This window comes from Strix uralensis, chromosome 9, assembly GCF_047716275.1.
Source record: "Strix uralensis isolate ZFMK-TIS-50842 chromosome 9, bStrUra1, whole genome shotgun sequence".
NCBI classification, from domain to species: domain Eukaryota; kingdom Metazoa; phylum Chordata; class Aves; order Strigiformes; family Strigidae; genus Strix; species Strix uralensis.
Genome location: NC_133980.1, coordinates 13,350,696 through 13,614,519, shown reverse-complemented (window position 1 = coordinate 13,614,519; position 263,824 = coordinate 13,350,696). Strand labels below are relative to the sequence as shown.

At 46.8% G+C, this 263,824-nt stretch overlaps 2 protein-coding genes across 8 annotated transcripts; one reads left to right on the top strand and one right to left on the bottom strand.

Annotated features, from left to right (window-relative positions):
* Nucleotides 1-39,728: 39,728 nt before the first annotated feature.
* On the top strand, nucleotides 39,729-114,852 carry P3H2 (prolyl 3-hydroxylase 2). 5 transcript variants are annotated; one of them, XM_074877394.1, is made up of 16 exons: nucleotides 40,407-40,429; nucleotides 51,188-51,341; nucleotides 97,751-97,897; nucleotides 98,847-99,036; nucleotides 101,833-101,964; nucleotides 103,116-103,258; nucleotides 104,703-104,792; nucleotides 105,290-105,330; nucleotides 105,829-105,923; nucleotides 108,823-108,950; nucleotides 109,552-109,647; nucleotides 109,739-109,889; nucleotides 110,415-110,532; nucleotides 111,056-111,131; nucleotides 111,941-112,081; nucleotides 113,078-114,852. In XM_074877394.1, exons 2-16 carry the CDS (start codon nucleotides 51,324-51,326, stop codon nucleotides 113,168-113,170), a joined length of 1,659 nt encoding a protein of 552 aa, XP_074733495.1. In that variant the 5' UTR covers nucleotides 40,407-40,429; nucleotides 51,188-51,323; the 3' UTR covers nucleotides 113,171-114,852. The 5 variants fall into 5 exon arrangements, with proteins under 5 accessions (XP_074733492.1, XP_074733493.1, XP_074733495.1 ...); XM_074877391.1 differs by lacking the exon at nucleotides 51,188-51,341 and having other exon boundaries at nucleotides 39,729-40,429; XM_074877393.1 differs by lacking the exon at nucleotides 40,407-40,429 and having other exon boundaries at nucleotides 50,608-51,341.
* A 17,840-nt stretch (nucleotides 114,853-132,692) lies between these two features.
* On the bottom strand, nucleotides 132,693-236,906 carry TP63 (tumor protein p63). Of its 3 annotated transcripts, XM_074878212.1 has the most exons (14): nucleotides 236,845-236,906; nucleotides 215,890-216,018; nucleotides 215,021-215,153; nucleotides 181,376-181,630; nucleotides 152,557-152,743; nucleotides 150,750-150,865; nucleotides 150,322-150,431; nucleotides 149,908-150,044; nucleotides 148,819-148,901; nucleotides 147,793-147,929; nucleotides 136,284-136,441; nucleotides 135,209-135,353; nucleotides 134,254-134,347; nucleotides 132,693-132,989 (listed from the first exon to the last, which is right to left on the bottom strand). In XM_074878212.1, exons 1-14 carry the CDS (start codon nucleotides 236,904-236,906, stop codon nucleotides 132,693-132,695), a joined length of 2,043 nt encoding a protein of 680 aa, XP_074734313.1. The 3 variants fall into 3 exon arrangements, with proteins under 3 accessions (XP_074734313.1, XP_074734315.1, XP_074734316.1); XM_074878214.1 differs by lacking the exon at nucleotides 236,845-236,906 and having other exon boundaries at nucleotides 149,920-150,044; nucleotides 215,890-216,093; XM_074878215.1 differs by lacking the exons at nucleotides 132,693-132,989; nucleotides 134,254-134,347; nucleotides 135,209-135,353; nucleotides 136,284-136,441; nucleotides 236,845-236,906 and adding an exon at nucleotides 143,116-143,230 and having other exon boundaries at nucleotides 215,890-216,093.
* Between the last annotated feature and the right edge of the window lie 26,918 nt (nucleotides 236,907-263,824).

Sequence of the window (263,824 nt, the reverse complement as noted above, 5' to 3'; positions counted from 1 at the left end):
AAAGCAATCCTACCTATGAAATAGTAGGACTTGTTACCTGCTGTCTACTGCAGGAGACACAGATCTGTGTGTGACTGGCACAGAGAAAACAGCCAGAGGCTAGCTTGTTTGTTTTCTATACTTTTATTCTGGCAAAATTCACAGCCAGAATTTCATTTGGATAGGCCTTGCCAGCAGGCTGACTGGAAAAATCTGGGGTAAAATATCATATGGTTTATGATTCCAATTCCAGTCCAGTGGTGACAAGGGGCATCTCCTTCTCTCCTACTATTCAGGGATGGGAATTTGGAGGGCTGATGTCCCAAGAGATAACCCTGGCCCAGTTAGGACAACTCTCCCTTCACTGTGTTTGGGAGGGAGCTTTCTAAGCCTTTTCTCCTGCCTTTCATGCACAATCATGCAATTCCTCTTGGCTATGTTTTCTACAGCCCTTTGGCCATCTCTGCTGTAGGTTTCATAGAAAAGGAGTAACATGGGTTGAAAGTTGGGGGAGAGTTTCCCACTGGATTTCAATCCTTGCATGTGACTGACATTCCTGCTGTTAAAGCCATCTTGCAATGAAATGATGGCATTTGTCTGTACAGACAATGGGAACTTTGACTGCTTCTTGGCATCTTCTTCCATATCACATTTATTATTCACATGGTGCCAGAGCTGTGTATACTATGCAGGGAACTTCACTGTCAGTGGGAATTACATGCTCGTTTATATTGCTTAGATATTTCAAAGAAGTAAGAGAGCTCAAGATGTTTTTGGAATAGCATCAGCCTGTTGGATTTCTTGGCTTCTCCAACTCGATAATTTTAAGAAACTGTCTGTGCTAATGCCTTTATCAGATTCAGCTTCTGATTTATACATGAGCTTCTTATAATAAAACTGCCTTTGTTTTCTGTACTGCTCTGAGCACATATATATAGCGAAAACTCTCTGACAATGGAGATCCTAGAAATAACCAATAAGGCTGGTGACAGCTGGTGATAAATGTTTGTGAAATATTCATACAAGCTCAGAATCTTTTTAATAAAAGAATCAGAAATAATTGCATTACTGAGGGAAAGATGTTAATGCAGTATTTCTGCTTAAAAGCAAACCCCAGAAATGTCAGTAGCTTCCTGAAGGTGCTCAAATGTAGCAGATTTATAAATCTAGATGAGTAACCAGACTGAAAGAGCTTGAGCCTTTGTCCTGAGCATGGAGACATATGGAGTAACTCTGAGGCAGTCAGTGAATTGACAATGATGTAAAATTGTCTCAGTGTTTTCACAAAGGACATCTAAAAGATGCCAACAGTAGCAGCATTTTCTTCCAGTCTTACATCTGTGTCTACCTGAAGAGGCATCCTGCAGAGTCAGCTCCTGGCACAGTGGCAGGGCTGTAGTCAAATCTTGCAATGTAAGACCTTTCATGTGGCCAAGCAGTCCTGCCAGCAAGTAGCACCATTTGCATGTGTATGTGTATGCTACTAGGATTTCTCCCGTGACATTGTTTGCCCACCAACTGGCAGAGGAGATGGTTGATATCAGAGGAGATGGTTGATCCACAGAGCAGAGATGAGAGTGCTCATTACAGACCTGGTCCAGGTGAACTCATTTTTCAGAGAGTGCTGTGGTTTAGCCCAACAACCACAGACTTGCAACAACCACGTGTTTCAGCTGAGGCTTTGCATTCAACTGGGCAACTGGCCTGGACTTTCCAAACTGGCCCTTTGATTGCAACACAAACAGCATTGCAAGGATTTCCTCATTATCCCCATTTATTAGACTTCATTCCTCCAATCCCACTGACTCCTTAATTTGCCTTCTTCTAGAAGCCCAGCCTGTGACAAGGAGCTTGCTCTCCTATGGCACATCGCTTCTGATCCTGTCTGCAGTTGGCCTGCAGGAGTCCTGCATGCTATGGCATCTGCATCTCTGAGCAGAAAGGGAAAAACACTCCTTTGTTGAACTTCATGTGCTCAGCTGGAAAACATCCCAACTCCTACAGCTTTTCCAGAAAAGCCCTGCCTGGATTCCTAGCATACTGCATCAGGGACTTGGTGTTCCTAGGGTCTACATGTCCTACAGAGACCTGCCAGAGGCACCAGGAGCCCCCAGCCATGGGAACCTGTGGGTGCTTCTGCTTTGCTGCCACAGGGCTGCAAACAGCCGCCGCCAGCCAGTGGGTCCTGCCTGGGCTGGGGGCTGAGCACCAAGCAACCCATCTGGGCAACGCATCCACCGGGTTTGCCTCCAAGGCATATAATCTGCCCTCCACTCCTGTCTGGTTCATCAGCTAGGCCCAGGAGCAGGTTTCATGTGAGGAACCTGAATTTTGATATTAAGTTTCACATATTCAGGTATTTTTTTGTGTTCAGTTTTTGCATTACTCTGAAACTGGGTTCTGCTCCCCTCCTGCCCTTCTTCTCTACAGTTGTCTAGGCTCTCCTCCTTGAGGAAGGACTTTTCCAAAGTTCTTGCATCACCAGGTCCATCTGACCATACCAGACTGTTCCAGTCTGGCATAGCCTGGCTGGGTTAGATGAGCTGGTGGCATTCTGTCTGGGACATTGCACAAGTCTCACAAAATACCATACCTGTGAAAGGTACATCACTGACTCGTCCAGGAAGGTGAAGGATGTGACTGACATAAGAAAAGAACGTTTTCACATCAGGGCTGAGAACAAACCATCTCATCACTGTTAAGGGCCTCCTTCTGCATTCCTAGCAAGGATCCCCAGGACTGAGGAGTACAGCCTTTGGCAATGCCCTATAGTTTGCATGTGGCTTTTAATTAAAAAAAAAGGGGGCGAGAAGACTCATGCAGGAGGCAGGGAGGGAAGAACAACATGGACTAGTTAGTGCCAAACTTTCCTACTTCTCTGTCTCCTAGGAAAGACCCAGCTATGTGAGAGCTGCCCAGTGCTAGTACTAGTGCTCTCTCCTGCCACAGATTCACCTCCTGCTGCAGGCAAGGGCTTTGATTTTTAATTTGGAACTACACAGCAACATTCAGCAGGTGGGAGGGGTGGGATGCTGGTAACTCCCAGCCCACCACTCCTGGCTGCCTTCAGAGCCAGCTCCCACAGCAGGACAGGAGCAGGGGAGCCGTGAAAACAACCTCAGCCAAGGGGAAAAAACCAAGAAATAGCATTCTTATTACAAGGTAAACAGCATTAACTTCATCTTGGGGGAGTAGAAACACCATGGCAGTGATAGGCTTTTCTGCCCACAAGCCGTGGAAGGGCGGTGGAACGCACTCCACCCTCCCCTTGTGTAACGCTCCCCACACAGCAGCTGTAAATAATCATTTACCTCCGTGTGCTCCTGTTTTGCTGCTTTTTTTAAGGGCCTTTCTTCTTAAATGCAGCTCCTGGAGGGGTGGCTACACTGAGGTGTGCATGGCACAGCCTGGGTGCCAGAGCTGGCAGAGCTCTGCCACATGCAACTGGAGCTGGAGCTGGTGGCCCTGGGTTACTCCTGCAAGCAAAGCTGCCAGCTGCAGTAAGGGGGATGGGAGAGTGTGGGCTGCATTTGTTGTTTTTCCAGTGAAAAGAGCTCAATGGTTCATTTTAATTATTGTTTTTCCCAGACCTGCAATAGCATTTCTCCACACTTTACAGTTCTCTAGAAAAGGTCTGGTAAAAATACACTGGCCAAAACACATCTGTCAGCGAGCCTGGTCTGCTTGTTTACCTGACTCCAGGATTTCAAAGCAGGTGCTCTGGGGAGTCATTTGAACCTTTCCTGACTTCAGGTGCTCAGAAACTGAGGACAGAAAAGGGAAGCCAGTCCCATCTTATGTGCTTTTTTTTTTTTTCAAATGGGTAAAAGTACCCTACCGCTGACCCAGACCTATGGGTTGTCTCTTTTGTGGAGGTTTACTGGTGACTGGCATAGTGTATGCATGAGATGGATGCTCTGAGAGCATGAGCAGAAATGTGACCATGCCCAAGCACACAGCCCTGTGCAAGGAGCAGAGGAGTCCAAGAGGTAACAAAATCCTCTGCCACTGCCTTCCTTAAGGGAAGGCTGTGGACTTGGCCCAGCAAGAAGAGTCTGCACAAGAGGGAGTCTAATTTACAGTGCCCTGTAATTTGCTGATGCTGTAATATGTTTAGCTTGGGGAAAAGGCTCTGTTGATGTTAACGTGTTCTCTCACATTGGAGCTGTGGTATGTTCCGTCGACATGAAAAACAACACCACGCTGGGATGTGGCTGGACCATCCTTGTGAAAATAACAGGGCAGTAGCTCAGCTGGGGCTGAGATGTCAGGGCTTCTGTGAAGTGGGAGCAGCCCCCTGAACCCTCCAGAGCCAGGTAGGATGTGACAACCTGGTATCTGCTGCAGTAATGCTTGTTCTTTGTTAAGAACTACTGCTCAGGTTAATTAGACTCAAAGTGTCAGTGCTGGATCAAGCAGTATTTCCCTAAAGCTTTTGAACTGGCCCAAATCACAGATGACAGTGTCAAAAAACAAAGCTCCATCCCCCATCTACAACCTTTCCCCTAATTGCTGCCTTTTGAGTCCAGACAATGACGGTGAGAATATCGTTGTTAGTACCAACAATGATAGCAGAAATAACGTGAATGATCTCAAGACACAGACTGGGGTGCTAGGGTGATAACCTGGCACTCCATGGACACTGGACAGACAGACTTTCACTGAGAGCAAGTAATTACTGCTCTGTGATCTGGTTCTGCTTTGAGATACAACGTTGTCACGGCTCCAACATGCCTCCCCGTTTGCCTGTAGATTTGTTATCAATAATTGCTTACACCTATGCAGCACTTCAGCTCACGGGACTGCTCCAGGCTGCCTGGTTTGGTAAGTCTGCAGGACTAATCCACTACGCACTGGGGGAGCTTGCTGTGTGTTGGTTTGGGACTGACCAGCTGTGATGAGTTATTTGGCTCTGGGTGCAAGCACAGGATAAACATGGACCCCTTCGTCTTCAAGTTGCCCTGGAAAAGGGGAGGTCTCCCTCGCTCCGTCCTCACTGGCCATATGCTCTTGCCTCCTCCTTTTTGCCATCTCTGGAGCACACCGAGCTGAGCAAATAGGTCTCTGCCAGGTTTGTCATGTGGGTGGTCAGATCAGCAGAAGGTAGGGAGTGGGGCTGAGACCCTTAGCTCAGAGGCAGGGCAGAAAAGCAGAGCAGTGGGGTAGGACCATGCTTTTGGCACCAGCTAGCCCCGGGGCATGGCAGGCCAGCAAAGCTCTCAGGCTTTTTGCAGAATTTCTCAGAAACAGGAACATAAAATAAGTAAGACTCTGGTGTTCTGTGCTGCAGAGAAATGACGAAGCTTTCCTTGCACACACCTAATTCTGCTGAAGGCATGAACTAGTCCTGACACAGAGCAGGTCTTATCACCACAAGACCATACTTTAATAGGAATTTCCTTACAATTTTTCCCCAGAACCAGGCTCAGGCCAGCTTTGAAAAATGATGACATCATGACCCAAGCTAGGAGCAGATGAAAACTGCTCTTGTAGAATCGCACTTTGCACAAACGTTTTTCCAAAGAAGATAGATCAGGTGTTTCAGATTGAGTTAAAAATATGAATTACAGCAATAGCAGTAGTTCAGAATGTGACCTGGCCTTTTATAACTTGTTTGTTACGGTAGATCACAATATCAATATCAAAAAAGTGTATTTTGTTTCCATCATAATCAAGCTGTCTAGCACTGAATAATGGACTAGTGGAGACTGCCTCTTCTTATCTTGGCATACACGGAGCTCAGCAGTGTGCGTCAACACTGAGAACACTTGAAGGATTGCATTGCTTTGTCTGCTTGGACCCAAAACCACAAGGGCTTTGGAGGGGATTCAAGCTGATTTGTAAAGTACCTGCTCTAAGCCTACCCCCTCCTAACATTGGCAAACTTGCTTATCTATGTCCTGGCTTTCAGAAGCCCTCCCTTTCCTCCTATTATTCACCTGGATAATGAAATCTGTGCTGTGTGAAAGGGGTGGTGATGCACTGCACATGAACTGGAAGAGGTTTTCATCAGTGCTCTGCTAACCCCAATTCTTTCAGTATTATATAAATGTTATCCTTCCCCAGCTCCTCTGAGCAGTGGCTTCAGTTTAGCTGTGCCAGGTGCTGTACAAACAGTTTAGAGCTTGAAAAAACAAACAATGTATTAAGAATGGGACAGAACCAAATATATACACTTAAATAAATGTTCATGCATGACCAAAGTGCAGTAAAAGCTCTGGTGAAGCAGGCAGTATTGCAGTCAGTGTCTCTGAGCCTGCACTGGGAATTGCAGCACCTGGACTCCTCTTTGGGATGCAACTTGGCTGTTCCTACTTATTTTAAAGAAGGGATACCTATGGAAATGATAGGACAAATAAAGCACATAGGCTCCCAAGGCTGACCATAGTCCCACCCCTGTTTTGGTCAGTTAAGCATTTCTTACAGAATAGCTGCAGATGACAGGTGAAGTGCGGGGCACACCCTGCTCCCTTCCTGCGGGAGAGGAGATGTGCAAGTAAACCAGTACCAGTATTTCCACTAAGAGATTGAGAGAAGGGCTTGTTTGGGGCTCCCCTGTGACATGGGCAATTTTGATTCACTTCTCCTGGTCAAATGGGAGCTAAAAGCAGTGATTACAACATCCCTGACATCCCACGGGAGATTCTTGCAGGACATCTGTGCTTTCACTTTCTGCATAACTGAAAGAAATTCAGAAGAAATGGCGGTAAAAGCTAAACACTCTTCCTTCTCCTCCTGGAATTCATCTGCAAAACAACTCACAATGCAGCTAATTGAGACCAGAAAGGTTCCTCTCAGAGTTATGCCTTTTCCTCTTAAGAGCAATTCAGGTGATTTCCTATGAAAGGCTGTTTCTGTCAGTGTCTGTAGTGGTGTTTTTCTTCTCAGGATAGGTAGCCATACATATTTGTGGAGACCACCACTTGCTGATGGATGTTCCATAATGCCCAGCCTGGGCTGGGACAAGGTGTCCCTCGCCACAGGCATGGCACACGGGTCTGCTCCTAACACCACTAACTCAGCACCGGCTCCCTTCCTTCCCGTGCTCCTTGGAGACCCCTCGGCAGTGCAGTCTATTCCATGTCACAGATCTCTCTTCTCCTGGTGGATGTTTCTCATGTGGATTTAATTATAGCAAAAAGCAGCAAACTCAAGCTTGTGGAGGCTGCTGTATGCTCAGACCAGAGGAACAGGGTGGGGGTAGTGTCAGCTTCCCACATATTATCTCTGGTTGACCAGGGCAGGTGGGGAAGGGAGGCTCTGGACTCCATCCAGCCTAAAACCTATGGGATGGCTAAGGATGGTTACTATAATGATGATATCTACTTCCAGAGAAGACCAGAGGAATGTGGTGGGTGCAATCTGGGACACATTCCCACACCCGCCTCTGTATACTTACACTCATTCAGCTTGAACATCCAATTAAGCTTGATGGTAGCAATTAAAAAAAGCAGCAGTATCTGTTCTTACTCATCTGTGAAAACCAGTTAGTGAGATTCTGTTACAGATGATCAGTCAAATTTTAAGCTGACTGGTGAAGTTAGACTCTCAGGATAATTCTGCCTTTTGGAAACGCTGCGCGTGTGTGTCAGTGTAACATAGCACAGCCCAACACAGGCAGCCTTCCAGCAGGGTGAAGTTTAACTATTCAGTACAGCGGAGAATGGGTATCCATTCTAGGACCTGCAGGAGTAAAAGTATGTTTGTGCAGGTGTGCACACATGTAGGTGATGTACACACACGTATAGGTGACATATGTATGCTGGACTATGCAAGGGCGAATGCCAGAATGTTAAAGATCCCAGCATCTGCTTGAAAAAAGCTTCTAGTGGCATCATAAGAGTAATGAAAGCTTGGGACTGCTGCCATTCAGGGGGCAATTTCTGTTATTTTTATATGGGATTCCTACTGGGAAAAAGGCTAAGTCCATTTGTTTGCTGTAACAACACAGGAAGGGAAGAGGTTTTCCTTTTATCCTGCTATTACAGCTACCTTTGTCATCATATCCCTTTTCTCATCTGGTTGAGGTCTGTATTCAAACTAGTAAAGATCTTGTCCATAGCTACCATTCAGCAAACAGTAACAAGTTACAGACAGCTTTTATCTAGATTGAATTAAACAAGCAGCAGATCAAAGATGTAACACATTTACTTTTCCTTACACCAGTGCAGGAAGGGGTATATTGGACCCCATTAGGAAAAGGTTCTGATGATAGAAACTCATGGCTGCAGCTGATTGAATAGAAAGCTCTCGAGTTCTGAGCTAAAATGTCCTAACTGTGATTGATGAGCTTCTGACAACACTAGTGGTGAGCCCCTGCTGCATTTGGGTGCTCACATCAGTTCAAATCTAGAAATGATCCCAATCTCTCCAGACTGTTACCATTTGAAAATGCCATCAGATTTTCAGATCTGGAAGTGCCTCGAGGCAATCCTCTGCTACTGACTCTGTACTCTCATTAGCCACCAAAACTTCGGCTAAGCCCTTTCTCCTTTCGGATAAACAAACCACCCTTTGCCTCCCTGATCCCCATCCAGCAGAACAGTCACTCCCGAAAATGAAAGCAAGCTAATTTACTGATCTAAACTGCTCATTTCCCAACATAATATTCAATGCTGTGAGTCATCCAGAAAGACTCTCCCCTTTTCCGTTAAGGTCAGAAGCAGTTTCAGCAGGGAGCAGGCAGGGCACGCTGCCTGGTCACAGCGCTACTGAGCTGGCAGCACCGGTGGTGGAGCCCAGGTGGAGGAAGACTTCGCACACCTGCCTCTGCCACAGCTCCTTGCTGGCACTGCTGGGGGAAGTATATTCTTTGCATTGCTAAATGATTATCAGCTCAGTTACACTGTGGCAAGGCAAGAATAACTCCACTGGAATCACATACCAGAGGAGCATAAATAAAATCCAGAATTGACCGTAATCTTAAAGGAGGTCAGGTGAACAAGATCAGTAGCATTGCCTGAACCTTCTTTTTCAACTACTCTTTTCGGATGCAAATAACTCAGTTTAATAAAGGTAGGTGCTGCCCCAGGACTCAACATAATTTGGGTGACAAATGAGGGATGGCTGGGAGGCAGGGAGCTTTGCCTAACTTTAGAAACAGTTTCATCTCTCTCTTAGAGCTGCAACAATGAGAACTTTTCTTTGTGTTTCTGTCCTCAGACAAACTTCCTTTGTTCTGGTGCAGTTTCTCCTCCCCTGGAATTTGCTGTCCCAACTGCCTCTCCCAGTCATGCTCAGGCTTGCTTCAACACCAGCGTCTCAGACGTCTGATGAAACCTTAATGATCCCCGCTCCCCTCGTAAGCCTGTACCCAGCCACCCAAAAAGGAGCTGTGGAGCCTTTTCCTGCAACATTGGCCCAGCAGCACTGCACGGAGCGGGGATGGAGGGATAACACCTGCTGGAGCTGGGCCTTTGGGTACAAGTATTGAGTGACTCAGATGTCCGGAGTAGTGGTTGGCTCACCAGGAGCACGGGAGTCTTGTCTGAGTCCTGTCTTTCCGGACAAGTGTTTTCACACCCAGGTACACCTTGACTGGGGAGCCACCCAGAAAAGCCACCAGCTCAAGGTTAGGGCACTCCCTTGGGAGGATGTTTGCAGCCTCAAAACTGACCAGAGCAAGAACATGAATGAAATCTTCCACCTCTCACGTGGACACCCCAACCGCCAGGACCTGCACAGGCTGCCTCTGTTCAAGCTCACCCTGTTTTCAGCTTTGAGCACTGCTGGGACAGAAGCTGGGGAAATGCCTGTGAGTTCTCCTTTAGGGTGTCCAGCTTGAGCTGCTCCTTTGCAGGAACTCAGCTCTTGGGCACCTTGGCATAGCTTGGTGAAAGCTTGGGATCCTGCTGGGTACACAGACACCCTTAGGCAAGGAACTATGGCCTAGGAGCCCAGCCCATTCCCACCAGCTGAGACCAGTCGATCCGCAGTCTCGGTGGCTGACTCAGCCCAAGTCTCCCATTCGACTTTATTGAGGAACACCTCTTAAATCAGTGTGTGACTTCAGACTCAGGTGAATCAGACACTCTATGAAGGAGTCACTCTAGGATTTATGGAATTGAGTGCAAGCTTAACTGCTGCCTTGGGCTGGGGTCATTGTCTAAAGGGCAACAGCAAAATGCAAAGTCTAAGACAGCAAGATGCCTGCTGCAAGAACCCTCCTTCATTTCATTGCTACTTGAGCCGTGCAGCCATTTTTTCATGTAGAATCAGAGCAGTCTGAAATTTCCTGCATCATTCTTAACCTTTAGCATGTTACTCTACACATAGAAAGTCCTTTTGCAACAGGTAGGATCAAGCCTAGAGTCAAAAAGCAGCCCTGTGGTCAGCAAGGGAATTCTCACTGCTAGTGTCAGAGCTCTGTTGCTCAAAGGGCCAGTGTGAGGCCAAGTTTCACATGATACAGGAGCTGGCATTATTAGTGAGAGCAAAGTTTCACCCGGAGAGCTGGTTTCCATCAATGCTGCCTGCACCTGCCTGTGCGATACCCACTTTGAAGTGACAAGGAGGGGGAGCAGGAAAGGACTGGGCTCTGTCTCTGATCGATTCTGTATCTACACCCTTACCTTAGCTTCTTGCTTTATTCTGGTTTGCATTTGCTTCATTCTGGTTTGCATTTGCTTCTGTGCTTTGTGGGAGCAAAACTCAGGTTTCAGGAAGCATCTCATTAAATTTTCCGTATTTTGAAACAGAGTGACTCACTCCTACCGAGCCAGCCACTGTTTTGTCCTTGCTGTGTGTACTGAACCGAGCACACGACTCACCCCTGCCCCACGACTGGCCCCAGGAGTCCACGGAGCTGGGGGTCCGGTCAGCAGTCAATGCTCATCACCATCCCCCTCAAAAAATGTCCCTTTGTGGCTTTTAGACACAAACATGAATGTACATGAAAGGGCAGTGGGTGGGGGCTTGTGCTGAATAATAAGCAGCAGCCAAACAAGTCGAGCAGGTCTGTGGAAGCAATTCAAGGCAGGCAAGCCAAAAAGATCGGTAAGGTGAGATGTAATTATAATCCCTCTAAGCTGGGGATCCACGACACAAACATCAGCCATGCAGCCCTGTTACACCAAGGGGAATTAGGCCTCAAGTAACAACATGTTTACAACTTCACGTTTGTCCCAGCAGAGCCAACCCCATGATGACGTAACTGTGAGCGCATCGTACCTTGGCCAGGCCAAAATCTTTTAGGGTGTAAGAAAAGATGGGGAAGAGGGACACAAGGCAATTTTTATTTTACTTTCCTTTCTTGTGCCCTATCCTAAAAATGTTTAACTGGAGAGCAATTTATTCAGGATTTTTCCCTTGTTTTCCATCGTGTGTCATGTGCTTTGCTGGTGTATCGATGATGAAGGGACTGCAGAGCAACAGCGCACATCCAGCAAAAGTTAAATGAAGGTTCAGAGCCCAAATGAATGGTCCCCAAACCTCTACTGCCATGTTAGATAGCAGAGGCCAAAACGTACCTTGGTTTTCACCAAAAAATAGCCTATGGAAGCATCCTGCTCATTAAGCTATCCCTCACTCATTTTCTTTAGCTGTATAAAGTTTGCAGTCTTGGCTGCCAGTGGCACAACGTGAAAAGGATGAAAGAGGACCATTGTGAGCCAAGTACCCAACCAAAAACTAAAGAAAAAACTACACTATAGCCAAAGACAAAGCTTAACCTAAATGAGCATCATCATCAGGGTAAAATAGAAAAAACAGGACAGTTTCAAATTGTCCAGTCACTTCAGATAAGATCTGTTTCTACAGCTAATAAAGGAAATCAAATCAAAGGGGAAAAAAAAAAAAAGAAGCTGGGGAAAGGCTGAAAGCTTTCAGACTTTGTTCTTTCATCACAAGAAAGAAAAAAAGAGGGGCATGTTTGTCCCTTTATAAGTTGTATTTAAATAAAACTCTTAAGAGCTAGATCCTTCTTCATATCGAGCCAAGGGAATTTTTGCTTTTGAGTTTGAAAAAAGCAGAATCAGGGTCATGATTTTAAAAAAGCTTAAATCCCAGGCGTGTTTTAGAAACAGATTCAAAAGCACATGCTCACTGCAATTATCTACGCCTGCGGTGTTTTCGGACATGTGGACTTCAGGAAAACAATAGCCAGCCCTGTTATCAGCACAAAGGAGGATCAGTTTGGAATTACCGTACCTGTAACATCGGCAGCCCTCAGCTCTGAGGGTTTCCATTCCCACTGTTATTCAGCTGTGCATTTACTTACAACATTCCTGAAATAAAAAAAAAAAAAAAGAGAGAAAAAAAGCAGGGCATTCCTGACTGAACTGTGGAGCAACTGAGAGAGCTGGCACCCTCTAATCAATAATTCTTAGCACAGGTCTTGCCTAGAACCAGGGGGATATTCTGCCAGTGGAAACTGAGGGCTTTTGAAGCAGAAAAAAAATCAGATGGGGTGGTATCTGAGCACTGGGGTGCTCCAGCTCGAATGCAGGCACTGCACAGGTGTAAAGAGGTGATGGATATGTGCTGGCTGCAATATTCCCCTCTCCAGAAGCCAAGACTGTTTCCATCCCTTTAAAACGCAGGACCATGGTGAACCACTGCAGCCCCGGAAGATGGTTTAATAGAAAGGTTTGGAGATGATGGCAAATATCCTGATGTTACCTGGTGTGATCACTCAGAGGCACACACATCTTGGGTAGCTGGGTTGGGCTCTTGGAAGCCCTCAGCTTGTTATTTAGGTTAACTACATGTAGACTCTTACGTGTTTAACACTCCCAAGGATAATATTGTTGAATCTCAGAAAGTTGGGTGGGACGTAGCTAGGCATGGGCAGTCAAGCCTTAAGGACTGAGCTGGAAAAAAAGAGGTGATGGTGGAAGTTTGGTGAGTTTTAGAGGGTTCTGGGTCCGTGGAGCAGGAGCTCCAGAGGAAGCGGTACCTCTGCGCTGTTTGCACTGCAAAGTATGCTGTGCAGGTAGCAACATTGCTTAACCGAAGTGCCAGAAACCTCTTAAAACCATCTTTGAGATCTTGGGTCTCTACCCCAAGGGCTGCAAATGCTCAGTGGCCCAGGCCTCTATGGTGCATCACTGTAGGGTGATGGGTCACCCTTTGGGTGGCTGCTGCAGCAGAGCGGAGCCCACAGCAGCCAGCAGAGGGGACACACACACACACCAGTATCTGCAGCAGCCATCTCGGCTCCTTTCATAATCGATGGGGAGAAACTGGGAGGAAGGCATGATTCACCAGACCTGCCTGACACTCCGCCCGAGTGATGCATGGGTCACAAGCCCTTCTGCCCGGAAACTGCCCTGCCAGATTCTGCTGCCACTCCCCTGCCTGCATGGCATGTCACCTGCACCCCACACCGCCACATGTGTCCTCTGCTGATGGTCCCTGAAACCCCGACCCTGCTAGCCTTCCTGCTAGCAGCTTGTGCTGTGAGTGCCAGGATGGGGCAGAAGCCACGATGCAGCACAGCACCCCCAAACCATCACCCTGCCTCTTGCATGGGTGATCCCTTGGCACCTTGAAGCGGGAACAAGTTTGTGTCACCCTTATCTGCATGATCTTGGCTGTGCATTTCATTTCTCCATCTGCCAGAGGAGGAGCTGAGATCTACCAGGTGTGATTCATGTGCCATTACTATGGGTAAACCCTGTAGTGACAATTAGCAATCACTTATATAAAACACCAGGTTTCCAGGGTTTTGGGCACCTGTGAACTATCATAAATTGCAGGCAGAGTGCTTAGGAGCTTCTGGATACCCCTGGTCTCTGGCAGAGGTACCCATGGGCTTCCCCCTGCTCTGGGCTAACCAAAACTGTGATGTTGTGTGGCAGGAAGCCGAGGCAACAGCCCTGCCAGAGGGCTTTCCCTGTGTGGGGCGTGGATGGATACTTGTACCTCCCTGGCAGGCTTATCTTGAGAGCGAACCAAGCCAGTAAGAAAGGACTTGGGATAGGGAGGAGATGGGGGGGGGGGTGATCCTGGAAGGGAAGAGGCAGGGCAGGCTGCACTGAAGCAGGGATTTGGAGAGGGAGGAGTGCTTGGAGGCTTGGCTGGAGAGGAGAGGCTGGTGAAGGTGTAGGGTGAGAAGGTGACCACATAATGTGGGGACACTGTGAGAAGCCTTGCTGGGTGATGGGACAGAGCTGGGGAAGAGCCAGTGGAGGAAGGGAAATGTGGTAGATTGTTTCCCAGCTTTCTGCCACAAATGAACAGAGGTGGGAGAGGCTTTGAGGACAGATAAGGAAATTCAGCTAATCTCTATCAAGTTAACCCTTCTCTAAAGACTTACTGAGCAGGTATCCCATCCGGGGGTACGCAGGAGCCAGCCCTGACACCCCATCCTTCTGGACCTGGTGGAAATTCACTGCAAACTCAGCACATGTGAAGAGACCGAGTGAATCCAGGCTGATGGCAGTGGGCTAAGTGCCTGGTGTCAGGCTCACCCCCCCGGGGCTCCTGGCAGGGACCACGCTGAGCCTTGATGAAGCTCGATAACCGGCTCTGGGTGAACCGGTCCTGCAGGGAATCCAGCAAAGCCAAACAGCCATCTTGTGCCCAGCTCTGCTATGCACTGGTTAAACTCAGCTCTGTTCTCAGCCAGAAAAACCCTCTGATAAATAAGTGAGCCAGCTGCGTATTTACCTTCCAATGCTGGCCAGCACTGACATGCTTTGCAGAACCAGGCCCAGCTCCAGTGAGAGGGGGAGAGCCAGGGAATGCTGCAGTGGGGAAGTGGGAGGATTTATAGCTGTTTGCAATGGGGGTCGGGTGGGTCACCTGAGCTGAGGGGGCCTCCCAGGTCCTTTTTCTCCCTTGCCAAGAAAGGCTTTCCTTGTTTGGCCTCCCGGATAGTTGGATCCTGCAACCCCCTCCCAGGGAGTGGGGTCACTTCAGAGCAGCTGAGCCTGGGAAATGAACCCACGGGTAAGGATCGCATTTCATGGGGAGCAGGATCATGCTGCTGCTGGCGAGGAGATGGGCTTGGGGGGCTGCAGGGAGCTCGGCAGAGAAATGAGCCAGGCTGTGAATATGTTCTGTATTGCTGAGCAGTTCTCTCTCGCCAGCTATCTGTACACCCCCACCCTTCCTGGCTGCTCTCACACTAAACAACAGCAAGAAAAAGACATTTTTCAGGTGAAATGGGGCTGATGCCTGACCCGAGAAGGGTGCATAGGGATGGGCTATTTTCTGAGTGCACTGGCTTAGAGAGACTAAATGTTTTATCAGCCAGCAGAGCATTCTGCAGGGACTGTAGCACCCTGATATTACCCCCTCTGGACTGACACACACGTAGCTAAAGCTGAACATTCCCACCTCTGCTCATACCACCGTCGCCTCTGCTCACTTGCTGATTTTTTTTTTTTTTTTCCTTCCCTTTGCCAAGAATGCAGGAACCTGCTGCTCCTGGACGGCTCTCAGATGAGTTTCCGCTTCAAGCGCTCCTGCTTCCAAAGTGGAGCTGAGAGTGCAGCCAGCTGAGCCGCCGGAGAACTGCACTCTGCCAGGGAAGCGCTTGGCAGGGGCTGCTGGAGCACCCCAAAGTGCCTGGAGCAGCCGGCCTTGCATAGGGAAGGGGCGTGGGGCTGGAAGGGGAGATGTGTGGGGAACCCCGCATCCTCGTGCCCCAGCCACTGCTGCAGGGGAGGATGTGTGGGAGGAGGGCTCATGGTAGCAGTTTTCCACAAAACTTCACAGAGTGTTTCATGGCAATAGGTGGCATTTAGGTTTTTCCCCCGAGAGAATTTCTATGCTTTGGGAAGGAGTTTTTGCGGGAAAAGACAGAAATCTGAGGAGGGTCTAGCAGGGTCTTCTGTAGCCAGACCCTGTGGACAGGGTCAGTCTTTCTGGGTCAGTGAATAATGAATATTTATGCTAATTGAAAAGCCTGGCAAGGCAAAGGCAGCCTCTACAGCTCTGTGTGGTGGAAGTCCCACTCCCAGTCTTAAACTGCACAGAACATGAATTTTAACCTGTTTCCTAAGCAAATGCCCTTTGGGTTAGTGGCTGTTGGTTTGGGTACTTCTGCTGTTGGCAGAAGTCTCTGGGATTTCTCGCCCTAGATAGGAAACCGGTTGCAGAGCATCACCAGACTTCTCCAAACACAAAAACTGTTCCCCAGCCTGGTGAGCCCCGACCTTCCTGTGCCAAAGTCTGTGGCCAGGTGAGGGTCAGTGGGCTCCCCTCCACCCCTGCCTTGCCGCCTGCCTCACGCACCCCCCAGCCGGGCTTTGCAGGCAGGGGGGTGCTGCCCGCAGCCTGCTGGCTGCTGCTGCGCGGGAGCCGCTCCCGCAGCTCCACCTGCAGGTGCTCAGCCAGGCTGTGTCTGCACACCGCTCAGCTCTCCGCAACATGGATTTCCAACCAGGCTACGTTGGTCATGCTGGGCTTGCACAGCCCGTTGCTGTCTGACCCTTTTTGTTGTGTTCTTGCCCTCGGTTGTGGCACCGGGGTGCCGCTCCACCCGGCTGTCCCGCTGTCTGCCCCACCACGCGTTCTCACACTTCACCCTCCGAACTCTTTGAACCAGTCTGTAAGATCCTCTTTATCCTCCCTCAGATCTTCCCTTGAGACAGCATTTCACTAGGACACTGAGAAGTTCATCATCTAGCTATGAGGAGAGGAAGAGTGTGTGGTGGTATCTTTAGTTCCTGTCCCTGCTGGGACATGGGGTCCTGTTGTGATATGAACCATTTGCTGACATCCATGTTTTTAAACTCTCCAGCAGTTGTTCTGCTCACTGCTGGATTTTTCTGGAGAACAGGACCACAAAGCCACAGGCAGCAAGTCCTGGGAAGGAGGTGTAAGGAGCATGCAGAGTGGTCTGTCCCCATCTGCCCACATTACCCTCTGCTGCATGTGACTGTCCCTGGAGAAGGCAGGAAGGTGTATTTGGCCTCAGTGCAAAGTCCAGCAACAGTTAAGCCAGAGCCTATAACAACATTTCATCACCCTGGTGTCCCTCTTCACTCAGTGGTCCCGAGGACATGCAGGGGACTGTGGCAGCCTGCTCCTAGCTTCATGCAGGGCTGTGGCTGGTCCTTCTGCATACTGGCAGTTTCTCCTGGAGAGCTCACAGCATCCACAGACCGGAGCAGCTCTCACAGCTCCTTTGGTGGCTGCAACAGTTGTGATGGTGGCTCTTATATACCTTTGAAACCACAGCCATAGGGTTACTGCATTGACCCAGATGGTGGACATTCAGATTAACACTCTATAAGGAAGACCTTAAACACCCTCATCTGCAGCTAAAACTGATATCCCAGGAGCAGCCATGACTGAGGAGGGGCCTTCTGGTCTTGCATTACTAATAACAGCAATGCAAAGCTCATTAACAGCAATCCTACCAAACCTAGTGTGGGGCTTACATATGCACTTTGTGTCCTGTTTGCTGTACTTTGTGAAAGGCACCTGCTCTGAGATGTCTGTGAGCAGAGCTCAGCAAACTCTCCACAGGTGAGAATGTCAAGATACTGGAGCAGACTCTGGAAAAACTGCCCAGGAAGAAAGAGGCTTCTCAGCCTGGGGCTGACTCGCTGTCAAATAACATTTCACAGTGGCTGCTGGCCTACAAGGCCTTTAACTTGACAATTTTCCTTGGTACATGAAAACAAAGCTGACAAAATGACCCAGAGATGGTCACCAGGCTTCTGAAGCAAAGCATTCAGGCTGGGCTGCTCATGGGATGTGTGTTGATGCCATTAACCTGAGAAAACAGGAGCATGGTCCCTCCTGTGAGCCAGATGAGCACTTTGCACCCTGTCTCTTGTGCCTCTGTTCACAGCCCTTGCTCATCCATCCATCTGGAGAAGACAGCAGGACGGACAGTTAGACTGACCACCAGCCCGGAGCCTGGGAACCGCTGGCTGGAAGTTTAGACTTGGAGAAATTCCACCACCTGTGATATATAAAATGGGGGAGAACAATGCCTCAGCAAAAGTTCCTTAGAGATGTTATGGGGATTAACTAGTTAATCCCTGCAAAGTGCTGTAGATATCTGAAATGCAATGTTAGTATTACTGCCTTCCATGCAGGCAAACAACGTTCACTTAATTTGAGAACTTAAAGCAGACTACTCTTACTAAGACTCCCAGAAGAGTTTTTGCAACATTTTGTGTATGTGACCTTGTCAGGGCTGATGTGACCAGTCTGTGCGAAATAAACGGCCATGATTCTGTTCATTTTTTTTAGCAGTCAAGCATGGTTCTTTTGTCAGCTCATTTTTCTGATGCAGAGACCAATGCGTGGGATCTCAGGCCCCTGGAGCAAGCCCAGTGCCTTTCCTGGCACAGCGGGGCTCCTGTTGGCCTGGCTTCACCTGCAGGTTCGCAAGCTCTCCATACTGCTGGCAAGAAGCACATAAATAGCATCAATCCACTTACACTTTCACACGTGGTAAATCCAAGCAGTACGGTCTGCAGCAGAGCGTGTCTTGACCACTTCAAAACTAGAAGAGGGCAATTAGGAAGATACCGTGTGATGGGGAAATGGCTGTTGCACACCTCTGGGAAGGCCAGGAGAGTAAAGAGGATCCCTGTCTCGGAGAAACCCCAGGGATGGGGAGCTGCTTGCCAACCCTGGGACAGCTTCGTGCAGTTGGTAGGGCGGTTTCCTTGGCGTTTCCGGGGAGCCGGGAGGGTGCCTGGGCGGGGGAGGCGGCTCGCCGGGCGGCAGCGGCTGCGCGGCGGGGAGATGCCGGTAGATGGGGGTATCGCCTCGGTGCCTCGTCCTGACGGCGCTGATGAGCGAGGGTCGGTCGTTGCGAGGGGAGCAGAAGCTGTTGCCCGGCTCACCGGGCTCTCAGCCCCAAATCCTGCCATGCAGAGCCCTGTGCCCCGCGGCTACCAGAAGCCCAGAGTCCCAAAAGCCCACCGTGTCCTAGAGAATCCTGGGCGTGCCGCTTACAGCCGGGCTTTGTTCCGCTGGGTCCCCGGCCGTTGTTTCCCAGCCTCTAGCCGAGTGACCCTACGGCGAAAGGAGGGAGGGATTCGCCTACGAGCCAGCTGGTTCTGACCTTCCTCCCCTTGCCCCTTTCTGCCCCCCTTGAATGCAGGGGCGGCTGCTTACCCGCCTCGCAGGGAATGAAAGGCCGGCGAGTGAATCAGAAGGGAGGCATTGTACCCTGCAAATCCCCTTGAGCCGACACTTGTCAATAAAAGGCGTGACTTTGTTCTCAAAGCCTGTTTTCTGCCTCCTCAGTACAGCCAGGCAGCTTTGTCCCCAGAATGCTGACTGGCCTTTCGAGAGGCTGCCAGCTATAACTTCAGACATCAAAATAGGACGGCTCAACCCCTCTCTGCCTCGCCTGTGCTATTGCTCCTCTTCTCCTTGGATTTTGTTTGCCTTCTACAGCATCTAGCTCTGTTACGCAAGAATTATGCAAACTTAATCCTTATCCTTCCACCAAAGTAATTTTCCTTTTTATATTTCCCTATTAAAGTGAGACACTTCCCAGGCAGCAAGGAGTCATCTTACTCCTCCAAGAGGGGATGGATTCAGTGCTGAGGCACCACTGCGTTTCTGTGGGAGTGGATGAGATACCAGAGAACAGGGGGATGCGAGGGGCAGCAGCATGTCTCCTGGACATGTTACCACTCTGGCAGGACCAGGCAGTGCTGGGTGGGACAAGTGCATGGGAAGAGAGAAGGAGGGACTTCCTACCATGGGCTAGTATTTTTTGATCTTGTATTTTAGAGCCTTAAATGCTCCCAGGATGGGAGCCTGGGCAAGCACCCCCAGACCTAGGAGTGGGGAGGTCTCCCTCCTGGTCATCTCCTGCCTGTGACACCCAAGGTTTTCTGTGTCGCCTTGGGTTTTCCTGCACCCAGCACAACCCTCACACCTTCCTCTTGGCAATCCTTGTCCCTGCTCTGCTCTGCCATCAGTTTTGAACATTCCTCTCTTGCACTCCAGCCCCAGAGGAAGAGCTGGGAGGAGGGCAGCAGGGTGAGGAGACAAGGAGCTGGGGCAGGAGTTAGGGAACAGAAAGACCAGGGAGACCATAACTTCTCTCCAGTGGCTCATTCTCCTGCCATGCCTACCACAATCACTGTGTCTCATCTCACTGCATCCCAAATTTCTTCTGCAATACATACCCCTTGCTTGCTTGCTACCCTCCACATCCTCCAGCAACTCCCTAAACACTCCGTATATTCTCCTGTACTCTTCCTATAACACTCCTATACTCTCCTTCTTGCCCTACCTCTCATTACACGGAGAGAAGGGAAGCTACCCTCACTGCTCCGGTTTGCAGGGTACTGTATCCTCCTCCCCCCTGCACCCATTGTAGCCAAGCGGCTGAGGACAGGGCGGGTGGGAAGCATTCAAACTCTCTGGGCAGCTATAGAAATTGTAACATTGAATAATACCCTCCCGTGCACCCCAAGCCAAGGGCTGCTCCTTGCGCATGCAGCATGCTGAAGAACCTGGCCTTAGTTTTCAACACACTTGAGGCCAAATCCTGATTTATTTATGGCAGTTTTCCAATCAACTGGAGTAGACCAGGACTTAGACCAAGACACATAATCTTGCTAATGTTTCACATAGCTGTACTTATTCTTGCAACATGATGGTCTTGTTAATACTTGGAAGGCTTCAGAAATGTGCAGAACAGATGCAGGTAATTTGGGGTTTCCAGTCTTGGGAATATTTTGTGCCCACTGAAGTCAGTGGGAAAGCTACCACCACTTCCAGTGGGTGCTGGAATGCCTCTGAGCTATTTGGCAGAATAAATTTGACTGTCTTAATGAGTAAAGAGGGGCTTAGGTTTTCCACCAGATAAAATAATCAGCAGCAGTGAGCTCTGGAAATGGTTGTGTTATCACTTAGGTGTCTTTGTTAAAAAAAAAAAAAAAAGTCATCCTTAATGCAGGAAAAAGAGAAAAAAGGAAATTTTTTTCTTAAAAGCCCTGGGCATTCAGAGCACTGTGAATCACCTTAGAGCACTGACTGGTTTGGAAATCAAGGTGTTTCTTAACCCCAGTTTGTTACGGGAACATGCAGCCTGGGTCAGACAAGGTGGTATTTCTGGTCTGAGCAAAGAGCTCATCTGGCAAATGAGCCCAACTACCCAAAAGGCCCGTGTTTATCCCAATCCTATGGCACAACAAGGTTCAAGCCCCACTCCACAGACACGCAGCTGTGTATGCAGCAGAGCTTGTTTCGGGAGGACCTTTGAGAGGCAGATTTCCAGGAGCTCCACACTGCCCATGGGGTGCTTTTTCCCCACATCATGGATGTTTCCATGGCCTCAGTTCACATGTTAGACTCACAGAGGCTCTGTCTCCTCTCCAACTGCCTAGGGAAGGCTAGAACCTCAGAGTCAAAGGCTGAGATTCAAAACTTTGCTGCACCTTTTCTTCTTCTGGTCTGTTACACTATGCTTTCCCTTCCTCCAATAAGGAGTTACTTTTTTTCCCTCTGAATATGGGTTGAGAAGAGGGAAGAAGAGCCCTTCATGCAAAAGCTAAACCTCTTGCATGGTGTGAGGCCAATTTGCCACCTCCTATTACACTGATAGGTAACAAGGGTGTCACTTGTGTGATGGGGGGATGTTCCCAGGAGAGCTTAAGAATCTTGGACTAGATACAGAAGTATCTCAGTATGGAAATTTTGTTCATTCATGAGCCATCAGGGGCTCTTTAAAGAAGTCATGAAAGAAACAGCCCTTTGAGCTAGCTGCTCAGAGAACTGCACATTTTCCTAATGTGGGAATAGGTGATGGAAAAGCCCCCTACCCTATAACTGCCCCCAGCCAGGGAGGTGTTTTCCCTGTAGCATATTTTCCCTTTATATTGTGTTATTTCATCACTTTAATATCCCTTGCCTTTATTTCTTCAGTTCATAGCTACAGAAAGTAGCTTCAGCTGTAGCTATCCTGCAGCCAAACTGATGTGCTCCACGTAGGAGGCAGTATCCTGTGGGTGACCTTACGGTGACTTCACTTGGTGCCTCACAGTAACCTATAGATATTGATGCTGTAAAAATGGTTTTGAGAGAGGTATAAATACAAACACCATGAGATCACATATTCCGAACTATAACTGAATGCAGACTCTTGGAAGAAAATCGACTCAAAGCCCTCCTGGAAAAAGCTGTCAAGCACAGCACACTTCATAAATTTTTCCACAACCCCAAATGTACCATGCATCAAACAGACTTCTTTTAGAAAGTGGTGCCGTGAACCCCACGATGCCTGGACATTGGCTAGATTACTTGTAATCCATCCAGGATGGGGAAGGGGAAGGGCTAAATCCTCTGTGCTTATGGGGTCCTGAGATGTCCTTGGGGACCTCTGTGGGGACTATTGTGCAAGACCATCAGGAACGAGTCAAGTGCTTGCTCTGTAAAATGAGCCTGATGGCTTCAATCTTGTGTCACACAGCAGCTCCCCTTACCCAGGGAATAATAACCAACCTGGCTACTTGAGGACAGTCCCCACAGTAAAACCAGTGGCCCAATCAACCCATTGTTGACCCTGGGAAATGAAGATGCATACTGTGCAGGAAACTGTGCTGAACCTCTGTCTTTCTGGACTCAAGTGCCATCAATGGATCTGAGATTTATACACGTACCTACCCACTAGTTTACTTTTTGCTGCCTTTTCTCTATACTTCTAGGCAAGCCAGAGCAAGGACAGTCCAAGCAGGACTCCTAACAGCTTATTACCCTTGCTCTGGAGCCATCATCCTTCAGATTTCATTGGAGAAGATTAAACGTCTTTGGCAGATGCACCTGCTTGCGTTCAGAATAGCCAACACCTGCTGTGCAAATGATTTAGTGACAGTTAACCTGGCTGTAAAAGGTACCATAGCAATGACAATTACAGCATGGCCATGGGGATCTCAGAGCTCTTGACATCCCATCTCACACTTGTCTATTAGTGTCTGGTGATGTTGCACAAAAGCCTGGAGCGGGCAATCAAAAAGATTTATGTGTTTAATTAAAAACCACCATGACCATTTAACTAGGCATAATGATGCTATCTGACCTGGAATTTGCCCAGAACTCAAACACTTGCTATTTCAAATGAGTTAAAAATGGCCAGAAGTTGTTTTACATTTTTGGGGAAAATGTCATATCCAGTCCTACAGCCCCTCTAAATCCGTGCCAAGGCCTTGGTCCAACACAATCTTTTGTGCATCTCCCATCATACAGTAGCTGGGCACGAGGCCACCCTGTCACAGCCCCTGCCAGGAGCGGTGGTCCTGGCTCAGCGTGCTGCACACCAGCCTCTGCTACACTGCATTTTTTCTCCCTCTTTCTGGCTGTTGCTATTTCATTATTCACTGGAGCAGGAACTGGATGCTGTGACAACAAAGTTTGTGCCACAACCCTGCAGAGTCCTTCCCAGACCAGTAAATAGTTGTTGATATTGAAGATAATCCATTCGGGCTCCTGTTCAGCATCAGAGGAGGAGATTACAGACGCTGTACAGGACCTCCACTGCCACCTCCTACTCATGCTGCTTTTAATGAGGTTTAGTCGCCCTTGTCAAGGCTCGGTCTCAGCAAGGGGCAGCAGTGTGGGAACACCTGGCTTGGGAGGGATACCAGAGCTTAGCCATGATGCAGGACCCTGTCCCTTAGCGGGGTGAGCCCCAGTGACTGCTGTGGTGTTGCCCCTATAGGCACCAGAGGCACTGAGCACAGGTTGGGTGCCCACCTGCATTTATGGGCAGCACCTCTCAGCAGAAGACCTTCCTCTGTGACTCTGTCAAACACTCTGACCTAAAGGTTTCCATGTGATCTGTCCGCTTCAGGCGTTTCCGTGTTTTTGGAAAGCTTCAGCTATAATTGTCCTATTCTCTGTGGCTAAGATTTGGGACACATATGTAGTTTTGAGCCTTCTTGCCTCTGTTTTGTTGAAAAAACAAAGTACTGCCCAAGCCTGGAAGTTTGGCAGGAGGTGCCCATCTTGAGTTGGAGGTTTGCTGCTTTCCCCAAATTGGCCAAGTTACAGGTGCTTGGAAACCTTCTGGTATCACTTATTCAGGATGATGGTGCTTGTGGATGCTCACTGATGTGGCTGATGTTAATAGAAATTGTATCCTAGATATACAGATATGCTGTACCCTGAAAAATCAGCATGTTGATGCCTCAGAAGACACACCAAAATTTGTTGCTCTATTTCACCTTCATTTTGCATGGATTAATTTTATACAGCTAGCATGGAGTTAATAATATTTCTTTCTTGTGCAAAGAAATTAATGAATGTCAGAGCAGCATTTAGGGACAGCAGAAAACAATCAGCGAAAAACTTGAAGTGAAGTTGTGTCCTCAGAGGAATATTTAAACACTTGCACTGAATAAGACCTGAAGCCGCCTGCTCAAGAATGAAGAGAATACAAAACGCAAAAATTATTTCGTAAGACATGAACGTCTAATCTGTGGTCTGTGCAAACCACAATGCTGAGGGGGAAGAAGGCAGGGAACATAAATAATAAACAATACGCCCTGAAGGCCTCCTGTAGTGCATTCATCTCATGGGTACCACAGGAAGAAAAATAAAGCAGCCTTAGCTCTGATACCCCCTAATTTCAGAGTGTTTGGCAGTTCAACTGTCACATTCTCATAATACTTCCCTTTTTTTATTCAGTGAATATACAGAGTCAAAACTTTTTCTTATGCCTCCCAAAAATATTTGTTTGCTTGTCTAGAGATGTATATAACCTGTTACTATTCCATTACTATATTCACCCTAAAAATCCACTGTAGGTGTGTGTCTGCAAAGTCTACATTCTGTTTCTCCTCTCCTCGTAGGATCCCTGACTAGGTCTCTCCCACAAAGAAGCCACCTTTGCACAACATTAAGCTTCTTTTCATAATAAATTACTCCCAGGCTTTTGGATTACTGTGGGATGGAGAAAAATTATCCTTCGTTTTGCTGAGCCAATTTAGGAGCAGAGAGCTTCCTTGCATGACGTGATAAAGCCATTTATTTGTGGTTTGCCACAGTATCCCCAGCAATTCAACCTCCCTCGGGCTTACATTAATCCTATGGATCTCTGAGGTTCTATGCCTCTTTCAGAAACCTGGCCAGGTTCAACCTTGATGTCTCTTCAGCTTTCTGGTATACTAGATGGATGTCAAAAACACCTAATCTGAAACTCGCTGTTGGGTTTGTTTCTCTCTCCTCCACCCTGAAGTGGCAGGGGAGGGAAGACAGCCACAGGCTTCTCCATAACTCAGGACTGGGTGGGGTGATGGGAAGGGGGAGGTTTTCCTTGGTTTGTTTTTCATCATGAACCCACGACTCTGGATTGTGAACCTTTCACCCCCCTTCTCCAAAGGCAGGCCAACTTTTGAGTAAATTCATATTAAGCTCCTGAAGAGCCTGGGCTGATTTATAGGTTAGTGTGGAAGTCATGCAAACCCCTATGCTTTTTGGCACAAATGCAAGCAATATTATACCTATTGGCTTCCAATTAGAAACAGCATTTAGCACATATGTAGCACCTGTAGCCTTCAAAGTGCTGCCTAAACATTACCAGAGTCCTGGGAATGTGACTCCAGAGAGGTAAGAGGCTCATGCAGAGACCTGGCCCTGTGTCTGTGCTCTCCATCTGCCAGCTCAGATACACACAGCAGACTTTTCCATATAACCATGTTCTTCCTCTTCCCAGCTCTTGCTAGATTGCCTAATCACAGCAGGTGTGGCACAGAGAGCAGCAGCCTTCAGGTAGCAGCCACTAATCTAGTCAGCCCCATTGCAGCAGCTTTATTTGTCCTTAGAGAGTCTGGAAGATCTTTGTTTCCTTTTGCGGCAGAATCCTATAGAAAATTGCTTGTTTCAGACTTGACATCTGAGGACTATACTAATAAGTTACGTCTCATCCTAAAAGTATTTCTAAAAACATTTTGCTCTCTACCTTTCAGTGTCCCTAGTCTGTGCATTTAAATAATGCCCAGAGGCCAGTCCCTACACAGTGTTCTCAACCATAATACCTGCTTTCATCAGCTAGCAGTCATCCTGTGAAACTAGACCTGACTGGGGACACAAGGAAATGGGTGCCAGTCAACGCGGTGACTAAATAGGATGAATGCTGGTGGGTTTTTTTAAGCATCATAAGTTTCTTTTTAATCTACTTTTCTCTGTCTAGCTGCTTTCTGTTCTTATGTTGGGAGATCCTGAGAAAGGGGACTGTTGTGTTTTTTTTTTTTATTCTGCATTTGTACAGCACTTTGCACAAGTCCTGAGTACTGCCATAACACATATATTCTAAAAATTCCTGTGTATATAATATGTTATGTTGCTTCTTGGTCTCATGATGAGGTGCATGATTAACCTATACATCTAATGCTTGGACCAGCTCCATAGCTGGTGTAAACCAACATATTTGCCTGGTTCTTGTCCTGTGGTAGAGGGATTACTATATTTAACCTGACAGTCACTGAAATATTACATGTGGCTAGAGATTTCTCTCTCAATTTTCTCACATGCACCTGTCACTGTGAGAGATCATTTGGTACTGGGCAGTGCTGGTTATCTCTTACCAACTCTCAGCCCTTCAGGAAGAAGTGGCTGCCCTGGGGACCCGATCTCAGCTCTGTGTTTCACTGACCTTACAGACTGTGCTGGAAATCAGTAGAAACCTCTTCTGAAATAAATAGGTAGCACTGAAATATGATAAAAACCTGGCTCAAAATATGTTTAGGGGAGGGATACCTTGATCTTTTCTCTCCTAGCTGTTTGGGTAAAGGAGGAGAAAAAAAATAGTGAGGATACATATAAGATGGACAGGATGGTTGGAGGCATGGGGGTAGAAGAGTGTATTCATGGGTACCTGCCCAGGCACTTCCCTTTTGATATGAGGAGAGGCGGCAACTTAGTTCCCAAATGCATGGATTTATTGTCTCAGTGTCAGATTGCTGAATGCCACTGAAATGTCTCAGTCTCTAGCTTTCCTGTGTTAAATGCAGCAGAAATCTCCATGGCCAAACCAGTGCAGAGAGATGAAGATTTCCTGGCACCAGTAGCTGATTTCCCTTGTATTTGGGGCTAACTCTGCCCACTTCTGCATTGACCCTGCTCTGTGTTCAGGGCAGAAGGAACTCAGCCTTGACACAGCTTTTAGGCTGGACACACGCAAACCTCAAATAGTGCTTTCTTGAGCACAGAAGCTCATTCTATTCACATAGAAATGTTTGTGTGTGTGCAAAGCTGGGGGTGCAGCATAGGGAAGAATGAGTTGCTGTGATGTTTTGTGGTGAAAAAGCAGACATGCAGTTAAAGAGAAAAGGTGCCATTTTCTCCTGGCCAAGCCTCACTGGGGAAACTCCAACAAAATCAGTGATGTTTGGCCCAGAATGTAAGCTTGTTGACATAAGCATAAAGTGAAGCATCCAAATGCTCACAGATGATTTATGAGAATTCCTAATGCCTTTACTGCCATTTCCTCCAGCTGCCCAAACTCCTTTCACACCATCCTCCCATCTGAGAACAGGAATTAGCCTCCTTTTTCCTAAATGCTAAATTTGGGGAAGACATGTGACTGAGAAGGCACTCTCTGTAGATGCCCATGGGGATGGGTTCAAATATCGAAGGTTTTCTCTTAAAATAAACATGCTAGCTCAAGCCCCCTGGAAAACCAAACACCTCCCTTGGGCTCCTTTAGCAGGCAGTGTTTCCCCTCATGGAAGCACAAAGTCTGTGTGTAATGGATACAGCACCAATTAGGGAAAATCTAGCACCAGCAGATGGGCTGTGTGATTTGATATCTCCCTCACTGTAATGTGGGCAGTGTTTTGCCTTGGGTTCTCTACTTGTTTGTTCATCTCTTCCTGGCAATCTGATGCTCAGTTTGTTGTGGAGCTGAAGTATGCTTTTACATAAGTCCTTCTTCAGTCTCCATCGACATCTTCTGTTCTTAGGGCAGGGGGCCTTGGGGGCCTCTGCAAAGCCATGGTTAATGCCCTGCAGAGACCTGCCACAATTTATGAGAGAGAAAGAGGGTCACAGACCTTTGGTGTTCTTGTCAACCTGACCATCATGAGCTTGAAAAATCAGTGCAGCCTTTTATTTCAGGTGGGGCACTGGACTCCTGCTAGATCTTACTGACTTCTCATTCCTGGGGAGTGACGCTCGAAACAGACTTCTTCACTCCCATGTAACCCCTGTCTAGAGATGTGCCATGCTGAGGACAGGAGCCAAAGGTGATGGCAGTTTTTAAGCAGGTGGGGAGTTGACGGTGGCTCACTGAGGCCACAGGCCTGGGGAGATGCCCTTGCTCACTGCTAGCTGGCACTGACCCTGATGTCAATGGCAACCCTCAGCACTGTCATTGCAACTGGGTTTTGCTGTCTTCTCTCCTCAGGTTCTGTCTCTACTTGTTGTGCTGTCCACGAGCCATCCCACCTGGCCTAGGGGTTGACCCTTGCATCTCTACCAGGATGCCACTCTTTGGGGAGAGAAGGGCTGAAGAAAAAGCTGTGGGCACAGCCTTTCTGTGTGCCACTGATATGCAGGACTCTGATCAGCAAGCCGCTTTCATGGCGAGTCAGAGAAAATCCCCTGAAGCCCTACCTGGCAGTCACGCTCTGGCCAATGCAGCATGAGCTGTTCTGCTCAGACAGTTAGTGTAGGGGGAGAAAAGTTTTCCAGGGATGACTCATAAATTCCTGGTGATGAATGTGCTGAGGTTTGTCTGAGATGAGGTCAGCTTTCACAAAGCATGAATGCTGCAAGAAGGGGGTTAGCTGTTGACTTGGTCTCCATCCCATGCGTGTACAAAGAGGCACCAGCAACAGCCTAGAGTCCAGCACTAGCACTCATCACTCTCCAAGGGCTGAGCAAACACAAGAAACTCTGCCAGCCTCTCCTTTGCCATTTCTCCCTACTGAATTAATATCTGCAGACTTCTCTGGAAGCAGAATATCAGCAATTCCTTGGGATTTGGTCAGCACTAATAACCAGCAACGTAGCATGCCTATAGGCAGAGACAGAAGCAGAAAGAAAAACAAGGAAACACTGCAGGCAGTGCTAACATCAGACTTGCTTTTATTTTAGCTTTCAAGATGGTTTTCCAGATTTAATTGTGTTCAATAGCTAAAAAGCACATTCATTTCTTCGTTACCTGCAGCATATTGGACGTCCCTGTTCTTAAGTTGTTTTGATTTCTAGGTATTTGAGAGTTTAATAAGGTTTTGTGTTTGTTTAAGGAATTATTGCCCACCCAATTGAAAGATAATGGGACGCTGTAGCCTTGCCAAGTGTTTTTATGCTTCAGTAAAACAACAAGCAATTTACACAAGGCAATAAAACGGTACCCTGCGTCCCCAATGAAGAAACACAAAGCAAGGTTTGAAATGATGTCTAGCTCAGAAAATAAATCCACCCTTACTCATTGCACTCCATAAAATTAGCTAGGTACAAAATCCCCCATACGCTCTCCTTTTCCCAGAAGCTGGGAAAATTAGCACGAGATGCTCTTGAAAATCCTGTAACGTATCAGTATAATTTGTCCCAAGGTATGTTGCTGTCTGCAAAACAGCAGACTGACTACTTAAGATTTCCAAAGAGGCATAGGTTTGATCACATACTCCATTATCCCTGATTTATTTTCTCTTTGGGCTCTGTCACTTTTAGAGCCTTGCCCGGTTGCATGAAACGCTGAAGGACCCCATTCAATGTAATGATTTGCCTCTTCACCCGCTCTGCTGTGGGGCTCAGGCTTTTGATGGCATTTTCTACACTGGCATTCAGAAAATTCTGAAGGATGTGCTGTCCTTCTGCCCTCTGAATGGCTCTTCTGCCACCTCTATCCAAGGGTGGAGATCATCCCTGAGCCCTCAGAGTGGCCTCTTGTTGCTTTTCCTGATTCTTCCATAGTGGCAGAGGAGGATTTTGAAGTCTACCCGTGTCACAGTGAGCACTTGTATCCCATGGAGACTGATGTTAGCAGGGAAGTAAGAACCCTGTTCCCTCAGAAGCATGTTGTCATATGTCTTGCCTCAAGTTGAGTCGTGAGCTCCATCTGAAAGACCTCCTGGCCATAAGGATGATCTGCCCTGCCCCTTCAGGGACTTCCATAGAGAAGAGATTCCAAGTTCTGTCTTGCCTGAAGTGGCAAGAAGAGGTCTGAGTCCCACATGGGGTACAAACCCCCTCTTGTTCTCACATCCCGCTTACTCTTCACATAAAAGGGTTTCTGCTGGCTTCCTGTGGGAAATGCCACAATGAAGCCTGAGCTTTATATTTTGCACCAGATTTACACCAGAAGTGTTGCTGTTGGTAGTGTAGCAGGGGCACCACCGATGAATAAAGGCTCAGTTTTGCCATTGCAGATGTCAACTGAACTGAGGTCCTGAAGCACAAGATGGCAAACAGCATGGTAGAAAATCATAGCAACGCTGCCCTTGATTACAGCTGTGAGCCAGGGGGACACACACACTCTCCAGGGCTGTTCGTGCAGCCCCTTTGAAAAATCATCAAACCCAGCATTTCCAAGCATGCATTGTTTCAAAAGCTTGTAGTCATTCATAACAGCATTAGTCCTATTGGCACGAGGCACCCCCAGATCAGCATCCAGCTGTGGCCAAGGACCTTCTGAGATGCTTTTTAGGACTGTATCTCCACCCAACCAGCTGTTAATCCCTTGGAAATGCTCTGCTGACCTTTGCTTGGGGCGCCCGCCAGCCTCTTCAGCAGCTGCTGCTCAGAGTGACCCTCCTGGTTTATAACAACGGAGGCTGTTTAAAGAAATAAATACACAGTCCGGCCAGTTCCAAAGCCAGGTTCACAGCAATCTTTCATGGCAAATAAGGTCAGAATCTCTTAAACAGAAACACACCCTGGCACAAAGATTAAAGCTTTCACATATCTCTTTTGCCATTAAAATCCCACTTCTCATGAGAAACCTCCCTCCTCCTCCCGTAAAGGATACAGCCTGTTTGAGCCACCCGCTTGTCAGAGTATGATGGATTAATGCAGCAAAAGGTTGCTGAAGCTTTTAGCTCTCCTTCTCTGCGCTTATACTTCAAAAAGCACCCTTGGCCTGGCATACTGAGCAAATTTCACTCCTAGTCCTGAAGACTTGGCCAGGGGCATTCTTGTGAGACCAGATCACTGTTCTCTGCAGAAATTACAGGGGTCAAAGAAGTAACCACACTCTAATTTCTAACAGCTGAGATCTTCAATGCAAGGAGCAGATACAAAAGCAGCACTGTCTGTGGCTTACTTATTTTTCACTAGAAGCTATATTACAGAAACTAGAAAATTAAGGAAAACAGAGTCCTTGCTACCGTATTCAGAGATCTCCTCTTGGCTACCCTCCTAAATCTTTTTTTGGACAAGTCCCAAAGGTAATGCAATCTAGGAGAGAGGGAGCGAATGCACACTAGGGTCTATTTTTAGTGATTACAGTAAGGCTGAGATCTGCTCCCCCCCCTCCCAATCCATCCTCAGCCAAAAAAGGCCCTGGAGAAACCGCTGAAGCTGTAGTGAAGAGCCTATGCCAGTGCCACCCTCTCTGCTGGGGTACTCGCCCTCGGTGCCTGACCTAGCGAAGGGTGTCCCCATGTGAGGTCTCAGGGAGGAGAGTCAGGAGAGCTGGTCCCATCCTGAGTGATTTCAGGCCATTAATTTCCCTGCCTGGGTGTGCAGCAGCTTGTGTGCTGGGGATCTGCTCCCTCCAAGGCCACCTTCTGCTCCCCTTGGAGAAACAGCCACTAATCACAGCAACATCAGCTTTCACAGAGCACTACACCACAGGGAACATAGAGGCAATTTCCCTTCCCATTCGTCAGCAGTGCTTCTGCAATTTCTCTAATTATAGAGAATACTTCAATGAGACAGGATATTTGCTCCTCTCCACTTCATTATCACCATCTGGATTTGCTGCTCTTGCCATATGTTCCCCAGCCGATGTTACAGTCACCCTCTGCAGTGCCGCTGCCGGCTGGCGTGCAGCTGGCATCCCTGGCGCTTGGCAGCCCTTGGAAGGGAGGGTGACACAGGGGAGCTCAAGCCAGATACTGATCTCACAGGTTTCAGTGTTGAACTTGAGCAAACTGGAGTCACTCTGTATCCTTACACCACTGCTCCACCATATCCCATGGGTTTGATCCCCAATTTTTCTGTAATTTATACCACTGTGAAAACAGAGTAAATATGCTGCTGCAGAGGAGTTCATCTAGCTTTACTTCAGCTTTAACAAAGCCTAAAGATTAGCCATGGGGGAAGAGAAGGAAAGAGAAAAGGGAATGAGGGAACATGTCATTGCTTGGAGTGGCAGAATTGTTCCCAAACTGAATGTTTCCCACTGGCCTGCAGCAGGTCTGCAAATAATGGTGTTATTCAGCCACCTATTACCGTCTTCTTCCTCCACTTACCCCTTCCAGCCCTCCCGGACCTTCCTCCAGCAGGAAGGGCCATGCATAGTACCTGTGCAGCATCCAGCTTTTCCCAGTTATTGATACAGGTACAAAAGATGGGGTGAGAGGAGGAATGATGGTGCAATCTCCTGCCTGCCTCTTCTGGCCACAGACTCTCAGTCTCCTGATTCCTTTTGGTCGGGCTTCTTGGTTGGGGATGATCAAGTGTTAGGAAGTTTCTCATGGGTTGGGGGCCAGGAGGTGCCCCTGTTGCAGTGTGTTACCAAGCTGGTACCAACCAAAGCAGAGTAGCTGCTATGGACCAAGTGAATCTGGGCTTGGTCTGTTGCATGCTCACAGCCCAACTCTGAAATCTTGGTGTTTCCTCTCATTTTCACCAGGGCTACACAATTGGCTTCAGCACTCTGCCTCCAGAATTACACCTGTGAGGAGAGACCAAGACCCTCAGAGTCTGCATATTACACAAAACGTTAAGAATTCAAGTTCTGCTTCCTTTCCCAGGGGTAATTTCCCTTAAGACAGGATTTTGCTGAGATGTCCTGGGTTGGTTATTCCTTTCCCACATCTGGGTGGGAAGCAGTGTGCCAGCAACCTGTCTGCCTAGCAGCTGTAGTGAAGTGAGTTTTATGTGTATAGCATTAGCAGAGCATTTTAGGATTCTCTAGGATGAAAACTATTGCCATATAAACCTAGCACCTTGCAATAAAAATGATTCAGCCAAATGCACTTTGGAGTATAGTTTTAAGCACCTCTGGGCCTCTGTCTTTGCATGCAGAGTATATCCGTGATCTGCCCCAACATCTCTTCACCCTCATGAAGATTTTTCACTTTTAACCAGGGCTGGTCTTTGAGGAGATCAGGGAGCTACACCAATTTATACTTTACTGCACACCATTTCTTCCAGTTTCCCTCGTGTTGCAGCTGATTGGGCTGTAGATGTTGATTTACACTTCTTGGTCAGATTAGTGAGAACTGCATTAATGTACAAGAAAGATGGACTGTGAAAGGGGAGCCACAGGGAACCCGATACTTGTGAAAGAAATGAGCTCAATGTCTTTTACAGTCTCTCAGCCCCTGCTTTTTCACTGAATCATAAAAAAATTGGGAAAGACTGGCAATATGAGAACATCTCCCTCTGCCGTGCCGCTGGTGGTGAGAGCCGCTGGTGTTTGCCGTGGTCGAGCTGGGGGATGGCAGCGCTCCCGGTTGTCAGCGCTGGCGCTCAGCTGTGCCTCTGCCATGGAGCTCGTCTCTGTGGCGTGTGTCCTACCATTGCCAAATTTGTTTTTCATTTCCTTGGTGGACTTTCTCTGCCTGTTGGGCTTCCCCTCCTCTGATTTCACGGGCAGAATGTTGGGTTTCCCCCTGCGATAACTCTCTGTTCTCTTCCATCTGGTTGCCCTCCTAGTGGGCCTCTTCCCTCTGCCTCACGTTTCCTTCTTTCTTCCCACAATGAGTCGGGGTCTGGCTCACATGGAGAGCTCTGTGGGGAAAAGGAATATTTACTGTGGGAGATCCAGTCTCTCACTGCTGGGCAACTCGAGGAGAAAGGTCTGTGGATAAAACCTTGCTGTTTGCAGGTTACATTTCAGAGTGGATGCAGCATCTACCTGAGCTGGCTCAGCAGCCATGTGGCTTTCACATAATCTTATTTTTAAATGTTTTCCAAGTGCTGAATGATATTTTGAGGCTAGAGAAGAACTGATGAAGAGAATAACAAAAACAATAAATTTATCAAGGTGCCCAGATTATGAGTTAATGCATAGGAAAAATAAGCACGAGGTCATACAGAGGAAATTATGGCCACACTGGATTTGAGGGTAGTTATATTGACTTTAATGGGGGTTCAGCTGACATTTCCTAAAAGGTACAAACTGCTTCAGACAGCTCTTGAGTATTTTCCCTATTGTCCCACTTTGATGCCCACACCTCGCTTTCACAAACTGTGATTCTCCCATGTCGCTCATCAGCAGCTCAGTCCTCACACATTCAGCATGCATAGAGCTGCCAGCACAAGGTAAACCTGGGGCTCAAATTCACCAGATCTTTACCCCAAAGGTTTTCATGGTCATGGTTTTTATGGGGAGCTCTTCCCTGGAGAGGTGGTGAGTCCATAAACAACCACGCCAGCTGCATAGGAGCCTGGGCCACTCCATCCACACACTCTCATCTCCACCAACAACCTCACTTTGGGCTGAAGAGGAGGTTTTCTACGTGTTGCATGCCTCTGCCATCCCCTGTCTTTCTTCTGCCTTCACATACCACCACAGGGTACTGTAGTCATGTCAGAGAGAAGCGTCACCTGTGGCTCTACCCCTCCTAGATGAATTTCATGTTCTTCAAATGTTACTCAAACAGGCCACTTCAACTAGTCTGTCCCACCCCCATCCATTCACCATGGGGACCTCCTAGAGCTATAGCCAGACTCCGGCTGTGTATGCATACGCTCTACACTTGACCCATCATTTTGGCAACGTCACTGACTTCGGCCCCATTACAGCAGTCATGAATTGGACCCTGTTCACCCTCTGAAACTGAAACTGCCACAGTTTACAGCTAAAGTTCAGACTGTTACACAATGAAACCATTCACACGTCTCATTAACTCTGGACTATGCATTGAAAATAACTGTGTCATATGAGTCTATGATTAAATTTTCTCAGTTTATATCATTTATAGGTACCTTCCTGTTCATAACAGCAACTCTCTCTAAATACATAAAACTTTTTGTGCTGTCAGTGTAGGAAAAGTGCTATGTAGAGCGCAATATAATAATTCCTTAGAGTTATTAATTGTTGTCATCCTAAATAATATAGGCCATGGAGGTATTTTAAATCCAAGCTCAAAGATACAGGCATGTGGCCAATCCCTCCAAGACATCAGTGCGCCTGTGGTTGTGTATTTTGTACTTTTTGAACTTTATTTTTATTGGTTTTAAATTTATAACGGCAGTAGAGTCCAAGTTTCTGAGTAAGCAAAGTGTACAGGCACTTGAAATTTAATAAGGTTATACTGTTGCCTACACATGGGAAGACACAAGGATCTTCTGCTTATGTGATTTATATGACTGTATTTCTCTGCTGAGTGCCAACAGCAAGCCTTGTGTTGTACTTGTCTGTGCTCTTGTACTAAGCTTTTTATAACAGATCCAGCACAGGGGTTTCTGTGTATCACTATGCACTTGCAAACTAAAGCACATGTCCAAAGCCTTGAGAGGCACAATGGAGGGATCATTGCAGAGATGGCTTTGGGAACTTAGGTTTGGTTTGTGCTGCAGTGGAGAAGTGATGGCAAATTCTAGAGCACAAAACCTTGTCCAAAACAGGCAGAGATACAGTAAGTCCCATGAAACAAAGCAGAGAGACAGGCCAGACCAGGACAAAGAAAAGAATGAGCTGTAGAGGCTGGTATTAATAATGAGATGTAGCAGAGAGACATGTGGACAAGCCTGGGCCAAGGCAACTTTACTGGATGCTGCAAAGGAGAATATGAGATGACCCTGACAGTGTGTGTGAGGAACGATACGCAAGTGGGTTATGTACTTAGAGCAAGATTGTAAGCAAAGCTTTGCTGGCAATCATTTTGTCCATCTGCAGAGGTAATGTCTGTGCAGATGTCAAGAGGAAGTCATAAAAATAGAGGCTGTCATCAGCAAGATATGAGATGGACATGCTTTGGAGAAATGTCAGGATAGAGGCCTGCTAGGATGGAGGACATCCCAGGTTCCTATGATTGTAGTTTATGGAAGAAGAACATACGGCGTTTGATCACAGGTCAGATGTCTGTTTGGGAGAAAATGATAGTCAGCTGCTGCCAGGTCCTGAGCCTACAGAAATACTGTTAAGAAGGAAGTAAAAGTGAAAACGTTTAGGAAGAAAAATTAAAGACTTCCTGCTCACCTGTGCTGACCTCAAGTCGTCAGCAACCCACCTGGAGCAATGCATCAGAGACAGGCTCAAATGTACAGTGGAACAGCTGTGGGGAAGTAGATTTGTAAGTCAGCAGCAAAGAAACAACAGGTACAACCTGGAACGGATGCCGTGGCATCCTCAGTATGCACCTTGTATTCTCCCCATCCATATCCTGCTCTGTTGCAATGTGCTACGTTTTGCTGTAACAAGAATAATAATTTACAGAGAAAATTCCTCCATGGTCACACATCCTTTCATTCCTCCCAAACCTCAGCTAGTTTATGTGACTCTGATGATGGATTTTTCTAGAAGCAGGGTCCCAAAATGTGGCGCATGATTATTATTGCAGCACATCTATTTATTTGGTATTCATTTCCTGACATCTACTGACATTCACAATCACTCCCAGACCTTCTCGAATAAAAAAGATATTGGGTAGATAGAGGCATTCTACAGAATTCAGGTCTGGATTCAGGTCTCAGTCATGAAGTACTTCAGTAATGGTTTTCATATATTCAATAAACCTGTACTTTCGTACATGAGGCAAGGACCAAAGCCCTTCAGTGAAGGTGTGTTGTACTTTTCCATCAGATTCAAAGCTCCCTCTCTCTCACTAAGGTACATGACTGAAGAGGTCATCTGTGTTTGATTTGGGAATTATAAAGTTTGTCCATGAATTAAATACGAAGGCAAGTCTACAAATGAAACAGAGAGAGCTTGAAACTTAGGTCTGCTTGTAAAGTGCATGTTGAAAAGCCATTTTGAAAGGCATTCTAAAATTTGCTCTTATCTTGTTGCCAAATCATCAGTGGTTTGACCCACATATCAGAGTTTTCCTCAAGAAAAAAAAAAGCTTCAGATGAATCTATTTACGTAGGAAAAGGTCTTTCAAAACAACTGCACAGGGGCCAGGATCAACATCTGAACACGGGCTGAGTTGTTACATTTTTAGAATTATTCCTTTCATTAGAGGCATGAGGGATATGTCAGGCATCTTGGGGCCTGATTCAGAGTTGTATCATCCTAAACTAGTAATTGCTCTGCTGGGTGAAATCCTGCCTTTATGTGTGCAAGGCTTCTAAACCCAGCTCCTTCCCAATTCTAAGAAGGCAAGCCCACCTTGCCTACCATGCTGCTGGTAGTAGCATTGCTGAATTGTTATGGTTCAGATCTTCTGCAAGAACAAGATGCCCAATCAGGGGGCCAGCAAACTTCTTTCCATCTGGTTGTTGCCTTTTCATTTAGGCAGTGAGTGGGGGTACAAAAAAAAAAGGGTGGTTGCTCAAGCAACTGCACTGAATGCCCTAGAGATACCCTGCATTGAGTGCCTTGTATGTGCCAACTATTTCTGAGCTCTTTGCTGCAATTAGGTAGCAATGAAGCATCAAGGTGAGGGAAAGCACAAACTTTTGTGAATAAAGAAAGCATGACCCTAGGCAGGAGGACTGCAAAGCAGGGGTAGTGGCAATCTGGTCCTACAGTGAGTGGGTGCCTACAGAGAAAATCCTGGAGGAAGCGCAGCAGAATTGGGCTGCAGGGTGTCGGAACTAAGAACCTTTTCTTTACTGTTTCAAAAAGGACTTTTAATGAAAGAAACATCTGGATCAGAAAACACATCAGTCTGAAATAAAACACTTTGACTTCATTTTCTCTCCAGTCATTCATGTACTTTCTGCATTCCTTCCTACGCAGGGCCTCAATGTTATCACTGCACGCACAGAGATGTTGCTGAGTCAGAAACAATACGGAATTACATACAGCATTTCTGCAAGTAGATCATCTGAGGTGCATCCTTCAGAACCTGCACCCAAGGAGCTGGGTGCTTTATCTCTCTGATTTGGGGTAGAGCTGACTCCCGCTCTAAACTTGTGCAGTCACCAGTGGCACCTCTGTGACACTTGAGAAGGTTGAAGTAGCCCTCTCATAACGTCACCTCTGCTCCCCAGGAGTGCTGATAGCTCTTCCCTTGCAAAAGGCTTTATCTGGACCTGAGAACTCATATCACATGGGCAAGTGGTTACAGCACTTCAATCTCCCACTGGAGATCTCCCTTCAGGGTTCCCCTGCTGTGAGTACCCTCCCCAGCACACCAGTCTGACAGGGCAGAAGGATGGAGGGACACCCACACCTTTAAAACATTTTGTGCCAATTTGCAAGAAAGCAACAAGGAAGATTGTTATGAAATCTGTGCCAGATGGGAAAGCTCTTCACCAAGAACTCTAGTAAATCTCTAGCCATGTGGAAAAAAAACTTCCCTTATGTGAAACTGCTGTAAACCAGACTTCATAATCTGATCACTTGCCCGAAGAGAGGGTGTTGAGCCCTGTTTCTGATCCTGGACACAGCAGTATAAACAAGGCACAATTTGATCAAAGCCACCAAAGCAGCAGAGGGGAAAGGCCAGCATGACTGTGAGGAACATCTGGCTTGATGCAGTAACAAAATCTGGACCAAATGGGTTTCAAGCATCTCCCATTTGCAGCTATTTTAGTCTATGAAAAGATAGCTGACATCTATAGAGATATTCCTGAGACGTCTGAGATAACTAAGGCCACGATCCCTTGTGAGAGACCCAACTGAGCACAGCGGTGTACGCGCAGGCTTTGGAGTACTTGAGCCCAGAACAACTTACAGTAAAGCATCTAATGGGAGCCAGGATTTGCCCATTCCCTCTCACTCAGGAACAGCTGATTTCAGCCAAATTAACTATTAATATGAAAACCTTCTTGCTGACAGGTGTTCAGCTCTGAGATTATTTAAAATGCCAGCTAAGTTTTTTTTTTTTTCATGTGTCACTCGGCTGCATTGCCAAACGTCTCGTCACAAGAATGCCTTAAAATTCATGCAAAAAAAATGAGTAACATTTTTGGCAGGGCAGGGCTTTGCAGCATTGGAAGAGAGAAACCTTGGAGGAAGCGAGACAAACACACAGCTGGGAGCTGAAAAGGCTTCACCAGCCACTCACTGTGCCCATCCCAGATGATTGATTTGCAGAATTCCCAGCGGCGGGAGGCTGTCGGGGTAAGAGGGGCTAGGGGTGGAGAAATCCGCGACAAATGGCTCCAAGCAACAGCCTCGCGGGGGGACAAAAAAAAAGCATCCTGCGAATAACGACGCCGGCCGCGGGGATGTGGGGAAGCAGGAGGAGGTGTGGGGCACGGAAGGGGACGGAGGGAGGAAAGGCGGCTGCGGCTGCTGCCATTGAAATCACCCCGGGGCGACTGAAATTTCACGACGTCATTTATAAATCCCTGCAACCCTGGGGCGAGCCGCGGAGCGGGGATGCTCCCAACTGGGCCCGGCCGGTGGATGCGCCCCCTCCGCGCCGCCACCACCTCGCTGCGGGGGGGCCGGGGCCGGCCCGGCGGGGCGGGCGGGGCGGGCCGGCGGCGCCGGGCCCTTTAAGAGGTGCCGGCGGGGCGGGAGGGCGGCACAAGGCCGGGCGTGCAGGGAGCCGCGGAGCCCCTCGCACGGCCCGCGGACCCCGCTGCACCGAGACCCGTTGCACGGAGCCCCTCCCCGCCCCCAGGCTCTGCCGCACCGCGCCCCACCACTGCTCGGACCCCTCCACACCGCCATCCCGTGCACGCTGCCCGGCTCCCGCCGCACGGACCCCCGGACCCCACCGCGGCGGACTCCACTGCGCGGACCCCCGCACCCTACCGCGCCTCCCCCGGTCGCAGCCCGCCTCCGGAGCCTATCGCACCCAGCTCTGTGACACGGTGCCCGGACCCCCATCGCGCCGACCGGCCCCCTCCCCATCGCCCCGGGCCGCCGGTGCCGGCGGGGATGGCACCGGGACGCCGGCCCTGGGGGGCCCTGCTGCTGCTGCCGCTGCTGCTGCCGGCGGCGTGCCGGGCGGGCGGCGGGTGCGCGGGGGAGGGCGGCCCGCTGGAGCCCTTCGACGCGCTGTACGCCAGCGGCGTGGAGGCGTATTACGGCGGGGACTTCGCGGGCGCGGCGCGGTGCCTGGAGCGGGCGCTGCGCAGCCGGCGGGAGCTGCGCGCCGCGCGGTTGCGGTGCCGGCGGCGCTGCCGCGGGCAGGTGCGGTTGGCGGCGGCGGGACCGGGCGCCGGCGGTGACCTGCCCTTCTTCGGGTCGGTGCTGCGGCGCGCCGGCTGCGTGCGGCGCTGCGAGGAGCCGCTCCTGGGAGCCGCCTCCCGCCACCGCGCCGCCGAGGAGGTGCGCGCCGACTTCCAGCGCAGGGTGCCCTACAGCTACCTGCAGCGCGCCTACATCCAGGTAGGCACCGCCCGGCCCCCGCCCGGCCCTCCGAGCCTCCCCGCTCCTAAGGGTTATCCTTCTCCGTCCTCCCAGAGCATCCCGGGTGCGGGCCCCCTCCGATCTCACTGACGCGTGCGGGCAGTGGTGGCGGCCTGCTCCCGACACGGAGCATCCCGGACCACAGCTCGGACTCTGTCCAGCCTTGGCTTGCCCGTGCTTTTCCTGGTTCGTTTTTTGGTTTGTTTTGGGGGTGGTGGTGATGTGTTTTTATTTGTCTTTTAGCATAAACACAGTGTAACTCTGAAAATGATCTGCCTTCAGTTTGCAGAGAAAAGCCCCTAGACAACCCCCCAGTAACACCCCGGTGCCCTCTGCCAGAGGCATTTCCCTTTCAGACAAACTGAACTGATTCTGTGTTCCAGGAGCTGGGAGCGAGCGCAGAGCTGGAGGTGTATAGCCTCTGCTACTGGGATCTGATGGTCTTTATCCTGTTGTGTGATATGAGTTACTTTGCATAACACCGTGCAGTCAGTATTGAGCAGCCATGGATATCTTGAGTATCACCCTCTTACCCCAGTCACTTCTGCCTTGTAGATATTACAGTATCTGAGGAAAATGGTGTTATTCTTTGAACTTCCTTGCCAAAAAGAGGAAAAAACCACAACAGCAACAAAAACCCAATCCATTTCAGGATAGTTAATGGTATTTTTCTTTTAATTCAAGACTTCTAAATGATCTTCAAGGTCTTTTCCAACCTTGATGATTCTGTGACTTGTGCTCTGTCAAGCCAGGTACCTGTAGTAAGTCTTCCTGTTCATGACTAGTAAGGACAGAAACTCTGGGAATTTTATTTCATGCCAAGCTGAATGTTTAAAACATTTCTGGAACATTTCCCTGTGGACTTCTGCTTTATTTGAGCACATTCATAACCTTTTAGTTGCTATAGGCAACTTAATAGGTGAAGACCTGCAGAGCAGAGCACGGGGAGGGTGATTCTGCTGAAACCCATTTCTAGTCAGAGAAGCAAACATCTGTCTTAGGCAGGGCCAGTGCCTGTGGTGCAGTGCCGACGCGGCAGCAGATCAAGGAGGCAAGTCATCAGCTGCTGCATTTTAAAACCTTCTGGGAAATTGTAGCTATGTTGCTTTTTCTGTACTTCCTTTTCTGCCATTGCCTTAATGTCTTTTTTGCAAGTCAGGGACAAGAACTGCATTGGCTTAAACTCTAGTGTCCATGTGCTGCGTAGAGTTCCTGACAGAAATCCTGGGAGTGAACTGGGACCATAATTTGGCTTGTGTGTGATCCCAGTGAAGCTGGCAGAATTTTCCTGCAGTCCTTACCTTGAAAGATGTTCTATGTAATGCCACCATCTGTCATTTGTCATGATAAAAAATTAAGTGGTTTCTTCTCCCGAATCCAAAGCCATTCCCAGAGTCACAAAGGTTTGCTCATGTCAAGCTCATCAAAAAACTTTCCTCGAATTAGAGAATGGGATTTTTGTCTCCCATTTCAGTAAAATCAATGTACAAAAATCCAGATGACTTTGGAGTATGCTCTGTTCTTCCATTTCTGCCTCTACTGGGTCTGAGGTTTTTATTTTCCTCATTTAAAAATGCGTTGTAAACTTACCAAAGCAATGTGTTGAAAACAGTCTTTTTTCTTGTGTGTGACTCATCACAATTTGCTTTTGCAACGTCTGGAGATTTTATATTCATGCTAACACTTCGATTTTGCTGCTCTCTGATGGAGTAGGAGATGTTCTTGCTATCTGCATGGATGCCTGGATTATGGGCACTTGTAGCCAAGGGAAGGCACTCTTTGAATAGAGCTGTTTATGTTTTCAATACCTCTTTCTTTAACCCTTTCTGATGCTCTTGGGATTTAGAAGCAGCACTTTGATCAGCTTTGTCCCACAGAGCAACCGGTAGTGGTTTGTCCACATCCCCACCTTTCTGCTGCCTGCACATGAGCTCTGTTCCCAGGATTGTTCTTTTGATCTGGCTCAACAAGTCTGTGCGCAGAAGAAAATGCCCCACATCGGATTTGCCTGCACTTGCACAGAACATGAGGTCTAATGTCTAACACTTACATACAGTCAGATGTGAACCATTCCCTCATGCCAAGGCTGAGTGCCAGGGCTTTGGCACGTTCCCTGAGGGTTGGGATGCATTGGCACACGCACCCTCCAGGGACACCTCGGCTGCAGCATCTGCTCGGCCTTTTGTCTTGAGAAGGAGAGCTCCAAAGTGGGGCTTGTGCAGAGCCCCACTACCTTGCCGTGGGTGCATGGGCAGGCTGCATGGCTCCAGGGGTGGCTGTTCGACCCCCCTGGTTTGCTCCTTGAAACTGCAAAGGAAATGAGATGAGGTTAAACATCCTGCTGCGTATCCTGTCTGGTCCCTCCCCAGGCTGCGTGGGGAGGCCTGGATGCTGGGCGCTTGTGTGAGATGCTGGCTGGGCTGGCTGGACAGCAGGGGTTGGTGGCATTTGTGGTTTGAGAGAGGAGGAACAGCCTGGAATGTGCTTCCCACCTCCCACTCCCGCTGATCTCGTGCTTGTTTGTTTCTCAGGAGGGGAGAAACACATCCCTTCGGGAGGGAGTGACGGAGCAAGGAACAGATAAAAAAAATCGAAGGCTTTGGCTCTTGTGCAGTGCTTTGAAAAATGGTGCTGAATAAACATGAGCTAATCCTTGCAACACTTCTGTGGGGTATGAAAAGCAAAGGCTTTTAGTCCTGCTGGACAGATGCACAGGCCAAATGTTGGCCAGCACTGTTGTGCCTCTGATGCTTTTGGGGGAGCAGAGCCATCCCCGTGCACTCAGGGAGTGGGCTGGGGTCTCCTGCTGCCTCCAGTCTCTCACTGCAGAGCAAGCACCAGCGCAGCCTGGCCCAGTCATCGTGATGTGAATTGGTCTCTGCAGTGAATCGGTGTAAAACTGATATTAGAATTGGAGGTTTGGGACTTTCTTTCCCGCCTGCTGGACTGTAGGAGCGGCTGCCCTGGGCTGTGTTGCTCCTGCTTCTGAGCAGATGCTCAAAGTGCTCCTGCATGGAGCACTGTAAAAGAGCAGGGAAGTGATGATGTGGTTAGGTGAAATACCGATGTATCCCTCTATAAGAAGGTCCCATCAGCTTCTAAATCCATGTCATCAGTTCCCTAAATTATTTCCTCATTTTATTTTTTTTCTCTGTGCTTTTCTGAAATAAGATGCAATAAGATGAAATAAGAGGCAATGGCCTCAAGTTGCGCCAGGGAAAGTTTAGACTGGATATTAGGAAGCATTTCTTTACAGAACGGGTTGTTAGGTGTTGGAATGGGCTGCCCAGGGAGGTGGTGGAGTCCCCATCCCTGGAGGTGTTTGAGTCGGATTGACATAGCGCTGAGAGATATGGTGTAGTTGGGAACTGTCAGTGCTAGGTTAATGGTTGGACTGGATGATCTTAAAGGTCTTTTCCAACCTAGACGATTCTGTGATTCTGTGAAATAGAAACTGGTCTTCTGAAAACCACTCTTCCATTTCACAGATGTGACCTGAGTGTTTTTGGTGCCTCTGGCATGATGTGAGGGGAGACTGTGGTACACTGCAGGACTGGGACAGCTTGTGGATTCAGCTGAAGGTTTCTATGGACTTTGAGCTCTGGATGAGACCTCTGAGGTTGACTGCAGTCACTACAGAGACTGTAAACAAACTGCATTCAACAGGCAGCCCAAGTCCAAATGTGCTCCCAAGTCGTCTTTGCAGCTTTGAAATATGTATTGTGAGTAGGAAGACGACTCCTTTTCTTAGGACAGCTGATGTTTTCAGGTAATTTAGAAATATACTGGGTACAGCTAGCTGAGGCAGTTAGAGTGGGGTAGGTTTTGAGAAGATGTGGAGGCAGAGAAGGTGATGAGAGCATGGGATTTAACTCTTATAGTGCACGTAGTGGGCTCTCCAACCCACAGAGAAAAGGTCCTTTGGTGGGTTTCTGGTGTCATGTGCCATGGGCAGAAGGTCAGTTTGACTCATGCTGGTGGTTCTCTGCTGTGTGGTGGTTGCTTGGTCTTTGTCAGTGAAATACCCTCTAGGCTTGGCAGGTGGCTGTGGGGTGGAATCTCTGCCCTCTTAAGTATTTTATTAATCACATCCTCCACGCTTTGCTGCCTTAGTCATCATGTGTCTGTTAAAACCTAGCCTGCAGGCCATGATGTTTCTAACCCTACCTTTTAGGGGGTTTTCTAGCTCTGAGAGTGAGGGGAGAAGGAGGAAACAATGTACACCGTGAGAGCATTTGTTGGCTGCGAGCTGCTGACTCAGTAGCCATGTTGGAGCTTGCTGCAGATGGTCTGCCATGAACCCTGTCACAGAGCATCGCTTCCAGTCCCCGTGCTGACTCCTGCAAGTCAGCTTGGTCCAAAAATAACAAGTAACCTGGAAAAGTTGATTGCTGTATCAATTACAAAACCAGGTCTTGCTTCTCTTCTACCCTGCTAACCCTTCCCTTGAGGTCTCTTTCCCTCATCTCATCTTGTTCCCAGCCACGGCATCCCCTGGCCTGTTTGCTGGGTTGATCTCTGTAGCCCATTTTCATTTTCTCTGTATATTGATGTGCTGTTACAGAGCGCTTGCTCCTGTTTTGTACATGCTGACTTATATGGTCTCATCTTCCCCCTTGCCTGCATGCCCTGTTGCATATCAGTGAAGCATGGCAGGAATCATACAGATATAGTCTGTAACCACCAGCTTTGGATCTAGATGAGGAAAAGCCTTTTAGTCTGTGCTTGGGTTTAAAACAATAAATAAAACAAGTCTCCATCACGTAGGGCGTTGCTTTTCTTTTAGTAATGTCAGGTTGTAGGTGGAGCAAAATGTGCAAGAGTCTAACTATACCTTATTCTCTCTTTGTATTGAGTTCTCCCTTGCCATGTCAGTTCTGTTATCATCATGATTTCATGTGTTACAAACATAAGCCAATAATGTTTAGGTTTTCTGTGTTGTAGGACAGGCTGTTTATTTGTTCTTTAAAGCTGTTTCTTTGTTAAAAAATTTTTTTTCTGGTCATACAAACTTTACACAAGCAGCTTAATCTTTCTAGTGGTCTTGTTTGGGGGGAACTTTGACTTTGCACTGTTATCTTCTCTGCTGGGTCTTTCATGCTGCAGCTGATGGAGCAGTGCTGGAGGCACCACTGGGAGTGTGTCCTTGGATCGCGCTGTGCTCTCCTGCCCACCTACGCCACCAAGATTTCTGAAATGCAACACAGACACAATAATGGCTTGATAAAAGACCATAGGAGATAAAAACGAAAGAAACAGAATGGGATCCCAAACTTCAGAAACCTTGGTGACACAGACTATTGCCCTACTCCAGTTCTGCATTTGAAAACTCCCTATTTATGAGAATCCAAACTCAAGGGAGGAGACTTCTCTGTGCAAAACCAGGCCTCTAACCACTCCAGACTGATCATTCTGTCTTCTGCCACTGCTTATGTGAGCCTTACCACCTGCCACGCTTGGGTGTCTGTCTCTGAGTCCTGCACCAAGCCTCTGGATGGTTGTTAAGACACCTCTACCAAATTCTTTTCACCTTGAGTAACTACTCACTGCTGCCTGTCTCTGCGCTGTTGCACTGGGCCAGAGTCTTTTGTCTCCTTGACAGACAGGATTACCTACCTAGGGATCACGGAGTAGCTCTGGATTCACACCAGTATAGTTGCTTTGGGAATTTGGTTTGTTTCCCACAAGGGCTGATATTTTCCATGAACATTTTGTTCCGTTTTCTTCAGGCTGCAATGCTGCATGGACTTAAGCAGATAATAGGGTCCTGTCCTGGGGTGAACCACAGCCTTTGGGGGAAAGGTGGCAGTTTCACTTACGGCATCTCATGGGTAGTGACACAGAATAATGTGCAAAACCCTGTTACTTAAAAGTCTTTGCAGGAGCCGCCTACTGAGGCTATTTCTCACTACAGCCACCACCTGCGCTGCGAGGTCTACCCGGTCAGTTGGTCATGTTTTCATAGGATTTATATGACACATCCCAGAGAAAGACCTATAGTAGAACTGTCAGATAATCATTATTATTTGGGTTATTACGATTAGCAGTGTTTATTTATCTTTAATCTTGAGAATTGGTATTACTCAGATACTGGATAAATAAATAGATCCCAGAAAGTATCTCTTGGAATGTCTTTTTATTTAGGTTTTCTGAGAGAGCATTCCTAGTCCTCACCAGAGGGTAAATGTTAGTGCTCAGAAAGTTAAAATTATGTAGACAAAAATAAACTCAGTTTATGGGATGGAAAACTCTGTATCTTGATGGTTGGGTCAGTGTCCCAACTAGGGGCAGGACTAAGGGTATTAGAGCAGGATGTTTAGTCCTGCCCTAAACCCGGGACACTGACCCAACTGCCCCTGTTCTTGTTGACCTCTTCAAATGAAATGTTTCTGTGAAATGTTTCATTTTGGGTTGAAAATGTTATCAGAGAGGGAAAAAGGTGATCCAGTGGTTCAATACTGCCACTAGCAAATGCAAACTAGGCACACGTTTTTGTGGTGAAAGTGAACTAGCAGTTGAAACCAATGTACCAAGACATACACTGGACTCTGTCCCTGTCTTCACAGGAGAGTCAGTCTTGACTTTTTGGACTTGACTCTGAGCTGGTGCTGTACTAAAAATTAGACTAGATGATTGTAGTGACTTTCTGCTGGTTTGTTGGTTTTTTTTTGTTTGTTTGGTTGTTTTTTTGTTTGTTTGTTTGGGTTTTTGTGGTTTTTGTTTGTTTGTTTGTTTTTAAATAAAGCAAATCCAAAAGCAACACTATGGTGTTTGCAGATTTCCACATCATTTCGACTGATAGTAAATTAGCACATACCTGCTCAGCACTGCTGCAAGTCACGACACAATCAGTTAGCACAAACTGGTCTTAGACCCACTAAGCTCCTTTTACACAGGCTAGTAATCAGCCATTTGATGGCCAGGGCTACTTTTTTGTCTTGCCAGGTTCCTCTTTCTCACCTCATATCTATGCAGTCATGCCAGGGCTCCGAAATATACTGGCAGCAGGTCCCAGCCTGCAGAATTTCTCAATCTTTTGCAGAAAAAAAGGTAAGCCTGGATTCCTCCTTATTTCTTTGCAATCCCTAGTGCCATGGCTTGGGTGATGGAGAAAGCAGTGGTGTTACTCACATGGTTTCGCTGGATCTTTTGAGGTCTTGATCTAAAGGCATCCCAGCACATGATCAAGATTAACATCCCAACTCGGACAAAACTGGGTACCAATAGTGCAGGAGAGCCCATTGGCTTTGGAGAACAGACTCCTGCTGCTGTGCTGTAACCCGGGAACCTGCCCCTTCCCTGTTCTTTTATCTCCTTAGTTTCACATGGATTTTTGCACCTTGCTTTTCACTTGTCTCGCAATGGCTTCCTCTGCTGGCTGCTCCTTGGCAGAGCCTTGCTGCTGAACTGCCCTGTCCGTGTGCTGTGTTGCGCTGGGATTTGTTAAATGTTTTTTTGTGCCGCCTATTAAATCTCATCCATACGTCCTAGCGAGCCCTGCTCTGGCTTCTGCTGAGTCCTTTTGTTGTCCTTGGCCACAGGAATAACTAATGGCAGCTGATAATGAACTGCATGTGAATGAGCAATGCAGTTTAGCACTGCTAAACAAACTTATGCCCAGTACTTGCTAGCTGTGCCTGAGGTTTCAACAAGGATTATTCCCATTTCCTCGTACAACTGGCGATTTCATCGTGAATGGCGTAGAGAAACCATCGTGTCAGTAACAGAGCTGTTTGCTGCCAACCTTCTGAGCGTTGCAGGAGCTTTGCTAGCAGGGCTCTGGGCTCGAGGCACTGCTTGACATCTGGAGCAAGGGACTCGGGGGTTATTTATCTTAGTTTTTTCCTTTGGAGGTGGTATGAATTAGTCATTGTGATTGGGTTTGTTCCTGAGGAGTAGGGACCCCTGTACTCTGCACATGGCATATTTCCATGTGTGTAGTCTGGACCAAGGCCAGGCTGAGTTTGGAGAAATCGATGTGAACCTGGAGTGACCCAGCTGAGGGCCATGGAGTTTCTCTGCCTTTACACTGGGGAAACTGAGATCAGGATTTGGCCTGTGCTTTTTAGCAGTAACCCATGGCAGGAAGGAGGGTGCGAAGTTCCCTGGATGCTTTTGTTTCCAGCCAATGTATCGACAGTAACGTATTGACATTTTTATTTCTTGGCCATGAGCTGGTGATGACTAATGAAGGCAGGGGGTCTGCCTGTGGGTGGGTTCAGGCAGCAAAGAGCTGTTCCTCGTCAGCCTGTACCTCCCAACCAGTCCTCCTCCTTTCCATGACAACTGGTCAGTTAAACAGACCCTCTAGAGCTGACGTCAAGGGTCAGGGATTTGGCCACCAAATAATTATAGCAGCAAAAATAGCATCCCCTCCCCACCCCTTCCTTCCCACATGCTCCTGATGAATCCCGGCTCATAAATGTCCTTTTTTTCCTTTCTTGGATGGGAAGCAAAGCCCGCATGTATTAGCTGGAACATATGGCAGAGTTTGGCTGCAACCCATCAGTTGTGAAGGCCAAATACTCGCTTGTAGCTTCTTGTTCGCTTAAAAAAAAAAAAAAGGAGAAAAACACGTTCTTTCAGGATTGGATGAAAGGCTGAGTCTGTGCTCATGCTGAGATGGGAAGCAGATAGGGTGCGGGACAGCACGCTGACCATGCTGTCGTGCCGAGGAACGTGTCCCCTCGCAGCATGGAGGTGACGTGCTCGCCATTTGGAGGTGTTCCAGTGGCAGCTGCCACCACCCTCTGCTCCTTGCCCTCATGCTGGTTCTCAGGTCAGGCAGAGTTTGCAGATGGGCTGCTCTGGAGAATGTCATTAGCACCAGGGGCACAGGGTAGCCGGGAGATTTTAAACGTGGGGTAGCCACAGGCAGGAGAAATTTCTGTCTTCATAGAACTAAAGGTTTTATTAAGGGTGGGAGGACCATCTGGGAGGTGGCAGAAAACCCTCAAAGGAGAAGAAAAGGAAGGGAGGTTGTCAGAAATGGACTGTCTGCACCACCAAAATGTACCTTTGTCCCAGGCATTTCACACCAAGGCACTAGGATCAGATTTGTGCAGTGAATTGTTTCCTTGAATGTGCTGAATGACAGGGCAGGGGCTCCTACAGGAGATGCGTTCAGTGCTTGAAAACTGGGATTTAGGTCCAAAGCCAAACTCACATTTGCACCTTTAAAAAAATCTCGTTTCCACTATAGCAAATTGCATCCTTAGGGTATGGAGTTATAATTTGGTAACAGATCAGAAGCATGTCTGGGGATGCTGTTGGCTCCAGAGAGCAGTGCGAGGTGCTCTGCTGCCTCTTTCCTATCACCAGGTTTGTTCAGGGCAATACCACACTGTATGCAGTCGCCCACTGGCACATGCATGTCCGAGCCATCTGTGGTGTTGTGAGTGTGGGTACCGCAGCGTATAGCCGGTGTAAGTGGTGTTGGATACAACACGGCCATCGGGAATAGCTGTGGCTGCAATAAATGGCAATTGATGCTAACGTGGCTGCTTGCTGACCTGCATGAGGCCGGTGGGTTTCCGCCCTGGCAGAGCCAAACCTTTACTTGCCACCTTGCCAAGTGGCATCACTTCTTCCTTTGCATGGAGACACTCTGCTCCTGTTTGGTGCAAAGCCACCCTGGGTCTTGCACGTGCTCCTCTCCCTCCCGGCACACAAGGATTTTGCAATGGAATTTAAACAAAAAAACCTAGAAAAAAATCACAAAAATGGTTGTTAGACACCAACATGCTGCTTTTCACCATGTTTTTTCCAAGCCAGCTGCAGTGGTGGCCTTGACCTCACATCGTGTCCCTGCAGAAAGATGAGCCTGAGACCGTCTGTGTCCTGTCCAAGTTAGAGGCGCACTTGAATTCGGAGAGCCTTCTGCCTGCAGCTTTGCTGCAAAAACAAAGGGTGGGCAAATCCTGCGTGAAAGTGTTGCAGGTAGGGCGCTGCCTAAACCCGCAGCTCTTTGAGGTCGGGGCTGGACTCCCAAGGGTGTGTGATGGGGAGATGTGCTGAAGTTCATAGCCCAGGGCTGTGGGTGCAACTTCTTTTGAAGATGGAGCCAGCCATATCCCTTCCCAGAAAAGATCAGTGTGGTACAGAGAGAAAGAGCTTGGAAAATATCCTTCAAAATATTTGCTGAAGGTGTTGCTGTGACTGCCCAGGGACTGAAGCAGAGTCTCTTGGTTCCCTTGCTTAGAAAGCTCTGTTTTTAAAGTGGTTTTTGCCAAGGCACTGCCTGTTCTAAGGCTTATTCTGGGGCATCCGTGTCCTGAGTTACTCTGTCTCTTTGGAAGCAGATGAGAAACTGCAGAGTTTCACTGAAATAGTCTGAAAGGAAGAGCACTGACTTGTGGTACGTTGCATTGCACTGCTGCTGGAAAACACTTCCCCATCCGGGGCTGCTAGCCTCATCCAAAGGATCTGTGATTGACCAAGGTATTTTAGTGATGGGGAGGAAAATGTGTTGTGTCTTATCTCCTTTTTTCTTACTTACAGAGCTGTGTAATAAGTGGATTTTTTTAATGCACTGGTATTCCTGAGGTGCTTCATTGAACAAAACATTTAATTTTGTTCTTGTGAGTCTTTCTAGGAACAATCTTGGAGATGCATAGGTAGGTGATAAGGTGATTTTTTTTTTAAGGACTCTATTACACCTCATTCTATTTCAAGGAAGCTAGAATTAGTTAAAAGCCATTATTTTCAAAGAGTTCACCTCACCCATGTCCCTTTCAGGTGTGTTGCGAAGCATCATACTTGCCAGGACTGCTGGTCTCTGTTACAGGGACTAAGAATGGACAGGAGTTGTCTCACATGTGGGCAGCACTGATCCCAGGGAAGTGTCTGCAGGCTGTTAAACAAGAGATGTGAGATGCACGGATCTCCAGAGGTGAGTGAGGGAAGGCCGTTTGTTTAGAGGGGACTCACGTGACTTTTGGGAAAGGTTTTATTGCTTGGTGGTGTTCCCAAGTCCTGCTGATCTCTCCTGGTGAGAGTGGGAGGTTAGGGCAGGGTTTGCTGATGCCTGAGCAAGTGGTGCTGGTGCATTTTGTGCTATGAATTACTGTGGTGCGGAGTCAGCTCACTGTGCATAGGCACTTCAGGGTGGTGCAGTGACTGCAAATCCCTGTTGTGGGCTGCTGGGGAAGCTGGTCCGCACCTCACAGAGACTGCTCCAGAGCTCCCACCCCCAGGGCAGGCAGAGGGTACCCATTTCACATATCTTCATGCAGCCGTGAGGCTGGTCAACATGGTGCGGAAGGTGTTAAGCTCCCTGAGGTTGTCTCCAAATGGGCTCAGCTGGAGGATGAGTGGGCTGAAATGCTGTCCCAAAATCGCTGTCGTTGGTGCAGACTGGGGCACCTAACAGCCAACTCCTCAAGCAGACAGCATGGCAAGAGTTGAATTGCTCTTGTGTTTGGTCACTTCTGTTCCCTTTGCTTTAAATACTAATGTCTTTTGGCAGCTGGTAGTTCCCCTCTTGCCTTGGTTGGCAGTCTCACTCCATTTTCTTTAATCTAAGTGTGGCATCCTGGTGTCCAGATGCTGGTGGCTCTGCTGCTTCTCCGGAGTTGGTGCTCCGGGGTCACTCACAGACTCTCTGGCTGTGACCACCCATTGGAGTTTGTCTCTTCCTCCAGCCAGCCACCTTGGCTCACTAGGGTACTGCTAATAAAACTCGATTTCAGACTGGATCCTTTTATAAGGCAGGCAAATAGCAAATAAAACAGCAGTGTGCCGCTTTAGGAATCAGGTTGTCCACTCAGCAGCTGTCAACTGCCTGTCCCTTCTGTACAGCCCAGGCTGTGCTGCAAGCTTCTGGTAGCTCTCTGCGAGCATGTTCTGCGTGTTGTAAGGATGCAAAGGACATTTTCCTCAGGCTCCCACCCCTCTTTACATAAGGAGGTCAGCTCCAGCAGTGGCCATACAGCTTTGCCTGTGCCTGAGCTGCCCGGGCATCCTGCAGTCCCCTCTGCCCAGCTGCTGTGGCAGACCAACAGTGCCCTTTTTTATCCACGTGTGCATCCACTGGGCAGTTATTCAGCTCTAGGCAGCTAACCCTGTTTGCCACAGAGCTCCTTCCCCAGGTAATCTCCATGCCTGGTTTGTAACCTTCAGTTGGGTTAAGCTGAAGCCTGACTCAGGCAGGCTCCATGCAGCACTTCTGCCTGCGCGGGGGAGCTGAAGGCATTGCACCCCTGGCTCCCATCAGCGCAATCCTCGTGCCCTCCTGCCGCTTCTCTTTCTGTGCGTTGTGCTTTCCTGGCCATCCTTCCTGCTGCTCGGGTTTGCTCTCTGCCACCCAAACTGGCTGAATCTTTCTTGCTGTGACCTGAGCGTCTCTAGACCTGACTCACCACCGTATAAAGGGGCAGATCCTATACATACTCAGTGCTTTAATGCTGGATTAGGGTCTCCTTCCAGTAGCCTCAATGATTTGGGTGTAACTAAGGCACAACATGTGAAACCAAGTGCCTCGTTGTTCCTCAGTGCCTGGCTGTTCCCCAGTGCCTGGTTCAGGCCTGGATGATGGGAAGGCAGCATGAGAGGAATTGCCTAGGAGAGGCACCTCTGCAAGGCAGTGGTTTGAAGAGGACAAAGCTTGTACCTCCCCAGCTGCCTGGGATGTGCAGAGGAGGGTTTCAGTTTTGGCAGCTGGACTCTCCAGTGTGATAGCTGAAGCTCTGGGAGTTGAACTATTCTATGATTCTTTGAATGTTCCCAAGCTCAGGTCTGACCTTAACAAAAGATATTTCCCCATCTTGGGGGACTCATTCCAGCCTGATTACTGTTTGGGTTTTAGATGTTCAACAAAACAGTCCCTGGAAAATGACTTTTGCACTGTAACACAAGGCTTCCTGCAGTGGTGTTTTTAACTCCAAATCATTGTTATTTTAATCAGTGTAGTTCTGTTTTCCAAATCTGGTTTTGGATCCTTGCTGTGAAATCTAGCTAGATTATAGACTCCTTAGTAAACCATTTTTAGCCTCTAATGTTTTTTGAATCAAACCAAACCAGGTTGAGAGACCTGAATAATCATTTGCCTGGACTTTTTTTTGAAAGTTACAGCACTTAAAGCTGTCACTGACCTGCCAGTAATCAGTGCCTTCAGTTATCTTGGAAAACACAGTGTAGAAACCATACTGTCCTTCATGATGCTTTTGAGAAGTATTAGATAGGAAAGGTTTGCATGTTTCAGGCTTATTGTTTACATTCCTTCTCCTTTGCTGTTATTTTACGTGGTGGATGTTACAGTTCAGCTCCTGAGTGGAATTGTCAGTGAAATCAGGCAATGGAGCTGTGCTCAGAAATGGCTCCAGGTCCTTAGGGATCTTCTGTTCTGCTCTTTGGGGTTGCTTTGATATTGCAGCCAGCCTCTGCTGAAGAGCGAAGTCCTGCTAAGTAGGATTGACAGTTGTGCTCTTGCATGCTCTGGGTGTGCATCATAGGCTCTTCTCACATGCGCAGATATGCATGGAGCTGGGGTGCTGAACAGGAAAACCGTACTGGTGATTGCCTGTTCTGCATGCTGGAGGCAGGAGGGACTGCTCAGATGTGAGAGCCAGCAATGCTTGGCCCTGTGAGTAAGGGATTACTTCACTGGGGTAAGAATGTACTCAAGCCTAGAAAGAAGCATCTTTGGGAAGTGATCAGGATTACTGTGCCAAGTGAAGCAGTACACTAGTGTAGCTATCAGTGCTTCTAGGTGCCATGGTATAGCTGGGTCAATAGTGCATTATCTGAACCACTTCACTGTCCATCTTATTTAAGCTACTTGATGCCAAGTTTGCAGTTAGCCTCTACTACTGAGGGAGGAGAGCTAAGCCCAGAGAGCTGAGCTCTCAACCATACTTAATTTTGCTCTGTTTGCTCTTGGGGCCTGGGGTAGGAAAGGTAGAGCTTGGAGAAAGACAAGGAAGGGAGAAGCTGCTTCTCTTTTCACATTGTTTCCTATGTGCCAGGAGGACCATCAGGCCTTTTGGAGGTTATGTTTGTAGATTCTCCTGTTGCAAACCTGCAGCAGATTTAGGCTGTGCTATACTCTCCCTTTAATGTGTCAGCAAGTTTTGCCTCTGCTCTTACATACACTTAATGCTTTAGCAGTCCTGAGCATGGAGAACTAGATCTGCTTTTACTTGCATTAAGAGTCATAAAGCAGTGCTCAGCTGTCTCTTGCTTCAGAGCCAGGATGCTGCTCAGTGCAAGCAGAGACTTTGTCCTGCCAGTGACCAGTAACAACAGAAGGATGTCAGTGCTAGGGAATTTCAGGCAGAGGTATGTACCAAATGCTGCTGAAATAGCAGGGTTTGGAGCCTCCTGAGTTGCACACTTTGTTCTTGGTCCATCCTGAGGATGACTGCTCTGACTGCCAGACTGCACTGTAAGTTGGTGATGGATTTACCAGAGTGTCCTCACAGGTGTCTGGATTTGAAATCTGGTGATATTAGCAATAAAACTTGCAGTTTTATACTGTGTAATGGCATGGATGTATCTGGCCATTAATCTGAAAGCACTGAGCTGGAGGTTGTTAGCATAAATGGAAGGGAGTGTGACTTCGCTTATGCAGAAAGGAAAAGAGTTAGCTGAGTTGGTACCTATACTTGCTGTGGACTTACTTATATCAGTTCTAATGGCTCAGGGTGATGCCTGATGACTTACTACAGCACAGCAACTGCACTGTGCATTGAACCTTGTGTTTTGAATCCCGTGTGTTGGGTTTTCATTCTGCACAGCACTCAGGTGTGATCTGGCAGACCTCATGCTTATACATGGTCCCAACTGTGTTTTATTTGGGAGTGTGTGACCCAGACAAGTGCTGCTGTGGCCACCAGCAACAGTTTGTGAGGTAGGACAGAAATGGCTGGGTTCAGTCCAGCCCAGCCCTCTGTGTCCTGATTTGCCCATCTGTGGAATGAGTTTGATGTGCAGTAATTACACACCAGCCACTTGGCATTGTTTGGAGAGTGTCAGGTGCACTGCGTGATGTCTGTGCACTGTGAGTGAGCTCCGATGGGAATAGCATGCATAAACAGTAGCAGATTAATTAAAGATGTCCTGTACTGTAAGAGAAAAGCCCAATTATGGAAGCGGTTTTCTCAGTCAATAGTGCTGCCTGGCTTATTAGCAGAGCGTGAGCCAACTGTCCTCTCAGTGGAAACCAGTTGCACAGCAGTATGAATAGTCACAACTGTCCTACATATGAAAGAGGAGACTTACATGACAGCTGTGCAGGTCCAGGACAGGTCACCTTCAGACATGACCCTTCACTAAAGCTCCTTTGCAGGGAGCAGTACAGTGTCTGTGTTTCAGCAGCACAGGACTCCATAGAGCAAACGTTTGTGGTTAGATATTCCTTATTAACTTTGCAGAGATCTTTTTGACTTTGGGACATTCAGTATATTTTTTTCCAGATGTTTTTCCCTGAGCTGCTGCGGCTGCTGTTTAAAGGGCCCTCAAAACCCGATGACATCCCTGGGATCTGGGGGAAATTGAGCATCTCAGATGAGTGGGAGCTCTAAATTATTACCAGGCTGCAGAATAATGGTTCTCCTTGTTTTGGGCCTTTAAAGCCTGATAGGATCACTGTAGGAAATGTGACCCAATAGTTTTTTTTGGAGTGGTTCCTGAGTTACAAACACTTTCTGGTTGGGACCCAGACTGAATCTGGAAAGCCAGCTTCCTTGTCCAGGGGCAACAGCTTTCATTTCACAGAGCAGGATGCATCTGGCTGAGGATGAAAGGTGAAGTGGGGGTCCTCAATGTCCTGAACCCAATCCCATCACCACACCATCCCATCATCACCCCACAAATTCCCCTGGGAATCTGCTCTGCACACCTCTGTATTTTTTTCTGCTGAACCTCATCAGGAAAACCCCTACAAACAGCATGAGCTAGTGAAAGTAGAGTCAGACTCACCTGCATAGCCCAACCAGCTGTCTTGTCCTGTCTGTGGCTGTGCTGCTTGAGGAGAGTTGCTGAGAGTGACTCTCACTTTGCAGCAAGACTTTATCTATTTTTCATATTGCTTTGCTTTAAAAGAAAAAAAAAATCACTGCTGGAAAAATAATTATTTCAACATCCATTGAGAGTTTTTTTGAAAGCTGCTATTCTGCTTAATTTCAAATCCATGGAGTGAACTGTAATTTCAGCTCTGGAGCATGTTTCAGTTTGTCTTCCTCCCGTGGGAGAGTCAAAAGAGAAATGTGAGAAAAGTGGGGCAGGGAACAGAAATGGCAGAGTTATCAGGGGAAACAAGTCAGTGTCAAATGTGCTTGGAGGAGGAGGTCATGGAAATGCTGTTGTGTTGCCAGGCACTCACCTGTTGCAAGTTTTGAGGAGGATGAGTAGTGATGGGTTCGTTTTGTTTTGAAAGGAAGAACTTTCAAAAAGGTTGGATTCGAACTTTTTTGTGCAGAAAACTGTAGCAAGAGTTTGTGCTGTCACCAAAGCAGCCAGGCAGGATCTACTGCATCTGGGAAAGAGGAGCTCATGGTCATATCTCACAGGGTCTCGACCCTGTGCAAAGCAAACAGCTGTCATTCACATCTTTTAAGTCATCAAGTATCTTGTCTGTGTCACGGTTTTGAAGGCTGTCTTGCTTTGCTTCCACTCCGGTAAAGCCTGTGTGCCAGGTGTCTGGCAAAGCCAACACTGTGGCATGAGGGATTAGTCTTTCTCCCCAGGTCCTCCAGGCCAGGTATCCAGGGAGGTTTAACCAGGGTTGCTGTCAGGTAGTGAATGTCAGGATTTCTCATCACTGAAGCATGTCCATGCTATTTTTTTGTTGTTTTTGGTCTAGATCCCACTAGAAGTTTTCATATTTATAATATAACCTTTCTTTTGTAGCGCATTAGGCTTCAGCAGCAAGCATAGACACATTTCTTTTCTGAACTACCGTTACATGTATTGTTACAGAAGAAAATTTGCAATGGAGCTGATTGGCCTTTTGATGGCTCCCAGGTTAGCAATTGCGAGCATCTTAACCTGTTCATAAACACCCTTTCTACTGCAAAGTGAGGATTTCCAGGAGCTTTCAGCCTTTGCTTAAGTGTGGATACACTTATGTGGCATGTGATTGCAGTACCCCAGACTCTGCTTTACCTGAGACATACGTCTTTGTATCCAGTTACACAAGTGTTAGTATATTAAACTGCTCTGTGATGTCTTGTGCAGGGAGTCTTGTTGATTTGGGAGATCTCAGAGCTTGCTTGTGCATACACGCTCATGTGCACTCATGGGTGCAGAGCTTCAGGAAAGAAGATAGCAGTTATATTCTTTGAATCCTTCAGAGTTCCCCACTGGAAGAAAACTTGGCAAAAATACGGCATCCTGAATTTGTAAATGTTTTCTTCTTTATTCGCATTTGCTCATATCCCCAGAGAAATGAAGTCATTTATTTGATTTGCCCTGCTGCTTCACACTCCTACTTATGAATGGTAGGGAAAAAGACTGGGAGTATGAATAGCCTGGCCGCATGTGGTTTTGAAAGACGTGTTCGCTTGCACATTAGTGTCCGAATAGAGTAGCTGGCTCTGAAATCCTATCAGTAAGGCTTTTGAGTAACTTAAAACCTTTCTAGTAGATGCTTAGAATTTCTTCCACTCTGACATTGTGTAAGCCCTTGTTGAAGTTTCATTACCTCAGTAACCACAGAAAAGCAGCCAGCCTTTTCACTGAAACCTCTCCACAAAGGTCTGGATTCATTTTTTTTTTTTCCTTTTTCCTTGAATGCAGAGCACAGCTTATTGTAGTTTAAATACAGGGTAGAAGGCCAAGATCACATATGGATCTGGGTGGCAGTTGTGCTAAAGATGGAGGATGAATGTGTCTTGTCCCCTGGCTACCTCTGTGCAACTCTGCACTAAATATGGAAAATGACCCGTATAATTTTCAACATAAGTAGGATATTCAGTGCTTTCTTTAGAGTAGCTTATAAAAGACCAACCCCAAACAGCTGCTGTTTCATGGGCCGTTCTTGGTATTTTCCTTGCTTTAAATAACTCAAGAGCTTTGTCTTGTGCTTTGGTGGGAGCTTTCCTCACTTTCTCTCTAGAAGGTGTTCCAGAGGCTCATGTGTTGCCTCAGTGGTTTGCCACTGAGTTAGCAGGACATCGTGCTGTGGGCAGTCACAAGATTTCTCTGTCGCTCTCTCTTCTGGGTGCAGGTTTCCTGGTAGAGGGACTTCAGCCACCCCACGAATGACACATGTTCTCCTCAGTGTGAGCATCCCCTTCCTGTGTTCACCACCAAGCCCCATCAAGGTTCCTTCCAACCTGACTCCTGCTACTGGTAACGTAGACCAGAAGAGTTACCGAGGAACAAAGAAATGTATTTTTTTTTCCCAGCTTTTTTTCTCAGCTGGTTTCATACCAGGAGACAGTGACAGTGTATGCCACTGCTATGTAGAGAGCCTAAAATCTTCTCTTAAAAATTTTAGGCAAACCTCTGCCAGCAGCCAATATATGGAGCTGCTGAGGACTTTTTCTTGCTATGGGATACTGCTAGGACTTGGGAAAGATTATAATTTTTGCCTTTTTTCCCCCCTTTTTTTTGGAGTGGCCTGACCCCAAACAATTGAAGTCAATGATAAACTGTCGAGTGAAAAGGTTTTTTATTTGAACCCCCTGAACTCTCAAGTTCAATCTGGTCAACTTCCACTTGCCGACATTTGGAGAGAGGCAAAGGAAAAGATCTTTTTAGATACCAGGCAATGCATTATATGTGTCTCCACAGACGCTCTCATTTTCAGGTTTTTTTATTCAGACACCTATAAAATTAAGGGATTATTTTCATTGGCACAAGATCATGCCTATTTTCAGAAGCATCCAGAGCAGTTACTGCTGCTGGGGGGAATCGGTGCCAGGCAGCTGCTCTTCATTTTTAGGGAATTTAAGAAAAGTTCATAGTGCTTAGCTGGTGTTTTATGTTTAGTAAAACCTCTGTTTTCTCCCTCGGAGGTTCATTAATCACATTATTTGTTGCTTAAGCATCAAGGTAGCAATCAGACAGAAATTACTGATGTTATTTGCTCATATCTGATACAAAGTTGTTGGAGAACGAAAAAAAGATGAGAAGACTTCTCAGTCCTGAGAAAGAAAAGCTGTTACTTCTGTCTGTGCTGTGGGGTGTCCAAGGCAAGAAGCTTACCTTAGCTGAGCAAATAAGTACACAAAGCTCATCTAACAGCTTTGCTCTTTCACAGTGGTGATGGCTTTTTTTTTCTCCAGCTAATTTTTTTGTGTGTAATCTGCAACTGAGCCAATGTGCAGTTCTGCTCTGTGCTAGCAGATGGGATGCTCAGAGCCAGCAACAGGCATACAAACTTCTGGAGATGATGGACTTCCATCTCAAAGAGTCTGCAGTGCTTGCACTGTTGTGGGAGATAAATTATTGAGAGTGTACAAGTTCAGCAAGGTGAAAGGAGGAACAAGAGTTCCCTGCTCTGGGTTTGTGCCTGTGGACAGAATCTGCTGGGCATCAGACACCCACCACCCCAATAAAATGAAGAGATATGAAGAGACTAGAAGTTTGATCAGGTGCTTTGCCACAGAGCACACCATGACTTGTTAGAATTTTTCAATTTGGAAGACTAAAAGGCCTCAGTAAATTGCCTTCAACAGAAAATGAAAAATCAAGAAACAAAAAGCAGTGTATGACAGAAGGGTAGCAATGGCAAATGGACTGACAGGGCTGCTCTGTGCCCTGCTCTGGACAGCGTGGGTCTCTCCAATGACTGAAGTCCATCCCTCTTGCTTAATTTTAAAATTAATTTCAGTCATGGAGGTACAACTGTTCAAACTCATGTACAGGTGGGAGGTTTTTCTCTACACATTTTCATTGCAGATAACTGCAGAAGGAAGAAGGCTTCACTGCGCTGTGGGGATCAGGCTGAACTCTGTGTGCTGGCAGGCAGACAAGAATTATCTGTTTGTTAGGAAGCTGTGAATGTTTGATCTAAACTTGTTGTGGGGCAACAGGTGTGAATTGCTGCCTGCAATTCATGTTGGGTTTCTTCTGTATCTCCTTCCCACACCAGATGCTATCTGGTTCATCAGCACAGCCACTTGTTTCCACCCTGTGCTTCTGCTTAGACCTAGCCAAATGCACAAGTAGGGTGTAAGGGGGAAACAACTCTTGGGCTTTCCTTAATATTCCCAAGACAGAGGTTTGCCACGTCTTTCAGTGGATGCTGATGTTGCCACTGGGTCCCTCTCTGGCTGTCTCAAGCGTGACATGCAGTAGACAGGGCAATGAAAACCATTTTACCATAAAATCTATGGTGCTGAAGCTGCTTCCCTGAGACAGCTGACGTTTCACACTCCCTACTGAGAAAGTCTTGCTGTAATCTGCTAGATAAGGGAAGTATTTTTATTTCACCTCCCTTTCACCTCTGAATACGCTGCTTGCTAAGAATCTGGCTCTACCACAACTGCACATTTTTGCAAGGGGAGGAGGAGGCTCTCGGTTACCACAGATGCTGGTCTTACCCCCTTACAGCTTGCTGAGTCAAGCAGATGCAGCCCAGAGATGATATAGGTTGCATCTCAGACTTCCCAGGTTTTTCCACCCTTGCAGACCTCCCAGTTAGTCATTATGGTTTCAGCTAAAAATAGAATTAAGGGATTTGATTCATCCTTCAGGGAAAGAGCAGAGGAAGGACCTGGATTTTCATGTCTTTTCCATTCAGGAGCATGGTTGATCCTATGACTTCAGGAGCTCATCACCTGAAGCCCTGCAGCGTATGGAATCTGGGAACTGCTCTCAGCAATTAGCCCCTCACTGAGATATGGGGATTGCTGTACTGGTTCTGTGACAACAGAAGCGACACTGAATAGGTCAGAGTAGAAATAACTAACATGGCTTTGCCTGGAAAGTCACAGAATGGACCAAACTCTCACTGAGAGCCATTTGGTTACAACATTTTGACACTAGGAGCCTGCAGTTTGGTGTCTTGTCCTGTAGGAGAGCAACTAAGTAAGTTTTCAGAAGCTCTGAGTACTGACAGCTGCCACGAACCTCACACTGAAGTTTCAGAGGCAGATGTTGGCATTGCCCTCTTGCAGAGCTGATCGCCTTCCTGCTTCAGCCTTGGGGATTCAGGACACTTTCTGGCTGTGATGCTGACTGCTGTGGCACCTGGAGCTGGGAAACATTGCTGGGCTGGGAAGTTACTGTGATGCTGATTCAGAAAGGTAGATGGAGAAGATGCTAGAAGATGCCTATATCATGACATTTGCCCGAAAGAGATTGTTTCCGGGAAGAGAGTTGCTATGCTTCTTTCACAACTTGTTATAAGCAACCAGCCTGGAGTGGAGCCTGGAAAATGTAGCAAGTCATGGGCTTTTTAGTTCTTGGTTGTGCACAGCTTCTTCATCTTGGCCCTTGAGAAAGAGCAGAGCTCTAGTTTATTTTCCAGCTCACAGCCAAGGCAGACTAGTCTCATGGAAACTGGATGCTTGCAGAAGAAAAACGTAGAGGGTGCTAGTTTGTTTTTGCCATTTATCTTGCTGGAGAAGAGGAGGTGAAGGATTGGAAATGAGACAGGTCTATCATCCCCTGATTAATGTGAATTGTCTAGTGTGTTTTGGGATGAATCCCAGTTTCCTTTGGTTATTTTTATCCTAAAAGGTGTGAAGTGCTAATCTGAATTCCATCAAGTGACTTGTTGATGCTTCTCACGCAATGGATGCTTCCACTGAAATGTCTCAACATGAGGAAACAATCAGAGCCTCTATGGGTGCTCCTGGGGAGAGCCGTAAATTAGGCTGAAGCTTGAGGTACCAGCCGAGGAGAAGGCTGATGAAGGCAGTAGTGCACGAGTGGCTGCCAGCCTGTGTCTGATGCACTGATCTTGCAATACAGATTGATTTTCTGCTCCTGTGTTTTCAAAGATAGCCATGACATCAGTCAAGCAACTTTTTTTCATCTTCCTCTTTCCCAGGTCTATACCGTAGGGTGCCAAGAAGCGGCACAGAATCAGAGGTGACACCCTTCCGGGCCAACACAGGGCTTCTTTGACTTCTGGTTTCAGGAGAAGGCAGAGTTGGAAGAGAAGCAGTTTCCCATCTGGAATTTCCTGTTTGGGTGTTGGGAAGGTTGTTAGGGATTCCGATCTTAATTAGGAATTTTCTGTTTCAATTAAGATCCCTTCCTGATAAACTCAAGCCCTATACCAGATGTGTCATAAACTCTTCCCTGCAATTCTGCTCCTTTGAAGCTCCATGCAGTAACAGGCTATGGACATGTGGTGCAAAAACTACATTTGGATTTTCTAGTGAGAAAACCTATTTATCCCAGCATTTTTGTTATTGCTGTTGTTACTCTTAGTAACATTGTGTGCACTAGAAAACAGATGATTAATGGTATGATGGGAGGGGGAGATTTGTTTTTGTTTTTTGTTTTTAGGCAACTGACACAAGAGCTGCTGTATCCAGTTAGAATAAAGGTCCCTAAGAGTGGCCGGCACTGGGCTCTCACAGAATGACAGAAGAACAGCGAAAATGTTGTGATACTTGCCTCAAGTGCTCACCCAGCCTCCAGAACTGGTGGCTGTGGGACAGCCTAGATCTGAGGTTGGTGTCTGTGCCTGTGATAGCCTCCACTGGACTTTATGAATTTTTCTGGTTGCTTTTGACCTTTCATACAGGTTTTGCATCCACTGCCCCTTCAAAGTGTAATGATGCTCTGCAGGAAGACTTGCCACCTTGCCTTTGGTCTGACATTGTCACCTCCTTTCTCTGGCTGTCCCTCATTGTAATGTATTTATTTATTGGTGATTCAGTCAACTCCTTCAGAAGTCTAAAAGTTCTTGAAAAAACAATTTAAAAAAAGGAGCCAGTGACACTGTGTAGGTGATGCTATTTAAATTACCCTTTCATGCAGATGATTGTCATATAGATTTCTGTGCCATATTAATATTGTGTACTTGTGTGTGAGAAGGAGGCAGGATGGGGATGTTGGTGGGGTGGAGGGGTCACAGGACAGTATAAGAAAATCAAAATGCCAGGAGAAGGCTCTGCAGTCCACCTGACACACCCGCAACAGGGTCTGCTGGGGGCTGGAACTGGGCAAGTTCAGAGCACAAATAGGGTGTTTATTTTCATATTAAGGGCAGTTGATCTTTCAGAAATTGAAATTAATTCTCAAAAATCATAGATCTGTATGAATGTCGGGTTGGGAGGCACTTAAAAAACCTACCTAGTCCAGCCATCTGCTATGAAATAGGTACATGCCAGATAATTTATCAGATGTGTTTTTAAAATCTTCCTGAGAAGGAGAATCCCAAATTCCCAAAGGAAAATGACCTTGAAGTTGGGATTTTTTTTCCCTGATACCTAGATAAACATTTTTGCACACTACAAACTAAGCCAATGGATAGACCCTGTCTCCTTATCACCTTTCTTTTTATATATCAGCCTTTTATATATTTGAAGGCTGTTTTCAGCTCCCCTCTCAGATTTTTTTAATTCTAGCTTGAGAAAACCCACTACTTGCAGCCCTCCCTCCTGGACCAGACCTTCCAGAGCCATTTTATCTCTCTCTTCCGTCCTGCTCCCACCCCAACTCTGCTGGACTCTGTTTAGCTTGTGTTTACTTTTCCCAAAGCGTAGACTTTGCATTTCTTGCTGCTCATGTCCTGCAGTGGGACTGCAAAGACTGGTGTTATTGTGAGATATGCTGTTTGCAAGAGCAGCCCACATTCTTCAAGTTATTCTAGAACTTACATTTCTGCAGAAATCAGATTATTTGCTGTGCAGGTGTACCCTTTGTGTTTGTAAGTCCAAGGCTGGGTTAAAATGAAAGAGGTATTTTTTCCTGGAGGAGAGTGCTTGTGGAAAGGGCTCTTCCTACTGAGGGACCTGTCACAGATGCAGACCAAGGGGGAGATGACGCCTACTTGAGAATGCTGACAGCATGTGCAGATGAGCAGATGTTTCAGAGGTGATAGGACGGACAAAGGCAGCATTTCCTGTTAGAGATGGTTAATTTGCTGAGGAAGTTGGATTCAGGGCCAAAAGAGCAAGAGCAGAAGACTCCTGTGGGTGGTTTCTTGTGGTATTTTTCCAGAGAAGATGCTGATTTAATACTTCCTGTTGTTCAGTGTTGTAGTGGGATTCTTCAGTTCCCAGGGCAAGAGAGTTCATGGTGCTGAGCCCTTGCTTAGTGGCGTGCAGTGCAATGGCCGCACGTGCTCTGCCGTGCCAGCAGTCGTGGGAGATGCTCGATGCCTCTGCCTCTGTCAATCAGGTTGGAAAACACTCTAGACTGAGAGCAGGGGCAGGGCTGCAGGGTATTGTTCTGGAAGCAGATGGCTTTCAGGGAGCCTCCTGCCTTGCTGGGAGCTGGTTGACAGGATAAGGTCATAGCACACGGTCTGAGCCAGCTACACAGCACCATGAAGCTACAGCTAGTGTTGAAGACAGTTAGTTCCTTAGTGTTCTACTGAGTCGCCTGTGGTCACCCTTATAAGCAAATTCCCCTCCACTGGATAATGAATTATTAGATCCAGACAGAGGAAGTCTCTCATCATTCTCTTCTGAGGTAACTCAGATTCTTTGTAAATTAACTTTTACGCAAACTGGAAGCACAGGATACATCAACAGTGGTTAAGAATCTCCTCCAAGTAGTACTGAAGTGGATGGAAACTGGATATAGGTCCGATTGCTATGCCAAATTCCAACTACTCAAATTGGGTAGCTGACTTTCTGCTTTCCTGTATCCCATGTCAGATGTAAACATCAATAAGCAGCTCAATCCATTCGTCTCTATTACAGTCATGTCTGTGGATAAGGCCATACAGAATATGTGCTCCTTCAGGCCAAAGCTCTTAGATGAGCTCTCTTTAGAAAACTGGAGATGTGTTTTCCACCTTCCCCCCCTCACTCTGTTACCTCTGACTCCAAAGAGAGCTGATAACCTGTCTTCCCCTCATACTGGCTTCATACTTACCATAAACTGCTGATAGGCAGTAGCAGACCAGTCCCTAAGTGTGCTGTCACTCTGCAGGTCATCATCCTTCACCATTGCAAAAGAGCAAAAGTGATAGGTGTCTGATACCATTTGCTCTTAATACATATACCACCCTGTAGTATTGATTTTGAACAGCTTTACTTATACCCTTTTTATTCTGTTTGCATTTGGTTTTACCAGAGTTAGAGTTCTAGTTAAAAACTGTAGAATTTTAATTGCCCTTTCCTCTTGCCTTGCCTTTCCTCTTGCCTTGCCTTTCCTCTTGCCTTGCCTTTCCTCTTGCCTTGCCTTTCCTCTTGCCTTGCCTTTCCTCTTGCCTTGCCTTTCCTCTTGCCTTGCCTTTCCTCTTGCCTTGCCTTTCCTCTTGCCTTGCCTTTCCTCTTGCCTTGCCTTTCCTCTTGCCTTGCCTTTCCTCTTGCCTTGCCTTTCCTCTTGCCTTGCCTTTCCTCTTGCCTTGCCTTTCCTCTTGCCTTGCCTTTCCTCTTGCCTTGCCTTTCCTCTTGCCTTGCCTTTCCTCTTGCCTTGCCTTTCCTCTTGCCTTGCCTTTCCTCTTGCCTTGCCTTTCCTCTTGCCTTGCCTTTCCTCTTGCCTTGCCTTTCCTCTTGCCTTGCCTTTCCTCTTGCCTTGCCTTTCCTCTTGCCTTGCCTTTCCTCTTGCCTTGCCTTTCCTCTTGCCTTGCCTTTCCTCTTGCCTTGCCTTTCCTTCCCTGTCCTGTCCTTAAAGTTCATTTGTTTATGGCTGATGACATTTTGTCAGCCTTCCAAGCAGCAAGTAGTGCTTGGCGGGGTGATACTGAGACTGCGTGGGCCAAAAATTATAAGTACCTTGGAATTAAGGTTGTATGCTCCCAATTTCAGCATTTATAGGGGAAAAAGTATTGCTTCATGTTACAGAAGGAAAGTGGAAGAAGTGAAGAAAATCCAGTGCTTCAAGCAAGGGTTCATCCAAGAAAGGAATCCAAACAAGTGCTGTCAGCTTGTGGCCTCTACAGAAAGGCAATTTCGTAAGAGGACGTGAGCTCTGCAATGTACTCCTGTGTCTGAGACTTGGCTCTGCTGCTGCTGGGATATGGGGAGAAGGGGCCAGTGATAACTTGAAGATGCTCTTTCCAAAATGAGGAAGCCTCCTCATGAAGAGGGATTAGATGACAAGGGCCCTTCACACTGATTAGGTAAAGATGTGGGGAGGAGATGGACAGAAATGGGTGTCTTCCATAGATGACCTCTGAGAGTGGTGACAAATCATGGAGAGGAGGGTGCATGCAGAAGGTCCAATCTGGAAAGTGTTTTCCTGTAAATTCTGGATTGCAATGAAACCTAGGTGGGAGGAGGGCACGTGTATGTGTGACATTTAGCCTGTGGAGTTTTGGGGCACTCCAAGGTCATTCTGGAGTGTTGACTACCTGGATTTATCCCTTCTCACCAAGTGCAAGCCTGTGCTCCACAGTGTCTCAGTGCCTCACTTACAAAATGAAGCTTGTAGCCATAGATAAATTAATTATATTTGGAAAGTCTCATAATGCATACATATTAAAAAAGGGCAGATACAAACCCGCATAAAATTCTGTGTGAGAACTGTTGGAAAGAAATTTTAGTAGGAGATGAGCAGTGAGTTGGGGGAGAGATGATGGGTGGGGATTATGGAAGAGTTGAACTGATATGTTCCTACTTTGTTAATTGAAAAAAGATTCTGGGGAAAAAAAGCACAGTAAATTTATATCAGGAGCTGGACACCAGTATTTAAATACCCGCTTTGGTTTTGCCCTATGGTGTGAGATAGCAACCCCATTCAGCAATATGTTCTAATTAATGTGTCAGTTCTCTCCTCTGGAACACAGAGATCAAAGGTTTTTAGAAAATGCTTCCTTCTCACATGGAGGGCTATTCTTAGTATTATTTTTGGAACTGGGGTTACCAGAAGTTTTCCAGGAAGAAAATTGCAAATCTCTGCTCCATAGGCCATCTGCTTAATTTCTTTTTTTTATACATGAGACATTTTGGAGCCTGTATGTAATCAGACAGTCGTGTTGACTGATTCTGGCGTGTCGCAGAACAAACACCTTGTAGCCTGGACCAGATGTGGGGAGGCTAATGAGGTGTCTGTAACCAGAGTGTGAAAACCTGAAGCTGCAGCAAAGGTTTGGAATTTGATACCTCTTGAGGTAATGGAAATTAGTGCTTTAGGCAGAAGAGAGAGTGCAGATTTTGGGAAAAGTGCTGTTAAAGGCAATGAAGCAGTACAGGAATTAGAAATGAGGGATATTACCTTGAGAGCTGAAGACTGGCTAGAAAGTGAGGTCCCTGGAGAAGCTTTCATGATGCTTCTTTATATTTGATTTTTTTTGATTGTCGAGAAAACACAGCTTGCAAACATGTAATTTAATTCCATAGTCTGCTTTCACCTGGAGCATGATTTTGTATCTTGCACTGAGAGCCTGAGCAATGCTTGTGGGGATTGTGATCTGAGTCTCTGCACAGGGTGTGTAGCATGGCAGTGGGTTCTGGTTATGGGCTGTGAGTTGTGACACATAGCCACTTCTCCCCACTGGTCACATGTAGATGGAAGTGGGGATGGCTAGAAAAAGAGACTCTTTTGGAAGCTACCAAGGGATGCTGGATTTTCTTCTGCCTTGGCAGGAGCAAGAAAGCTCAACTTTCCAGCTGTGTGCAGTCCCCTCAGATCACTATCACTCATTTGATGTGTTTGTCCTTCAGCCCTTTAACTCAGAACTGTTCGTGACCATATTTTTTGCTTCACTTGATCTTTTCGCATCTTCCTTGGAGTGTGACAGCCTGTTGGGCAGCACAAGTGGCAAGAGCAGAACTAGCCGGTCTCATAGCTGGAGATGTGGCTTTGCCTTGACCCCACTGATCCTTGGATCCTGAAATGCACATGATGGGGCATGTCCCACCCATCCCTGGATAGCTGGGAGTCTGCATGCCATCACCTCAGAGCTCAGGCAGGTCCTCCATGCTCCCAGTGCCCATCACCTCCTTGGGAACTGAACCCAGAGAGTGGTACCAGATGGGTACCAGGTGGGACAGATGGGACAGCCTGTGGAGAGCAGGACATGCAGTGCATGTGGTTGCCCATGTTGGTGGAACCAGGGCTATCCAGTGAGGTGACTTTTAATCTGGAACTTGCTATTTGGTGTTTCCAGTGATTTCAGGCTGTAAAGCCCTCCCCATTCCCAAGGGTGGGATTCCTGCCCTGGCAGCTGTGCTCTCAGCGTAACGTGAGTGTTGAGGGCTGGACTGTGGAGAAGCTGCTTGGGGCTGTCCTGCAGCTGCCAAGCTCCCCTCAGGTCTGCAAAACTGCATTTAATTTTGAATGCAGAATTTTTATGGTGACATTCTCCTAAAATAGCAAGGAATGTTTTATCACTCCTTGGAAATACAGGGAAAACCCACATAGCTTGGGGTATCTTGCTAGCACCCAGGCATTGCATGTGTTACCACTATCTAGGCAGATAGAATTAACTATTTTAAATCATCCTTCTTAGTTTAGGGCTTTTGCTTTCCTTTTGGACAGGACTCTTCATTTATCTTCCTTTGGGAAACTCCATATGTTTGTTTTTCTCTGGCCTGTTTGGCATGTTGAAGCAAAATGATGTGATTGACCTTTATGGTTACAGATGAAGCCGAGTTTGCAATCCTCATTAATTTAGGATAGCTGCAGAAAAATCTCAGAAGCACTATAGATATTACAGATGAAAGCGGAAGCTGAATGGCTTGAAGACGTTCAGCACTTTGGAAATTTGTAAACACTCAGCTGAGAGAGAAGTGGAGCATGTGTGTGTGATATACTGGGTGTCCTTGGCAACCTTCGCTCTCATAGAAGCAGAGGAGGAACAACCATTACTTTTTTTAAAAAAAAACCCAGGAAATCTTTTAAAATTTTGCTTGTGGCTTCCCTGAACACATAGATTAGATGGCCTTGCTCTTATATACCAGTGAAGGCTGAAGGCATGGAGAGGCGACAAAGGAGGCGCAAGCATGGCGGTGCTGCCCGTGCCGGTGTGGCTGTTGCATGTGGCTGCTTCCCTGTGGATCAGAGCCGGAACCGTGGTGCCTTGGACGCCGTCCTCCAGGCATTGCTTACTTTGCAGCTGCTGAATGCTGTCTGTGGGAGAGTCGCTCAGCATTTTTCTCAGGGATTTTGGAACGTGTTTTCAGCACCACGTGGATCACATGAAGTCCCCGGTTCCCACTGGAGTGAGGAGGAAAGCTGGGTGCAATTCCCTGCCGGTGTGAGGGAGTTGTCCCCTTCCCCCTCATCTGCCAGGTCCCTCTCAAGGAGTTTCTGAGGAGGGGGCAGCAATCTCTGAATTCAGCTCCAAAGGACTAGGGAAAAAGCCTCTCTGCTATGCAATCTGCTGTAGTAAACGTTAGCCCAGAGCCTGTGGGACAGGCTGGTAAATCCTCCAAGCTCATGCTGAGAGGGACCACTCCATGTAACTGGCTGCATTTGTACAACACTAAATATTCATTGAGGCTGTTCCTGTACGTCTCCCAGGCTCTGGTTTAACCATCAGACAAACCCCTGCTTCTTGCAGCATCCCTGCCTGCTCACCCTGACCCTGAGGAAGTCGAACCTCTAATGGAGTGAAGCCACGGCAGTTCATTCAAAGGTATGGGGTAATTAGTGACATATCAAGCTCCCTCTTTCTGACCCAGTGGTTTGGCACTTTGAACACAGCTGCTGGTTTAATGCTGAAGCCAGCCTTTTCCCAAGGAACAGCAAGCTTGGCTGCGAGAGAACCGCTTAAAAATGTGTTGCCTAATTGCTGCTGCTTAATTAAAGGAAAGAGCATGCCATTTCTGCATTCTGGCTGTGCTAGGGAACAGAGGCAAGCAAAGCTGGAAGGGAGAAAGCTCAGAGGAAGCCTGGAGCAAAGTAGTTTTGTGCAGGTCTTAATGGTCTGCCAAATGCTGCTGAACTTTTTCACTGGGTTGCAAAAGCTGTTACAAATTTTTCTTTTTCCTATCCCTCCTTTTCTTCCCCACAGAGAGCCAACTCTGAGGGCCAGCAGCTTGGTATGGTATAAATTGGAAGGGAAAGTGTTGGGTTTAACAAGTCCTGGAGGTTTGTTTCTAGCTATCCCCTGGGTTGCTTTGAGCATGTGGAAACTGGGTGTCCTGTGGTAGCCAGCATCGGGGCCAGCAAGTCACCGTGGAGCAGTACAGCACCATGCCCTTGGCTGAGAGATGCTCCAGGCCAAACTTAACTTGTTTCAGCACAGCATCCTGGAAATGTGCTTATTTTGTCCCATCTGTGTTGCCCTGATGTCTGGGCTGAGCCGACCCACTGCTTCCAGGTCTGTGGTTAGTGTGTGTTATGTACAGTCAGGTGTCTCTGCACCCGTGGGGTAGACACGCCTGGTACTTCACTGCTCTGACTCTTTGGCTCTGATTTTGTAGGATTGTGGGGTTTTTTTGGTAGCATTTTACTAGCTTGTGCAGTTGGACTTTGAGGTGGAGGTAGGAAAGGATTGCATAGTCTTGGCTTCTTCACCACCTGCAGAGGGGTCCTCTCCTGGGAAGCTGATGGCTGAGCAGTGCTGGCCTGACTACGGTCTCCAGTGGGAAGTGCGAACAGGAAGGTGTTGATGTTCAAACTCAGTAGCCAGCACGCAGCCAGCTCGTTTATAGCATTAACCGTCTGCTGCAGTGGAAAGCCCGTGTTCAGGCAGAATATCCATATGTGGGTCTTGGATGACAGTGAAGGGAGTGGGGGTATGAATGAGTGGGTGTACTCTTTTGCTGCCTGGAGATGAATATGTGCAGCCCCCACACTTGTGAGTTCAGAGAGCAGTTTAGATCCATCTGCAGAAATGCACTGAGCCTCTACAGTGGTTAAATGGCTGTTGAGACTTGGAAGGAAGGACTGGAACATAAGATCAAAGGTAGATGGATGAGGCTGTGGGTCTCTGCCATCTGCTAAATGCATCACAGGTAGCAGAGTTGGCTGTGCTGCAACATTAAATTCCCAATGCCTCTTGCACCGGAGAATTCTCATTGCCTGCATTACATTGCAGCCCAAGTACGCAGGCTGTGCTACACCACAATAGCATTTAATTCTTCTTCCAGACCAGCTTTTAATCCACTTATTTTTCAGTAGTTCTGTTTGAACATAAATGAATGTAATTAAATGTGTGTTTCCCAGTTGGACAAAGGCAAGGTAGATGAAGGCAGCTGGCCTGGAAGGAGGCACAAAGGCTTTGAAACAAGCTGCTGTGAGGTGCTCTGATGCTCTTTTTGGAGTTAGTGTGGATCCAGTGAGGAAGATGCCAGGGAAAATGTGGCTTATACCCATGTGAATTGCCTTGATCAGAATCCTCCTGTTCATTGCGGAAGTGTGTGGGACTCAGCAGGGGAAGCGGTGAGAAAATGAATGCCTTTGGGATCTCAGTTATTGCTATTGCATGTATGTGGGGGTGTGTACATGTCATGCTATTTTTGTAGCTCTGTTGCAATTGTATCATCCGATGAGGTCCTGAGCAAAGAGCTCTTAAGGTCAAGGGGTATTGATGTCATTCAGTGTTTTGCAGGATTTGACCCATGTGAGTGAGCTAATGAGATAACTCAGTGTGTATGTGTGTTATCACTCCAGGACACCGATTGGTTATGAAACATGGTCACCAAACTCCTAAAGGGACACTGCCAGGTCACAGAGACACAATGAGGTGAAAAAGATGTAGTCAGAAGTCTAGGTTTCTTTTCAATTACTTCCTCACCCCATTTTTTTGCAATTCCAGTTAAACAACACCTGAGCTTTCAAATTAGAGGGTTATAGTAGAGTCGTGTTACTTGGTGCATGCAAGAATGGGTCTGCACCTGTGTCTGAGCACAAGGAAGAGATGTAATCCCACCCTCTTTCTTTTCCAACAACCCAGCAGTTAGCAGATTTGCAGGACAGAGGAAAACCTGCCATAGCCAAAAATAATTCCTCCTTTGTGACCAACCAGCAGTGGGTGTCTGGTTGGCCATCGCATCCTTGCTTACACCGCTGTTTGACTTGAAACCTGGAAGGTGGATACGCTGTCAGATGTTTTAAGGATACTTTTTGAAATATGAGGGTACTTTCTGTATCCTACCAGTGGGTTCAGCCTAAGCTGAACATCCCTTTACCTGCCATCTCCTCTAGGATGTGCTGGGGAATATGTCTTTTGGTAATGCAGAAGTTGCACACCATGCAAGGTCCTCCTCTACGTTTCCACAGGAGTTTTCAAGGGGTGTGAGAGGGAAGGAGCTGTGCTTATTCTTTCCAAGGCAACATGGTTGGATCTATTCTTAGCTGCTAGTTATAACAAAATAGTCAAATCTGCTTGTTTCCTCCAAGAAAGGGAAACGTGTTGGAAGTGCTGCTTCCCAGCTGCTGCTCGCCTTCATGGCATGGGGGGGATTGAAAAAATTGTGTGTAGGTTGTGAGTTTGTTATTGATGTGGGATGCAGGAGGATCCATTCAAGATGTGAAAGGGATCATCTAGGTATGAACACAGGTCAATTTTAATTCTCACACGGTTATGAAGGCAGTTCTTCATTTCTTGTTGGAGTGTGGGGTAGATTGAACTGGACCAGTGGCAATTCCCTCAAGTCTTTTGACTGATGTGGCAGTGGAGCCTAGTGCCTGCCTGTGATCAGATACAAACCTGAAGCCTGCTACATGGACCTAAGAAAAGGAGTCCCACATCTGTCCATGCAGCTGGAGTTGCTTGAAAATACCTCCTGGAACTGAATCTTTGGTTTACTTGCCTATCATTTTGGGAGGTGAAGTGGGATGCAGTTTCAGTGCCTGAGTTTAGTACTTTCAGAATAAGACTGTGAAGATTTTTTGATGAAAATCCTCTGGAAGCTTTAAAGGAAAAAAGCCAAAATTTGCCATCTTCTCCCCAAAACTAGGTGCTCCCACTCAGGTTGGCACCAGATCAATTTGACACTGGGGAAGGCTCAGTGTGCTGCTGGAGCAGGTCAGTGGTCAGCCTGCTCATGGGGAGCGTGGTGTGAGCTCAGGTTCAGCTACTAGAAGGGAAGGTGGCCTGAAGGTTAAGGGACAAATAAGCTGTTGATACCCCTAGAGTTGTTGACCATTGCTGGCTGGTGGAAGATGATCCGTGTGTCTTAAGCTCTGGATTTCTTTCTCTTTTCATGCAGCCAATGCTAAAATATCCATGCACACTGAAGAAGCAGTGTAAGGGTCATTTATCTGGCTGGAGAGGACCAGTTTTGTTTCAGCTGGCAGCCGGCAGCTCCTAGGGGTCTCTAGCATCTCCTGTCAGTAGAGCTGGGAGAAGGAGCAGAAGCAATGTTTTTGGTGGTGTGGGGCGTAGCTGGCTTGGTCCTTCCCTCCCCACGGCAGCTCAGTGGGGACAGAAGCTGCGCTTGAAGCAGTTTGCTCACCCCCATGGTGACAGCAGCAACATCAGTGCTGCGTGCGGAGACGGAGCACAGCTGCTCTGAGCGGGTGAAAGATGAGAAAGCTCCTGCCACGGCCTCCCCTGGCCTCTCGGCACGAATCCCAGAGCCGCTGCCTCAAAGCAGCAAGGGGGAACAAGGGCAGAGGACAGGGGTGTGGGGAAGCCATGGGCCCACGAGCTGGGGCGGGGTGAGCTCAGAGCTGTCCTGTTCCCTTGGTGGGAGCAGCAGGGCAGAGAGGGGAGTCAATATTTCCAGTCTTGGCTTTTACACTTTATTACTGGTGCTTTCAGCAGACTTGTTTGGCAGGAGGAGCTGTAGGGGGGCTGCAAACAATGGCTGCTCACATTTTCCAGCTGTCAGATACTTAATGACATTAACTCCCCAGCCCCCTATTTTATTTATTTATTTATTTTTTTCTCTCTGGCACAGCCAGCTGAAGTGCTGCCAGCAGCCAGCTCAACCCAAATCCTGGCCCCGATTGCTGTCCTTCACGTCCCAGGGGACCCTGCTCTGCTGGGCTGCCCTCCAGCAGCAAAGGGGCTGCTTGCTCATAGGGAGCAAAGCGCCAAGCGGCTGAGGTGCAATGGGGGGGTCCCTGGTCTTTCGCTCCTCTTGAGGAGCTGTAAATGTACATTAACTAGATGGATGTGTGGGAGGGAAGTGTCTCCTCCTTGAGAGCAAGGAAATAATTAGTTTTGTGTATGGAAAAGGCATCTGGTCTCAGCATGGACTACTGAAAGCAGCAAAAGCCATCCGATCTTAGCATCCCAGAGAAGGGGAGGACTCAGGGGTTTATCAACTCCATCATCCTGCTCACCCACAGCCACCAGTGTCCTTACCTTTAACCCTTTGTACCCCCTTCCTGCAAAGGCTGGCAGATTTGCATGGCTCATGCACCGAGCCTTCTCCCACCATCCCAGGCCCTGTGTCAATCGCTGGGCTGCAGGTTCAGTAGAGCTCTGAGCAGGCTGAGGTTTGAGCCTCATAACCTGGGTGTTTCCAGTCACTTTCTTGACCTCTGTTGGTGCTAGTTTTGGGTTGAGCTTGGGAGTACGCTAAGTCCTGGAGCAGCCCAGTTTGTTCAGTTATTCTTGTGAATTAGCAGACAATTTACATTCAGCCTTTCCCGAGGATAAGAGTGATGGGGGAGGAGACACTCAACACAGAGAGGAAAGTGAAAAAATACCTTTGGGCTCTAACCCAGCTCTTTGAATTCTGGAGCTGAGGTGCATCGCACCACCTCTAAACTGATCCTTTCCGCCTAGCTTTGACTCCAGGCATACAGTTTGCCCTTGTTATGGTATATACATTATATATAAGTGCATGTAGGTCTGTACAATGTACACAGTTTGCATGCTGTTGCAACATGCCTGCTGCTGTGTAAGAGCACACTTGTGTGCTTAGATAAGAGCTCTAATGCTTTCAGGAAGCTGTGGCCTGGGAACAGCCTGAAGATTCACAGTGCCTTTATCCCCCACTGCAGGGTACCTGCTAGGTTTGTGCTCTCATATGCATGCTGCTTCCCTCCTATTGTGTACTCTGGGTTTTGCACAGTATATGCAGGAAAAAGAGGGGAAAAAAGCTGTACAGAGTTCCAGTAGGTTCCTTCAATTAATTCTTTGGTATTCCTGCTTTTATTTATTTTTGCTGCCATAGCAGTAGGGACTCACAAAAGGTCAGTGCTTTAGTTTGTTAATCACTGTACAGGCATGTTCCCAAACCCTCCCTGCCCCAGAGAGCCCAGGCTCTGTCCAGGCTGTGGGGCAAGTGGGGTGTGATGGACCCGGTGTGGGAGACCCAAGGCATCAAAGTCTGTCAAAGTGTGAGCTGTCATTCTGTGTAGCAGAATGTAGGAGATGTCCTCTGCAGGTTTTGATTTTGGAGCTGATTGCCTATGGGCCAGAGTCTTGAGCCATAATTCATTATTGGGTTTAAATGCCAGCCAAAAGCATTTTTGCTCCCCTTTGCACTGAAGAACGTGCACTTTAATGGCTCTCGGAGGTAGAAAGTGAGGATGTCCTTCCTTCAGTGCATCAGAGTGGGCGAGAGGACCATCCGGCTTGTGTTTCCCAGGGGCTTGCTGTAGCTTGGAGGAGACACTTGCCGATTTACCAGCAATGCAAAGGCAGAAGCGTGGGAGGATTCCCATGGGGTGGTGAGTAGGAGTTGATAGCTTGTACCTCACAGACCTCCCAATGCACAAGAGAAAAATTGAGTATTAAGAGCACTTTGAAGGCTGTCGTTCCTGCAGACACCACATTATTCCAGCCCACTTCACCTGCGGCTTCTCCTTTTTGCGCAGTTTCATTTTCTGCTTGACTGCAAATGAAAGCAATATGCTATTTTGATATTATAAGTGGTAGAAAGGCCTAATCAGACCTTTTCTTTCATTGACAATATCTGCCCTGCCTGCCTGGGAACTGATCCAGCCTGCCAAGCCAGTCATGCAGCGGGATTTCCCAAGAGCCATGGCACGGCATCCTCCTCCCTTTCCTGATGCTTGTCCCACTTATCAGGCACGGAGGGCTGTGGGAAAAAGTGAGCCTGACTGTCATCCTCCTTGCTCTGAACTGACACCTCCTCGAGTTATTAACTTGGCTATCAAATCTCAGCTGTGGGCTGAAACTTGACGAGGAAGGTTTTTGGGCAAAGTGTGTGTGTGGGACAGGATGTAATGGGTTTTCCTGTAGGAAGCATCCTGGATCAGGGACGTAAGCACAGGAAGAGGGGTCAGGTTTGACCTGGTTGTAACTGCTCTGGGATGTGTATCCTGCAATGACTGTGAACCCCAAAAGCAAGGGTCTGCTTACTCCATCTGCTCAGAGCTGATACAGGCCCATTCCCATGGCCAAGCCCACTTTCTCCTCAGCTTGTGGACTCAACCCAAGTGACTCGTCTCCATTTCCCAGCAGATGCAATAATGGCTTTTTACCTTAAAAGTTGGCTGGGAGAATTAATAGGAGAGGTTCTGTGCTGGAAACTCTGGCTGCTGATGCTTAGAGGTGCAATTAATTGTTGTAGTTTGTTTTGCACATTAAACCAGAAGTTATAGTGGCAAATGCTGGAGTTGTAACATCTGGGTTTATGTTGGGAGTTAGGACAGGTGAGAAGATGTGGCACTTCTCCGACCAGGGATGAGCTTGCTCTGCAGGCTGTCCTCGCTGGTGTTGAGCTGATGTGACCAAGTCCTGCTGGAAAAGCTGCTAGACCTTACCAGCACATAATCCTGGCATCATGCGTACCACAGCTATGCTGCTGTGGGCTGGCATCATGCTTGGTGCTGACTGCAGCCATGGGCACCGCTCTCAGCTCTGGCCTCACTGAGCCTGTGGACATGGCTGGATGGGTCCTAGCACAGGGGTCTCTTGGGTCAGTGTGATGGTTCTAAGTCCAAGTCGCTGGCACTCATATTTTTTTCGAATCTTTTTTAGTAGCACGTTATATACTTAATCTGCCTAAGCAGACATTGACTTGAGGGACCAGAAAAATGGGGTCTGCCTTAAACCAACACAAAGCAGGAAATTATTTTACAAGTCTAATGCCAGCCTGAACCTATGTCTCCAGCTTTCTTCACAGCAATGTGATCTGTGGTCCGGGCACTCATCCTAGTTTCAGATTTCTTCTGTTGGTATTTATGGGCTGTGCTTCATGCTGATCTGCTGTACCTCCAACCCCTTCTTGTCAGCTAGATATATGGTTGAGTCTTGTTAAGGTCATTCATTGCTGTGGTCAAAGTACAGTAAGAGAACTAAGGATTTCTTCCTGGGAAACCTAAAAAGTTCCCATCTCCCTACCTGCATATTTGATATAACCTGCTAAGTAAGCCCACAGAGGGCAGAAGGTGCATAGTGACCCCTGCGACCCAGCCTGTCTATGGTGATGCTCAGAGGCGGCTGTGTCTTTCTTGGGAGGGTCCTTGTGGTGAAGAAGGGAGAAGTGTGAGCTGGAGGGGAGCAGAGCCGTCGGCTGAGCAGCTCCCGGTCTGCTTCTGTGTGCCTGTCTTGTGCTGCAGGAGAAGTGCCAACCTATAGCTAGCACAGCAGCTAGCTATGTAGCCAGTATGTAAGAAACAGCTGCATTTAACCTGCCAAATTGAGAGAGGGCTTGGAGAGTGGCTTTGAAGGGATAAGCAAACCTGGAGCATCTGTTTTTTGGGCTACTTTACCTGTGGTTGAGCTATTTTGAGCTATGCTTAACATTAGGAGATTTGCCATTAACCATAGTGGTTCTAATCTTGATGCTTTCCTGAACCTGTATGTGGACTCAAAATCATTCAGCCTTATATGTAGTGGTAGGGGAAATATTCAGGGCATGTTTTACTTCTTCTAATGTTCTACAGCAGATGGTAGTGAGGGAAACCCACCCAGCACCAGTGTGGTTGGCAGCACCCTACAGAGCATGTGACATGCCCATACAGTGCATCAGCTCGCGTGCTGTGTGGCAAACGGCACTGTAGACACGGTCATCGCTCCACTAGAGCAGGTGGTGAAATACTGAAAAGGGCGATTCCCTCGGGTAGAAGAAAAGGTTCCTTGACCAGAGCCTGTCTCTGTGTCGGTGCAGCACCACGCTGTGCTCTGACACCTCTCGCACTTTCCACACCTTTTCCCCTTTATCCTTGCTGGATCCAAGCAAGGAGAGCTGAGGAGGATTTTCTTTCATTTTGTTTCACCAGCTTTCTAATTTAAGTCTCCCTTTCGCCTCCTCACTCCAAAACTACTTCTTTGGCAGGGCTGGGAGAGTGAGTCACGGCCGTGGCCCAGGATCCTGCCTCCTGCTTTGGCCGGCAGCGCTGCAGCTGGTTAGAGCAGATCTGCTGGTGGTGCTAGTGTCTGCCTGCTTGCTGCAGGGGACGGAGGCACTAACCTGGAGCAGAGAGGAGGCTTTGCTGGTCTAAGTAAATGATTAAGTTAATGAGCAAAACCACTTACTCTGATGTATGAGCCCAAGCTGTTTTCTAACATGTTGCCTTCCAGGGAAAGGGTTGTGTGCACTCACTTGGTAACTCTAGCAAACTTCTCCCAAAAGCAGCATCACTCTGAAAAGCAAAACCATGTGGGAGATGCATCTACACAGAGGCTAACATCATGGGCTGGAAAATGGAATCAGATTGTAAAATGTTCCTTAGGGATTGAATGGGTTTTGCAGAATTTGTGCTGAATAGGGGTAGCCTTTCCATGAGGCTCATAGGGAACATGGGTTTTGTTCCTTCTGCTGGTATCCGAGTATGTGCCTTATGCCAAACCCGCTGCTGGAAGCAGAAATGCAGTTCTAGTTGGCAGCGCTATGAAATCCAAGGTTTCCTGGGGATATCCCTCCTGGTTTCCAGCATGGCAGGACCCTGTGGGCCGGTCCTCAAGGATTTGGCTCCTGCATCCCACTGCTGAAAAAAAAGCAGAAAAAGTAATTATGCAGACCCTTAGAAAAACAGCCTGGCAATTTTGTTGGTGAAAATGCCAGTGTCTGCTTCTGATAAGAAAGAGAGGGAGAGCAGCAGGATGGAGGAATGTTTTGTTTCTCGTACATAATGTTGAAAGCAAACAAAAAGCCCCTCTTAAGGATAAAGGAGACTCTCAGAAGTGCTGTAGCCTGCTTGAGACATGCAGAACTTTGCCCACAACCTTGAGGACTTCCAGGCTAGCTTCAAGCATTGCGTGTGCGGGCCAGACAACAGTGAACCCTTTGAACACATTTTGTGTCAGAGTACTGTTTTCTTGGAGGGGGAAAGGGAAGGGAGTCTGGTGCTTTGGGTTTGTATCAGCAGCAATCTGTGGTGAGCCCCAGATGCCTTCTGTGGATGTCAGGGCTGACTGTGGCTCCTCTACGCAGGCTGAGGTCTTCTTCAGAGCCATTGCTCTGCAAAGCTTGAAGCTCCTCTGCCCTAACTCTGCAGTTTCAAAGAAAGCTTTTAAAATAACATGGGAGTCCGTGAAATTGTCCTGCTGCGATGTGTCAGCTGTTGACACAGCAACATGACAGTATGTCATCACTTATTTCCTGCTTGAGGGATCGTAAAGCCTTTTTGCATGATTTGGGCCCCTCTGCTTTACAAAAGCTAAGCTCTATTGTGTATCCCTCTTGTTCTTGCTGTCATCCTCTTCCAGACTTTGTCTCTGGTGCCTTCCCTTAACCTCATTCATGAGCTCTCCAGGGTGAGGGCATCTTAAAGCCCTCATTTGACTTGGGCACGGGAGAAGGAGTTACCCACCTTCTTGCACGTGTTTGGGGCTGCACTGGCCAACTGGCACAGCGGGTCCTGCTCTGATCTGGCTCTTCGGACCACTGTCACCAAATACGTAGGTAATAACTTTTCCATGGTAGGGCTGATAAAGAGGACTATTCTGTGCAGTTAATGGGCATGTAAGTCTGACCCCTTTCCCTGCACTTCTCCTTTCCTTGGGACCAGAAGTGCTTGCAAGCCAGCTGACCTGCTGGGCACAAGAGAAAAGCGTGTGATATGGCACAGGAGCAAGGTATGGCAGTTGCCTTGCAGCCCTGGTTTGAGGGATCCAGGCATAGTGGGCAGCCATCAGCCCATGCCTGAAAAAGAATTTGAGTCTTGAGCTGCAGTGAGAAGCCCACCCTGTCCTGCCTGCACACCCAGGCAAACCAAGGTGGGCAGCCATTGAAAAGTTCGTCTGGAGCTCTGGTCCTTCCTGGTGCTTCTCTCAAAGCAACTCTGTTTTTTCCAGAGGAGTTGAAAGCTGCTACTGCTGTTGCTTGTCTGGTGTAAAATCCAGTGCAGCGTTAGTGGAAAATTGAAGGTTGGTGGTGTCCCTCCTGACCCATCACAAGACAGTGCTTTTGCTGCCACCAGTACCCCATAAATCAGAGCCTTTTCACCTTGCCAGTGCAAGGACAGGTCTGTGTGCAGCTGGGAATCAGACATATGGATGGTCTCATCGTAAACCCTTTGGAGACCTGCTGAAGAAGGAGCTTGACTCAGGTCTCATGTCAAGTAGGATGAGGGAGGGAAACATCTCCAGCTTGTTTGTGGTCTGGCAGCCAAGAGAGCGTTCTGCTGCTGTCACTGGAAACCAGGGTTTTTTTATATTTGCATCATTCCTGGGATGTTTCTGCTGCATGTGCCTGTGCCGCAGCCTGGCAGCGTGAGCTGAGTGTGCTCTGCCAGACCTCGAGGGCTTGTGGGTACAGCCCAGGGCCCTGAAACAGTCTCCGGATGAGCCCTGCCGTGCCAACCTTCACTGGGTTTTGCAGTGCAACTGAGATACCTGTGCCCTGTTCACTGCTTCGTGGTCTTGCAGAGTGGCTTCATGTGCTGGTTTTGGCACCACGACACTTCAGCTTGGTGAGCCGTGCTTCCCTGCGCGGGGAGAGGCTCAGGAGCTTCCTGTGCTGGGGAGGCACTCCCGAAGAGTAGGAGGAGAGGGATGCTGTCATCATAGGAAGCATCTGTAAATAATAACCCAGAGGGCTGAATGCAATAGTGGTGCTAGCTATGCAAGTCTGCCCATGCCTCTGGTTGCCAACCAAGTCACCATTTAGGTCATGCAGATTTTATTCTGTGGCCCAGATTTATTTTGGATGGAAAGCCTCATGTTTCCAGTGAAGTTACACCTGCGGGGATTTATGTTTTGAATTAGCCTCAGCAACAACTAAAACACATTTGTCAAAAGTTCTTCATACTTGTACTTTTTAAAGCATCTTTTTTTTTTTTTTTTTAATTTTAGAAGTATGCTCTGCTTTTTTAACAGTAGTCTGGTCTGGGAGCAGATGAATGTTTTTCCAACAGCTTTTTGACATGAACAGCTGTTGTGCACTAAATCAAACAGAAGGACTTTGTGGAAAGTAAGTCCAAAGTGATTCTTTTTAAAAATGTAAACAAAATTAAATGCAATATTATGGTTAGGTGCCCATGGCAGGAGGCTAAGTGAGTAAATGAGACAATACACTTGTGACTTGGTCTCCCCCCTCATATTTAATCCATCGATAGCTGGCTGTAAATTCATGTTTAGAACAGAAATGTTGGAAAGTGGTGCAGCTCCTGCACTCTGCAGCACAGAATGCTCTGAGATGTTGTTAGTGGTGCACGATGGTGTGCGGGGCCTGGGAAACCCAGTGTTGGCCACATGGTCTGTGGAGTACCGTTACCTGCTGCAACCAGAACATAGGTTTAGATTTTCTGGGAAGCCATACCTACTGGTTAGGCTCTAGGTTTTATGGATTACTCAGGCTGAGTTAGTGTGCTTTGGATCTTCTGAGAGATGAGATATGAAGTTATAGATGATTTCTTAAGTGATGTCTTTTTAAATATTGAAATAACCCCTGAGCTGTTTCTACAGGGCTGCTGTACTAGAGATGCTGCCTTTGGACTGACATGCAAAATGCAGATCCTTCTCACTGGTTGTGATGGGATTTCTCAGGGCTTGTGGTTTCCATTCAGGTGTTTGGGGTGATTCCCATAGGATGTCATTACATCCTGGCTACCTTGCTTCCTTCTGTGGCTTCTATTTCAGTCTCTGACTCTCTCAGTTGTGGCCCTGGATCATCTTTAACCAAGTTAAAGGACCTTTGTGAATGAGGTGATGATTAGAATGCTTTCCACTAAGGTTTATTAATATAGTTAGTTTTAAAAATCCCTGCATTGACATATCTTTTTCTTTAAGCTTTCTCTTCTCCATGCCAGGGAAAACCAAGACTTGGTACGAGGCTGTGAGAGAATGACTGGTTTGGTTCTGCTGCTCCAGGCCAGGGAAATGTTAGCAGCATGAAGTCTGCTAGATGACAGAGTTCCTCTGCCTTCATCCATGTCATGTGCTGTCATTGGAGCTGCTTGAAGGTTTTATTTTCTAAAAAAAAAAAAAAAAAAAAAAATCTTTTGGTAGTTCCTGAGTTTGCAAATTGAGTTTTCAACAAAATGGAAACATTTGCAGAAAGCAAGGGTGAATCAACATCTGGCAATTTTTTCAGCCACCAGATTATTTTTGTCTTTCTTGTGGATAAATGCAAAAAAAAAAAAATTAAGTGAAGTCTTTGTGTGCATAAAACCCTCACTGTCCAAGTGTGATTGATTAGGGACGCTTGCTATTTTCCTAATTCTCTTAATCTTGGCATCACCCGCCTTTTCCGTCTTAGCTGTTTCCACTGGAGATGAAACGTTTCTTTGCGAAGGGGCAGGAGACACCCACCCACGTCGGAGGCTCCTTGGACAGACAGACTGCTGTTCCCCTCGGATCGTGGGGGGGAGTGGGAAACCACCCCTCCCTGGCCGCAGTACAGGGCAGCAAAGTCATAGTGAGCCTGACCCTATTTGACTTCTCCTTTCTAGATCTCAGTCTCTATAAACAGCCTTTTATGGTATTTGCCTTTCAAAGAGGAACCAGGGTGTGGATGGGAACAGTGACAAAGAGCCACTTATAAGCATTGAGTGAGCTCTTACAGGAGACCGGTGCATAAGGTTTAAGATCAACAGAAAAATCTTGCAATGTCTTAAGCCCTGAAATGTCATCCGAGGTATTTAAATGCTGTCATTCAACCTCCCAGCAGCCAGAGCCAAAAGGTTCATGCTCCTGTTTAACAAGGAAACTGAGTCACGGAGGTGCTTAGTGACTGGCAGAAGAATTCCCAGTAAGTCAGAACCAGAGCCACGAATTAAAAGCAGAAACCCTGACTCCCCTCGGAAGTGTTTGGAAAGCACTTGCTTCTGGCAGGAGCATGACTTCAGCCGCGTCCTCAGTGAGGGCAGACAGCTTCTCGTTTTTTGCATACTAGAAAACAGTTTTGCCCCAGACAGCGGGTAATGTCTCTCAGCCTGCCAGGGTGACATCAGTGGTGGGGCTGCAGCCGGCAGCCAGATTGCAGAACGTGTCAGTGCTGTGAGTAATAACAGCCTGTGCTCAGGGGGGGGATCCCTGCCAGCATCCCTGTGAGAGACACCACCGCCCATATACGCTGCTGCGCGGTATTCGTGTCCGGCTCACCACAGGCTCTGGGCTGCTGTTCATCCTGCAGTTGCTGGTGGGGCTCCCTCTCCGGAGGGCTGCCATCCTTTGCTGGAGCCACACCAAACAGCTGCTTTCCCCGTCTCAGGCAGGCAGAGCAAAGCAAGCAGTAATAGAATAAGCACCTGCATTGTGCCTGCAAGTGACATATGCACCCTTCAGGATGTTGCTTCCTGGTGCCGGTGAGAGCTGAGAAACTGAGGAGCCAGCATGTGGATAGGAGACCAGTGAAGATCATCCACCACTGGTAGATGCTTTTAAGCCCCTGACATGAAGAAGGTTGTGGAGGAGTGTGTCTCTACAGGGTTTCCATCAAGTAGGGCCACAAGGGTGTCAGAAGTTGGAGCTGAACATTGTGTTTAAGCTTGTCCAGGTTGCGACTGGCATCCAGCCTGGCTCTATCCATATCTGACCCCAGTACAGGAATCTGTGCAGACCAAGCGTTACCTGCTCAGAGGTTGATATTAGTGTATTTGTGTTTGTTCCAGCAGTGAACACGTCTGCTCTCTAAAGTCCTGTTCTCCAAGCAGCTGTTGCAGATGTCCCTGTGCCTGAGCAGCAGCCCATGTGGAACATGGTGTCAGGGCTCAGCAGCCTCCCTGTCCAAGGACTGAGCTCTTCCCCCACCACAAAACACTGTGCTCCCAAAAGTGCCGTCTGCTGGGCTGAAATGGGAAGACCTGCACTGCTGAAGGGCCACAGAAGATGCTACAAGCGTGGCAGAGCTGCAGGGTCAGGACTTAATACGTGTCAGGGGAAAGAGGTGCTTTGCCAAAGCACCCTGAGCCTGCAGCACTTCCCTGGTGTGCTGGATCTGCAGGGAAAGTCCAGGCAGGCATGCCAAGGGAATACAGGCACAAGTTTGCAATCTCCAGGCCGTGTGCATTACTGTAGGTTATAAATAAACTGCATCACTGGCAACATGTTCTTGAGAGAGGCCAGGGAGGATGGTGGTACAAAAAAATTCAGCTCTGTTTCATTCAGGCTGTTTGGTGCTTCCAGTTTGGTGCTTGGTCACCAGTGCTGGAGAGATCAATGGGAAGTGCTGGCTCTGATGCTCTGGCCTCCCTTCTGGATTATACCAGTCCCCAGGAGTCCAGTCCATGGACTGCTGTTGCCTAGGGTGATAGATCCGTGTCTTATTTCCAGCTTTGGGCTGGGAGGAAGAAGAAAGATGAAGGTACATACCCGTAGGAGAGAAACCCCGAGTCAGAAATGTGGGATGTGCTGCTGATCAGCCCTTTGCAGAGGGCACATCTCTTGGTTGCTCTCAAGGAGAGACATGTGCCCACTTCCTCCTGAGTCACCCCTTTGGACACACATGCACGGGCCAAACTGGGAGCTGACACATTCCACCCATGCCGTTCCACCAACTCTTGCAAAAGTAAAACTGCAGCACTGGGAGGACCCACAGCTCTGCTCTGCCTCACTGTAGGCTCTTTCCCAAGCCAGGATAATAGGATTAGTGAGACTGCCTAGAAACCTCAGTCAGAGGAAGCACAGCCCCTTAGCACAAATCTTCCTTGCCTTTCTTCCCCAAGCAGGTTTGCTGTAGGTCTGTCCCATTGGATGTGGCACCCACAGCTGCTGCTTGGCTGCCCGCCGGGACAGGCGGCAGCTCCTGGGCAGCTCACAGGGTGAAACCAATGCTGCTGCAGCGGCAGCAGATCTTGTGATTTGGTGCTACCAGCATTATAACTCCATTACTGTGCATTTGTAGGGTTTTTTTTTATACACTAATTAACCAACAGTTTGATTTGATGGTGATATTCTAGGCTCTATTACAAGCGGGCGATTGTAACTCAACATCCCAGCCAGCCCCGTGGCACAAAGGCGGGATTTGAAAGTGCTGCTTTGTGTGCAGAACATTTGGCAAAGGCTCCTTCATCCCACCATTGTACTGAATGTCCTGATAAAGAAACGGAGCTGAGAGGGTTTGTTTCACTCCTTCGAGGAATGCCCTTAGGAGCCAGTGACCCTGAGATCTGGTTCTGATTTGCCGCGAGACATCAGACTCCTTACCTGCAAGCCGGGGAAAATGATACCTCTTTGCAGGGGCCTCACAGGGCTCAGCTAAGATTAATAAGGGAGGGAGGGGAGGTGAAATAGCTGTGACATTTTATTGTTATTATTAATGATGTAGAGTGAAGCCAGGGCATCTCTGTGAATAATCACTGCAGTTTGCCTTTTGAGATTTGGCTGCATTTTTTTCCTCCCCTACCCTCTACTAATCAGGGCAAAGTTTGACTTTATAGGAGGAGGGCTGAGAAACCAACATTTCTCAGTGTCTCAAGAAAAAGTGGAGCATTTCCTGGTGTAATTAGGTCCAGGCTCTCAGGAAATGAAGGCCGCCTAGTTGATAAGTGTCTAGTAATGATTACCAAGCTATGGCTGGGGAAAGCGAGCAAAGTGTTTTCATTTCAGAAGCAGCAAATCCAGCTGAGACTTGTGGTGTGTGTCATGCATGGAGGCAATTGTCCAAGTGGTATGTGGCCTCGCTTGCTGAAGCACGAGCCAAATTCACCCTGGTGTAACTTCACAGGAGATGCTGGAGCTACACCAAGAGCCTGAGCAGCAGCGTACACTTCTCCATAACATGCCCCTGGGCTGTTGGAGGTGTCATTATGGAGACTGGTGTTACTCTTCTCTGAAAGCCAGCAATTCCTCTCTCAAATTAGTAACAGTGCTCATGAAAGCTTGGGGAGCTGGAGTAGGGTAAGAGTCCATTTGCAAGGGTAGAATAACGTCCTCTCCAAATGAAATACTTGTTTCTTCAGTAGTGCTGGATAACCTGAAGGTGGAAGTGGATGAAGGTGGGTTCTTCAGTGTGCTTTCACTCCATGTGTCAACCTCAGCTGCAGCAGTCAGAAGCTCTTAAGAAAGAGGACCTCTCCTCCAGAACTTGGAGGTTCAGATTTTGCTGAGAACCTGTCTGTCAGTTGCTACACTGTGAAATCAACACACTCCATCTTATGTCAGCATGCTCAGGATGTCCACCAAGAGAGTACCCTTGAGACCAGATGTGCTCTTAGTGTCCTGAATGAGAGGGTGGGTTGCAGGCCCCCTCCCCTGCCCTGTTTCATCTACCTTCATTTCAGAAGATGCCTTTTTGTAGGAGAACCCATCCCTGGTTTGCTCAGATGGGTCTGAGTTTTAGTGTAACGAATGTTGGAGGAACCTGAGGAAGTGCTGCTGCAATGTCTCTTGCCATCCAGGTGTGTAAACGTGTGTGCAGGTATATTTTGCAGCAACCTCCATGTCTTCTGAAAACTCTAACATAGCCTAGCGGTAGGTCTTTCTCAGCCACACATCTACTCTGGTGAAAATAATATACTGATGTCTTAAAATCTCCCAAATCCCTTATTTATTGCAGCTTGTATAAATGTGTTCCAGAAAGGATTACACAGCTCCCCAGAGGAGAGGTCCATCAGTGGCTTTTAAGCACAGCGGTTCAGAGGCAAATCCTGATTCAGGAAGCCCATAAGCTGCTGCTTTTGCTGACAATACCCTGTGTGTGAGGGTCACTGTGTACCTGCCATGTGAGTACACTCTGCCCACAACTGTCCATCCCTGACCACTACTGGGGGAAGGTTCCTGGGATACATGACCCTTTGGCCTGAAGTATCTTGGGAGTCTGTACAGGCAGTGCCCCTTGCAAGACCTTTCCTTTGCTTTCCAGACCAACTGAAATTATATTGCAGAACTATGGATATATTTTCACTTCTCTCCTTGTTGTTTCTCCCTTTCTCTGCAAGCTTTGCTTCCAATGCAGTGCCTCGATGCTGGCCCAGGAGTGGTGAATCTCTCAGATCAGCACAGAAGTTTCTTTTCAAAGATGGCAGTTTTCTCCAAAGTCACCTAAGGCATAAGCTCAGTTTGCTTCCCCTTGGTATCAGTCAGGTCCTCTCATGGTGAGCAGAGCCCACCCCTGATTTACAGAACTTCTTTAGTCTTTGCAAAATGCTTGTTGAATTGGAATGGTGAGCTGATGATTTATTTAAGCAGGTCTGCAGTGCCCTAATGTCCATCACCATCACAATGGTTTCCAAGCATTCAGCAGGTGCTAGTTGTGATCCACTGGTTTATGACTTGAGCTCTGGAAAAGGTATTCCAGAAACATTGTGTCTGGAAAAAACATGGTAATTAAAACCATTTCCTTGAAGACTGTAAAGGGTTTTGGGTGAGGGGATGATGCATATGTTATGAGTCTGTTTTCCCCTTGGGATTTATGGTTTGTTTGCTTTTTCCTCTGCTGTCCCATTGTGACTCAGGGCAGAGGGAGATAACAACCTCTTTCTCAGAGAGCATGGTTCTGTTTGCAGCCCACCCTCAGGGCAGTGCACTCTGCTTTTCAAACAAAAGCTCTGGTGTTAATAAAATAAACTGACCATAATCACTGTCAGTCAGTCAGTACCTTCTTCAAGGGAAAGGTAAGGAGATGCAGTCTTCAGGCTTGGGACAGGGCTTAGATATGCCATTTGACAAAACTCTTTTTATGTCAGAAAAGGGCAGCAAAAAAGGAGTATCATTTTATCACCAGATCAGTGTGGCTTTCTGGCTCCAGAATGGTCATGAGTAATCCATGCATCCTCTCAGAAAGGTGTTTTCTAGGGGCACGCGTAGCTGTTTGGATCATGTTGAGTAACAGCAGACAAGCATATGTATTTTCACAGGAAACTGGCTCCTGAAGGGCATTCAACAGCTCATCATGTCTGACTCTTTTAAAAGGTGCTGAGCCACTGCTAAACCCTGGAAAGGGAGGAAAGTTTCTGCTCTAAGAATTTTTCTGTTTGTCTCAGATTTTTCTGTTGTGTTTTTCCTAAGTGTTTTAGTAATTATTTCTATAGAGATACCAACGTGGAGACAGCTTGGTTAGGAGTCTGCCCCAGAGCCTGATGTTACCAACCAGTGTGGCTTGACTAGTTGCAATGACCATGGAGGCGGGATGCTAGAGAAAATTCACATCTAAACAGTAATGCTGCTGCTTTATGGGTCTCAGAGAGGGAAGATACATAAAAGCAGGAAAAATGCAGAATCTGGAAAACAGAGAATATGTGACAGTTCTGCTAATTTTGGATCCAGTCTCCAGCTTGCATTGTTGCATTCTTGCAAGCATACTGGAGAAATGCCATCAATCCTTTCCAGCCAGAAGTACTGATATCCAAAAGTTTGCCAGAATAAGCTGCTTTGCCTTATTCTTGTAGGCTCATGGATGGCATCTGCCTGTCACACACAGCCCCCAGGTTATTCACTATAGCTTCTGTAGTATTTGTTAATCAATTCAGTCACAAGAGTATAACTGTCATCCCCTCATTGGGAGAGGAGGTCACGTGTTGCCATTGTTTTAATTAAATCCTTTACTGATGGGAAGTCTTCTGATAGAGATGTGCTGCAGCGTGCTTTGGCCTTCATCCTCCTTTGAATAGACACTGTTGTTTCTGTGCCGATGACTGCGTTGTGGATTATATTTGTGTTGGGATCTTAGACACCGTAAGACTGTCTGCAAAAGCACTGTGCAGTGATCCTCTCCCACGCATTCCCCGTTCTGTCTCTGTGTCATCACTTTGCTTCAGTTCTTTTCATCATGGATGAGTTTGCTTTGTTTCTGGCCCAAATCAAATGCCTTCAGATTCCTAAGGCTGGAATACTTTGTGGAAATGTAGAATATTGTTACGTTCCCGTGGCATCTCTGCTGCTGGAGAGAGTGCCCTGTCTGCTTCCTTCTGTGACTCAACACTTATATGATGCACCCCCCAGCTCTTTTAACTGCCTGCCAAGTTTGTTTTGTTCTGTTTTTCCCCTAAAAGCGTGAGATCAGTTTTAGCATTAATCAGATTGAAGCATTCCAGCCTTGACCTTCCTCCCTTCAGGGGCAAAGGGCTCCCTCACTCCTTGCGGATGGGTTTAACAAGATTCCTCTCTCTCCTCCCAGGTATTTCCAAGACACTCTGCAGGGGACCACCTGCCTCTCAGTCTATTATCAGTCAGTATATCAGATGAAAGCTCATTATTTGTCTAACAGGCTGTGGCCCACAGGACTCTTGCTGGTGGTCTGTGAGGAGGGGATAGTCAGTACTGCCTGTTCCCAACTGCTCGATTTCATTAGCTTAAAATGCACGGGCTAATCTTTGACTGATACTTTCCCAGGTGTGCAATGACTGGGACTGCCACGGGGATGCTGTAACAACAGGAGGAAAGACATGCTTGAGAAAACCTCCACTCTAGAAAGCCTGGCTGGCTTTATGCCCCCCACATTTTACTATCTAACACTGCTTGTTGCCATTAGTCTGTAGGTGTATTACTTCTCTTATACTACTCATCTCTGAGGGCCACTGGCTCGTCTCTAATTACCTGACCGAGGAAAACTCTGGGGTGTAGGAGCCTCAAGCACAGATTCCTGAGGGCTGAATACATCCCACCTTTTCCAGTGAAAATTAAAAGGGAAGCTCTTACTTAGCTTTCAGATTATGCTGGCATCCTTAAAAATAGAGAAAGAGCCCATTTCTAGCCAGACACAGCTTCTGGAGGAGCAGCTCAGAGCCCATGGTCCAGGGTGCAGAGTGTTTCGCACCACTGACTGTGGCACGGCCATCCTGTGTTGGCAGCAAGGTTTTATGCCTGTGGCTGGAGGGAAAGGGACAACTGGCATTATCAGCTGATAGAAGTGACTTCTTTTGTAGAGTAGTGTGCTGAAATCCATGGACCGCCAGCTCCTGTCTATGATCTCGGCTGTCACCTACAAGGGGTTTCTTGCCCAAGCTTTAAAAACCCAGTTCTAGGGGTTTTGCTTTTGCCAGGAGAGCCCACACTGCATATTCTAGGAATTTTTCCTTGTTGGAAATACTGTTTCACACATAACTTAGCTGTCATCAGTGCATGTTAGACAGAACTGAGTGTTTACACAGGACAAAATCTGGCTCAGTGTTTTTCACAATCAGTCAGATTGAAGGTTCAATAAACACAAACACATTTCCCACTGCTTGCTCTGCAGATAAATCCTGTGATGCCTCAGTATGTTTGAGATTTATGTGGGAAGGGTCCTCCCTGCTGGGAAGTGGTTTTGCAAGTCCCTTGCTGTGAGTAGTGCCCTGCTCCTTGTGCAGTATTTGTTACACCACGTGTGCACTGAAGCATATAATGCACAGCCAGAAATGTGTGAAAATCTTCACTGTTACCTGCCTGGGAACAGTTTAAGAGGAGCATGTCAGAGAGGGATGGAAGGAAGTGTCTCAGTCTAATTTGCTTTCTCAATGCAAAATGGCCTTTTCAGGCAGGGGAATGCAGTCAGTGCACTTGGCACATACACGTGTACACTTAGGTAAAATACTGCCAGCATGGCTCAAGTGAGAGATTCATTAGGAAATCTGATTTCTGTCTCGGTTAATTGAAAGAATTTGTTCCATGAAGAATATTGAAGTGGTTTGTTCAGTTTGGTTTTAAATTTCCAAGTATCTGCCACTTTCTGGAGACTAATTCAATGTCTAGTCAGCTTTTTTGACCATGTACCTACCAATCTGCATATGTCTCTGTACTAAAAAATTACTGTTGGAATAACAAAAACCCCCAAACCCTTCCTAAGTGTCCTTTCTCATGAGAAGTTTTGCCCATGCCAATTCTCCACATTTGTTCTGTTTTGGATTTGGGTCTACCAGAATGACTGGTGAGCAGCAGTACACAGCGAGCCACGGTCGGGTGGTTTGAAAGGAACCGTCCAAAGCACATTGGAGATTGTCTGCATTTTGAAAATGGAGAAGACCTCTGAAAAGATGCATGTGAAGCCTCCAGGAAGGCATCACTACTGGCCCCCATCACAGTAGCAGCAAGGATGGGGACCAGCCCTATTTATCTTGAGTTGGAAGAGATGAAACTGGTGAACTCTATGGAGAGCAGGAGATGGTGTGTTGATGAACACAAAGGCTGCTTCACATCTTTGTCACTTGGTACCTATTCCCTACACTTGACTAAGGCCCTTTTCTGCCCATATGCTTGCCTTGCTCTCTAATTTTAGTGTTTCTGCAGGGACAATGGGTGCCATTGTGGGTTGCAGACAGCTCAGGCATCTTTCTGCAAATGTGCTATCCCATCAGCAGAGGGAAAATTTCCTGATTAACCTCTCTGGATAATAAAACAGTGGAGACAAGGTCACGTGCTATTTATAGCCATCTCACTGCTACTTGCTTCTACTCGCCCAGGCAGTAAGCTCTGCGTAGACACAACGAGATTAATCCTTCATGACACTGAACCTTTTATTTCACTTTTTATCTGTGCTTACCGACTCCAGAGCCTCCCTCCTCTGCAGAGCCCAGTGCACTAAGCCTTTGATACAACACAGCAGCAGTGGAGCTATGGAAAAGTTTAAAAAACCAGTATCTATTCAGCAAACCAGGAGTTGTTTGGGAGATTTGAGACTTTATTTTCTAGGTCATCCAAATGGTTTGAAAATTTTTCTGTCAAGCTTCATGCCAAACTCATGCACTCAGCAATTAATTGAGGTTATGTGCAGGTAGGTCCAGTCTTGGCATGGCAAGAAATGCTGAGGTTTTGAGGGATCTGACACATTTTCCACTGTATAAGCCTGACTTCTCTTTCCCTCCCAAAAAAGAAGTTTTGATTCAAACTATGTCTTATGTGCTGAAAATACCTTAATATAGAAACAGGTTGGATTATGACAGTCACTCAGAATGCATGACAGTTGCCAATATCTGGTAATATGTTCAATGAAATGGGAACTCATTGTGAAAAATTGTCTGAGGTCTTGGTTATATCATAATGAAGTGGAAGAGGCATTGTGGGTTGAGATCAAGACAGTTTAATAGGTAAAACAAAAGCCACGCACACAGGCAAAGCAAAACAAGGAATTAATTCACCAGTTCCCATTGCAGGCAGGTGTTCAGCCATCTCCTGGAAAGCAGAATTCCATCACATGTAACAGTTACTTGGGAAGACAAATGCCATCACTCTGAATGTCCCCTCCCCCCCCCCCCCCCTTATTTCTTCTTCCCCCAGCTTTCTATGCTGAGTATGATGCCATATGGTCTGGGATATCCCTGGGGTCAGTTGGGGTCAGTTGTCCCAGCTGTGTCTCCTCCCAACTGGTTGTGCACCCCCAGCCTCCTCGCTGGTGGGGTGGCGTGAGGAGCAGAATAGGCCTCGACTCTGTGTAAGCACTGCTCAGCAATAACTAAAACATCCCTGTGTTATCAACACTGTTTTCAGCACAAACCCAAAACATAGCCCCATACTAGCTACTACGAAGAAAATTAACTCTATCCCAGCCAAAACCAGCACAAAATAATTTTCCCATTTTTCTGTGCAGTGCAACACTCCTAATGTTTGAATAAGGAAAAATACCTTTTTCAGCATCAAAACCCAGAAGCACTAAAATGTGCTTTCCCCTTCTTGGCTCTGGCTGTTGGCATGGTAAGATCAAAATGGTTGTCCCCAGGGTGTTCCTGGGCCTCCCTCAATGCTGGTGTTTTGATTTCGTGGCTGAAATACATAGGGTTCGGTGCAAAGCTGCAGTGATAGTCCAGCAGTTTCATTCCAGTGGAGTGACAGACCTTAAAGCCCATACTAAGGTTGTGGTTCTACAGTTGTCATTTTTTCCTTGCAGATTTTCATTCAGTGATGGTTGTACAAAGATCAAAATCCCCTTGTGTTGCATGCTTGCATATGCTTATGGTCCCAGAGTTGCTTGTCATCTAAATAAACAAAATGATTACCCTGTAGGAGAAATGCTATTATTTTTATTGTTACTCATTTAGAACAATGGAAAATCAGGCAGAAAACAAAATGGTTTTTTCCAATGGTTGCACAGTGAGATTGCGACAGGGCCAGGAACTGAGTCCAGGTGTCCTGAGTCCCAGCCCAGACCTTTAAACACCAAAATATCCTGCTCCTTGTGAATTCAGAGTGTTTTGGCAAAAGTTTCCCCAGAGTGTTTCATAATTAATGTCAGTGCTAGACTCTGAACGTGTCTTACCAGTTAGGAATTTGCTTTTATATACACACATCCACTTAAAAACTCCCCAAAACTTAGCAGCTGTTGGCTTCCTTGTATTACTTGAATATTTCTAAGACAAATATGAGACATGATAAATTGGAAAGTGTTGAGTTGAAATGTTCTGCTTTGAGTCCACTTAACAAACTCCAAAGGTCATCTCTGCTGTGAAGAGCCTAGACACAGTATGAGGCTTATTGCAAGGGTGGGAAAGGGATTTTTTTGATGTGTGTAGAAATCAGACTCTTCCTATCTCACAGGGGTGGATTTTATCCAGGAAGAACTAAGCCCATCCTAGGATCTGTGACAGTTTTTGACAGCTTTCTGATAAGGAGCTAGAACCAAAGGAAGAAAGAACATTTTACAATATACTATTGCATCTTGCGTCTCGAGTCACCAGTTCCCTTGCTGAGATGCATTTGGTCCTTTTTAAGTCTGCATAGACAGAATACTGTCTGTGAATAGAAATCTGTGCTGTGGTGTGGAAGAATGCAGTTCTTCTGAACAGCTCAAATAGTGGCTTAATACAGCAGCTCATGAGTCTCCAACAAATCTCTTGTCCCATTTCGACCTCTAATTACCGGATGCAGCAGCAGTCCTACCTACACTCAGCATAACCTGAAAACTCCCATCGTGAGATGCTCTGGTCAGTCCTTTATCCTGTATCAGATGCTGTCCAGCTGCGATGAGCTTTTGCAGGGTGGGATTATGTCGAGACAAGCTTTTTCAGGATGGGATGCATGTTTCTGAATAGAAATGTCGCTCTTTTAAAACAAAAATTTATACAGTGAAGGGGTTGGGTTTTTTTTTTTGTGCTGTCCTGGATAAAAATTTCTTACAGTCATTTTGCTCGCCTTTGGGAAGCCAAGGGATTATTCTGGAGAGTGGTGTCCTTAGGAAAACTCCAAGCAAAGGACTGGAATAGATGTTGTTTTTGCAGTAAAAGCTGGCTTCCCTGCATATGTTGTCAGCACAGAGCTAATCCTGAAAAACTTCTGAAGTTTACACAAGGGAAATTTTTTACATTTCTGTGGGCATAGCAGCACAGCGGTGCTTTGGTGTTCAAAAGGCAGATCTGGGGAGCGGGCTGAGATGCCATCTGACTGGAGCTTTCATCTTCCTTTTGGAGGTATTCACGCGTGCTGCTTCAGGCAGCTCTGCCCTGGCCTTTCTGGGAACCACACAAGCAATTTTGGCTGTGCTGGAGCTGTAGAGCAGTGGAGGAGGTTTAGGAGAGCGCCTGCCTGGCGTGGGTCTGGCCCTGTGGCGATGGCTGGGCTTTTCCTTCAAAAGGTCTTCAAGTATCCAGGCACCTGCTTTCAAAACGTCTCCATGCTCCAGCAAGCAATGTGAGAGTGTGTCTGGAACAGCTCGTCTTATATAAAAGTGCCAATTTCACAAATCCCCCGGTAGATTTGGAGGTCTGCTCCCATTCAGTGTCTCCCTATCAGAATCACCCAGGCATCCCTGACAAGCTCAGCCAGTGATTGTCAACAGCCGTGATGGCTCCAGTTGCCACCAGTTTGACTCATGGTATAGCCCCCTTGTTTGCTCTGTAGACTGCATTTGCACTCATCCTAATCTAAACAGCCCAGATGAATGCACTGGGTGCTTCTCTGGGGGATTCACCTCATGCCAGGAGCCTCGGTGTGTGTCCTGCTGTGCTTCGTATCTTCCCCACCTCTCTGACCTTTAATCTGGACTCCCAATCACTGTCCTTTTTTTAATGCAAAAATTGTTTTCAGCAGCTTGCTGCACTTCCTAATTCCACCTTGTTTTGAGAAAAAGCCACAGGAAACCTGTTACAGTAATTTTTTAATATTTGCCACTTGGAAATTGTGTTTGAGAGTGGAGATTCAAAGGTCAGTGGCTGCTTCCTTCACAGCCAAAACACACTCCCGCCACGCTGCCCTTAGAGAAGGTTAGTTTGCAAAAATAATGCATGTCTTCATTCTGTATTTTCCCAAGTCTTGCCAAACTTTACGTGCAGTAGGAAAGGAGGCATCATTCTGCTAGTTAAACAACTGGGGTATTTTATTAATGCTGGCAGACAGCTCCACTTTCCAAATAGGAGCAGATTTGCCGAGTGATTTGGTGTGGGCTTGGTGCTTCCAGGGGGACTCTCCTTGTGTAGCTGAATCGAACCTGTTGCTCTGCCCCACTCCAGCTATTCCTGCTTAGAGCAGTGTTCAGTGTGAAAAAGGACTTTTTGCCATGCTACCGCTGCAGCCACATGCCCTGAGCAAATCCTTTGCATTTTTTCCCTTAGTATTTCACCACAAAGCTTTCACAAGCTGTGCATGCAAAATTGCCGTAGGATATACATGCACAGGGGCATCCCTCAAGGAGAAGGCCCCATGATTTCACTCAGAGGTCAATCCCAGTTGGCTCAACAGGAGTTCATGTGTTATCAGATGTGTGTTTGAATTTTAAAGATGGTTGCAAACACTTCTGCGGAGGTAACAAGCAACCTGCTGATGAGATGACTGCTCAGGCCATTGACAATTCAGCCACATTTCTGAAGATAGTTGTATGTCAGAGATGAACCTAGGTATTATATGCCTGGCTGGTGATGTCTGTATTCCCTCTCTGAGCCCCCAAGAAATGCAGGGTTCTGGGCAGCTCATGGGAGCTCACTGGAAGAGGTTTTGGGCATTTCTCATGGCTTGGCTGAAAGGCAAGCTATAGTTGATATTCATGAAGTGCATGCAGTGTTAAGGAGCCCCAAGGAAGCTGCTGTTGTCTCCCAGGAATGAGCAGGGTCTTGAGGGCAGCCATGGCCTCACCTCACCTCACGTGGCCTCTCTGCCCTGCTCCAGGTGTAGGATAACAGGGTGTGAAGCTCATGCTTCTCTGCAGGTCTCTTTTTCAGTTCTTGTCATCTGCCGGTCAGGTTGTCTGGTGGGTACATCTGCAGGTTTCTGAAGGTGAGCTGCCGTACCGTGACGGCAGCACAGCATAGACATGCCTGAGCTCACTGGCTCCAGTGCCTCAGGAGGAGCCTAGCAGTAGTGGTGCAGGGTTCAATGTGGGCTTCGCTATCAAGAACACTTGGACACAGCCTTGCAAGGGCTAGCATTAGCCTGGTCCTGGCTAACAAGCTGCGGTGAACCTGCTGACTGCAAATGTATCCCAGGGACCTGACTCTGCACCTTGCTGGTACTCAGTGGTGTTGGCTTGCTTTCAGAAGCGAGTGCATTAGCCATGGAAGTGGCCTCTCTCCTGCTAGGCCATGCATATGTTTCACCTGAACATCTGTCCAGCTCACTGAGCTCCCAGCAGCTGCTGTGGGTGTGTTTAGCACTAGCATTTATGTTTGTTTATGAGGCTTTCTCCAGTGTGAAACTAATGTCTGGTGTTAGTTCTGAATCTTTAAATCCAAACTAACTTGATATACCAAGATAAACTCCTCTTTATATCTCTGCCACTATCAGCAGAGTCTGGCCTTTTGCAGCTATATGCAACTGAGCTTGATACATGATCCCAAGTATCCATTTACAGGCAGAAGCCCTTAGCCTGCAGATAGCTCAGGCTCCAAGGCTTGTAGAGAGAGGTCTCAGCAGCTGCTTTCCTTTCCTCTCTCTGTCTCATATCTCACGAGAGCATCTCTCCACCTGGGGCTGAGCAGAGGGTTGGAGTAGCTGAGATGAGAGGATGTGCAGCTGGAAAATAGGCTGGACCCCATCACCAACAGACCATGTTGCAGAAAGTGACCTGTCTGGCTCTCAGGAACTCCAGCTCTTCCGATTTCCCTTGCATTGGGCTTTCCTCTCATCTCAGCTGTTTTCTTCATCCTCTGCATTCAGGTTTTCCTTGGTTATCCCATCATTGCCCAGTGCAGTGGTGTCAAAAGGGTGTCAGAGGTATAGGCATCAGAGGGTGCAACATATACTGTTGTGTTCATTGTCCTACATCATCAACTCACTTGGTCTTTTTTATCTTGTTACAGCTGAACAAGCTGGAGGAGGCAGCAAATGCAGCTCACACCTTCTTCATGGCAAACCCTGAGCACATGGAGATACAGCAGGACATCGAGAACTACAAGACCACGGCAGGGAAGGTCAGCTTGATTGACTGGGAGGCCAAGCAGCACATGGTGAGTCTGAGCTAAAGAGGTGCCCGGGTTAAGTGTCAGGCAGTCTGGAGAGAAGAGATTTAGGAGGCCAAGAGAGCATCATCTATGAATGGGGAGGTTCCTGCTGATCCATATTACAGTACAGCAAAACAAACTCCCTTTCAGCACTCTTCTTTAAGGCAAGCCAGTTCCTGATTTTTCAAGGTACTCTTTGCTCTTTGTTTGATGGCTACGGCCCCAAACTAGTCCCTCTCTTCAGGGAACTCTGGGGTCATCCCTAGCCGTGAACACGCACCAGCAGTCAGCTTTGATGGATGCCTCCATGGGCACTGACAGACCGATCTTGGCTTATGTGTGTTTCTTTTGAGCTGGGTTCTCCCACCTGGGCAGGGTACACGCACATGAGTGGCTGTGCTGGTGAGGGTGCAGGGTGGCAGGCAGGAGAGTGACAGCTTTTTCCACCTCCCCAAAGCAAATACCCAACTAAAATGCCAGGGCCAACCCCATCTTTCTGATTTTACAAGACAAAAGGAAGCAGGAGTGGTTGTTTGGTGTAATTAATGGAGGTGCTCATTAGGTGCCATTCTAAGACAGATCTGCTTGGGTCAAGAGCAGTCTTTTCCCTTGACATTCAGTGTAGTTGTTGGGTAGGAAAGTGAAAACCAAGAAAAGGAATGTTTTTTCACATAATGCATAATCCAGCAGTGACCCTGAGGATTCCCTAAGTGTTGAGAAGTTCAGAAGAGCATTTAGGCCGGTTTATGAGGTTCCACTGGTCCAAAAGTCCATTGATGGTTTAAACATGGTTTGGTACAACTGCTTATGTCTGGTAGTTACCCAGGGAGATTGTTCTGTCCCTGACCACTTGTACCTTCTTTTGAGAAGCACCTGCAGTTGGCAAGGGCAGGATGCTGTGGTCTGAGCAATGTAGCCTGCTCATGGTCTTGTCTTCTGCCTACCTGCTTTGCAGGAGGACTACAGTGCCGGAGTAAGGCACTATGACAAGGAGGAGTACAAGCTGGCCATTGACTTCTTGGAGCGTGCATTGAAAGGATACTACTCTGAGGATGAAGATTGCCAGATCATGTGTGAGGGACCGCAGAGATTTGAGGAGCACGAGTACCTGGAATATAAGGCTGGTCTCTACGAAGCTATTGCAGGTGAGATCTTTTTGTGTCTTTAGAGTTCTCACCCTTGGCCCTGTAATGTTTTTAATTATTGAGTTTGGACCTTTGTCTGGGTTTGGTGAAGTGTCTTCCCTTCCATCGCTGCTGCTGGTGAGTAACACTGCAGGAGGCACTTGGAAGGCCAGAAAATGCAAATCCAGAGGACAGGGAACTAGAACATCTCATTTTGGTCCTGAATAGAAGCTGGGCTAGAAGAATTGCATTTCCAGATGTGTGGAGCATTTGCAGCTTTCTGTAACAGCTGGAAGTGTAGGTGCTTTAACATAAACTGTCTCGGTTTCCCCCTGTACACAGTCTCACATACCTCCCTGGAATCTAGATTTTGCTGGCCTCTGTTTATATTTTTCTGTTTTTTAGTGCATATGAAGAGAGCAGCAGAGTCGTCTTGGCCATGATCCAGATAGCCAAGAAAGTTGCCAAAAAGGCTCAGAACATAGCTTTCCTCCCTGTCCAAAAGGATGGATTTGTCATTAGTGGAGACCCACCTAATTATGATCTTGACTGAAATCTCTGGAGAGAATTGGACATTGCTATGTAATCTTCAGATTTGCATGTATGGCTCTGAGCCAGAGGGGATTAAAATGGTTCGTTCTCAGTAGAAATGAGATTACATTTAATTAGTTGTAAGGGAAAGAAGAGCAATAAATTAAGGTTTGTTTGGTAACAGAAATCTTATTTATCTGCTCATGGTTTTGGAGTTGCAGCAAGCTCTGGAGTTTTGCTTCTTGTGTAGAAAACCATTCAGATGCAGATTGTTTTTTGGTTTTGCATAATGCTGTTTGTGTCGAGACAGGAAATCTAATTGAAATGACCAAGATGAGAAACCACCAACATACCGGATGGGAAGCCGCCTTTGTTGGGTTTATTTACCCATGCAAAAAGTATGAGAAGTGTTGTAAGGGCTGACTTAATACCAGTGTAACTGTCAGCTGATCATGCCTGCTTTTAAAACCATAACCAGGACACCAAGGGCCGTATCAAGCCCTCCAAGAGAGCAGCCTTCAGTGACAAAGAAAACCCACCTTCCTTCTCATTGAAAGCTGCTGCTCATCAAACAGGTTTTGGTCTTTGTTAAGTTGTTTCTGTGCTGTGAAAGACGAGTGCAGCCCCAGTGAGTAGAGAAGATGTTTCTGTGCTGGACCATGCAGAGTGCAGACGTGGTCATGGTTTGGTGCTCCTCAACCCAGCACGTCACCTGGGAGTGAGAACAAGTCAGATGGTCTGTGCAAGTGCTGAGACTTGGCTTGGCCAGATATGCCTGAAAATAACAACTCCAAACCCCATGGCCATTCAGGCACCCAAAGAAACAGGGAAGTGAGGGCACATGGAGGGAAATAAGCTATGTAATGCTACTTCATTGCTATAGGGAACTAAGTGGTTCCTTACAGGACAGCATAATCCAGAGTTTACCCCTGGGTCCAGGGTGCTCGACCCCAGATGTTTCAGCAGAGTGGGAACACTAATACACCAAGAAAAGAGAGTTTAAGTTACTTCAAAACTCATTTCTCTTTTCAATCCCAAGCTGTTTTGCTGTGCTGCTGCATGGGGTTGAAACACTCTCACCTCTCCACTCCAGGGACAGATGCATTTCAGTGAATTGGTTCCAGTCTATATAGTCTGTTTCTAGGGCACCTTGACAGTACCAAGAAAAAGCAGTGCTTCTCAGTGATGGATTATTCCAGGTCTAGGATGCTTAAATAGTTTTAAATTACAACAAAATTATTTATGTCCTTTTCCTTCTTGTTCTCCTTAATGTAATACCCTGGATGTGTATGGTAAATCAGATAACTACTCAGACTACCTGCCCAGAGCAAATAGGGGCTGTTTTGAGTTTCCACTTGATTTCATTGCAAATTCCTCAGGCTGTTTTTTTGGCAGCTCTGAGAAATGCTATGGTAGCTGAACACATGTTTTTTTCAAGCCTGTGTTTGTTTCTTAAGGTTTTTAAAAGTGTACAGAGACAGAGCAAGCAAAGTAGATTTGTAAGTGCATTGCAGCAAAGGCTCCAAACTGGAATCAGATGTCAGCGTTGGCTTCGAAATTGTACAGCTGATACAACGCCTATATTGTGGACTCCCACCAATTAAGAAACATTGCTAACAGCAGATGTTTACCACGTGCTTGCATTTCCCTGGGAGATATCTCATCTTTGAGAAGCAGCAAACATGGGGATTTTGCTGCCAATATTTGCACCTTAGACCTTTCAGGCTTGTGGTGCAGGTGCCTCGCTCAGCCGTGCTTGAGAAGCTGCACCGACCCCTCTTATCAAAACTTCCCTGTGCCCTCGTGAGCTTTCTTGCAGCAGAGAGGATTAAAGATGAGCTGAAGGAAGGGAGTATGGAGATGGCTTTTGCGTGGCAGCATATGTGGCCACCCTGTCTTTACATCTCCGCTTGCTTTGTGGGTGTCCTCACCTTTGGTTTGGCTCTTGGGGTTGAAGATCTACCTGCCACCTGCACATCCCTGCACCCATCTGGCTTTCCTGGAAGAAGCAGCAGCTCCCTGCCCACAAAAGGCTCAAGCTCCCTCTACAGTTAACAGAAGGAGAAGGACATTTCTCAAGGGGGGCAGAAATGTGACTGCAACTCTCCATTGGCTTTGGGAAGGAGCTTGAGCTCTTTCTTCAGGTGCGCAGGTCTCACCTGCTGGACCAGAGTAGTGCGAGTTGCGTGTCCTTCAGTTGGGGAGATTTAACCTCTGTCTGTCCTCATCTCAGCACCATCACCATCCTTCTCAGTTCAGACTGTCTTCACCCTCTTTTCTTGGCAGATCACTACATGCAAGTCCTGGCCTGCAAACATGACTGTGTCCGGGAACTCGCCACGCGTTCGGGCCGAATCTCGCCCATCGAAAATTTCCTTCCCCTCCATTACGACTACTTGCAGTTTGCCTATTACAGAGGTAAAGGCTGTCTTTCTGTTCCTCATAGTGCTTGCTGAGTTTTGTTACATTTTGTAAAAGTTTGAATTGTTCCATGTGGAAATCGGGATATTGCCTTATGATGTCTGTGCTACAGTGATGCAGTGTCATGGTCTGAGTCAGGAAGCAAAGGACATCATTGGAAATTGTCTCTTCAAAAGTCAGGTTGACCAAAATGCAATTAAGTATTTTTGTCAAAGTGTTTTAAATCATCAGTTGGGTTTAAAAAGCCCAACCTTTAGCTTAAACATTATTATTCAAATAAATCATGCTTTTTTAGGGTCCTTTCATTTGCCTTTTGATATTAAAGTTCTGGTGATTCATATGTTTCACATTTTCTGAAACCAGTTGATACATTTTCTAAGTTATTATATATCAGATACACAAGTTAGCCCAATGATGCCAATTTTTGCTAATGACCAAATCTTTCAGGATTCACAGTAAAGTTGCAGAAGTTGGCAAAATGTTGCAAAATATCAGGAGTTCACAGTGCTGTAAAATACTGCCAGTTGTGTAGTTCTGTATGGTATTTTTCTATGTTCTGTTTCATAAAAGAAAATCTAGGCAGAATTCTGCTATCTCAGGCTTGTGCTAAGAGCTCTTTCCTGAAAAGGGCAGAATGTGTGAGGGTCAAAATTGCTACTCAAACCTAAAGCTTCTTCATTCATCAATGAAATGGGAAGAAAGCTGGAGGAGTCATCAGCATTTTGTGTGTGGTGTACAGGCTTTTTTATTCCTCTGCTCAATTAGAGGCTTAATGTGGTGGGTAAAACTCCCCAGAGCCATGAGAGATGCTGCACAGAAGAGAGGCATTTGCTGTCAGGCAGCATCTACATCCTGCCCATCCAGTTGGATCCAATTTGGATACCTTCTGACCTGTGCATGACTGCAGAGAAGTTGTGTCTCTGTGCCTCAGTTTCCCTGCCAGTGAAATGGAGAAGTTAACACAAAGTTGCATCAAAAGAGCCTTGTAAAGTGCTGGGCTCACCCTTCAGCTGATGGAGAGCTCAGGCTGTGCCCTCCCTCTCTGCAGGCTCCCCTCTGCCCCGCTGTGCTCTCTGTGAGCCCCTGGCACTGTCAGAGGGGCTGTGACCACCTCTGCACCCCCTGACAACTCTTGTGTTGCTTCCCAGTTGGTGACTACATAAAAGCCCTGGAGTGTGCCAAGTCCTACCTCCTCTTCCACCCGGACGATGAAGATGTCTTGGAGAACGCAGGTTATTACGAGGGCCTCTTGGAAGGTACAGTGGACCCAGACACCATCAAACCCAGAAAGGTGAGACTGAGTGTCACCTAAGAGCCCTTGGCGGGAGGCTTTAACAAAAACATCAGCGGGAAATAAAAGCAGCTTGGCAGCTTTCCCACAGTGGAACCACTTTGAAAACAGATGTGGAGATGCTGGACTAGCTGGCGATGCTAATTGTCAGGGGGCAAGTCCAGAGTCACTGGTGTGGGGGAGAAGCTGGGGGGCTGGATTTTCTTTAAATGGGCACTTAGCTTAGCAAAGCCCGAGCAGGGTCAGGGAGGGCGGTGACTGAGTACCTCAACAACGTAAACCCTCCTCTCGTTCAGTGCTCCAGAGGAGATGTGGAGGAGGAATGCAGTAGAGCACTGAGCAGAGGGCAACCTCTGTTAAGAGAGGGCTGAGAAATATTTTCCCAAGGGGAGGCTGGGATGTCGACGTTACTCTCAAGTCACTGAGCTTGGAGTTCAGTGCTAAGCCAGCCAGTTCTGCGGGGAGTAGCTTTGCTATCACAGGGTTAGGCTGGGGTCAAACAACGAAACAGTATGAGTTCAGTCACCCAGTGGGACAGGCTTCTTCTCTGGTCCAGGCAGCCTTTATCTGCAGCCCTGGGGCTGCCTTTCTCATGATGCAGAAGAGAAGTTCCTCCCATCCCATCACAGCCCTGCTGAGAGGCTCATTCCCCTTGAGCCATAAGCAGAGGGTAGGCAGGAATTGGATTTTCCATTCCCTTGGGAATTCCTTGATTTCCAGGTAAATTTGGTAAAATGCTAAAAAAGAAAAGAGAAATTATAAAAAAGAGAACAAGAACAATTATCATTTCTTCTCTCAAAGTGAATCTAGGAAAAAACCTGAAGTTGACAAAAACATTTCATTGTTTCCAGTGTTTTGAAGTTTTCTGTAAAAAAAATTTTGATTTTTTTGCTTTGCATAGTAATTTTCTACAACTCAGTGTTTTGTTTACAAATTTTTCATTCAAAAAAAAAGCGCTGTGATGGCTGACTTCCAGCTGGCTGTGCCTTGTGGTCCCCATCCAAGCGCCCTGAGTGCGTCCCAGGCTGCCATGCTCCAGCCCACCCACTGCCAGGCTATGGGCTCCACGTTGCAGATGGGGAACCAAGGCATAGCCCAGCCAGCGTCCCTGCTCCGCCAGCCTGAACCTGGCTTCTTTGACCAGCCTCTTGCCCAGATATTTAGAGGCTTTCCAAGGTGCTCAGCACTCCCTGCCAGCTATGGCCATGTATTTTGGGGATTCAGGCTTCCCGAATGAGTTGCTGAGCATCTCCCTTTCTGTAACATAGTGAGTGGCTTAGCCCCATGTCCTGGCTTGCTCTAAGGCATGACCCAAACATCCCTTACCCCATAGGAGCCTGTGGTGTTGCGTGAAAAGCAAACCCCCTCTTGAAGCAGAGGTGCACTGCAGGTGTCTTGTGAAAGCTACATGAGCAACTACTCCCCTTTTCCTCTTTTTTTTCAGGAAGCAAAAATGCTGCTGCGGCGCCATAAGCTGGAGTCTCACCTCTTGCAGGTGGCTGCGGCTGGCCTTGGATACACCTACACGGAGCCGGTAATGCCTGGGTCTGCTATGGAGAGGCCCCTTAGGAGTTCACAGCTTTAGGACCAGCTTCGGCCCTCCCCTCTTGTATAAAGCGAGTCCCATGTAGATGACTCAGGAGCTGGGTCTTGGCCTGGTTTGTTCCCTATGGGAAAATGGTGATGGCAGAGCAAGGAAGGCAGCTGTTCCTGGGGCAAAGGAGAAGCAGACGCAGCCTAGTCCAGCTCTCCTGCCATGGTGTCTGGCTGCATCTCAGCCACTGTTGTGGTGGTGGGGTGGGACAGAGGAGGCTGGGCAAGCCGGGCTCCTCTGTACTCACCATATGATGCCAGTTTGGGTTGGGGTTACATTTTCAATTTGGTGACCCCAGGCAATTGCCCAGAGTTGTGTGGGATGGATCTATACCAGAGAGGCTGGCTGATGTCCCTGGGGGCGAGGCAGAGCAGGTAGCTGCCTTGCTTCAGCTCGAGCATTAAATTAAGAAGCATGACCTCTCTCTTTTCCCACAGAACTACTGGAACAGGTACGGCGCCCGCCAGGATGAGCACAGGTGAGACACCACCCGCCCCAGCTGAGCCCATGGCTTCACCAGTCCTCACAGTGGGGTGAAGGGGATGTGCCCATGATGGGGTACCAGCCTGCCACTTGGGGGGTGCTGCCCATCCACCCCAGAACACTGTCATGGTTGAATTAGGGCCCTTTGCACCTTACCATTACAAACATTCCCACAAGCACCTTATTTTAGCTGAGTGCCTCAAAACCAGCTATAGTCTAGAGGGAACTTGGTCGATGAGGCAAGTCATGCTGTTCAGGTTTGTTGGTGTCTGCGCTTTTCTGGTAGAAATTGTTGTTCCCATTACCACAAAACCACGGTTTGCCACAGGACAGGGTGAGGGCTTCTACTTGTATGGTTGTGACTTTTGTACAAAGTGCCAATTTGCCTGTTTTTTTCATGTATTGGTTTTCAAAGGGTTCAAAACAGTGCAATTCCCAGAACTGGAGACCTGTGGCCAAAGTAGTGATGTTCCTCTTCTCTCTTGCTCCTCAGTGTCCCATCAAGTATTAGCAGTGAACCAGAGGATGGGCCCCGGCTGTCCCTGGCAAAGAAACCCATGCCAAAACCAGATCGAGAGTTGAAGGAGGGTAAGGCCGATGGAGATGTTTCAACAAAATCAGAAGGTTTTTTCCTATTGCTAGAGACTGCAGACTGCAAAGGCTGTCTGCTGAGCAATGAAGGCAAATCCTATCTAAGGGGGTTGAAGTTTTGTTTAAGAGACAGAGAAGTCTTATATGCTGCCACAGCATTTCTGGGTCTGTAGATCCCACCATCACTGCTCTGGTCTTGGACTTGCTTTTCCCACCTGCTGAGCTGCTCATTACAGAGCCCTGAGGTGTGGAGCTGGGAGGCTGGGTTCTCCTCACCATGGGAAAGATGGCATCAGCAAACAGTAGTCTTTCCCGCAGATGCTTTTAAGATTAAAGTGTTCCCTGTCATCCAGGCTGCAGAAGGATGGATGCTGGAGGCATTAGGTTGGGGAACTCCGGTCCTGATGCTTTGCTAAATGTGCTGGATCACACCATATTAACAAACATTTCTGTTTGCAGACTGGCTTGTGATTTCATGTTTTGGCTTACATCAAATCACTTGGTTTTAAGGCATGTCAGCAGACATTTCAACTGATTGCAGCACATTTTTAGTGACCACAGAAAATACTGTAACATCTTCTACTAAAGACAAGATTTCCCCCATAACAATTTTGAAATACTATATTGTAGCCAAATGCCAAAGCATACTCCTCACTGCAAAACAACGGGATGTCAAGCCAGGAGGTGTCTTGTGTCTCTAGTGGGCCAGCTCCACAGCAGCAGGCAATTAAACCTTTCTGTAATGCAATGGATGGTTGTGCTTTTTGGGGAATTTCACAGCTTTCTATGGCCCAAGCTGCTCAGTGTCATGTTCAGAGTATTGTTATCCCTTCTCTAGCCATACATAAAATAGGCAAATACTACAGGAAGATCCTGAAGGGCTTGCTTAAGCCAAGAGCCGATTGATTTATATTTGTTGGCTTGTTTGCCTTCTATAACCAAATAATTTCAGAGTGCATCTTTCTCTGCTTTTTCTTCTCTCTATGCTTGTATTCTGGTTTAGTTGCAGAATGTTTCCAAGTTTACAAAGAAAACTGCAACCATTCAAAAAGAAAATGAGATTTTTGTCCATCCAGCTGTTTTCTTTCTTTGTTGTCTTTTTTTCTTTCTCTCTTTTCACTTGGCAAAAGAAGAGAAAAATCCAACAGAAAAAAAGAAAAGTCCATTTTAATTTTGTACTCCTCTTCTGTACTTCTCTCCTTTCCCCCTTCCTCCTTTCTGCCAATTCCTTCACTCCCAAAAGTCCAAAGAATTCCCCAGTTTCTTTGGGATGTTTTTCACAAAGCATACACGTGGGAAACAGGTCTCTCTCTCTGCTGGTGCTTAGAGGTGGTGGGGATGAGGAAGGCAGCCGGGAGCATGCTGCTGGGGTGGGACAAGGGTTCAGTGTTCACAGCACAGGGCAGCCCCCGCTAGTTCTCTGGGAGGAACAGAAGCAACTGGGGAAGTGGTGAGTCCTGCCTTCCAGGTTCATCCCTCATGTGCCTACGGCTGGGGAAGAGCAATGTCTGAGCTGGAAAAATCAGCCCTGAGTTGGAGTGTGCCAGGAGTTTGGATTTCAGAGTCCTGTTTCTGATCCAGCTGCATTTATAATAAATGCTATTATTGAGCAACAAGAACAGCAAAGTGAACATGAGGAACATCCCATCTTTTCTGTTCCCAGAAAACCTAACTCTTCAGAAATAAAGTTATGGGCTAGTGGCAGGGCTCTGCCCTCAGGGTTATGTGTCCTTCACAGGCCAAGGAGACCTTCCAAAAACACACAGTACGCCTCAACAGACAGGAAAAATAGTAATTATAAAAGGAGCGTAACAGAGAAGTTTCCTTGTGCCACATGGTGAGAGGAGCTCTGTGGCTTTGTTTCTTCTGTTTTATTGTGGCTGTGTGACAATATAATTTTTCCCACAATTTAGATGCATTTCACCTTCCTCCTGGAGAAACATCTGATTTAAGTTTTTATTGTTGCCCTTTCTTTCATTCTCTCTCTTCAAAGAGATGAGGGGAAGAGGCTTCAGAAGATTGTGATTTAGTGGCCTCGACATGTTTTTCTGATCAGGCAAATTTGATGGGGATGTATCCAAACTTCTTGTAAAGAGCTAAACTCTGTCTTTTCCTTGCCCGTTCGCTTAGCATGTGGCAAGGCTCAGTTGCCCCATACCAGGCAGGAGCCCAGCAGTGTGCAAGCCAAGCCCAGCCACAGTTGTATTCCCATCCCAGGGACGCTACCTGGGACCTCCAAAATGCAGCCAAGCCATTGGCTTCTGGCAGGCGGAGGGAGGCATCTTGGAGCCGGGGAGCAAGGGATGGCAGGGACAGCCATGGCAGCTCCTTTGCCTCTGTGGAGGAAGATTGTCCTCAAGGTCCTTCAGCTTGCTCACTCCCAGCCCCACTTTTTGGTGGAGAACAAGCGATGCTTGCTGCAAGCTCAGCACTACATTAGGTTTTCTATGTGTGTAAAAGACAAAAAACTCCACTGATGACAATTGCAGAGAGTGGCTTTGCATGCCAAGCTGGCAAGATCTATGTAGTGCAAATGCAGTGGAAACTTATAGCCTCTGCTGATGCTGGCTGCTGGGCAGGAGGGCCAAGTTAGCCGGTGTCTCTCTTTGTGTCCCACTGGATTTTGGCATTTTCAGGCTGTGGTCCCTGCGTTTGTAAGGCAGCTAATGAGAAGGTGGAAAATGCTGATGCTCTTGCAGCAAATTGGTTTAATCTCCAGGTGTTTCCTTTGCTTCTGTTTCTTTTGTTGCTGTTGTGAGGCCAAACTCTGCTCTCTGCTGCGAAGCTCTTCCCCTGGCAGTGCACCCGGGTGACTTCAGCTGGCCCTCAGCCATGGTACAAGATGTCAACGAGGCCAGGGCATGTTCAGCAGGGTCGTTTTGTGTCTCTCCATCAGGGGGTCCACTTCTCTACAGCGACGTGAAGTTTGTCTACAACTCACAGCAGCTGAACGGCACCCAGCGAGTACTACTGGATAACGTCATCTCAGAGGAACAGTGTCGAGAGCTTCACAGGGTGGCCAGTGTGAGTAGGCAATGCCCCTGGAGAGGACACGACAGCCACCTGGGCTGAGTTGCCTGATGCTCTCCCCAGCATCTGGCTTGTGAGGGCTGAGTGTGTGATTAGCCCCTGCAGAGGTTCTGGCTTCATGCCTCACTCTTGAGTGTTGCAGCTGATGTCAGGATGCCCATGGAGAGCAGTCAGATGCTTATCCCCATAACACACCCATAACTGCAGCACAGGAGCTGCTTTCCCATCTTGGGCTATTCTTAGAAACATGCTGCAAGACAGAGCCCGTGCAGAAATAGCTCTTTGCCCCATGTTATACACAACCCCAAAGGATGTTTATCCACAGGCCTGGTTGAGCCTTCTCGTTCATCATCAACTGAGCCTGGGAAGGGAGTGAGGGTGCCTGAACATCCCCAGATGGGAGGTGGGTGGCTGTTTTCCAGCATCTCAGAATGGACCATGATCATGGAGAGCTGCAGTGCCTTCCCACCCAACTCACCTGTCCCAGTGAATGCAGCCCTGGGGGATTTGGGGAAGAGGGTGCCAGGTGCTTCCATTGCAGCTCCTCCTCTCGTGGGGAGCCAGTTCATCCCTCACTCATGTTCATGTCTTTCAGGGGATCATGTTGGCTGGAGACGGTTACAGGGGTAAAACCTCCCCCCACACCCCGAATGAGAGATTTGAAGGAGCCACCGTCCTCAAGGCCCTCAAGGTACATCTTCTTCCCTCATCCTCCTGTCCCATGCCCTCTGTCCCAGACAGCATGCGGCACTGACCCTCTCTCACCCCTGCACCTTGCCCAGTATGGCTATGAGGGCCGCGTCCCGCTGAAGAGTGCCCGGCTCTTCTACGACATCAGTGAGAAGGCTCGCAGGATCGTCGAGTCCTACTTCATGCTGAACTCCACGCTCTACTTCTCCTACACCCACCTGGTGTGCCGCACCGCCCTCTCTGGTGAGAGCTTGGGGGGCTGGCAGCAGGACAGGGCTGGGAGGACAGGAGGGGTTCAGCCCCCCATGGGGTGTTTACAAGTGGGTGACCCAAGCCTGAGAGTAGCTCTCTTTTGCTTGATGCTTAAGCTGGTGGCTGAGAGCTGAGCAAAGTCACTGTCCCCACAGTAGAAAAGGGTGGGCACTGCTGTCCTGAAGAAGCTCATTTCTGGCATGTCTCTTTTTTTTCATGTCTCCAACTCTTCCTCTTTTCTCCTCCCTCTTCTCTTGCCTCCTTTCACTGTCCCTTCTCCTTTCCAACCCCCAGCTCTCCATCTCGCTTCACTGCAGTAGGGAACAAGCAGAGCTGTGCAGATCTGAGTCTTCAGATGTTGCCTTTTCTCCCCAACCTTTCCTTTCCTCTCACCTGTGAACACCATCCAAAGTGGGGTTGAGGCAGGCTCCCCACTGTGATGGATCCCACAGAGCATGGCATTTCCATTTCATCCACCCCTTCTCCTTCCCCCTTCCTCCACATGGTCCTGCTTAGGCCAGCAGGAGAGGAGGAATGACCTGAGCCACCCCATCCATGCTGACAACTGCCTCTTGGACCCTGAGGCCAACGAGTGCTGGAAGGAGCCTCCTGCCTACACCTTTCGGGATTACAGGTAGGAAGGAAGAGGGGGATGCCACTGAGGACCCTCCTCAAGGCAGGGCATCCTCCTCCACAGGCTGTAAGCCCTAAAGCTGGTACATCCCAGCCATGGCAAAAGTGAGATCCAGAAGGTAGTTTCTGGTGGCAGCAAGCATCATGGCTAAGCTTCAAGCCAGAGTTTAACTCTGATTGCTCTCTGATGTTTTAGGGTTGGGAGATTCCAGCTGTGGCCCACAGGACTGTGTCTCTCTCAGGTGTTCATGATTCAAAACGGGAGGATGAGAGCTGGTGGGACCCAGGGGACATTCTGAGAATTGTTCCCTAGCCAAGGAGAGATCTGCCAGTTCTCAGCTGTGGCTCCAAAATGAGCGCAGTTTGGGTGGCTCTGACTGGCCCACAGCAAGATCTCCCGTGCCTGGAAGCCCCCCCCCATCTTAGTGGAGTGATGCAGGATCTGCCCCGGAGGCGAGGGTCAGTCAGCCCCAAGCCCTCTCCCTGCTGCTCCCCTCACAGGGGTCTCCCGCTTCCTCCCCCAGTGCCCTCCTGTACATGAACGCAGATTTCGAAGGAGGCGAGTTCATTTTCACTGAGATGGATGCCAAAACTGTGACGGTAAGTCAGTGCTGTGAACCAAACACTGTTCCTCAGCAGCCTGTGCTGGGGCTCTGGGCTTCCCCAGGCAGTCTGTGGCTCCTACCTTGCAAAGAACCCGTACAAAATCCTGCTGGCAGAGGTGCACAGACCTTCTGTGCCCTGCCCAGAGGCTGCGCTGAGCAGGAAACCTGCAGATCAGCAGGATGGCTGAGAGTCATCCCTGCCTGGAGGACTGCTGAGCTCCCACCCCATCTTGTGGCGAAACACGAAGCAGTGCCTCTCTACATATGCAGTGTCTGGCCCAGAGCAGGTCACGGTGGTGGACATCAGTCCCTGAGAGTGATGGGGCTCAGGCAGAAGCCCTCACCTCTGCATGGGGCCATTGGGGAGTCTGGGCACCCCCATCCGTGGTTGGACAGAGCATCTGGGGACCATGCTGGGGCTCTGAAGTTCAGTAGATGCTGGAGGGTAGATTGCATCTACCTAAGACCAGTGCCAGAGGGTTGATTTGGTTGGCACTTCTGCCCCAGAGGTCCTGCGGGATACCTGTTGTGGACTCAGCAGAGAGAAGAAAGGCATTGGACAGCCTGTGCCAGGCTTAGCTTGTATTTCCTTGGAGCTGTGCCGTGTCCCTGTTTTGCCATACATGGTGTTTACAGCCATGCCCAGAGCTCTGCATGACCTCCAGAGCAGCTCACTGGGTCCTGGGGTGATGCAAAGAGATGCCCAGTAAGATCCCAGGCCCTGGACCATAATGAGCCCAGACACGGCCAGTGCATTTAGCTGTGCTGCTCATTGCCACCCTGGTGTTGCCTGTTTTCCCACAGGCCTCCATCAAGCCCAAGTGTGGACGAATGATCAGCTTCTCGTCAGGCGGTGAGAACCCCCACGGGGTGAAGGCGGTTACCAAAGGTCAGCGGTGCGCTGTGGCTCTCTGGTTCACCTTGGATCCGCTTTACAGAGAGCTGGTGAGTCCCTCCGTCACGATGTGAGGGGAGCTAGCGGGGTACTGGAGGAACCTGGACCGTCTTCAACCTCCAGTACCAGCACATCTATTTTCCCCCATCACACCCCCCCGCAGCCGTGTTCCCATCTGCTGCACCACAGGGACATGGGCCGGTGGCCCCAGGACCGAGCAGTTTTCCCTGCCAGCCATGCTCCTGGACACCCATCACCCCGGGCCCATGGGGTGCAGGGCTGGGCTGGAGTGTTGAGCAGGGTGCAGGAGGGCTCCGTGCAGGGCTGGGCAGGCCATTTCTGACACCTAGTGGCAATAACCTGATGAACGGGCAAGTTCTCCACAGCCAGCCACAGCTCAGAGGCCAGCGATGTGCGGCTGCTGCCAGGTCCTCCAAAGCAGTTTGGTAGCCTGAAGTCCATGGGTCTGGGCACCCGGATGCTTTGGGAAATCTGGGCTGTGATGCCTTTTAACAGGTAACCTCCAAGCAAAACTAAATGCAGGGAAAGAACAAAACCCTTGTGCCTTTGCCTTGTGAAGCAAGTGGGCTGCAAGGTTTTGGAAGAAGCTTATTTCCAAACACACACTTTACTGTCTCTGCTTTTCGGCACTAGCTGAAATTCCTCCATGCTTGGTGCATGTATGGTAGGAGATCGGCCCTGCCCAGGAGCTGGAAGTCCATATCAAGCAGAGAGGACGGGTACACTGTGGCAGTCACTGCTAGTGAAGTGTGATAAGGGAACAGCAATACATCAGCTCTGCATCAACCATTGCAGCCCCTGGAAAGAGGAGGGGTTTAGGCATTGAGGTGCAAAATGATTTGATTAATTTTGCCCAGCAAATGCCCAGCTCAAGTCCCAGGCTGTCCCCTGTCCTCTCAACTATACTGGTGGTTCCTGGATGAACTGCTTTCTGTGGGCCCTCCCAGCAGGCTGAGCCATGCTGAATAAGCTGAGAGCAGGCACTGAAGCTCTGCTATTACAGTTTTTTCCTTTCCCTCTTGCAGGAGAGAATCCAGGCAGATGAAGTGATCGCAATGTTGGACCAGGAGCATCTAGGACCCAGTGAAATGAACATCAACCCAAAGGATGAGCTATGAACTAGGCCAAAGACTTTTTCTATTAAATATTTATTTAATATTGTTAATCTTATTAGAACCCTTCTATTTTTGTACAGAGTGCCGTATAAATTAACAAGTTAATATGATTTTGGAGTTTCAGGAGTGCCTCTCCTGTGTTTAGCACAGCTCTTGCTGGGACCCCTCAACTCTGTGCAAGCATCTTCTGCTGTGATTTTGCCTCTGGGATTCCCTGCTGCTGGTAAAACCCAAGGTTAGAAGTCATCATTTCCAGGTCCATGTTGGAAAGTAGCTGAAAGGCTCAGGGACGTTACCGTGCCGTGGTGTTGGGTGATCATGGTGCAGCTTTGTGCTCCGGATGTCCTGGCTGCATCCTCCTGTCCTGACAGTGCAGGAGCAGCAGTGATCATGGTGTGGTAGCATCTATTTCCTCAGAGTATTTCTGACCCAGGCTGAGGGTGTTGCAGTGAAAGCACATGCTGCTTATCACAAGGAATTTACTATGTGAGTAACTGCTGCTAAGCTAGTAAACCATCCCTCTCCCACCATTAAATGAAGTCCTGTGTGTGGGATCAGAGCAGCCCCTACCTCAGTCAGAATGAACACTGAAGTCACACCCCAGACATAAGGAGAGATTTTATTTTGACCCAACAGCTGCTTCTGCTGCTAGAAAGCAGTTTCTAAAAGGCAGGTTGCAGTAATCTTTGCTGTTGAATTTACTGCAAGGCTGCTGTCTCTCAAGAAATCACTTCAGGGATCTTGGCTGGAGTTTGCATCCCTGAGCAGGTTTGCTCAGCTCCCGGCTGCATTGGCACTTTCTCAGGCCTTTTCTGATCCCCTTTGCCAGCTTTGGCATTTCCAGGACTTAAAATCTGTAATAGGGAATTGTCTTTTCTCTTTGTTCATGCAGCTTGTGCCTATCCAAATCTTTCAGGCTCAGCAGTATCCTCTTCTCATCCAGTCACTGGCTGCAAAGGCCATAGACAAGGATGGTTCTTCTGTAGAGACCTCAAAAGCTGGTCCTGGGCAAGATAAAGGGGAACTCAGCGCATCTGGAAAAACAAATGCCCAGGCTGTGAAGAGGCCACCATTACTGCCTAGAAAATGATGGGTCATTTGCTGTATCTCCTCCAATGTGGAATCTGCAGGGAGGAAAGTGCTGAATGTTTCTGAGCCACCAGTGTAGCTTGTTTCTTGGAGGTTATATCTCCCTTCCTCATAGACTGTTGAAAAGATTCATTGTGTTGGCTCCTAAAAGAACTGCCCACAGGTCTCTGCTTTCAGAGACCCTTCCCTGCTTAAGTGCTTCCCCTGTAAATGCTTAGCCTGCCTTTTCTAAAATAGCCAGAAGAAAAGCTGGAGAGAAGAAGGGGAGGGCAGCTGGAGAGCTGAAACAGTGGTTGTGTTGTCCCCCATCTGCACCACACTATTACATCCAAGGCTTGACTCCTACATGCTGAACTTTCAGCATGAGTTCGAGCTGTCATCCCCCAACACCCACATCTGCCTGAGCACATCCTGCAGAGCTGCCCCCTCCAAGCAGCTCGGTGCAGCCCCTGTGCTGCCGGGGGCTGCCGGGATCCCACCAGCTGGCCCTCCTGCGGGGAGGCGGCGGGGCATCACAGGTCATGGTTTGTTTGCTGCTGTGGTGGTTAGCCAGAGCTGTGCCTAAATCCAGGGGAAATAAACTAAACACAACATCTGGGCCTGTCTTTGTCTTTCTTTAGACAAATATTAGAAGGGGAGACTGGGGGGGTTATGTGGTTTGTCTCATGATGGTGCCTCTTCCTTAGGGGTTTCCTGCTCCAGTCCCTAGAGCACACACATGCATCCCCGTCCTGGAGGAAAGACAGAAGCACCAATGTGGACAAGATTAAGCAAAGCTGTGTGTGCGCATTTGCCTGCCTGTCCATCTCCTTTGCTCTGCATCCAGTCACCTAATAACTTGTGCACCATTGGCACACTTCAGGCAATTTGGAGAGCAGGAGGAGGGTGTCACAGCCCCTGTGCACTGCTGGGGTGTGCAGCAGGCTCGGAGTGAAGCTTTGGTGGAGAACAGAGGAGCAGCCTCAGAAGGGTGTAACTTTTTGGGACAAACACGAACCCCAAATCCCGGGCCATGCCGTTCACCACGCTGCTCTGCTGCTGAGACCTGCCTTCGGTCCATGCCAGGGTGAAGCCAGGAAACAGGAATGCAGTGAGTCAAAGGCACTTTCCTGTTTGTTTTTCCAGCTCTCTGCTCTGGCAAAGTCTAGCTGAGAAGTGGATTTGTATTTCTGCTGCAACAGCAGAGGTGGTTGCCAAATTTATTGGCATGCTGTAGCCTCACAGGAGCAAGTTACAGAGCTCTTTGGGACATGCACCAAAATACAATGTAGGCTTTTGAGTCTCTTTTGTATCTGAGTGGGATGGGTTGCCACCAGGGTGGCTTGGCCTCTGAGAAATTAATTCTAACTCAGATATGATGTAGGGGCCTGGCATCTGCCAGAGCTCTCAGGGTCACATCCAGACTGCCCACAGAGCACTCGCATCCCTGGAAAAAGAAAGCTAACAACAATACCAAAAGTATACACTCCTCTTTGGTCAAATACACCCCAGGGACAACCTGGTGCATTAACATTTTTGCTTCCTGCTACAATGGCTCACGTTGGTTATTCCTCTTTTGCCCTGCCAGTCTGGTAATTGCTGCTTCCCAAACCCCCTCCATGAAGCAGCTCCTGAAGGAGGCAGTGCCTGAGATCACACCACTGTGATAAAGCTGATGTGCATTTCAGAGCAAACCTCAAGGCTCCTGGGCCAGCTCTGAGCTCCTCTAGCCGGGGCTTGGCCACGGAAGGGAGCCACAACATACTTAATGTGATGGCCATTTGTTATACATGTCCCAGTTCTATCATGGGTAATAGGAGCCGTTTGGAGATGGAGATGGTTGAACCGTGTCTTAGTTCCTTGTTAACTCTGCCATGCCCCTCCTAATACTAATAATATATGCAGGGTGAGATTAGCAGGGTTGATTTATGACAGTCAACTAGAAAAAAAAGAAAACAACTCATGAAGGAAACTCATGAATTAAAAACTATTTAAACCAACAACTGAATCAGCTCTGTGTGTTTGTGTATGCATGGGTGCAGCCGTTGGTCTGAAAGCAAAACTGTGCGGTGTTACTCAATGCCAGAGAATCTTTACTAGCAAGGAGCTTTGCATTTGTTTTGAGAGCCAAGTTAGGTCGCCCCTTGCACAAGGCTGCTGCTAGGAGTTGCAGGGGGGCTGGAGGACCCCAGTCTGTGCCACAGGCACAGGGAGTCATTAATTTTTAAGGAAAAAGTACAGATGAAATAGATGCTTTTGTCAGGAAGAAGATGAATCATTGCACTTCACAGTCAGGGATGTGGCAGCAGAGACTGCGGCAGCGAGGGCACCGAGGCATTTGGAGCAGCAGCTATCAGGGGCCATAGTAGCCCAAGGCACCTGACGCCTTGTGCAGAGGGTAGGAGCATGGAAAACACCTTGTACAAGCAAAGAACCACCAATGGGGCCCAGCCGAAAGTCTGAATTTAAGCCCCTTTGGGCTGTAAATGTCTTACTGCAGGTGGCTGATGAAAGTTTCCCTCCAGCCAAAACTCACCCCTGAAACCTCACTGGCAAATAAGACTTATGGGTATTTACAAATCCCTGAATCCACAGTCAAGGCTGAAATACCTAAAGCTCCTTATGTCCAGTGGCTACAGAGTCTAATAAAACCTGGGCACACCTATAGGCATTAGCCTGTGATACTTTTTGAGGTGTTAATTTTAAGCAACTGAACCTCACCAATATTGCTGTGGAGGCTTAGGGACATGTGGACAACAAGTCAGTCTCCAGCAGCTCCACTGAGTGATGACTAATCCCCATTGATTCCAAGCTGGGAGATGATAACCTTATAAAATATGGTGTATTTGGACCTTTTGTGTGTCCCCTTTATTTTCCAGGAGTTAGACTGACAGCCTAAGATACAGCAGCTCTGATGACTTTGGAGACCAAGCAATAAACTCTGCAAGAGGCCAGTCCGGCTGAAGACCCTCTTCTGCTGCCACTCCATCCCATCCTGCAGCTGCATCCCTCCTGCTGTCTCCCCACCCTGCTGCTTCATCTCTGCCTTGGTGATGGACAGTTTGGGTGACACCATCCCTGCCAGCTGCTTCACCTAAGGTTGGCCAGTCCCTGTGCAAGGGTCTCTCCACCTTGGAGGTACTGTGGTCGTGGGTGGGAGCAGAGCCTGGACTGGTTTGTCACCGTTGCATTACACTGCTGGCTGCCTGTGAGCTGCAGTGACTTGGCATGGGGAAAGATGTAAGCAGAGGAAGGAGATGGAGTTTGCACTAGGCACTGCTCATCCCTTCTGGTTAAACCTGAGCAGAGCCAACCTGAGAGCTCACAGGCAGCCAAACATCTTCCCATGGAAAACTGTCATTAAAAAAAAAAAAAGTTGTTTCCTCCTGTCCACACCCTTGCCCAGCCTGGGGAAAAAACCCAAAACAAGACAGCTGGCTCTAACAGTGCTGGCAGTGAGATAAAAATGGGCTAGTCCTGCTTTGGGGAAGAACTATATTAAAAAAGGAAAGAAGCATGCATGTCTTGTTTCCGCAACTGCTCCTACGCCCACACTCCAACAGAAGAGCCACCTTTTCCTGGGGGAAATGTTGCTGCTTGTCTGTGCATTGAGATATGACCCTGGCTGGATCCCACAACGTTGTGCTCTTCCCCAGGTGTGGATGGGTGCATGTGTACATGTGCTTTTCCTCCCGCCACCCCATTTCCACAGCAGGCACCCAGGCCCAGAGTCTAAGGTGCTTTGGTGCCAGTGACAGCACCAGAACCAACAGTGTGCAGCCGTGCATGAGGCCAGATCCTGCACTGTTGTTCACCCCAGGCACTGTCCTGCCTTCACTTTGGGCCTGGGGGGTCCACATGTACAGGTGCAGTAGATGCCATCGAGAACAACAGGGCCCCGCCATGTCCTCCCAGAGCACGGCGTAGTGTGCGTGGGTCACTCATCTGCCCTCAGAGCACACACTGCACAAGCAAACTGCTGTCTCCACAGGTCTGGTGGATGCCATGGCCAGCCTAGCATTACTTTTATCTTGTTTTAAACACATGGTGAAAGCTGGCACCAAGTTTGTTTCCTTCTCATTTAACAAAACATTGTTATGCAAAAAAAAAAAAAAATATAAATGTCAACATGTCCCAACCCCTTGGACACCATCCAACCCTGCCAAAAATAAGTCCTGGCACACTACAGGAACTTGAGAAAGCAAAACAGGCAACTCAAAATGCTGCCTGGCCACCCTCACCTTGTTCTGGGGCAAGGCAGAGCGCTGGTGAGCCTCAGGGAAGCGGGGTTCAGCCTCGGTCCAGCTGGGCGGCAGTGTGCAGCGTGCGCGGCCGCGGCAGGAGAGCACTGGTGCAGGCAACCGCAGTGCGTGCCGTGGCAGGAGCAGGCAACGCGAGGGCCCCGTGGGCAAACGGAGCCGGGCTGGCGAGTGGACACACTTGGCAAAGGAGCAAGTCAGCTAATGATCGTTTCCAGGGGTGGTTTGGATAACAAGAATGGCAGTTCTAGTAGGTATTTCCTGAGGTTGAGCAGGGCAGGGCAGGGGGAATTAGTATGAGCTCAGTTTAGCTTCTACCCCTCCTTTATTTGTAATGAGATTAACAGCAGAGATGGCAGCGGCACCATCAGTCTGCTGCCACGATGGGGTGAGCTGATAAACAGCTCCTGCGCTGCCTTGCATGCGAGCGCAACAGCTCCGGCCCACGGGCAAAAACAACGGAAAAAACACACTTTTATCACACGTGGCTTTTTTGCAATGGCCTTAGAGTGGCTTCGCTCCCAAGTTCGGGGGAAACACGTTGCATTGGACTGGCCTGGCTGCTCCGGGCAGCGCCAGGAGTGTGGCTGCCCTCCCAGCGCATCCCAGCATCACCAGCCCCTCCTTGCAGTGCTCCTGCACCCGATGTCAGATGAAAGCACCAGGCTAAAGGCTGGTCCCTGCTTTGTTGGTGAAAAATGAGGCCACTGCTTGCTGCCAGTGTGCTTTGGGCAGCTCCAGTGCAAGAAATGAAACCAGTTGGTTTGACTGCAATGAAGCAGAAGCTAGAAAGATGTGTGAATGCCCTGAAAGGCACCTCCCAACTGCTCATGGTGCTTTAACTGGACTGTAGCAAAGGTGCAGAAGAAACTCTCTCATGACGCTCCCTCATAGAGACGAGAATGTGGACCCTCTGGCAAATTTTGCAAAGATCTTCATCACGCCTGTGACAAGATCTGTTAATGGCAAACCTAGAGCCACCTCTAAATGTACATAGCTCTAGTAGAGGAGTTTTGGCTGGAAAACCACTGAAACAAAAGCCCTGTATATTAAAAGCCTGATATTAGTCACAGTAACCGGACACACATAGGCCAAGTGTGCCCATCCAGGGCAGGGGCCCCAGCTGCTGTGGGGCACATTGGCACCAGGCTCATCTCTGCAGGGGTCTCTGCAGCAGCTGGGCACAGCCAAGGTGATGCCTGAACCTGACATCCCCTTCAGCACATTGTCAGTCACTGGTCACATCACCCTTTGCCAGGATGCCCACAAAAACCATCTGTGGTGACATGCATTTCTGCATGAAGACCTTCTTGTGGAGCCCCATCAACATGTGCCCATGGCCCAGGGGTGGCCAAGTGCTCGGGGGGCCAGCTGCCTGCTGTTGGGAGGATTGCGGGGTGCTGCTCCCACCACCACACAGGAAAAAAACAACCCACCAGCATCTTAAAACCAGTTTGCTGGCCCCAGGCACCTGGGGGTTGTTTGTTCATCTCCTTTCGTTTCGACACCTCGTGTGAGAGGCTGGGAGCTGGCATTCACCACTCCTGTGGTGCCAGCTCTGAGATTGTTTTGTTTGATTTGCTGGCCAAATTGGGTGGATGGGTGGAGACTGAATTTTCCCCTTTATTTTTGTTTTCAAAAAACCCTTCTGGCCCTGGGTGAGGCAGAAGGAGCTGAGTAGTTTCACCTCTGTCTTCTCTGTGACAGTTACCTGCCTACAGCATTGGGGCCACAGCCTGGCTCCTCCAAGCAGAGGAGCTGGGTGTCAGGGGGGGGACAAACTTGCTGGCCAGGTGGGGAAGGCCCTCAGCCACCCCACACAGCAGTTTTTTACTCCCTCTCTCTCTCCAAGCACACTGGAAAAAGCTTTTGTGTGAGCCCATCCTCCCTTGCTCTACCCAACAGGTCAAGGGAAAAATAAGGCCTTTAATATGGGCAGCCTGTGGCGCTGGGAGAGGGTGGGGCAGGCTGTGAACTCCTCATCAGCAGTGGGGCGATCGCTGAAAATCCTGGCCTCGTAGCCTGGCCTCATTTCACACAGCTGCAGGGAAGAGGTTTGTCACCAAAGGTCCCCAGGGAAAGCCCTGAGCTGAGTGCGGTTGACGCCCTGAGGTGCTCTGAGCAAACACTTTCAGAATAACCATCCCCACATCAAAACATGGCCCTGACAGTAACTCTTAGGGATGGGATGAAGTATATACGGACTTTCTCCTGAGCCTGGCTGTGCCCTGTGCTTCCCCAGGTGACTCACCCGGCCCTCGAAGCACCTCTGCAAGCAAAACAGCCCTGGAGGTTTTTTTCCCCCATCTCACTCATGGGTATGAAGAGAAGGATGTTTACATGCATCTTCCGAAAGCTCAGCCATAAGCAACTGATGTGCTATGCTCTCCTGTGCCCAGCAAACTGCCAGGTCCACCCTGCCAGCCACAAGCCCACGGGGTTGCCACCAGGATTTCCTGGCAGCTTGGGCTTGGCCACCCCTCTGGAGCCACCTGAGAGGCTGTGGGGAAAGTAAACATACTCACACCAAACCCAGGCCCTGCAGGGAGTGAGAAAGCCTGGCTGATGAGCACACACCCTGCCCCGCTCAGCTGACACCATGCATGTTCCTCCCTGTTTGCTTGAACAATGCACTGGGAGCTGTGGCAGTGACCCGGCAGCTGTGGCCCGCACCCTGCCAGTGCCCTGAAAGCAGCCTGACCATGGGGTCTGCATGGCCAAGAGCTGCTGGCATGCCTGCCCGCTCCTCGGCTGCTGGGATTGATTGTGCTGGTTGGAGCTGCTAGCATTATCCCTTGGGGGGAACCAGGCCAAATGTACAAATTGTGTTTGCTTTGGGAGCATAAGGAACCCTTAGCAGTTCTCCTTGAGGTGGAAGATGCTACATCCTTTCTCCCCTTTCAGACTAATTACACTGAAACAAAAGGTGAGATATACCATGCCAGGAACATTACCAAGCCTGCAAGTCCTCCAGCCAGCGGGATTAGGTGGAAGCTCTGGATGGCACAAATACAGATGCCAGCAGCCAGCTTCACGCTCTTCTTGCTCAACCGCTGGCGCCACCAGGCAAAAGATAACAAACATCTCTCCTGCTCCCGTGATGGGCCTAGCAGTAAAAGATTTCCAAGTCCGAAGCTCCTGCTGAGTAGCCCATGTTCCAGGCTATGTGGAAGAGCTGCCATCCCTCAGCACCCCTTTGCCCCAGCTATGAACACTGCGTAGCACCAAAATGTAGGGGAGACCCGAGTGCTGCACAGCCCAGGCACTGCCGTGGGTTCTCCCCTTCTGCCTTCAAACTGCATCTCACTTCCAGCACTTCCACTCTTCTCAAGGGATGACATGGCTGTTGCCGACTCCTCCTTTTTCAGGAAAACCCAACTGGACTCTTTGCTTTCCCCTCCCTTGCAGCTCTGCAAGTCATCAGTTGCCATGCTGCCAGGCCATGGTAGTCTGAAGGCAGCTCTGCCTTGCAGACATACTCAGTATAAACAGGAATAAATGCACCGGAGGGATCCTCCTGTTCTAACCAAGCAGGGGAAAAAGGACAGAGTGCTGCCTGGAAACACAGGCCAGCTCTGCGAGTATCACCCAGATCTTCTCCCTCCCTGTCATGCCTGGCCTCTCTGGTCAGCATTGCTCTTCTCTCACTTGCAATGGGGATGCTCACCACCAGCTAAAGCAGCATGAATGGGAAGAAAATCAGGCTTAGGAAATTTGCTTCTACCAGTATAGATGTCGGTCTTGGGCGCCCTTTTCTGCAGCCTCACTGGATCTGATTTGGCTGTCTCAACTAGCTGAGAGGCCTCTCAATGGTACTCCACATGCCCTGGCCTAACCAGGCATACAAGGGTTAACCAGCGTGTTCCTTGGGCCCAGCATCACTTCATCTCAATTGAAGCAAAAGGAAAGCTCTACTGAAGCTCTTCCTCTTGAAGATGGGAAAAGGGTCAAGTGCTCCAGTTTGTGCTCCATGTCTTCCCAGACTCTTGCTGGGCTTCATCTCCCGTGGAATGCTGCAGTAACTGTGCTGCTTCTCAGCCATGGGGGCACTACTACAAAAACAACAGAAAAAAATTAAAAATCAAATTTCAGTCAGCTTGCTCTGCTCCTGAGACTCTCCAGACAGCAGCCAGCCACAGCCTGCATCGGACAGAGTGCCTTTGCCTTCACGTCCTCACCTGCTCATCTTCATCTGGCTGCTGGCATCCCTGGCAGGGCTTCAGTCATGTCCAATTTCCTCACCTCCAAGGCAAGGCTGAAATAATCTGAGACAGCTGCTGCCCATGGCCTGACTGTAATGTACTTGCCTTAATGGTTACTTGCTAATATTTTACCCTTGGGTGAAATTACAAGGTTCAGGGCCAGGTGGAACACGTTCAGCCATCTCTTCTTTGGGGCAAGCTGAGTCACTGCTGTTAGAGTTGTGCAAATCGAGCCTGTGTGTAGTTTTGGTGCATATGTTTTTACCGTGAGCCCTTACCTTCAGTGCACAGCAGGATCCCTGATAGCTCCTACACACTGACTTCCTTCTGTTCAAGTCACTAATTAAGCAGCAATAAAGGCTAGAATATAAACTATAATAGAAATAACTGTCTTGCTACCTGTAGCACTTAAAGCTGGAAGAAAACTTTTCTATAGGGAGAGCAAACAGTGAGGTCTGTGTTCTCCAGCTACCACCCTCAGTGGCAGGCAGGCACCACCACAGGCTGCTGCCCTAGAAAATGGAAGCCCTGCTCACGACTTGCAAAAGATATGGTGGGTTTGAGGCTCAGGCCAGAGCCTAAATGCCAGAAGGGAGGAGACCGGCTCACACTCGCCGATGCTCAGGGCTGGGTATTTGCACTGCCTTCAGAGGGCCAAATACTGCCCTGGCGGAAGGGTGCTGGACACTGCTCTGGGGCCAGGCTTCCAGCACATGGCCATTGAAGCACCTTCTAGGCACATTGTGCTGGAGGTGACCTGTTACCTCCTGTTTCTGTGAAAAACATCTCCATTCAGATACTCACATTCACCTTCAGGTTGGCAACTCTCTCCGGGTTCAGCATGGGCTGCTTGACTGTGTCCTTGGAATAAGAAATCAATGCGTTTATCTCACAGTTCGCCATGGCACGTGGATAATTTGATGCAATTGTGTAGCCATCCACGCCTTTAATTAATCAAAGAGTTTTTCACACAGCACTGTGCAATATTTTGTTTCCTAACATCCCTGCTACAGAATACTAGGATCTGTTGTAACATTTCTTACCCAATTCCAGCTCTGAGGGCTATGCAGCCAAGAAGAAGATGGATCACGTGTAGAAATCTTCAGCATTGTCTCCAGAGGCAATTTCCAAGGAATCAGAAGCTGAATTTATCAGAGGCTCACAGAGGGATTTGGAAAAACAAAACAAAACTGAAAAAGAACCAGCCAACAAACAAAAACAACCTCAGGAAGAAAACAGGAAGAAGTCAGCAGGTTCCCTGGGGGTGCCATTTAGGAGGCTCAGGAAAAACTGGAGAAAATCAGAGGCTCTCCTAGAAAACTAGGAAACACCTTGCCAGAGTTCACTGTTTTAGGACAGACCTGAAAAATCCCTTCCAAGGGACCAAGGGGCCACCCCAACAGCTTTGCTTTCAGACCTGCTCCTGCACAGCTTCATCTTGCAGCTGCTGAGGTGGGGGGAAAGGAAAGTGCAGGTGAAGACCGGAGATGGCCAGGTAGGAGAGTGCTTGGAAATGCTTGGCTGAATGCTACTTAACTGTAAAGAAATGCCTGACAGATGCTTGTCCACACCGGAGAGCCGAGCACCCAGCTCACACCTTTGTGCCCAAATGAGCGGTTTGGGCACTCTTCCCTCTGGGGTCCCCACAGACAACGGTGGCCCCAGCCAGGAAAGCTGGGCTGGGACCTGGAGGGCAGGGCAGGGGTGAGCAGTGCGGGGCACCTTGCTGCCGAGCAGAGAGCCTGCGTGGGCAAAGTATGGCCCTGGAGTCCAAATCCCACACAAGTGCTGCCCCGGGCTGCCAGCATGGCACACCCCTCCCCACCTGCCAGCCAAGGGGGTGCCATCCTCCCCAGCTTCTCCTCGGGAGCCTGTCTCCATGGCACAGCCCTGAACTGCGGCGGGTGCCTGCCCTGTGCTGGGGGCCACTCTCACGTTTGTCCCCCCCAGGGCAGAACTGCATGTGAGCCGAAGGAGCGGGGCGAGCTTTCAAAGCATGCACCAGCAAACTGAGCTGGAGCCAGCTCACGGCCTCCGAGCCAAGAGCCCGCGGGGAGCCCCAGGGGAGAGCCCCCCCTCCGCGCAGCACCCTGCGGAGCCACGCAGGTGCACAGTGGGGTGCTGGGTGCCGCAGGCGGGTCGGCCCTGGCGGGGTGCCGGGCTCCCCACCCAGACTGGCTGGGCTGGCTGCCGCCGTGGCGTGGGAGCCCGGAGCCGGCCGCCGGTGCTGCAGCCAGGTGCTGCTGTGGGAGTTCCCGGCTGCGGCGTGTGCTCCCTGCAAAATACCTGGTGGTATGTGCTCAGCTGGAAGAAGAGATGTGTATCGCTTTGGCAGGAAGGACTTCTGCAGCCGAGGCGCTGTGTGTGTGCGTGGAGGGAAGGTGGAGCACCTCTCATGCCCTCGGGCAGGGCACGCATGGTGCTGGGAGCCCCGGCTGCTGCTTGCACCTTGGCCGTGGCTGCAGGGTGTTGCAGCACAGGGTCGCCATGCAGGGCTGTTTGCCTCCCTGCATCTCCAGCCAGCCTCCTGGGGCGGGTAGGCTTTGGCTCTGGAGACATTCACCAACGGAGAGCACAGCTTCAGGCTTTTTGCACCCCAGAGCTGCCTGGGGTGTGAAGAGTTGTCTCTCCTGGTTTGGCAGGTGATGGTTTTTGGTCTTCATCTTCTGAATGTCTCATTTGTGCTGGTGTTGGTTGGCATGGGCACATGGGTGCACAGCAAAGGGCAGGAGCGCAGCAGCTTTCTGCAGTAGTAGTTGCTCTGAAACACCAATAGATCACGTGGTTATGCCACCCATGCAACATCGCAGCCCTTTCATGTGGAATCGAGGAGAAAGGTGTTGAAAAAGGCAGTTTTACAAAACTCACACCCAGAGCAGAGGACCCGTTTGAGTGGCGGGGGGGGGGGGGGGGGGCACGCTCAGTGATTGGCGTTGCACCCACCCGTGCTGGGAAACACGGGACCACATCGACGGAGGAGGAGAGCTGCCACCGCCAGCCGTCACCCGCCGCGGCCCTGCCAGGCCAGCCACCGCCACCGCCACCACCACCGCCACCGCCGCAGCAAGGGCCCGCAGCCCAGCTGCCGCCGGCGGAGAGGCCGGGCCGAGCCCGGCGCGGGTCCCGCTAGAGGGCAGTGGCGCCCCGGGCAGCGCCGCGCACCACCGCCGCCCTCCTCATTTTTGTACTTAATTCTTTTTTATGAAGACGGCGTTATAAATCCCCTTGACAGAGGAACCAACGCGGGTGGCAGATGATGGACTCGGAAACGCCTTGGCTTAGTGCAGCCAGATCTCCCGTTGTCTCAATTTTCAATCATTTTTTAATGCCAGATTGGATTTGTACTTCCTTCTTCTTTCTTTCTTTCTTTCTCTTTCTTTCTTTCTTGCTTTCTTTCTTGCTTTCTTTCTTGCTTTCTCGCTTTCTCTCTTGCTTTCTCTCTCTCTTTCTCTCTTTCTCTCTCTCTCTCTTTCTCTCTTTTCCCTTTCCTTTCCTTTCCTTTCCTTTCCTTTCCTTTCCTTTCCTTTCCTTTCCTTTCCTTTCCTTTCCTTTCCTTTCCTTTCCTTCTTTCCTTTTTTTATATATATATATACATATTTTTTTTTTTTTAGGTCTGCTGCTAGACACTCATTTCAAGAGTGCTGACAGTTAAAACAGAAGAGGAAAAGCACCATCTCTTCCCCAGGGTCTGCCCATTGATTTTGTTTCAGTTTTTCCCTTTTTCTCCTCAGACCCTGCACCAGTTTCTTTGCCACATGTAGAGGCCTACAGCCAGTTACTTGCCCCTGGATTGCACATGATGGCTGTGCCATGAGAGTGTTGCTTGCAGTGCAGCCAAAAGCCTTAGGAACTCAGCAAAGCCGATTGCATGGACAGAGCTGTCCTGCTTAATATTAACAAACAAGCTTAGCCTTCCCTGGGCCTTGAAGCAGGCACTAATGAGACCACATCTTCCAGGGCATGATTCAGAGTGGGAAGCTAATATGCTCTGAATGGCTCCCCAGGGACTTTCTTGCCACTGATGATGCAGGGAGCCTAACCTCCTACCCTAGGCAGTTGGGAGAGACAATGTAAGCATCTCCCTTCCATGCTGTAATGGTTGGTATCTGCCCAGCTGCCTGTGAGTAATTGCTGAGCATGCCAGAAGGCACCCACCTCCTGTTGCAGCATGTATCCCCATCATCCAGTGAAGTGGCACAGCCAGAAAAGCCACTGGCTGCTGTGCTCTCGTTATCGCTGCATGCAAAGGGCAGTGCACTGCAACAGGAGTGAAAAAAATCAGCTGAATGGTGCATGGAGACCCTCACCAAACACTTCATCTTAGAGCTATCAAGTTGAAATCCAGTTGCCCGTGGCCCTGTGTCTGATGGTGCTGTGGGAGTGGAGCAAGGTGTGGCACTGCTGTGACTGCAGCCACCAAGGCAGAAACACACTGGGTACAAACAACGTCCTTAGGTGTGGCTGGGACTCTTTAGCCCTTGGCTTGAGTGCTGCAGGCACACAGTCACTGTGCGCCATCCCCAGAGATGCCCCTCAGTGCTTGCCCATGCCCTGGCGCTGCAGCTGCAGCCCCCTTGTCCAGCCCCAAATCCTGTATCACCTGCCCCCCTGAGTCCCACATAGCCTTTCCTTCACTCACCAGTGATCCCAGGCATCTGGCTCTCTTCAAGAAGGCAGAGCTGACATTTCCTAAGAACAAAACACTGTAGGAGTGTTTACAAGGAAGTGAAAGTATTTTAACAAAACCAGCTGATCCCCACACTGCCCCAAAAGAGCACTTACCTAGCAGCAGGGCATGGCTGTGATGGGCAGTCCTGCAACATCCACAGGCAGATCGAGGGAGCTGTGGATGGGCTCCAACTCCTCACTGATTGAAAGGCACCTACTAATAAAAACACACATACACACAAAACTAAAAACACCTGGTTCCACAGCGCTGATGTTCAGGCCTTGTGCTGTAGGGATGGTATATACAGTTGGGAGAGGCTGGGCATATAAGGAAAGGGGATCAGTCCATGGGGCCCAGATGAGGAGAGCAAAGCTGTACAAAGGGCAACTGCCACACACCTCTGAGTAAAATTTTGCCTCCTTAATGTTAGGGAAGCAAGCTGGGAGAAAACTGCAGCCAGCAGAGCATAAAGATTAGCTTGCTCTCAGTTTATTTGACCTTCAGGGACAGTGTATCCAAATATCAACAATAAGGCTCCAAAACTCCAGCCTCCGCCCTTTGCTATATGGTCAGGAAGACAACTCTCTGCTGTCATGGGTCGTAGAGAGCCAAAACATCTCAGGACCTAGAAACCACCAGCTCGAGCCTGGCAGCCAGGTGAGGCTGTTTGCCAAACCTGCCTGCTGAAGGCTTGGCACAGGCACAGCCTGTGCCCGGGTAGGGACTGTGTCCTGCCGCCCCACAAAGCAGACCACGCAGGGATGCTCTGCAGGGCCTGGCATAGCTCCTCACTAACCTTCACACAGCAGTTGATGTAAGCTACACATTTTATCACTCAGTAAATCAGAAGGCCAAACAGCCCAAGCTCCCATTTGGTGCTAGGGCTGCCCGCATGGTTTTCCCACTGAGAAACAACTTGCAAAGAGGCAGAGTGGGAGACCAGGTCCTGCAATCCTCCCACCACAGCACAGACAGCCGTTTTGCTGTCAGGAAGGAAGGGGTTTCTGCTAAGCTATACAGGACAGAAAGAACGTGATGAGCAAGACATCCTTCACAGGCTCCACTCGGATGTTTGCCAAGTTTTGTTGTGTCCGGATAAGTTTCATTCCAGCGGACTGCTAGCTTCAGCACACTTAGAACTAACAGCATAGAAGGGTATGCACGTCTTCAGAGGTCCACCCAGGCTTGCAAAACACAGCTGGAAGCTTGTGAGGGATCCCTGCCCTGAAAACTTCATGCCTGCGTATGAAGCATCCCAATATCCAAAGACAAAATTCCAGTGGGTATGGGTGGAGGGCAAAAGGGAGAGCACCAGCTTGGGATTCCTCATCACTGAAACCCTTGCTGTAACATAAGCAATTGCAGAAGTTCCCTACTCCAGCAGTGGATCACAGCAAAAGCAATTGCAACCATCAGCAAACATATTTCAAACCTACCTAGTTAATGGAAACTGAAATCCTATTTTACCTGATCCAATTTGCTCATCTAGAGGCAAAGAGCCCATCAGCTGAAACAGCAAGTTCTCGCAGCCGTTGTAGAAGCAATTCTCTCTTTGAGGGCAACATACTAGTTTTTAACACCACATTCAAGCAATCCCTGACTGCCAGAGTGCAACCAGGGGACCGATGCCGCTGGATATTGATATCCAGAGACAACTGTCTCTCTAATCCTTCAAGCAAAAGGGAAAAGAAACAGTGATCAGAACCAAAGCAACCGGGCAGCCATTCTCTACTCTAATGGTAAACATGAAACTAACTCCCAAGGGAAGCCATGCCTTTTCTTCTTCTGAGATCTTTGTGGGGTTTTTTTTGGACTCCCTGTTCCTGAGCATCCTCCCCCAGTCATAACCCAGGAAAACTGTAAGAAACAGACATAGGGCCCCATACAGAAACCACTGGGCAGTTAATGTGGTGGTCCATGGACAGACTGAGGCCCCCAGCTGATGGAGGCCACTCCATCACTTTTGGGACAGCCATCCCACTGGCTCTGTGCTGCTCTTTCAAATCCCTGGAAGAACCAAGATGCAAAGGAAATGGCTTTGGTAGGAGAGAGGATGCACGGGGTGATGCATGAAGCCTTTGGTGTAAGTTAAATAAGGACAAACCTCGCCAAGCTCTGAGTGGGATGGTGGAGATGGCTGTGCAAGCTTATTTCAGAAGTGTGGAGGTAGGAAAGGGCAGCACTGACCCTGACTGCTCAAAGTGCACATTCCCTCCCCCTGGCCAAGGTACAGAGCAGTCACAGCTCCGTGATGTTTGAGCAGGATGTTGAACATGTGGCACTTCCCAGTGCCCTGCTCAGGAAGAGAATAAAGAAACCTGATGAAAAGGCAAAAGAGCCATGCAAACGACGCAAAAGCCAGGAGACCACACAGTTCAGCAGGAGGCTTACAGAGGCTGACCCATTCAATCTACCAGAAAGAAGGCAGGTGGGTGTATGATAGCACCTTATAACACACCCTTGTGACACAGATGATGCAAGGATGAGAAAACTGCACACATGGGCAAAGGCGACATGAAGCCCCAGCTCCTCAGATGACAAAGCAGCAGCAAAGACTCCTGCTCATTTCCAAGAAGGCGCACAGGCAAGACAAAAAGTTGTTTGTTCAGTGTCATTTTCAGTTTGGCTTTTATTTTCATTGACTTCAACAACAAGGTGTTCCAAAACACACACAGGTCTTGGTGCAGGCAACACTGTCATTGCTACAAGCATTGGCAGATTCTCAGCTCAATTAACCCATACGCTTTGATGTATCAAAACAAAACGAAAAAAAAAAAAAAAAAAATCACAGCTCTACAGGGGAGGGTAAAAGCTACAGCAGTTCAAACTCACTTGAAGATTCCAGTTATACAGAAGTGGGCTCCATAGTGGTATACAGTAGAAAGGTTTTCACAGCATATATTTTAATCAGTGATGCAGCAGAAAAGCTCCATCTCACTGCTGAGTTGAAAAGCAGATACTGAAGTTCTTGCACCCAGACTGAGCACAACATTAACTGCATTAACCTTTATAGTCAGAAGCTTCCTAGTTCCTAAAATGACGGTATTTTTGCATCAATATTTGTACAATACTGAAGCAGCTCAGAAGGATTATACAATGGAGATGCAAAACCTTGGAGGTGAGAAGGGCACAGCCTAATTCACCTCCAGGAATTTGCAAAGTACCTGCACTAACACTTTCCCCGCACTAACACTGCCCCGCTGAATTAATTCTTGCATCAAGTCAAGAGCAGGATGACTTGCTTCTTTTGTAGCATATAGGAAAAAAAAAAAGACATAGTAAATTTTCACACTGAGCATGTTAAATACTTTGAAATCTAGGACACTGCTCTTTGAAGTGTTACAAAATAAAATGACAAAACAGGCTTTCATACCTGCCCCCTCCCCCCTCAACTGCAAAGTAACACAGGAATCTCAGTATGAAAAATACAAATATATTTGTCCAGTGACGAGTCATTTGTTACAAGGTATACTGTAAGCGTTCTGCATAAAAATAATAATTAAAAAAAACCAGAAAAACAAACAACATTTTATTGTGGTTCTGTCAGACCCAGTAGCCCAAGAAGAAATAAAAATTGGCATGTTATGCTGTAGGAAACAAAATTACACATACAAAAAAATATTTATATACACACACTTTACAGGGTAACCATCTTGCATTACCATTCAGAGCTATCCAAAATAGGCTTGCACAGGTACTGAAAGGCAGTCTTCGAATGCAACATAGACCTGGCACAATAGACGGAGGAGGATGCTAACAGTATCAGTCTTAAATGAAATATGTGGCACATGGCAGGGCCCAGAAAACAGCCACTGCATTGAAACAAGATTATTTGGTTGTAGCAAGGTAGGATGAAAAGTCATTTAAGCTGCTTTTCACCTTTCCCCAACCAAAAAAAGTCAGGCTTACTGGTAAAAAGAGCAAGTCAACTTGAAAGCAACTGTGCTGAGCCGAGCTCCTCAGTTTAGGTTTGTTTTGTGTACGTTTTGTCACTACCTTGGCCAATATAAATGTGAAAATATGCGCCCTGTTCAGTTACTCGTCCACAGGATCACTGGCAGTCAGAGGAAACGCCTCAGAGCACAGCTGCTGTAGAACCAATAAAGCAAAAAAACAGAGAAATCAGTTTCTCATGTAAACATGACTTTTTGCATAGCAACACTCATATTACCAGGAACTGGTCTTTGTTCCAAGGCAGTTGGAAATTTCTTTCCTTTTTCACTCTCCACTTCTAGTTGCTCATCACTTAGTCTATAGTCACCAGCAACAAACCACAACAGGCTCCAGCCTATTACAGATATATCTAAAGACAGTTCTACTTTACTTGGCAGGAAACCAATCTAGCATGGTCTAAATAAAAGATTGTCTGGGTTTAGAATAGCTGAAGCCCTACAAATCAGTGTGCAGCTCTCAGTTGGTCCTCTGTTCAACTGGAGGCTAGGCAGGCAAATCCTTATGCTAAACTAACCAGGCTGCATATGTGGCAAAACCTAATTCTCTAGCTTAAATGTCAGTAGTAGTACAGAATGGCTAAAGGTTGGGTGGGGGGCAGAAGTCAAGAGTGACTGATGGCTGTATTTGCATTTATATCCTGAAACAAGCAAACCAGGACATACACATGAATGTAAATTCAAAACAAGAAGAGACAGCAGGTTTGGTTTTTCCCAGAGAAGGTGAGGGAAAAGGAAAAGTGTGTTGCAGGTGGCCAGAAGTGCTGGCCTGCCCAGCAAAGTGCATGTGCTGTCTCCGCTGGAGAATATTACACATGAACAGAGCACTCAGCTCTGTGGGAAGAGGCTGTTTAAGTGCAACGTTCAGCAGACCGATTCCCATTTATTTTTTGGATGAACTGCTAGTTCAGAGTTTGGTGGCTTTGGGTTTTTTGCATGTGGTTTTGGGTTTTTTTTTTTGCTTTTTAAACATTTATATTAAACTTTCCTGCTTTTCAAAGCGGGATCACTGGATGAGAGAGACAAGTTTGCAGGTCAGGATGCCCACAAGATGTGAGGATTCAAAAGTCAAGGAAAGAAGCCCTGTCCCCAGAGAAAAACACGAAACAAGAACAACGCCTTCTCAAGAAGGTCAACGGCTTTCAGGGAAATACTACCCGCCTTCCCCCTTCGCTCAGCTCTTCCCCTTGCAAGAGCTGGGGTGGAGGTTGCTGCCTAGGAGTATGACCTAGACAGCATCAAGGGCATAACCTAGCGTGAGTGAGCAAGAAGGTTCCCTCCGCCCTTCGTCCAGGGGTGCAGTACCAAGCAGAAGGAAGACAAATGAAGGGCTGAGCAGTTTGTGGCCGAGGCGGGGTGGAGTGGGGTCTGTGGGCCTCACTCCCCTTCCTCCTTGATGCGTTGCTGTTTGTTGCGCCGGGCATCCATGTCGAAGTTGAAGTCATTCCACTCGTCGCGGGGTGGGAAGGAAATGGTCTGCCGGAGCGTGAAGCGGACCGCGTCGATGACCCGCTCCCCCCTGGTTTCGCTGGAGCCCACGCTGACGGTGGAGGCGCCGCTGGGGGTGCGCAGGAGATGGGGAGGGGAGGAGAAGTCATGGAGCTGCCGGTGGTCCAGGATGCCCTTCCAGATGGCATGGCGGAACTGCTCCGGGATCTTGAGGCTCACCAGATCCTGCAAGGCAAGGTAGAGGGCTTAACAGGGCAATCCCTGGCCAAGCTGGTCTCCAGGAATAGAAGGAGCCTCTGGGCCACCCTGAAAATGCTTATTAACCAGCAAAGCTGCTAAAATCCAGGTGGCCATGATGCACTGTAGAAGACAAACCACTAATCCTGAAGGTGGTGGTTCACTTCTGAACAAGCATGTATAGCCATGAGGCAGCAAGGACTTATGACACAAGGTCTGTTTTGAAGTTACACAAAACACACATTCAAGCATAAGATAAGGTGACCTAAAGCTAAATGTTTAACTGGACTGCAAGACCTCCAAGACAACCTCAGGGAGATCTGCTGGTTGTCTATGGTGGGAGATGCTGGGCTGCAGAAGTTCAATGGCTTTGAAAACTTCCATGTTTATTTGAAAGCCTGCAAAAGGATTTTAGAATCCAAATCTGAGCTCCAGTATTCAAAGCTCTGGGTCTGACTCTATAGGAACCGCCTTAACTTGAACACAACCAAAATTTAAGAACAGACACATAACCTTAGAAAACTTGGACTCTGAGATCCCATCATGTTTGGTGCAGTACCTGAGGGGAACATTAACTAAACTCTGGGAAATATGATATCAGCTTCTGATAAAATTAGCAACCAGCTTTGGTTAATTTGGGTCAGCTTTTCTAATTAGAGCAGCAGCAAAAGGAAGGCAGCCCATACTAGGAAGCAAAAGCACCACAGCCTTGCAAAGTCTTGGGGAAAAAAAATGGGACAGCCAGCTCGGAGGAGAGCAATGGCGCAGGAGAGGAAGCAGCAACCCTGCAGCAAAAGCCATGCAAGAGAAAAGAAAAAAAAAAAACACAAAACCAAAACAGGGCTGAGATGCCAGTGGCAAGGGAAGATCATTAAGGTAAGGCCAGAAAACAGAAGCAGGGAGGGAAAAATGCAGACCACTTCTGGACAGCCTACTTGTCTGCAGGCAAGTGAGGTGTTTCAGAGCAGTGTAAACTGAAACCAAGCCTTGTAGAATTAATAGGCATGTGGGCTGGGTCCACTTCGGGGGCTGAAACAGAGAGTGGTGGGGAGGGGGAGACACTCTTTCTCTGTGCCAGGCAAGGCAGTTACAATGCTGGCCCTGAGTCCAGCCTCTCTTCACCTTCTCTGTGTGCAACAGCCTTAAATCACACTAATCATATAAAAATAAAAATATACTGAGTCTGGATTTCTGACCCTTCCTAAAGCAGGGTCAAGAGTGCAAACAAAGGAAATGGTGAGGAGTTACTTACATCCATGGAGTAATGCTCAATCTGATAGATGGTTGTCAGCCCCTGGGTCGTGAAATAATCCACACAGGATGAGCAGCCCAACCTCGCTAAGAAGCTGCAGAGGAGGAAGGAAGGAAGGAGAGAGAAAAAAGGATCACCCTGGCTGCAACAGCCTAAACCACAGAAAAACCAAACACTCAGCCAACCTGCAGCAACAGGAAACAAAGCTTTTACCCTTGGCTTGACCCTCTCCAAGACATCCCAGGCCAGCAAGCCACATCGCTGCCACATCAAACAAACGAGGGAGTCCTTCGGCTCAGCGCCCAGCAGACAATCCTCATGGCAGCACATTGCCTTAGTCAAGAGCTGGTACTGCACAGCCTGGATCTTGGGGCAGGAAGGCTCATATGGACCCTCCTGCCAGGTCACTTCACCCAGAAGGTGGCTGAGCCCATGGCAGCCTGCTGCATGGATAGAGGGCTTCAGCAAGGCGGTGGGTCTGGGGCTCAGACACGTCATGCACACAAAGTACTTCAAATCTGTACATTCCTCCCTAAGTGTAAAGGATTCCTCCTTTATGGGTAGCATCTCTCAACCTGTTTGACTTCATGGAGGGCAGAGCGGCTTCGGACCCCAGCCACAGCTTGTTGAGTGGGTAAAGGGGAAAAAAAGAAAAAAACAGAAAAAGAAATGTTTGCAAGACTGCCTGACGCCCTCAGCTCCACCAGTCCAACAGATGCTGCACCCCTGGGCTTTCTTGCAGTCCTAACGTCCCTGTTTCTCTCAGGTGCTCGGAGGTGGGGGTTTGAGGCTCGGTGCCCTGAGGGTGCCAGCCCCAGGACTGCCAAGACCCACTGGGATCCAGTGCTCCTAGAGAATAGGGCGAGGGACCCGGCAGGACCCTTCAGGCTCCCGACACGAGGCCTCTGTTCCCTGCAGGTGGGAAATGTGCGCCGGGCAGCCTGCTCCTGCTCACCTGACGATGCTGCAGTCTGTGGGGTACGGAGGAGGGGGGGTGCAGTGGGACGTTGAAGGCATGGAGAGGGGAGGAGGCAGCGCCTGCGTGGGGCTGAGGCCATTCATGTCACCGGTCATGGCCATGTGGGTACCCATCATGGGAACTGGAGGAGAGAAGGAGCAGCACATTGTTACCCAGGCATCCCCAGACCCCTGCTTCACCCCCAGCACCAAAGGACAGCACCTGCAGCCGAAGCAGCCTTAAATCCCCTGCAAAGCCCCGCACAGAGTGAGTTCATAGGGAATTTCAGGCAGGGCTGCAATGACTGCACAAGGACCAGATGACAGACAGTCCTTCAGGATCTCTCCCCTCACTGGAGCAACTGTCAGCAGCACTGCCGCCGCCGCGTCACCTTCCCTTACAAACAGGCTCGGTAGAAACCTAAGACGCTGCGGGCATCTCAGCTTTCCCTGCCGTAGGAGAGGAACGGGACAGAGCCAGCAGAGTAACCCAATACAGAAGCCAAACAGCTTTGTTTTCAGAGACACCAAGAGCACCCAAAGGGGATCAGCAACAGGTGTGGGCAAGAGTCCAGCACTTTTGAAATTAAAGAAAAAAAAAAACCAAAACAACAAAACTCAGCCCCCAGAACCATGTCTGTCATCCTGGATTTACAGGGCTGCTGGGCACTCTTCAACAGCCAGGAGGAAGCAGGATACAGAGCTGCAAGATGCAGATATTTCCTTTGAAACTAAGAAGTGTCTTAATTGAACTGAGGGAAAAAAATTTTGCCAACATTTGCATCTCCTCTGCTGGGAAAGGAAGAAGAAACAAGTCTTGAAAGACAGACAACAGTGCAGCCAGCCAGATCTGCAGCAAAAAGCAGCTCTGTTCACCCCTGTGAGGCTCAGAGCAGGATACTGAAGCCTTGCCCTGTGGCACAGCAGTGAGCAATATTTCGCTCTGCAGATTCCCAGCAAATGACTCCAGGCTCCCCAGCGTAACACTAGGCACTTGGAGAGGCCAAGTCTCCTTGCCCAGACTAGTGGGGAGCATGCACGGAACAGGAGAAGAAGGAGTGAGGGTTTCTTACTGTTGGTTCCCATGCCGTCAGGGATGGTGGTTGGGGTCAGGGCATTGCGCTGCTGGGGGTTAATTAGCTGGCTGACCGAGGGCAGCTTGTTCATGCTGTTCATTTTGCTGAGTGGTGGAGAGTTGGAGCCATAGGATGACTGCGACTGCATGGAGGTCCTGCAAACCAAGGACATGTTAGGACAGCTGTTAAGAGCACGCATCCAAGGGGCTAGGTGCTCTGTTTGTGGCAGTGGTGAGCTACTGCTAGTGAAATCACTAACACCATGGAAGCATCACAGATAAAGATCATTGGAGAGAGAAAGTCAACAGGAAATAAGAAGTTTCCCAGATGTTCTGGGTATTTAAAAAACAAATGGTGAAATACCAACAAAGGGAAGCTTTACTTTCGGTTCAAATTTTTTATTTAAGGAAAAGTTTTTATGTAAGTTTTTCAGTTGAACAGAACACATGCAAAGCCAGCAAAGAGCTGCCAAAACTCAAAATGAGTATTTTTAAGTTAAACTCTCCTTGTGGTCAAAGACTTTTTTCATAAGAACAGGAACTGAGGAAGAAATCTCAAACCATCCTAACTACCCCTAAAACCTGACTGCAGAAATAATTTTCAGATTGGGTCACACTTATCACTTTGGTTTCTCCAAAACTCCTAGTTATTCATACAATCAAGTTGTTATCAGGTGTATGTACAACAGCCAGAGGCTCTTTGCTCAAGACAGACTCCACACACCTTAGGGACCACTACTGAGATGGTCAGAGCTGCCTGGACACCAATATGCAGCTTTTGCTGGTGTTAAGGAATACCTGATATCCAAACCCTGCAGGCTGCTTGCAAAGAGTAAAGAGTATCAGATTCCTACTACCACTCGACAACAGCACTAGCCTCCCTCAAGTCCAGACAGCCCCAAACTCCATCCAGCATATCCATGAACTGGGACAGAGGCTTGCTGGCGAGCTCCCCCCTGCCCAGCCCCAAGGGTCCCAGCTGTAATCCCGCCTCGTAAGTGATCCAGAGCGTGAAGACCAGACTGCTTCTGAACAGCGGCCCAGTTCCCAGATCACGTTACGGCTGCGGCATCCCATCTGCAGTGGGGTCTTATTTGAGATATGCAGAAAATGGTCATTAAAGCAGGTCCAACAGCACAATTGGCAGAGCACCGCCATGCCACAAGAGAGCAGGTTTTTCTCTCTCTGACAGCAGGGGCATTTGTAAGACTGGGCAAAGGTGCTGGGGAAGTGGGCACGCTTCCCAAACACGACATACACTCGCGAGCTGTGCTCACCCAGCAGAGCGGAGGTCGCCTGGCTCACCGCAAAGCCCAACACTCGTTCGGCCATATCACGGTGACCCCGCAGTGAATGTGCAAGGACACATTCCCATCTTATTTCCCATTGGGAAACTTGTTCGTCTGGGTATAACTGGTTATACCAATTCCTGGGAACTGGCTTTCCTTCTATGCAAAGAGAACATTTATTACTTCAAATAAGCAAAGTGTAAAAGAAAGAAAAGGCTTATTCCTAGGTAATTTATTAAAACCTTCAGCACTCAAGGTCAAGTTTCATACAATTACATTGTCTCCAGCTTCCTGCACTTTTAAGACTTGCAGTGTTGGGTGGAGAAAACATCTATGCTAACAGGCTAGAGTATCTAAGGCCCTGAAGAAATGTTACCTTAATTACACAATTACAGGAGGTACAGAAGGGTGTGAACTGTCCTTTGGCAGTGAAGATGCAGGACAAGATCCAGCAAACTTCATAGACTCAAGGAAGCTTCACAAATTAATATTAACGATGGCAGCAACTCCCAAGGGGAAGTGAAACCGAGCCATGAAGTTCAGACCCAACTTTTCAGGGTGAAGGGAATGATTCAGATCTGAGGTTTCAATTCACCAGTTATGAAAGTTGAGGCCAGCCATGAAATTCAAGTCACATTGACACAACCCTTAAACTAAGAGGCTTCTGGATTTAGAGCCAAAATGAATATTTCTACTTTACAGGTTCAGGCACTTATCCTAACTGAGGTTCAGCTGCAATTAATATACACCTGAGTAGTCTCTTGGGGCAAAATCTGAACAATATGTAAGTGAGGAGGTCACCATGTACACAGTGAAATTCCAGATCAAATCAATAAAGACTTCCCAAGAAGGATTTAGTTGCATTGTTTAAGCGCAGGACAGATTTTATTCAGAGAGCTCATGACTAGAAACCTTTTTTTAAAAAAAAAAAAAAAAAAAAAAAAGGATTCTGTTGCTGTTAAACAACGTTCTCCAAGGAGGTCAGTAGTGGGCCTAACTTTGCCCCCTCCACCAGCAACAGTGATCTCAGCAAAGCTAGTTAGGAGACTACAAAATATTTTGGGGAAAAAAATAAGCCAGCAAGCAAACACAAACCAACCCAAAGCACCCTATGCTACAGGAAACAAATGCCTACGTTAACATATAGCTTAAGGACTCCATTCTTATCTCCTTCTTGCTGCTAAGAATCAAGATTAAGACAATCAAGCTCAAGTGAATAAAACAATAAAAAAAAAAATTTCCATCACATGAGCAAACACGTAAAAGGTCTAAAGAGAGCCATCTAGCCAAATAAAAGTCCCACGATAAACCAAGATGCAAAATTTTATTGAAAATTAACGTCACACATCAATGCAGCAACAGCCTCAGAAACACAAGAAAATGTTTTGGTATTAAACACACAGACTACATGGTGTTTGAGGATTCATTTAAAATATATTGCTTTTTTCTCAATTTTTTTTTAAACAGGTATTATAAGAATGTCATGCACAGTGATTTTTATTAAAATTATACTTACTATGTCTCAAGAAAGATTAGAAGTAGGAGCATTAACATTTCTTTGATATCAATGCCAATGAAATGCATTTTAATATCAAGGTATAAGGACTTCAATTAAGAGACTATTATACTTCTTGGAACAGTCTGATATGAAAGGCACTGAGTCACATTCTGCAACTGATTTTTCTCTCTTCAAGAGGCTATGTAATTATTTAGCCAATAACATTTGTAGTTATGCAAGCTCATATGAAGGCAATCACCTCTCATGCTTCAAGGCACATACTGATCATCTCAAGAGGTCAGGAAGGAACTTCCTCCTTCTCCCACATATGAAGCACAGTTCAGTTCACAGGTTACCTTGTATAATTCTGCACTTTTCCAGCTCACTGGATATCAGCCCTTCACCAGAGGTACGAAACTGCTTGGATAGACCAATTACCTGATTCAGTAGACAAGTCCCAGAGTCCTCATTCACATTAGATGAGCACACTCATGTAAGCAGCCTTAATGCAAATGACATCAAAGGTTCATTAAGTGCAAGAATATGGCAGCTCAGACTCAGAGAGTTTAAGATCTCACCCAAGCCCCTGTGCCTACAGTTTGCTGTCCTTGAAGACCTAGAGCTAGTCACAGTGCAGAGAGACCGAAGTGAAATCAAAGCTGTCCAGTTCTGGGCCTGCCTCTCCTTACAGCAAGTGCAGCAAGAATTACATTCCAAGTTCACACATGGTCAACATGTCCATTTGCAACATTTTTTCAAGTAAGGTTGCCCACTGGGCTGCATAACCCTGGGATGTCACTGATGTAGTCTAGTAATGGCACACAAGTGACAGATGATGCTCACTTGCACTCATCCACTTTGAAGGCCCATGAAGCAGAGAGATGCCCTTGCTCTCCACATCTCAAACAGCTCTTATTCTAAAGCAGGCAACAGTGCATCTTTTCAACCACACAAGTGGTCTGTAGGCTTGGTAACTAACTGGGAGCATGGAAAGGAGGAGCTCTGATGGTCACTGGGCAGACAGCAACTACAGCACACGGACAAGGATAGCGATAATGACTACCCTTAGATTTCACGTATGGGAACTTCCCAAGCTAGGCAGTGGATGCAACCTGCTTTCCAGGGAATGGAGCTATAATGAAGGGAGTGGATATACATCAACTAGTTGACACAGACTATTATGACCTGACTGACAAGGCCTAATTAGTCCACTCAGTTATTCCTTGAAAGGAAAAGGCTTACTTTTCTGAATCTTTGAGATGACAAAGAAGCAATCAAAAGACAGCTAGGAAAAAGTTTTCTTCTTTTATCAACTCCAATTGCTTTCAGCTCTAGGTTATTTGATAAAAGAAAATTTTAAAAATGCACCTTCTAAGATATCTACCTTGTAGCTGGAGAGCAAATCAAGTCACCATTAAGACCAGTTTCACAATCATCATCCTCTTACAGGTAAGGAGGACAGATAGGAAAGCCTTTCCAGAGGACAGCGGGATCCAAATAATTTATATTCTTGTTTTGTGGAAGTCCCAGGTACTGTATTGCCCATCAAGGTACAAGAGATTTCCTAGAGGTCAGACCAAATGATGAACTGGAGCATGAGCTGGAATCTCCTGGTGCGGGCTGTGGATGTCTTATCTTCTGGTGGACAGGCCCTGGAGCACAGCTGTAGATACAGATTAGCGTGTCCCTGTCGCAGCATTTCTATATTGCCATCCATAAGCAGACAAGACCAAAATTCAGGAATAAACCTTCATTGGAAGGACAGACTGACAGTGCCAAGCATAATCCTGCACCTGGGCTGCATTTGCAGTTCAGATTCGCACCTCTCACAGGGAAAGGAGTAGTGTTGCCTTCCTTCTCCCAAATAAGGCACAGAGCAATAGTTATCTGCTTTGTGATCTCGAAGTACTTCCTGCAGTTTGCAGGCAAAGTAAAGAGGCACTTGATTTGGTTAGTTTTACACAAGGAATAATGGTAGAGCTGCAACTGTATGAAATAGTCACTGCTAGTATTTAATTTGTTATTATTTATATTTAATCACAGTTTTCGGGGCTCTTCTCCATCAGCCCTCCCCCACACTGCTATGGTAGAACAAGTCTTGCTAAGACATCGAAGGAGATACCCAGAGATGGGATATGGCTCTCAAAGGAGGTGTTAGTACGAGTCATCACCTGCTCAGATCACTGCTCTGCTGCCTGGAAGCGGATGATGTGATGATGTTCAGAGATAAGAGTCTTCTCCCACTGCATCAGGCTTTTTCCCTTGGTGGGTGGCCAGGAGGCCCACTCTGCATCTGGGAGGCACTTTCTCTTCAGGCTGTGCCTAACCACAAGTGTGTCAGAACTGGGTATGCACCTGCCCCAGATAAATCCAGCACAGACTGCACTGCAGGCACATAGGTCCCCATCAGTACTGATCCAGCTTCCCATGTTTCTCAGGGGCTGCTGATCACTGGCATTTGTAACCGAGCTCTGCTCCTCAACCACCGCTGATCTGTGCGGACACCAGCCCACAGGGAGCAATGTTCCTGGTGTGCCTTCAGTAACTTCTTCACATTCCTATTTCCTGCAGCCATGAACATCAGAGGGTTCCTCAGGAGAAATGCCACTGCCTGAGAGCGTGCATTGAAGGATACTTCTCTACCAGCGTTAGAGGCTGTTCTTCACGTAAGGATGTCTGAACACCTCTCGGTGGGGAATGCCACAGCAGGCATCATGCTCACCCTCATCACCAGTACCCGCACCTAGTGCCATGCTCAGCAATGCCACGTTAGTTCCATGGGACGTTTCTTGCCTGTTTATCATTCCTCCTTTGTGCTGGTCTGGGCTTGACACTTAAGAGATGAAGTTTCCAAATTATTCAAGGATGGCTTTCAGAGGTAGAATTTGATACAAGCAGTGTGAGGATTTACAAGTCCTTTCTGAGAAACAGTCTTCTGTGCAGGAATTGCTAAGCCAGGATGCACTTCACAGACATGATAAGCAAAAGCCACTGGTTGCAGGATTAATGGACAAGGTGGGCACGGCCTGAGGCCACTTGGGGGAGTCAACTGCAACATATGCTGGCACCACTTTCCTTTGAACAAGGTTTGTAGTGATGCGGTAAAACACAGTAGGGTTGATGAAAACTCTAAGGCAACATCTAATAACTGCTGAAGATCTGCAAGGAAAGGGGCAAGCTCTGACCCCTTTTCACAGGTAGGGCAATGAGCAGTTTTGGACACTGGCCTTTACACCCTCAGCTGCAAAGGGACAGAGACACTGGGCACACATGGATGTCATTACACAGAAAGACTTCAACCTCACATTCAACTTGTGCAGCTCAACCCACCACTGGGATAGAGCCTGCAGAGTCAGGAGGGACCTTCCTAAATTCAAAGCTGGATTAATGCCAGCAGTGCTGATGCAAAGTCAAACTCACGCAGTCTTCCCTACAATTTTGATGTATTTCAGATCAGACCCTTTAAGATTAGAAATAAGGGGAAACAATTCATGATGTCAAATTAGCGGGCATTTCTACAGGAAAAAAAATAAACCGATTTCTTACCAGTGCCAATTCATATAATTGTTACCTCCCTCTGTCCAGCAGTACAAATACTTCAGTTACTTGCAGTATTACTGCATGACCAACATTAAAACAGGCCAAATTGACTATCACAGACTGTTTAAACACACACCCCCTTCCACCCCCCCCAGTCCATGAACACATTTTTTAATTTAAACAAGACAAGAGGCATTTTAAAATTGAGACCTGCTCAGAGAAACCCTGCTGAGTTTCACAAATACAGAAGTAAGAGGAAAGAGTATCAACACATTACAAAAACAGGAAGAAAACGTTACACTAAGACAGACGACATTGTGGTTCCTGACCTCCCAATGCTATGGACTACAGCTAAGAGGTCTGTAGAAGTGTCTGTTGTTTCTGCAAAGTTTGAGTCCCTTCAGAAGATTACTCTCACTATTTACTCTGTTGCTATCAGGCTGTGTATTTGCCCCACTGTTCCTAGTCCTGCCATCTGGGCAAAGTGACACCACCATCTCGGTTTATGGATATACTGATGGGTTTGGGGGGCTGGAATGTTTTAGGATGGCATCGGTCTGTTTGGGAGGGTCTCTCCTTGAGTCCATGAGTTCACTCCTGAAGCAGGCCGAAAGGAGACTGTAGAGAAGGAACCAGAGAAAAGAAAAAGATGAATGTACAGGACCCTTCACCAGCCACCAAGAAACAGTCACTTTTCACCTTCATGATCACAGTATGGGCTTTGCAGGAGGGCAAAAGCAGATGTCTTAGCACTTACAGTGAGGGTATGCGACAGAGATTTAGAAAGCTGGAAAGCCCCAAGTACAGGTGAGTGCTTGGCAAGAAGAGAAAACAGCTAGTTGATAGGGAAATCCCATTTCTGTGTCCCAGTCTCATGGGTGCAAATGGTGCCCCAATACCATTTCCAGTAACAAATACAAGAGGAAAAAAGCACTCAAAGGGGAAAAGGAGAGAAGCAGTATCCATTGAGCCCACTTCAAACTTTAATTACTTAAAACACAGAAGCTGGTTCTAGGGAGACAGGATGGTGCCTGCTGTGAAAGGGCCATATTGATTACAGCTCAACCACTCCCCTTTTCAAAGCCAGGAGACCCCCTGCACTAAAGCTGAGGGGTCCCTGGGGCTGCCAGGAGGCACTGCACCCTCTGAGCAAGCAAAGCAAACGCAGCACATCTTTGTATACCTAATCCCACACTTTTTCTTGCTTATTTTCTTCTTGGCAGTTCTCTAGCGAGAACACTATCCAAGTGCCTGGAGTTCACAACACATGCAAGCACAGCACTACCAAACCAAACCATGCAAAAATCCACTATTAGTTTCCACACCAAAAATGAGAATGACTAGGTGGAGGTATGAAGAATACCTTCCCCACCAGCCCCCTCCCCACACCAGCAAGCACTCCCATCTCAGCTGGAGCACTCCAGGCACTGGATAGCTCAGCTCTGTCGTACCTCACTGACAAGGTTAATTCCTTCTCATTTGGATAATAAGCTGTGCTGCTCACTAGATTGAAAGTCTGGTAGCTGCAGCCCTTCTGATACGAGAGAAATGTTTGCCGGGATATAAGATCCCACTTGGAGACAAGAACCCTCCTTCTTGGTAGCCATTGGAAGACTTTGTGAAAACCTTTCAGTCATAGGAGTTGGACTTGATAGTTATGGGTCCTTTCCAACTTAAGATATTCCATGATTCTATGCTATGGCAAATTGAAATAAAAACTGTTCTGAAAACAGTGCTCAGCAGGGTGAAACCCACCACACGAAATCTTACTGAAAATGAAAAAGTGTTTTCCAGTGAAACCCTTAAAGGCTGTGCAGATACTCCCTGGGAATATTGATGGTAAATGTGTTCCACAGCAGAGTATTGGAGAAACCTTCCCTCCCCATTAAAGTACGGGCCACCTCTGGTATCTGGCAGCAGGGATCTTCTGGCAAATCCACATTTTAAACAAATGGTGGCAGACCACGTAAAGGAAGTCTTCTAAATAAACATGTGTGCTGCTGTTCACATATGGGCCCCAGGATTTGGCAGTGAAAAAAGAAGAATAGAAACTGCAGCAAAAAACCCCCAAATCTTCCCACCTATGATCATGAAGGTATTTGGCATAACAGTAAATAAGAGAAAACCATGCACAAAGGAGCAGAGAGAGGAGATGAGACAGAGAAAGATTGTGGTCTGGCACGATGTGGAGCACTGCAGTATTTTGGTCATCTTGTGGGACACAAAGCTTTCTGATTGTCACCAGATTTGTCCTTTTTATTCCAGAACAGTGAGACTGCTGCATCTGCTGGCCTGCCAAATGCAGTGCTGGTCTGTATGTGCACAAGAGCAATTATTCAGTTATTTTCCAAAATGACAGATTTATATTTTAAAAACTACCTTTCACCATGATAATCTCATCCTTGCTTTTCCTACTCTTCAAAAAAGATGAAGCTTTCCATGTTGTAGGAATGAAAGGGAAACTTCACCCCACACATCTAGATAGCTTTTCTATGTTAACTATTACTCAGAAAAGTAAACTGAAAAAACAAGCAATTCCTCCATCAAGGCTTGACTGTGGAGCACATGTGGATGAAGCTCCATTTTGAGAAGAGCGAGCCAAAGGCTCTTTTTGTGAATTCTGAAACTCACAAACATGCCGCCCTCACAGAATCCTGCTAGGACCTACACATTTGAACTCGGTCACCGCACATGCACTTTCCTAGCTCCCAGTTTTAACATACACTTTGAACAAAAGCAAACCAAGACCGAGATTTGAAAGTACATCCCTACCTATAAAGTGAAAGGCATTTTCTTTTAAAGCCAGAACAGACTTCCAAAGGAGTCACTGTGCTGCTGAGTTTGGCCGGCCTGACAAGGAAGCAATAGCAGGATATCTCCCAGCAACCTGCTTGCATGCAAGGATGCTCCTACCCAAACCAGTTCCTGCAAAGTGTCTTCTCTCCCCATTCTCACATTGAAATGTGAGGCTCCTTTACGATTCTTTTTTGGGGTGCAGTTGTGTCTATAAGTCTTTTCAGTCTAAATGCCCCTTTCCCCTGAACACATTCCTTCAGAAATTAAGTTTTACCCCGGATTATCAAGGAAGAAGCACCAGAATCCAACTGCACCTAAGAAGCTATTGCTTGAACATGCATTTCAGCACAGAGGACCTTGCTTGATGGCAGGCTGTCGGCAGAGACAACTGCAGCAGCTCTGGACAAACACTGAAAGTTATTTTTCTCCACACTCCTGGCATCCTTAAAAGCTCTTAATCTTTCTCCCCAGTATTTGAGCACGCTCAGCAGCTGAGAAAAATGAGTATATAACTGGACAAGTGCCAGGAGACATGCCAAAAGAAGTTTCATTAAATTAAATGGCTGGACTTATACATGCTGGTCTTAAAGGTAACACAAATACCAACCTCAGTTGCCAGGAACCCATCCTATTGATATAGGAAGAATGAAAACAGTAATTATGGCAAAGCAACTGTCAGCACCAAGTGAAAGCTGTCATCTGCTGCCGTCCATTTCTGCTTACAAAATCATTTTTCAACTGAAATGGCTGTGTAGTTCAGGTGGAGCTTTGAAGACAGGCAGCTGAGCGCACAAAGGTTGCAATGCCTAGGAGCTAGTAAATACAAGCTATAGTATATACAAACAGTGCAGATGACTGATAAATAATAACAACAATAATGAGAATTTTAAGTGCCCCAAAAAAGAGTCCAGAGCCCCTGGATGCTCCAGCCATTTTGGCACAAGACTTTTTTCACACCTCCACAAGACTCCAGCTGACACTAAAAACACACAGGTCGAAATGTGAACACATGCAGAGATCTGGCAGAAAGCCGTGGTATTGCAGAAGTCCTGAGACAAGGCCAAGGCACCGAAATAAAACCCTACAGGCTCAAGTGGGACTTATGTGGTGCCTTGGCCTTGTGCTAACCTCTGCAAAGGAATGAGTTATACCCGCAGCCTCTTGACGCGTGAGGTTACCAGCAGGAACGCGTGAGATCCTAAGCACTACCGCTGGCGGCTACCTACAGCCCGGGTGGGCTATTTTCTGTCACCCGATACAGCAGGTGAAGCAATGCCCATGAATGACACTGCTTACGGTCTGTCTGGGAAGTCATTCTCTGACCCAGTCTCTGTAACTGCAAAGCTTTGGGAACAGAGGGGAAAATGGAAACCAGACACTTATTTGGCCCTTCTTCTCCCCATCCTCCTGGCACTTACACCACCCAAAGTAATTCTGGCACAGCCCTGCCAGCTGAGTTCAGATAGGGACTACGTCTGCCCGGATGGAAAGTTTCTCATGCGCAATGTGGAAAGTCAATGACAAAACAGAGTTTTTAAAAACACTTTAAAAGTGCATGCATAGTCTTTTTTTAAGCATCCACTGGTCACAAAGGGATTCGTACATGTTTCACCCTCACTCCCAACTTTCAGTTTCTCATTTTATAGCTGAGGAACCTACAGTATTTATATGCAACTGAGACACCAGCCCTCCAATAGCCCCAGAGACGCACAGCAGCGGGATCCAAGCACTCGGCCGAGCTGGTGCTCACAGTCCTAGTTCCACACGCTCTTGGCAAGATGCTGATGGATACCCTGGAGAAGGCATGGAGATGTTTCCACATTTGCTGCTGTTCCCATGGAACAGATGAGAGAAGAGTACACCCACCCTGCGCTCTCCAGCTCAGGCACACACATCAGCACATTTCTGGCTGCAGGCTGTTCAGTGGCACTGCCTTGCTGCGCTGCACCTTGGGCTCCAGTTGGAAGTCAGAAACAAGGCACTGAGCCTCACTCCCTGAGGCCAAAAGGTGAATTGTGTGGGACGAGAGACTAGAGAGGGACCTTGCAAGCAGTCAGAATGTGCGCTTGGGGAACGAGGACTGCTTTCTCCCATTGCACAGGTCATGAAATCTGGATCTCAAACTCACTCTCTCAAGTTCTGTACAGAAACTTGGCTTTAGCCAAACTCCTGGCATCAATTTCTACCAGCTCTGACCACGGGGTTGACAAGCAGCTATGCTGTTGGAAAGATTTTGCCAATGCAGTATTCTAATAGTGCTTGGCCCCTGGTTGAGCACCACATCCCTACAAACAACTGTGCAGAAGCCTTCTGTGTCTCTCTCCTCTCTCCCCCTTCCCCACCGTCCTCACCACACAGGTCACTGGAAGCTCACTCATACTCACTGCTTCTGGAGCAAGTGCTGGTGCTGCTGCTGCTGCTGCTGCCGGTAGGTCTCAATCGTGTGCTGGGGAAGGTACTGCATTAGTTCCAGGGACTCTTTGATCTTTAGTAGCATTTCATATGTCTCCCGTCCCCTCACCTGGATCATGGCAAAAGGAAAGGGGGGAAAAGAAAAGCCTTAAAGGACTGCATCTACACTCCTTAGTGACAGCCACCTTAGTGAGTTTTAGATAAAGTCAAGTAAACAACCAGAGCAGGATGCAAATACTCTGTTTATACACTATGCATATGCAATAAAACCGCTAAACCTTGCACTAGAGGTACAGCAGATAATGTTGAAGAGCGATAATCTGACACTGCAGGCTAATGAACATCTTGGGGTTGTCATCTTGCTTGATGTAAATCTATACCAACTAAAAGTAAGATTCTGATCCAATCTGTTAGACAGAAAATGTCTCTACCTGCCTCAGATGTAAGCAGATCTGGTGCCCTGAGGAAAAAAAGAGTACTTGAATTTGGGTGTTGGGTTTAGATCTCACTTCTCCTCTAATCACACCATGGTTTGCAATTTATCCAATTAAATGTGGCTCATGGGGAAGCAGCTAAACAGACAATTACAGATACTTATTGTCCTTTCTGACCCTTCCTTCAATACAGACATTTCACTTTTATCACTACATTACAATAGTAACACATACAAAAGCTACAGAACCATCCACCTTTGTCAGTAAGACAACACCCATTATCTCTAGAGAAAGTTCAAGTGCCACAGACCCAGAAATGACAGATCCCTTGGAATGTTCTCACATGCCTTGCGCGAGCCACTCTCATTCAGCAGCTAATGGGATTTTTCATATTTTTTGTTTGAAATATGTATTTAAAATAGGTAGCTCTGGGGATTAAAAAAAAAATTCACATCTCATCCCCATCCTCAGTTCTCTCTGAGGTCTAGGTGAGCAGCTGACTTGCCTCAAATCACTGAGGAAGATACTAAACATAGGGTAAATGCAAAAATAGAGAGAACGCACCGGCAAATATAAGAGCTCGTCATCTGGGGAACGTCTTTTTTTGATAGATGTCATCTGTATGCCATGAGTTCCTTGTCGAAAAGCTGGAAGAGAAACCCCAAAAGCATCCCATTAAAAAAAAAAAAAAAAAAAAGAAGAAGAAAATGAAAAGAGAGATACAAAAGAGACATGAAGTGCATGGCCAGCTCAGATCTGCAGTGCTCTGAAAGGGTCTCTGCCTGAACCACTCCAGAACCGTGCTTGCAGCACCTGGCTCCATAAGGCAGACATGACTTTGTAGATGTTGGGTGGCCATACTGCTTGGGGAAACACATCAGCCAAGGAACACTGGATATATGGCAAAACCCCAGCAAGCCGTACCTAGAACAAGCACTGGCTCTTTGCAGGAAAGACTGCGGGCTTTGGTATTACAGTCCTCACGAGATGTTGGTGGACCAGTGATCCATGAAGGTAAGACCACAGGCAGGGAGCATGCAGAATTCACTGCAAAAACGAAGCCCCCCTCCAATCTGGCTCTTGTTAAAACCTGCTGCCTTGCCATTCAGCCTAGTGCTATCACTGAAAATACGTAGGAAACCAAAGCTGGGTTTCCACATCTTGCATCTCTGAGAGAACACAGAGGCGCCACTTGCCAGAGCACCTCCGATGCACAGCAGGTTTTACATGCAGTCTTAATCTAGATCCCTGTGGTTGGAAGACACATGCCACAACATGAGACGCTGGCTAGAAGTAGCGGAGGATGACAGCACAGTCCCAAACAAGCAGTAAAGGTTCAAAAAATGATTACAGAGTCCCAGACATGTACCTTGAGGGTGGCAAATAAACACCCCCTCCAGCCACTGCTGGCAGGGCTAATCTAACACAGGCAGTGGTTCAAGGGAGCCTGCAAACCCAGATTTGACAAATGCTGTTTGTGAACACCAGCTCATTTTTCAGGCTGATTGACCCTGGGAGAACAGATGCCTAATGCCCTCCTGCCTGCAAGCCCATGCACAGCACCGCTCCATCCCTGCGGCACAAGCACCACAGTTGCACCTGCACCCGGTGACAGCATGATTTGCAATCTGCCCAGCTCTGCCAGCTACTTACGGCGCTTCGTACCATCACCATTCTTTGTACTGTCGGAAACTTGCTGCTTGCGGATGCTGTCCTCGTCTGCTTTGCGATCTCTGCCTGGGCAAGCGCAAATGCGGGCTTCGAAACATCGGCGGCCCAGGACTTGCCCACTGGGAAGAGAGGTGAGAGGAAATGTCAGCTGGCAGCTCCGATGTGGGCCAGTAGTGTTCCTCAACTTCACACCAGACTATGCACAGACCCAAACCTCCCATTTCCCAGTCAGGATGTCCCAAGTGTTGGACAACTCCCACCTGCAAAGATTTGAAAAATATCCCATGGCCCCTTGCATCAAACTGTCCCTAAGGATATGCAATACTGCCCTGAGCAGAAAAGGAGCCACAAGGCCACCTTTCAAGCAAAGGGCTACACTCATGATGCACTACTTACTCTCTGGTTTCCAGTGTCACAATGATGAGGATTGGGCGACGGTTCATCCCTCCCACGCAGCTACTGTTACACATGAAGTTGTACAAGACTGTTGTGAACTCTGTACCAACCTGGATGAGACAAAGGGGATGAGCAGAAGGGATGGTGGATGGAAAGCTCTGCTTTTTCCAGGCTCTCCACTTGTACTTTCACAGCTGTGCTGCAATCAGACTAGCATGAAATAGGACCCCCCACAAGGCTTCCTTAAAAGAAATGAAAAACTGCTCTCAAGGGATAAAGAGGGTGTTTAAAAGATCTCTTCTGATGAAGACGAAGAAGGGATTCATTGTGATGAGGATGGGGAAAGCACAATATCCCAACTCCTTTGACTAGGGTTACAACCCCCACCCTTTTGTGCCAGGATGCCACCACCTGAGCTCACAACGTACCTGGGGCGGCTCGTAGGGGACCAGCACACTCTGCCTCCCAGTGATGGGGTCTTCTACATACTGGGCATGGCTGTTCCCTTCCACCCTGATCAAGTGGCTGGGAGGTGCAATCTGCCCTGCAAGGGCAAGAGGCAAAAAACAAGAGACACCATTCAGTGAAGCAAGGTCATGCACAGAGCAGCAAGATCTTCCATCAAGGGAAACCCCTGCACTTGGCCCCAGAGGTCTTTCAGAGCACATGCGTACCTCCCAGCCCTTATAGCATCCCTTCCCAAGGTCCCTGCAGCCAGGCATCAAAGGCAACGCAGACTTTCTCAAGCTCACGCTGGACACCTATGAGTAAACTTGAGCACTGGCTTCCCAACATCACAGACTAAGCAAGCCCAAACTGAATGGCAGCTCACACAACTCTTTCAGCAGATAACTCCATGTGGATTTTCATGCCATCTGAAAGCCCTTCTTTTCCTCCCCCTAATGCATACACAAAGCAAATTCCTTCAAGTCTCAATTCCTATACTTTTCCCTGTTCCCTTCCCTCCCATCAGTCTTGATCTTGAAGAGCTAAAAAACATTCAAGCAGCAAAAGAAATACACATTTAATTAATGGTCAACTTGAAAAATCACACTTGCTTACAGCAGCAGCAGAAGGGAACATGATCTTCTTTGTTTCTAGGTCCCTTTTCCAATAATTTAAAAAAAAAAAAAATCCTTCCTAAAAATTTTCTTCAGTGTTGCTGCAATATAGAACTAAGTTCTGAGGAGAGAAGCCTGTTATGGGTTCATCTCAAGAATTTGTTTGAACTGTTCAATTCATACTCAAAATACAGCATATATCTAGAGAAATAATTATTTCATAATAAGAATTTATTGGGGTTTTTTTCTTTCTTCAAACTCCACTATTTTGAGGGTATCAACCCTCAAAAAAATCCAGTTGTCAGAAAAGCACTTTCTAATATGAAAAACTATTTCTAAGAGCTGTCTTGCTCCACTCTGATTTTACACTCACAAGTCCTTACTTATTTTTGGCTTGTCTAGCTGACTGCACTGTAACCAGCAAAGGGATCCAGGCTCCTAAGACATCCTGCTAACTGACACCAACCAGGTTTTTTTACAGTAGGAGATAAATAATGCACGTAGAATAAAACAGATGCTCATCTGAACTTATGTGAACTTAAGCGGCCAAGGCAAAACAGAGCCCAGCCCATGAGTTTGCAGAAAACCCCAGGACATTTTTAAAACAGCTGCTACTTCACTAACATGAGGAGAAGCAAGTAAAAGATCAAAACGTTAATACTGAACTGATAGTGTTAAATGTACAGGAAGGTTGCCTACAGTTGATGCTGGCACTTAGCATTATCCTGCGAGAGATAAACAGTCCCTCCGTCTTTGAGGCGTGGATTAAGGACTGGAGATGATATTGCATCCTGTTACTAGATCCCTGTCCCAACGACGTGGAAGCTCATTCCTGAGCACAAGAACAGCTGCTTCTCATTGCGGGAGCAAAAGCAGAGTGGGGAAAGGCTGCCAGAAGGGCATTGCCTACCATGGGGACAGACATCCATCCAACCTGGGCAGGCGTGAGGTTTATTTTAGTACTTTCTTCCCAAGGACGTGCTTGCACAGGGACAGCTAAAGTATAGTATGAAGCTTCCTGCTAAGTGCGGGAAATAAAAAGCTGCACAAGATGTGGCAGGCAGGTCTGCTTTCAGCAGGTTTACTGTGAAGCTGCAGCTAAATTCCCGCACTGGCCACTTATCAGCCAAGCAGCTTTGGAGAGGGACTGCCAGCAAAGCACTGCCTTCCTTACCCTCATTAAACTCCCGGCTCAGCTCATGGTTTGGGCAGCGTTTGACCACTTCGGTGACATGTTCAGCTTTCTTGTAGACTGGCATAGCTCTGATGACAGCTCCCTGAGGTGGCGGGGTCATCACTTTGATCTGGATGGGACATGTCTTGGCGATCTGGCAGTACAATTTTTTCAGTTCTGTGGAATACTGGATAGGGAAAAGAGCAAGAGAGAGTCAGGATGTTCAGCCAGAGATGGAGGCATGCCAGCAGGATGGAGATGGGTTTGCACACATAGCTGAATGCACCAGCTACTGCATGTGCATTGCATTTGTTCACAAAACAACCACACTTCTAGGTAAGCGGCAAAACCCCCTAGACTTTTATCTGTTTTAGAATAGCACAATATAAATCTACATCTTATCTTTCCCAAAGGCAAAAATCTTCAGATAAAGAGCACTGCTTTTACACGAACAAATATAGTCTTTATTTCTCTTGGGCACACATCCCCTCTTCCAAGGGACACACGTTACCCACCTAAGAAAACAGACACTATTCTTTTCACAGCACCCTGTAATCCTGGAAGCACCATAAACCACACGTAAAGCATTTCATCCTATTTTGAAGAAGCCCTCCTGCTTCTGCAGAGGAATGAAATAAAAACACAAATCTTGGAATTGAACAGTACATGAAAGCAAGACCCTGACCAATTTGGGAGTTGTACCAAATCTGACATTTCAGTCATCTTTTAAAAGCACCTCACATCTCTGCTGACCACCTCTGTAGCAGTCTCCACACTTCTAAACTCAAAGCATTATGTCCATGAAAGAGGTAAAAAAGTTAAAAAGATTTTTTTTTTTTTGAACAATCAAAGATCAGAAGAGCTGAACAGCCCAAAGACCAGATCCATGGTGAGACCTAGAGCGCAACCCAGCAGCTGGCTCCAAAAGGGAGGCTGTGATCATGCAATGAACACCTGGAGCAGAACAAGATGCTCTTATTCACTATGCTAATTTGGAGCATATTAGATTTCCTCTTTTAAGATGTTCCACACTAAAGCAGTAACACTGGTGAAGCATTTTCCTGAAGTGTGTTCACATCTGGAAACCTTTACTCAGCAAAACATCAAGGCATGAGCTGAAGTCATTGGTTTCTGTTCAAAAACCCTCACTGAAATAAGGGCATGTGCTTAGCAGGAATGGTTGCAAGGAAACTCTTATGTGGTTCAGTGCAGTGTAACCTGAACCCATTTTTCTGGATGCCCCCCATGAAGGAGACTTTCCGGTCTCCTCTGCTGTACAAAGTTTTTTCAAAATACAACAGTTTTCGTCAGTACCCCACTCCAAAGGCATTCAGTTTTCTCCCGGTGCTCAGACATTTGTGAGCGCAGAGCTCTCCCAGTAACTCTAACCACATAACCCACAGGAATTGCTGGCATTTCCCCACTTCCATCTCTTTGGTTCTTGTAGAGAAAGAAAAGTGAAAGCCCCAAGGTGGTTGTTTTCTCAAAAAAATGTCTCTAGCAGCCCTGGCCGACACAGCTCCGGTCCCAACAGTTCAAACAGAGCACTAACAGGTTCATACAGGTTGAGAGTACGGTGTGGCTATCCACCCTGCTGGGATGGGAAGAGCTGGCGCATGCATGGGTAGGTGGCGGGTGACATGGCAGCAGAAGGATTAGCGAGTGATATTCAGGGATTATTTACATTTCAAAGTGTACACATCGCTAACATAGGAAAAAACAAAGTTAGGAAAGACACTGGGGAGGAGAGAAGGATTAAAAATGAGCCAAGCCATTCCCTTCCCTCCTATGTCAATGCCACCCTGCCATATGGCAGAGAAGATGCTACAGGTATTTAAGCTAAGGAAACAAAAAATAATCTTTAAAATGCAAAGGCCAAATTGTGCAATGCATTTTATGTGCCTGCAGGCTAGAGATTAAACCCACAAAGGATTTACCCAGCCCGCGGAAATGGGGAACGTGCCAAACAATTTAAAAAAAAAAGTTGCGAAACATATCTAGATGGTGATTTATATCATACATCTTTTTAACCTGAAATTCCTTATTGTTTTTTAATTAAAAAGCAATTCCTTACTGAAGGTAAGAGTGAGCTCACTATGTTGTCTTTTCATCTCAAGAGGTAGGAAAAAAAATCACTTACATTTAAAAGAGGAAGAAAACTTAGACAGCATTGTTTCCCTCAACACATCAGTTTGCTAGTAGCATTGTGAAGGTTTCAAGCGCAGAAACCTCAAAAATCTCAAAAAGCCAACTAATCACTTGGATGCCTTAACATCGTTGAAGTGTAAAGAAGTTGGGCACCCAAAGGCGATGGGCCGAAATGAAAGCATAAATATGGAAGCATAATGGCACAGGGAGGGCACATCACACACCAGGAGCCAACGTGTCCGGTGTCTGCAGGCATCTGGAGAATTGAACAAATGGAAGGAGATACACACCCCTCGGTCACAGATCAGGAGTGTTGCTGTTGACTGTAGTTTTCTGTATAATATCTTCAAAGACAGAAATCTGGGGTTACAAGAAGGGGGGAAAAGAGAAAATAAAAATCACTGCTTTCAGAAGGACAGGAGAGGCACCCAACACCAGTATGAATACCGATGCTCCAGACAAAACAGTGTGGCCCCTCTGACAGCAAAGGAAGGGATCTGCTCTGTGTCCGCCCTTTGGCACCCCAACTGTGAGACCCCTTTGGCTACAACCAGCAAGGAAGGCATTGGACCTGCAGCTTAAATTCACAGAAAACAAACAGCCAAGGGTTAATGTGTTACAATGAACAAGCCCATCCAACAAAGAAATATATATATGTATGTCCCCAAAACACAGAACAGACTTGAGATCTCCAGGCTCTAGCCAACACCTCAGACTTGGCATGCCAGAAAATGAAGGTGGCCAGGAGCCCACCTCTGCTTTAAGACATGGTCAGGGCACAGGGAAGTGACCAGCAGTGCCCAGCACGGAGGTGGATGAGACAGCAGGAAGGCTGTGCCACCTTTTTGTCACCTGATTGCAAGAGTAGTTCAAGCTTCACAGGGTTCAGGGACATGGCATGCAGCTACGATTTCCCATCTACCCCAGGCACAGCCATCCGTGAGCGTGTAATCACTGAGCAGCCAGTCATTTAACACCAGTGTAAATCTGTCCATGGGGTACCTGCTGTCAGACAGTAAGGGGCTTGAGTTTCCCACCCTGCCAACTTTGCTGCAACCGTGGGTAACCTGACGCCCAGCCATTTATTGGCATAAATAGATGCGAACAACTAGGTCATGGTGACTTCGTACTGGATCAGTGATAATCACTATATCCACGGAGCAAGACAGGATATTGCATATAGATTTCAAAGTAAATAAGCGTCAGAAAAAAAAACCCGAGGCAGGAGCTGTCTGTGCATTCAGAGTGACTGCAAGCAAGGGTTGCTCCTCTCGGCACAGGTGCCTCTCCCCAGTGGTCCCCAAAACACCCCACATTGCAGGAGGTGACGGTCCCCCTGCCCATCATTTTGCTATGGGAACTGACAGACACTCACTGTATGAGGGGCAAGATCACAATACAAGCAATTCCCAGAAATCCAGAGCATGACTATTAATCAATGCACTTCTGCCACTTGCTTGAGTAGGAAAACTAAATTAATTAGGAGCAAAAATGAGATCGACCCAATCAACAAGCCTATCATTTCGTAAGCTGACAACAGTCATTATCTAGCAGCAGGAACAAAAGTTGTGCCAACAGCCTGAGGAGTGCAAACACCACTTCTGCCAGACGCATGGACCAGAAAGTTATTTAAAACAAAAGAGTGGAGCTTGGTGACATGTTATCTGTTCAAGAGGGAGAGGAAAGAGCTTTGGCCTGGGCTTTTCTTTGGGGTTCAAGTGCTACATGTCATGTCCAAATAAGCAGACTTCAAAAGATTACTAAAAACAACAGTGAATTTAGCTTTTTACTTAATAATATGTTTTAAAAGGAAAGAAGAAAATATTCCAGTGCCTGCAGCTCTGCCCTCCCCACCTGCCTGTGCAGACATACTGTATTACCCGCTCTTGGCACCCTGGCTGGTAATTTAGTACCACAATACACACACACCAGCTACCATCAGGCAACACCTGTCTAATTTCTCAGCAAGCCCCTTCTCCAGAAGGTGTGTCAACAAAGGGTTTAAAAGAGAAAACAAAACACTTTTCACCTCTCAAATAGAAAATTTTTCCTAGAGAGGATAGAAGTCTCCTGGAAGTAAGTGCTTCGTGCAATACAAGCTGCAATGGCTTTACCCTGAGCATTCAATTCCCCTGCAAAACTCTGATGCAGCAAAATCCCCCAAACACTACTTTGGAAATCTACCTCTAGTATCTGTTTTACTATCTGATCTAGCCGAGGGATTATGGCCCCTAAGTCTTTAAAAAGAGCGGGGTTCCGTCAGCTCTATGAATGCTGACGGATGTCGACTTGAAGGTGATCCCAGAGGCTGGCTTATGGCGTGACAGCTCCCTGAGCCCCTTCTACTCAGATCAACAGGTCTTTCAAATCTTTTGCAAACTTCTTTCAAGTAGTCACGTTTTAGTTCAACTCAGTTAAACACTAGATTAATTTTAACTTGATGTTTTCTAAGCTGTCGGTCAGCTATGCTTTCTCCCCTATCAAACTAACTCCAAGAAGGGGAAAAAAGAACAGGTTAGAAGAGTGGGAAAGTGACATTTACTTGCATGAAAGTATTCATGGATGAGAACAAGGAGAGCCACAGATAAATAGAAAATCACCTGCACCAGGTTTATTCATTTAGGAGAAAAAAAGGCAGTGGGAAGAAAGTAAGCCACCTACTAAGAATAAAAATCATGATTCACACATGCACCTTAAGTGTTTTTGCTTTGATGAACAGTGATTTAACTTTTCATTCACAAAAAAACCTGTTGGGAGCATGGGGGGACACACCAGATACACGGGTGTGCTCATGCACACACACTCTTAGGAACTAACTTGTACCCAGAGGATGCTCAGGGGGGAAGCCTAAGAAGAGTTCTACCAGGAGTGCTGCAGACATGGATATCTCCTGCCAGATTTAACCTTTGGCTCAGCATACCCTTAACCCCACGGCTTACTAGCTGACTTGTTGCATCTCCAGTTTGAGGTCCTCTGTCTCATCAGGCTCCAGAGAAAAGCGGTCAGCTCGCTGCTAGAGGACATAGCAGACATTCAAACCATGAGCATGATCAATAGGTCCAGCCATCATCAGCCCTGATGTGCCTACAGATCCACCATGTGTAGTGACAACCCCGAGACTCACAGCCCACTGCACCAGCAAGCATGCGGTGACGTGGGAGGATGGCAGCAGGAGGGAATGCTGATGCTGCCTCACCAGTGCTTTGAGGGCATTTACCAAGCTTCTGTGACCCGGGGCAAAAGGAAAAACCATGTCACCCGCTTTTTCCTCCTGGGGAAGGGCAGCGATTCACCCAAGGGCATCCGCCTTTGCAGAGACTTAAACTTTGTTTTCCCCTCGAGCTCCTCTGCCCCCTCCCCGCCCCTGCCGCCTCGCCAGGCGCGCACGAACGGTGCTGCTGAGCTATGAAAATCCTTCCTCCGAGCGCTTTTCCCCAGGAGCCGCAGCCAAAGGCCGCCTGTTGCCACCTGTCAGTCCCAGGGATTAATTACCTGCGCCGGGCTGGGAGCGGCACATTCCTCCCCGGCCTCACCCTCCGAGATGTTGACATCAGGCGGGTGGGCCCCACGTCCCCCCGGCCGGCAGCGCAGAGGGGGGACGCGACCCACGAGCTGCGTGGGGACGGGCAGCGCCGCGAAAACCGCAAGAGAAAAGGGAGAAGGCAGGGAGGAGCGTGTCGGTGCAGCTTCGCGCTGCCCCGGGGCAGGCGGCACTCCCAGCGCCGGACCGGACGCCGACGGCAGCTGGTGCTGCACCTTGGAAACCTTAGTGAAAAAAAATTACATATATATGTGTGTGTGTTGACCTGCTTAGGTAAACGGGAAAGGGGAGGGGTGGCAGGCAAGAGAACGGAGAAACGTAGCCGGCGGACATGGATCCAGCGGGCCAGTGCCTGGCACTGGATCCTTCCTTGCCTGCAGTCCCGTGGTGAGGTCGCTCGCCCTCTCCCCACCAGACGTGGCGAACCGCGGGGCTCAGCCCACGGGCAGGGATGTGGGAGAAGCGGTGCTGCCCACCAAGCCGCTGAAAAGGGACGCTGGCGCTGGGCTGAGCTGGCACAGCTCCCGCGTCACGCTATCGTGCAATGCAAAGGGAGAGAAAAGCAGTTTTTCCCCCCTCTGGGAGCTGCGTGACAACCACCTGGCAGAGACACACTGCTCCGTGCTCCCCCCTCCACGTACAGACCCCTGCGACTTCCCCTGCGCTACACTCCTGTCCAGTCCCCTACCACCACCCCACAAATACCCATCCCCAGCCACGCACCCCGTCTCAGAGGGCAGCGATGGAAAAGGCTGAGAAGAGTGTCCACGGGGACACGCACAAGTGTTCATCCTGTAGAAGACCCCTCGAAATTCCCAAAAATTTTGAATTCTGAGCATCCACTAGATTCTCCCATCGTTACAAAAATGAGATCATTCATTCTGTGGTGGTTTGAAAACCAATTCCAGCTCAGCCAGACCCAGTACACATTCATGTGACAATACTTCAGCATCTTGCTTGAGGGTACCCAGAGATTTTAATTCCAAACTACCTTGATCAGGCTGTATTATCTGCTTTAGGAATACTCCTACCTATCATTGCCAGCAAAGCCACAACGATAACAGAACTAACACTGATATTTCCCTGTACTAATTTTGCAGTGTGAAACACTGGTAAATTTGAAAACTTTACATTTGAGGGCTGTTACATTTCAGTTTCATACCTACAGACTTATTTCACCAACAAATGAAGACCTCTTGAGGTTTGGCTTGAAAACACTTTTTTAAATGAACAATGAAAAAAAGGATTAACTGAAAAGTATCCTATTTCAAGAGAAAAAAACTCCGATGGAAAACTTCAGAGGCAAGCTAGGAATTATTTTACGCATGTTTTTTGATACAAAGTGATAGCTATAAGGAAGGCTTTACTATTTGATTTTGTTAAGTTCTCTTCCTTTGCTAGTCCGTTTTATTTTTTAAATATTCTTGAAATTAATTTCTTTAAAATCCAAAACCATAAGACTCCTGCAGTCAAATGACCTTACCTTGCATACCCAGATCACACTCTGCTTGTGTATATCCAGTTTCTCTGCCAGTTTCTAAACTGAAATTTTAGCACTACCAAGTGAGTTTCAGATACTAATAATGCCTAGTAATTTGCATTTCCGATAAACTATTTCACACCAAAAATGTGAGGTAAAGGTATGAAACAAGAGCGAACGTGCTGAAAGCCAAAGCTGAACACCATCTTCCCGTGTGGGTCACAGTAAGTGCCCACGGACAGCAGGATCCCACGCTACAAAATAACGTGAGAATTTTCACTGAACGAAGCAGCTTCCACATGAAGCATTTATTTTATGTTACTACACAAAGTCTGATGTACACTCTCAGATACCTTCTTGCAAACACAAGTTTACACACATATGCAAAACACATGAGAATTATCCCAACTGTAGCACAGTTCCTGCTGATCCAAACTGGCCAAAGCACACACGCTTTGCAAGTGTACCAGGCTCTGGACGCTGTGCGATTTCCATAGGATCAGAGTGTCTCCCTGCTCGTGACTCTGCATATCCCTGTGCTGTTATTTTCATAGGTTCTGCCAATTAATTGTCATTAGCACAGCCAATTTACAGGCCATCAATAAAACACTAACTCTGTGGTATCTCCTGCCTCAAAGGACTTTTCTTTAGGATGATTTTGCAAATAAAGCCTCCCATGCATGGGGCTTCATGCTGCATTGTTATATTTCAAGCACTGGGGGTTTTTTGGTGGTTTTTTCATTTTGGTGTGGGGGAGTGTGTCTGTGTGTGTAAGGGCTGAACACAGGCTTTTTATCCTGTCCAACTCTCAGCCTCTCAAGCCGATATCCAGGTCTCCCAGTGATTTCTGTATTACAAATGCACAACAACATAAGCAGCCTGTTTGATTACCAAATAAGATACCACAGTAAGAAACATACACCATAGGAAGTCCACTCTTATGCTACCCAAACTTGCCTAAAGGCTATGAAGTGTTAAAATTTGTGAACAAGTTGTCAACAAACTTAGGGTAAAGCATAAGTTAAAATTGGATTTGAAAAACATCCACTTCGATTATTGAACATTAGTGAGCCAATAAAATGTGACAGCAAGATTTTTAATCATTACAGTGAGTGCAGAAAGAGCTCCATGAATAACTCCATTGCATTTCTTCCCTCCTTTCATAGCTCCACTATCCTCAAAGACTGCTTCACATCCTCCTAGCAAGGATGGAAGATGCAAACAAACTGCTACACTGAAGTTGCAAGTATTTGCATCTATATAAAATACACACACCCGCTTGCAGGTAATGCAAGCGAGTGTGCAGTACATATGTGACCACATGCTTTTGCTTACATGAAACTAATGCAATTAGTATAACACCAAGTGTCACACCAGCTACACACTGTGACAGTGAGATAACCAGCAATAGTCCTTCCAGGCAGTTTTACTCATTACACCAGAACGTATGCACCAGAGTTGCAGGTGGTAACCTCCAAGACCTGATTTAGCAAAAAAACTTCAGCATATGCTTAACTTTTGGCAGCATGTTAACCACTGCCTGCTTAAGCCAGTATGCCTCTGCATAAGGGCATTTGTGAAGTCAAACCTGGACTTAAGAAAGGTCTGATCCAACTTGTATTTTAAAGGAAACAAGAATTTTCTTGTAAAGGACTCCAGAAACAAACTGAAAAGAACATATTCAGGCTCTCAACAGCAAATCCACCCCAACACATACTGCTCCTGACTCACGTGCCTCAGATACTGAGCACCAGAACCTGTTCTACTCATGGACTCCTTTAAGTAAAGCCCAGGTTGGCCATTTCAAACCTCCTCTTAGCTTGGCGTGGGGGATTAAACCTTCTTACAATCATCTGTCTCAGGTTCAGCCAAAGAGGAAGGCTGCTGTTTGTTTCCTATTAGTCTCCCAGATCTCACTTGTTTCAAGTCTGCATGTTCCAGCATGCTCCATCCTACCAGCCAAACTCCAAAAACTCTAACCAGCCAGAGGAAACATTGTCTGGAGTAATCAGACACCAACTTTCAGTGCATCTCCCAGTTGCTTTTGTACCCTGCTGAAACTCAAAAGGTGATAACTCAACTGTAAGGATGGAAGAACCACAGCAGCACACAGAGGTTGTCCCTACTGATTATTTCTGTGCATGCTCAATTAAGATAAGCAAATGGCAAAGCAAAAATCCTAAAGCTCTTCAAAATAAGCCTGCTCCCACGAACTCTAACCTGATTTCGTCAACATGAGTCAGCTCTAAGAGTCCTAGACAAGCAGGTCAAGCCTTGCAGCCCCCTACAGAGTAGACATAGGCTTTAGGTCCTCAGCAATTTGGGATACAGTCACAGGTTCAGATAGCTCCATATCAGCTGAAGATCATGGGGAGGAAGCAGGGTACAAGGAAATGCCAGATGTAAGATCTAACTCCAAAATTCTTTTTAGTTCCCTCATCTGTAAATAAGGGTATTCATTAATATCTCAGAGGAAAGTGAGTTAGTATGGTTAGTATGGTATCTGTTACAGCAGAGGGAAGCCAAGCTGGATGAGAGAATACGTTAAGGGAAAAAAAAACCCAAAACACCAACAAACAAAGTTACTCTAGCAATGTAGTCTTTTCAGTCAGCAACATCTCAAGGCTGCAATTTAGGGGCAGACCTGGAGGTATCAGGCACTCTGCCACCGACTGCACCAGCCATTCAGCACCCTGGAAAACAGGACACTTTGCTAGATGGTGACAGATTTCCACCCAAATTCTGGCTCATGCCAAGGGGCTGACCTACTTCCAAAACACCACAGGGTCAGCATATTGCAAGGATAAAGAGTATGTGTCAAATATGGGCCCATCTTCCTAGTTGGGTCACTGGCCGAGCACTCTTGTCTCCTCAGATGGTGCAACACACAACTTCAAATCCTGTTATGTGCACATGATAGCTCAGGGCTCTCCCACAGTAGCCCCCTGTAGCTCTTTTCTTCATCCAAAGCTTTCATCCAAAGACACAGGTCAGACAGAGATAGTGTGAGAGCTCTGAGACACCACAGCCCAGCCAAGCTTGGAAAAACAGGAGAACATCTGAAACCACCCCCTCCCTGTGAAATTTGGGGTTTATTACCTATTATAAAATCCACAGCCAAAGCACATTAGGTCTTTCCTGAGCAGAGAAGACGACACTGCCTCTACAACAGACTAATCAGTTTGAGCAGGTTGATCACTGTGTGAATATTTTCTTGGCTGGGCATGCCTACTTCAATGTTGTGCTGTGACCAAGTGCAGGACTACTCCCTGGCTGTCCCTCGAGTGGCGAACTGGCCACTGCACCCCATGGAGCAGGGCTGGTACCTAATCAGGAGGCCAAAGGTCTCATCTGTGAACTTGAACACTCCGACAGAATAAGGAGCCACCAGCCAAGTCAGTCAATGAGCGCTGTTCTGTACGTGCACTCTCGGCAAAGACTGAGTGGCTCTGATGGAAAAAGGCGATCCCCTTTCTCTCCTACTCACCTTCCTTTCCCCCCCATTTATTCCACCTGAGGGAAGGTACATATACATCTCCACTTCATTCTTCTAATAAAGTATTAATCACACCAATGGGAGGCGATGGAAGGAAAGACAAAGTATTAAATGTGACAGGCTCTCAAAGCAGCAGTGCCAGTGAAATGCATCATTAAGATGAGTAATTTTCCTGTTTACTTCATAGGGTCTGAGCCCCCCCTTCCTCCCCGCCTAAGATGTGGGCAGGACCCATCAAGGCAAAGCTTTGGAAGCAAGCAGCAGCGTCCCCAATTTCTACATAAATGCTGCAGGCCAAAGAGCAAAGGCAAGTTCCAACTGAGCCCTTGACAGTAATCAAGCACTGCGGCGCCTCTGGTCTTGTCTTGTGCATACCTTGCAAGTAGCATCATGTCTTCCTGCTGAAATTTCACTGGCAGCGCACACAAGCGCCTTGTTCCTTGACTTCTATCTCAGAAAAAGAAAGTCCTGAACACACACACGCCCCTGCCTTTCTGCTCTGAGGGAGACCATTTCCCTCTAAATCTTCAGCGTACTGTGAGCAGCCCTTTCAGAACAGATTTATGAATTTGCAAGAAATCTCTTTCGTTCCCGTGCAGAAAGGTTAGCACCAGTCCCTTGCCAAAAGGGCATTGAGTTTTCTCTATTAACGTCCAGGAAACTTTCCTGAGTCAGTTCTTATTACATTTGAAACAAAGTGCAGGTACCAGCAAGTCTCTTCTATGATAACAGCCAGGGCCTGTCCCATTTCCTGATCACATTACGCTCAATTTCCAGAATTACATCTATGCAAATATTGTTCTTCTGCTTGCAGAGCATTTCATTGATAATTAAAGTGAAAAAGCCAGCAAAGCTTTTCTGGCCACAATAGTGAGCGAGGCAACAAACTAATACGCAGACACCGAGCAGGGACAAATTTTCTTCTTCTGCATGAACACCACTTGATAAGGGCCCTCTTCTCCTCCCAGAAAACAAAAAATCCAAACTGAACGAAACCATTTCTGCCAATGTCCCTCTTCTCTGGATTTACCAACCCAACGAGGCCATATTCTAGTTCTGACTCACAGAGAAAACATAAGCATTAGGAAAGACAAAAATCACACTTAACTGAGCAAGTCATAGTTTTACTGAGAACATAAAGATGTAGCTCAGATCTAAGCTAGATCAATAAAGCATGACAGCAACTCCAGCATAGTTAGGATGAATGGCAGACTTTAAACCTTTTATTCATACAATTAAGCTTTGGGAATGGATGGCGAGAAAGTCAGACAAGAACACAGTCACTAGCTATTACCAGCATTTGCAAGGTTCTAGATATGTATTTTACCCAGATTCTCCTCTCTCTCAGCCCTCTCCTTCCCTCTTCAATGACCTAGCTAAGCACAGTCCTTGAGTCAACTCATGTGGTTTCTCCTGAGTCTACTTTCAAAGTTAAAACATGATTCAGCAATGTGTTTAAGCAGATGCCTACCTTTAAGGATGGGAGCAGCCTTGCTGACTCCAACAGAACCCAATACATTTCACAGGGAATATTCACGTGCTAGAGGTTATGCACTTGCTCGAGTGCCTTACTGAACAGAGACCTTGATTTTCCTACATACTGTGGGAAACAGCTTGTCAAGAACCACACTGAGGAATGTAGCAGTGTCGCTGCTGCAGCAGTCAGGCTGTTGATACGTCCCTGGCTCCAGAACACAGAGCCTCACCCCCAGACAGCTAGTGAGGTCAATGCTGTGGCATCTTCTCTGCTAGGAAGAGCAACAAGCCCATAACAGGCTTGGGGTATTCCTCCAGTTTTTCTCGTGCTCTCTGGCAGCCCTGAAGCTGTGCAACTGCATCAGCTAAGGGAACCCAGCCCCTCTGGAGAGCAACATTTAGAAAGGGAGGAAGGCTTGCAATGAGTTTGGGAAGTGTTAGCAGCAGTCTTTCCTATCCCTCTTATAGAAATCAAAATCTTCAGTTTTGCATCTCCTACCCCTCAAGAGAAAAATGGAAAACCACATCCCAGTTGACATGCAAGCCAAAGGAAGATGCGTAGTAACACGTAGCATGAGAAATAGAAGGCTTGAACGCAGCATACTCCACACCTGTTTTAGCTAATTCTTAGGTTGCTTTATAATTTCAGCAAGAATGCACAAGTGCATAAAGCAAGCTTGCACAGACCTGGATGCACTTTACAGGCAAATCTAGAAGCCTGCTAGGTAAACTCATCAGGAATAATTACCCAAACGCTCCATGACATAGTTACAGATCTATAAGTTATTGGAAACAGATTGCAGCAAGTCTCTCAATACCCAACAATTGATTTATTTCACTTGGTAACTGAAAGATAATTATGTCATCTGCATGACCTAACTAGAAATATAACAGGAATGAACGTGGATTTAGATGCAAATCCTCATGACCACAACCTGAAGATGGCTTTTCCAAGAAGAACACCAAACAGCTCTTTGCCCCTGCAGACCTTGCTCCTTCTGCACTGCTCCATTTGCAGACTGCAAGTTCTGAAGACCCCAAGCCACAGATGCTTTGTGAGAACACCTATCCCATTCAAAGCAAGTCTGCTTTCCCAAACAAAAAGCAGTCTTTGTTACTGGATAACAATGAGAACAGGAATAGTTCCCTGGGAAACATAATTTTAAAGTCAGATTTCCCAACTAACCACACCCAATTAGTAAGTAATGCCATGTTTTTGAGTGATTATGGAATTCCAACAGATTTTTCATCAGTTTAAATTTTGTGATTTCAGTTTTGTGATTTTCAATTTTTGTGACTTCCCAACAAAAAAAGCAAACAAAATCCCCTCACAATCTTATATGGGCTGAAGATAACTAAAGGCAAGCACCTTCTTCCCTAAAAAGAAATAAACCGAAATGAGGCAAGACAAGACAGAGTTGCAACATCAGAAGTTATTGGCTCACACTGTCCGGCACTCCCGTTTTCCTTACAGCTCATACATGATGCATCAGACAAAGGTGCAAAGCCTCCATGGACAGAACGTGCTGTTGCCCTGCACGACGCTGTGTGGATGAATTCCTGCCCTTGCAGAAAGCAAGCTTTGTCCTGAGATAGCTACTATGAATCTCATGAGCTCGTGCCACTGCAAGTGCTATCAGGGGTAAGACTTAAAAACAGCCCCTTACTGGCTCTGAATTTAATGTTGTCCAAAGGAGAAGGTCAGAGGAGGGTTGGGATTAACACTGGCAAGCCATTTGCAAGTGTAGCCTATTAAAGACTATCAACTGGCACCAAAAAAAACCCAAGTATTTTGAACCTGCAGAAGCTAACTACCCCACCAGAATTTTATCAGCCACTATGTAGAAGACACAATTAAACTATCAGCATAACCCAAAAGATGTTCAGGTCCACCAGCTTCACAACTGAACAACAGAAAAGAGTCCACAGGGAAACAAGTATTTAGCTCTCCAGTTGCAGACAGCAAAGCACCAGGATGCAAAGGAAACCCTAAATAGGATCACAAATATGACAAAACACACCATAAGGATGTGACCATGCTACTGCTATGATGGCAGCAGAATCATTATCATGTAAGGTAGCGTGCAAAGCTTCTCTGCACAAAGCACCGGCTGAGAAGAAATAAGCCCAGTTTTATAAAGCACAGAGGCACAGGTTGAAACAACCCAGAGGGAGGCACTTGGGAAGAAGAAAGCTGGTGAGGGAGGAGAAGCCCTAGTCACAGCACACCAGCTACCCGACCCTGGAAGACAGCAAATGATAGAGGCCCAGCTAGACTGTAACTGTTGCCACATATTTCTTATTTAAATGCAATTTGTTTAATCTCAAGTCGGATTCAACCATCAAAGGCTCTCTTCTGTAGCACACTGACAGTTCACTCTAAATCTCTGCACCTTTAATCCTTTAATTAGCCAAGAAAAATGCGATCTCAACTCTTCCACCAACCTAAGCTAATTTTCTGCATGGCACTTCCAACTGCTGTAGGTTACAGGTTTTAGCTGCTCATGTAGCCAAGGGGAAAAAACCAAACCAAAACAACCCCCCCCACCCCATTCCCACACAGGCTGATGTATGCTTCTCCATGTGCTGCCTCTCCAAAGAGCAAGCTCCTTGAAAAGTCCTTGAAAAAGCAAGATGAACCCATTTTTCACATTGCAGTAGTGGGCTGGGAGGCATAATTACATATGCAATTCAGAGGAAGAGCAAACAGAGGTTTCAATGTGTGGTGAAGGGGTGGCTGGAGGAATCTGGGGACAAGGCAATGGTTGCACCGGAGAGTTAAGCCAATGCTTGAGTAAGAGAGCGTCCCACCACGTGGCTTTGGCCACTTTCCTTGGTGATTTTGGGATAGGAGCACTACAGCAAGCAAACAAAATGCCAGATAGCCAACCATTTTGGAAACTCTCTCCAAAAGAATATTTCTCCAGAGATGAGCTCTGCTATTGCTCAAGAGTGTCACTGCAACACAGCTCTGAAGGCAGAAAAGGAAGATTGCATGAGTCATCAGCACATCAGGACAGACACCCATTCAGGCAGCTTGAATTATACATCAGGTTTTTCATGCAGTCCAGCAGAGCAAACTCAAGGAAGGACAAGGGGGCCACCTAAAGCCCTCAGCATGGGGAGTGAGGTCAATCTGCACCTGAACACAGCCCTGACTGACTCTCTAGGTCATGAAACTCCTTGCAGGGCAAGGCAAAAGCAAACAGTGCTGTTGCTCAAGGCCTGCTAGAGGCATACCCATAGTGCAGCTGCAGGGACTGCTGCCTTGCCACATGCTAACCCAGTGTGTGATATGCAGGAAGAGTTCAGACACAGCCAAGCCATCTCTGCACAGCCCCCAGACTAAAAAACAAGTTGCAACGTGCCAGAGCTAATGAACCTGACCCATTGCTGCAGCACCACAGACACAGCAGTTCTCTTTCTAGGCGCAGCCTGACAAGTCCATGCAGTGTGGCATGGAGCCTAAGGCTATCCCTAGCATGGGTGTCTACCTGCCGAGCATGGACAGGCTGTAGGAGGCCTTCCTGGTAGCCGGCCAGGGAACACAGGTGAACAGCAGCCCAGAGTCACTAGGGACTCAACAAATTCGTGAAAACACAGGAGTAAGAGTAACCTCATTCTGATGAGCAAACGCACCGTGGAAAAGCTCTGTCTACATCAAAGGCGAAGAACAGGCATTCCTGCATCTTGCAGTTCCTTAATTTGCTTGTGTGTTGGGACCTTGAAGAATGTTAGCACATGACCAGGGCTGCCTCGCTTAAGCAAGCACTTTTGACAGAGTCATAGCAGGATTTGGTGCCAGGCAAGGAGGGGGGGGGGGGGGGGGGGGAAAGGAGAGAGAAAAAAAAAATATTGTAGCCTGCTGGTTTTAAGCACTGGCAAAATAATACCTGGGTTACCTGAGAAGTATTATAACCCCATCTATGCAAAACAGAACACTTTGAATGCATGCCCCTTCCCTCTGGTAGGATTTTAGAGGCACTGTGTTCACATTCTTCACCTTATTCAGCCCTAATCAGTTCCCCAGCAAGGAATCGAGCCTATAAGAGAAGGAAAAAGATCTGAGCAACAGTTGCTACACTCCACTGACAACAGATCCTAGTCGCACGCAGTCTGCACATTCAAAACTCACAGTAGTTATATGTGCAAATCAGAAATACAGCTGCATGTGCATCTTGGGGGTCAGCTTAAAAAAAATTAAACCACAGAGCTCAGTATGATGATAGGAACCATCAGTATGATGATATGAGAACCTCAATATGAGAACCTCTATTACCAACCTTACCACTTCAGCTGCTCCTGAGTCATATAACTGTTCTATGCTGCCACAGGCCTTAAGAGACAGAGACATTTCAAGTGCACAATTAAAGGCAGGCAAACAAGCTCTGCAAACTGCAGTCGCTAGATGTTCATTCTACATTGAGTTCTTGCAGAACAAAGAGGATGGGAGTAGCTGGCAAAGAGTATTTGCCTGGGAAGCTGCATTCTAGTGTCCAGGCAGTCAGGCTGGTAACTGAATCTCTGCACACTCTTTGATCAATGTATTACAGAACATCCTTCCACTGGCAGTCCTCAGGGTGGGTACGCAAAGGTAGTTACCAGATTCGCTCCAGGCCAGACAGCAAGCTCATTTTGCAGCACCACGATGAGTAGGGTTTTTTCTCTTTTCTTTTAAGAAAGAAAAAAAAAAAGATTCTAAAGTGCTCTGAAAGCAGCTAATCAAATTATTAAAGTGCTTAAAAGTTTAATGAAGAAATCAAAGCTATTAAGCAAACATTCAGCTTGATGTCTCTTTCCCTTCTTACCCACCCTTCCTCAATGCATTCAAAACCTCTTTTTGCTGTGCTACAACATGTTTGAACAGGTACTGAGATACAAACAAGTCTTGGCCCCATCTCATACAGAATGGATTGGTTGCAGATGTTCTCCTGCAAGCTACATCTTGCCTCCTGCAAGAGCATTCATCTCCAAAACACATCATTTCACCTACTTTGCCTGAAGCCAAAACTCAAAGGTTATTTAATTTTTATTTTTTTTTATTAACTCTAACATACCTACAGCTGTGCAAGCAAAACCCCATCTGGTTTTTCAAGGCACAAAGAGGCGAGAGACTAAGTTTAGATAAATGTAACCAAGTTGGGGCAGTCATCTTTCTGTTCACCTCTGCAGCAGCCAACAGCAATGTCAGGGGTGCAATAAAACAAAAACCTGCTATATTTCAGAGAAGCCTGACATATTTCACTATCTTCCTAGGATAAGTCAGACATGAGCTCATACAGTGGCAGGTGAGTCAGTGACGAGTCAGACAAGAGCTCCTTAATTAAGCTTTAGGGGCAGATGATCCCTCGAAGGTGTAATCAGATTGGTATGGCCAGTGGAAAAAGAAAAAAAAAAATTAAAAAAAAAAGCTGAGTGAACTGTCACACCCTTGCTGAGCCATGCCAGGCAGGCTGAAGGCAGCATGCTGCAGAGCCGGAGAGCCCCCAGCAAGCGGGAATACCTGGCCATCCTGTACCTCTCCCTGGCAGTCAGAGCCGGCCTGCATGCTCAGCCCTGCTTCTCCCAGGAGCAGAGAAATGCTGACTTCACCAGCAAGCAGGTTACACCGGGGTCACACTGCAGATGTGGCACAATCCAGGGGTCCACAGTAAGGTGCACCCCAGGAGTTTGAGAGGCAAGGGGGTGGTTGGCAACAGTTCAGACTTGCATGGTGGAGAGGGAAGTCATCATGAGTGAATCATTCCCAATCACTAACCGACAGAGTCAATCTTGGCCATGTGCTTTATCAACCCTTAAAATGCTACCAAGCCACCCCACTGAAGACCCCACCAGTTTTGTGTTTAGGAAGCTTCCCTAAAATAAGTTGCAAACATGCATCAGAATATCAGTGTACTGAAACAAAATAGCCCCATTAAACAGATTGTGATCAACAGGGTGACTAACAGCATCGGAGTGTTTTTGTGCTTGTGACATCAAGACATGCAGCATGGAAATGGTCTTCTTCCAGCGTGTGTCCCTGCAAATTCAACCTGGAACCCGGCTCACCCATGGGGGCTGCTCCTCCTGTCAGCCAGGGACCATGCTGCAGTGCTGCCTCTGAACACCAGCAGCACCAGTGCAACTCAGTTCTCCCTGTCTTTAGCTTGCACTGATCAGTCTGCTGAAAACAAACCCAAAAAGAAAGACTCCAACCTCTGCAGCCCCTTTGAGAGGTATGGCAAAGGAAATGGGAAAAAATGAATCAGAGAGGTTAGCACACAAAGGGAATGACAAATAAAGGCCAAATTTATTAATTCCTTATACAAACTATTGCAAAGTGATCAGTCCACATGCTTGTTTTTCTCAAACCTTACAGAACTAACAATGACTCTCCTGAAGCTTTTCCTACGGGCCTTGCCACTTCCTTTATGAGTGCCACTACTGTAAGAGATTTTAGTAGAATATCTAAAGATGCACAGACTGTTTTTTGTTGGAGTCCCCTTTGCTCATACACCTACAAGAACACACCAAGGATGGGTCAAAAAAAAAAAAATGACTAAGAATGAGTAATATGAGCAGTTTGGAGCAGAAGAGACAGGAGACAAGGAACTCATCGCAAAACCAGCCACCACCTTGCTGATTAATGAACAGGTGTCATTCAGTGCTCAGCCACCCAACAAACATCCACAGGAAGACTTTTCTCTCCCGCCCATGGCAACACTGACACTCAAATGCAAACGGAGCAGGTGTACTGCCTGCCCTGCTGCTGGTTCCATGAACACCCTCCAGGCTGGGCAGACGAGCCCAGTGGCACTGCTCCTGTCCCTTTCCCACAGGAATCCCTTCCAGCCCTGTATTTTAAGGGGGGGTTCCAAGGAGCTGTGGGTGCAGTTTTGATGGTAAACTTGGGCACACTCTGCTCCCGTTGCAAGGAGGTCAGGAGCAAGTCAGCTCCCAGACCCATCCCATGCGGTTGAGCTAATAAGTCCCGACAAGTGGCAGGGTGAGTTTGCTGAGGCTTGGAACCACAGCTAATGTAGCTGTGCTGGTAACAGCATTGTGCTCAGGCTACATAATAGGAAGAGGCTTTCCTTCATGCCATAGCCCTCAAAGAGCCTCTGCATCAGTAGTTTTCCCACCTGGTGGGCCTGACCCTGGTAAAGCTCGAGATTTCAAGGTGGGGAAGCAATAATCCAACAATCCAACAAGTTTCAAGCTTTAGCCTGGAGATATATTTTTGTTCCTTCAAAAGTTAGTTTGTAAAAAGACTTTATGTCCTGTAAATAAGTCAAAAGAAGAGGCCTGAAAGCTAAGGCTCATGATATGGGATGCACAGCAAGCAGCAGCAGTCCTCAGCTGTCCTCCCTGGGGCATTTCACATAAGGGGTCTAAGTGTTTTACAACACAGGGTCATGGTGACACAGTCCCAGATTTGAGGGTGGGTGTGTGGAAAGGGGGGAAAGAAGGGGAACAGAGGCAGAGGGAATGACTTGCACAACATTACCCAGATTATGTCTAAATCACAGGGCAGGAGCAGCTCTGAGGCCGGGCTCTGAGCCAAATCTGCTGCTGGTCGATGCTGCTCCCTAGCAGGGCATCTCCGGGCAGCGTAGTTTCTCTCCCCGGGAGGAAAGCGTGACGCACCCTCCGGGCACACAACAGGCAGGGAGGAAAGCCCCAAGGCAGCATGGCCATGATGGCTAACAGGGAAAACAACAGAGCCAGAAAATTTAGACCTAATTCCCATCTCATTTGTTCAGGAAAGAGAGGTCAGCCCTTGAGTGCTGCTTTCCTGCGTTCCCTCTAGCACATTTTTCAGCTTTCCGCAAAGCTGAATTTAGACCAATTTCAGCAGATCATAAAACACTCCTTTTTATCAGACAAGTAATATTTTGCTCTCCTTAAAAAAACTCCACTCTCATAGAATATATCTGAAAAAACAAGGGAGAAGTAGCACTCTCCTCATGAGACTCCACTAAGTTTTGCTCCAATGTTTAAGTGTTATTATATTTAACAACTGGAAACGACAAAGTTTGTATCAATACTCATGTCTATTTGCAAGAGGATCTAAGCTCTTATTTGGGTAGCTATCCTACTGTGTTTACAATAACAAATCTGACACACCTGCACATAGCAAAACCTCATGGGATTTCCATTGCATAATAAAGTTCATGCTCTTTCTATACAGAAGCCATCCCTACCTAGGACACTTCTTTTTTAAAACAAAATAGGAATGTCTTCATAGTGTATGATCTGCCAAGCACTGGAGTTGAACCCTCAGCATACAGAGCACCACCAATGCAACACACACAAAATTATGCTTGCTTCAGCACACCACCAAACTGCTGCTTGTCCTGTATCAAGTCGGCAGGGAAATAGTATCTATGACAACTGCAATATTTCAGCTGACCTAAGGAAAAGAATGATCATCTCCAAAGCAGTCTTTGTCTGCAAGGTGAGCAATACCCTCTTACACCAGCCTACTTGAAAACATTTACCCAAAAGTAACTTATTAAACAGCCACTCAAATATTTTTTGCACCACCTTTTTTTGTAGGGTTGAAATATCTTCTAACAGTGCTCAGTTGATGAAGTTTAAGTTATACAGCTCAATGTACAGGGGAGACTGGCAACTTTTTAGGAAACCCTCCTTGCCCTGGAGCAGGCTGCCTCCCTTCTGGCCCAGCTTGCCATGACCTTTGGAAAGGTAAGGAGGCAACTCTGCTGATGCCTCGTTTGAGCTCTGCTGGGCTGCTTTGCATGCTTAGCACTTGTGAAACCCAGGAGAGGTCAGCAGCTTTTACAAGCCAGCCTAGAGGCAGTCCCCATGCTGAACACTACAAAAACCCCAAAGCCTAAAATAAAATTAAAAAAAAAAGGCAAAAACCTGACTCCAAAAAACTACAACTACTCGTTCAGAAATTTTGGCACTTCTGGTGCTTTGGTTTCCCTTCTCTAAAATGGTGACTACACTCCTGATTTGCCTACCAAGTAAAGGTGTTTGCTGATTAGGGAAGTAATGTTTGTGCAGCACTTTGAAGATTTAAAGTACTACATTAATCCTACATGTTGTTCTTGGTAGAAGCCAATTTTTAACTAAGAGGAGGGAAAAAAAAAAGAAAAGGTGATTTAAATAGTGACCCTCCCCTACTTCAAGATGTTCACTCATCTCCCAACATCAGCTATTCTTATCTGTAAATGTTTTTTTAACCCTTCCTTCTCATAGTTCTCAGAAACCACAAGTCTCATTCAGCTTTTATTTGAAAAATGGCTTCTTTCCAGGCTGTGGCTGTTTCTTGTAAAGTTAATTCCTTTGGTAATACTGCTGGAGGCGCATTGGTATGTTTGGTGTGTGTGTATATACACATATATTTTCCCCCTTTCACACGGTGTTGTTTTTATATATGTGTGGTGAAAGATACCTAATCCAGGATTATGATTCTCTTTATTCCTTTCTCATGAAAGTAGGTGGGGCTTCTTTGTGCAAGTTGCATTGATGAAAATTATATTTAATTAACACTTTTTCCTCTCCACATAGACAAAAAAAAAATTCTCATTAAAAAAACAAAAAAACTTTCTTGAACTTAATTCTCTCCCTCTGAATTTTTCTTCAAAAATAACTAAAGCCTTAAAACAAGTTTTCTGAAGGGAAAAAAATAAGTGTGATGCCAATACAACTAGAAATTGCTTGGGCAAAATAGCAGAGGGATCTTCTTCCCCTCTGGAGGACACAACCCCTCCCCACAATTTTCTCCATTCTCCTATGTCTGACCCTAGTCTCAGTGTTTTTCACTTGCAGATCCTGGGAGACCTGTAGCCAGCTCTAACTGGTCTCCTGTTACATCGTGAGAGAATCAGCCACAAACATAGCAACCAAGAGGCTAAATCCTAGCTGAAAAAGAAGGACCTTCACACCATCTGAAGCCTGATTTCTCTCAGTGGGTTGGGCATGCTGGGTGCTCAACACTGACTGTGCTGTTTGGAGAGCAGAGCACACACCATTGCAAGGCAGGAGACACAGATTTTCTGTTCCCAGTGCTGGCAGATACCAGTTCATATAGTAAGTAAATAACTTCCCTTCTCATCCTTCCTGGGCATCACTAGCTGTGTAGGGTACAGACTGCCCCTTACAGCATGGTCTTACACTACAGCACAGCTCTATCATCATGGAGGGTGCTGGTCTAATAGAGAGCATATAGCAAAACTCCAGTTCATATAGGGAGGCTATACTGCCTTGGTAGGATTTACAAAATAATAAGGGATACAAAAAGAGAAAAGAAAAAAACCCAAGACACCTCATCTCTTAAGATACTTTCTGGAAATGATTACGTGGATCTGTATAGCTGCTTGTGAGGAGTAACAGAAAAAGATAACTGCTAATAAAACCAAAATATACATGACAAAGAGATTAGGGGGAAAAAGCACAAGTACATTCTAATGGGAACCTAACGCACTCAGATCTCTTTTTACTCAAGCATAAAAACCCAAACAGAAGCCAGCAGGCCCCTCCTGGCTGGTTCTCACAGGTGAACTGGTTCTTCCCAGCTTCGCTAGCTTGAAAACACCTCCCTGCCGTGAGAAAGGCACCTCCTTCAAAAACAACAAGACCAGCTCCTCTCTTTCCAGGTAGATGACCTAGGACAAGCTATGTATGCCTCAACAGCCTTAGTGTTAGGCCCTGTAATATCACAGAGGGAAACACACTTCACAAGCTGTTCAAGCAGGAAGGCGCAATCACAACCTCTCCGTGCATGAGAATGGTGGTGGCAATCAGCACCTGCCTTGCCTGCTCCATGCCAAGGGGCAGCGCATGCTGGAAACAGCCTCTTCAGGCAGGCATGGCTGCAGAGAGCTTGAGGAAACCAAAATCTTAACCACTTCTCACCTGAGACAAATGCCCAAATATGGAATTGCTCCTGCTTCACTGAGATCAGTGGGGAGCCAAGCCCTTAGCTCACATCATTGCATCAGCTCTCACAGCCTACAGCATGTGCATCCGAAGGCTGCCTTCTTCCAGATCGCTTCTATCCCCGTGGATTACAGGCATGGTTTCCCTTCCTCATTCCTGCTGTAACAAGGGGGGAATCTATCACCAGCAAAGTTACCTTTGCTGGGCAACCAGCTGGGCTGAAGAGAAAGCCTGTGTTTAGAGGCATGAAAGGATTAGCAGAGTGGCTTAGCAGGTGACCAGTTTCAGTGCTCAGCAAGGTCCACAGACCCTCTGCACAAATGGGTCTCTTACAAGGACCCTTCTCAGCTGTCTGATGCAAACACCTAAAGCCTACATCATTGCTGACTGGGAAATTCAAAATCCTTTAACAAGACCACTTCTACTCCTTTTCTCCCGACAGCTTTAAAAATTATATTAAAGGGTGAAATTGGAAAACTGAGATTGAACTGACCAACACACCACCAAGGAATAACAAAGCTAATACTTCACATGAACACTTAACACAGCCCCACTTGTATGTTCATTGGGAGAGTCACCAGCCTTTAAAAAAAAATGTTCATGTATGATGCAGATAGATAATCAGCAGCCAGGACAATACTGGACATTATCAGTGTTATTGAAACAATGGGCTATTTGAACAGATTATTTAGAGAACACTGAACACATAATTAAGGACTGTTGAGTCAAGACAATGCGCATATCTAATTGCCCTCTCATTGCTTCACTGTGCTTGTGCACCATCCTCTAAGTCATTTTATAGAGATTGGGAAAAAAATTCCCAATTTTACCAGGTGGTTCAGGACAGAATATATTTAAAATGAAAATGGAATGAATTAATCTGAAATAAAAAAACTGAGATAGCCCAGCCAAGGAATCTGTACTCTCAACCACGGAAACCTGTTATTGCTCGTGTGGACTAATTTAGTGCATTCCTTTTACCTTCCTTAAAATGCAGCTTTTCCAAATCCACTAACCCCAGCCAGCACAATCCATTTACTTGCTTTCATGCATGTTGCACAGGCTGTTATCCAGCTTTGCTAGCAAAGAGAGTCTGAAATCTGACCATTTTCTTATAGCTGTAGGTACAGCTGAGTTTACTGAGAACAGGAGAGGCAGTGAGCCTGGCTGGAACATGGATTGCAGTTTTGCAGAGCTCCATGTTTCATAACAAAGCCCTGCAAGGACCAACCCAGCTCAGCTCCAACCTACTGCAGGGCATGAGAATAAACTGCTAAACTTGGGTATTGCCAACGCCTGAATTGTGCAAGTCTTGCAGGGTTGGGTGTCTTTCTTCAGCAAAATCAAAAATTTGCAAATAAATTTCAGTTTTTCATTTAAAAATTTAAAGAAATTTCTGCCTTCTTTTTACTTAACCCTCGTGACTACTGAGAAAACCTTTAAAAGATTTAGTAGATGCACCCTAAAGGCTCAAAAACCTGGGGGAGAATAAGAAGAACCTGTTTGTCTTTTTAAAAGAGTCTCATGACTTATAAGGTGGTATCTTGCTTATGGGGATGGGTGGATCCGATTCATTTTTTGATAGCTCGCTTTTGGCAGTAATGTTAACTTTTACTTACCTTGACATACAATTTTAATTTTTACTTGCCCACTGTAATCATGTTCTTCCCCATGTAACAGGTTCTGCTAGTGACAGGTGATTGCCAAATCTTTTTTTAGGGGGAAAAGCCAGTGCAGTTGTTTATTTATTTATTTGTGCGTAGAGTGGGTGGGGAAGATCGGCACACAACTTACTTCCACAAAGAAGAAAAAAATCTGAGGTGGTACACTTTTGAAATGCCTTGTTTTCTTCTGCTGCAGAAACAGGAGGAGATATTGCAAGGCATGGGAATATGGGAATTCTCTCAGAGGAAATATCCCACAATAAAAGAGACAGAGTTCTGCATAAGCTCTTACTTCATCCAACTCATAGGGCTTCTCGCTCAACCTCAACAACCTACTCTCTATCTCAGCATTATAAATGATAACTGCTTGTTCCTTTGCAGCATGGTTTTCAAGGTTTTACTGTACTGTAAGTATGCATGTGAGAAACTTTGTTCAACTTAGACTATTAAGGTTTTTGGTTTTAAACACTTCAGTAGACTTTCAATTGTTAAAGACTTTCCTTCTGAAAAGACTGATTAACCTGCTTATATTCTTACTTGTGTTCTCAAGTCATTAATTAAAAAAAATAATCAAGGATGCTTATAAAGTCCTCTGCAATCCAATCTCAATTTGTCATCATTAATTAGTTCAACATTGCATACAAATGAAGACCTAACCTGATTAGACAGCATGTTTTACTGGAATTCCTACTTAAGGTCATGAAAGACTTCAGAGAGAAAATTTGTAATATTTTCAAAGTGAACTGCGCATACATATGAAATCACCCTCTCACCTAGCAGCAGCTAGTGTTTCCCTCTGCAACTTTTGTCCCTTTTTTTTCTCTCCCCCCCTCCCCCCCTTAATTAGGAGCCCATCACAAACCTGAGCAGAGAAGCAATCCTGATGTTATACTCATCTCCCTCCCAGCGTATTCTACACAAATACTGCTGATGTGGCAAAGGGTGCCCACTGTCCTAGGACAGTAAACCTGCCCCATAGAAAGAGTCTGCAGAACTTGGAGGAGGGGGGGTGGTGGGGTGGGAACAGACACAGGGGTTTGGGAAAAAATATGATTTCATGGGTGTTTTCAGAGACATAGTATTTAGGTACTCAGCAAGAACCCTCTCTCCTTTCCCCCACCTCCCAACAGAAATAACTTTGGGATCTACACAGGATTCCACTTTATTGCCTCCAAAGCACACAGATTGGGAGCTAAATGTAAAAAGTGGTCAAAAAATCTGCATTATCTTCACAGGTCTCTAATCCTTCCATAAAAGCAGCTCTTGCTTTTTAGAGAAACAACCCAGTCCTTTTACCAAGCCCACAACCTTCACTCCCATGACCTAATCTGACATGACTCAGCCCAGAAGCTCGGAGGAGCTTTGGTGAAGCGTGCTGTCAGCCAGGACAGCAGGGCCCCTGCCTGTCACCACCGAGCCCTCCCAGCAGGGCAAGGTGGGTCACCCTGGCTCATCCTCCCCAAACAGGGGAAAGTGTGATACAATGGATTTCCTTACTTAATACTGTTACCTTGGGGAATGGCAAGAGGAGGAAAAAGAGAACTAAGAAACAAGGCTTTCAAGTTTTGGACTCTTAATAAGGGTGGGGCCATCAAGTAATTAAACTTTTAATAGGTCACTGCAGTGGAAGAAACTCTTCCAGTTGGGTAAGTTCCTAATCCATCATTAAAAAAAAGACGACAGGCATTAATCAAAGCATATGAAGTCACATGGGGGATGTGAGCAACTCCGAGAACTTGCTCTTGCTGCGAGGATGGGGCAATCACTCCTTTCATCAACATTTCATGTGTGTTTCCACATTTCTCAGGACGGCAGCAGGAAAGAGAGCCTTCACGTCCATCCCCACCCACCCCACTGATAAAGCTGTCGAACGCTTATTACCAACAGCTCAAGAGCCCATGTGAAACGAGTTGGTGGTTTAATTAGCAGAAGGGCAGAGCTCCGAAGATGGAAAGATGCTCTACTGTGAAAGGCATATTGATTGAAAGTCACCAGCCACCACCGCAAGACTGTCATCATCCACTGCGAACACACAGCACTCTGCCAGTTCCTGCACGAGCAGCTAAATCTAGGTCACTTGGCTCAGCACCTGGACCGTGGTCACTCCTCCCTGATCAGAGAGCTGTTTGGGAGCCCATTCCCTTAGTACAATACATGGGCTTAGACCTAGACAGGCTGCAACAGGTACAGGGAGCACACCTTCATCTGTTGGTAGGGTGGTCCACATCAGGGCAAAAGAAAAGGAGGGGAGGCTAAATGTGCCTTCCCCCAGGCTGCACACGTTTGGTGACTGTAGTCACTAAGCAGTACTTTAAAACCAGCATATAATCTGATCTTTGGCTACTATTCATATCCACACTGAAATTTTGCCTCCTTTTCTACCCCAGAAAGCCACTATCACTACAGTGAAACACCTCAAGTGTTTGCTTAACTTTAAGCTCACGAGTAGCTTGCTCATCTTCAGTTCTGCTGGAACAGCCTGCTACATACATTCAAACCTCATTTCAAAAGACCGCTTTTTGTAGTTGAAAGGACAGCATCAAACGCTCTGGTTCCCTGCAGCTGCATTAGATAATTCTTTGTACCATACCTATCAAAAGAGAACATCTTTTCATATCTCCTTCAAAGGACCCTCTCCAGAACAGCCTGCAAAAATCCAAGGCCAGCATTTTCTTGCTCTCAGAAATGGAAAGTAGAGCTGACCAACTATTTCCTTACCTAAGGGAAAGTGAAAATAAATACTGTGTGTAGTGTAGGACATGAAAACAAGGGTGAACTACACCAGGGCATCATTTCCAAAGCAGATATGGAAAAGGTGCAATTTAAAAATTCTTCACCCTTTTAGGCATAAACAAATTAACACATTGGTTTTGAGCAGGCCTATCACATTTTAACCTCTATTTTCTGATCAAAGTTATTGTTATCAGTTCTAGACAAATTTTACTTGAAAAGGCTTTTAATCTATAAAGGATGCAAACTCACAGTGATTTATTGTTATGTGCCATCTTTTTCCAGAGTGGAGCACATGGGCTCTGCTGCTTTGCTGGCAGCAGTGGCTGGGAGTTTGTTTGTTTGTTGCAATTCTAGCTAGATTGTATTTAAATCTGAGATCGAAGTAGTTTCTCAGATTAAAAAAGGAAAAAAAAAAAACCCAGACTATTTTAATGCTTTTAGCTTTTGATAAAAAGTGTATCTTTTTTGCTTTAAAAAAGAAAAAAAGATACAGTACCTGCTTTTATTAGGTAGCATGGGATAGGACATTATTCACTGCACCTATTTCCAAGTGCCTGGAGGGGAAGGCAAATATTGAACATCTTTAGGACAGCAATATTCTCCACTGCAAACATCTCTACTCTAGAGCCCTAAACCACAACAGGATGTACAGAGCAGCAGTGTTGTGTCCTGGGCTACAAAGTTTCTAGAGCTTGAACAATCAAGCCAGCTCCACCAAAAATCAAGAGCTGGCCTTCAAGTTTCAAGCTCCATACATTTTATTTTTTTTTAACAAGCAAAATACTATTCTGACAGCAAGAGCAAAGCATTAAGTAAAAAAAATAAAAAATAAAAATAGTATATACACAAATAACCCAAATACCGCAGGGCTGACTCGAGCTGGTGATGCTGGGGTTCCCACACCAGCTGCAAGAGGGGGAAGACATGGAGAAAGAGAAAGCCCCAGACTCCATGGCTCGGAGCAAGGAGCACCGCCTCCGGCCTGCTGGCACAGCCCTGCATGCCAAACCTCATGTGAACCCATGGATGCTGAAGAAAGCCAAGGGAACCACTGAAGCCATGCTTATGCCCACCCCCTGTTTTACTCCAGCATACCTGCTAGACCCAAATGCAGAGTCACTGTTTCATCACGTGTGGTCTTTAGGCAACTGTCCTTTTGCAAGGCATTTTATTCACCTGGGATTTAGTGATATTATTGAGGGTTAAATTCCCACCACACCCTCCCAGAGCAGCCAAGATAAATCTCTCCCTTCTGTGTGACATGCCACGCACTGAAGAGGACACAGGTCACTCTGCTCTTGCACAAGCCTGGATTCGTATCATATGAATAATGTCACTATTGGCATCGGGACTAAAGCCAGAGAAGGAGCAAAGCAATGCTGCATCCTTACCGTCCACGTTGCTGACTTTGCTGTGCTGGACTGTTGAAATGATACATCGAAGCTGTGAGGTCCTGGGTAGTCTGTGTTGGAAGGGATGGCTGGGGAGGGCGAGAGGGCATCAAAAGTCGAGCTGGGCTGGGCATAAGGTGAGGGGGCCGTGACACTGTTCTGCGCGTGCTCCGTGTTGTAGGGGCTGGTGGAGGAAGAGCCGTTCTGAATCTGCTGTTCCATGCTGTTCAGGAGCCCCAGGTTCGTGTACTGCGGCTAGAGGCAAAGAGATGCACAGGAGTGTTACAGAAGGACTGTTAGCACAGCCTGGCTAGCCACGGCGTAGCCTTCACCATGGAGGATGCACAGCATAATCTCAGCACCACAGTACATGTGTCACACCGGGAGGAAGGAGATTTGCAAAGGATATACCCCTCTTTACACTGGTGACAGAAAGAAGTAAAGCTCCTCACAGTCACACAGTGGATCAACAGCCAAGCTAGCAAAAGAGCTTGCACATAACAAGGATTCACAGGGCAGCAAGCCATCATAAGGAGACAGGCTCCCTACGTCTAGCAACACCTGGACCGAGACCTTTTTGGATGGACTGCTATAACCTGATAAAAATCACCGAATTCATTACAGTGCAACTGGCTCTAAACTGGGCTACGTAGTCTCTGGCGATCTTGCACTCTACACAAAGACTGCTTCTCTTCTTGTGGATCCAATTCACAGTGACATTTAGGACCTCTAACTCAGGTAGTAACTGCACTGAAGTGTGACTCACTGGAGAAAAGTTTCATAGCACTTAACAAGGTTGCACCATACACTCAATTCCCAGTGACCAGTCACAGACAGTAGTAGAAAGGAATTAAAGGTCTCATCAAGTAGCATGGAAGCTCACAGCACGGAAGGCTTCTCCACATACTTAAGCAGCAACAGTTGCACAGTGTGTAGCACTTAAACGAGCAGATGTGGTTGTGCCCTAGAAGCAGCCTCCAGGTACAAACGACATACGAAACAATTGAAGATATCAAAAAATGAAGGCTAGAGAATGGAGTACAGAAAGGCAAGGTTAGAATAGGGAGACGTTCGCAGAAAAATCACATGCCTAATGCTCTAAATTCTATGTGCAGCCCTGGTCCCCCACCTCAAACAGATGAGATGGTAAAAAAGTTCAGAGAAAGGTGACAAGAATGAGCAAACCCTTTCAATGCCTTCCTGTAATACAACAGTAGATGACTACTTTTCAGCCTGGAAAAAAGACGACAAGGAGAGAGGTGGAACTCAGTATGACGGAAGTGGATAAATTCCTAAACGATGTGGAAAAAAGGAAATAGGAAATTAATTTTCATGCCCTCTTAATAGAGGAGTTTGGGAACAAGAAAACATTTTGAGCAGGATTTTGGTTTAAACACAGAGTGGTTCTTCACAAAGCCCACAAATAAACATGGATTTTCTGCCACAAAATACTGCAGATACTAAAAGCCTACATATGTTTAAAAAGGCATCAGACAAGTTATGCTGGAGAAAAATCCATCAAGGCAAGCATATTCAATTTTAAAATTCTGAACCACAGTTGAAAGCTGGGAAAGTACTCCAGAGAGAGTTACACAACTATTCTGCTCTTTCAATCTTCCAAAGGACCCAGCATTGGCCACGGAGACAGGGAAGCAGGCAAAGTGACACATGTTCAGCCAGGAACATGTAGTCTCATCCTTGTGTGCATCTGAAGGGCATTGTCTGTGCCCAGCTTAGGGAGAGCAGCATCCAAAAGGTTTGTGGTACCCATCCCCAACAGCTCCGGGAATCAACCAGGAACATGCAGCAATAAATGCACCTGGTTCCACTGTTAGCTGCTGACATGGCAGTAGGGACTCAGGCTCTTCCCCTTGTCCAAGCACCTCATGTCTCTCCACATCCTATCGTTTCACTCTCACCCAGAGCCGTCAAGCTCACATATTTCTCAGTATTTCAGCCAGTTTGCTCCTGACTTCCCTCTTTCCAACAGTTGCTCCTTTTCCAGAGACAATTTGGTATTATCAGCCAAGCAGCAAACGTTCCCTGGGCCAGAGCACCAACTGCAAGACCCGTAACAAAAAGCTTTCCCAATACTGGGAATCCTACCATCCTACTGAAGCTTTGACCAGCACATTGTCACTCCTCCAAGGACCTGTAAAGGAATGGCACAAGCTATCTACTGAGCTTCTCAGGGTCTTTGGACAAGCCATTTAACACCCAGTTTTCCCAGTCATTTCAGACATGAAGGAAAACAGGCTGGTCCCTTTGTAAGGATGAAGTGCCCTCCCTACACCCAAACACTTTATGCTCTTAGCTGTCCTTCCAGGAGAGGAGGAAGCAGAGAAATTTAAACCACCAGTTAGAGTTCTTCCTTAGGTTTCTGTCTGTTTCACTGGTAGAGGCTGATATTTTATGGGGTTTTAACTAAAAACTCAAGGTGAGGGGGGTGCTCTGGGGTATTCAGTGAGGCACATGAGACCTTCCAGAGATGGATCAACTTGGTACTATGAGCTGTGCTGGGAAAGAGAAGGTCTGCTGGGGAACTGTATACAGGGGACTTCATTTTGGGAGCTGGGATGGTCTGCAGAGAGAAAGGCGTGCTGGTTCCCTCCCTTGCCCTGTCAGCCGACGTGCTGTGTCCTTGGGCAAGCCACCTCACCTCCCCCTCCACCCTCAGCCTACTTCAGGCAGCAAGGTCTGCAGGGCAAGGATTGCTCCTCACTATGTAAAAAGTGCTCTGCTTAATGGGCCTCTGTTTTGTCTGAAGCCTCCAGGCAGCAGAGTAATAAAAGCAATTACATATTGAGTCCTAATCCTGGGTGAACCAGTGAATCTCTGTGTTGCCTCAGGTTAGTCATTTGCCCTCCCTGCCTCAGTTTCCCCATCTATAGTAGCAGGGATGTTATAGATGCCCAGCACCCCTGTTAGGTTGGCAAGCAAGCATCTGTGATTGGACTCAAAGCACGCTAAATAATTGACGCAGGAGAAAGCAATCCAGACTGGTTCTTCTTCTCCAAAAGGAGATCGCAGCTTTGGCAATGCAGATGACAGTTATGTTTCATGTCCTGCAGGCTATTCAGCCAGCCAAGACCTATTTAACGGACTTTTGGTACATGTTTTCCCTTGAGGCTAATTCTGTATGGAAAGAGCCAGAATACTGATGTACTGCACCAGGAACAGTCTTTTTCCTGGTCAGTAATTTTGTATTTAATCAAAAAACCCAAACCTCCTTGCCCTTCTGCCCCAGAATACACTAAGACCTGAAGACCTCTCAAAAACGTGGAAGTGTCACTCATTTGTTTAATTTCTCATGGAGATTAGCATCAGACACACTCCCTAACCAGCAAATGATGAAAAGACGGCTGTGATGAAAACAGCCTCCTAAACCAGCTCAGACACACAGACAACAAAACAATAGTGTTTCAGCTTTCACTTAAAAACTATTCCCTCTAATCCCAGGCTACTTAAGATGATGGAGAAAGATGGCCAAATGGGCAGTCAGCGTTAACAAGACAGCACAGTCTGGAAGTGCTGAAGGTGCTGCCTGGAAGTCAATTAAAAAAAAAAAAAGTGCCCCATTAAAATTTAAAATATCCTTAAGAGAATCAAAGATCCTTTTCATTCCTTTCAGTCCAGGGACCATCTGTCTAAATGTTACCAATGGAGCAGCCATTCCACCACATTTATATACTCACATGCCACAGCCAAATGCCATGTCCCCATTTGCTCTTTAAATAACTATTAATCTCCTTGCACTTATCCTCGCGCTGACACAAGCAGCTGTTGGACTCCCATTCTCCCCCTCTGAGTCCCACCAGCCTTTCACCTTCCCTGGCCCCTTGCTCCCCTCCTCAGGCAGGTGCTCCAACCCTGGTGACAAAGCCAGCCGCTGGGTTTATAGACACACACGCAAGCACTAAACCTCTTCTCCAAGCTATGCCCCAAGGCAGGCGGAGAGTTGTTTGCGCTCAGGGGGTCAACATCTGAATTGCTTGCAAGGCTTTTGGAGGAATCAGATAAGGCTTTCGGAGGCACACGCCTTCTGACAACACAACAATTAGAGGGGCAGCAGGCCCGGGGAAGGCGCACGCAGGAATTCATCCACCACCGCAATAAAACCCCTTTGCTCCAGCCTCGGCTTCGGATGGTGAGAACAAAGAGAGTAAAGGGGCTGCAGGCACGTCTGCAAGGCATCGCCCACCAGGAGGGGTCTGCAGGGTGTGTGCACACACACAGCCTCCTTTCACCATTTACAGAAACACACACAACAGCATTTAATTCAGAAATTAATTCTTGCCAGGTTGGTAGCCCAGAATTTAGAATGCTCATGTTTTGCTCTGGGGTTGTTTTAAACAACTGCAGGATGTAGTCCCACCACCGATTCCTGGCAGAAGGAGAATGCTATTTGGTGGAAAGAAGAGAAATGCATGCAAAGCTGAAAGAACAGATTATCTAATTTTCAGAGCCTTTGTTCTCTATTTTGTAACCCTCATCAAGTTTCTGAAACTATTAATATCACTGAGGCATCACAAAGACCTTCAGGCGAGTTTAACTGCAAATAATTAGAGAGCTACAATTAGATCTTAGACTAGGTATTTTGGAACATCGTTTCAATAATGTATCTTGAACTATCCGTTTCGCTTCCTACATCCCATCAGCTTCACTTTCAGGTTTTCATGCTAACTCACACTTCTAGATTAGGAGAGCCATGGTTTCACTGGAGAGGCTGCTGAATAAAAAAGCAGACTGAAAACTGCAAAATTGTTTAATCACGGTTCTGCTGCCGGGAGGACAGATCTCCCTAACAAGCGACGTGGACAAGGTAAGGCAGAAAACCTCCTGACCCCAGCGGCTCCGGGGCACTTGCCACAAGAGGGCAATGCAAATGCTCCACGGCGAGCGGCAGAGCTGACGTGCCGGGTAAGATTCCCCAACCCATCCAAACTGGGGCCCTTCTCACCCTGCCCTGCAGTAAGAACCCACCTCTGGTTCTTCAGCCACAGCCTGCTTTTAAGCCCATCATGTTAATTGATAAGTTTATGAGATAGGTCAGCAAAGAGACCCCTAGTACGAAGGCACAAGGGAAGTAATGCAAGCGAAGAAAAGTTCTCAAGGGGACTTCCGCACCAAAAATCCCCTAAAATACACAGCTCCAGCTATTAAGTACCCAGTTATCAACCTTTCAGAGAGAGTTTCGAGACTTTCTCCACTTAATAAAGGAAAAGTTACCATCTTCAGCTGTAGAACACCTAGATGCCTCCACTGATATCAAAACCCTTCTCTGTATCTCCAAAAGAACGTTCATGTACATTGTGTGCTGGCAAAATTTTAATTCTCACCGTTGGATCCATGCAGCTCGAAAGCATTATCCAGCTACTCATAAAGCCTTGCAAAACACCACCACTGGTGTTTATTCTCCAAAGATATGAGATGTTGAAACTAATAAACTACCATGGTTGTTAGCAATAAGATTTTGCAAGGCGCTTTGCCAATTCTGTGCTTTGTCCTTAACTGCACCACAACTCATACACCAGGGCTAACAGTTGCAGGACTAGTATGAAGCAGCTTACAGTGATATTTCAATGCTGGACCAGGTAAAGATTCAGATTCCTGTTGGAGTGCAGCTCTCAAGAGCAACAGGATAAGTGTTTTCCAGAGTGTTTGATGCCTATCCAAACCAGATGACAGACACCCCAAGTGTATCAAGAAAGATTTAAATTAACCTAGTTTTTCAAACCATCCTAGCAAAGGATTTTAGTAGGTAGAAATAAAGCACTTGAGCTCAACAGAAGTGCTGCTATCATAATTATTAATCAAGATATTGCTGACTGCAAGACTATGCAGCTTTGCCAGTTGCTCCGAAGGCAGCTGATACAATACCCGATGTAGGTGCACTGCTTGTGCCATTACAAAGTAAGTGCCAAGAAATAAAGGGCTCCACCCATGCCCCTCAGCTAAGATCAGGGCTGAAGCTGAAAGAGATATCTAACTCACTCATCGCAATGAAAGGTGTGATTTGGTTTGCATCTCTAGCCTCTTTTCTCATCAAAAAGAGAGAGACTGAAAAACTTCTTTATGCGTCAGACTTTCCACTCAGCTCACATACATCTGGACTGCACTCCTTTCAGGAGGAACAAGCTCAGTTTGGACACCACTCTGGTCCTCTCCAAGCCGTGAGGGGAGGATGTACAGTAATTTCAACACTAGTTCAGGCCCAGATCCCCATGGAGAGCTGGGTGCTGGCAGCAGGTCTCAACAGCCTCTTCACTCCCCCTAGCTCCATTTCTAAAATGGAAACAAATCCCATAGGTCTATTTTGAAAAGGTTTTTCCTCAGAGCTACCATGCAGCTAAATACATCAAACACTCAGAAGCCCACAGATAAAATGATAATGTGATAACGTGTATAAACCATATATACTCAATGTGAAGAGCAAGGGAGCAAATAACTTTGGTTGAACCAAAGATATCAACAATTAGCAAGATAGGTTCCCAGGCACTATAGCTCCTAAGCTCTAATTACCACGTGCCATGGCTTTTAGCACTATAACAAATCAGTGTGATTTGAGTAATCTTACTGTTGGGTCATTGCTTTTTCCAGGAAAAGAGGAGACTATTTCACATCCCAGTAGCATTACAGGTTTCCAGCATGATGAAGCGCATTGGACTAGAAGAGGCCCTGGAGTCAGTAACTCCTGTCCTGGCTATTAGACCTGATGAAGCATAACCAAACATTTAATGTCTCCTCAGCTCAATACCACCTGTAAGCAGGAAGCACAAATATTTCTGCACACTATCTCCTATATTATTTAGAAGAGGATTTACTTGAGATCTACAGGGCTATGCAATAAGCACAACCACAGTAATTTTAAGAAACTAAATTCAAGAATAATAAAGAAAAAAATATTTTTCTTCCAAAGGGAGCAAAGCCTCCCGTGGAGGGAAAAAAAAAAAAAAAAAAAAAGTGCGTCTGTCTCTCCACAATTGTCCTGCACAGGTATTTCATGTTAAGTAGTAAGATAACTCAAGCAGGTTGCCTGGACATCTTCCAACACCACATAAACACATAAAACACAACCTAAAGAAAACAAGAGTCCTTCATTTCACCCAGCTGGGGAAGGAAAAAAAAAAAAACAAACAAAACAATAACCCCCTTCCCCAACCAAACCAACGTTAAGGTAACCAACTGAAATCATGCCACCATGTTTAAAGTTCAGATATGCAAGCTTAAAAACTGCCTGTTCTGCCTACTTAACACAGTATCCCTTCCAGCAGTCGCCAATCAGCCCTTTGCCCGCCACCAGTTTGGTAGACAACACGCCACATATGCTAAACAGGAGAAATCAGTGCACATCAGTAATTTGCAAACACACACCATCACACTTGAAAAACACTGGCAGGGGGGAGGGAAGGGAGTCTGGGTGATTTTCACTGGGATTAGCTATTCCAGCCTTCATGTCATGCCACATCTACACCCTTTAGGTTTACACAAGCAGCACAATTTTAAGAGCCATATCCAGCCCACATGTTTCCACTGGGACACAGTTCTGTTGAACTCTAACTTGAACCAGAAATTCTGCTAAATCCACATAAGCAGGTATTTGTAGGCTTCATGAAAAGCAATGTGCATCCATGAAGGCTGTAAGCTTTAGAGTCATCTTGTTCCCCCTAGCTGTAATTGTTTTCCTTTTTAGCTAACTTTTGAGATTTGCCCCTTGGTTAATTCATTTAACTCAGCAAGAAGTATTTTTCAGCCAGAAGCAGGGTGCCTTTTAAAACAAGCACAGCCCAAAGCAGGAATGCCTGTAATTCCTGACTTCTACCACCTGCCACAGGTTCACGTAAAAGAGCTTGTCTAATTCGAGGATTATCAGAATGACAGTGCATCCCGCTTCAAACAAATATTAAGTCTGGACATTCTACATTGTGTAAGTATTTCTAAGTATTTTTCAGTGTGTATAAAAATAATATCACCGACTTCTCTAGAGCTGTATTTTAGGCTTTTAATGAAAAAAATATTCTGAATTGAGCATAGAAAACAACATTTCTGAAAACAAACCATTTTATGCAGCCTTTCATTAGAGTATCTAGGCTATGCTTAGTTATTTTGAAAATTCAGTTTAAAACAGGAAAAAGTCCAAGATCCACCCCCCTGCACACAGACAGTTATTTCTTTACTCTGAGCTTGTGTACAGCTATTTGACATGTAACTATAAAACATATAAACAGAGGGGAGGGGAAAAAAAAATAAGTCATACAATATTATCTCTATGAGACAAGAAATCATGAGACATCAGAACTCCATGATCTTAAAGCAAATTAATGACCCTAACACTCAGCTTCCTAAAAACTAACACAGAGGCCAAGAGTTTCCTATGTTCTCCTGTTACCAGCTGGACAACACAATGTCAACAAAGATCTGAAGAGCCATAAGGTACAGACAATTTGGAAAGGCACTCCCTCACACTCCCAAGCGATGTAAACATAACCAAAGCCAAAGACCTACATCAGGAAAACCAGAAAAAGTCCGCAAGATTTCAGGAAAGCATTTTTGCCCAATTTCAGTGGCTGAAAACAACCATAGGATCACAGCTTGGCTGGGTGCCCAGAAATCCTATGTGCTGAGTTTGTACAGCAATGTTGAAAAGTTAGATTAAAAATAAATAAAATTTTAAGAAAATCTTTAAATATAAGAGGAACCAATTAAAATACGAAGTGGGAGACAGGTAGGAGAAGCAGGGACTGAAGAACAAAACTCCAATAGTTGATTAAGGCTGCCTTGTTTCTTGAACTCTTTACTGCATGGTAACCGTCGATGGTTATCAGTCATTTCAGACATGCAGCATTTTATTGTGTTGAGAGGGCAGCATTAGGCTGGACAGGATATCTGTGTGTCATCCACAGTGAAAGGCTGCAGACACTATAACCACCAAAGTATGGCCACAGGGCACAAGGACAACTAAGAATCAGGGTCAGAATAGCACCAGGAGTTGAAATTAGCTCCCAAATTCATCATAATGCTCAATAAAATTAGAATACACCAGCTTTCAGGCAGCAAGGTAGAATACTCCAGTTAGGTAACATTTTAGTCAGAACAAGAAATTCAGATCATCTGCAAGTTAAATAAGTCAAGCAGTTAAACACACACCGAAAAAAAAAAAAAGAAAAAAAGAAAAAACCAGCCACACGCATACACCCCCCACACCCACTCTTTGAAGCGTGGTGCAACTATGGAATATAAGAATTCATAAGAAGAGTTATAGGAGGGCAAAGGGCAAATTAAAACAAGTTAGAGCAAGCAAAGGAAAAGGGTTACACAGCAGCACGAGAGTCCCTATAGATTAAAAGGAAGATCTACTGGATTTTCTATTGTATTTTGCCATTTCATCTATCCAAATCAGGCAAGAAAACTCCTGCATGATGTTCTCAAAGGCCTGAGACACCAAACAGCAGACTGAGAAGCTTTCAAGATTGAGTGGGGAGTCAAGACGACCGACTGCCAAATTCTGATTATGCCCCAACTGCAGAGAACAAAAGGAGGCAGGGCTTCACCTTCCAACACTTTATTTTGTATATTAAAGCAGCTCCTAACCTGCACCAAGCTGGCGTTGCCCGCACCCAAGGACCTGTTAGGGTTCAGTACAGCAGCACGCACAAAGCTGGAAGACCACCCTAACCACCCTCCCTCTGCAGTACATGTGAGAAACGCAGCTTCACATCGCTGTGCAATCTACTTCTAAGAGATGAGCAGGAGTTTTATATGGTCTTTTCCAAAGATGCCAGGCTGTGCATACACCAGACCCAAAAGCAGGTCCTTGCAGGGGGTGGGGGGGTGGTGTTTGGTGGGCATGTGTATACAGACACAACGTGCATGCAAAGGCAGTGCTTATTCCACAGTGACTTCGCTCCATCAGCCTTACAACCATCAAGAGTATTTTCCCTAACCATTTAAATCACATTATCACATATTCTGCACACCCAGGATTTCCACAGGGCTCTCTGGTATGGGCTCTCCAATGTCTAACAGCACAACCAAACCCACTTTTCAGTACTTCCCTCCCTGCCCATTACTGCTGACTTCAGCAAACACTAAGACACATGGTGCCAAGGTCACTTACACAAGGCACAGCTTCAGAGATTGACATTTGAGGTACTCAGCTGGACAGACCTTTCACCATCCAAACTGAGAAGCTGATGGGTTTTTTGTTCGGTATGGAATTGCTCACATTAACAGAAAGACAGGAACATTTTCTGCTCAAATACACCTTCCATAATTTTAGTGGCTGTTTCTTGCAACAAGCAAGTCAGCTAAGCTAACCGCAAGGAATTTCTAGTCATTTGCCCCCCACAGTTACCCTGACTGCATGTGATTTCGATAGCCAAAGACAGAAAGGGGTTCTTCCAGATTTTTTGAGTAACAACATAACCTACTAATTTCCATCCAATACCACGTTAAACTCCCTACCCCTCCAACTTGAACGTTCACAGTTTCTTTCAGACACACAGCACAGTGGACTGACAAAGGCTCGTCTCGACAGCTTTCCCACCTTAATATTTGAGTAGTAGTTTCCTGTTTGCAAAATATTAGATCACACGTAGTCAGTGTATGTTCTAGTTTCCCTTTTAAGAACTTCTTGCACACTTAGCTGCTGCTGAAAGAAGGTGGAGGGAAGTTCACTCATCTATTCAGTTCTAGTCAGTCACCACCAGCGCTCCCAAGGGAGGCAATTCTTATGCTACAGATAAAATGCAGAGTAAAACTGCAGAGTGAGAAATCACAGTAGAGGCTATTGAGGATCTCAGAGACAGAACTTAAATCTGCAAAACCCAAATTTTACAGAGCAGTCAGTCAGAATTTTATTATTTTCTTTGAGCAATCACACCCCCAAGAAGTATTTTGTGATGCACAGAGATGTCACGACATTACCTAAAAAAAGAAACCCAAGCAAAATGATTAAATACTTTAAGTCATTTCCCATGCAGCAGAGATCCACTTGCTGACTTGACACTTTTGTTGGCAGCATGCTTAAGTCCCATAAAGCTACAAGTTGAGAGAGAGCATCCACCTATTTCTATTGTTCTGTTCACCACGTCTCCCGAGGCATTGCGCACCAGCCCTGTGCATCAGATCCCTTACGCAGCTGGACTGCAGCTCAGCAGCACAGCTGAAAAGCCCAGCACCGCACCTCCTCCCCTCTTCCCATTCCCAGAAGTCGGCAAGATTCTTTGTATTTACTTCCTAGATGTGGATTAAAACTGAAAGATTCATATCTGCCGAGACACAATCCATCCCTTTCATTCCCAGACACTACCCCACCATAAAATATTTCCCCTTCCCTCCCTAAACTGGGCGTTTCCTCCCACTCTCTTGCCCTTGGTAAAAACATTCATCATCTTGCCATCTTGAGGAAGTTGGACTCATCTCAAATTTCACCAGGTCCCCTTGTATACCACTTCCCAAAGTCCTTGGGGGGAAGTTTAATCCGGATCCAAACTCTGGAATCAATCCCAAGAGGCTGCTGGGCTCCAATCAATGCATTAATTTTCAAGCATGCTCAGCCTTGCCACTTGGGTCCACTTCCAAACAGAGCAGACAACTGAGCACAAGCCCAGAAATACATCACACCTCGAGCCATCTATTCTAGATACTAACACGCACATCCTGGTTAAAACACTGCTTCTTTAATTGTATCATTAAGACCTCCAGGTGAAACAGCAGCAGCAGGGGATTTGCAAAAATACAAGATATCATTGAGTGTTCTTGGATCGCTTCCCAAATCACTCAAACCTAGTAAAAATTAAAAAACAAAACCACACATATCTCACGTTTAATGTTTGCTTGTGCACGGAGCTTATACAATGGTTAGTAATTTCAAGCAAAATCACCAAGTTCAGATTCAGGTTCCCAAAGACAGTTCAAGTTTACTTTGCCAATGCCAAGGAACTAAAGCTGTCATGTGTCTTATCTGAGACTTCCTGAACAGCCTTTTCTTACTGATTTTGCTCCTTATATTAGAAGTCTTACAGAAATAAAACACCAATCATCTTAAATCTCATCCTGCTCTATTTGCTCCTTGATCAAGGTAATTGCAAGCAGCTAAGCTAAACCTGGAAAGCCTCTCATAGGCTCTTCTTTAGAAGAGAGTTGGGACTCTCCCCCAGGAGCCAGTCTGTTTATAAGAAATAAGCTCACCCCTACATTTCACTGCACTTCCTTCTCAGTAGCTTGCAGACAAATCACAACCTGCACACTCTTTGTTTGTCCTGGGCTGCTCTACTAAGGCTTTATCCCACGATTTACCCCTACTGGAAAGCAGTTCTTTAATCCCTCTGACAGTTACAGCATCTTCTGCCAACACAGCAAATCTCTGATGGGAAGCTCCATTTGGGAGACTAAAGACTGGAAGATATCTCAGAAATCATTTAATACAATAGCTGAAGAAACCAGAACAAAGCAGGAAGTTTCTGAAAAACAGCAAGTTTATTCACTTGGAGAGACCCAGCCATATGCCTAACCATGGCTGAACTCACATATCACTCTAAAGATCATGGCCTTGGTTAGTTGTCAAGGGATTGTGAGGTGAACATAGCACCAAGACAGCAGAGAATCTAGAAAATGTGTGCATGTGGAAAAAGGTTGAACCTCACCACCCTTGGAGAGAAATTATTTTCCTCTTAATTCTACTTGATACTAAAAGTGACTTGACACTAATCCAGGCCAAGTGGCACAAATGAAGAGTTTGAGCTCGCTTTTCTGATGGAGAGGATGTAGTGGAGTGTTGCTGCTAGTATATGAGAAGCTCCTCTCCTTTCTGATGATTTATGCAACCTCACTTTAAAAGAGTTGCATTCGTTTTATTGCCTACTCTGCACATTCTCAAGAGGCGTTGGAGGCAGTGCCAGAAAAATAACAGGGCTTAACAGTGTCTAGCGCAAATCCATCGGTGCAAGAGCTCCTTTCTGAAGCGTTTCCAGATTTTTTTTTTCAGTGGGAACATTCTGTAAATAGAATTTAAAATTTGCCTTGAGCCAGGCAACACCCGCTTTTATTTAGACCTTCACGATAATGAAATAAGTAGTTTCTCCACTAGTTATAGTCAACATCTTCCAGGGGAATAGGCACAAAGCACATGGTTTATACACTCTCACATCCCACATCTACAGCTCTTCTGTTGAAGATGCCATGTCCTCCTTATAGAACTAGTGAAGCTTCTGTCTCACAGAAAACAGTAAATCCTTCAACTAGGCATAACTCGGCAGACGCAACCCAAAAGGTCACCACCAGACAGGTTGAGACACACAAGGCAGGCAAAGCTTCCTTCTGTTTCTCTAAGCTCAGGGACGGGGAGAAAAGAAAAGCAATTTCACTTGACTTAAAACCATTACTTCATTATTAAAATGTACAAAGTGAAAAGAAAAACAGCTCCTGAGGAAGCTAGACAACAACTGGGCTTGTGTCAGAAGAAATCAGAAAATTCAGGTGTTGGTGACATTGTGGAAGATGCAAGCCATCAGACTGGTAAAAATAACCAGTTAACACAGCAGTTCCATTATTCCCCAAGAAATAATCCTGAACAGAAAGTATACGGATAATTTCATCCTGTCTAAACTGAGACCGATTTACAGCAAACAAAAATGGCTCATGAGTTACAACCATCGGTTCAAGATATAAAACATCCTCACTGCACTGCAATGGCAGCTCTCTTCCATCTCTCACAGTGAAAACCTTTTCATTCTAGAAAATACCTAGTATTAGTTTCTTGCCAAATGAAGCAAGCTAACAACTTGCCAGCAACTGCTTAGTTCCCCTGTCCCTAGTTTCATACTGTTTATTAACTCTCATTTTGAGCACAAAAAATTGTAAAACTGAGATGCAATTTCCAATCTGATGTCTAGTGTAATTGCATTACTGTGTAAACCACAAAACATGACTGTTATTGAGTGGTAATCACGCTACACACAGCCAAACTATCCTGATTTCTGCAGAAGTATTGCACACCACTCACTGAGAAGTTAAAGATGTGCAGATGGACAGAACGTCATCATCAGGTTTCATTTTTGTCTATTAAAGGACACATACATTCTTTCCACCCATATGCAGGTTACCATCGCTTATTTCTGGGCTATACCCACAGCCTTAGACTGCTGAGGTCCAGTCCCCCTGTCTAAAGCAAAGAGGATTTCTCCAGGTGACATCCCTGATTCACTGCTCAACATGGGGGTCACATTACCTCTACTATCAAGATTGATAACACCAAAATTTTTTGGTACCTATTATGAAACAATAGAAGACCATCCATGCATGACAAACCTGCTCCAATAACTGGTTGGACCTTTACTGGAAACACTCAACTCCTGCTCTTCCCTGCGTTTCTCCTCCAGAGTGTTCCAAACAAAAGATACAGGCATATCTAACCTTAGGCTTTTCTATCTCAGGTTAAACATTTGCAACTGGACTGCAGTTTTAAAACCTCTCAGAGGAAAAGGTACCTGGCTATACAGGGCCTCTACATCCTTGCGGAAGAACTTTGCAGCCCAAGGATAAGACACAGGCCTCACAAGCCTGCACAGAAGATGTCACATGACAAAAACTTTAGTCCCTTAAGTGCAATTGCAGCAAAATACAAACAACAGATACACAAGAAGAGTAGCTGGAATTGCAGCTGGACGTTGCCAAGGAACACAACCCCCAATGCACTTCCCTATTTCTTGCTCATAATAAGAGACTGTGCCCAAATGTGTGGGGTATTAATACCATTTCAATAAACAGAGTCCACTGAAAGGCGTGGCAATCATACTTGAACCCTGCACAGCTCAGGGAGAGATTTCCTCCCAGGGATCGGGAGTTGGTTGCCTACCTGGAGTCAGCAGAAGCCTGAGACATTGTCACAAACAGGACGAGGAAGGATCAGGAGAGAGTGTCAGGTTTAGCCAAAACCCTCCTTGAGAAACTCATTAAGCTTCATATAGCATCTATCCAAGTGCTTTCATCTTGGGGTAGGACAAGATGTGGGGTGCAGGGGTTACTGCACAGATGAGCCTTTCTCCCTGGTACCTCCAGACTGGAGGAAAGGAGCAGGTGAGCTGCTCTCCTGGGCAGTGACCAGGTAACATCCCTCAGAGACCGCTTCCTTTGTCCAGGGTTCGATCAAGGGCCACAGGGATGGGACGGCAGGAGGGGAAGAGCCTTTGCCGAATGCAGTCGGGGTGACCCCTGCCATCTGGCAAAACCAGACATGGAAAGCAACACCAGAGGGGCCATGGCTTTGTCCTCGGTGGTTCACAGCCAAATCCAGGCTGACAGCAAGGATAATAAACCCCAGTCACACTTTCAGTACACACCAATGAAGTTGATGCTCAAAAATGAGCCACAGCTCAATTCCCAGATTCCTTAACTTTAAACTAATGTTTGCTGAACCAGTGTCCCAGATAGCTGCAAGAAATGTTCCTCTTACTGAGGAGGTCCAACTCCCTCAGGATATCCTTCCAGGCCACCCCAGAGACCCACATGTCTGCTCCTGCAAAGAGGAAGGACTCGCATCCAGGGCACTACATCTAACACACACATCTGAATTATTATTAAAAAAGCTAAGAGGGGAAAAGTAAAACAAACCAAAAAATACACCTTTCTGAACAGGCTATCCTAAACCTCAAAGATATTTGCAGCAATCTGTATATAGTTTTTCTTAATTTCCAATGTGCAGGAATGCTGCCAAAAAGCCATAAAGTAGAGCACAAGACGTTTTAGGTTAAAACTAGTTTCCTTCACTCCCCTCCCAGAACTATGATAAAAATCTTAACAGAAAGAGATTATTTAATTTGTCTCTCTCCCACAAAGAGCAGGAAGATCTTTGGGAAGGCTGAAGGATATAATCAAAAGTCATGGCACATATTTCTTATCAGTGTTTAAACAAGATGTGTTTATTCTTTTGGCAATGCTTTAATTTGATTTTAGCAAACACTCCAAACTACATCATCATCTCAGCCAAACTGCAGAAGAATCCAGAGTCCCTAAAGGGAATCTCTATCACTCTCACTCTTCCCTCCCAGTACCCAGAAAACTTGGACAAGACTGGACAAACTTGCAGATACTCTCTTCACACCCGATTTTGTGCATGCTCCCCCGCAAACATTTCTGCATAACACCTAAAATTCCAGATGTGGTGATGAGGTAAGACGACACAATGAGATCCAAAGGGTTCCTGTTCATCAGCACCTCATCACCCCATTACAACCTCCCCAACGTCTCTCTCCTTTTCACATCTCCTACTCATAAACACACAGGAATGGATTTCCAGGGTCATCGAGTCCAGTGCTCTGCCAACAAAGAGATTAATCGTTCTTATAGTCAACCAAGATCAAATGCTAGGTTTGATTAAGCTGGAAAAGTGGTTGGGGCAGGTTCTACCTCCTGCCTTTCAGGGCTGTGATTCACTTCAACACCCTTCTGCTTTCTCACAGATTTTCTCATCCAGATTTTGCCCACTTGGGAGGAACTCCTCATCTCACCACGGCATTCAGCACCGCTCTTGCGGGCACGGGTGCTGTAGGGCCGTGGGCAATGGTGTGAGCTCATTGCCCTGGCCACGCAGCCTGAGCCAGGGCTTGCACAAAGGCCAGTTCCTAGGCTGCGGGGTGGAACATGTCACAGCACTTGGTGGGCGCAGAGGGCAGAGCTCAGCATATGCAAGCAGGCAGTGAGCATCCTGGGGCAGCTGGGCAAAGCACCTTGAGAAATGGGCTTTGGGTGGGAGGGGACTCCCCACTCTCCATTTCAAGATTTGATTTCAATGGAAAAAAAAATTACTTCCCCTAAATAAGTTCTTTTGTCTGTTTTTAAACCCAAACTATAGCCTATACCAAGTTTTTCATGAGTTGGTATGGCCACTTTCTGCCCAATCCAGCAATAGCTCTAAAATCTGAACTTCAGCAAGCATCAGTTGCAACAAATTGCTACTTCTATTTCCACACTGAGAGCTTTTTTTTTTTAAATTAGTTTTTATTTTTTAAGGAAACAATGCCAAAGCCTACATCTGGTTTTCAAGCTTAGGATGACAGAAGTTCATCATCACCAATATATTTTAATTGAGCATTAACAAGTCTCCCTCTCTTTTGAGAGAAGTCATTAGAATGACCACTCTTCCTCAGAAATAAAGCCAAGTCAATGCTGATCAGGTATTCCTTCCCCAGCATATGTTTCGCTGGATGAACAGAGTTGGTGCACCATGTTCAAATCCAAGAAGGGGAAAGGAGGGAGGGGTGGAAATCAGAGCTAAAGTCTTTTAAAAAACCTCCCCTGACAGCAACAGTGATGAACGGCATTTAAGCGGAGCGAGAGCACTCCTGAGCACATCGCTTCTGACAGATGAGCCCAGCAAGTCAACCATAGGGACTCCATAGCCCCACTGCTGCTATTCAATGAAAGTAGATCAGATAGCAGCAGACAAATAATGCCAAACAAACTCTGAGAAGTGCTCTCTCCACATTTAAGAGTTTATAATTAACCTAGGGAAAAAAAAAGTCACCAATTCGGGTCTTCTGCACAGCAGCAGCAGCTAGGAACCACACGCACACAGGGCGTTTGCACTCCCTGCAGAAGGGGAGACGGAAAACACGCCGGTTTCAGTTTACCCCTGCCCTCCCCAAGCCGCCAACCTGCCATCCCAGGCGTGCAAGCCCCAAGTGCACTTTTAACAGGCTTTTCCTCGCCAGTTATCACATCTAGCTCCTCTCTCGGCCTTGCAATTCCTATTTTATTTTCTCTTCCAAGTGGCTGAGCTTCAGGTCTCATACCCTGTGCCCTCCACTTGAAGCATTTTCACCAGGAATACACACACGTGCACACACTCACACACACACACAGAGGAGCTTTGGCTGCATTGCCATTCTGACGAGTGTCAACACAGCTGCTGTCTCCACTGGAATGTAAACCAATATTGTTGTTAGATCTCCCTCAACCCCAGGTAACTTCCTCAAAGATTTGCACAGCATGCAGCAATTCTCTCCACTGCCACCTTACAAAGCATCGACCCAGTTGGTTAAAAGCAATTAAATAAATTTAAAAAAAAATAAAATCAAAGCTGTATCTGAAGTTTGCATTCCACTCGCGCCCATGCGGTGCAAAAGGCTGTAGAAAGCAATATGCATCCATTGTACACACATCCATCTCAATATAATATGTTTAGACAAACACCCTGTATAAAATATCTTCCTGATGCTGCAAGTCAGGAGACAAGGTATTAACAGCACTGAGTAAAAGAGTTATTGGTGTGGACATTAATGCAACATTTGCAGAAGAGAAACTTTGTTTGCATATTATTTTATTTTAAGAGGTAACCTAAGAAGGGACTTATAATGCATTTTTGGTTATTTCCTACACACCATCCACTTTTAGCAACAAGCAGCAATTTCGGCAATAAAGGACTAGTAAAGGAGTTGTAATTCAGTCAACAGAGATACTGTTCAGACTGCTACAGGAACGCAACCTGTAACATGTATTGCCCACTGTAAGCAACTGCCTTGCTTCTCCAACGAAAGAAAATTATGTTTGGCTGATCAGGGTTCCCCAAAAAAATTCACTGTCCCAAATGTAAAGACTCAAAAGTTCACTCTCATTCAGATATTTAGCACAACAAACTCCGATTCCCATTGTAAAGTGCAAAAGTTTCAAAAAACAAGTGTATATTCCACACCTAACTTCAGGACTACAGGGGTGAAGAAATCACATGCATTCACTAAAAATAAAAATATATTAAAGATATCATAGCTCAAACCTAGAATCCTTACCTCGCTATACTGGGACTGGGCATTGTTTTCCAGGTACAACATGTTAGCAGTCAAATTGATCAATGCTGCTGTTCTTTCTTCTGGCTCCAGGATTTTGACAAACACCTCCCACCCCCTAGAAGACCCTAAAAATATGTGATGCTACTTGAAAGATAACAGGACTCGGAGTGTGCCTCTCTGCATAATTGAAGTTTCCCTTATATACCTAACTATAGGCAAGGAGGAGGAGGTGGGGCTCTCCTGCCTTACCTGTCCAATCTGTCAAAGTGCCACCTGGAGTCCTCCACTCCAATGGAGAGAGGCCTCTCCCAGCTCATTAAGTAGTTAGAATTCCTTATCACCAATCTCTAAAAAGCAAAGGTACGGGGGGAAAATAACAAAAAAAAAAAAAAAAAGAAAAAAGAGAAAAGAAAGGAAACTATAACTTTCCCCTGTCACTTTTCTACAAGTTTGGGAACTCAAAAGACAGCCACGGAGTTGCTCCAAAGAAGCTGCTCCAAGAAACTTCTATTTATTTATTTTCTGAGAAAACTCCAGGGTTGGTTTTTTTTTTTTTTAGGCACAGGCTTTGCTGCTACCAAAGCTCAAAATGTTTGGGAAGGGATCGAGATGCAACGCTCGAGACTGGTGGTGCAGTAACACAGCTGAGCCTCTGGCTGCTGCAGCACACAGGTTTGGGACAAAACCCACAAGAAGCTTTCTGAGAAGCAATCGCTGTTTCACGCACCATAATCCAGCTACATTCTCTGTTATCTGTGTATTCTCAGCTATGCTCATAGCCAACAGGTCCTATATTTGCAGGACATCACTCCAGCTCTATTTTTTTCCCTCTTTTGCAACTGCTTCTAACTCATGCCTTTAAAAAAATAAAAACCTCACTTAAAACAGGTAATGTTAAAAAAAAATTAAAAAGAAACTCGTCCAAAGGGACTCGTGATTTTGAATTAATACATGGGAGAAGTTGTTGGGTATTACTCAGTAAAAACCACCTGGACACTGTGCCCACGGCAAACTAAGAATTTTGAAGAGAAAGACAAGAAAAGCACTTAGCCGAGACTCGGTCTGTGGGAGAACAGAGAGAGCAGACAGGCAGATCAGAACAGCCTCACTGTGATTTTACTTTGAGCAAGCAGCCAAAACCCCTGTCCTGTCCCTGTGTCCTGAAAGGAGCCGCCCGGAGCGAGGTCCGCTCTGTGCCGGCGGCAGCACCAGCCACCCCCCTGGAGCCGGGATGTCTCATCCCAAGCTGCCCTGAAACGCCCGGCTGGAAGGGGACCCCCGGCTGGAAGGGGACCCCCACCAACCCACCGAGCGAGCGGGATGCACGGCAAGAACAAAAGCCGGCTCGTTCTGCCTGCTCCCAAAGAGCAGGGTAAGCGCCATGGAGCAAGGGGAAACAAAACACCTTTTTAAAGGGGTAGGGAGGGGGAAGAGAGGAAACCAAACATCCAGATCAGAGCGCGGCCGCCTGCCCTCCCAGCCTAATGACAGTGCTTCAGACTTTTATTTGAGGACCTGTCGTCAAACAGACCGGTGCCTAATTGCCAAGTACCCTCACGCATGGCGAGCTCTGGCAGCCCACACCAAACCTCCTGCTGCAGGTGCCTGGCAGGGGGGAGAGGGGTCCCCAGCAGGGCTCAAACCCACCCGTGGCCTCAATATCTCTGTGCAGCCGAGCCTCGGCCCAGGAGCTGCTGGTGCTCCCCGCCATGCCGACTCCCTTGCCTCTGGGCACCGTTTAACCTCAACTTCTCTGGGCACACAGGGAGAGGACTCCAGGTTCACAGGAAGATGAAAGCAAGCAGGCTGTGCTGCTCAGGGTGCTAACGGCTCTCCAGCCATACGGCGGCAGAAGGAGCCACCACCAACTTCCTACCAATCTATGAATTAAAGGACACTGCAAGCTCGCACCGGCCTCTCTCCTGGCTAGAGACAGGCAGCACATTCATGAGACTGCCACTAATAAAATGGGGCAAAACCACCTTCAGGCAGGAACCAACACAAGAGCAACAGAGCAGAGGATCACAGTGCCCTCCCTACCCTGCAACAGCTCCTCGCCACAAGAAGCAGGGTAGATGTCTCATTTAGCTCTAACCCTGAGAGCACAGCTCAGCTGAGGACTGCTGGGCACAAGAGCGAAAGGTCGCAGGCATTTCCAGTGCACCTTCCCGATTCCTTCTCACTGAGCACAATGCAAGGAGATGCTTCCAATAACAGGCTGCAGAGAGGAGCAGAGTCCTCCCCAGCCAAGGGAGAGCCCTACCTACCATCAACAGCAACATCCCAGCTCGGGTTGGGGCCACACACACCTCCAGCACTCCTGAACTACCAGCAAGAGTCTCCTGAGCACACAGCACGTTTCCTACATCACAGGAACAACTCAACAGACCACTGCCACAGCCCCTTCCTCTCCATCTTCCCTGGCACCACCTAACACCAGGGGCTACGCCTGGTGCACTTACCTGATCTCACCTGAGATGGGTACAAGCCAAAAAGCCACACAAGCACTAATCTGAAGATGCAGGCAAGGTTTGCAGGGAGCAGCCACAGCACCGTTAGCCAAACGGGTCACTTCGCAACACCACTGTAAAGCTTGTGTGGAGCTGGACATCAAGCTAGAAGTCACCTGTGGATTTTCTATTGTCTAGTAGTGAGGAGAAGTTATGCTGTGCTCAGATGATCATTTTGACCCCTGAATACTGTCAAATTTTTGATACTGGCCCTTAAGTTCAAAAGCTATGGAGGGGAAGGAAAGAGGAGAAGGTATATACATACATAGATCTCCCAACCTCAGCAAGTCATTGCAAAAATCTCTTGTGCTAGCTGTGCTGTGAAACTCAGAAGATCCTCCTTTTCCAAGTCATTAATGCAGCACTGTTGTGTTAGGTATGTGCTATCTTCTGTCCCACAGGTGGCTGGAGGTGGTTGTGGGTGAAGCAACACCCAGATGCACTACACAGAGATATGTGGAAGTTTATCCAAAGAGATCTGCATGTCAAACATGAGGAGAAGTGCATATAGCATGAATAAATTGACAAGTCAGCACAAATCCCTGCCCTCTATATGCACAGCCCCGACCTGGCTCAGTGTTTCAGAGGCATTAGCCTGTGCGGTCACCTTGAAGTGGATGCTGGACAAGTGGCTTTTTGCAAATCAGTCATGCACAAGTGACACAAAGGAGGCCACCACCACCCTGACAGGAGGTAACAGCGCATGGACCAGACACTGCGCCCACCAGCGCTGCTGCAGCCCCGGCACAAGTGTGCCCCTCTCATCACCCCAGGGCTCCAAACTTTGTTTCACTGGCTTCAGACCTAAATGCACTCCCCTGTCCCATGGGCTGGTGTCATGTCTTGAATATTCATACCAGCACCTGTGGAGCAAGGGAAGAGGTAAAGGCTTGAGCGCTCGCCTTTCTACCTTAGCATGAGAAAGAAAAGTTCCTGGAGTCTCATTTGATTCACTCTTTTTGCAGATACAAAATTTCACATAGATGAGTCTCCAACAACCTAATAGCAGCAAGGCAGCATCTCTTAGAGGCTCTCAGAAGGAAACTTGACTCTCTGAAACAGTGTATGCTTAAATGGCTGAGTCACAAAACCAAAGGGACACCCCCACCTCCTCAAACTGCACACTCACTTCTCAGCAATGGGATGGTGATAATTACCATTTATCTAAGCCTTCTGGACAGGTCTCCAAGGGAAACACCAACATCAGTCCTGTTGCAACTGTAATGGTCGAAGTCACAGCAAGACAATCCTTGTAGACAGAGATTATACCTTATTATACCAATTAGCCTAGTCAGAAAAAAGCAAACAGATTCAGGCAAAGGCCCTCCTTTCACATGTTAAAAAGAATTACTTCATACTGAGGCCAGTGAACAAGGTTTAACTCTATTCTTCTAGTCCAACAAGCTCTCCCCCACCCTGAACAGGAAAAGAACAAACTAGAAAATAAAGAAATCAACCCAAAGCATCAGGAGTTGTATAAAGCCTGGCACTTCACACTTTGGATTCTCAGTTGGATTGAATTTAAAAAAACCCAAAGCAGCTCAGCCTCAGGAAATCTCTTTAAAGCAATTTACCTCCAATACTGTAGGAAACTAAAAATAATAATTGCTAGTTAGATTTGAAAGTTTCAGCTGCAACCCTCCTGGGTCTGACTCAGATATTCTAGAAAGCTTCTGGCAACACTTTGTGGCTCCTGCTGGTACGTTGAAGAACAAAATAATACACAAACAAGACCCCTAAGTTTCCAAAACGAGGCATCAGCCAAGTCAAACTGCTGATTCAGGTTCTCTGTTTGAATGCACTTTCACCGTGATGTTATATAGTTCATCCCAGCCTCTCTCACCAGTACCACTCATAATAACCCTTCCTGGACACAAAGTAAGTGCGCTAAATCACAACGATTAAAAATGTCTTTGCCACAATTGTAGTGTTAATTGGAGATTGTGTAATTTCTTGCAGAAGGGGTGTGTGTGTGCACACACACCTGCCTGCGTGTTAGGTGGTTCAGGCAGAATTTCCTGCAGATGAAAGAAAAAAAAAATCTGCTCAGACCTCTTCACTCTTATAAAAATAGCATCTGGATCAACCGCGTCACCATGGACTGTGACATTCACTCAGCTCAGAAATGTTTACAAATTAGGACTGAGATAACAGAAGGAGGAGGGGAAAAAATAGAGTGTGGGGTTTGTTTTTTTTTTGTTGTGTGGTGGGTTTTTTTTTTTTGTTACATCTGAGTAACTGCTGAATGGTCAAAAAGCAAACCTCTGCCAATTGGCTTTGGGAGTCTTTCCAGTGAAGACTTTACAGGGACAGACGTGATAGACTTGCAATAGCAGGCAGCCAAATTAAAGAACAAAAAGAAAATACTTTCAAAAATGCAAAAGTCACCTTCCCTTCTTGAAAACTCATGCAGAGCTGGTCTTCATTGCTCAAACCACAAGGAAGAAGAGAAAAAGAACCCAGAACTCAGCACATACTGAAACAAGGACTTGCCCCATTTAAAAAAAAAAAAAAAAAAAATCTATGGCAAGACAAAAAAACCCAACAACAACAAACAAACAAACAAGAGATACAGCTGAAAGGCAGCATCATGCCCGCTGCTGACTGGATACAGCCCTGCGTGCATCCAGGCAGGCTGCTCCAGGGCACTGCATGGGAGGTGCAGCTCAACACATGCAGGAGAGGGATGGGCACCCCTGGCTCTCACAGGATTAACGGCTCTGCTGCGCCCACAAGCAAAAATTCGATGCCCTCCTGGCTTCCCCACCACTGACCCAGGGACAGGTCTGATGCCCAGAACTTCCTATGGAAAGCACTCAAGTGTATGAACCTTTAATCTAGAAACATGCCCTGGCTGCAAGTGCTTCATACTGAGCATCAATTCCTTCTTGCAAGGATTCCAAATTGCATTTTCTTTCCCATTTTACAAGTGTGGGATAACGAGATAGACTCGCCGAGGGCCGGAGGAGAGCCCAGCTCCTGGCTCTGCCCACAGCACAGGTCAGCTACTCCTTCCCCCAAGGAGCATGCCCTCCCCAGGGCAATCGCCTGTCACAACAGCCCTGCCCTCCGACCCTGGGTAAACATCTGCGCACGCTGCTTATTTGAGCTCCTATAGCCTCCTTATCTCCCCCAGAACACCCCTAGGGCTAATTAGAGAGTTAATGGCATCATGTCAGGAGATAACGCTATGTGGGGGGAGCAGGGAGAAGGAAGGTGGAAAGGAGTTGTGAAACAAAACCAGTTCCCTTCACAACTGCTGTGCAATATTGGTTTAGGAAGGGCACATGCAGCCCCCAGGGACTCTGCCCTCCAGCTGCCAAGCTCTATTTAATAAGAGAGCAAGACACTCCTCTGGAGAGATTCAGCTCTCCAGCCAAGATGATGCAAAGTCCCCATGCCTTCCCTACCATCTGCACAACCAAAACCCCTCCAACCCCATCAAGAGAGGTCACTCCTACCAAAACGCCATCAGGGACTCACTTCCCACAGTTGGTGTACAATGCAGGATGGGCATCGAGCATACAAAGTATTATCTGTTTATTCCCGGTGCTCCTTTTATCTAATTTTTCCACTTCTTTTTGCACCCTAGTGACTCTCTTTAAAGAGCAGCTGCTTTCACTAAAAATGCTTAGAGATAAAAGGAAACAATTGTCTAGACACAGAGATCTTTGCAAGGCAGCTGATAAGCCTGCAAACCCTCTGGCCAGCAAACACTTTTGCACTGATGAGTGCAAAACCATGGGTCAGCAGATGCTCATACATGGAGACATGACCAGAGGACTTTGGAGGTTCAAGCCTCTGCTATCAGCAGCTCTTTTTCAGAGTAACAACTCTCAACATTCAAGCTGCACTTCTTCCTGATGAGGATCTTTGGATGCTCAGCACATCATGCTTGACCCTCTTTCCATTTTCATGAAATATTTTGCAAAAGTAAGAGAGAGGAAATTACACCAGAAAGTTGAGGAGAATTGCTCCTGAGCAGCATCAACAGCCCCATCCCTCCTGCTGGAGGTGGCACAAACCTGCATCCCAGCACGAGACAGAGCGCTCTGGCCAGGGAAAGGGAAAAGCAGGAGATAGCAACAGATTAGAGAGTCTTTGTTTTTAATTACGAGAGGAGCAACTGTTGACAGACCAGTGTTGTTCTTGCACAAGCAGCTGAGGGGAAAGTGTTGCTCTTTCTTTATCTTGTATAAACTACAGCTTGCTCTCAGAAAACTCACAACTGTTCATAAATGCACAATCACAGTAGCTCTTTAGAGACAGCCTCTACTAGACTGCCAACTCCCTCCCACTCAAGCCCTTGTGCAATCATCCAATAATAAAAAAAACAGTTATCAGTCTTAAATAATTCAAGAACAGTCTCCCAGACCTCTGGTTAAACCCTGACCCTGCAACTGATAGCCATTCATGCTTGTGAGCACATCACCACTACCCTATATTGCCCTTGTGTGTTGGGCCACAACATACATCCCGAGGCAGCCAGGGAGACTGTTTGTTCCTTGTTTCCTATGCAGAAATGTTGTATTTTGCAGTGCTGGTCTTTGTCCAGGTGCCCTCTGCCTGCTCTCCCATGCCACATCCACCACCAGTACGGCAACAGTCATATGAACCATAGGGTTCAGTTATTTGGCCAGAGACCTTCCCCAGAAGATTGACTGCTTTAGTTTCTGACTTGTTTAATTTTAATCCAGTCTGGACATCACCATGAGGTCCACCATAGCTATCCATGCCCTCAAAAAGAAAGAAGGGTGCTTCAGGGTACCTTTTCCTTCTGTTTAAGCAGGCTGGAGATAAAAATCCATGCTTTTAGAGTGACAGTTACATTCGTCACTGAAAACTCCTTTGATCTTTCATTAATCTCTGCAAATTCAGATGCTGATTAGCAAAGACTTCATTCACCAGTGAGAGAACTAACCCAGGCCACAAACCACTCCTTAATCTACGCTTCACAGAGATTGATTTAATTTTCTGTGACTGCCTGACAATTCACTCCCTCATTAATTTCAATGCTATCAAATCAGTGACAGTGAGGTGGAAAGCAGATGGTAGAGACATTCAGAGGAAAACATTACCTAGTCCAAAAGTCTCTTTATGAAATATTGGAGGAAAAAAATAGTTAACAGCACTGTGGGCAGGATCTGCAGAACCACAAAGCAACACGTACAGTGAGACTTTGGATGCATAGGACTTTCTTCAAAGCAAGAATCCCAATTAATGCAAGAGAGGACTTTAAAAACAAAAGCTACACCCCACAACTCGCTGCAGCACAAACACTTTGGCTGTGTTAGAAAAAGGAAGGGGAGTGGGGTGCTCCCAGGGCTGTGCTCCAGGTTTGTCTTAGCCTGAAAGGAGCATCCCGTGAGCCTGGGCACCCCTTCCCAGGCATGGTCAGCACTGCAGCTCATTACAGCACCGTGAGGTGCTCCCCATCCATCTCAGCCCACAAAGCGGGGTACCACAAATCCTGGCAAAGTTTTCATTTGACTGGATACGGATAGCTCAATTCATCACCCTACTTCCAGCTAATAGGAGAAAAAGGCCTCATTTCCCTTCTTCCAGCAATTTTGTTAAAAAAACCCAACAAAACCAAAAAACAAAGTCCAGAGGAAGGTGAACTTTGGAGATGGCCACTCCACTTCTGCTGGTGTTCAAGCTGTGCTTCATGCCTTGCTGAAACACCAGCTGCCCAAGCACTTATGGGCTCTAACCCAGTCAAACTGTTCCCAACAAATACGTGAATGATGTTTATAGTCTAAGAAGACAAAAAAAGGGGGGATCCTATCAACTAGATAGAAACATACAGTGAAGTTCCCATCAAGACAGCATAAACCCTAAACTTGCTCTGGAGGCAAAAGTGCCAGTGATCTGTTGCTCCAAGATCAAGATGCCTTTTAATTAAGTGTTTGTGCAGACCTTTTAAAGATGTAAAATAAGCAGTAACGCATTATTGCTCCATACTTAAGCAGAGAGCACGTGCAGCACCATGGAAACCTTTGGAGGCAGGCCTAGCTGCTTGGGGAAGATGTTTTCTGAAGCACTGCTTCTTTTGTTCAGACGTATTTGCATGTAGGCAGATGACAGGACTCACAATTGCAACACTCTTCCACCTCAAGTGCTTGTAGCAATAGGAGCTGGGGAGTTAAAGCCAGCCCTCCAGAGGAGCCAGGCCAGAACTAATGCGAAACACCCCATCTCACACATAGCTCTTTTCCAGTAGGTTTGTGCTTGTCAGCTTAAAATTAGTTTATTCCTTCCCAAGATAAATGTAAAGCAAGATACTGAAAGGGCAGAAATATTTAAAGGAATTTTAGATACACTTCCCAAATGATCCATAGCACAGCAGTCAGATCACTCACTGTTTTTTTTTCAATACCATTGAGAATTCAGGGAATTGGCATTAAAATAAAACACTTGGTATAACGATAGTCATCAACTGGCTGAATTCCTAAAAAAAGAAATGCAGCCAGCCCTGGTCTGAAGCCAAAACCAGGGCAAAACGGCACAGGAAAGACAACTATTGAAAAATTATTTTAAAGAAACAAATATGTCTTTAGAGCCCTACTACACACAGAATAAGAGAAGTCTTCAGGCTTCGGCCAAACTGAACGTACAAATGTATTTGCTATTGCATCCTTTATCTGAAAGAATTGAGCATTTCTGGATTTGGATCTGCAGCCCTAAATGTGATGATTAGACCACTTGGAGGGACCTGCACAGCAGAAGATTAAACATTCAGCAGGATTACAAAGCCAAGCCTAAATTAGGAGACCTTATGAGTTCAACTGCAAACAAGAGAGGTGCTGGAGGGAAACTTCCAGCAGAATAATGCGTTTGCTCATTATGGAAATGCCTTTGCATAATCTCAACTTTCTTTGCACAGCTATGGAACGAACAAATACCCACAAAGAAGAGAAACTTGGCAAGCCTCAAACTCTCTCAAGCACAAACCAGACAGTAATAAAAGCTTTGATCATATCCCTGTGCTGTGCAAAGTCCTTCCTTCCTTCCTTTCTATGGTCAATCCGGGAATACTTAGGCATGGAAACAGATGGCCACACAACCCACTCTGCTGCATCTACTTATCAAATCAGCCTTATCCTCCAGGTGCAAAACCATTTCCCAACAAAACGCAGGGCTACAGCACCTGCCAGAGCCCTGGGAAGCACAAACCATGTGTTAGTCAGCCCCTGCACTGAGATATTCTTCCTGCACCGCTCAGCCACACCATACATGCCATCCCAGCTCCCTGCCCTGCTGTCAGTACACAGGGATGCCCTTCCTGTCCTGCAGTCCCACCACCCCGTAACCAGCTTTCATCTGCTTCCTCAGCCATTACCTCAGTCGCAACAGACAGGCGGCAACAGACACCCTTCTGTACAGTGGGTTGAGTTTTTTTTTGTCTGTCCATCATATTGTTGCACACCTGATCCTGATCATAGCCCCCAGGTGATGGGCTCCCAGGGACACAGGAATTCAGTGCATGGCCACCAAATACAAATTGCTAAACTGATTTACACAGCGCTAATGCTGAGAGCATGCAGAAGAGGGCCAGCAGCCACCTTGGGTCAGGGTAGCTCTGCAAGGGCCTCAGCCCCACTCCTCTCCAGCTCACCAGACTACAGCATGGAAAGGTATCCTGTGCAAGGTGGCTGGGGTGGGGGTGGCTCTTCCATGAGCCTACAGCAGGTTAAACCTGGAAAAGGTTTCTTGTTTTCATTAGGAAGCATCAAATACCAACTCTGAGATGTGTCATTGGTGTGAGGGCTGAGTCCAAGAGCCTCGATGCCTCCATGTCCTACACGGGCTGCATCCAGTCTCTCCTACAGCCTAGTTTTATCTCCACCTCTGTGCATAAAGGAGAACAGCAAAGTTAGAGCTGAAGCTTTTGCTTTTAAAACTATGAAACACATGTAGCACCTCTAAAATTTCTGTAGCCACCAGGCTTGGGACACCCACAGCCCATGAAGCTGAGGACCCAAATCCAAAAGGACACAGCCCTGTCTGAAGCACCCGCACCACCATCCCCAGGGCAAAACCCACCCCACGGGGAGCTCAGTGGTGCCTAACCAAGCCACACAGAGCAAATCCCCGTGATGATGTGCAGTAGATGAGGAATGACAAAATAAAAACAAATAAAAAGGCAAGGAATTCTCTCTCCCTTTTGTGGGGAGGGACAGATCCAGGTTAAGAAAACTCTGACCACCGCGACTGTCTGGGGAAAAGGCATTCCGCTGAACTGGTTAGGCAAGGAGCTGCGGGAGGACGGCTTGCTCAGGGGCATGAAAGGAAGGTATGTACAGGGGGAGGGGGATGAGCTGCTCCATCACTGGGGACAGCACTCCTGCTGGTGAGGTCCCCGGAGCCCCAGACATGCTGCTGGGATGGTGGTAGAAGACTTCCAGACCCTGAAAGCCCCTCAAATAACACTTTCATCAGGATGCTGCCTGCTGAAGTCCTCAGCCCAAAGCAGCTATGTTTGGGTTCAGACTAGCATCTCTTAGCATCAGTGAGCAGTTTAAAGGACTTCTGAGGGATGGTAAAGGCAGGCAATTTTGCACCTGGTACGGCAGGCTGACAGCATGCCGTGAGGGCTCCAGGGCAATGCAGGGGTTATTGCACCACCACACTCATTCCTAGAGAGAGGTCTCCAGACCCCTCCTCCCTGTAGCTCCAGGATATTTAGTTAGTCAGGAAAAAAAAAAAAAAATCCTTTAGCATTACCTGGTTTCTAGCACTGCAGGATACAGCCATCGAGACCAGTGTTCCTCTTGAATGAAGGGAGCTGACCACCACCCCACCACAGACCCTCCCAAGGTGCTGGCTACATCCTTGGTCAGGAAAGAGGCTGGGGACCACCTTCTGTGGTGGGCCTAACGAATGGTGGGATGCGCATTCAACTTGCCTTCCTGCGCATCCACAGCTCCTTCCCACGCCAGGGCCATGGCAGAGACTAAATGTTCTCTGCACCCACAGGGACCACCAGCCCCTCACTCTGGCTATGCAAAAAGGCAGATCTCCGCTGGGATTTCCCAGCCTGCCTGTGGTTAACACCATGGGAGAGGAAGGGGCATAGCCGGCAGCCTCGCAGATGGGCTACCCAAGACATTGTGAAAGAGCTGGTCACAAGGCGCACTGCTGGGGAAGACTGCTGACTGTCTAATGTTACACCACAAACCCTCTTCCTGTCCCCACCAGCTCTTTTCATCTCAAGGTAGTGCCGATCACCAGTTTCTCTTACCCCATTCTTATATGGGACACAGGAAGAATATTTCTTCTTTAAAAACAAGAGTGAGAACTGTCAGGTCTTGGCTCAGCAAGAGACAGAGCTGTAGCTGAGACAAGAGAGGTTTCTTTGTCACCCAACCTTTTTCTCCAGCTCTCTCCCCAGACAGTTGCATTTTCAAGGCAATGAACATAACTGATGGGTGTTCAGCAGGGCAGGACTTACACTCATTTTCCAGCCCACTGGTGGGAGAATTTCTTCAGGCACTGCTCTGAACACTGTAGCTCCTTCCCCACTGCCAGCTCTGTTGTGAACAAGCAACTGTACCCCAAAATAATTAAAATAAATAAAAAAAAAAATCACAGCTCTCACCAACACAACTCTTGGGATCAAGGATGGACATCTTTAAAAGCTGGAAATTCCATTTTTCAGCCATAAGTTGCAAGAAGTTGCAGACCTTATTTTAGAGGTTGATTGGGATTGCCTTAAAGTCCACGTAAGGACAATAGCTTTAAATAAACCAGTCTTAATTGCTTTGCACCTATTTAAATCTCACATGGTGGTGCATTTTGGAGAAAAGCTAGCCTTGCTCTTTTCCTCAGACAAATCTAATAATAAAAAGCACTCTGCCTTGATCTCATTCTTCATCTCCCAGGGCCCCTCTGTTTCTCCTGCATTCCTTTGTGTTTATCTGCCCTCTTCAACTCTTTGCTGCAATCAGCTGCGTGCAGCACCTTGTGTCTAGAAGTGACATGGCTGAGGTTACAGGAGAGACAGGTGCAAGGGGAGCTCTTGCCCCCAAGGTATCCAAAGGAAAAGAGAAGCTGGAGGGGAAGAGGGTTGTAAAGTATTTCAGATTAAAGCCGACAAACAGCAAACACCTTGCCCCAGGCTACACATTCTCTGCCAATGCAAGTTGCAGCGGCTGGGAGCCCCAGAAACAGCAAAGCAAACACGGACTTCTCTGCAAGGGGGAGTTGTCACCTGTCAGGGATGTTTGCAAATTTATAGGGAGGTGGTGGTGGTAAGGGGAGTAAAAAGAGCTATCCTCATTTTAAAAGACAGGCTGTTTGCACAGGTTTGCGATGCATATTTTGCTTTGTAAAGGCTTTTGTCCAGCATTCAACTGAGCGAAGGTCCTGTCTTCCACTGAAGACAAACTGGAACATTTATTAATGTACATACATTAATGTACTCTGAGCCGCTGCCTTACAGTAAGGGCGAGGATGGGATGGAATTTCCCTGCTGCCCCTTCAGTTTGTCATGTCAGGGAAAAACACTTCTTTAAGAAGTCACTGTGCAGCTCAGCTTCTCCAGAAATGCCTCATGCAAGGCTGGGATCAAATCCATCACAAGCAAGAGCTAACTGCATAGCAAAAGCTGCCAGCTCTCTTCTCCTAGCCCCAGCGCTCACTTCGGCAGTGCTCAGAGAGGACAAGAGGCAAGGATTTTCCATTTATGTTTCGCTGAACCACAGACAGGAGAGGGAGACTCTGAAAAGGGCTTCAAGTGAGCCTGTCAGCTACCACAGTGCTCTGCGGACAGCTCAGAGGAACTGGAAATGGGGAGGCTTTGCTAGCAATCAGTGCAGCAAGTCCAGGTTTGAGCATGGAAGGAGTAAAGTTTCTGCCAACAACCTTTAAACTGTTCGGGACTGTTTTTTAAGATGACATAGCTCAAACAGAATTTTACCACCCACTTGGACAATTAGGAACCCTTCTAATATATGGAGAATCTTTTGGACTAGCTATTGAAGAGACATCACGTGGATTTGGTAAAAGCTGAGATCCCAATGCTGACTGAAGGCTTTCACACTACCCCTCTGTGCCCAACACGAATGCAGAATCAAAAGATAACCAGACTTCATGTCAGTCACCTCTCCTTGTGAACTTGGATTAGCTTCACCACATCAGCCGAGCACATACCCAACATCAAACTGTCCTTTTTAACCTTTGCAATCTTGCAAGAAAAGAGAAGACCACCACAGTCTCCCCAGCGGTCACACCAGAGCGGCCGTAACAGATCAAACCTTCTGTCTCTGGGGACTGTAATCAGTGGGACCTGGGAGCTCTTTCCTTGCAGATGTGATCCGCCAGGTTACAAACACTGCCAGATGCAGACCACCAACACGCCATCATCGGGCAGATTAAAAATGGTGGTTGATTAGCCAGGGAATTAATTGACACAGTTTCTCAGGATGGAAACACAGAGGAACAAGAAAATTTACAGACACTAACACAAATTTCAAATCACACAGAAGTATACAAAACTCAGGGGAAGAACAGAAACAGGACACAAACAGCTCAAACTCCCAATATACCTCCTGCTCCAGCCTGCAAGAATAGCACCTGGCTTCTTCACCAGAGCTATTGCTAAGAAAGAGCTGGTCGGTTTGTGCCAAAGGCAATGAACCAGCAACCACCAGTGTCTCATCTGCATTCCAGTCTTGAGCCATACTGGTGAAACACCCATGGCCAAGACTTGTTACAAGCACCTCTAGCTTTGTCTGTGTGGAGACACAGGAGGAAAAAAACCCAACCACAGCCTGAAACCAAGTTTTCATGCATATCTGACCTTCAAGAGAATAAAAACCAGTGAAGAACCCTTGCCCTCGGTCAGCAAAATTGCAACTGTGCCCTGAATACCAACTATTTTAATCCTGAGGCCACATAAGCTAGGTCTAAGCAGGGAGAGAGCAGGGACAGTTGAGCAGTCAGGCAAGTGCAAGAGACTCCTCGGGTCTTCTACCTGTTTAGCTGCCTCATCCCTCTCTCCTGCCATTACTGCAGCAGGTAAGGAGCAGGCTTGCTCCCTCTCGCATCCCTGGAGAGGCACAGAGGAGCGATGCCTTTCCATGGGTCACACACCACCCAGTTCAGCCTCATGTACAGAACCACTGTTCACCACCACCAGAGTCGGTTGGCAGAGTCATGCTCCCGACCAGCTTCTGTGGGGGGGACACAGCAGGCAAAGCAAGAAGGAACTTCCTTGGGCAGAGGCAGCAGCCACAGCTCCTCCACCAAGAGGGGGAAGATGGCCCCGAGGCAATACAGCAAGAGTAGCTCCTGCAAAAACTCCCCATCTGTCCCCAAATGTTAAGGAAGTTCTTCTCACTACTCACCCACATCGGGTCATTCAGCTCTGTGTCCTGCACTCGGACGCAGTCCATGCTAATCTCTATTTTGTTTGTAGGGCCATTTTCAGACGGGCCATCGATGAAGTTTAAATCGATCGGCTGAACTGAGCATATTGGCCTGAAAAGAACAGAGTAACGCAGTTAAAATTGGCTAAATTCTGCTTCCCCCTGGCCACATGTTAGGGTGTCACCCAGGACTTAGGCATGATCACAAACCAGTCTCAGGACAAAGTAAGTAATTACTAATGAACAACTAGCTCATCACCTGCTATGCTAACAGCAACCCCTGGACAGGACAGGGCCTGGAGGGACATTTCACTTGCCTGATCAGAAAAATGAGGTAAGAGCACAGGAGTTAAATCACTGAAAGACAGAACTCATGGAGGATTTATAGCAGTAACTGTCTCGGCATCAGTCATGGCAAATCAGGAGTAGGAACAGAGTCAGTTTTATTTCCTTCACTGGACCTGACAGGGTGAACTCTGCACCATCTCCACCTCCCCTCTCTCCCTGGCATCAGCAAGAGAGCCTGGACATAGAGTAATGACCCCATTTCCCTAGGGGAAAATGCCAACCATCCACCTTAAGTGATCGTGTGCTGGAAGCAGTCAGCTCAGCAACCAAAGGTCTTGAGGAGAGTCACTGCTGATCCCTGCATCTGTTCCCCATAGCCTGGATGTAGAACCTCTTGAGAGCTCAAGAGCTGTCAGTTATCACAGACTCACACCCACATCTTCTAATCAACAGGTACAGAAGACTCCAAAACCCCCAGCATCAGTCCCCTGAGCAGCCTAATTATAGGTGTCCTGTCCCAAGACACCTTTTTCCGCAGGTTCCATGGAAGGGCTACTTACTGTTCCAGGAAGTCCCAGATATGCTGGAGCACCTCTGGGCTGAGGAACTCCCTGGGCTGCGAGCTCTGGGACATGGCCGATCGGTAGTAACTCTCCTTCCACGAGAAGTGGCTCGGAGTTTCTACAAACCTTAAAAAACAAAAGCAAAAAAAAAAAAAAAAAAAAAAGAAAAGAAAAAAAAAGAAAAACACACACAAAGATATGTTGAATGCATGAGCCCAACTCGATGAAAAGCCATAAATAGAAGCTATTGTGTGAAAAGGGAGACATGCTGAATGCCTGGAACATTCACAGCTGTACAACACACATTCCACACTGCTGCAGATGCTGTATTTAGATGGCAGAGAATTTGGCCACCCTTCCCGGTAAGTTAAATACTCCTCAAAGTCCACTGGGATGCTGCGTCATAAGAATCCCAGAGGGAAAAAAAAAAGCCACCTTCTATTTTACCCCCAAAATAATCAACTTTCCATATAAAACATGTAGTCTTTGCAGCAGGTAAAGCACCTAAGTGGTGTGTGATTCCCCTGTCCCTGGCTGGTTGCCTCTTGGATGATTTGAGTGACTTCTACACCCAGCCACTGCAGCTGAGGTCTTGGACTAAAATAAGTATTTTTTTAAAAAAAAATGAATAACAATAATTTTAAAATCTTGGTTTTGCTTTATTTTCTATGGAAATAAGTTCCATCACATCAGATTATAAATGCTTGTCTACTGCCTTCTCACCTCTAGTAATTTCTGATCCCAACCAGCTGATGTCCACCAGATCTGCTAATTACCTCAGCCATTTTTATCCCCTTAAGCTCCCACAAGCCTCACAGAAATAGGTGGGCCCAAGAGGAGCAGTGACGAAGCCAGAGCACTCGCGTCTTCCACAGCTGCACATTCTCATCCCACTGGCCAATTTCTAAATTCAAACACAGCAGCTTTGACACCCGTGTCAAAATACTCAGCGGCTGCAGAGATGTAAGGGTGGGGGGAATTTCTCAAGTATATTTGCAGTTGACAAAAACTCTCGGTTCAACTTAATTAGTGTATGAGGCAGGTGACTGCCTTTCCTGCTACAAGGATGGGGGCACCCTGCAAAATTTTTTAATATAAAAGAGCTGTTCCGGCACAAGGCAAGTGAATGGCCATGCTCCCTGCCAGGGGAACGGCTGTGGCAGGAGCCAGGGCTATAAATGGATCCCAAAGAGAATTGGACTAACATTTGTTTTGGCACATTTTGGTGCTGTTTAACACAATAGTCTAAACAAATTGCATGGAGGACCCCAATTTACTAAGCTGCCAAAATTAAGAAAGAACGTTACAGAGGGAAGATCATCACACTACAGTTGTTCTTTTCCTCTACTTTGTCCTGAAGCATCTATTTCTGGTTGCTGTCAGAGAGGGATCTAGGTCTCTTTACCGAGTTTTTATGGCCTCTTATGTTTCGAGCATGAGTGTGGTCTACAAAAAGCAGGGCTTTCCTCACCTCTGGTGCCCACAGAACTGCATGCTCTTTGAAAAACGCAGACAGTTTTCCTAAGCTAATGGAAATCAAAGTGGTTTCAGCACCCAGAGCCATAGCTGAGCATGCCTCAAAAATACGAGAAAGTATCACTTCAGTTGCTTATCCTTTTTGTGATTAACAAAAAAAACCCCCAACATCCTTTAAAAGTTCATGAACAGCAAGAGACAAAAATAAAATTCAGAAGCGTCACAGATGTGAACACGTACCCACACTACATGTGAATAATCAATTGCAAACCCTCTGAGAACAGCAGTTATCCCACAAAGTACCAGAAATTACTCCTTTCAAGCTTTCAGTCTGGTAAGACACTTTCAAGAGTGCCATACTGAAACCCAGAAGAACAGATCTGGCCTAAAGCCTGTTATATAAACTGTAAATCACTGCTACCACGAGCTTTGGAAGAGAGCAATGGGGAGTGCATGCTCCCCAACCCACTCTGCTGCTAAACTTGCAGACCCCAGGTACTGCTCAATACCCTGCACCCAATACTGACCTCCAAGGAACAGCCAGAGAAACCCCATAATGGGTTCTCCAAATCCACCAAAGTGCTCACTTTTAGCAATTATTTACCACTTACCACAACTGCCCTTGACCTGAACACTAAAAATCACTTTTTAGGAATTCATTGCCAAGGTAGCAACAACAACCATCCACACCAGCTCATTAATACATACACAGGAACCAACTTCACCAGAGGTTATTACAAAACAGACCTTTCTCAGAAACCTTCTTTCTTTTAAAAGTCTCAGTGCAATGAGGTTCCTGCATGCCATGACATGCCCCACCTTTGGTTCTCAACTGCACAGTCTTAGGTCTCAAGAAGGCAAAGCCCGGTTCAGCCCTGCGTGCTCTGGCCCTTACAGTCCCATTCAGCAGCAAAGCAGAAGCTGCTTATCATGAACCTACCACAACCAAGCACTCTTCACAGTGCCTACAGCCTGCAGCACAGGAGAGGAAGGAGATATTAACTGCACAGACTGATAAAGCCAGGTTTGTTATTCTATGCCTCTGAAGCTAACAGAGCTGTTGGAAAGAGTCACACAAGTTAAGGACGCAACTGGTTCATCCCTGTACTAAACACAACTCCAAATTTCTCCAGAGAGAGTAATTTTCTATCTGTGACATCTCTATCCCTGTACCTAAACAGGCTCCTGGCTTACTGTTTCTAAGAAAAGCATTATCAGATTTTATCTGATGGCCAAAAAGGCACATTTCCCTATACCAAGCAAAAGAAGTTCCCTGGTTAATGCTTTCACAGAAACAAAATTTGAGAGACTCCTTCAACACTCTCTGCAACACCTTTACTATCTGGTACAGCCTGATTTCCAAAGAAGGCTACAGGATTAGGTGGCTAACCTTGACAAGGCACCTGTGAGAAGGCTACAGCATTACAGAGGTAGCAAGCATTGCTTTTTACTCAGTTCGGTGCATCCCGCTCTCAGGTGGGAAATTGCTGTCAAGCTGCAAGAAAACCAACTTCAGTTCAGCACAAAGCTACATACAAGCTAAACTGTCTCATTCCCTATGATTTTAATAAAATCTAAACCTAGTGCAATTTTCCTTAACAGTCTTCAACATAGAGAAGCAGCCTCTGTCTACTAAACAGCATACCTACGTGCCCAAATTTGCTCTTCCAGAAGAAAATAACAGCTAAAGCCTAAGCAAGATCTGTGCATAAATTTCACTATTAATTGTCTTTTCCCACATCAGCAAACACTCTAGCTTCAGTAAAATAATCTCCGAGTGCCTCAAGTTAATCACAAGATAGCAGGAGTCTGCACTGATCAAACCGCTCCTATCAGCTTCTTTTTTTATTAATAGACATTCAAACAACATCTCTTTTACTCACAAGCACTCATCCCAATGCGCACATAGGAGGTAACACTACTGAACACAGCCTGTTATACCAAACTACTGACTATGACAGGGCAAAGCATGGTAGTAAGTCTTGACTAGTTTACCCTCTGCTTTAAGTCTACAAGCTAATTCCCTGCATTAACTGCTGAAAGAGTTGGCAGGCAGCTTACCACAAGCAGAGAGCACTAACTGCACCAGGTTGGAACTACAGAGGGATTTACAGCCCCCATCAAACTACAAGCTGAATAGGACATCGCACCCACAAGCCTCTCCTTTAAAAACAACTGGGGCATTATTAATTAACGGAAATAGCAGGTTAAATCTTCTCTGAGAAGCAACACCTCACCAAGAGCACAGGACTTCCTAGCGCAGTACGAGGACACTGCTCCTGAACCACTGAATTCCAGGACAGGTTTCACCCAGCAATGCACTCCCACTAAGGTCTAGCTCAGCTCCATCCTGTTTATTTTGCTGAAGCAAGAGCAGCCCAGACTCCAGGTGAAAGCACTTTTCCAGATTCACTTGGCGGGCTGAAGCCTTGAGCACACTGATTATTCTGCTGCCTCCTGATCGATCATTTCCCCAGAAGTTTTGTGTTACAGCTCACCGAGTGGGGCTGCATCCCAGCTGATTCAGCTTACCATCAGGCTAACTAGTGAGATCTCTGCAAAATATGGCAATGAGAGCAACATGCCCCTGTAGCTGTGCCCACATAGAACTCAATTTCAGAGTCTCTCAGAAGACTAGGAATGTCAAACTTCACAAAAAACCCAAAACAAAACCCACCCCACCAAAAACCAACAACCAAACAAAAATCCCTGGCAAGCACAGCATTTTCCTTTCATAAGCCTTACCCCATGTGCACTGCTATTGTATTTCCCTAGAGCTGAGTGTCCCAACATAAGTGAAAATGAAGCCCTGACTGCTTGGCCCAGCACAACATAAACTGGTGGCAAACCAGAGAGAAAACAAGGTATTTCTGCTCCCACTACCTCACTCTAAGCACATGCTTCTACTCTTCACAGTCTCCCCTTTCCTAGTTTCATATCAAAGACATCAAAGAAAAGCAACAGAATAAAAAAACCCAAACCACTTTCCACACCAAAAAACAATGACAGAAAACTATTAAACTCAACTATTGCAATGCAGCAACTTTTCTCACCCAAAAAGCCACCTCTCACTGCAAATCACCTTTCTTAGAAAGGGCTAAACCCAAAACACCAAAGCTTGACTTACCACTGGGGAAAAGACACAAGCTCCTGAGGAAAACAAGACCTAGGTTTGATACAGAGCATGCACAGCCCCTCCTCTGTAGCTTTAACCTTAAAGGCAGATGCCACCTGCTTTCACTGATACAGGGTTGGATCTGATCTGACACAGGGTGCAGCTCATAGCACTCCTGGGGCACATGTGTGAGTCCAGCAACCTCCTTCCAAAAATGACTGACTGTTACAACCAAGAGATACCATGGTTTTCTTTGTTTTTTCATCCAAAACAGGCTTGGAGCTTCAACACTCTGAACCGCCCCCAGGTTAATAGTAGAGTTTATGGGGAAACCAAAAATGAATAAGGTATCTCAGTGAAGCTGCTCAGTTGGGTTTCAAGAGATCCTAGCACCTCCAGTTCTCCTTAGTTTCCCTCAGAAGGTGGAGCTCTGGGGTGGTTTGTGTTTCTCCCCCATGGTGTGCAAACTCTTGGAAACTATCAGTGTGGTTTATAGATGCCAAACTTCATGGCTTAATATTGATGTAAAACCACAGTGTAAAATCTTGTGAGAAGAAATCTTTCACAGTAGGGACAAGCAAAATGATTCGGAGCTTTTTTCCTGCTTGTTGCCAACGTTACAGGTTATTGCTTTCTGCTTCTCCCCACCAAATGCCTATCAATGGTGTACAATTTTCTATCACTGGGTGTGTAGTCCTCAGTCAGTGGACAAGCAGATGGGGAGAGAAATCTTTCTTTGTAAACTACAGATTTTGATATTTTTTTCACAAGATACATTCCTCTAAAGGACCTGCTAGCAGAGTACTTGGGAAACCTTGATGCAAAAAGAACATCTACTCTTATGAAGAAAGCATTTCCACATTATACAAATGAACCCAAAGAATAATTAATAATGTCTAAATAATGATATCTAATATGGCTCATTTTATTCATAGCTCTCAAAGTGCTCTACAAAGGAAGACAGTGTAATTACTCCCATTTTACCTGTGGGAAAACTAAGGCACCGGGAGGTCATAGGATTACTCATCATTACTCAGCAAGCCAGTCGTACAGCCAGAAATACAACCTCGGTCACCTGAGTTCCAGTCTGGTGCTGCTCAAAAAGGAACTAGTGATTTTGGGTGTCTAGATAGAGAAATTCAAAAAGGCCTTAATTTCTTCAGGTAGAGTATGCACTGCACTTCCCAAAGCAAGAAACCCCTAAACTTCATTTATCTTCAGGCACCAAAATGCTGATGCCCAGGAATGAAAATCAAGGCTGTAGAAATGCTGTGACCAGCTTTAAGCCACATTCAGAGTTCAGAATTAGAGTTCAAATCCAGATGCCCAGAGTAAAAACTAATCTTCCTTTCTGAATGCTTACAGCAGTTAACCACTTAACAGCCCTTAATTCACACACAGATTAATGTATTAGCCCTCAACCATCATGGGGTGTCGTCTGGATAGAGAAGTAAGTCACAGAGCAGTCAGCAGCCTCAGCTCCACCTCCAGCAATCCCAATCCATGTGCTGGCCCCTGCCTTCTCCAGTTACACCTTGAAGTGCATCAAAAGCAATGATAAACAAATGATTTAAAATTCATGAGTGTTACTCTTAATTGCCTGAATCTTGGTGTTAGTTGTATTTTTAGTTCTTGAGTGGGGAGGGGGCTCCTTTTTGGCCCACACCATTAAAACTCAAGGAACTTGGCAGCCCACGTCCTGCTGGAATTCCCCCCGCTCTGCATGTTAACACTGCAGTGATTTGTAGACATTGCTACCTAATGGAGCTCACAGCTGTGCAAGAGGAGAAGGAAGCGGGGTCTGGCAGCACGGGACAAGCGTGCGCCTGGCAGGCAGTGTCATCTGGAATTCCCCGAAGCATGGAGCATGCTTGTCCCCCATGTCCGCATCAGCTACCCTCAGCCAGCAAAGCAGACCCTGGAAGCACCCGTTAGAGACCTTTGGTAATCAAACAGGTAAATTGCCGTAAACAGGGGGGCCAAAGTGAAAGCCAAATGGTAGACAGGCAGGCTCTCAACACCCTCAGAGAGGAGATTGCTGTTGAATTTCAGGGATCTGTATTGCACCTCTTTCTATGGCTCTTTCTGTGCCTACTTCATCAACAAGCAGCCCCCCTTCTCCAGCATTAACTGCACAGTATTACACATTTTCCTGTTTCTTTCTCTGCCTGATACCATATTCCAAGGTCTTTGCTCATGTAAGCCCAAAAGAGACTGACTCCCATCCCAGCAGAGGCAGGTCCTGCTGAACTGCACTCACAAGTATTTATACACCTTTAGATTTCCAGCCCATCTTTCTGATTTAGCTTTTTAAAAATCTAGACTTCCAGCAACTTCTTTCTATCCTTCAGATTTTCCTTCCATATGTGTTAGTCCTAGAAAACATCTCTGGAAGAAGACTGATGGATGCATGGGTTTGGAAGGGTGAATGTAAGGAATAACAAACATCGACACACAGGATGTTTTTGAGAGAGAATATAACTTTCACCTATGGTTCAAATGTCCATTTTTTTCCCTGATCCCATGTTTTTCAGATGTTTCCCAGATCTGATATCTCACTAAAAAACATGTGGGCAGCGGCATGGGTTATGGGGAGGGGCAGCTGAGAGAAAAGTGGTCCAGTGGCATAGAGACGTGCATTAGAAAATGAAAGAAGATAACTGCCCAAAGGGTGAACCCTGATCTCAGAAGTAGCCACCAACCAAGGAGATATGGGGAACACAAGAAGGAACTGGGAGTGACAGCGGCAAAGGACTCTGTGACACTGCCAGTGTCCTACAGCATCTGTTGAGGACAGCCTAGGGAGGACTGTTAGCTTCTTCCTATTCTCTAGGCAAATGACACTTGTATTGCACACGCCCTGTTTCAGCTGTGAGATATATGATGTTTAGAGGAATTAAAGCAATTCTGTTTCAGAGGAATGCTGATTGCGTTGCCTATAAAAACTCTGTGTCTGCTAGAATCTACTGTAACAGTGCATCCTGATCTCCCTGTGACTTGGATTTCTCTTTTGGAAGCATATGTGTGTGAGCTGAATGGAAAGGGGTAGGAAGGGATTGTTTGGCTTTCTGGCTGCTCTCTACTCAAGCCTTCGGTGCGTGGGCAGGACTGACCTATATCAAAGAAAGTGAAACCGGCTGCACAGAATGATCCTCCTAATTCACCATGCTGCAAAACACAAGGGTTTTTTCTTTCCATTCATCATCTTCTTTCAGTTAGAGTCATCTTAAGTAAGACTATCTACAGTTTTTGCCAACATTTGCAGCTTTACGGCAGCCCCTCAAAACCCATTATATCACTGTGGCCCTGGGCCCCACACTAGCACTCTGCTCTAGCGCTGGCAGCAGAGCTCCTTTGGGAGCAAAAGGCTCCCTCTGTGTTCCCATTGCTACCGTGCTGAGGGGTTCCCAGCTTGGGCACTGCATGGCCTGCTCCCCACAAGCTGCTGGGAATGGCTTCTGGAAGCAGAACAAGTTCAGAGTGCTATCAGTAACCCCCGCAGCCCAGGGAACCCACTGCATCTCCTATCTACATCTCATCACATCTACTATCTACATGTCATCATTATCAGCACAACAACAGTGACCACTTCTACATAATAGAGGCATTTCTTTGTCCTCAGGGCTTCAGGAACTAATCACTCCACCAGCACTAGAGGAACCATCCCCTAATTGTTGGAGCAAGTCACCCCTAATTTTTTTTTTTGCCTCTGAGGATTCTGTCAGCATCTTGTGAACTTTCCCAGACCTCTCTTATCTCCCACTCAACCTTGGACACCCCCTTCTCCACCCTCCCCTTCTCACCCATCCCTGGAAACTACCTCCTCACCCAGCCACAGACATCTCTTCCCCTTCTGCTCAGCCCTGACACCCACTCCCTTTCTCAGCAGGGGCTGAGATGGAGCTCTGGCCAAGGTGAAAGCACTGCCACTTGCCCACTGCAATTGGTGCTTCTAGTCTGGGGTACAGAGCCCTTGTAAACACCAGAAGACCACCCAGGAGCCTGAGCAACCTGTATTGGGAAGCCTAGAGTTAGAGCACAAGCCTGGAGCTCAGAACACCGAACTCAACTGCTGGCCCCTGGGTGACCTGTCCATCTTTGCCCTTCCATTCCTGAGGTATAGCAGTGCCACCAACTTTGTAAAGCACACAGAGACCTGTTGACCATCAGTCCATCTCCATGGAAATGTGGTGTGGTGGGTTGACCCTGGGTGGACACCAGGTGCCCACCAAAGCTGCTCTATCATTGTCCTTCTTCAGCTGAACAGGGAAGAGAAAATACAATGAAAGGCTCGTGGGTCAAGATAAGGACAGGGAGAGATCACTCACCAATTACTGTCATGGGCAAAACAGACTCCACTTGGGGAAATGAATTTAATTTATTAACAATCAGATCAGAATAGGATAATGAACCAAACCTTAAAACACCTTCCCCCTACCCCTGACTTCTTCCCAGGCTTAACTTTACTCCTGATTTCTCTACCTCCTCCTCCCTAGTGGCACAGGGGGATGTGGGTTGTGGTCAGTTCATCACCTCTCCCTCCTTCTTCACTGCCCTTGGTGACTGCAGAGTTGTTTCTCTCACGTATTCTCACTCCTCTCTCTGGCTGCAGTTTCCCTTGCAGTTTTTTTCCCCTTAAATACGTTATCACAAAGGCACTACCACCATCACTGATGGGCTCAGCCTTGGCCAGTGACAGGTCCACCTTGGAGCCAGCTGGCATTGGCTCTATCGGACATAGGGAAACTTTTAGCAGCTTCTCACAGAAGCCACCCCTGTAGCTTCACCGCTACCAAAACCTTGCCATGCAAAACCAATGCATGTGGTCCCAAACTGTCCAAATTTAAATAAAAGAAAATTTAAATCTCCATCCATTTTTAAAAAGCATTAAACCAAAGAACAATGAAAAATCAGTTGCAACTGTATTATTTGTAACTCACTTTTCCAGTCAATCCCTTCCGCTAACCTATTTGCAGCGATGGCTAAAAGCAGTGCCCATCTGGAGAGGGAGGAGTCAGAGCTGCTGGGCAGAGGTGAGAGCTTTTACTGCAGTAAGTGAGAAAGTCTTCTCAAAAGCAACAGGAGTGGAAAATCCAGGCCCAACCCTCAAAATTCTGAGGTATTTTTGAGCCAAGTCCAAAAATAAGTATTGCAAGATAAACTTCATAGGCAATCTGTTCAGAAGCCACAAAACATTTTCAAGTTCATTTAAAAAAAAAAAATCCCTTTGGTCTAAATAATTTGCTCAGTTTCAGATACCAAACTAAGAACATGCATTTGGGTCTACCTTTCCAGGTTTACACAAGACTTTTTGCAGCCAGCCAGCCAGCCCACCCTGATAGTTTTACAGCAGGACAAATGGAGTGATGCCTCCTCCACTTGGTGCAGGAGAGGACGAGCACAGATCTCTGCTGAGAGGTCTCCTGGGTCAGTGCCGCCTCCAGCCCTGCTGCCACATGCCAACCTCTGCTGCCCAGCTGCAGTTACAATTAAAGACAACAGAGACCATCTTTTGTGCTTCCAGGGGGACTGCCTAACCGCAAATCACCCCATCACCCACTCATCCACCATCAGTAATGGTTTGCAGCAGTTGCCTGGGGGCACGTCCCCAAGCTGCCAGGGAAGAAGGAGACTTGGAGATCTCTGCTGTTGCATTCTGCTACATAGTATGAGGAGACCCCTCATCTTTTCTGGAGGAAGAGGGGGGAAAGGGCAGGTATTAAATGCCCAAAGCAGCCTCAAACAGCTAACCACTTTCTTTCCAGTTATCCAAATCTTTGCAGCATCAGGGAATACTGAAAGAAAGCAACAGCACCAGAAATGAAAGTGGGCAAGGTAATTTTCAAGACATGACAGTCATGACAAAATACAGCTATTACAGGCTTTCATCACTACTGTTGTGTAGTGATTTTAGGTATGTAATAAGGAAAATCAAAAAGTTCTGAAGAAGTGATGGTCAGAAATCTGACCTTCCTGAATCAAATTCCCCCATTTGAGCCTTGCTCATCAGTATTTTTCCTGTGAGCACAGAATTTACCCAATAACAATATCTGCAGCAGTTCACTGCTATTTTTTACAAGGAGCTTGCTTTCAGTATTTCCCACAGGAAATGGGGCTGTTTTAACTATTGTCTACTGAAATTTTGCAGTGTTGAGTGCAACCAGCATCTCTCAAGTTTCACTAGTCTACCTCCATCACACCAATACAGAGACCACAACACAGAATGAGAAATTACTTTATTTATTACAGATGGTAAAATAAATCAGCCAAGCGCATCAGAGCTTCAGAAAGGCAGCCAGGGTGTCAGGATCTGGCTATCATTAGATATTACAAAGCTCTGAAAGAGGACAGAGTTAGGGAAAAAAAGTAAAAATCCAAACCCAACAGAAAAGTTCCACCTGCAGCCAGATATAGCAGCAAGGAAAGACCTTGACTACATCCACACCACTGGTCTGGTCTGGGTTCAAGTCTGGTTTGTGTGTTATCCCTTATCTACATGCAAGCATGTTTTTCAGATGTGGCCATGGCCTGAGCTCCGGGCTGTCTGGAGAGGAAATGACTGTGAGCACTGTTGAGCCCAATGTCTCATTTTATGTAGCATGGACAATTTAGGCATGGTCTAGGCTGAGCTTCCTACAGTCCAGTCCACTCCTAATTGTCCTGAGCTGGTCTCTTCCTAGGGACTGCGTGACATCAGAGGAAGTGCCAACCGCAGGCCCCACATTGCCAAGCAAATCTGAGAGAAAGCTCCAGATCAAGCGTTCGTCACGAGCACGGATGCTCCCCCAAACCAGGGACAGGCGCTGTGATGGATAGCTGCCAGGAAGATCTCTTTGGGTTCCTGACTGACTTGCTTGTTAACACAATAAAAATGAGATTATAGAGTGCAAAGAGCAACTGTTACTGTCTAGGGAGCAAAGCTAGAGCAGTGTTTCTCCCAAAGATTAACGGGGGTAAACCAGAAAAAAACCCAAGCCACATTAGTCTGTACCTCTTTTAAAAGATACAGTCAGAACCCAACAACATCTCATATGCAATGCTCATGCCTCCAGAGATGAAATTGGGCTCAGCGCTTCTCCCAGGGAGTGCAGGAATGAAACATCATCTGAGAAACTCTCACACTGCTGATTTACATGCTCCTGATAACACCTGACGGAGGAGCAGAAAATAGGTCATTTCAAGCACAGTATTCTCTAGTGGCTGATACACATAGAAGTATATTATAGGGGAACTGATGGAATGACTCTACTGTTAGATATGGTGCATTTATGTGGAGTCCTTCCCAGGCAGCTCCACAGAAGCTGTGAACACTCAGTGCAGCATGCACTCCTGACCATGAGATGTGTGTGCCTCGTTCAGCCTGCAGCTGGGCATAGATTTGTGGGTCAGGACTGAGGTGCTCAGGGGACTGTGCTCTCAGATCTGGTCTTGGCAATAGACTAAATTGAATGCCTGTCCTCACATTCCTGCACCAAACACCATTTCTGGTGTGTTTCCAGCCAGCCAGAAGAGAAAGGAAGGAGCTTCTGCATCTCTTCTCTATGGTAAGGAAGTTTCAATCCCTTCCAAAACTTTCCTGAGCACTGATGCCATCCAAAACCCTCCAGAGACAAACAAAATAAGAGATGCAGGATACACCTCCCTCCCACTCCTGCTACAACTACATCCACTGAACTGAGTGTGCTTTTCTGGACCAAGCCACCAGACTCTGCAGCATTGCAGAGGCACACACAGCTTTTCTGGCTGTGCTTGTAGCCCCGACTGCTCGTGCTGGGTTGCAGCCCTGCAATGTGCTCTGAGCTCTGTTTAAAGCCTGGCATAGGTTTCCTGTGAGCAGCCTCTTCCCTGCTTGCGCCATATCACTATCCATGGCATTAAGGGCATACGGTCCCCAGGACACTAAAACACTCTGCCAAGAATGGAGTTTCTTTTAAACTTGCTGAGATTTGAACCTTTTTGATGTGTCAAGGAACCAGATCCTCTCTCTGCCAGGGTCACCCCAACAGCTCCTGGGGTTTGTTTGCCCAAGTGCTTGGTGTGGTGCAGCTACAACCCCGGGGAAGGCGCTGGGCACCCCTGCATGCCCCACAGCAGGTGTCAAGTTGCTGCTGTCCCGGTTCATACAGGACAGGCATTTCCCAAATTTGGCCACTGTGAGGAGGTGGCAGGGAGAGGCTGGTGAGGGGATATCCTACACGGGTCTCGAACCTGGCCCTGCACCAGAAAGAAGCAAAGCAAGAGAAATCATGCAGCCCACACTGATTTTCAGCCCTGGGATACTATGCATGGCAGGGCATTTAGTCATATAAATATAGTCAGAGGAGAGGGACAGCTTCCCCAGACAGAGAACATAAAATATGTGATTCTTTTTTAGGACAGGAAGGTCTCAGACTGTCTACTGCAAAAGGCTTGTGACATTTTGAGTTGAGCCAGGTAAGACTCTTGGCTCCTTAAGGCACCTACTCTTATGAAAGCTGCTTCAGTCTTTAATCACACAAATTCTTTTCTCTATGGACTGCTCAGGGGACTTAGAAAGTCCCTCTCTTAAACTCTCTCCAGAAGGTTGAATTTTACAGAAATATAAAATAAATCATTGTGATAATACAGAAATTCCCCAGAACTCTTTAGAAGCAGGAAACTGTAAACAGCAACATCCGGTGTTTCAGTAAATAATTAAAATGCAAAACAGAAACGCCAACAAAGCAGATGTTAGGTGCAGATTCCTGTAATACGAATTTGGTTGAAGCTCCCTCTTGTTACCCCTCACAGCCAACCTGCTACATCTGATGTGTTTTGGATGATAAACCAGAACTTCCTTTCCTCACCCCTGCCACCAGTGATACTCCTATGGGAAAATGAAGTCTTCAGCTAAATACCACGCTGGCTGCATTTTTCAGCACATAGCAACTCTGTGGCAGGCCAGCTATTGCTAAGCCTAAGGGCAGAGAATCCTTCTCTCACAAATAAGAGCACTTGCAAAAACCTTTCTCTGTGTCACAAAATAGCTGCAAGACAGGGCAGATGAAGGACAAAGAATTAAGAGCAGATTATAGCCCTGGAAGACAGGAACAAGTGAACTGTTTATCAGAAACACTGGTGGTGTGTAAGGGAACGCTACCTGGAGCGCTCACAGGATCTTCGCTTTTGCAACTATGCCTGGTGCTAAGAAATTACAGGGTTGGTTCCCTATAATTTTTATCAATACACTGCCACACCTAATGTGATTTATGATTTTTGCTTGTGATTATCTTTAAGCAGCAGCTCCTGGAGTGCTACGAATACATCAGTTTCCCATTTCATCAAAAACAGGAATGATGTTTCTGGTCTGTATGTTTTAAGAGGAAAATTCACAAATATGAACAACCAAACTTAGAAGACAGTGTAAAGGAATTTTCTTGTCTAACATTAAGATTTTTAATGCTGTAATATTTGATCACCTAATGCCCATGTTAATTCTCAGAGCCAGCTGAACTACAACTTCACAGCTGTTACAGCCAGCTCATAGACCCCACTGACAACAAACACAGCAATCCCACTGTTTTGGCCCAGCAGCTCTGGCTCCTGCTTCCGAGTTTAGAGGCAGATACTGCTGGTAATACACAGCTGAGCAGCTGCTGCTTGCAGCATCCAGCTCACCAGCATACCGCAAGCTTCTTTCCACGCATTTTTCAACATGCCTTGACTTAGGTGCATATCAACATTACTAAACTGGACAGGCATTGAACCTCTAAAGGCAAGGTTTTGTAAGCAGACTTATTTTTATGTTGCAAAGAGCCTACTGAACCCCCAATCACTTACTGCAGGGTTTCCCCCTTCTCACTCTTGGAGGTGGCTGTTCTCTTTATAGCTCCATGCGCTAACCAAATTCCCCTTGCTTATGTGCATCAGTTATTTATCACATCAGGCCACCTGTGGCATTCAAACACCTGATTGGAGATGACTCAGCAGCAAAATCCTGTGGGGAGACGGTCTGCTACACAGTAGTGATTACAAACAGGAACCAGAAATTCCCAAATAAGCCCTAGGAACAGATACAGATGTTTTCATGAAGCTATCTAAGCAGATAGAAGGATATTATCTCTCTAATATCAGCAGACCTAGTCAAATAGACCTCAGAAATCTGTTAGAGCAAAACATTTTCCTTCTGATTATTTCAGTTTTGATCATGGGCTACCAAATTTTAAACTAAAGTAAAATTTATATGGCAATGTAACCACTGGTTCCCACCACAATGCCCATGTTCCCATGAAGGTTTTCACATAAGTGCAAAACTAGATTAGAGCCAGGCAACAAATGAAAAGCCAAGTTTCCTTGATTTCTTTCTCATCCAAGACCCTCCATCCTCCCCCATGTCTTGTGACACCTATGGACATTTTTTTAATAAGAGTTCAATACTCCTTTGGCGACTTGTTGGATGTCAGAGGGTTTTGTTTTTCCTAAAATTAAAGATGAGCCCTTCCATTCTGTATCAGGCCAGAATCCTTGTGTTTGTTGAGAGGAGCCATTGCAAGTCAGCTTGTAGCAGAAGGTACCATGCAAATCAGGAGGGGATTATAATTTATAACATGTACCATGAACACCATAACATCTCTGAACAGATAAGCTACTTAGAACTTTCTTCTTTAAATTCTTCAGTATTTTTGGAAGTTAAGCAAGATCCTATGAATTAGGTATTCTCTCCTCACAGTAAAAAGGACCACATGAAAGACTTCACATATTCTCCTTACAGTCCTCTGAGATCTGGGAAAAAACAGAAAACTGTCAATTTGGTTCCACTTCAATCCTTTAAGCAGTACTAAAAGGACCTCCAAGCAGACAGACATTTTCTTATAACACTCTTGAGAGGCCTGTACCGTTTTGAAGAGAAAAAGAGAAAAGTGCTGTCTTTGGCAATGACTGCGAAGGGGTTGCGACATCGTCAGCACAACGAAGTCTCTCAGACATAGAGCAAAGAGGTCCAACAGGGACAAAACAGAGGAGGGACTGCAGGGGCTCTGCCAGGAAGAATGAACTGAAGATGGTTTGACATGCTGCTCTTGAGTGGTGTTTTCCAAAGATACTATCTTCTAATCCCAACTTCTGATGAGACTGCAGTATAAGAACAGGAGACCAACCAAAGAACAGACCTCAGAGATGAGATAAATACCCTCCCCCCTCCTCACCACCAGCAGCGCACATCCTTAGTGAGGTGCCATGCTGGCAGCATGTCCTCCGTGCAGAGCTGCTCTGGAAAGCCCTCCTGCCCACGAGGCCACCCTGTGATAGCTGTGTCTTGGCACACTGCACACTATCCCCTTGCAAGCGTCTGGCTCCAGCTGGGGACCCTCCCCCAGGGTTGACAGCACAGCCATGAAGGTGACCACCACCTCACAGGAGAGCTCACTGAGGCCAATAAAAAAAAAGCACCTCCCCAGCTTCCCTCCATCCTTTCTGCATGAAGTCAGTTCTGCTCCTCCAGAAGTCACTAACTCTTCTGAGCACACCACAAGCTGCTCAGAACAATTTCTGTCCCCTCTCTGAGTCTTTGGAAAGTACCTGCTGTATCACTGGCTGTTTCTGCAAATAGATCTATACCAAGTCATGTGGCTCTCCTTACTTGGCTTCAGGTCTTTCTGCCAGCATGGCAAATTTGGGCTCCTATCTCAAAGGTAAAGGCAGATGAGATTTGTCCACCCTGCCACAGCTAGTTCAGTTGTTCTTCAGCAAAGCACAGCATGAGGAAAGTGAAAAAGTGTGCAGTTGCCCAAATGCAAGAATTCTGCAGAGCCTGCACATGAGATGAAACACTCCTTGGAAGACGTTAACCTATGGCAGCTTAAGCAAAGCTCTGTCACAATGTCATCCTCTAATACCTGACTGAAAGGAGAGCTGCTTACACCAGCATTGATTCACAACCATGAAGGGGCAACAGCACGCTGCTGCCTGTAATCAGGAGGGGTAGCCGTCAATGTTTTGCCTGAATGTGCCCCCTCCCTACCCAAAGGGAGGAAACCTGCTGTTTCATTACTGCTAATTAGTAATGATGAGCACTGGGTACAGTGAGTTTTTCACCTTTGTACTGCATTACAAGCATTAACATTGGCGAGACTCCTATCTGATAATTGCAGTCCGTTTACCAGCCCTGTTTGATACGTGTGGGAACCAATGGAGAAAGGTGAAGCGACATATGCAATGCTCCCAAGGAAAGATCCCTTTGAACCCAGGAGCTCTGGCTAACTGGAACAAGACCCCGGTCACCAAAATCTATCAAAATTCAGCACCCAATGATGCTGTCATGGCTCATGCCTCCCCTCCCTTCCATGCCCCAACTAATTTCTGACAGTTTCCCTCATCCTCTTCTAAAAATAGATTTTTTTCTACATACCTGGTTGGGCTTTTTTTGTTTGATTATTTTTTGGAGCAACCCATCCAAAACCCAGGACCATGTCTAAGAAACCAGGGTTCCAGCATGGATGGTGCAGACACCAGAAGATTTCAGGGGTTTTTTTTCGAGCCTCTGTTATTAGTGAGATTTGGGAGGCTGGGCCATATCACACTGTGGTGAGAATACAAATCCAGAAATGAAAGGGGAAAGAGCAGCTTGTGTGAGAGGCCTTTCATTCAAAAGGGAGGAGTGAGCCACAGCGAACGCCTTCAACACATCAGCGGTGCGAAATCCTGAGGCCACCAATTAGCCTGGGCATGGGGAGAGGGGCGAGCAGAGCAGGCAGGACCATAGTCCGGTGCACCAGCAGGTGCATTCCCAACAGCCCCAAAGGAAGAGAGCTCCTGGGTAAAACACAGCCTAAAGACCATTATTTCCAAGAACACACGTAACTTATCTGTAAACATCACTCCCTCAACCAAGCATTAGCTGAAAAAAAAGTGGCTTTGGAGAGCGAGACTAATTACATAGCTCTCAACGGCTGGACTTTGATCATAATTACAGTGCCTTCTTCATCTTACGTTAAGTGGCTTTCAACTGCAGCTAGGTGGGCACTTCTTGGAAGGTGGAAATCCCGCCTGTTTCAGATAGTTCATTTTATGACTCAGAGCTAGCCTGGGTTTTCTGCAGCACAGGATGAGCTCCCACGGTACCATCCAAACAAGTATTTCATGAGAGTTAGTGACTTGGCACTTCAACGCAGGTACTTCTGTCCTGACAGCAGCACCTTCCCAGGCCCAGGAGCCAGAGCACTGAGCCTGCTTTATCAGTGATTTCAAGCATTTCATGCAAATCCGTTTATAAAGGAAGCAGAAGTAGAAAAACTTTGAGGTTTTTGCTCAACTCTGTTATTGCTGAATTTTAGCATTTCTTAGCTCTTTCTGTTTTAGAAGAAGCAAGATGAGCACACTCAGGATATACCTTTCCAACCTCATTTCAGTCATTCACATGCTACCTTTGCACCCCTTGCTTCTGCACAGGGAGGTACGTCCCAGTCAGTGCCCGGTGCCTCTCTGCCCCTCTCTCAGCTGGGCTGCAGCTCCCGCACTGAACTCCAGTGCCCACAGCACCAAGTGGGGTTGTGAAGGAGGAGGCTGCTGTCCTGTGCCCTAGCTGAGCTGTCTGTACTTTTGTGTGATGCAGGAGGTTCTTTGCTTTGATACCCACATTTACAAAGGAATGAATAGCCTAAACAAGAAAGCTGGGCTGTGGAGACAGAGACTGGAGTGGCCTAAACAATAACACAGCACTGGGAGTCTGCTCACGCAGGTGTTTTTCCCTACCTGTGGCACTGAATTAATGCATTATTTGGATACCCCGTAGCAGCAGCACATAGTTTCACTGCTGGGAAACGATAGGCAGTAAGTATACAAGCATTATAATGGCACATTAATTAATGCTCCTAAGCATGATCAGTGTTCACCTCTTGACAAAGGAAATGTTTTACCTGGCTCCCATGCTGTCTGCCTGCTGGACAGCCTCAAAGTGAAGAGATTAATAGATGAAGCAATGGCAGAGGGTAAATATAAGCCACAAATCTTAGAGCTAACTGGGGTTTATAGCTGCTTCCCCCCAACACTGACCTACAGGGAAATCTGTGTGACACCCCCCCCCCCCCATTTTAACAGGGTTTCAAACAATTTTCACTATTGTTATTTTGCCAGTGTGCCTCAGCTCAACGTTATCAGTTTGCTGTTTAGATTATTACTAGATGTAATTTTAAAGTTGCAGAGAAGAACACTGGTATTAGCTAAATAAAGCACTTTGACCACATCAAAGCAAAAGTGTTTCAAACTGTGTAAAATAAATGCCATTGTGAAACTATTGAATTTTGTTAAATCAGTCAGACAAATGTCACCCAGCACATCATGAATATCCAACCAATGGAGCTTAAAACTGAAGACCAACTATGTCTTCAGACTGAGAAAAGCACCTCTGGGACCAGCTTTCAGTCAGTTTTGACCTGTGGCAGAGCACAGCCACTAATAACTGGACAAATGCTACTCTCAGCTCATGTAAACAGACATGCATAACAGCTGAGGCACGTTGTTACTCTAAGCTACATCTTGATCAGGTTTTATGACTGAGGGGTGTCACAAACTCTATCTGTCCCAAGCTGTCCTGAGGCTTCCCACACTGCAACGGTAACTTAAAAACTCATCACACTGCTAAGGTGTGCGGCACAGAGCAGCATTTCTAGTGAACGGCCTGACTTGTGGGAGAATGCAGATTTGAAGAGGAGAAAGGCCCATTTAAACAGAATACAGCCAGGGGAATTTTTCTTCTTTAATTCCTGCTACAGTTGGGTTTTTTTGCCTGAGCCGCAGCACCAATTTTATGAACCTGTTCTTTGACATGGAACGGGATGTGACTGGCAGGAGTTCACAGGGGCTGGGAAGCTGTCCCAGAGCTCAGGTACATTTCCCCGTGTATCTTTATGCCTTCCAATTTTATTATTATTATTATTTTTAATTTTCTGTTTGGGAATTTGCCCGGCTGTGGCTTCCAGCCACTGAAATTTATTTGTCTGCTAAAGACCCCGTTGCTGCCAGCCCGAATCCGCCTTCCCGCTTGGCACTGCTCTTGTACAGCTCTTCTCCTGGACACACGCACGTCCCCACTGGGGTCAGCGAAGCTGGGCAGATTTGCGGGAGATCAGAGCGTGGCTGCATGTGCCCGGCCAGCCCTGGGGCTCGTGTTGTGGAAGGTCTCGCCGGGGAAACCAATACCCCCGGCTTCATTCCATATTCCTCTGCCACGGCAGTGCAGCCAAGGACCGTGCGCTATTTCCCAGCTCCCCTCCTTCCCCTCCGCTGGCCTCAAACTCGGCCCCTCCTCGCTGCCAGGCCTCCACACTCCTCCCCAGAACCTTCGCACAGTGATGGCACCGAGCACCCAGTGGATTAAGGGGGGGATAAACACCCCCACAAACATTGCAACAAATCACGATAGTGGAGCAAAGAGAAGAAGAGATCACAAAGCTGCCTGTAATGCCGTGGGCTGGGTGACGGTGGCCAAGCCCTTTCTTCAAGACAGCTATGCAACACAAGCAGCCTTCCCCAGCACCCTGCAGAGGATGCAGAGTGAATAGTTAACCCTTCCAGGGATCGAATGCCTTCATGAGACACCAGCCAGGGCTTTTTCAAAACGCAGCCAGAAACAAGCCTTAAAGTAGCTCAACAAGTGACTGTGCTCAGAGGATTTCACCTCTCCAAACTTTACGACTGGAAAAATACCATCTACATGTCATTTACATGCTTAAATATAGTATCTTCTATTGGGAGAAACAAACAAACTGACAATGTGATACTGTGATACCTCGTGCGGACATGCTCTTTTATCTGCTGGAAAGTTATAAAACTGAGTGTAACAACAAAGCTAAAATAAGAGTGGTTGTCAGGCTCTGAGGTTGGCTGTTAAACAGAATGAAAAAATATTCTTGGAAAAATGCTCCCTCTTAGAAGGCAGTTTTTTCTTCTCTGAATCTTTTCAATGACTTATTTATCCTTTAATTCAAAAATCTCAGATCCTAATAGTTAAGCTCCTATTCTTTCCAGCAGCTTTTTCATTTAAAGGAACAAATAAACACACTATAGAAAGCTAAAGCAATTCCTGCACTACCCAAAACACAGAGTAACCTTCTGCTCCAAAACACAGGGAAAAGATACTATCAGCTTTCATGTTATTTATCATATATTTTTTTTCTCTAATGCCAAAGAGGAAAAGGAAGATATCTTAAACGGATGCCTATAATTAAACAGTAACCTGTTAGAAAGCCAAAAATAATAATAAGCTCCACTGAGCATGAAGAGAGCGGCACATTTTTTCCGCGTGCAGCCCAGCTGCCACCGGACGATAGCAGAAAAGTTAACAATTACACAAGACACTCAGATCAAACCTGCGATAGGAGAGAATTACGTCACACTCAGAGACTCACCGCTGGATGCAGGGATCAGGGTAGTACTGCAAGGTGGTGAAAGGTGCCGGTTCAAAATTCATTTCCTTCGAGCCCCAATTTGGGTACAAACCAAAATAAAATAAATAAATAGATATAAAGCCAGCAGGCTAAAAGCAATAAGGTCAAGTGGTACACGAGGTACAACTTTAGAGATTTATTTTACACTTGCGAATGGGTGGGATCTCCTAGGGACTTGGCCAATGGGATTCATCAAGTGACCTGAGCATCACCACCAGTCCCTCCTCGCCAGCTGGGCATCTTCTGCACGGTTATTTTCCCCTCCTCTCAACATCCTTAATAAACTTTGGTGTATGCTGGCCACACTTGTTGTTGAGAGCTCATCTGGGGCATCTCTGAACTTCTGATCTCGTCGGTCATTGGTTGCCTTCCCGCCTGACTTCACCGTTTAATTTTGGCAGCTCTTGCAATTTTGCAAACTGCCGTGGCTGCTGGTCATCCTCGTCTCCAGATGGCTGGAGTTTCCTCTGCTGGGTGCAGCGCCAGTGCTGAATATCGTCGTACTTTAAAAGGTTTTCTTGTCAACTCTGAGGCTAATACCTGTGTAAAGTTGCCTGGGGAAATTTTCATGCCACAGTTCAAACAGTCTGTTGTGGTCACAGTTTCAAAAGCTGAATGACAAAATATGGGGAAATTCCTCAATTAAAATTAACTCTGAACTTGTGCTCCTCGGCCTCCCCTTCCTGCCCTCCTCCCCCCCAAGAAAACTATCAGACATAATTGATAATGTTTCCCTTTATATCTTTTGAAATTTTTTTCAAAAAAAATTGAGATGATATAGAAATCTTGCATTGTTTTGATGTTCTGTAAATAATATATACATTTTCCACATGAAAAACAACAATATTTTCAAATATCTTGAGGAGAAAATAAAAGTAAGAAAAGAAGAAAACAGAAATCATACCTTTTTCAGGCCACTAAAGCCTAAAGAAACAAGAGCAAAGTGAAGTGCACCAAAAAAACCTACCAAAGATGAGAAGCAGGTTTGATTTTCCTGAAGGAAAATAAAAGCCATGAATAAAAGCTTTAATTCCCCCCCCCTTTTTTCTTTTTTTTCTTTTTTTTTTTTTTTTTCCCCCCAAGTCACACAGAAAATCATTCAGGAAAGCAACCTGTTTTGTCCCCCCTGTTTTTCCCTCTCCGTGGCTCATCCAAATAGTACAGGCTGTAAACCTATCCTGGTTTTGTGGTTTTGGAGAATGAATGAAATATGAATCAGGAGCTAAATTAAAATGGATTCCAGCAGGAAAAAATAGCGCCCATGTATCTATGCACTAGTGGGATTGCATCTTCAAGCAGACGTATATGTTTGTGTGCATGAAGAGAGGGGAAGGGGCTGCCCTATAGCTCACCTACAGCGCATCTTTTGTGCTGATGTCAGCACAAATGCCAACCTCCTAAGCAAAAGCCAGCAGCCCTCTGAGGCAGCAGCGATTGCCTCTTATTTTTCCTCTCTGTGTTTTCCTTGTAGGAAATTTTGGTTCGAAGAATGTCATGTGGAAACATTTTCTTTGCTGCCTGTGCCAGGGTGGCAGGGGAGCTATTTCAGACTTGACATTCTCCACCCACACTCAGCCTGATAGTTCCTAACATCTGTGAATTGTGAATCCTGTAAACTCGCAGGGCTGATCCCTGGCCAAGTCCAAGCAGCTTTTGCTATGATAAGTGGCATTTGCCAAGGAAGAGAGACTGGAAGTGAAGGATGTATTTATTTACTGAAGTTAAGGGCTCCCACACTGCTGGACGCTGTTTCCCCTGCCTGGCCTGCAAAGGAGCAGTAATACAAAATACCTTTCTTCTCTTAGGCTGAGCCTGGGAGTAAACACTTGTAGCCTGCATCATTGGGGAAGAAGTGTGGAAATGTTCAAACCAGGCTCTTGGGGAGGGAAGAGAGGGAAATCACACCAGGGCTTGTGTACACACAATGCAGCCCAGCGGCTGCATCCCCTTCTGCTGCTGAGATCGGGGCTGTGCCTCCCCCTGTGCAGCCGCCTCTGCTGGGGCAGCAAATACCTCCAGGGAATGGGCAAGGAGGGCTAGGGACCAGAGCAAACTTGTGGTCCATACTGCTAGCCTGGCTCTGGTCTAAGCTTTAAACATCCACCCTTAACCAAAGACACGCAGGCAAGTCCTCTTCCTGCATAAACCATTTGAGCAAGAGCTTGGGTTCATGCTGTCTTGCTCCAGGACTTAGTTTCAGCCTGCACCCATGGGTGGGAGCATGGATATCCAGCCTGGCTGGGGAGGTGCACACAAGCACCAGGCTGAGCCGTAGGTACACTGCTGAAACCTCATGGTGGCTCCTAGTGACACACCAGAAGCTTGTTCGATTTCTTTTACCACACACTTAGTGGGACTAGCCGTTACCTCTGAAGGCCTGGCTTCACAAAAGAGTGGCCATGCATTGTATGCTCTCCCAACAGCCTGGAAGAGTTTGTCTTTCCTGATAGATTTCAGCCTGAAATGCATAAACCTCATGTAAAAGAAATACCGTGTGATAACAGCTGTTCTTGTAGAATCCTGCCCTGCCTACTTCTTCACAGGAGCTGGAGAAGAGTCTTTCCCAGCATGGCCTGAGTGCCAGGGCCAACACACTGGAGGCAGAGGATGGCTGGACAATTCCCACCAAGAGACTCAGACCCGCTCTCCCGGTTTTGGCCAGTCTCCTCACCTGACATGTGCCCAGATAATGATGTATGGCCAGATCATACATCCCAAGGGTTTTGTGAAATACAACAGGCACCTCCTGGAATTGATGCTGCTGGGCCGGCCTCTGCCTCCAAGGGTGAACCTGACTTCTGGTTTTACACTACCTTAGCTGCACAGCAGAGTACCCCTTGGTACTTCAGACACATTAAATACAAGTCTGTTACAGCCCAAACTTCCAATCCTGCTTTTAGTGCTAAACACATCTAGCAGCACCACAGTCAAGAAGAGGTAGTCTCCAGCTTGCAATTCACACCAAAAGAATAATTTCTTCTGAAAAACCATAATTTAAAAAAGCACCACCACATAATTGTAATGAGAAGTAGTTGCTTGGAGCAGGGCTCTCTTCTCATTCACAAGGCACTGATGGGAGGGTGTGTCTAGCAAGGGCATTTCCATAAAAACTTCAAAAAGGGCCACCAACTGCCCAAGGTCCTTACCAGCCCTCGTGCCTGGGACTGGGCAAATGCAAATCGCTCATGGTTTGGCTCGTTTTGTCAGTGCACACAGCAGCTGACTGCTTTTCCCAGAGAGCTGGACATTTTTGGCCTCCCACAGAGATCTGGACATGTTCTGAAGTAGCTCAGAAGTTCTACCTTCTGCTTTTCCCAGCTGGAAAACAGAGCCACGGAAACCCACTGGTGATAGTGCACAACAACCACCAACAAAAGCCAGTCTCCTGATTTCTCTCCCCCAACCCCAGCTTCCTCCCTCTTCGCTGCTCACAACCAACATTTAGCTGTGGGTTGATTCACCATGAATTTAGGCAGAGATATCTACCATTGCAGTTAGACTGCGTCAAACTCCTCTCAGCTGCAAGGCGCTCCTTTGCATAGCACAGTCCTCAGTGGAAACACAAGCCACAGGGTGTGTGCGTGTGTGAATTGCCAGTACCCCATGCATAGCTGGGAGGCTCTCAAGGCTCAGTGGTATTTGGCCAACCTCATTTGCACTGCCTTGAAGAAAATCTACTTGGAGATGGAGCCCCAGACACTCAAGAGCTGAGTATTTCAGAGGGGTTCTGAGTGAGTACATGAGGACTGGCAAACTTCATGGCAGCCTGGGAACGCAGGCAAAGGGGAACTTCTTGCAGTAGCAGACCTCAAAGGTTGTCAACTCAGGAGGAAAAGGGGCTTGTGATACCCTCAGCGTTTACTACCCTTCCTAGGAGGTTTCCTTGATGGTAGGTGAGGGTGATGTTAATCTAACTGCAACAGGCACGTGTCCTGCAGAAGCAGGGCGGAAGCCGGGGTGTCAGGGATCTGTCTGGCTAGTGGATTTACAGCCGAGCCTCTAGTGCTTGCGGTAAGCAGGCGGCATGGGGATATGCGGAGGAGGCATGTGTGTAGGTGGGCAAGAATGCAGGGCATCGCTCCGCCACTGCTGCTTTCACGTCTGGGAGAGAAAAACAGCCAGAGAAACAGCTGTGGACTACTCTCCCATTACCCCTCTGTACACCCTCTCTACAGCTTTGATTTAAGCTGTCATTGAAACAGCCACGAGATTATGTTTTAGCAGAGGCAAACATTTATATCGTCAGGAGGAGACTGCTGGGGATTCATAATGGTGTCCCCACCACCCAGACTCAGTGCCAGGATGCCTGTGTGCCAGCCCCAGTCCTGAACAAGGGTGAAAGGGAGAGACACAGTTTCCTGACATCTCTGCAGCTCCAGTCCTGATCTATGGGTCTGAGGACCTCTGAACAGCTTGGAGCTAAGGAAGACGGGGAAATGGAGATGCCAGCTTTGCTACGAGCCACCTTTGCAACTACTAGCTTCAGGATTTGCCTGGAATCAGCCCCACCCTTTCCACCAGGGGATGAAACATTTCATTCGTAGTTTGGGGTTTCCAGGGGAGTGGTTGTGGTCGCTTTGCTTTGGGTTTTTTTTTAAGTTAAAATGAATTTCTCTTAAGAGCAAGAAGTCTGTGGGATATTTGGGGATTTTTTGTTAGAAAAAGTTAAAGAGAGGGAAATAATTCACCCCACCAGCAATAAAATGTCTTTAGCTTGGCTATCCAAGGGAACAGAAATAGACAATGGCAGTGTCCCTTTGGAGCACATTTTCAATTTCAACTAAATATAACAGATGTTTAAAGGTCTCAAAGATATTAATGTTTTAGTAGTTTTGTGAACAGAAGCAAGCAGAGGAAAGACAAGTTTTCAGTAATCCTAGCGAAGGGAAAGAAGCAACAGAAGTATGGCCCTCACAGACTTTGGAGGATCTACCCAAATGCTGCAATAGTGGGAAAAGCTTCCATAGCAATTTACATTTTGTCTCCAGCCAATCTCTGATCCCAGCAAACTTAAAAAATAAAATAATAAATAATACTACAATTCTACACACAATCTTCTCCATTCCCCCAGCACATTTTGTCCCTCATGCAAACATAAACTGGTAAAAAAGGGTAATCATGCCCCAGCCCCTCCATGGTGGCATGGTGGCATGGGGAGCCCAGAGCTGTTGGTGGGGACATGATGGGCTGAGCCCAGGCAGCAGCTCCGGGACAGCGCTGTGCAGACCTGTCTGCGGTCGGGTCTTGCTTGGTCACTGATGGCCGAGTCTGCATCCATGACTGGTGACAACTCAGTGAGCGAGCAGTCCAGCACAACCCTAGGCACACCTAAAAAGAAGTTGACAAAGGTATCTTAATGTACTGCTCCCCACATCCTTCTCCTCCAGCTGAATCTGAACATATCAATTCTAACAAGCGTAGACTTTAAAATACACGCCAGCTTCAAGCTGCTGTCTGCATGTGATACCACACACCTGGAGCTCTGCACTGTCCTCATGTTGGCCATCAACTGTTACATAGAGCTAGAAAGAAGCAAAGGAGATGGCACTGTTTCAGCCCTGCTCAACAGGACAACATGAACTACCTTCAGAGCTGTCTGGTTGCCTTTAGGGTCTCCTCTGTCATATCTGTAGTGTCAGAGCATCATCCACTTGCAGTAAAGGACAGTATAGTTTGGTGGGGGTAACAAATGGTTTAATGAGGCACAAATCACTTGAGCATTTGTCCCCAGAATCTTGTCTCAGCAGGGACTCAGATGACAGTGACTGTAAGACTGACTACCCCACAGTGGAAAAGCTGAAGTCTTCCATGTTCTCCCCCCTCACCATCACCCACTTCGCAGTCTTTGTCTGTCAGGACATGCCATAGTCCTCTGCTTGAGCAACTGTAAAACTATTAATACTTCCAAGTCACCCAGAACAGCTACAAAAGGAGCTTCCCACTGCTTCCCTTTCTACTCCAATCAGGAGTAGAGGCTGGCTTCACTTCTAATGCACCAGCCTTTATATCTCACTGACCCCAAACCAAAATCCTCAGAGACGTAGCTTCCTACATCACAGTCTGATGGTAAAACCTCAATACAACTATGGATGTCCCTTCTTCTGGAGACATTCCCACCACTGAGGGTCCACATCGGGCCTTTTTCTTCCAGAAGTGAGGGCAGGAGGAAGTTGTGCCTCTTGTTTTCATGTAGCCGGAAGGAGATGGTGTGAAAGCAGGCTTGAAGCTGAACATGCATTTTGGAAGCTGCAGTCTCCATTTTCTTACCAGTCAAACAAAACTAACTGTAAGGGTAATACCATCAGTGAAGAGCAGATATGAACACTAAAGGGGTTCCTCTTAGCTATTACTAAACTCCAGGGCTCTTCTCTCTATGAAGAGGGAGCAAAAGGAACCGGGTCTGAGATCAACACCAGGACACCAACACCCCAAACTGGAATTTTGCTCCATCTCCCTGGTATGCCACAGAAAAGCGAAACCCAAGCCTTATGGTATTCACACATATGTAAAGAAAGTAAGACACAGAGAGCGGTGACTATAGGGATAAACCAGAAACAAGGCCAAAAGGAGACTCCCCTCCTGCAGTCAGGTCCTCAGCAGTGCTCTGGTCCCAAAAGAGCCTGCCCTGTCCTCGAGAGCTGGCAGGACACCGTGCGACTCCCATGGGAAACTCCCGCCACCTGAGGCGGGGAGGGAGCGACAGACCTGCCCGGCAGAGGGAATTTCCCTCCCTGACGTCAGTGCAGCTGTGCCACCGTCTCCGGGCGTTCCCGAGACATAGCAGGGCCACAGCCTGGGCTAAAGCTGGGCTGAAGCTCCCCAGGACAGGTGGCAACACCCCGCCGTGGGGTCAGGATTGCATATCAAAGGGGTGGCAGGAGCTGTGTAGGTGGAAGGCTTGGCCTCCCTGTACAGCTGCCCACGACATGTCTGGCATTCTGGCGAGAACCGCACCACAAATACACACAGTGTCATCATGCCCTGCGGGGTCAAGCCCAGGCTGGGGACAGAAACTCTGGTGACCACATCCTTATGGGTGAAGGCCTGCCCCGGCTCTGCTCTGCAGTGGGGTGGCTGGCAGAGGAGGGCAGGACCAGGAGCTCTGTGCAGTTTCCCTTCAGTTTTCTAGCAGAGGCTCACATTCATCCTCTGACCCTAGACCCATCTCAGAGTTTTCTCATGCTCTGCTCCCATCTCCAAGGGCTTTCACATCAGAAGCTGCAGAGGTTGGTGCATGGGCATCAAGGACATTAGCTTCTGAAGTGCTGGTGACAGCCAGCAGCACCAGAACAGAAGCAAACGAAAGAAGAGGTTTGGTCTACATGAAGCAAGGCAAAAGCTTTCAGCAAGTTGTCTGCGTGGAGAGATTCACTCAGCGAGAAAGTCACGAGCAAGGATGGCATTTACTGTCAGCCTTAATGGAGGATGCAGAAATGCAGTAGACTGAATATTGCTGCATCACCCATCTTTCACTCCCTATAACTTTTCCTTGTGAGTCAGAGCTGAGCTGAATCATAACAATGTCTTGTTGCTGCTGTCATCCCCTGCTGTTTTCCATCTCCTGCATACTCAACATAAGCAGAAACCTCTCTGTCCTTTTGGCAGCTTCAGAAAAGAAATCCTCCATGCAAAAGCATTGGTCTCAAAAGAATTTCTCATTTTCAAACAGGATACAACAAAAACTCACTGCTTGGCTAGCAGAGCTCTAGTTCCCAGCATTAAGGCTGTGTCTCTCTTGCAATCCAAGGTGCAAGCACAGCTCCTGCAGGCATACCTGAACTAATGGGATTAAAGCCAGTTCAAGAACCAGTAGCAATTAAAACAAAAATCCCCAAAGCATTCACCACTAGTGATGGAAGCCCTGGCTGCAAACCTGCACATCCTCTGCTAAAGCCTGCACTTCCACACCTCCCCAGCCAGCAGTACCCAGCTCACCAAAATTACCATTAACGTGGGTGTGTTCACACAAGTAATAATTGCCCTACTGACTATGCTGGAGATACAGCCCAGGAACACCTGCATTTAGGGGCACAGAGGTCCTTTTCCGGGTTTACAGCTTGAAAAACATCAAGGACAGCACATGCTCAGGTCTACTAGTCAGTCCATCCTCCTCAGGATGGAGTGCAAAATCCACTTAATCAGTAACAGTGAAGTACATGGGCATAAAGTAAGGCTTTGGTGCCACTTAAGTAACATGTAAAAGTTAATAAAACCTTTTTTCCCTCTCAGAGCAAAGCTCAGGAAAGCTGAAGAGCCAGTGTTTCATGTCTTTATGAAGCAGATAATGACTTAAGGAAAGTGTCTTTTATTACCCCCATCCTTGCACTTTGATGTTAATAGCCCATATATGCATCCTCAACAACAAAACCTCATGTGTGATATGATCAAAAATTTGCACCTCACTTTTTCCAAAGTGAAATAATTTCTGCTATGACTCAGCCTAAGCATGTCATTGCACCCCTGAAGCAGACAAAAGATTAACCCTCTGTCCCAAGCTCTCAACAGCCTTCAGCTTTTCAAAACAGGGTAATTTCCCCATTGCTACTGGTCAGCAGAAGCCAGCACTGCTCTTCACTAGGAAGTGGACCTGCCAGAAGCAACACGCCAGCTGGGTAATGCCAGCTAAACAAGAGGTACCCAGCACAGGCTATCCTACATTTTCAGAAACCCAGTCCCTCCTCCTGGGGGATCAAGCCTCCCCCAAGCAGCAATGCTGGTACAAGGCGCAGCACGCAGCAGGCAGATTGACAACCGACAGTTGATTTCCAAGAGTCAACCTCTTAAAAACCTCAGCCACGTAACATGCTTTGAGGCAGCACACATCTGCCTGCAGGAAAGCGAGTTATTGCGAGTGCGCGTAACAGTGCCATCTGGTGATCCCTGCCACCGAGTTATTGACGGCAGGGCGGTCATGGGCAGCCGCCCAAACCTCCCGCCACCAGCTCCGAGGTGCTCAACAGACACTTCTTTGCAAAGTTTCACTGCTGAGCGCTGCTGCTGTCGTCTCATGGGGCGGCAGGTCAGAAACACTCAATCTGGGAGTAGGGATAAGGGGGAGGGGGGGGGTGTCTTTTTTTTTTTTTTTTTTTTTTTCCTCTGCCTACCAGCTTTCCTGAAAAGTCCTGCAAGCATGGGTTTTAGTGAAACTGAGCTAAGTCCCTCTATTCCCCATCCTATTTCGATCCATCAAAAGGCTGAGTGAGCCAAATCCTGCCTTTTGCAATGTCTCTGCAGCCCTCTGACTTGCCATACCCTTTGCCAGGGGCTGTTCCAGATTCACTTAGACCATGGTCTCTGTGGGTGTGAAAGCAGAGGTCAGCTCTGTCTTGCAGGGGTGCACTAGTCCTAGATAACAAGGGTATTTTAGCCCCTAGGCCCACATTTGAGACAGATGCACAGCTGGGAAGCATTCCTGCCTTTTTTTTTTTTTTTTTCCCCAAGTCAGTCTTCTTAAGGGTAGGGCTCCAAAGCATGTTACAAATTGCTCAAACAGCATCAGTTCAGAAACCTTAACACTGCCTGCCTCCTACTCAAGGATGCCCAGGCAGCATCCACAGTCTGCATTAACTCAGCTAAAAGTAACAGCTTTTGCGAGTCCTGGGGAGCCCACCTACCATACAGACGACTCCTGCACCCAAATCCGCTGCAGCCTAAGCACCAGGGCAACCAAAATGCGTGGGATGCTGTCACACATTAGCCACTGAGCAGTTACGGGCTGTCTGCCTGTAATCCACAATAAACATCAGGTAATTGGCGTTCCCTTCACGCTCACTATGCAAGAGGTGCCACCCAAGTCCTCCTGGGACAGGTCCTGAAAAAGCAGGGGCCTCCCAAGGGCTGATCTCAGCTTTGAGAAGAACCTGTCACTTAACATAGCTCTTTCCAGCCTGCTGGAAGGGAAGGAGGGAACACCTCCAAAACCTCTCAGGCAGCTGTAGCCTTGGCAAGTGCATCACTAATCTACTAATGGATGTCCCAATATCCCAAGTAGATACACGTGAATCTTTTCAGTAAGTCACCTCAGAAGATGAGGAAGGGGAATGCTCATAACAGCATTTTCTCTGGTGTCTTCTCAGTCTCCAGAAATGGTCAAGAACTGTGCTTGTTCTCCTTCTAGGAGAGCTGGTATCTCATACCTTTGGCAGGTTGTATTACAGACCTCCCTCTGCTCTAAATAAGAGTAGAAACACCACCACCCTCCAAAAAAAAAAAAAAAAAACCCATAAAAAAAACTTTCCACAGTCTGCGAAGCTCACAGTAACACCTCTCCATGTTTCTTTGCCTGATGCTAACTCCTAGCCCTGTCTCCTGTCTCCCAGGAAGTGAGAAGCTTATTAATTGCTTCCAGTTCTAATGTCGTGAGGTCTCTAATGGATCTATACTTGAAAGTGGTGTTGAATATGCATTAAATGATATTACTGATAACACCATTTAAAACAGCTTTACAAATAAAGTGCATACCGGGCTAAAAGCACCTAATTAATGCCTCTTTCCAAATAACTTATCCTAAAGCATTAGCAATCAATTACTAGGCAGACAGGCTTTAAGAAAGTCTCTTCTAAAACAGATTGCAACATGCAGATTCTGTGTTGTTAAAACAATTCACATGCCTTTTTCACACATGATTTCAAGTTACTAAGGTAAGCAAGACCACACAATATAACTTAATACATAGCAATCAAAAATTTCCACACAGTCCTTTAATATAGAGCCATGTCCCTATGAAATAAGTGATGCAACAGACTTTCCCTGAAGTCCCAATTCCTGCAATTGAAGCTTAAGCCCAGCAAAGAAAGAATTAAAATTCTTTGGTTGCCGCTGAATCACTGGCTGCATTGGGTTATTTTACTGTGCATTAGACTTTAATTATAACTAAGCTCTACCCATCTGTTTTACTCCGTAATTATAGATGCAACAAATATTTCACAATTCCAACCGTTAAAGGGATCTAAGAGCTCAGTCTGTGATGTGCAAGGTTGGCTTCATTAGGACCCTTTTCACTCTTGTTTAAAGTGCTGGGGAAGAGGAAAGAATACTCTGCACATGAAGGCTGCTGTTATTAATCCCAGAAGGCCTTTGCTGCATCAGCTTTCACACCTCTTGGAAGGACTGCAAACTTACCTCTACCAGGGCACAGAGGGCCACACAGTGCTACCTGCTGGTGACCTCTAACCCAGATGTTGCTGGTACTGTAAGAGCTTGAGAGAGGGATGAGCAATTCGGATCACTTGCTAAAGGCTCATACCCTGAAACATCAGCAGTTACAGCATTTGGAAAGGACTCTGGTAGATAGGTTCTGGGCTTTTTTGCTGGGGAGACTAGAAGTGCTTCCACCCCTAGCTGTCCACCTGGCTGCTCTAACTGTGGTTGTTATCACACCACACACATCCTGCTAGGATGAGTCCCTGTGAGTGCTTCAGCTGTATCACTTCATGGGCCAGTGTCTCATCAACATGAAGAAAGGTGGGACTATCTTTGGACATCATACTGCGAACAGCAGCAGCTGAAGACAAAGTCCCCATCCTGTCCCCTTCATGCCTGCTGCAGCAATAATCGTCTCACTGTGTTGGACAGGCAGGGAGAAGGGTTGTATGAAGGTGTGGTAACACCCTAACCAGCCAGAGCTACCACGCAGCACAGCTTTCTTAGTGTGAGCATAGTTACCAACTCTCCCTGCAGAGCTGGGGCTGGCTGCCCTTGCCCATAGGCTGGTGGATAAGCCAAGAGGAGAAACTTGCTGCCGACTCTGGATTCCCTCAGCCACCTTCCCAACAGCTCTGCCCACTGTCATGAGACACGGCTGCAGCTGCCTGACTGTTCCACCACCTCCTCCCTGCCCTGTCCTCAGCATTGCCCAGTCCAGAGCCTCAAGCACACTTATAGCTATAGGGTGTGCTTGTGTCTACACAAACCACCTGGACAACTGCCCAGTGTTTTGTAATTATGGACACCACCACTGACCTAGGCAATCCCTTGACCAATAATAAATAGTCAGATGCTCAGTGAGCTCCAGAGCTGTTACTCATCACAAAAAGATTTTGTTTCACAGCGGCTGTCTGCAACTGTGTCCGTACTTCAGTGTGGAGTGGAAGGTACCTCCTTTTCAGGTACATGCCATGGGCTACTTTTTGTTTGTGTGTGTCTGGAAAAAGCATGAAGAAAGTAGACAGAAGAAAATGTTGAATTCATAGAGATGAAGTTTGAAAGTTTATATCTGTTGGTGTACCAGGAAAAAATAGAGCTTTGTAGACAAAAGAGAAAGCTAAGAAAGGGTAGGATAACCCAGAAGCACATACCATTTTCATGGTGGGATTTCACATAGTTATATTTTAAATTATCTCATCTCCTGCATCCACAGTAAGTTTTCAGATGAAATCCAGTGGTTTCTCACCACAATCGTATGTAAGACCCTCTTTACATTTCAGTCCATTTAGGTATATGCCCAGACTTTCACTCTGAATGTAATGTTAAAAAGAATTTTAAAAAAAAAGTAATCAACCAACGCTCTTCTGCTGTGCTTTGACAAGGACCCAAAACCACCACGTTTCTTGTGGTTTTCTTCTAAAATCATTATGACAGGGTTGAGTGGAATCACGAGGCAGGTTTGCCGAGTGGTTTGGTTCTGAGAATATAATAGAGTCCAGAGTCAAAGCATTTATCTCTGGCATCAGGGCAAGGGATCACAGTGTTTCTGTGGGTACTCATAACCATGTGCTTGCATGTCCTAGCCTCTGGGTGATTATATATCACACAAGGTGATAACATGCACACTGAGAATAACTCTGCTGGAGACAACATGCATGAAAAGAAGCGACTCTGATTTCCTTGAAGTTAGTCCCAGACCTAAAGCCAGAAAGTCCTGCTCTGTCATTCTAGTTCAACTTTAACCCATAAGGAAAGCAACAGCAGAAAAATATCAGTTGCTTCCACCTCAAGGAAGAAGCCGACCAAAGTCTAGCATTTTCCAAAGACCTCCTAAAGCTTTCCAGAGCCATATGCAGAGTTCCCTTTGCCCTCAGGCAAGCCACAGTCTTACTTATCTCTGCAAAGGTCCTGGAAACTGGTGGCTTCCCTTTCCACCATGGATGTTGGTTTGGTTTAGACTTTAATGTTGTATTCAGTAACCATCCAAGAAGTGACCAGAGCCAACTCCCACAAGGGCAGCCCATGGATGAGAGTGCAGACGGAATTTCAAAACCCAAATATAAGCAGGGGTTCAAATGGCACAAAAGCAATATTAACAGGACACATGGGATCCAGATCTGGACTGAAACTCTGTCCTTATTCAAGTCACAACAGAATTCTCACTGACTTAAGTAAGGTTTTTGCCACTGGGATATTATTTTCGGTTTAATTAACAGGCCTCAGCTATATCTTTCCCCTTTTGGTACTTTCCCACTTTTCATGCCCTAGGGAGTACTCAGCAAGCAAGCAGCCTGGGGAACAGGTATGCAGAAATCCCTCCTAGCACAGGAGTCGGCATTGTGAGCAACTTTCCCTGTGCTAAGAGGCTGACATAGATACTGTGAGCAAATGCCTGCGAGGAAGCTAGATTAGGGGATCCGCTTAAGGAGATTAAATAATTCGCTGTGGCATTTTTCAAGAGCTAAATTAAAAGGGAAACAGTGTCCTCATTTGAATGACTTCCCCCCTCACCTTACATAAATGAATAAAAACCTGCTTATTTTTCTTCCCACCAATGATCAATTTTATTCAATATGATTTCCATTTCCAATCTCCCTTTTTGCCAGTTTCTGCATCCACCCAGAACCAGCCAGGTCAGTAGTGTAAGCACAGAGAAATGAAGAAAGCAGGACAGTGAAAGACTGCAGTCCAAATGGGAGTCATTTGCTTCGAGTCAGCACATCAAATGTATGTTTTACTCACAGATGCAGTAGAAATTCTGAATCAAAAGGCAGGATTTTCCCCACCCACCACTCTATATTCACTGAGCATCGTGAAGCAATAAATTCAACACATCGCACTGGGAGATTAAGTTATGCTCCCTGCATAGCAAGGACAGCTGCACTGCAACGAGGATACACTAACAATGTAGAATTTTATTGATTTTGGCTGATCTCAACGCTGTTGACCTCAAGACGTGTGATGCTAGATGAAGATGAAAATTCCTCACTGTTAATCTGAATAAGATTGACTACTAGTTTCTGTAGACACACTTGGCATGTCCATGGGATAAGTATGTTGAGTTGCTCTGCCCTGCTCTTCTGAGCAGACACATAGCAAACTCTGCCCTAACCAGATAAGATTCACCTCAGGACCAACAGATGTGCAGTTATGTGAACCTGGCTGAAAGCCCAGGCCAATATACCCAGCACCAACATAGCCATGGCCGCATGGCTCAGACCAGCAGCGCTGGCTTTTGTCCAGACCAGACGGACTCACATCTGTTTGCAAACACTGCATTGCCATCCTCTCCATCCAGCAAGGCCTGATCCTGCAAGGGTCTGTGCTCAGGGTGTGTCTCATCCCTCATGTTACATCCAGCATCATCTCAGGTCAGACCATCCATAAACTGTAGGAGAACCTCTCACATTTTACACTGGCCAAGAACTGTGCAAACCAGGCTGGGGAAGGCCTTCAGCAGATTCAGGCTGTCCTTAGATGATGCAGCTGACCTAAAGCAAGTGATTTGCAGGTGACTGGGTAGTAGTAAACAAGTCATCCTGCCTGCAGGGGCAGAAAGCATCACAAATATGCAAGTTACAGTAACTTTCCAGAAGAGGAGAGGGAGAAATAAGTGGAGACCTGCTCTGAGATGAGTAACTGGGTAGAGTCATCTGCCCTAACCACGGTGCACCTGCTCTCAGGCTCTCTTGCTGCAGCCCTCAGCACCCTCACCTGACCTTCCCTGTGCTGCCACATCAAGGCAAGCACAAAACACCTCTCCATGCCGGCGGCAGTTTAAGAATTCCCAGTGGTGCAGGAGCATGAGCAGGGAGAGGGGCAGAGCTGGGAAGGGTAAAAGAAAGGGCAAAGAGCCCTGCAGTCACTGCTTCTGTTGCCACATGGAAAGGATCAAAGGGAGAAACAGCCCCTTTCTGGAAACATTCCCTGCCCAGCAAGAGCCATATGGGCCAAGGTTTCCACCCAACTGAGTGTCATGGTTTAAACCTGGCTGGTGGCCAAACATAGGCACCCAACTGGTACAGCCACCAGCATGGCTTTACAGGGCTCCAGTCACAATGAAATGGAGAACAAATCTTGCCAGGACTGCCTTGCCATTTTGGCAGCCAGGTAACATAGGCAACTGTCTGCAGTTAGAGAGACCTATAGGTAAGAACACCAGAATGCCTCTTGCTAGGAGTTTCTGAAGAATATGAAAGGGATTTGGACCATCTGAAAGGTGTAGAAAGAGATGTGTAAGAGTAGGGAAAAATTAATGACTCTGTCAGGGAATAAGAAACAGCCCTGAAGCAATGAAAGAAAGCATGATTATAGCAGAGATTGCATCCAGCACAGACAGACCCCTGCAGAGAGAATAGACTGGAGTCCCAGAGTTAAGGCTGTACAGACTCTCTGAAGACATCTTTCAGCACAGGTCTCCTCCAAAGTTGAATATGTAGGTGTAGAAACTGGGACTGACAAAAATGAATCAACAATGCATTCCCCGTTTGGGCAACAGGTCTGAAACATGCACCATTCTGCAATAACCCTCTGAAAGAGGTTTTTTTCTATCATCCTAGAAAGACATTGGAACATGAGAATGGATCTACAAAGATATGTATGGGAGCAAAAAAAACCCAAAACCACCAATCTAGGGATGTGGTAGGGAAGTATCCTGACAGGGACACACTATCATTGCCTTAGCTTCTATCTACTGTCAGTATAAACTATTCCTTTTCTTTCCAATAAGGTTGGGCTACACAAAATTTACAATTTTAATTCTTTTGTGTTAATGGGCCAAGCTGAGGTAGGGCAAGTGCTGTCATGTTGGAAGTTTTAATAGAGATGCTATATCAATGACTTAAACTGGTCATACAGCCATGATCTTGTATCAACCCATGACCTTCAAAGAATGAGCTTTTACAACACGATTCACCACAGAAAGCACATGCACATGGATGTCACCATCTTGCAAATGTCACATGGTTTCCTTACAGACTCACATGGATGCACCCACAGGTATACCTGATGTACATAAGTGTGCAGTGAGGGAGCAAAGAGAACCCACAAAATATGCAAACCAAGGAAGGTCCTGAGAAAAATCATGGAGAAAGTTATTCTCAGCTGTGTGCCAACTCAGATGCTGGGAACCATGAAGCTCTATGTATTGAACTTCGCAAATGAAAAGGATTCATCAAAAACATCCTAAGAAACACTGGGCTCAAACACCAAGTTTGCTTTCTAATGGAAATGACCTGCCAGATATTGAACATTGTGGGTTAATTGCTGGTGCCAATGAGGAATGAGTCACACAAGACTACTCCAGAAACATCAGAACTCAAAATATTAATCCATGGTTTGCAAACATTGGAGCCCTCGAGGCTCTTATGGGAGTGAGGAACAAAACAGCCAAGCTGTTCTGATCCAGTGCAGCACAGTGGTGCACACAGGGCCACTACAAACGAAATAAGAACAGACAAAATCTCCTCCTGCCAGAGACAGGCAGCTAAACATTGTGGTGACACCGTACTGCTCTGGCAGAACAAGGTGAGGATAAGCCACATGAAAGCTAGCTTGTCTACACTTGGAAAACCAACTGGAGCTGGTATTGTGAAATGCTGTCACCTGCCACTCTGCAGTGGTTCCCACTTGGCCACTCTGTTCCTGAGCAGAAGTAGCTTTAGCTCAGAGCAGTTCAAAGACAACTCATCATCCCTGGGCAGCTGTCTTCTCTTTTGTACCCATGACCACATGCAGAGCAATTCTGTCTGGTCAGTGTCCTCTGGGAGACAAAACTCTGGTGCTTGGACAAAATCTGCAGTTCTAAAGCAAGATAACTGTACCCAACATCATTAGCAACAAAACAATTAATTTCTAATTCCAAAGTGCTTATACAAATAAGACGGAGATAAGAAAGAGAACAAACCCTTTGCAAATGCAGCAGAGCATAGAGTGTCTGTGTATGCTTCACTTAATTACTTATTCAAAAGGAACAAAGCATCTTTCTTACTGTGACTCCAAAAATTAATTAGTCTCAGTTCTCATTAAATAATGATCCGGTTAAGCTCTAATTAAATTAGGCTGCCTTTGACAATCAGCTGCAGTCTAGCTATTGAAGGTAACAAGCTCCTTTTCCCTGCATCTCTCCCAGGCGTCAGCAGAGGCAGGGATGATGGCAGCGTCCTGCAGCCCCAGCTCTGCCACCAAGCGTGGAGCAGGACCAGGATGCCCCCAGGCCCTGGGAGCAGCCAGCATGCAGGAAACCTCCCAGACTTCAGGTCTTCTGTGGAAAGAACTAATGCCTCAGGGAGAACTAACTTCTCTGCAGCAGGACTACATCCATTCACCACTGTATTTCAGCATGATCTGCTTTTTGTCACTACTGTGTTCAGCCCGAGGTGTTCCACACACCCCTTCAAACTCCCTTTCACTGGCTGCTGGAGGAGACTCGACCTGGCTCAGCATTTGTCCTCTTTAAGGTTTCCCAAGGGCAAGCAAAAACCCCATTCTCTGGGCTTCGGCTAGAGGATGAAAGATGTGGAGGTTCTGCCCAGTCTGATACAGCTTCCTTAAAAAGAGGAGGAGGGGAACAAGTTTATCACATCACCCTATCATCACTGATGCTGGTCCAAAAGGTCTGCCCCGTGAGGGCTCAACCCAGCCTTCAATAAAGGTTCCCTTCTGCATGGCCGCTCGAGGATGGTGGGATCTCAATCACAGCAATATCTTTCTTGGTAAGCTGGTGCCTTGCAAGTCTCATTATCTGGTAGCTGAAATAGGACAATTCACCTCACACAGTTTCTGTTCTTCCATCTGACCCTGAACAGAAGCTTAAGGGAGAGTGACCAAGCACACCTTTGGGTTAAGGGAATGTGTTAGAGCACACCAGGCTCACCAGATTCCTGCATGCAGCACTTCACCAGGCTTCAGTGTTTTCCAGCTCTGGGAGACTCAGAGCCAGAGATGTTAATGTTGCACTTAGTAGCCCAGTCACATATCTTTCATTACTTATCTAAACTGGAAGAAGCTTTTTGTACCCACAGCTTCCTCTGGTAACAAGTTACACAGTGTAACTGCTCAGTGTGCCAAGAAGAGCAACTCAGATAAGGAAAAAGAATACACACATCTCTGAGTTTCAAACACTGTATCCTTTGGGTTGCTCTGCACTTGGCAGCCACCAGTCTACTTTTATAATCCAGCTCCTTAGAGTAAGCAAGCATGAAGGATCTAGATAACCTTCTTCATGCCATTCACTGGTTAGTTGACTCCTAATATACTTCCCCCATGTCCCTCATTTTTTCGAGGCTAGAATCCTCACCTGCTTAGCTGTTTCTTTTATGGAAGCTGCTTCATGTCTTTGCTCATCCATTGATTCTTTTGAAGTTTGACCAGATTACCAGAGACCCAAATGCTTCCCAATAAAATCACTGGGAAATATAATGCACAGGGAACTCAAGGTGGGGAGCTGCCACAGCAAAAGGGCTTTTTCTCCCCTAACAGGTTACAAATCCCAAGACCAGGAAAAGATATAGAGGCAGGGAGATTATAATTGTTTATAGATCAGCAGTGTCAAACCACAGATAAGGATTTCAAAGAGTTTACATGATAGTCTGTGTGTCAATGTGTTGCCAATAAAACATGACTGAATAGTAACCTTGTGAAATGAAGTCCGTCTGTCCAGCAAATAACTACATTACCTTGCACAGGCAGCATCACTATTCAGTCCAACCTGAAATGTCACCTTTGCAAACAAGCACATGCCCATCTCCCTGGCACACTTGCACCTTTGTTTCTCCAAGGTGGCTATTAGGTGCCAACCAGTGTCCTTATCTGGTAAGTGCCTGCTCTAGAAGAAAGGCAAATGGACCTGCTGCCCCCCGCCTCCATTGTGCAGGCAAGTGCTGCAGCTCCAAACTCCACCAAACCTCCATGCTCAGATCTGTGGAAACTTGTAGTGTTCCAACAAGTTAAAATTACCCTGAACTCCCTGCAATCTGAGAGCTCCCAAAGTGCCCTCACATTAAGGAGATTACACAAAAATGTGAAATGCTCAAGTCATTTGAAATTGCCATGTGATCAGCACGGAGTAAAGGAGCATTACTGGACTGCTTTGGATGGTTCTGTAAAGCCTTGTAGCTTGGGATTCAGGCAGCACTACAAGAAGTACACACATCCCTTAAGAGGTATCAGACAGAGATGGAAAGGGGCAAAGAATAGCCATAGTAGGGAGACACTTCTTGGCTCAGGTAAGGTCTGTATGCCAACCGCATCCAGATGCTGCAGCTCTTCTTACTGGATAAGACCTTCTGGGAATCGGTGAATGGCAACCATTCTGTATAAGATATATATGCGGTGATGCTAGTTAGGAATGTGAGAACATGGGGAACAGGACAGGAAATGTAAGCCAGAGAGACAGACCTGCAATAACAGCCATTTTCTCAAGCAGAAGTATAAAGAAGTATGTGTTCCCTCTTGCACATGTACAGAAACCTACAGACAGCTGTTAAGATGCCTTTCTTCAGGGTCTGGTTCACTGTAACAATGTCTGAATGCTGTGTTCCTACCTCTCCTTACAAAGGTTTCAGCAGAAGATGGTACTGTCTTTGCAAGAAAACTTTTAAGAAGACTTTGATAACATGCTTTTCTTCCTCTCCCTCCACAACATCCATACTCTCCTTGCTTTTGGAACTGGCCAATTCCCACCACTGCTGATATGCTCAGAAAAACTACTCAATTACCAAAAACTTTATGCTGCCTGGTGGCCAGGTAGATAGAAAACACAACTGTCCTGTGCTCTTTGAAAGGAAGGCTGCACAATGTGGTCCAGCTTTTACCAGATTTAAGAGAATCTTAATGAAAACATTTATAAAACTAGAGTGTAGGAGAAGTACCAATAGGGGAGACTATTTTATTAGACATCAGGGAATCCATTGCTCCATCAGGGATCTCTCCACTGTGGATTTATAATGCTTATTATTGCATTGCAGACTCAATATAATGCAGTAGAGGAAAGAAAGTTCTGTCAAAACAAAAAAAACCCCACTAAACCCTGCATTAACCACCAGACAAAGCCCTGGGAAATCTGACTTCATTGTCTGCCAATCACAGAACCCACTTGCCTCTTGTTAAAATAGAAAAATTTCATGATCTGTCCCAGCAGGGAAGGAAGAGAGCCTGGGAATGCGCTCATTTTACAAGCTTTTTTTTCCCACTTGCACGAGAGAGAAATGGTGCTGGTGGTTTTGCTGCGGAGGGGAGCAAATCTGGGCTCACACCCCAGAGCCCATGCTGCAAGGAAAGAGCTGGCCTGGTGATGCACAAAGCAGATGTGCATATGAAGGGGAAGCCCTGCAAAACCCAAGTGACACAAGGTAGTTTCTAGCTGCTCTGCAGCTCTGATTGCAACCATTTCTGCATCACTGTGATGAAACTATCTACCAGAGCTGGGCTTTTGGAGGGAGACACATCTGATAGGAGCTGAACATTGCGTTGTGCTCCAGGGAATAGCCACAAAGATGTACCCCAGGGCCACAGGGACACTCACCTGATCACCGAAAAAAGTCATCAGTGGGCTGCAGGATTAGTTGCTTTGGAGATGTAAATTTGGATGAGCTACAGTATGAGTGTGGTATATTGGATGCCAAGTATCTTTTTAAATTAGTATCATTTCTTAGTGTCACATTAAGGGAAGAGGAGGCAGGGGAAGGAGGAAACTGAATTCCCCAGCTGAAGTAGAAATACAGTTCTCAAGCTGCAAAATGAAGGAGTGTGTAGCAAGCAGATTCCAAATTCAAAGTGGGTTGGGGGGAGCATTGCTCCACACTGAAGGCTCCTATTTGAGTGGGGTGGGAGATGCACAGTGAACTGCTGTCTTGGCCCATAAATCAGAGAAAGACCATGTTGCCAAGTAAACCAGCACACAGCAGAAGCCTCCTTCCCCAAGAGCTTTGGATCCAAAGCCTTTTCAAAGCCAGTGAAAGAGGTACCCAGAGCTCAAATTTATGAAGTGATGACAAGTTGCAAGAGAAGGATTCCACTTCTTACGTTGTACATATGAGGATTTCAAGGGCTTTTGACTTCATCTAATCAAAAGCCATTTTCACCACAACACTCAAATGCTTTATGTGAAATCAGATAATTTCTTTGCCAAATTTTCTCTGGGTAAACTATTGCTCCTTACATGCCAAGTTGAGTAAAAAGAAAGAGTAACAAGTTTTAACATTTTTCTCTGCTATTAGTCAGAGAGAAGAGTTAAACTGCTGAGGCTTAAGTTTTCCACAAAAAGACAGTCTAATTAAAAAGAAAAAAATGTATAGGAAATTTTACCAGGGTGCCTGAAAGAAGGGAAAGAGGAGAGAAAAGCTAAGATAACTCAAGGCAAATCAGGATCCCCTCATCTCCTAGAGTAAGTTAGGTCTCTGCAATTGAGGTGTGGATTTTGCAGAAGGTTCAATCTGAAATTCAGACTTCACAGAGTTCCCACACAGTAGAAACCAAAGCAAGAATCTCTCACGCTGCTTGTGAACATTTCTGCAAAGCAGTGCCTCACCCAGTTCTTAACAGGAAGCTTCCCATTAACAATAAGAGAAGGATGACGAATGAATGCTAAAACGCTCTCCAAACCCATTCACTTCTAATTGTTTTATGATATAAACCATGCTAGTCACACAAGAGTTTCAGGAAACGTGTGTTCTATATGTTCAAAATTAACCAAAATGGTTCTGTGGAGTATCTTGTCCCTGCACTGTACTGCATGCTGCACAAACCTATTTGCAGACAATCTTGAGATGATGGTCTGGCTGGATATTGCAAACACCATACACATACACTGCAAAAACTCAAGGACAGATCCGCATCCCATAGGCCCCCTTTTCACATAGCTTATGTCAGGTATTGATAGAAAGGGGGGGGAAGTAGTCAGTCTTCTGTTTTGTAGAGATGAATGCAAGTCACATCTGATATGCCGTGACTAGCCCCCAAGAGCAACCCTACACTGAGGAGCTTGTAGGAATTTCCCACTGACCACCTGCTCTGGAAACTGCAGGGGGAAATCCCACATGCTCTGGGATGAAGGGAGCTCAGTTAAAAACAGCCCTTAACAATTACAGCTGCAGGTTATTTTTAATTGAATTCAGATGATGAATGTGAAATAGACGATTTCAAGTGAGATAAGCAGGGAGATTCTTACTCTTGTCAAGAAGGTATGGAACACACGCTCTCCCCAGCCAGTTTAGAGAGGAACTTTTTAATCAGTGAAAGAGAAATTATGGGTCCAAACTATCAATGTCTTCAGTTCTCAAAATAGCCCTAGGGTGAGTCAGCAGCTGGTTTTTGTCTCTGAACAGATCTAGAGGGCCTCAAGAAGCTTCGCCCTTCAAGGACTGACCGCAGAGTTGGTGCACAACTCTCCCTGTCACATCAACACCGTGGCTGTCCTCAGCCCTGGAGAAGGGAGGGAGGGATTTTATCACTCTTACTGCGCTGCAGTTCAGAGCTTGCTACAGACTCCTCACACAACATCAGATGCATTACTGAAACTGTCTGGGCAATAGTTTCCCCACCAGAAAAATGGACAATATTTGTGTGTGGTCGACAGGCTGGAGGGAAGGGATGCCATTCAGAGTGACCTTGACAGGCTTGAGAGGTGGACCTGTGCAAACCTCATGAAATCAACAAGGCCAAGTGCAAGGTTCTGCACATGCGTCGAGGCAATCCTGTGCACAAATACAGGCTGGGCGATGAGTGAATTGAGAGCAGCCCTGTGGAGAAGGGCTTGGGGGTAGTAGTGGATAGAAAACTGACTATGAGCCAGCAATGTGCTCTCACAGCCCAGAAGCCAACCGTGTCCTGGGCAGCATCAAGAGAAGTGTGGCCAGCAGGTTGAGGGAGGGGATTCTCCCCATCTATTCTGCTCTCCTGAGACCCCACCTGCAGTGCTGTGTCCAGCTCTGGGGTCCCCAACGTAAGAAGGACACGAACCTGCTCAAGCAGGTCCAGAGGAGGCCACAAAGATGACTGGGAGAATGGAGCACGTCCCTTATGGGGACAAGCTGAGAGAGCTGGGGTTGTTCAACCTGAAGAAGAGAAGGCTCTGGGTAGACCTTCTAGCAGCCTTCCAGTACTTAAAGAGGGCTACAGGAAAGCTGGGGAGGGACTCTTGATCAGGGATTGTAGTGCTAGGACAAGGGATAACAGTTTTAAACTGAAAGAGGATAGATTTAGATTAGATGTAAGGAAGAAATTCTTCACGATGAGGGTGGTGAGACACTGGCACAGGCTGCCCAGAGAAGCTGTGGCTGCCCCCTCCCTGGCAGTGTTCAAGGCCAGGCTGGACGGGGCTTTGAGCAACGTGATCTAGTGGAAGGTGTCCCTGCACAAGGCAGGGGGGCTGGAACTAGATGATCCTTAACGTCCCTTCGAACCCAAACCATTCTATGATTTCCTTTCTCCTACTCTTTGTCTTGTCCATCTAGATGATAAGTCCTTTTACATGTAAAAGATGCTGTGAAACAACAAAGCAGCCAGAGTTTTTGATAATGTACAGGTACCGGTAACTAAACTATGACTTTGGTCCTGCAGTACTCCCAGCTGCTTTTCACTTATCACTGTGCATTTGGATGGGTAATTAGATATTGAAACAGAAGCTTTTGTAGGCACAATGGATGCCCCTTAGCATTGACAGAGAATAAGAATAGGTTTGATAAGTTTGGGGTGTTTTCCACAGAAGCAGACAAAAACATTCATTAAACTACTGACACTGTATGTCAGGCTGAATACCAACAGAGCCAATGTAGACATGTGCACAAACTGCGAAGATGGACATCTCCCCACACCACAACATCTTTTATTCAGATTCTGAGCTCATTTTATCCATGTGGTAGAACTGTAAAAAAGACAAGAAGTCTTTTTTAGGCTATTGTTACATGAAAATACAAATAAATTCACTCCAGTGGAACTTGATCACACTAATTTCTAATGTAATGAAAAGAGCACACATGTAACTCCTCCCTTTCCCTCAACCCCAGACCTTTGTGGGACATTATTTCCATTAGAAAAAATGAACTGTAAATGCATGTGTGCAAAAGAAAGGGATGAGCAGAGCTGGAAAAAAAAAATCATGCCTAAAAGCATACACAGTGTTTCACAAGATAATTGCAGAACAAATAGAAAGCAGAGCAGAGCCAGATAAACAGACAGCCACGCTACATTCTCATGATGATCTCAAGAGCATTTTAAGGCAAAGGGAAATGGAGTAGATAGATTTCTACTGAGACATTTCCTGGTATCTCAAAGACGACTAAAAATAAAGATTAGAGTAGAAGCCCTGCTAAGTAGGTACAGGTCTTCCATACGCTGTGCATATTCAGTGTCAATTCCTGTATGCTTGGAGCAAGGCATAGTGCAGCACAAGATGGAACCTATTTCTTAAACGCACTCCACAGCTGTCACACGGCAAAAAAAAATAACAACCAACAAACAGTTATGACTCAGTTATGTGGGATTTGGGCTGGCAAGCCCCCCACAAACACTTTCACAAACCTTCACTACAACCTGCCTTACCATGCTCTCTGTCTAAAGAGATCCAAGTCAGTTGGATAAGTTTTATAAATTCATGCTAAGGGGAGGAAGGGGAATCCAGCAGTTACATGCCACAATTTAAATGTAAAGTAAATTTCAGGAAGCCACCGTCCAAAGAACCAAAGGAAGAGACATCCTGAAATAGTACGTCCCATGGAGTGTCACCCCCAGCCCAGCTTATCTGTTGGGCAGGTGAACCACCTGCCCAAAGAGAGCATCACTGCACTCCACCCTGGTTTAGCCCAGGCTCCAAGCAGCTGATCACTGTCAGCTTCCCCCTTTCAGAAGTAGCAGCACTGCACTTCTATGTGGAGTGTAGGCTGATTTGTTAACTAGCTATTGAAGTTAGTAATCCTCAGTTGAGTCAACAGTTAGGCAGTTGCTTATATCACCTTACAAGGAAAAAAATATTGACACTCATACTGTCAACAGATCTAGAAGTAGGCAAATATAGACAAGAGATAGAGTATTCAGATAACCTGCCAACCTCTGCCAATCGCAAGCAAAAATATAAACAGAAGGCTCTCTGCTTCATGAAGATTTGCAACAGGGCAGCAGCTACATAAGGAGCTCTGGAACCATTTTCTGAGTTGAGTTTAAGACCAGAGGAGCATTATTTTGCTATCTCAAGGATTTTTCTGCTCAGAACTGCTGATGTTATGGCCTTGAGCAACTGGAGAGCAGTGCCTCTATGCCCTTTAGCGGAGGCAGCTGGAGTTTACAGATTCAGTTGCAGTTGCCAGATAACCCAATAGAACTGAAACAGTCTGGATTTTGAGCCACTTTAAAGCAAATTTCCCAATTTGATTTAAAACAAATCTTGATGTTGTCCTGCTCATTGTGGCTTACTGATGAAATGGACAATAGGTACCTTCAGTCTAGAGCCCATCCCAGATTTCAGGGATATAGTACATATCCCTGCTCTTCAACACTCAACATTTTCACCCAAGGGAGATAAACATCAGAAGATACTGGGCCAGCAAATGTCTGAGATTATCCTGCCTGAATCTTCTCTCTTCTATGCCTTCTCCCATTGCTCAGTCTCCTATAGCTCCTCCTTCCACATATATCCTAGATATCCCCCTTCAACTACTTCCCTAGAGGGTCCTTTGGCATAGGTCATATATTGCTGGGGCATCCTATGCTTCCCATATCACATGACATGGGAAGGACTGATGTTTTAACAAGTTACTCCTGTTGAAGTACCTCTCAGAAGGTCTTTCCCTAAGAGGCCAAATGTCCTTTTACAAAATCAGGTTACTTGTTCTTCCTCCTAGAGCAACTGCGTCAAGGGCTGGGTGAGCAGCAGGTAACCCTTTCAGCACTGACCTACGGCTAATACAACTGAAAATGGTAGAGCTCCTTTGTTGCGCAAAGACCTATTCTTTATGGAAGAATAATTGCCAAGATTGCCTTAAGGGCAAAAAGAAACCCCTCCATCTCTACACTTAGGCCCTTGTTTTATTTTTTCTGAGTCAACTCAGAGAAAGAATATTCAATCTCTTTCCTCATGAAAACCACACAGACTCTCCAACAATGACAAGTGGCTGCTTAGGCTAACCACATGCATCCCCACAGCCCCTACTTTCTAACATGCTTTTGGCAAAGCCAAAGGGACACATTGGTTTGTGGTCCTCTGGGGAGTAAATCTGTAATGGAGGCCTGAAGCCCACACCAGTCTGGGATTAGCGTGCATGGAATAAACACTGGCTGATGTTCAAATAATTAACCTCAAGGGAGGGTAGAGGTGCAGATGTGCAGAAGAAAGATTTTAAGATATCAGCCATACTTTCCACAATGTCTATGAAGGTTCAGCTCTGAGGACAGGCATGTTCCAGGTTTAGGTTTGTGAGATGGAAGAAGACAAAATATAGGCTGAACCCATAAAGAAATGGGCGAAGGTTCAGTCTGAGCTGCAGTTTCTTCTACCTGAACCAGTTTGCCCAACCCTGGAGATGCTTCTCAAGATATTAGCTTTGCTGAGGTTCCCACCTGACATCTTTCAAGGAGGGCAGAAGGGCTCAGAGAACTCCAACTCCACCTTGGCTTATAAACCTGCCAAACATGTTTCTTGGCAAGGTAGTAGAGTCATTTCCCCAAAGGCATGGTGGTTTTGCTTTGTCTTTTACCAGGTTCTAGCCCTGTGGTGCTAGCAGTTGTCACTGGGAGACAATCGTAAACCAAGAAAGCAAGGCAGAAAAAAAGTAAATAAATAAAAAATAACAAAAATGTTAAGATC

Coding starts and splice junctions, on each gene's coding strand:
- P3H2 (XM_074877391.1), top strand. CDS start 39,977: ATGGCACCGGGACGCCGGCCCTGGGGGGCCCTGCTGCTGCTGCCGCTG. Junction 103,259..104,702: donor ACACCATCAAACCCAGAAAG/GTGAGACTGAGT, acceptor CTTTTTTTTCAG/GAAGCAAAAATGCTGCTGCG. Junction 112,082..113,077: donor ATCCGCTTTACAGAGAGCTG/GTGAGTCCCTCC, acceptor TCCCTCTTGCAG/GAGAGAATCCAGGCAGATGA.
- TP63 (XM_074878212.1), bottom strand. CDS start 236,906: ATGAATTTTGAACCGGCACCTTTCACCACCTTGCAGTACTACCCTGAT. Junction 215,154..215,889: donor ATCTGGGACTTCCTGGAACA/GTAAGTAGCCCT, acceptor TGTTCTTTTCAG/GCCAATATGCTCAGTTCAGC. Junction 132,990..134,253: donor TTGAGCATTACTCCATGGAT/GTAAGTAACTCC, acceptor CTTGCCTTGCAG/GATCTGGTGAGCCTCAAGAT.